The 288,358-nt window shown below is 37.4% G+C and overlaps 11 protein-coding genes, 4 long non-coding RNA genes and 1 other non-coding gene across 29 annotated transcripts; 8 read left to right on the top strand and 8 right to left on the bottom strand.

Moving 5' to 3' along the window:
- Positions 1 to 8,764: 8,764 nt before the first annotated feature.
- LOC139138923 (uncharacterized) lies at positions 8,765 to 15,154 on the bottom strand. Its single transcript, XR_011553694.1, has 3 exons — positions 14,949 to 15,154; positions 9,424 to 9,505; positions 8,765 to 8,798 (listed from the first exon to the last, which is right to left on the bottom strand). It is a non-coding gene; the product is annotated as an uncharacterized lncRNA (long non-coding RNA).
- An 11,771-nt stretch (positions 15,155 to 26,925) lies between these two features.
- On the bottom strand, positions 26,926 to 29,408 carry LOC139138917 (thioredoxin-like protein 4A). The gene is made up of 2 exons (XM_070707521.1): positions 29,244 to 29,408; positions 26,926 to 28,646 (listed from the first exon to the last, which is right to left on the bottom strand). The coding sequence occupies exon 2, from the start codon at positions 28,640 to 28,642 to the stop codon at positions 28,214 to 28,216; it is 429 nt and encodes a 142-aa protein (XP_070563622.1). The 5' UTR covers positions 28,643 to 28,646; positions 29,244 to 29,408; the 3' UTR covers positions 26,926 to 28,213.
- A 272-nt stretch (positions 29,409 to 29,680) lies between these two features.
- Positions 29,681 to 37,133, top strand: LOC139138910 (NADH dehydrogenase [ubiquinone] 1 alpha subcomplex subunit 9, mitochondrial-like). The gene is made up of 10 exons (XM_070707510.1): positions 29,681 to 29,750; positions 31,074 to 31,273; positions 31,648 to 31,745; positions 32,142 to 32,233; positions 32,505 to 32,646; positions 33,120 to 33,222; positions 33,592 to 33,659; positions 34,464 to 34,540; positions 35,136 to 35,298; positions 36,267 to 37,133. The coding sequence occupies exons 3-10, from the start codon at positions 31,716 to 31,718 to the stop codon at positions 36,429 to 36,431; spliced, it is 840 nt and encodes a 279-aa protein (XP_070563611.1). The 5' UTR covers positions 29,681 to 29,750; positions 31,074 to 31,273; positions 31,648 to 31,715; the 3' UTR covers positions 36,432 to 37,133.
- Positions 37,134 to 37,662: 529 nt separating this feature from the next.
- Positions 37,663 to 46,465, bottom strand: LOC139138901 (KRR1 small subunit processome component homolog). Its single transcript, XM_070707496.1, has 9 exons — positions 46,398 to 46,465; positions 43,668 to 43,846; positions 42,884 to 43,018; positions 42,099 to 42,224; positions 41,661 to 41,801; positions 40,751 to 40,921; positions 40,187 to 40,264; positions 39,227 to 39,388; positions 37,663 to 38,229 (listed from the first exon to the last, which is right to left on the bottom strand). Exons 1-9 carry the CDS (start codon positions 46,411 to 46,413, stop codon positions 38,164 to 38,166), a joined length of 1,074 nt encoding a protein of 357 aa, XP_070563597.1. The 5' UTR covers positions 46,414 to 46,465; the 3' UTR covers positions 37,663 to 38,163.
- A 663-nt stretch (positions 46,466 to 47,128) lies between these two features.
- LOC139140481 (uncharacterized) lies at positions 47,129 to 51,375 on the bottom strand. The gene is made up of 4 exons (XR_011554006.1): positions 51,235 to 51,375; positions 50,678 to 50,761; positions 49,372 to 49,614; positions 47,129 to 48,629 (listed from the first exon to the last, which is right to left on the bottom strand). It is a non-coding gene; the product is annotated as an uncharacterized lncRNA (long non-coding RNA).
- Positions 51,376 to 54,271: 2,896 nt separating this feature from the next.
- On the top strand, positions 54,272 to 61,587 carry LOC139138892 (large ribosomal subunit protein uL15-like). Of its 2 annotated transcripts, none has more exons than XM_070707484.1 (4): positions 54,272 to 54,294; positions 54,846 to 54,985; positions 56,562 to 56,733; positions 61,397 to 61,587. In XM_070707484.1, the coding sequence occupies exons 1-4, from the start codon at positions 54,292 to 54,294 to the stop codon at positions 61,523 to 61,525; spliced, it is 444 nt and encodes a 147-aa protein (XP_070563585.1). In that variant the 5' UTR covers positions 54,272 to 54,291; the 3' UTR covers positions 61,526 to 61,587. The 2 variants fall into 2 exon arrangements, with proteins under 2 accessions (XP_070563585.1, XP_070563575.1); XM_070707474.1 differs by lacking the exon at positions 54,272 to 54,294 and adding an exon at positions 54,503 to 54,616.
- A 3,678-nt stretch (positions 61,588 to 65,265) lies between these two features.
- Positions 65,266 to 75,866, top strand: LOC139139027 (uncharacterized). The gene is made up of 3 exons (XM_070707728.1): positions 65,266 to 65,378; positions 74,609 to 74,714; positions 75,355 to 75,866. The coding sequence occupies exons 1-3, from the start codon at positions 65,331 to 65,333 to the stop codon at positions 75,810 to 75,812; spliced, it is 612 nt and encodes a 203-aa protein (XP_070563829.1). The 5' UTR covers positions 65,266 to 65,330; the 3' UTR covers positions 75,813 to 75,866.
- A 4,905-nt stretch (positions 75,867 to 80,771) lies between these two features.
- LOC139145106 (low-density lipoprotein receptor-like) lies at positions 80,772 to 91,346 on the top strand. The gene is made up of 6 exons (XM_070716059.1): positions 80,772 to 80,781; positions 80,913 to 81,026; positions 84,356 to 84,460; positions 85,117 to 85,227; positions 88,984 to 89,118; positions 89,715 to 91,346. The coding sequence occupies exons 1-6, from the start codon at positions 80,772 to 80,774 to the stop codon at positions 89,843 to 89,845; spliced, it is 606 nt and encodes a 201-aa protein (XP_070572160.1). The 3' UTR covers positions 89,846 to 91,346.
- Positions 91,347 to 105,057: 13,711 nt separating this feature from the next.
- On the bottom strand, positions 105,058 to 180,615 carry LOC139138967 (activating molecule in BECN1-regulated autophagy protein 1A-like). Of its 4 annotated transcripts, none has more exons than XR_011553703.1 (12): positions 180,340 to 180,615; positions 178,131 to 178,373; positions 176,186 to 176,358; positions 175,752 to 175,868; positions 173,716 to 174,653; positions 171,963 to 172,143; positions 170,679 to 170,917; positions 167,945 to 168,130; positions 167,107 to 167,204; positions 166,094 to 166,290; positions 165,056 to 165,849; positions 105,058 to 105,069 (listed from the first exon to the last, which is right to left on the bottom strand). XR_011553703.1 is itself a non-coding variant. In XM_070707638.1 (12 exons), the coding sequence occupies exons 1-12, from the start codon at positions 180,472 to 180,474 to the stop codon at positions 165,339 to 165,341; spliced, it is 2,967 nt and encodes a 988-aa protein (XP_070563739.1). In that variant the 5' UTR covers positions 180,475 to 180,615; the 3' UTR covers positions 160,903 to 165,338. The 4 variants fall into 4 exon arrangements, 3 of the variants coding, with proteins under 3 accessions (XP_070563739.1, XP_070563728.1, XP_070563747.1); XM_070707638.1 differs by lacking the exon at positions 105,058 to 105,069 and having other exon boundaries at positions 160,903 to 165,849; positions 173,716 to 174,381; positions 174,433 to 174,653; XM_070707627.1 differs by lacking the exon at positions 105,058 to 105,069 and having other exon boundaries at positions 160,903 to 165,849.
- LOC139138886 (uncharacterized) lies at positions 126,562 to 132,357 on the top strand. Its single transcript, XR_011553689.1, has 3 exons — positions 126,562 to 127,373; positions 127,625 to 127,778; positions 130,532 to 132,357. It is a non-coding gene; the product is annotated as an uncharacterized lncRNA (long non-coding RNA).
- On the bottom strand, positions 137,911 to 141,771 carry LOC139138877 (uncharacterized). The gene is made up of 2 exons (XM_070707455.1): positions 140,996 to 141,771; positions 137,911 to 138,291 (listed from the first exon to the last, which is right to left on the bottom strand). The coding sequence occupies exons 1-2, from the start codon at positions 141,642 to 141,644 to the stop codon at positions 137,978 to 137,980; spliced, it is 963 nt and encodes a 320-aa protein (XP_070563556.1). The 5' UTR covers positions 141,645 to 141,771; the 3' UTR covers positions 137,911 to 137,977.
- On the top strand, positions 172,766 to 172,882 carry LOC139146505 (U5 spliceosomal RNA). The gene has a single exon (XR_011555257.1). It is a non-coding gene; the product is annotated as a U5 spliceosomal RNA (small nuclear RNA).
- Positions 180,616 to 180,808: 193 nt separating the features above from the next.
- LOC139138986 (autophagy-related protein 13-like) lies at positions 180,809 to 206,052 on the top strand. Of its 2 annotated transcripts, XM_070707661.1 has the most exons (12): positions 180,809 to 181,059; positions 182,506 to 182,586; positions 182,920 to 183,039; positions 184,357 to 184,588; positions 185,045 to 185,138; positions 190,104 to 190,202; positions 193,084 to 193,287; positions 198,695 to 198,776; positions 199,170 to 199,268; positions 199,974 to 200,075; positions 200,520 to 200,648; positions 201,565 to 206,052. In XM_070707661.1, the coding sequence occupies exons 1-12, from the start codon at positions 180,985 to 180,987 to the stop codon at positions 201,664 to 201,666; spliced, it is 1,419 nt and encodes a 472-aa protein (XP_070563762.1). In that variant the 5' UTR covers positions 180,809 to 180,984; the 3' UTR covers positions 201,667 to 206,052. The 2 variants fall into 2 exon arrangements, with proteins under 2 accessions (XP_070563762.1, XP_070563772.1); XM_070707671.1 differs by lacking the exon at positions 190,104 to 190,202.
- On the bottom strand, positions 193,454 to 198,566 carry LOC139138996 (uncharacterized). Its single transcript, XR_011553705.1, has 3 exons — positions 196,388 to 198,566; positions 195,827 to 195,909; positions 193,454 to 194,177 (listed from the first exon to the last, which is right to left on the bottom strand). It is a non-coding gene; the product is annotated as an uncharacterized lncRNA (long non-coding RNA).
- Positions 206,053 to 207,301: 1,249 nt separating the features above from the next.
- On the bottom strand, positions 207,302 to 214,302 carry LOC139138867 (serine/arginine-rich splicing factor 7-like). Of its 2 annotated transcripts, none has more exons than XR_011553687.1 (5): positions 214,213 to 214,302; positions 212,473 to 212,703; positions 209,940 to 211,494; positions 209,378 to 209,458; positions 207,302 to 208,794 (listed from the first exon to the last, which is right to left on the bottom strand). XR_011553687.1 is itself a non-coding variant. In XM_070707439.1 (5 exons), exons 2-5 carry the CDS (start codon positions 212,682 to 212,684, stop codon positions 208,785 to 208,787), a joined length of 507 nt encoding a protein of 168 aa, XP_070563540.1. In that variant the 5' UTR covers positions 212,685 to 212,703; positions 214,213 to 214,302; the 3' UTR covers positions 207,302 to 208,784. The 2 variants fall into 2 exon arrangements, 1 of the variants encoding a protein (XP_070563540.1); XM_070707439.1 differs by having other exon boundaries at positions 211,291 to 211,494.
- Positions 214,303 to 214,482: 180 nt separating this feature from the next.
- Positions 214,483 to 230,966, top strand: LOC139138823 (serine/arginine-rich splicing factor 7-like). 8 transcript variants are annotated; one of them, XM_070707425.1, is made up of 10 exons: positions 214,505 to 214,596; positions 215,389 to 215,423; positions 217,429 to 217,749; positions 218,500 to 218,655; positions 223,168 to 223,242; positions 223,797 to 223,832; positions 224,484 to 224,567; positions 224,973 to 225,023; positions 225,702 to 225,825; positions 229,092 to 230,966. In XM_070707425.1, exons 3-9 carry the CDS (start codon positions 217,439 to 217,441, stop codon positions 225,793 to 225,795), a joined length of 807 nt encoding a protein of 268 aa, XP_070563526.1. In that variant the 5' UTR covers positions 214,505 to 214,596; positions 215,389 to 215,423; positions 217,429 to 217,438; the 3' UTR covers positions 225,796 to 225,825; positions 229,092 to 230,966. The 8 variants fall into 8 exon arrangements, with proteins under 8 accessions (XP_070563510.1, XP_070563518.1, XP_070563478.1 ...); XM_070707401.1 differs by having other exon boundaries at positions 223,141 to 223,242; XM_070707409.1 differs by lacking the exon at positions 215,389 to 215,423 and having other exon boundaries at positions 214,483 to 214,596; positions 225,702 to 225,749.
- Positions 230,967 to 288,358: the final 57,392 nt, after the last annotated feature.

Here is a 288,358-nt window from a genome sequence, read left to right as displayed (position 1 = left end):
TTAAAACATGTGTTGCTGTTGTTTTTGAGGCTGTTTTTTGAGAAAAAAGAATTGAAAATGCCTTTTTAAAGCAAAATAATACATAATGACTTGATATGTTGTTTTATCATTATTGACGTGTTTCTACTTGTTCACCCATTCTTGCATTCATCATTGTAATAAAATGCTGTGAAAAAAATGAAATGATGTGGCCTGCATCTGTTTACCTTGATCTTAAAAGGCAAATACAACTTTCTGTCTTGACAACCATACCATAGTTTCAATGTTTTACCTAGTGTACCTGCTTGGTTTGTACGCAGGAAACAAGTAGAAAACAGGCTCTATAATTTCATAATTTTCAAGTGATCAGAATACAAAAGTCCTGAAAAGATAAGATAATCACAACTTCCAGTATAAGGGATACAGTCACTCTAAATGTATAAATTAAAATTAAAAATGTGCCGGGAGGATGTATTAAAAATACAGAAAGTTGCTTACTGTCGGTTAAATCTAAAAAAAATTCAAAATTTTAAAGACTTTTGCAGATTTTTTTTTACGCCTTTGTCTTCTTATTTATTTTTTTTTTATTTTGCAAACTAGTTTGAAGATTTTTTTTTCCTAACTTTCTACTCTGAAATTTTTTTTTTCTGTTTTTGACCACCCCCTCCCAAGATCTGATAGTCCGTCCCTAATCCGAAACTTTCCACACAAAATGAGTGATTGACAGAAATGTTGCAACAAATTCAATGTCAAGCGGGCACTCATCTTGTCTGGTTGTCGCCTGAGCTCAGTCGCGGGGAGTGCTTTCGTAAACATTTTACTGGTATCCTTTGCGTAAAGAAAACTCATAACAATGAAAAAAATGCGTAAAAATTTCAATGAGTAAATTACGCATTTTTTGCGTAAACGCGAACACTGATGATGTTGGCGAATTAAAACAATAAGGCAATCGCTGAAGACGATTTGTTTGCAACTTAATTCAATGGACCTTTGCATAGAATGGGACGAGTCATAAATTTCCAAGCCCCAAAAACCACGGTAAAATTTCCTTACATCTCAGATGAATTTATTTTCGTACGCATTCACTTACTGATGTTTTCCTTTTTTATTTGGTTTGTAAATGGTGGCAAATGAGAATTGTATTGTGAATGTATTTAAAAATCTTGTCCTACGCATTTGATAATAGTTTCGCAGCTAATGCAATTAAATTAGAAATCTCAGTTTCTCGGTGCTTTAGCGTGTCTTGTTAGCTAACGTGTTAACGCACATGACCTAAAATCGTACTGTGGGTTTTGTGTGCGTGTGGACTATGGTGAATATGTTTCTTTCGTGTGTGTGTGCGTGTGTTTGTCTGTCTGTGTATGACTGTTGGCGTGATATCTCAAGAATTGCTCATCAAATTAGAACAAAATTTGTTGCATGGTTTTGTTTCAAGTTGGAAAGGGCAAAAAGTGATTAGTTTTTGGTGGGTGTTGCATGCATCATTAATACTAATTTACATGCTCATGGTGTAATGACTAAAGCTCCCTGTGGTTTATATATACATACGCCGAATATGAGCTAATAAAACTGTTATATGAAATGATTCGCAATTTATATGAAATTAAGATTCAGAAACAACTTTTCCTTTTTTGAAATAACAAGACTGAGCAGAGTATCTCAGAGTCCTAGTGTTGTTAATGTCGGCACATAGAGGGCAACTTAATGTACTCTGTCAGACGTGATATATGTAGACTCATTGGATACAGAGTACACTTGGTTCAAGTCGAAGAATTTCTTAAACAAAATCTTTTGTAATAGTTTCTCTTGTGTTTCTCCTATTTCATACAGACCTATTTGGAATTTGCCAGCCAAGGCCAGGTTTCCTTGCGATTAATTGAACGCGTTACCTTTGAGTCTGCGCAGTAATTATTATTATTATTATTATTATTATTATTATTATTATTATTATTATCGTTCTGCCGGATTGATTCCGGGAGAAACTCCCCTGTTTAGCGTTCACCCCACTCATACGTTTGACATGAAAGAGAACACAAATCATCACAGACTGGAACCAAGTCTAGATACAATGCTGTAAGCTAGAATACGAACAAAGTTTCTTTGATCACTAAGTTTTGACCAGAGTGATAAATTTAGAGAGGGCCTCATTATACTCACCACCCGTAACATTCCAATGCAGATAACGAGATCACCTGCATGACACCCGCAATACTAAATCATGATTTACTTCACTCTGTATAGCTGTTTACTTAAATTTAGCAGTTTGAACGATTCTGTTTTGGTTTTATGACTAAAGCTACGGTTTGATATTGTACTGAACTTTTTGGGATTCTTTTGATTTGATTTACATGTAAGAATGCCTACATTTACCAGGCTATCTGATCCAGTGGCCTCTAATTTATTTTCTTTGCAATTATTGCCACAAAGCTGCAATTACAATAAATATTCAATGAGTGACTTATCACAACATGTCTTGAAACATGCCGATGTCAACATCACACATAAATCTCACTACATTTTGGTGCAGCCAGTCAAAAACTACATTTCAATTCATGAAATATGCAAATTACCAATTATATGACATGGAAGTGCATTATGTTCCTCTAAATACACTCACAAGTTTTTACGTATATATGCAAACATGTTTAGTTTCACTGATTTGATGTAGTCAGTCATTGCTCATATAGCTCTTCGTTGAAAATATAAATACACATTAGCAATTCCATTTAGCTGACATGAAACTGCCATGTTTCACCAATATCATATCTATGTATTATAAATAAATTAAACAGGTTTTTATTTCCCTATGTCATATCATTCCAGTCATATTCCCAAATTATGAAAGGCACTTTATGCAAGTTACCAATCAGATGACAAGAAACTGCCACGTCTTTCACATTTATGTCATTTAATCTCAAGTTTCGCCGAGAGTTAGTAAAGTCCTGCAAATATCCAACTTTTATACAAACAATTATACATCTTAATTGCATCATGGAAGCTACAACTAAAGCAAGGCAATAAGGTCTTGCCCTTCCCAAATAGAATCCGTGTACCAAATCTGATTTTGATCAGCTGTGCCATTCTTGAGATATCGCACCGTACAAACAGATAAACATATAAATGTCATTGAACGGTCTTTCTGAATGACCTGGACTTTAAGATATAGGAGTATTGCAGACAAGGATTAAGGTTTATTTGTCTCCATGGATACACATATACTGAATTTTCATCAATCATGCTAAATGTTACATCTATCAGACACTTGCAAATTCAATGCAGAAATTGCTGCAGACACAGTTTAGATGGCCGGGGTATTACTCAACTTGCAAAATTATCAGTGACTTCCAGCTGGGCTAAAACTGGTAGCTGTCATAAAACGTGCTACTTCATAGCAGGGCATGTATACAACGTTGTAGATAAATTTTACACTCACACTCATACATTTGATTGTAGGCATCAGATTCAGTACACATTAAAAGGGTACTGTCACACATAAACTGACATGCAACATATGAAGCCCTTCTGGGAAGGGGAGTTTCCATGGCAGCTGCCAGTCTCAGTCCAGCTTGTAGTCGCCAATAAATTTCAAGAGAAGTTTAAACTATGCCTGAGCAGTCTGAATGGACTTGCAGGAATTGCTGTTATCTAAGGAAATTTCACTGGCTTGCAGGATATGTTATAGACGGACTAGAATCAATAATTACAGCACTGCCTTTATACAAGCAATGTTTGTTTTAATCACTCTTAAAGTAATAAGAAAAAAGCTTACAACATAAGCGTTTGGCTGGCTCTTGTATTTTTGTCTATTTGCATGATGTTTATGCACATAGATTTAAAGGTCATTACACAGTGTACAGTACAGCTACAGGGGATATCCCATGATCCAATCTGATTTGTACCATTAAATATTCCTCTGTATATCCTAAGTAAAATCTAGTTTGTCTCCCACATGCACACAGATGTATAGACAAGTTTTATAAATTGTACAAATGTACTTTAAAGCACATAACTTCTCTAAATTCTCCCTTGGAATGATTTGGAAAAATATATTTGATTCAAGAAGACAATACTTTAGGTAAAATTTTCCAACAACTGTGTACTCTCTCGCATGGAGTACTTTAAAGGAAAGTGGTATAGAGTCTTGCTGCACCTCTGATAAAGTTTGTGTGTGATGTGTGATAGCTTGTATGTGAGTGCGAGTGCTTTATCAACGCTACGGCAAGAGGAGGTCGCAGTCAGAAAAATTATAACAACTTAGTTCGGTTTAATTGAACCACTCTTTTCAAGGGTGAGCACTTGGCTGAGTAGTTGTGACTGTGATATCTTCGCTAGATGGTGGGGGCCTTACGTAGTGAGTTCGAATCCGATCGAAAATCTACTGTACTATCAAACTAAAGGATAGCGATTTTTACCAATTGCTATGAATTATCAACTTTTCCTAGAGAATGACCACTTCAGTTTATATTACCTTGCTCACCAATAGAATTTTTCATGTTAGCTCCTGTGTTTTTAGTACAACCACAGTTTATATGACAATTACAGAGCAAGCAAGCACTACGGAAAAGCATAGATTATTCCGTGAAAGAGTTCATCACTACAACACAAAATTGAAATTACGACACGAATTTTGGTTGGTTTTTTTATTTCACGGACGGAAGCAACTGAGGCAGTCTGTTAGAGCAGTGGTGTGTTAAATAAATGCTCATTCTTCATGCGTTAGTTAATGAATTTGGCAGACAACCAGATAAAGGAACGCTGGACGAAATAGTGATCGGTGATAGGGAAGAACCATTTCATTTCTTGGGGACCGGAGGATTTTTGGTAGGAAAAAAATAGTCGGCAAGTTAAGAAGAAGAAAAAAAATTGTTCCAGTAATACCTTGAGAAAAAAATTGATTATATCAAACCAAAGAAAAAAAATTGTTACAAAATTTGGGAAAGCTGACTCTCTCATTCTCTCATTCTCAGGAGATGCGCTGCCTTTTGCGATGCTAACATTAACACATGAAGAAGTCCAACGTCTTTTTGCCAGTACTCGTGATATAAACACACAGCAAAAGGTTTGTAAAAATTCGTTCAACAAAAGGCTTTTTGTTGTATACTACGTCCTAGCAAACATATTTCATTGTGTTGCAATAAACACTGTGATGATCAAAACTTATATAGAGATGTTTTAGATTGACTTACTAATGATAGTGAACCGCATAGTAAAAAATTGATAATCACTAATAAAATTTGCATTCCTTCCACATGTGGAAATAAAATTGACACAGGACAGATCTACTATAGAAAAAAACTTGCTGCCACAGTGGTCGAAAAATGTTGCTCCCACACCCATTTCCTCCAGCCACCCCCCAATCATATGGTTCTCCCCTTAGAATACAAACCCTGTCCCCATGATCACTCGGGTTTGACCTGAGGTTATACAGATAGGGGCTCATTGCGCATCTTTCTCCTGTAGACCAGTACGCGCGCACCCGGAGTATGTCATGTGGTTGCAAGCCTGTCACACGAGTACCAGTAGGACGTTCGCCCTCTATGGTCACCTCTCTCGTCCGAACATGTTATGCAGAGTTGCATTGAACTTACAAGTATAACTGGTGAGACGGCACGTGTTTTGCCTGAAAAATGTCAATAATTTTTCTGTTTTGGTAGAGCAATTGGGTGTGAATTTATAAGAATTTTTTTTTCTCTGATGGTGAAACAAGACAGGAACAACAGTGACACAGGATCATGTTTTACTTTCCAAGATTTTATTCATTTCAACAATTCAAGATTACAACAAGTAACAACACATTTTACATAATCAAATTTCTAAGGTTAACAAAAGATGAAGAGTGAATAAAATTAACGTTTTCCTGTGGTAAAAATCTTACTTAGGGAGTCGTAATTATTTACGACCTTGGGGGGAAGTCGGGGGAATTTCGTAGTATTCTGAAATTTCGAGTAAACCCCATGCCAACCTCTAACAAGAAATTTTGACTGATCCCTCCCCTCCCCCCAACCACTTAGACCAGTTAAATACCAAGACATATATTTGTAACATTTACAAAACTGCAGCAATAGTACAGACCTTTCATATCCTGCTGGAATATCATGGTTACCTCATGACAGTTGAAAAAGATGTGACCGGCAAAAGGAAATTCAGAGTCACAATAAAATGTAGATACAAAAGCTCATGCTGTAACCACTATCCAACCATATAGTATTGTTTACCATACAGTATTGTTTATTTTGGATGGGCATCATGACAAGGTTTCCACTAAGATATCTGACAGGGCAGAATTTGAAAGTACAGGAGAACAGTCGGGAGGCGCGCGGGGGGGGGGTGTCAGAGTTGTACCCTCTCGTGTTGAAAATTTGAGATTGATATGTGCAATAATGCAGTCTGGTGCAACATGAGAGATGTTATCAATTTGTGTAAAACTGTTAGAACACCCCACAGGGGAAAAGTGTGAGAGGCGTGTCCCCTCTGCCACGTCGGAAATTTTGAGAAATTAATGAGTTCAATGATGCAGTCTGGTGTAATATTAGGTGTTTTCTATTTGTTTTTACTAAGTAAAACTGTCAGAACACCCCAGGGGGAGAGGAAGTGACAGGGGGTCGCATTAAGAATTTTGAGAAATTGATGAAATGGTGCAATCTGAGAGGTATTTCAATTCATTTTGTACCAAAAATTGTCTTTCTCTCCAATTTTGAACAACCTCCTTGTAGCTTTCAATTTTTTGAGTGACTACCCTCACATTCCTCTGACCCCCCCCCCAGGCCCTTATGTTAAATTACTCTAAAAGACCCATCAAAATATTCTTGATGGCCTTAGAACTAAATTTGTGAACAACATGTACAGTAAAAGTGGTCAACTTTGATGCAGTCTTGCTGATGCATTTTATGGGGCTTGAACTCACAATATCTACAATACTAATTCGCCTAGCTTAGCAGTCATTAAAACCCCTACAAATAGGCGTTTCAACTAGCAGCGGCCTGGTGGCTCATGTAGCTGTACTGTGATAATATTCAAGAGAATCCATAGGATAGCTAGGTGTGTGCCTCAATCAGGCAAAACAACAGTTAGCAATAATAACAACAGTAATAAATATCAATTTCTGCAAGTCATTTAAAAATATACCACCAAGGGCACAGTATTGCTCCTATCTGACAAACAAAAAGAGGTATTCCTATTTCCACTTATTCACTCAAAATACTATTGTGTTTGCAAAGAGTTTGAACTTTCAATTTTCATAGGCAGAATTCCGTTTTAACAGCCACTTTTCAATTTTGTAGATCAACAGTAAAAATTTGATGGTCCTTGCTTGAAATGTTAAGATTTACTCAGAGTTAAGTTATACACAGATGAGCCAAGAATACAATGTGCAATATACACACCAAATAAACTGGTGAGAAGGAAACCTCCAACAGGTCAATTAACTTTCAAATGTTGGACGTCAGAGGAAAATTGAAAGATTTCAATAACTTCCTAGTTGTATGAGTAGTATGTGTAACATTAAATGTGAAAACTTCTCGGTTTCAGATAAAAATGTGCAACTATATTTTGATAATTACTGCAAGCAAAATATATTGTAAGTCAACATTTTCTACTGCAAGTTCAAAGTTGTAATCAAAAGCAGGCAACCACTGGTAATTGGTCGATGATAACTGATAAATTCAAACCTTGGAAGGAGTAAATATATGCAGTGTACTGATCAAAAAACAATATGGTGTCAGAGGGATAGGTCGTCAACAGTAATATCGTTGTTTATTCTGTTTGTGTGGTGAAGTGACCTGATATTATCATTCATCACTCATCTTATTCAATCTACACATGATTTCACTCGGCTGCCTTCATCTTTGTGAAGATTTACTTTATTCAGTGATACCATGACAGATTTTTTTGTTTATGTAACAAAATGATTGGAACTGATACAAATAAACTGGAGTCTGTTTTAATGGTATGGTGCATCTTGCCATATGCCTTCTTGTGGATTGAAATCCCTCATCAGTGTATGGGGTTTCCTCCATGAAATATTTGCTAAAGTTGATCCACTACATGAAACATAGTTTTACAACTTTTTTCTTATCATATTTCACTACAAATTGGCACCAAATAAAACTACATTATTTTCAGTGTCTTCAAAATTGATTTACAAAGTATTCAGATTTGGAATAGGTCATTCAAGTTTGCAGACTAATATATTGGCTCCAAAATAAAAAATCATGGGTTCCCCCAGTTTGAAAAATGATTTGGCTTAGGTACTCTCCAGGGATTTTTATAAGAAAATGCAAAGCTATCAGATAAACACCAATTAGACAAAAGCACTTTTTGACCAAAATTGACAAAAATTGCTCCAAAAATACAAAATTTTGCATTTTCTCACTGTATAAAAATATCTGACTTAAGTCATCCTAAGGACCTGTATACTGAATATCAAAAAGTCTGGCAAGGAGTTTTCAAGAAAAAAATAGATCTACAATGTCAAAAATAATCTCAAAAATACAAAGTTGCATATCTTGGCACGATTTTACAAAATCTTATTGCTGTCATCCTAAGGGACATGTATAATCAATATTAATGTGTCTGACCAGAACTTTTGAATGATATTTTTGGTTAAATATGACAATAATTGCCTTAAAATTTAAGTTTTAAAATATTTCATAACAATATGGACAAATGTCAATAAGGTTATCCCTGCAGAACAGTATATTTAGATTTCTGTGGCAATACTAGAGTTTATTTGCTTCTTCAAGCATAACCATTCTTTTCCTTGACATAAGGTAAACTTCAGCCTCCTCAACAACACAATTGTGATGTAGTCTACAACAAACCTGAGTGAGAAAAATAGAAATATAGATATACTGTTAATACATTTTTGTATATTTCTTTCACCCATGTAAACCTGTGGTAGATAATGTCATAAAATGTATGATATCATGATAGGGCTAGCCCATAAACTTGTGCACAGTAACATTGGAAATGTAATTCAATAGAATGTAATAGTTCAATAATTATATGAGTTCTGTGTGCAATAAAAATATTTGTTAAAATACTCTTATTTAGCACTGGTGTTGATGACCTCCACTGCTTATGCATGTGGCTCCTTGTTGAGTCTGATTACCCAGTATACTGTGCACCAGGATGCTGATGTTTAAAACAAGTCCTTATGGCTGCTTTCTAATACCAGTGCAATCACACATACAAGTGCTATGCTGACAAGCTAAATATTGATTTTTTAGCAATCTTTTTGTAGTAAAATAACAACTTACAGTGGACAAATATAAATAATGAAAAAATATCAAAAGTAAGCATTACAGGCCCTCTAAATTTTTGAGAGTTGTAATATAATAACTTACACAATTATCCCAAAACCATTCACAGGATACAGCTCAAGTTGTAACTACAAAATGGTACACCAATGTGAGAAGCAACATATGAACATAATACCCTACTTACATTGACGTTTCTTTCACATTCCTCTTCCAAAACAAACTTCTTACCATCTGTTGTTAAGGCAGTGTCATAGCATTCAAAGATACTGTCAAAACAAACAAAAATCCATTATTACATCAGAATGAATAGACACTGTTCACAGACGTTTCATATTAAAAATTAGTCTTTTTTTAATACTCTCTGTTTTCAACAGACATGCCATAAACCTTCAAAAGACATATATGCCACAGTTTGTTTTACTTTGTATATAAAAAATGATATCAGTCTTGCAATGGTTATATATAAGTGGAGCTGACAACAGTTGCCCTAAATGGGCAGTGACACATATGATTTGAATAAAATATCACTTTTAACATGGTTGTCATTTCCTTCTTTTGGCAGGTTACATCTGAACATATTTTACAGTACATGATCCTCATACAAATTAAAATGCCTCTTATTCAAAATGTAAGAACTTTATTGCCAATCAAAAAAAGTTTTGTTTAACAACATTTAAAAAAAATAATGTGAAAATTTAAGAAAGTTTGACCAAGTCAGTATGGAGTTAAATTGTTTGGAAATCTTGAAACTTGAAGAATAGTGAAGCCAGGAAATTGGGTGATTTGCAAACATTTGCAAAAATTAACACTTCTTTATCAAGCAACCTACGACTGCTTGACAGCCTTGAAGATGAACCAAAATAATAATATTTTAATCATGGGTTAACAATTTCATTAAATTAAATGAATGTCTACAAAAAAGTGATTTTGGTGCAAAATACCCTGTGTTGGGTGCAGCGCCCCTTAATTAGCAAGTTTTATACCACTGCAAAGTCTCTGTGCAACCAGGTGACACATTCTGACTCAGCATGATCTAACAGCAGATTCCTGCATAAATTTTTTATTTGAAAACTTGAATCACTTTTTAATAGCATAAAAAGAGCAAAACAAAGGAGAAACTTAGATGACAAAGCCTTATAAGGAAAGAGAGATGTACCACATGACTCCGTGCAACCAGGTGACACATTGTGACTCAGCATACTCCTAAAGCAGACGACTGCATAAAATTTTGATTTTGAATCACTTTGTAATAGTATAAAAAGAGCAAAACCAATGAGAAAACTTAGCAGTCACAGCCTTAGCACAGTAAGAGAGATACACCAGAGTGTCCGTGCAACCAGGTGACACATGGTGACTCAGCATACTAAAAATGCAGATTCTGCAAAAAAATTTGATTAGACAACTTAAATCAGTTGGCGATAGCACAGAAAGATGAAAAACCAATGAGAAAACTTAGAAGTCACAGCCTTAGTACACCAAGAGAGATGCACCAGAGTGTCCGTGCAACCAGGTGACACATGGTGACTCAGCATACTAAAAATGCAGTTCCTGCAAAGAATTTAGATAAGACAACTTAAATCAGTTGGCGATAGCACAGAAAGATGGAAACCAATGAGAAAACTTAGAAGTCACAGCCTTAGCACAGTAAGAGAGATGCACCAGAGTGTCCGTGCAACCAGGTGACACATGGTGACTCAGCATACTAAAAATGCAGATTCTGCAAAAAAATTTGATTAGACAACTTAAATCAGTTGGCGATAGCACAGAAAGATGAAAAACCAATGAGAAAACTTAGAAGTCACAGCCTTAGTACACTAAGAGAGATGCACCAGAGTGTCCGTGCAACCAGGTGACACATGGTGACTCAGCATACTAAAAATGCAGTTCCTGCAAAGAATTTAGATAAGACAACTTAAATCAGTTGGCGATAGCACAGAAAGATGAAAACCAATGAGAAAACTTAGAAGTCACAGCCTTAGCACAGTAAGAGAGATGCACCAGAGTGTCCGTGCAACCAGGTGACACATGGTGACTCGGCATACTCCAAATGCAGATTCTGCAAAAAATTTGATTAGACAACTTAAATCAGTTGGAGATAGCATAGAAAGATGGAAACCAATGAGAAAACTTAGACAGTCACAGCCTTAGCACAGTAAGAGAGATGCACCAAAGTGTCCGTGCAACCAGGTGACACATGGTGACTCAGCATACTACAAATGCAGTTCCTGCAAAGAAATTTAGATAAGACAACTTAAATCAGTTGGCGATAGCACAGAAAGATGAAAAGCAATGAAAACTTAGCAGTCACAGCCTTAGCACAGTAAGAGAGATGCGCTAGTGTCCGTGCAACCAGGTGACACACGGTGACTCAGCATACTAAAAATGCAGTTCCTGCAAAAATTTAGATTAGACAACTTAAATCAGTTGGCGTTAGCATAGAAAGATGAAAACGAATGAGAAAACTTAGCAGTCACAGCCTTAGCACACTAAGAGAGATGCGCTAGAGTGTCCGTGCAACCAGGTGACACATTGTGACTCAGCATACTCAAAATGCAGTTCCTGCAAAAAATTTAGATCAGACAACTTAAATCAATTAGTGATAGCATAAAAAGATGAAAACCAATGAGAAAACTTAGCAGTCACAGCCTTAGCACAGTAAGAGAGATGCACCAGAGTGTCCGTGCAACCAGGTGACACATGGTGACTCAGCATACTAAAAATGCAGTTCCTGCAAATAATTTAGATTAGACAACTTAAATCAGTTGGCGATAGCATAGAAAGATGAAAACCAATGAGAAAACTTAGCAGTCACAGCCTTAGCACAGTAAGAGAGATGCACCAGAGTGTCCGTGCAACCAGGTGACACATGGTGACTCAGCATACTAAAAATGCAGTTCCTGCAAAAATTTAGATTAGACAACTTAAATCAATTAGTGATAGCATAAAAGAGAAAACCAATGAGAAAACTTAGAAGTCACAGCCTTAGCACACTAAGAGAGATGCACCAGAGTGTCCGTGCAACCAGGTGACACATGGTGACTCAGCATACTAAAAATGCAGTTCCTGCAAAAAATTTAGATTAGACAACTTAAATCAGTTGGCGATAGCATAGAAAGATGAAAACCAATGAGAAAACTTATCAGTCACAGCCTTAGCACAGTAAGAGAGATGCACCAGAGTGTCCGTGCAACCAGGTGACACATGGTGACTCAGCATACTACAAATGCAGTTCCTGCAAAGAATTTAGATAAGACAACTTAAATCAGTTGGCGATAGCACAGAAAGATGAAACCAATGAGAAAACTTAGCAGTCACAGCCTTAGCACAGTAAGAGAGATACACCAGTCTGTCTGTGCAACCAGGTGACACATGGTGACTCAGGATACTAAAAATGCAGTTCCTGCAAATAATTTAGATTAGACAACTTAAATCAGTTGGCGATAGCATAGAAAGATGAAAACCAATGAGAAAACTTATCAGTCACAGCCTTAGCACAGTAAGAGAGATGCACCAGAGTGTCCGTGCAACCAGGTGACACATGGTGACTCAGCATACTAAAAATGCAGTTCCTGCAAAGAATTTAGATAAGACAACTTAAATCAGTTGGCGATAGCACAGAAAGATGGAAACCAATGAGAAAACTTAGAAGTCACAGCCTTAGCACAGTAAGAGAGATGCACCAGAGTGTCCGTGCAACCAGGTGACACATGGTGACTCGGCATACTCCAAATGCAGATTCTGCAAAAAAATTTGATTCGACAACTTAAATCAGTTGGAGATAGCATAGAAAGATGGAAACCAATGAGAAAACTTATCAGTCACAGCCTTAGCACAGTAAGAGAGATGCACCAAAGTGTCCGTGCAACCAGGTGACACATGGTGACTCAGCATACTACAAATGCAGTTCCTGCAAAGAATTTAGATAAGACAACTTAAATCAGTTGGCGATAGCACAGAAAGATGAAAAGCAATGAGAAAACTTAGCAGTCACAGCCTTAGCACAGTAAGAGAGATGCGCTAGTGTCCGTGCAACCAGGTGACACACGGTGACTCAGCATACTAAAAATGCAGTTCCTGCAAAAAATTTAGATTAGACAACTTAAATCAGTTGGCGTTAGCATAGAAAGATGACAACGAATGAGAAAACTTAGCAGTCACAGCCTTAGCACACTAAGAGAGATGCGCCAGAGTGTCCGTGCAACCAGGTGACACATTGTGACTCAGCATACTCAAAATGCAGTTCCTGCAAAAAATTAGATTAGACAACTTAAATCAATTAGTGATAGCATAAAAAGATGAAAACCAATGAGAAAACTTAGCAGTCACAGCCTTAGCACAGTAAGAGAGATGCACCAGAGTGTCCATGCAACCAGGTGACACATGGTGACTCAGCATACTAAAAATGCAGTTCCTGCAAATAATTTAGATTAGACAACTTAAATCAGTTGGCGATAGCATAGAAAGATGAAAACCAATGAGAAAACTTATCAGTCACAGCCTTAGCACAGTAAGAGAGATGCACCAGAGTGTCCGTGCAACCAGGTGACACATGGTGACTCAGCATACTAAAAATGCAGTTCCTGCAAAAAATTTAGATTAGACAACTTAAATCAATTAGTGATAGCATAAAAAGATGAAAACCAATGAGAAAACTTAGAAGTCACAGCCTTAGCACAGTAAGAGAGATGCACCAGAGTGTCTGTGCAACCAGGTGACACATGGTGACTCAGCATACTAAAAATGCAGTTCCTGCAAAAAATTTAGATTAGACAACTTAAATCAGTTGGCGATAGCATAGAAAGATGAAAACCAATGAGAAAACTTATCAGTCACAGCCTTAGCACAGTAAGAGAGATGCACCAGAGTGTCCGTGCAACCAGGTGACACATGGTGACTCAGCATACTACAAATGCAGTTCCTGCAAAGAATTTAGATAAGACAACTTAAATCAGTTGGCGATAGCACAGAAAGATGAAAACCAATGAGAAAACTTAGCAGTCACAGCCTTAGCACAGTAAGAGAGATACACCAGTCTGTCTGTGCAACCAGGTGACACATGGTGACTCAGGATACTAAAAATGCAGTTCCTGCAAATAATTTAGATTAGACAACTTAAATCAGTTGGCGATAGCATAGAAAGATGAAAACCAATGAGAAAACTTATCAGTCACAGCCTTAGCACAGTAAGAGAGATGCACCAGAGTGTCCGTGCAACCAGGTGACACATTGTGACTCAGCATACTAAAAATGCAGATTCTGCAAAAATATTTGATTAGACAACTTAAATCAGTTGGCGATAGCATAGAAAGATGAAAAACCACTGGGAAAACTTAGAAGTCACAGCCATAGCACACTAAGAGAGATGCGCCGGAGTGTCCATGCAACCAGGTTTATAATGCTTTGAGCATTTTCGACCGTTGTTACTGAAGCAGTGCCATGAATACAAAAGCAAGCACAGTAGCTTTGTACGGCTTTGGACCATAACAATCAAACACTAAAGTGCTGAATCTGTCGAGGTCGATCATGATGACTGATGTACAGTCAGAGGCGGACTGTCATGTAGACCTGATTTCGTCTGACCTCTGAATTTTAAAGACCTCTGAATTTTAAAACCGCCTGCATGCTAACACCAGAGATATATGAGAAATCGTATCCTTGTGTTACAAGCCTACGATCAAGAATCGAACAGACTACTATACTTGTACTCACTTGCTTCGAAATGGCACAAATGAAAACGTGCTTTGACAACCAGAGCTGGCACAAGGTATCAAGAATGCAAGGAATTACCCATGCTTGGACTTTCAACTCTGATCTTTGACATCGAAACATAACCAAATATGGGTGTGTCATAGCCAACAACCACATGACATATTTACAACCAGATGACAGGACTCCCAAACGCGCGTACTCCCTCTATCTCTTTCTCACTTGCTGGAACAAGCTAGTAGAGTAAAGAGATCACAACCATGGCACTATCAACACTTAATTATTGTTGAGTGTCTTTTAGCAGGTGTTTACTTTACAAGGAGCATGAGGAGCTTTTTTACACAGACTTTTTGTTTTACGACAAATGCTCTGGTTGACTCCTAGTCTGGTTTGATGCGCTACTGAATTTCGTGAGCCTCTTTTCAGCTTGATTGGGCCTACACACGACCTACATTAACTAGACTACCGAGGCCGGCCTGTTTTTTCAACACTGTCGAGCAAGGACTGTTAAAAACATTGTCGTCAGCCATGTCGAGGAACGGGTATGGTGAACATCGGTTGCATTCAACTGTCATTGTCCAACGGGATCAGGGCTAGACTGCCAACAGTCCCCTGTGCGTTTTCTTTTTTATTATAGTACCAGTGTCTCCACCAAATATACGGGAAAAGGGTGTCTCAAGCGTAGCGCCTAAAGGCGAGAGTCGCGAAATGCCGAAGGCATGACTGCGTGTGCTGAAATTACTGTTGCTCTAAGCAAGAGTTCCATTAGGCCCTCTCATACCTGGAAATCACTTTAACCACGGACTTTCCTTGGGAGAAGCACATCATATACAACTTTTTGGAGAAATCAGAAAAAGGGCAAGGTTAGTATTAGGGTTAGCATACTTAAAAGTGTTGTATATCCTTCTAAGAAAAAAAATCGGGGTGGGCCGAAAGGAAGTCTTTCCCTACTCTTAATGTGCTATAAAAAGTATTGCCTGATATTCAACAGACCGTTGTTGGGTCAACAGATTTAAAGATTAGCGGTAGTTCATTGCGTTTTGACACTGTTTTCATCGTGTTACTATTTATGCAAAATAGCTCGAAATATTGTAAAGAGTACTTTGAGATACTTATACTAGTAACATTTTGTCAGTAATACTGAGTGAATCAAGAAATAGGGTTTCCCCGGCACTTTATCAAAAGTTAAAAAATATGACAGGGTACTTTCAAAGAAGTGAGAATATTGGCCCAAAAATTTCATCAGACAAGTGTTTCCAAAGATATTTTAACAGTAAAGGAGTACACCAGCTTAAAAATATTACCCTGCCCATTTCATCAGCAAGTCAAAAAACTTGACTAGGGATATCCCTAAGGAATCTAACTATGAATCTCCATGGCTGAAAAAACTGAAGATGTTCTCATCAAAAATGGGGAAAATATTGAAAAATTGACGTGAGCAATATATGTGCCAACTATCAAAGAATTTCACAGTAGCTAAGTACATTAAAATATTGACGATTGACCTGCTGTTCGCATTTTAATCAGTGTGAATATTTTTCAGTCTAAAAATGTAAAGCAGTGTATACAATACTAAGGAGAACTGAAAGACAATTTCACCTGATTTCTTAGCTCATCCTATTTAATGGAAAGGTGGCTCGGGAGAAAAGACATCTGTGGGTATCTCTTCATACTTGTGTCAACACGAACAAAGAGAAAAGGTGTCACTTTCAAGGCCTTTTCATTGCCATGGTCATGCAGGTGTTATTTTTTTTCTGGCAGGAATTAAGAGCTGGCACACAAGTAATGTGCTGCAAAGCTGTACTGCATTAGCAGCGCATTAATTTGGCTAATTTGACAACTTCGTTTCCACATAACCTTCTATAGTCTGCTTTCTATGGTTTCCAGAGATGGGCACAAGGCTAAACATAGATATTTCATATAATAAAATGCCTATAAGGCCTATAGCAGGGAGAACAACCTATACTATGCATCGCCTGGAGATGGCATACCGTAACGTCACTGGCCTTCTGGAGTCAAATTAAATTAATGGTAGCCTTAGGCTTTTTCTGAAGGTTAAAGAATTCAAAACCTTTTTTCTTTCCTCCATTTCTTTTAGAAACCAGTGGAGCGATTTGATATATTTTAGTGCACCATATTTTGTTTATTTCAGTCCTGCCATCTACTGCTCCTTTTACTGGGACAGTATTGTGTATTTTAAAACTGCTAATGAAGAAGAGAAAAGATCTAGGTTAGCATATTGAACTTCAGAGTCCCCTTCAACAGCATTATACTTGTGAACTAGGAGCTTAAAAGTGCATTTGTCAAAGTTAACATCTGCATTATTACCGCTTTTCTTGGCAGACACTTTACAAAGTGCATGTATGTACCATCGGAAACAACATCGTATGTTTGCTCGCATCGATAAAAGCTTTCATTTTCTTGGCAAAGTTTTCATTGCTTTGACAGAAATTCAGTCCTGCTTATACACTAATAATATGACATGGACCTTAGATTGTGATATTCATAGTCAAGTGTATTTGAACAAATGTTGATGCACCGTCCAATCCATCGAAGTACGAAATTTGCCTGCCCACCCAAGGCTATAATAACTGAACGCTCCCTTAGAGTCTTAGTGTTAATATTTGCACATAGAACGCAACGTCCTGTTATCTCAGGCGTGTTGGGTGCAGACATAATTGGATCCAGTGCTGTCATCTATAATAGAAACGCGATCTTTGATCACTAAGGTTTGACCAGAGTGATGAAGTTAAAAAGGGTCTCTTTATGCTCAGCAACCAAAATATTCCATGGCAGATAACGAGACCAACTGCATGGCACCATCAATGCTAAATCATGGTTCAATTCAAAAACAGGGATTTGTAAAGCTGTATATTTACAAGGAGCTGTTTGACTAATTGTTTTGGTTTTATGACTAAAGCTACGGTTTTATATTGTACTGAATTTTGTAGGCTTCTTTTGATTTGATTTAAGTGCAAAATGCCTACATTTACCAGGAACACGATTTGAACTAATTTGGGATAATTGGCTGGTGAAGTAATGTCTATTTAATCTGCACATGTAAGCTCACCTGCTTTTCTTTTTAAGTTATACACTTGTTTTTATGAGTGATTTGTAATATTGCAACATTCAGCTATATCGCACCTGTAACTTTTGAGAAATTTGAAAAATATGAAGATCCAATTATCCCAAATTAGTTCCAATTGTGTTCAGGATACCTAGGGCAGTTATCTGTAATCTAATGTACTCTTAATTTCGTTGAAATCATTAAATTATTCCGATACGTGAAAAAGCTCATAATTTAACAATTTCCTTTTTTTTTTCGAATTACCAAAATGAGTTGTGTGTCTCAGAGTCCTAGTGTTAATGTCGGCACATAGAATGCAACGTCCTGTTCTCTCAGGTGTGTTGCGCGGTGCTGTAAGCTAGAGTAAAACACGCGGTCTCTTTCACATCACTAAGGTTTGACCAGAGTGATGAAGTTAGAAAGAGTCTCTTTATGCTCAGCAACCAAAATATTCCATGGCAGATAACGAGACCAACTGCATGGCACCATCAATGCTAAATCATGGTTCAATTCACGAATGGGACTTTGTAGAGCTGTATATTATTTAAAAGGGGTCGTTTGACAGATTGTGTTTTGGTTTTACGAATAAGTTTGATATTGTTCTGAACTATGAAGCATGCTTTTAATTTATGTGTACGAATGCCTACATTTACCAGGCTACCTAAGGCAGTTGTCTGTAATTTGATACTTTATTTTTGTTTCCTTTAAAATTATCTGCACAAAGTTGCAAAAACGTGCAATAATTATTCAATTAGTGAATGACCACAATATATCTTCATAATCTTGAAATATGCCTATGCCAACATCATAAGTGAAATTCAAGACATCCAAGTACTCTGGAGTACTCGTCATTATTTGTTGAGTTTGGGATGGGAATAACAGCTAAGTAGACATCGTCGTAAACAACACGCCTCTTTACGGCAACAGCTTAGTGCTACACGTTTTGCGTGGGTCAGCGGAGAGGAAATTATGCTCTGGCTCCGGAGAATGCTAAACAGATGGGTGAAATGACAATTTACAGCTCGGTCACTGAAATAAAAACCCACAATGACCAATTCACCAGATATGGAACATATCTCAAGCGCAGAAAAATGAAAGACTCCAGTTAAAGAGACAAGGAAAGCACCTTTGCATATGACACAATAACGCGCTATAGTAGTGGGACTCTTTATTGATTTGCAATGTAATTATGATAGAAAAAGTCACCTCCTGATCTTCAGATATTCTGTAAAGTCTTTGTCTTAAGATTTGATGTTTGCGTTACAGAACGCATCACAATATAAAAACAAGGGCTTTGTCAAAAGTATGTCAGGGTAAAAGTGTATAGATGACGTGATAACGATTCTTCCGATTATGAAAAGTACACACAAGTCTTACTGGATCCCAAATGCTAAAACCGAGATAAAGCGAGCTCCAAAATTTCCCACGGTATACGCTCTGATCATGAATCACCTCCCATGGTTCTTCTCTCACAGGAAGAAAGTAAAAGTGGAATTCTTTGAATTATTCGAAGCGTGCGATTTAGCTTTAGGATGGTAATTTTATCATGCGTGGGCTGTACGAAGGCTTTGAATTTCTGTCTACATCTTTGATCGGGTGAATGATTTATGTATTTCACGTTGTTTTCCCTTTTATTGAATTTAGATCATGTGGAAATGTCAGATCGTGATGGAACTAGTAAGAAAAGAGTGTGTCTAATATGTTAGAGAATGTCAATCCATAAAAATTCAAATTCTTTGCTTTTTGAAAGAGCAGACGCGAAATTCTTTCTATTCTCCATTGTGTTGGCAGGTCACAGAAATGCAAAGCATGTAAAATCACTGGCTTCGCACAGCCCACGCGTGACAAATTTACCACCCGCAACCTAAATTGCCACGCTTTGACTAATACGAAGAATACGACCGCTTCTACTTTATCATCTTCGCTTGCCAAGGTCTCCGCTCCGGGCAGCTGGATGCTTCCGGAAGGAAGACTCCTGTCTGGCTAACGAGCCGTGCGAGCGGACGATGCTACTTTGTTAGTGTGAGAAAAGAATTGTGAGAAGTGATTCATAATTAGAGCGTATGCATTAGAAAGATTCAACTTCGGCCCTAAATAACGAAATGGTCAACTTGTTTTTAAGTTTAGCATATTATAATGAGGTTATAAACAGTGCGCTCGGGTATTTGGTTGCGGAGATAAGACCTCTGGGGTGAAAATTAGCATATTTGGGTGAAATAATCACCTCGCTTCGCTCGGTGATTATTTCCCGCCAAATATGCTAATTTTCACCCCAGATGTCTTATATCCGTTACCACATACCCTCGCTTGCCGTGTATAACCTCTAATTGTCTATAAATGGATGAAATTTTGCACTAATCAATATAATAGCATGATGTATGTAAACATGTCATATTCGAGGGCACTTTCCTTTCTCTCCCCGAGCAAAGTCCATCGTTTTGTTGAAACTGTAGTTATACGTTTAGTATCTGATGAGGTGGTCATTGCTGATGTTAATTACAGTGGCCGAGTTCTAAATGATCATTTGGCCCAGCTATATATTTACAGTATTTAGCTATTTTTCTGTCCCCAACTCAACAATTGGCGAAGAGTGCCCCAGGGTACCTCGAGTTGTTGAACCAGCTGTATGACGACAATAATGTCGTCATACAGCTGAGAAGGCTGAGCGCAAGCAACATTGTCCAGGTCATGAAAATATATTGATCATCGTTTCAGTGTTGAAAAGGGGGAAACATAAAATATGAACAGCTTTATGGTGGTCAATCATTATCTTCTAGTTTCAAAGCTTAGATATTAATACTCTGTAAAATGGTTAGGAAAGAGTTATTACAATACCGTCTTTACAAGCATATACGGTAATGAAAACAATTCCGGTGTCAACCCTACCATGTGTTGTTGCTCAGAATTAATTCGCATGGATTTTTTTGCTCACATAATAAGGGACTGGTCAGTTTCTTCGGCCGGGGGGGGGGGCGGTGAATTATTTTTTGCCGACGTCAAAAAGTGGCTGACCCCCCTATTCCAAATTTTGAAAATAGGGTGACCCCCCTATTCCAAATTTCGAAAACAGGGTGACCCCCCCCCAGGGCGCGACATAGGTAAAACAAAAGGTGGACATAAATTATATATATATATATATATATATATATATATATATATATATATATATATATATATATATATATATATATATTATATTTACATTTTACATATATTTATATTTTAAATAGTCATTCTATGTTTTAATGAAATTGTTGACATGTCAGTTGTAAGATAGGAATTTCAAAGTGTCAATCTTAAAGTTTGAATACAGTACATTTTGAATGAGCTGTATTTTGAATGAGCTGTGAATGTATTTCACACTTTCTATGCTTAACCAGATGTCCTGAACTGTTGTACAGAAATGGATGTCAATCATTAATATCAAAGAGGAAAAAGCAGTGAATCAAAAACTTTGATGGGTGTTAAGACTTGCCAACCATCCAATTAAATCTCCTGAGGAGCCATAGAGAGCTTTTTTAGCCAAATCTGATGTGTACAGTGTCTGAGAGGACCTTTTCTTGTAACATTGAAACCATAAAAGCACAGCTAATAATGACAAAAACTGCCTTTTTTAACTGTTATTTTGTTCATAAAAAGCATCTTTCTACAGAAAACCTGTGAAACAAAGGAAAATAATTGCATCAATGAAAAGGAAAGATATCTTGTTATTTTTCTATCTCTAAAATAAGTCACTGTATCAAATATATATTGTTAAATATTTGTGCATGTTGCTTTCTCATACTGAATTCTCATAGAGAGAACAGAAAAGTATCAGGAATTTGTCATCCTTTTCATATGAAATGCAGATTTCATAATGCTACACTTTCACTTAGCAAACATCAAGATATCTCTGATTTATTAAAGTATGGCGCCCAAAGGGCACGCCGGAAAGTATGAAACATCCTGATATCTCTGATATATATGCCTTGTACCGGTATATTAAAGTCATGCACCTGAAGGGCATGCTGAAAAATGTCTGATATAATAAAGTAATGAGCTTGAAGAGCACGCTGAAAAATATTTAACATACAGATATCTCTGATGTATGTATGCTTGATACAAAAAGTTGGGCGTGCTGAAAAATATGACTGATTATTAAAGTTACGCACCCGAAGGGCGCGCCGAAAAATACAACTGAATGATGAAATTTGTGGCGGACACTAGCATTTTAGGCAATGATGAGCCTGTGTCAAAATTCAAAAACACACTGACCCCCCCTATTGGGCATTTCAAAAACATGGTGACCCCCCCTATCACCAAAGTCAAAAACAGGGTGACCCCCCCCCCGGCTGAAGAAACTGACCAGTCCCTAAGAGTACAAAAACTTCCTGTGTTGTTATATTATAGTTTTTTGTTTGATACAGACAGCAGGACGGTGTCCATGGAAGTCAGAATCCGTTAAGGAGAGTGTAACAGCTCACCTGCCGAATCAACTGGCCCTAGCTTAAGACGATATATTTTCCTACGCTTTGCCTGTATGACGTTGGTGAATTAATTCACACTTTGTTTTTAATTCCATCATCATTAAAGTGGAGCATGATAAGTGCTGTTCCCCCTTTGATTATGCAAAAACGTCCAAAACCGCTCATTTTCTGAAACACAACGTACTCGACAAGTTGTTTACCCATGGAGATCCCCATTTTGAATCTCGCTGCAGAGACCCCAGTTATCTCCACAGACCATTGCTTGGCTGTGGTGGAGGCCGTATATGCCAGGAACACACAGACCTGTACTCATGGCTACATGCTCTGTTGCTGCTCTAGAGAGGTTAACGCCAGTCTCGGACTTGTTGGCCCTGCTAGAGAAATAAATTTGGCTGAGCTTCGGTCGGTTATTATTCTGCCGTCTCGAAAAATCGGTTACACGAGCAACATTTCGGTGAAATTCCAAAGTCAATTTTTTTTCCGTAACTCAATACAAAACTTTGTAAAATTTGATCCCCCCCTTTCAATCATTGATTGTAAAATTTGACCCCCTCTAAAAAGCGGTTTTGTAAAAGTCACCCCCCCCCCCTCCCTGTAAAAAACGAATGTTCCCTTATGTAGAGGAATAGCCTGTACATCGGGCCTATTGTTTCTGTACATGTATATATACTCAACCTAATCATTGCTAGCTGCTAGCACTGCAATACTTCAAAAACCTAAGTATCCACGATATTGGTGCATGGTTTTGTTTCAAGTTGGAAAGGGCAAAAAGTGATTAGTTTTTAGGTGGGCGTGGCATGCACAAATAGCACTTTATTTTCATGTATATTATATATTTTGTTGAAGCCACATATCTCTGAAAGACAAGAGCTAGCATATCCTATGAATCTGCTTGCAGATATTATCAAGGGATTATATGACAAATTTCAAGGTCATGTACCAGATTTATGACAGTGGCACTGCCCAGTTGCATATTTAATGAACTTTCCCAATTAGGTGATGAAACTTGTGACGTACATTAAACAAAGTGTAGATTTACAACAAAAACAATATCTAATTTTGCTGACAATGAGAAAAGCATACATTTTCTGAGCAAAGTTTTCATTACTTGGGCAAACAACATGCCTTACTTGCATATATGTTTATCACGTGACAAACAATGACTTTCTAAAAAACTTACACCGAGCAGAAAATTTGCAAATTGGCTGTCCAGAATTTTGCTGGATGGATATGAAAAGAAATTGTACAAATATTTGACTTTCCCTTTGAATCAGAACCTGTCAGGGACGGCTTATGATTCCCACATACATAACTCATATGAAATTCATTTGTTTGGAACCGAAGTCTCCCTAAAACAACAGCTCTCCTTCAAACAATAGAATTCAAAAGAGTAAAGTCGAGTTGATGTCAGATTGAGAGTATGATGTAATCCTTTGGATATAGTTATTGAATAGTACCCAAATGTAACGACACAACATCATAGGATAGCAAAAGAGTGACATTTTGTAATGAACGAGATATTAGAACAGGACAACCTCAAACAGGTATTTTATGTTACTTTTTCTTTTTTTGGTCTTACCTTGTTCATTACAAATATCTGATATGTATTTTGCTGGGATTGTACATTCAAATGCTTCCATGTTTATGACTTCAATAGTTTTCTTTCTTGTTATTCAGACTGGTGTTTGGCTTTTCCCTATCCATTCTCACACAAGTTCATGACACTTTGATGAAGTCTTCCCACTACTCCATGAGGCTCTTCAACCAGCAGGATGATCATGGTATAATGACTAAAGCTCTCTGTGGTATACATATGTACGCCAAATATGAGCTAATAAAACTATTGTATGAAATGATTCGCAATTTATATGAAATTAATATTCAGATACTTTTCCTTTTTTTGAAATAAAAAAAAATTGAGCAGTGTATCTCAGAGTCCTAGTGTTAATGTTGGCACATAAGCTTAGAGGGCAACTTAATGTTCTCTCTCGGGTGTGATATGTGTAGACACTTTGGATACAGTGCTGTAAACCAGAATACAAACAGTCTCTTTAATCACTAAGTTTTGACCAGAATGATAAATTTAGAAAGGGCCTAATTATACTCACCAACTGTAACATTCGAATGCAGATAATGAGATCACTTGCATGACACCATCAATACTAAATCATGTTTTACTCCACAAAGAGGGCTCTGCAGAGCTGTCTACTTACCGTACTCGTCCGAGTATAAGCCCCTGCTCGTGTATAAGCCCCCCTACTGATTTTATAGGATTTTAGAAAATGCATTACATCCGTGTATAAGCCCCTACCCTAGTGTAACTCAAATACAGAAAGGTTAGGAGAGTATATTCGGTCATTTAACTTGGTAAAATTAATTTTAGATAATAAAGAAACCATTAAAAGATGTTAAAACAATGGGAAACTGGAGTTCCCTTGACAATATCGTAAGGAAAATGACACGTTTTTCCAGTACTATCTTGATTCTTTGACCCTACTCACCCCCGTCGCCTAAATAGAATAGTCTCACTCACGTCCGCCATTGTTTATTTTCATTCACGGCCACGATGTTTTCATGCTTGAAACATGCAGCTTCTTTTGTTTGAAGCAATTATCCTTTCATTTGTGAAGACTTTTCCTGCTGACTATTACAATTTTCACTGCTATGTTGTTGTTTTCACAAGATGTAGACAGTTTGATATTGGAATATTGAGTTGCCTTTCCGTGTGGGCAATGCATGCCTGTTCACAATCACATGTCATTACTGTTGATCAGCAGCATACATGACGTCTTTGTTTCAAGTTTGGGTTTTTTTTCGACGCTGAAATTTCACCAAAATGTCACTTCTGTATTCAGAGATTGTACAATCAATTTCTTTGGATGTGTAAGTCGATTTTGAAAGAGATAGAAAGATCGAGTGGTGTTGAAAAAAATCGTGCATAAAATTAGCATAAATTAAGCGTCCATGCCAGATAACATGGGGTTGCTCGAGTATAAGCCCCTCCCCTAGTTTTACCGCTGTTTAGTGTTGCCGAACCGGGGGCTTATACTCGGACGAGTACGGTAAATGGAGCTGTTTGACCTACTGTGTTTTGGTTTTATGACTGAAGCTAAGGTTTGATCTTGTACTGAACTTTGTAGGCTTCTTTTGATTTGATTTACATTTAAGAATGCTTGCTCTTACCAGAATACTTGGGGCAGTTGTCTGTGATTTGATACTAGTACTTGTGTTTTCTTTGAAATCATCTCCACAAAGTTGCCATTATAATAAATATCAAATCAAAGACTGACCACAAATTGTGTTTAAATATGCTCATGTCAACATTACAAAGGAAAACATTACATTTTGGTGCAGTCAAAGAAAAACTAAATGTTCATTTAAATTAATGAAATATGCAAATTACCATACCAATTATATGACATGGAACTACGTTATGTTCCTGTTAGATCACTCATAAGTTATTGTATGCAAACATGTTTAGTTTCACTGACTTAATGCAGTCAGTCACTGTTCATATATCTCTGGACTGAAAAATATAAATACACATTAGCAATTACATGTAGCTGACATGAAACTCCCATCTTTCACTTATATCCTATCTTTGTATTATCAACGTATTAAACAGGTTTTCATTGCCTTTGTTCACACCCTTCCAGTTATACTCCCTGATTATGAAGGTCCTTTCATATGCAAGTTACTAATCAGCTGACAAGGAGCTGCTAAATGTTTTTCAAATTTAGATCATCTTATCATTAATATATGTGGCAAGTTTCATCAAATTCAATAAAGCCCTACAAATATCCAACTTCTATACAAATAGTTATGCAATTAATTGCATTATGCAAGCTACACCTATTGCAAACTAAAAGGTCTTGCCATTTACATTAGAATCTTTGTACAAAATCTTATTTTGATCGGATGACATTTTTCAACATTATACACATACCCTGAATCGTGTTAAATGAAACGTCAGTCAGACACTTGCAAATTCACTACAGTAATTCCAACATACACAGTGTAGATTGCTGGGTGCTTTCCATTGAAAAATCACCTGTGACTTCCAGCTGGGCTTAGACTGGTAGCTGTCATAAAATGTACTACTTCATAGCAGGGCATGTACACAACGTTTTAGATAAATTTTACACACACACTCGTACATTTGATTGAAGGCATCAGATTCAGAACACATTAAAAGGGTACTGTCACACAAAAACTACAAATGACATACAATATATGAGCCCTGTTGGGAAGAAGTGTTTTCATGGCAGCTGCCAGTCTGAAACCAGCTGGAAGTTGCCTGTTAATTTCAAGGGAAGTTTAACCATGTTAAGTAAGTTTTAAAATGCCCAAACTGTCTGAATGGACATTGGCAGGAATTCCTGTAGTCTAAGATACCGGTCAGTTACACAGGCTAAATTACAGGAAATATCATAGAGGGACAGGAATCTATAATTACAGAATTGTCTTTATTAAAGCAATATTTACTTTAATCACTCTTAAAATAATAGAAACAAAAGCTAACAACATCCGTGTTGGGCTAGCTTTCTTTAAGGTTTTGCAGTAGTTTCTTCTATTTTTGTTTATGTACATAGTTTAAAGGACATTACATAGTGTACAGTACAGGAGATATCCCATGATCCAATCTGATTTGTACCATTGGAGATTCCTCAGTGGATCATTGGTGACATACGGTATGTCACCTACATGTACAAAAATATATAGACAAGTTTTATAAAGTGCACGTTTCCTCTAAATTCTCCTTTTGAATGATTTGGGAAAATATCTTTGATTCCAGGAGGAGACAATACTGTTACTTAAAACTTTCCAACAATGTTGTACTAACTCATAGAACACTGTGAAGGAAAGTAGTTTGACTAGCTGCACAACTTTTATCAAACAAAAGTATACTGATTTTTACCAACTGGTGTGAAATGTCAAACTTTTCATAGAGGATGATCACTTCAGTTGATATTAACTTGCTTACCAAAAGAATTTTTCATGAAAGCTACTGTTTTTCCTGTATGCTTACATCACTTCACATGCTGTTGCTTTCATCAAAATCCTCACAGAAGTCCACCAACAACATAAGAAACAACATACTGATGTTACTGGCATATTTAGGTTTCATATGACAGTGTTTGAGAAGTGGTATGCAACATGTACACAATGTTTAAGAAGTGGTATTCTACATGTAGGCAAGGTTTAAGAAGTATGCTACATGTAGGACATTGGCAGTAAGTGCCACCATAATGGGGCCTCTGTTTGGTCACAGACAGTGTTTCCTTTAGTGTCTGCGGTTAAACTATGGCAGGTATGTCTTAATCATTTTGTAAATATGGCTGTACCACTTCTTGAATGTCACCCTTTGTGTTCAAAAAATTCTGACTGGCAGTACTTTGTCAGTATATTTTTTGAAAGGATTTCACAAAATCATTTGCTTTACAAGTATTTTACTCAATCATTATTCTCTCTAGATATTTCTTGCTTCATAGCAGATCACTTCCACAAAAACACAAATTATTGACAATACATGTATATGTTCCATAATTTTCAACAATCTAGAAAATACAGGTTGTTATGTTGTATGGCTCCAGGGTAGACACTATCCCTAGTACGGTAATTTTATTTTAAAAAGGAGAATTTTGAAGGGGTAAAGTGACCAAAATAAAAAGTTTCAACAAGAGGGTAAAGCTAACAGAAAATGTAAGAATATGGCTTCTCCGACAATTGATTCTCTAATATCTGTACTTAGTTGAGTAATCTTTTGGAGACACCACAAGACCTCTGCCTTTCCTGGCTCCTCTATAGACTGTTTCCACAATGTCAATCATTTCTTGTTTGTCTTCAAGCGCCCAGTTGATTTTATTATTGTTACCTGTTCCCAAGTCAATCATGATGTGTTTATTCCTGAAGAAGAACATACAGGTGCAAGGGTCGTAGAGTTCGTACATTTTGTTGAAATCAGGAACCTCTGTGATGTCCACCAGGTATATAACAGCAAAGTTTTTCACCTTGTCAGCTATGGAGTATAGGACTTCGTCCATTTTCATGCAGGTAGGATCCCAGTCATGTCCAAAGCGGATGACCACAACTCTGTCCTCCTCCGAGAGAATGGCTTGGTCAACTTGCCATCCGTTGTGGAGATGTGCCAACATGTACGACATGATGCTTAAAAAATACAAAAAAGTGTGAACTTGTCGGCTATGTCAGCACAACCTTTAATATCAACCAATCTGACACTGAACTCTCAGGCCCTAAACGTTCTAAATTTGCCCTGGGGCCGCGCCCGGCTCCTGTGAACCTGAGGCCGTTTACCATTGCATTGAGGGAGCGTGTCATGTGTCCAAACACAAGTTATAATTTTTTTGGGTCACGACATGTAGTTCAAACGATCATAAGTAATCGAAATACATTATTTTCTAGTGCTGAAGGACTTGCGGGAGTCTTAAGTAGGTTAAAGAACAGACAGGACTATCCCAGCGCTTGCTTACCAATCGGTTGGTCAGGTGGTCCCTGTGTTCGGATATTAGTATGGTAATGTTTATTGGTTCATGGTATGACGTATGTGAGGTTCATCGGGTTAGGAATTTGACGGCTCCTAAACTTGATCTTTGATATCATACAAACTTAATGACTTGCTTTGCAAATCCAGTGCTAGAATACCAAATCCAGTGCTAGAATACCAACACCAACACCACCAGCACCCGGAAGAGGAGAAAGGGAAGCCATTCACACTCTGACAACTGACATTGTTTACGTACTCACCTTGTTTGGACACTTCAAGATCAAACCTACGAAATGTTTTCAACCGCACCACCCTTTTGTGTTTATGTGTAACGTTGAATGGTGCCCCTGTACAGATTAAAATAGTTTTCGAAACACGATTTATGCGTGTTTGCTCAATCGCAACGTGACCGAGTTGTCTTGAAACGACCGAAAATCGTATTATGAACCCCCATGTGTGTGAAAAATGATGCCAAAAGTAATAATCGTAAGCGCCCTCTATAATGTTTGTCTTCCCAATGCTTGCAGTCTGTTGATATTTAAGTGATCTCAAGATGGTTGAGGCATCCTGTAAAGACAATGTAAATATAAATATGAATTTAATTTAATTTAATTTACATAAGTTCACCGATGATCGCATAAGTATTACCTGCGTGGTTGTGAATTAAATAAAGAACTTAAGGGAGCCAAAATTGCGCACGCTCACTGTGCGCAGTTGGCCATCAAAGATGGCGGCGATACTGATCGGTCGAGTGTCCTCCTCTGCACGTAAGTACCGCATTTCTTCTGCATTCATAAAGGTTCGTCGTATTTTGCAATTGAATTCAGTTCTTACGTTAGTGATGTATAAGTAGAAGGACTAGCAATCACTATTTTAAAGTCCATGATATGTTCAAGCAAGTAGTACAACACAAATAATTTGACCCTGCTGTAACCTGAAACATAGGGTCTAATAACCCGCTACACACCTGCTGACCCTAGCATATTCCAGATAATGCACAACATGACAAATAGTGTAAGAACAATCCCGGTATGTTGACCCTCTCGAGCACGTCTGATGTGTCTGTTAGCGTTTACAATACCATTCGCCCGGTTTCATACAAGTTCCCCCTCGTTAACTTGTATGTGCACAAACGGTACCTCCTCCATCCATCATTCCATGGATACATCTTTCCATGGACGTTTCTGATCCTTCTATCAAAGTGCTAATGTATTAACGTTTTGAACAAATGTGCTTTTTTGCTATGTAAATGATTTCTCACATGAATTTAAGTAAAAGCATGAGTTACATGCACAAAAATGTTACTATTATCAAGTAAATGGCTCCAGATTATCCTATTCTAGCATCGATGTCCAGCGACTTAAACTATTCTTGCCTGCGGACATCCGGGAACTTGCGGTTTTTGCGTCATTTTTGTGTCACACTGCCGTGAGAACAAAATATTGAAGTGTTGATTTTCCAACCTTTACACCAGTATTCAAAGTTTCAACATTATGTCAATGATAAACACTAAGTTCTGTCCTTTGCCACATAATTTCTGCATTGTTCACTGTCCTGTATAGTCAAATCCCAATATTCACCTCACTCGCGTGCGTGAGGTGAAAGTGACGTCACTCAGCGGTCAAGAATAGTGGGCTATTATTTACCAAACCGTGCCACAGGCGTTATGTGGACCGGGTAGTTTGTAAAAGTGTAGTTTATGCTGAGAGTTTATGCTACGTTCTGACATACTATTACAGAACAGAGCATCGGAACGTAGCATAGAACGTAGCAAACTACCCAGTCAACATAACGCCTGTGACAGTGCCTACCATATGTATGTCACTTTTGATGTCTATCTTTTTCCTGCATACTCCAAGTTAATGGCACCCACAGCAGCACTGCACATTCCCTCAACCCACACAATAAAAGAACCCTCTCTGCTGGAATATATCCACTAGGGATATTAATAAACCCACAAACTTTGATAAATCTTGTTCAAGTTGTCTATAATTTTCTTAGTCAAGTTTGATTAGCAAGAGGGGATATATAATTTTCTTGTGTTCTTATGTGATTAACATTTATTTAATTTTCTGTTTTCTGTTTCACAGGGGGTCAGGTGAGCCCGGCAATCAGCTTTGCAGTCATCTGTAAGAGAGATTGTCACCATCAGGTTGCGCCGGGACAGCCGGAACTTATCATCATTCATTGGTTCCTAAGGGACGAGGTGGTAGATCCTCATTCAGTGGTATCGTTGCCACTGTGTTTGGTGCTACAGGATTTGTTGGACGTTATGTCGTCAACAGACTAGGTATTGTTGGATTGACTAATATTGCATGTGCATTTAATCACTGCCTTGAGTTATTCTGGTGCTGAAAAGTGGTCGACCTGTATGAACGGATATGCTTTCATGAACCTGTGAGTTCAAATTTGCCTTGTCAAGTAAATACAATTTTATGAAGTAATTTGTGCAAACAACAACAGTGAGTGACACCATAAAAAGAAGCAACTGTTCAAAGATATGATTGTACAGCCAAGTTTCCTATGATTACTAAAGTACATGTACCTGTGATTGTACAGTCAAATTACCTTTACAACAAGATAACATCATCAACAACTTCTCACATTGTTTCACACTGATATGTTGATATGAGGCATCTGTCAAACATTGGTGCTTTCTTACAGGTCGGGAAGGATCCCAAGTCATTGTGCCATATCGATGTGACCCTGACGATACTAGACATTTGAAATTGATGGGAGATCTGGGACAAATCACCATGCTGGTAAGTATTCAGGGACTTACTAAAGGCACTAGACTCAGTCTTTTGAAAACCATGAAATTTTCTGAGGGGACATTGAAAAGTTTTGTTAGGCAACTGAACCCCCTAGAATCACGTTGATTTGTAAAATCAATCAAGGTGGGACCCAGTATGCTTCAGTCACGTTTCATTTTGTCCTGAACTATGTTATTTATATTTATGTGTACATTAAAAGCTGGCTGGACACAGGCACCTCAGGTATCATCTCATTCCTACCTGCAAAAAGTTGGAGAGCCAAATTACATTACTGAAATTTTCTGCATCTGTATTGTTCAAATTGTGTATGTTTTTTTGAAGTGGTGAGCGAGATCTTTCAAAAAGTGTGGCTTTGTAATGTGTGTTTGTTTTTCTTTCCTCCAGGAATTCAACGCCAGGTCAGATGATTCACTGCGGGAAATGATGCAACACTCCAATGTGGTTGTGAACTTGATGAGCAAAGATTTTGAAACCAGGTAACTGTGATATCTATTTCAGCAGTGATTGAAATTTGCCATCCACCGGTTTGCATCACCGCTTTCATTATTGATACAGTGGTCCTACATCCTAGTACATGTACAATCTCATTCTATCTTCAGTCTGTTCATCGCCATTTCCTACAATCAGGATACTAATCACCATTAATAACAACTGGTTTTTGGCTAAACCGAAGTGATGCAACTTAGGCTAAAATATCTATAAATAATGATGCTTCATAGTGCTGCCTTCCTTTCCGTCTGTTCCCAGGAATTTTCACTTCAATGACACAAACATTGACATAGCCGGTAAGATAGCAAAAATTGCAAGAGAATTGAAGGTACCCAGACTTGTCCACATGTCAGCACTTGGAGCAGATATGACATCAAGATCCAAATTTCTACGAACGAAGGTAAACTTCTGTGCTTGTGATGGCACATTATGATGTTTTGACCAATGACAGCATGTTTAATACTTTTAACCCTTTGAGCGCCAAAGTCAATCTTTGTCGCTTTTATAAAATATATCCCAATTTTTTTTTTCAGATTTTTCCAAAAATTTTGATAAGAAACTAGCCAATGAAATGTGATGCTCATTTGGTTCAAAATTATCAAAAAAAATTCCAGAAAAATTCATAAAAGTTGATAAAATTTTGCACTAAAATTTTGATGGAAAAATTGCAGCACTCAAAGGGTTAATGTCACATGATGATTTGGCCAATGGCAACCTGCGTAAGGTAACTCTATTCAGTGTAAAGGATAAGAAAGAGCTAGTGAGACAGGATGTACAAAAATGTCATGTGACAGTATTATTTCTTTTGGCAATGGTAAACTTGTTGTGAACCAGCTTACTTCACATGTGATGGGTCTGCTGTCTTGTCAATAGGCTGCTGGTGAAGAAGTTGTTAAGAAAGAGTACCCTGATGTGACAATATTGAGACCAGCTCAGATCTATGGACGTGAGGACAGATACTTCAACTACTTCTCAAGTAAGTCAGTTTGACCTTTGTTCAAGTGCAACTTGATGACTGCAAATTCTACAGAATTATTTGGAGTCTTTACTTTGATTCAGAGCAGTAGGGAATTCGTGTCTTTCAGTGCCTGAATCTAACATCTGTTTATTAATGCTTTTGTTAATACAGAGTGCAGGGCTCGAAATACTTTTTTTCAACCACCTGTCCACTGGACAAGTCAAAATAAAAAGTACCTGTCCCAGTGAGAAAAGTACCTGTCCAAAATGGCATAATTAATTCTGAGAAACTATACTAGTTTCAATTCAATTCAACAAACTCATGCCTGTATCATTTGCAATATCTAGAAACTCTCATTCACAATTCATGTACATTGTTTCATTGCAGATCTCAGATTTGGTGGCGTTGTACCTCTGTTCTACGGTGATAGGAAAGCAGTTAAGCAACCTGTCTATGTAAGTAGAAAGTTCTCATTAGCGAGAAAGTTTCCAACGGGGAAATGACTTGATTTTTTAATACCAGCAAGTGCAATGTTCCTGTAGACAAATAGACCAGAAATGCTCTTGTGATCACAATATGCTGCAGTTAACATATCACTCATCAGCTACTATGAAACGTTGTCCAGTGGTAGGTAGGGAAAAAGTAAGCCAGTACCCGGTATGAAACATTTTTGAAGAATTGTTTGTGCAGCAGGTTGAATAAGTGTTGTTTTGTTTTGTTTTCTTATAACTTTGCCATAAAATGAATAAGTATTCACAGGGATTTATTTTTGTTTTCACTCAGAGATGAATTTGCTAAATCCAGTGAAAAAGCCACATTGATTCTTCTTTCTGGCAAAGCAGTGAATTGATTTTCCATGGGAAATGTCTCAAACATCAAAGTAGCAAATCAGATCTCTTTGAAAGCCAATCTAAATAGCTCAAGGCACACACTGCATGTCCATTTTTTTCGAAAACGATAGTGATTCATGGAACAGGGGTAAACCTTGAAGGAAGACTGCTCTTAAGTGCCTTTGTGTACCTATGAATGCCGGAATTTCCGGTTAGATAACGTGTGTGTTCACTATCTCTTTTACATGGGATAATGTTGGCAATGTTAGACAAGTGGGTCATTCATGTTAAATCTCAGTGATAAAGCTTGTTTTAACGGTGTTGCCGCACTGTGATATAAGACCGTAGGGTTCCACAAACTCTGACTGAATTATATGTAGGTCTGTCTATCTGCATTGTCTGATTTTATTCATTCATCTTTCCTGACAGGTATCTGATGTAGCCACAGCTGTCATGAACGTTATCAAAGACAGAGACACCATAGGAAAAACTTATGAACTGGCAGGGTATGTACTGCTGGATCTAAAAGTGTCCATGCTAGTGTAGACCAGAGATGGGTCGCCGTTTGAATGTCACCTTAGATATTTGTACGTTTGCCCACATCACAAAAAGTTAGCATTTGACTGTGTATGCTGCAGGAAAATAGACAAGAGGTCAGATACATGAAAAATTGTGGCTTCAAATTTGTGTGAAAAATTCAGTGTGTTAGCCAATCACAAATTAAGATTGTATGCTCTCTTTCCAATCCTAGTACAGGTTTAATTGTGAGCCAGAAGTGACAGCTTCTAAATGACAACTATAACATCAGCTGTGCCGTAAACCACAAGTTTTGAGCAAGGTCTAATTTTGAGCCGAGTCTTTCAAATGTTATATATTGTCATAGATAAACATCTGCTGTTTACCAGTAGATGAAATTGAGTCTCTTTCAAAGTTACATGCAGTTGTCAAATGTGTGTTTACATTGTGTGGCCATAAAAAAAAAAGTTTTGAGTTTGTAATTAGGGCTCTCAATGTTATACAGGTGAACTACAGTCAATCTGAATCATGTTTCAATGTACAGTGTATGGCTGATCACCTGTGATTTACTCTTTACCATCGCAGGCCTCATCGCTACCATCTGGATGAGCTGGTTCACTACATCTTCAGGATAACACGTCGTCCATACGTCTACGTTCCAGTGCCAAGAGTCCTCCTCCGAAGTGTGGCTAGGGTCTTTGAGATTTCGTACTTTGATCCATGGCTCTCCAGAGACAAGCTAGAGAGGGTATGTTGATGGTAGTTTCAGTAAAGCTGACATGAAAAGTGTGATGTTTGTTCAATAGGATGTTAACTGTAACTTCACATTGTTGACAGTTTTCCATGTACATGATACAAGATAAGGGTTCTTTAACTGTTCATTTGGATGGCTGCAGTGTAATATCAGCTATGGTAATTTTTTGAAAGTAATCCACTGGTGCTGACTGTATGAAATTGGAGCCTGAAAAGTTTATATGTATCTAGTTGATTATCAGTGAACCTACAATACTGTTGTCATTACTGTGGTGTGAACTTTCCAGGGGCAACTTTGCACCCACTTGTATCTACATATGAAATTAGAGCAGGGCTCTGGTGACCAACAATTCAAAAATAACTATATTGTTCAGCCTCTAATTTCAAATGTTATATTTGCTATGAGGTATGCCATTTCCAAAACTCAAACGGGATCTTGAAGTCATGTATAATGAGTGAGTCATATAACATTTGACCTCTGACCTGAATTATATCAAAAAATAACCTTTTAATGAAAAGAGATGAGAAACTTTCACTTAATGTGAGGTTACAAAGATAGACAATGACCCAAATAAGTTTCATTCTGTGTGCCTCACTTCGCACATTTGTATTCCTCTTTTGGCATTGGGAACACCAAGGCCTATCCTGCAGTTTTTTAACCCAACCATGCTCATGTGTAAAATCTGTGGCGTGATGTCATAAGTCACCTTAAGGTCAGGGCCAGGATGAGATGCAAATGTACGAAAGTAGTCAAGCCTTTGCATCCGCATCCTGCAGAGGCGTTTATCTTGACATCAATGTCATAGGTCACCAGGGGTCAATGATGTGTCAAAGGTCTCCAGGGGTCTATGATATGAGTGTCACAAGTCAAGGGATGATATCATAGGTTACTAGAGGTTAGAGTTCAAAGAGTATAGTGTGCAAATGAGTTAAACTTCATACACTGTGTTTTGTACTTTACAGTATCACACATCAGAATCAATAGCACCTGGAATGCCTGGTCTGGAAGACTTAGGAGTCAAAGTGACCAGTGTAGAGGAGGCTGCCATCTACGGACTCCGAAGACATCGTGCAGACAGATACTTTGAGGAAGCCGTTGGTGAAGCTGAACCTGCAAGACATGTTTAAATAATATCGAAAAACTTTCTGATGAGAATTTAAAATGTTGTTATCAGCATGTCATGTTTTGACAGAAGTAGCACTGAAATACAGCTGTTGTTACAGAGTATGAATTGTTATTTGTGTTTTAAGATTGAGTGAGTCCAAATAAGAGCTTCATCATTTACTTTCAAGGAAACAGTAATGAAAGATGGATAAAACGGCTCTGTATCTTTTGTAAATTAACAATCTGAATCTAAAACTTGCACTATTGAGGTATTCAAGTCACAATCTGAATCTGAAATTTGTGAACTCTTTGGCCAAACAAACAACTAGACATTGACTGACATTGGTTCATGACATTTCCCCCACTTCTTACAAGAATAGTCTGATTGTCCTGGACTAGTCTATTGCAGAAAAGGGGATAGAGAAAATGCAGCAAGAGACATACATGTATAGACTAGAGTTTGTGCAGTTTCTTACGTCATTCAAGATGAAAACTATTCATGTTTCCTGCTGAAATGAGAATTTTCAACTTAAAATCACCAGTCCACAAGCTTGATTTCCCCCAGAACCAAACTGTACACTGCATAATGACATGGCACCATAGTTATGCTTGGCATTAATTTCCGTTAGGTATGGGTGTGGCTTGAAAAGATTTCTGTAGACTTGTACCATGTTGCAAGGATTTTTGAAGAAAATAAAAGTTTGCCAGTGTTCTTTAGAACATTATCATTGAGTGATGAGTCTCACATTTACACAATCATAAATCAGTGTACACTGTATATGGGAGTTCACCAAGATCAAAGTACAGTTATTCTGTATGGATGTATGAAGATACTTAATCCTCTATAGTATAGGCAGCTGACGTTGGTGTGTTATGAACAACCAGATGTTTTAAAATATTGTGAGAGATTGATTTGCTTACACTGTTGTTCCCGTATACAGTAAACACAGTCAACCATGCTTCAAACATACTCTTAAACCTATGTTAATTCTACAAAAAAAAATAAAATTCAGGGAATCAAAATCTACAGAAGTACATATACTCCAAGTGACACAACATTTTATCCCAACTTTGCCCTCCAACTCTACACTGAAAGATTCAGTCATGTGAGGGCGCTCTGACCTGGCCATATGGACCGGAGGCCCTGGAGAGTTGGCCATCACCTGACTGAACCTCTCAATATCCTCCATTGCCAATCCATCCCATAATAACACGGAACATGAAGAGAAAGGCATTTGGTCAAAAAGCACAGAGTTTATACATTGAACATTTTATTCAACCAGTGAGAATGAAGGGTGACAAGCTTACATAACTTCTGAACATTTGCTATAACAATCCTCCGTTATAAAATAGTCATGTTTTCACAGGGTTGCTTGCACAGTAATACGATATGAAACATTCGTCCTTGCAGAATGGCATAATCTTGTCATGTACACAGTATCCCAACACTGCACCCATACGCTGCCTTCCTCCTGTCCTTATCAAAACTGGCTGCAATCTCTGGATAAAATGAAATATCTCCTTTTTAACCTAACCCTTTCTCAACTTCTTTTTTTTTAGAAGGGTGGATGGACCGATACACTGCAATATGGGGGTGAAAGGCTTGATAATAATTACTTCCACTTCTGTTTGGCCAAGCCTGGAATAGCCTTCCCCATCCTTTCATAGGAATTATTTCCTCAGTTGAAAGTGCTAGCTTTTTCCAATCTCTTCCTTTCTCTCTTTTGTGATTAAATTCTACCATGCGACTAAAATCTATTTTTTCAGTTGCTTTTTCTTTGTTGTAAATTGTGTTTCATCCTTTGTTGTTCTCTTCTTTTTCTGAAAGAAAGAAAATACCTATGCTTGATTGAGCTCTGATTGTAATCTTGCATTTGTCATGTACATCAGGCTACTCAGAAAATATTCTCAACACTCAGTCAGTGAAAACTAATGCAGTACTGATAATATCATGAACTATGATGGACAAACATACAGTCTCTGTGATTGCGGCACTTACTGCAGATAGTTGAGGTACAACTTCAATGTTGCTGAAAGTTCTATTATGGCTTGTTTCTGGTTTAAAATTCAACAGGTTTTAATTTTCTTACACACATGACAATCATATGATACAATCATAGGTGCAGCATTACACATTCAGCAAAGATTTTAGGATTGTGAAAAGTATGGTGTTACTCAGAAAACACTGCTGTTAGCAGCAGAGCATCCTGAAACTCTTGAAATTTCTGAACTCTATGAGTCAACTTTGGAATTTCTTTAAATTTCCTCATGACATAGCACTAAACCAATATTGCAATGCATGCAATATGCAAAAGCTTCTTGAGTCAAAGAAAACAAACTTGAGATTGTGGTGTATCAAATTGCTCTATTTTGTCTTTTCTGTATCTTTATTTACTGCCTGAGATTATGGTAGGGACTGTGGGACATGTTGCAAAATGTCATACTCAGTAAGTTTAAAACAAGGTTTCTGATAGTGAGAAAATTTTCTGACAAATATACATACATTTGAATATAAACATCTGTATAAACAAGAGAACTGTAATGTGATTTCATTCAGAATAACAAAGGAACATCCTTTTAGTTTGGTACAACCACAGCGTTCTCTCAGTAGTTTGGGAAAAATATATAGGGGCCAATCTACATAGCGATACACAATTTGCATATTCTTTGGTTGTCAAAATGTATTCTTTTGTAAGGTAATTAACATATCAATAGATTGCTGAAAAAATGCAGGGGTGGTCCATCCCTAAAATTATCCTTGTGGTAAACACAGAATGCAAGAACAGACTTCTCCTGTCATGATTTTACTTTTGATTACCTGTGATTTCTTGATTTTCTCTTTGAGAGCAGCAACATCAATATCTGCCTGTTTGTTATCATCTTTTGTGGACTGAGATTTTTTGGGAACTGTTTCCTTTGGTGGAATGAATGCCTTGTTTCTTCTCTCCTGTCTTTTCTGGTCAGCCTCCACATGACGCAACTGGGGAAATAAAAACATTTATGAAAGCTGGGTTGTGAACTTTTCACATTTGATAGAATCCAGAAAAGGAATTTTTAATGGAAGTATTCCCATCAAGTGCTGTTGGAGTCAATACTCTGATATAAGTATTAGAATTTGACCAGGTAGACAATCATCCTCATTCCTGTGCTGTGCAGCAACAGTAATCCTTACTCCGACCAAAGAAGTTAATATCCATGTTATTCAAGGCAAGTTAAATTTGGTTGAAATTATACCTATCGTGTACCATTTCATCCAAATTTAGCCTGAATTGAAGTCCATGTAATTGCAGTGCATTCTATTTCCCTCCAAATTGCACTTTATTTGGTGATTCATCTCTTCAAGGCTCATGATATTCAGAATATTGATGTTTATTTTCAAAATATCAAAATTGTATTGCTTTTACAAATACTTTTTTGCCCATTTTTGTTTAATACATGACGGTACATCAGACATGGTTTGCTCAGTAAACATGTACATGCTAGATTGTTGATTGCTTGGATAATTCTACCTTCTGGATATAAGTAGGAATGACATTATCAACAAGGTGACTAAAATGATGCAACCACAACAACAAAGTACCAGTATTGTATGTATCTTATCACTTACTATCTTAACCTGCGCACCCCTGATTCCCGGTACACAGATCCACAATCACAACCCATAATAATGGCTTTAGGCTAAACCATTGTGATGAAGGGGTAACAGATGTGGTATCAGCTGCATCATCTTTTCATAGACTGGTTTTGCAGAATATCTCTAATGTTATAACCAACTTACCTTTCGTTCATCCCTTGCCTTTGCCTTCCTCTGATTTTCTTGTAAGAAATATTCTCCAGATGCAATTTGTTTGTCAATCTGTCACACAGATAATGGATAAGTAAATGGGACAAATTTCAGTGAGTGATATGATTCCAGGATATTGCACGTAGATGTTCAACTTAATAGGAATGTCCATGCAAACTTGAGATACCTTGAATATATGTCACAAAGTTTTGAAATGCGCTTGCACTACTTTGGATACATGTTTAGCCAAGACACAAAGCAAAGTTAGCAATTTAATCCAAATTAGCAATGTAATCCAAATATTGATAAATGACCAATACAGAGTGGGGTTATAATAAGGTTTCCATGTTTAGCCAATCAGAGCTACTCTTATTAACCCTGTGACTACATGTACCTTGGATGTTGGACAGTACTGACGTCATGACGAATGACTGTATACCTTAACTTCCAGAATATTTCTTCAAGATCCTATATGTGTTAACAGTGTGTTTGGTAAAGCAATGTTATCACTCGATGGCTTAGTAGACAGAAACATGGTTTGCAATACACAATACTCACCTTACTTTCCGGTTGTGGCGGTGGGAATGGCGTATACTCTTTCTTGATTCTCTTCTTCCGTGGTTGTCTCCTCTTGCTGAGATTTTTGTGATGAAATTTGGGAAGAAACCTCTCCCATGATTCATTCCTTAGATTGGGATCTTTGGCCAGTTCTCTCTTGATCATCAATGACTGCATCAGAAAGATGGAAAAATGAATGTGTACGCAATACGCCTACTCCGGAATAAAATGTCACACTCCAACTTTTGTAGTGTTCTACGGAAACTGATGTTATACATGTAGCAGTACAACCAATTTCATGTGAATAAACACAGGTACAGCCATACACATATTTCTGAGTATGTTGATAAATGTGGTTTTGCTTGTACTATGGTTCATTGTATTTTGGTTTCACCTTGTACAAATTACCATTGAACAATTTACAGTAGTTATGCACTGCTGAGCACTGAATCCTAGTTAATTCTGGAAATTTCAGTCTTTGTCTGGGATCAGATCTTTCATGATACTATTCCATCTCATATGATATTTAACACCTAATCCAACCCTTTCACTTCATCACTTTGGTATTTCCATATTGTTTTAACCCTTTCATCACCATGGTTGACCCAAACCCATTGTTATCAATAGGGAATATGGACATGTTTATAGGGAATTGGCGTGAACAGGTTAGGTTGTAAGGTTGCACAACAGAACAGGCAATGGGGTGAAAGGTTTAGTATTACAACTCACATGGTACATTCTAAAATTTGACCGACATGATATTTCAGTTTTGTGCATTTGCAAAAATTTGTGTCAATAAGTTCCAAAATGCCATACTACATTGCATCGCATTGTAGAGACTGCCATGCATACAGTGATAGTTACTGACTGAGGACAGGTCTAGAAAGAAAAAACACAGTATTTTATTCACCTTTATGTTGTAAATAGGATGGATATTTTTCAATGTATCGACCACAATTTTACGGACATGTCGAAGTCCACTGTGCGGTCCTAAAGCTGCAACTGTGTTACCCTGCACCATCATGTAACAATTTGTTAAAAGTTCTATTGCCTGAAAATGAAAGGAACAGCATGTGAAAATCCATTTCTGAACATATGTATTGGATGTTATAATTGGTTGGGACATGATCATATGGCAGACATCTTAGCCAAAAGACAAAGAATGTGTCAAATATTTCACTGGCTTAAGCATAATCGCCAGACTGAGTATTGGTTAAACTCAAGCTATGTTACAGCTACTTTGATTGGCTACAATACAACAATTCCTGATGTAGAATGGTGTACAGCTGTGATTTTACCATGACATGTATTGTCAAAGAAAAGCAAGTAAGGACATTGAAGGAAGTACCTTTAATGTTGAGCCATTTGGTCCTATAAGTCTTTGCCGTCGTTTCACAAATCTATCTCTGTTGCGTACTAATGATCCAATTTTTATCACTTCAGCGGCAACCGTATCATCCAATACGCGTACTGCCTGTACAGGGAAACCAGAAAATCCAAATTACATTACAGGGACTTTTGTTACACTGTGAGATTTCTTCCAATATTTGATTTTATTGAGTCAATTTCAATTATTATTTTGACTCCCATGAGTACTGTATACTGAGATGACAGGTATGAGAGCACAATTATACACAAGGAGCTTTTGTTGTAGCTGATACAAAAATAAACATTAACAGAAATTTAGTTTGAACATCTTTTGATAATCATTATATTATTGACCATACTGGATGACTTCAAACATTTGATTGTTTATCACACTTCTCATTTACTGCACCATGATTACATCTATGTAAGGCATCTCCAAAACACTATATTTCTCTTGACCTTTAACCCCTTTGCCATTGCAGTTTGGTCCAATTCCATGATTGTTTTCCATGGTGAAGTCGGACCTTTAAATTTGGCAGAGGGGTGGTACATGTAATATTGATTACATAGTATCAAAACAAACAGCAACCAGAATATTCATTAAGTCTTGACTCTTTTCAGATATATAATTTCAGAGAACTTAGTTTAAATGATCTATTTATAACTGAAACTGTTTGATCAAGTCACCGTATATGTAGTTCATTATAATACTTGCAAATATTTCTATACAACAATATCAGAGACAGCATAATTTTACTTGCTCACCTGCTCTGCTGGTACACTTCTTGCTAAAAGTTTGATCATATCTCTGGCTTTGATGATGATGAAAGGGTCCCACGTCTTTCTGGTTGTAGTCACTGTCATACTGCCCTCAACTGCATCCAGTGTCGCTTTGATCCCCTGTGTGGTGTCACATAAAATGTTAAAAAATTTGTACCATTCCTGTCTGCATAAACTGTATGGTACAACAGTCCACTGATAATATATCATACCAATCATGTGAATGACTTTCTGTGCAGTCATCTATTTCAAATAAACTTTGAATATTTCTCTTTCTGTGAACAAAATCGATACATGACATTGCCCTATGTGGTCCCAGGAGAAGAAATTTGTTCCTTGGCAACTTTATTTTTAAGAGATTGATTTTGAAATAATATTGTTGACAATGTAGAAAGTATCAATAATTTTTCAAAGTGATTTTTTTTTGGGAGGGTAATCAGAACTATGATCTCATAAGTTATCACTGAATAAATTCATTGAAAACTGTTTTTAGTACCCATATCAAGCTATTGGTCTACAATTGAAGGGACTTGGCATTTAATGTCAACACAATTCAAAAGAAAGTTCAAAAACTTTAGACTGCTCCCTGCTCTCATTCATCATAAACCCAAACACAAGAGATACTATGCAACGCTGCACAACGCCACTCCTCATTAAAAGTAAGAACACAGCAAAATACATGCATACCCTTCTTTTTAAACTTTATGAGAATGACTGGCCATCTTACTAAGCAGGTAGCTTTGTTCTTAGATACAAATAAACAACCTACATGTTCATTAAGAGTTTCCTGTACGAATGGCCAACATTCCCTGAGATATTTCTCTCTGTATTTTGGAAATAGAGTTGCAAATGAACTTTCTTCTAACATTCCCCTTGGGTTGTCTTCCTTGGTAAATGCTGGCTCCTTCCATCCTTCTGGAACTTCAAGGAGATCTGTTTGATTTTTATCTAAGGAAAACAGTACCATATTAAGTCCATCAGTGTAGGCTTGATGTATTAATGGCACACTACATATTCAGACTAACTACATCATATACAAGATCAGTGTTTCATCTAGACAGGGGGATGGGGGATTCCGAATCCCCTCTGTTGACCTGTTGGCACCCCCTAGTAATTTGGGTTCCCAGACACTTCACACCAAAACCACTTCGCCACCATACCATCTCGTCCCATACCATTTCGCACCAAAACCACTTTGCACCAAAACAAACCTAGTACCAAAACCTCTTCACCCCAAAAGTAATATAGGCCCAAACCATTTCACCCCAAAACAATGTAGCATTCCACTTCGCCCCAAACTTATCGCCAACCATTAAAAGCTTAAAATAACCAAACACTGCCATCAAAGTTTTAATTAGCTTTCTATCATTCTTGGGACTGAAATCTTGAAATTGTACACATTTCAGGAAGATGGCATCGTGCGATTCCGTGCACAGCACCAGAGTTGTAGCATTTAGTAGTTTGCATGTTTCTTTTTTCTAATATACCGTTTATGGTTTCGTACAAGAATAAATGGTTTGTGGTAGCCAAAATGTCCTATACATTAATGCTTTCAAGTTGCAGGTAAAAACAACGTCATGATACATCATGGCATCGTTGTTTTAGGACTAGTTGATGGTACTATACTTTGGGTGAAATGGTTTTAGTACGAGGTGGTACTTGGGGGGGGGGGGGAAGTGGAGTTGGATGAGGTAGTACTTGGGATGAGGTGGTTTTGGTGCAAATTGGTTTTGGGACAAAGTTATGTGGGGCGAACTGGTTTTGGTGCAAAGTGTCTGGACCCCGTAATTTGTCAAAGGGGGACCAGCCCCCATCAAATGGTGCCAGTCACACCTTAGAGATGCAAGTAGAACACATGAACTGGTGAAATCCCCCCTAAATTTTCTGGTAAAGAGGGAAAATCGCCCCCGTTGATGCCATCGTGTATGAAACACTGCAAGATCATTATTTAATTCCCATGTACAGTGTTTTTGCCTCATGTAGCAGATTAGTAAATAGTGGGGTTCTTGGTCAATTTATTGTAGCCCTACATGTACGTCGGGAGTGTTCGGATGTTAGATATGCCGAACAAGACTCACTATGTAGCCAGCAGGTAACAGTAACACTCTCGCCGCAGTGCTGTAGCTCGACCGAGGTTTTGCCTAGGTATTTGGGTCGGACGGTCCGGTTTCGCCGTCCAACCCAAAAAGTGATATACCCAAGGCAAAACGGAGCTCGAGCTGCAAGGACTGCAGCTACCAACACTCCAGACAGACATGCTGGTCCATTCGCTGTGCAGGGCCCCAGACACTTCGCACCAAAAGCACTTCGCCCCACACAACTTCGTCCCAAAACCATTTCGCACCAAAACCACCTCGTCCCAAGTGTTACCTCGTCCAACGCCACTTCGCCCCAAGTACCACCTCGTACTGAAACCACTTCACTAAAGTATAGTTCCGTCAACTCGTCCTAAAACATCGATGCCACGATGTATCATAACGTTGTTTTTACCTGCAACTTGGCTACCACGAACCATTTATTCCTCCATGAAACCATACGGTATAGCCCCCCCCCCCCCCCCCCCCCCTATTAGAAAAAAGAAACACGCAAACTACTGAATGGTACATTTCAGGTGCCGTGCGTGGTATTGCACGATGCGATGTCATTTTCTCGAAATGTGTACAATTTCAAGATTTCAGTCCTAGAATGATAGAAAGGTGATTAAAACTTCACAGGCAGTGGTTGGTTATTTTCATCTTTTAACGGTTAGCGATAAATTGAGAAGTGAAGTGGCAATGTTTTTGGGGCGCAATGGTTTTGGGCGACGTGATTTTTGGGGCGAAGAGGTTTTGGTACGAGGTTGTTTTGGTGCGAAGTGGTTTTGGTGCGAAATGGTATGGGACGAGATGGTATGGTGCGAAGTGGTTTTGGTGCGAAGTGTCTGGGAACCGCTGTGCACACATGCTAGTACTGGTGTAGCTGTAGGTCCATAGCTGTGGTGTTTTCAGACGGGATTCCTGCCTTTTACGGGCTGGTTTTGACTTTAACGATTGTGGTGGCGGGGTTAAAATCGTAAAAGTCAAAACCAGCCCGTAAAAGGCAGGAATCCCGTCTGAAAACACCACAGCTATAGACCCACAGCTAGTACAGGTGTAGCTGGCATTTTGATATATACAGCTGCAGCTGTAGCTCGAGGTTTTGCCTGGGTATGTGGGTCGGACGGTTTTGCTGTCCAACCAACCATGGAGGTAGAAGGAAAGATTACCTCTATGAACCCACATCCCAGGTAAAACCTCGAGCTACAGTACTGCAGGTGAAACTCACGAGCGAGCTCCAGTCACACAGTTACAGCTGTTCGTAAGGGTATTGGGCTAGCGACCGACGAATGAACTGTAATACAATAGTCGCTACCAAACCTTACAACAAATATCACATCTGGGAACCTCATCATTAATTGGCTGTCACCGTAAACCACACAAAACCAAAGATTCCTAACCAAAACACAACAGCGTGCTCTTACCTTTGGACGTCGCCATTTTTTTCTTGAGCGAACATTATACAACGCCCTCAACCCCACCAAGTCTTAGAATCTTTTGTCTTTGTATAAATTTCGCAACGTTCAGGATGGATCGAATCTGAAGCACTGTATAAGAACAGTCAAGTTCGAATTTCAAACCGACAGTCATTTGTGATATCACCTTTATGGTTCCATTTTAAGTTAGAACGTGCCACAGGAACAGGTATTCAGACTCTCAAATTTTACAACATTTCACTGGTTTGCTGTTACGTTTGTGTGACTTATGTGGAGTCGCTCAAGTTTTGACTGTGTGTTTGTAGTGAAATTGACAGTTGAATTTTCATCGAGGAGTAAAAATAGGGATAGTGGCAATTAAACATCAAATACCAGTTACATTTCAATAATTTGTTTCTAAGCACCAGAATTTGCATGTCAATATTTCAAAATAGTTTAAAGCTTGCTTGAAACTTTGAAGGAGCTCACTTGCTACTTTAACTTACTAAGACCTGTTTACATCATTGAAGGAAATCGTGAATTACTGTCATTATGATGCTACTATAAAGTGGCTGGTACTCTTCGCTCATCACTTCTTAAGGATGTTCATCAATATTTCAAGACAGGTCATACAAGAACATTGATTTTGTCATTTGTTCATTTTCTGTTAAAAATAGAACTACTGTTTTTCAATGTGACACCAACACTAATGTACCACATTGCTTTCCACATTTGTCGCAAATTAGTGAATTTATTTGTCTTGATGTCTGAGCGTTGTACATACTGTCTTAATGCCAGTATCATCGTTTGATTTTTATTTCTTTACTTTCAAAGAAATTTGATGACGAGCACAGATATGACATCACAAGCGCATTAACAATGAGATAAACTTGACCAAGAGAACAGAAGGTAAATGACAAGCAAGCCTAAAGTATTGTTACAGGTATGCTATAAATACAAATGTTTACTGGGTAGCCTTTTCTCATACTCAATTAAGTATACTGTGTTGTTTAATTACTCACCCTTGCTTTGAAAAAGTAAAAAAAACAACAACTTAATTTGAAGATCAAAATGTCATATTTTCAGAACAACAATATAAAAATCTTACATTTACAAATTTTACTAAACTTTGATACAACTTAAAGATGACAAAACAAACTATGCTAGCAAGCAATAATACATGCTGTGAATTTAAGGAATTGCGTTATCGCTGAGCTTTGATAGAATTTGAGTCACTTGATTTAATGCAATTTTATTCGACTGAATGAAGAACTTTGACACCAGCGGCAATTTTATGAAGACATCCGTCTGGCCACGATCACAGCCACCTGAATCTACCTACTGTAAATAGCGGGCTAACAACATTGCCATTTCCTACATTTTGAGAAAAAAAGTGTATAAATTTCAAAATGAATACTTTTATAGATAATGTAAATGATAAACTTTGTTTTGTATTATATGTAGATAAAATATTAGAATTGTATGCATTGGTACTGTAAATCCTAAGATTGTTAATCAATCTATTTGGTATGAGCATTGACAAAGACATATTACCTACAGGAAGTCATGTCCAAGAAAATGACAACCGATGACACCGTTCTACATTTCCTGAAGCTGAAAAAAGCAAGACTTCTCTAAAATACATAAACATTGAACAAGTAAACACAAATCTTTACAGAACAAATTCAGAACAAATGAATATGACTTTTGTCACACAAACATCACCTTCATGTCGACCCAGCTACCTGTCTTCTGCAGTAATATGTTTGTGTCTTAAGAGCCCTCTAAAATTAAAAATACTTACATATTAATAAAGAAAACGCATTGCTGCCGGGGGAAGGAGAGTTAATATTGATTATCATACACAAATTCACACATATGCCCCTGTTAGGCGATGGAAACCGTTTGTATATACATGACACTCGATGACTGTTTTGAAGTGTTAAGTTTGTGATTCAGAAACCAGTCTGTAGTTTAAACTTCATAAAAGATGTTTGAGCAATCGATCCTGCTTTCTGGGAAGTTGGTATCATATGTTCATTACAAGAACATATGAACTGTACATGAACTTTCTTCGAGCCGGGGGAGGGAGTGTGAGGTGATGCCTTGAGCATGTTTAATTATAAACTCTACAAAAAAGCAAGCAATCATTTTTAGTAGGTCACTGATTTGAGTCGTGTTTTTGTGCTTGTGTCTCTTGCAAAGGTAAGGCCTCATCTGAAATAGCGCCCTCTTCATTCACTGTAAGAAAAGACAAACATGAAAGTTAAAACCATGGTATGAAGATAATGTATAAATGTTCTGCAGTTGATGAATACCTAATAATATATATATATCCACTTACGACATAGCTTTGTTGGAAGTTCTAACTAACTAATGGTAACCATAATTTGATTAAAGTAACAATGTAGATTATGAAGCCCTGACTGTAAAAGTAATTTGTCTTTTCCAGTCAAATGATTGAATTAAAAGATCATCCATCAAATTGCAGAGTCTGTGTAATTATTGAAATCGATATGTACAGAAAAAAAGATGTGATAACTGGATGTCCACTGCAATTACAATGTCAATATTGCATAAACAATTACAGAAAAACTACAAATTCAATAGATTTTGAAATATTTACTGCCTAAATTAATAATTATAAGTAATCTGATGACCGATATAGCTATGCTATGAGTTGTTGCTGGATACAACTTACAATGTGACAGGTTTACTGATTGTCTTGAGGTATGCATCCATTTTCCAAAGATATGCATTCCATTACGTACGTAGCATAATAGTAGACTTCTGACTGAACTTGATATGACTATAATATAGACTTGTAATGAACTTGGCACTACAAAATGTAGACATTTCTAACTTCTAATGCAAAATACTCAGGCAGTAAATATGACTATTAATGAGGGTATCTGTAACAAGCTACATATTAAAGTTTAAAAAGGTGAATTCCTTTCATTATGTGTCAAGTTCAATGGCTTACCTTCAGCATTAATGTTGTTCGATTTCCTCCGCAGCATGACAATCAGGATCGCGACGATAAGTAAAGTCATCATTGATATGCTAAGAGCAATGGCTGCAATTATCAGTGGTTTGGTGTTTGGAGCTTGAACTGTTTTCATCTCATCATTGCCATATTTACCAGCATCCAAATTCTTCACTTTTTCATTTTCTACCAGTATGTTTTCTTTCTCTTCATATTTATTTAATATTCTGTGGTCAACGTCTAAATGTTGATATAAAAGTTAAAGTTACAATGTTATTAAATGCTTTGTTGAACAAAACGGAATGAAGCGATCACTGGGTACTTACAAACCAGATATGATTGCTAATGGACAAAACTTTCAGAGAATAAATTTTTGAAGAAAAGTACGAAAATATTTCACCAAGTTTTATCTGAACAAACTTTTATTTGAACAAACATATATTATATATATATATATATATATATATATATATATATATATATATTATATATGTGTGTGTGTGTGTGTGTGTGTGTGTGTGTGTGTGTGTGTGTGTGTGTGTGTGTGTGTGTGTGTGGGTGTGTGTGTGTGTGTGTGTGTGTGTGTGTGTGTGTGTGTGTGTGTGTGTAAGTTAGTTTAAGATTTACTTTGTTCAGTTGCATGATAGTCATCAAACCAACAAAACTTGAAAAGAAACAAAGATGTGCAATCCGGTAGGACAATTTTGCTGATTTGTTGATTATTTCTGCATTTATTGAGCTCATTTGCATACTTTTTTGAGATTTGACTATAAGAAATATGACGTTCCATCCTTGACCCAATTAAAATACATGTACACATTAAATTGAAAGCTGCTAAGAGCTACCATTTTAGAGAAAAGGCAGTGAACAGAAAAATAACCACACAGACAGACAGAAAGACAGACAGACATGCGAGAGAGTTGTCACCCTATAGCCGCTTTTGCCATATTTTTATAGGAACTGTAAGCGAAAAAAGTCAAATCAGCAATTTGTTATTTAAGAAGTTTTGAACACGCTCGAGAAAACTTCTCTTATAACTGACTTGCAGTAGTGATTGACTTGTATTGACTTTTGTCAATACTATATTACAGTTTGCCAGGGTCCTTTCCTCTGTTTTGAATACCACAATGCTACGTGCTAGCAATGAAAATGCTTCATTCAGCTTATATGCATGACATAATCCTTAAATTTAGCAGATTTTCAAAGCATTATTTTATCAGGTTTTACCCTCCTTTTTTACTGCATGGCTCTTAATTAATACTCAATTCAATTAACTTGTTTTGTATTCATTATCAAAGCTTACCAGTATTTCTAGGAGACTTGACAAATGAAGCTCTGATCGTCTTGGTTTTGCCAAATATACTGACCTTGGCCTCATCATACTGTACTGTGAAACACAAAACGAGCACTTTCTTTGCAATGAAAACAATTATACCAGATGCCCAAGCATTTTCTTGACGGATTAGAGATAACACGACTGTAGTATAAGGCTGGCCTGAGCAGCCTGTTATGAGGACCCTGTTATGATAATGCTGAAGTGATTTTGAATATAAGGCTACATGTGTTTCACTCAACATTCAAACTGTGTACAGCTGTTGTCCAAGTTGTACACTGGTCGCAGTTGACATCAGGCAATCGACCGGCTCCTTCACATAGTGAACAGCTTTGGCATTTACCAAAGATGCTGTCTCGAAACATTCCTTCTTTACACTTTTCATCAAGCTCTAGGGATATTGCAATAAGACTACAAAATAGGAGGTAGAAAGTCAAACCTGAAAGGCTGGTTTTCAACATCGTCATTGCACTCACGAAACGACCCTACAATGAAATAGCTATATTGCATGATGTTATTGGGGTTACCGTATCAAATGGCAGTAGGATGTCACATTCTGAGGCAAGTTGCTTGCCGTGATGTCCACGTGCTGAGCATATACAGGGAAAGCTTTAGCACTTATTACTACGTTGATCACATGTATCAACTGTGTTTGTCTGTAACTGCCAGATATATGACCTTTTATCTTCAGACATGGGTAAGTATTAACCAACTCTGTCCCACTTAATTATTAACCCACTATATGAGTCATTGAATTCAAGTGCCTTACAACAGTGCTTATAACACAGGCTCAACATTTCAACCAAGCTGACAGTCTCCTTTGATCTGCTGCACAGGAATGTAACGGTAAACTGTTTCAATGCGAAATTTCACGATGCATCTATTCCAGTATGTGTTTACAAGTTGAATACTTTGCATTTCCACATCATTTGTGGAGAAGAAAACGAAACTTTATTTACTAAAGGTTCAAAATCAAACATTACAATATGGAGCTTGATTGGTTTGACAGTGTCACAGTGACGTGTTGCACCAACACACATTATTTTAAATCATTTTAAGGGGAAATAGCCTACACTGACGACCTTCTAAGAAATGGTGTTTGAATCAATTCGACCCATATTTTAAGTGATCAGTGATTGGACTTACAGAGTATGGAAGTAAAGTTGTGGGATATACAGACATACTAATAATATTGACTGCAACTTTTTGTCCATAAACTTTTAAAAACACAATAAAGTAAGAAGTTAACAATGAGATTAAATATTGACCAAGAGAACAGAAGGTACGACTAAAGTATTGCTACAGGTATTCCATAAGACTGGGTAACCTTTTCCTATACTCAATTAAGTTTAGTGTATTGTTTAATTACTCACTCTTGCTTTAAAAAGTTGAACTGAATGTACCGATCAAAGATGTCAAATGTTATGTTTTCAGAACAACAATATAGAAATCTTATATTTAATTTTTTTTAAACTACTTTGATACAACTTCAAGATGACAATTAAGACAAACAATGCTAGCAAGCATAAATACATGCTGTGAATTTAAGGATTTATGTTATCACACTTGATTTAATGGAATTTTATTCAACTGAAGGAAGAACCTTGACATCAGCTGCAATTAAATTAAGACATCCGTCTGACCATAATTACTACCACCTGAATCTAAACACCTACTGTAAATAGCGGGCTAACAACATTCCCATTTCCCACATTTTGAGAAAAAAAGTGTGTAAATTTCAAAATGAATGCTTTAGATAGTGTAAATGATAAACATTATTTTGTATTGTATGTAGATAAAAATATTAAAATTGTATGCATTGGTACTGTAAATCCTAAAACTTTTAATCAATCGACTTGGTACCAGCATTGAGAAAGGCACGCTACGTACAGCAAGTTATGTCCGACAAAATGATCAACCAATGATACTGTCCTACATTTCCAGGAGCTGAAAAAAGCAAGACTTCTTTAATAAACATAAATATTGAACAAGTAAACATAAATCTTTACAGAACAAAGTCAGAACAAACATGACTTTTGTCACACAAACATCACCTTCATGTTGACCCTGCTACGTGTCTTCTGCAGTAATCTGTTTGTGTCTTAAGAGTCATGTCCAATTAAAATATTGAAACATTTAATAAACAAAACTCATTGCAGCTGAGGGAGGGAGTACCATGGATCTCCTAGTGATGCTGTTGAATGCAAATACGAGTAAGTGATTTCCACTGATGCACATGTATTCAGGTTTCTGTTATATAGCTCTGTGTTTTTTTCTATTCAAAAAACACCCAAACCCTGTGCTGATTGGTTATTTGCAGCGGTGAAACCAAAACATCTGTTCAATGGATGCATGTATAATCTCACTATATACACTAAAACTAATCGTGACCCAGTAATTGTCACTCCTCACAAAATCTATGCCGGGTACGGTGTGTAAGTTTTGTGTCTAAAATGAATTAAACACCGTACAACTGTACATGGAATGCGTTAGAAAAACTAACCACATAGTTTTTAAGACTTGCAACAGGGGAATTTTTCCATCCCAGGAATATGACATTTATCAAAAATAGGAGATTTTTAGTGAACCACAGATATATTTAATGTAACAACGGGGTTGCAAAGGTTTGATCGAAATTGTGCCAGGTAGATGATATTGGATTATACAAATACTCTTTCCTGACAGAACACTTACAAATAATGGAAAGTTACCAAATAAATTCTACAACGGTAAATACCCGCACATTTTACTGCTTTGCTGTTCGAACTGAAAACATAAAGCAATTACTGTAATCAAGGTGAGTAAACTTAGGTGTGTACATCTTTCTGAAACGTGAAAAGAATTGAAAAGGTTAAGAAGTGGCACTATCTCTTGTATATTCTCTAGCTGCATCTCATTTTTAATATGATTGTGTGTGTTGCTTATTTCCTCTCGTATATGATAATTGTGACTGTGTGTGCCTTACGGCATTTGCATTTCAAAATATTACTGTAAAACAATTATCGCTGAGTTTGTTGAAGTGTCACTACAAGTACAACTTAAACTCCAATGCAAGATTGTGAGGAATTATTATTACGATCGATCATGAAGGCCGTCCGCTGGCACGAGTCGTTATTTCGACTACAGTCTCCCGCTAACTAACTATGATTTCGGCACAGGATATTGCAGGCAATATTCGTCTAGGAGTTATGATAAATAAATGTAATGTGTTAAACTTTTCTTAATAATTACACAACTTGGCCTGACCCAGCTTTGTCCCGTCTTAGCTTATTACTTTACCCTCGCTATCTGTGTATAGTATTTCAAAGAAAACAGTCCACATCTATTTATTTTCTTCCCTAATCCCCCTCATTTATTTTATTCTACCAATCACCAACGCTGAGGTAGACAGTAGATCGATCGATCAAGCAGTCTACTAGGTAAACTACCAAGCCCACAACGCGTTCGTACCTGTATCATGAAGATTCGGTCCATACCAGCGTCCGGCGAAGATGTGCGCCCTCTATGGACAATAACATGCGAATTCACGTTTTGATGTACGAGACTTCACGAGAAAAACAGCCTTTTCGTCGTCCATTTTGAAAATGGTAAGCCCTGTCCGAATGCTGTGTGAAATATCGGTCATCATCCTTTCATACACGGAAAACGTTCACTACTGAAGCATCGATAATTAAATAAAGAATATTCAACTTATTAAATTCGGTATTATTTTTGTCGTTTTGTGTCCAATATCTATACATTCGTCAATAATGTTACACTGGGTGCCCGTGTTGGCAGAGTAGGCCCAACATGTAGGCTCGCTGGTTCTGTATGACTTTTCAAAGAGTGCCTTCTCATCGTCGTGAAATTGCGCTCGATAGTAAAGTGGATTTACAGTTTAGATCTGACGAGTCAGTGCACGCCGACTTGGTGTGTAATTACCTGTTTGGTTTGAATTACTTTGTAAATTGCCCAGCCTACTTCAATATTTACACTAGCGAATGTTAGCCTGTCTTCGAGGCTTCAGCTATTGAGCCAGAAACTGTGTACACCGATCGGTACAGATGTGGGGCATGAGGCAGTCATTTGATCTCACTTGCCCGCTTGCCGATCTCCAAATGCAGCGATTTGATTTTTGATTGATTTTGAAATTTCACAGACAGCCAGACTCAAGAAGACCAGGAAGTTACGTGGTCACGTTAGCCATGGCCACGGACGTATTGGAAAGCATCGTAAACATCCAGGTGGTCGTGGTAATGCTGGTGGTCAACATCATCACAGAATAAACTTTGACAAATAGTAAGTGTTGCATGTTCTCTGCCGGACAAGTCATCTATGTGTGCTAACAAACTACAATTATTCACCGGTGCTAAGCTTACTCCTTTGTATTAAATACCATGCATCCGTAGAGTTTAGTTTGTCGCCTGTCATTTAAAAACAAGAACCACCTAGAATAGCAGGGCTTGTGCGAAGAAGCTCAAACGCAAGCCCCACACCTGAAGCACATATGCAATGCTCAATCCATGCGCTGTGGGGCTGTGTTCAGAGTAGCTGTGGAAACGCAGCTATCTGTTGGCGGGGTTGCGTGCATCTTTATGTGGGTCAAAGGTCAACCCCGCCACAGATAGCTGCGGGCCAACTGCGAGCGAAAGTGGGTCTATTACGACGACACAACATGTATCGGAACTTTGAACAGCAAAATAAACCAAAGTGAGCGTAATTCAATAAAATGACCTATACCTGCCTGAACTCTGATTATTGCTCACTCCTTAACTCCTTTTGTGAACAAAATTTCTGGTTCGTTTACGTAATTTTGGCTGATTTTCCAAGGAGTACTCAAGATTTTCACTCCAGCAGCGAACTTTGACTTCTATTGATATGCTAATGCAGACGTCGCTCGTTCGGTCAGATCCTTATTAGCATATCAATAGAAGTCAAAGTTCGCTGCTGGAGTGAAAATCTTGAGTACTCCTTGGAAAATCAGCCAAAATTACGTAAACGAACCAGAAATTTTGTTCACAAAAGGAGTTAAGGAGTGAGCAATAATCAGAGTTCAGGCAGGTATAGGTCATTTTATTGAATTACGCTCACTTTGGTTTATTTTGCTGTTCAAAGTTCCGATACATGTTGTGTCGTCGTAATAGACCCACTTTCGCTCGCAGTTGGCCCGCAGCTATCCGTGGCGGGGTTGACCTTTGACCCACATAAAGACGCACGCAACCCCGCCAACAGATAGCTGCGTTTCCACAGCTATGTTCAGAGCAGCTTAAAGGCGCCCTTCTCAATCCCAGGTTCTCGCATTAGCAAATGTGTCAATAGCTCATTAATAGTTTGTCATTCTTTTGTTTTCCATTGAATATTTTATCAAGTACATAATATTTATATTAGATAAATCTGATAATTGAGTGGGGGCTTTAAAAATATTTTCGATGTAAAGTTCTCTGACTGTTGTTCTGTGCAACACACTACAAATGCCAACTGGAACTGAATAGATTTGTTTTACTCATGTTACTGTAGACCGTTTGCGTACAAGCGTCACAGCATCCCAGATCTGTTTATTTTCTGTGTCTCTGTCTTTCCTCCATCTATCTGAGCCTACTTGCACATTATGACAATCATGTTGATATCCTGATGATGGATTTTGAGCATCCCACAAAGATATATACAGTAAATCCTGTCTGAACCGAACCCTTCAGGGACTCAGAACATTGTTCGGTTTGGAGAGATGTCTGGTTTATAGGGGTTCTTTTAACATAGAGATCTGTTGGAATGGGACTAGAAAAAGGGTTCACTTTAGACAGGTTTCTGGTTTAGACAGGGTTTGGTTTAGACAGGTTTTACAGTATATATTATATCTTTTTCCTTTTTTCCCCAGCCATCCAGGTTACTTTGGTAAAGTTGGTATGCGTCATTTTCATCTGACAAAACAGAAGTATTACAAACCTGCAGTGAATCTTGACAAGCTGTGGTCACTAGTCAGTGAACAGACCAGGAAATACTACAAAGACAAAACAGACAAAGCACCAGTGATTGATGTGGTCAGAGCTGTAAGTAATATCTCATCAATCTATCTTTGAGCACTCCTGATGCACATTGGGCCGCATCTTTCTTATTGTAGAAAGCAGAGTCTAAAAAGGAAGGGGGTCTTCTCATCTGTGGCTGCACAACTTTCTTGTTGACAAACATTGGTTGCCTCTTTCCGAAATAGGCAATTGAAATCCCATAACTGTGAAGGAAATTCAGCATTTGATCACAGTCCACAAATTTTGCAGCTTTCTGCTATTTCTAGTCACTGCAAGACTTTGCCAAATAAAACTTTTTATATTAAGCTACTTTTGCAGTGGTCACCATTTCTACTACAGCTGCCATTTCACAATTTTTGATGTGTACATAGCAACAGCCCTGTACGTGCAGCCGCAGACGTAACCCTCTAACTGGTGATGCTCTTGACCCTGTGACTACCACACAGTGGTTAAATTGCTGCAGTGTGTTAGCTAAGGTTGGGGAACATGGTAAATGAGTTGGCAAACGGTTCTACCGTCCCCAGTGCGACTGCATTGATTTACCACATGGAACCCAAGTAACATTTACATGCTTTACCACGCTTAGCAAAAAACAGTATGCTGTACCAAACATACTGTGGCAGTTTATTTGATCTTGTGGGAACTTATCAACATTCATGCTATATACCTTACAGTAGTAATTCTCCATAGGGTTAAAAATTACTAATATTCAACATCAAAGGATCATTTGCAGGTAAATACAAGCATACCCAGTAGATACTGTTGATTTTACTATAGTTATTTTTCAGTCTCATCCATGCTTACTGTACATTTATGAAACACAAAATTGATATCATCCTTCACAATCATACTGTGGTACAAGTTTGTTCTTTTTGTCGATATTGAAGTTAGTGTAAGGAGAAACGGGCTGTAAGCGATATTAGTGTGATGCATAATTCCTATTTCATCACAACAAAATGTGCCATTATCCATGCTGAACAAGGATTCTTAGAAATCCACACTCCTCCAGGCTGAGATGGAATGTCTCACATTTGTTTGGAAATTTCTGTCTAACACACCTCCGGTTCAGGTGAGACAGAAATTACCTGATGAGCGTTCAACCATGTTTCTCTGTCCCCATTAATGTGTCGCACTAATTTGCTCATTTTAATATTTGCAAAAAATTTCAGTTATGATCTTTAATTGTGGAGAACACCATCATTATCACTGACTTTCTTTGATTTAAATCTTACCTCTTTGAAAAATGCAGCCACATAGAATTCTGTGCAAAACATGTTTATACTGATGAAAGTGTTCTTCTCACAACTGTACTTCTAATAGCATCATGAAATTATTATTTTTTGATGCTTTAGAAAAAAAATGGAAATATACGTGCTTTGCTCTCTTTTCATGGATATTTGTCTCTGATGGTACACTAGAGACTGGTCCCTTCAAAGTGTGTGATCTGCTTGTGCGTGAACGGTACGCGACAATCCATTTGTCAACTCATACACACACACCTTTGGCATGGTGACAATGAACGACCAGCCCACATTTGTCAAACAAATGTATATTTTTCTTGCACTACAACACTGAGTTGAAACAAATGGATCCTACACTGGTGTGTTCCCACTGCCAGTGTACCAGGGAAGTCAGAATACAGAATCTTATTTGGCTGTAATGTTTTCAAGATCATATTTTGTGGCTCTGGACAATAGCACATCCATGTACAGTACTGAGAACTGTACAAAAAATCACAAAATAGATCAAACACAAAATTCAAATGGACCACGATTCAAACAAATCCTGTGTGCACAAAGGCACATAGATGTACGTGTATCCATATGCATTTGTAAACATGTTGGCTTGTTTGTACCACTTATCACGTAATCTGTTGGGCATACTGAGTCTGTAGAATGCATTGCCTCCTTTTATTCCGGAGTAGAACCATTCTATGTGACTACAGATACACCACAGTTATGCAGATTGTGAGTTGTATTACATAGCTTGCAAGCAGTGCACAGTGTTGGAGATATCCATGATTCATTATGATTTGTAACCTATAAAATTCCTCATTGCAGTCTGCAATGTCTCCTGTGTATAGAGCAGATTAATACACAATGTTTACCTCCATTCCCATTTTGAATGACTTGAAATATGTTTGATTGAGAGAAGAGATGGCATTTCTGTAAACTTTTCCAACCCCTGTTTACTTGGCCATACAAAACAGTGTGAGGAAAATGGGGAGACCAGTTTCATCTGTTTTGTCAAACAAAAAGATACTGATTTTTTCCTGTTGTGTGAGAAAAGAAACTTACATGTTAGGTGATGTTAGTTTTTTAAGAAAATGACCATTTCGGTCCGTCATAACATGCTTCCCAAAAGTATGGTATTTGCAGTACCTGCAACTAACCATAACTTTTGTGTTTATATGATAGAGACTGTGAAACTTTAGTAATTACTAAAGTATCTAAAGGTAGTTCTATTGCATATCAGAAAATAATTATGCTTCACTTTGCTCATATATAGAACAGAAAAACTGATTAGTCTAGCAACTTTCAAGGGTAAAAATCGAAGAGAAATTCGGTAATTTGTATTACTGTGTTGAGTGCCCTTCAGTTTTTGAGATTTTTTAATCTTTTCAGTTCAGTTTAGAAATGATCTTGAAATTTCCTTGAGTTAGCTTCATACTAATACTTGTGTTGTATATGTAAATTTTCGGAGTCAAAGAAAATGCATGAGTCAGTAATAAGTCAAAGTAGCTGAGAGGGCACACTGCTGGCAAGCATTTGATAAATATAATAGCTAGTCTTATGAGATCTTGCCACAGGGCAGGCCATTGTGCATTTGTTGGCAGGTTGGTCTACGTGTACTTTTCCAGATCTTACAGTGCTAGTAAGCTGTTTCAGTGAGCAGGCATCACCTCTCTTTAGCCGTACTGTAGTTTAAGTGAATAGTTGTCTTGAATAATGAAGCTGGTGCTTGTAGTGATAACATGATGTAAATTTTGGTGAATTTATTTCACTTCAAATGTCACCTTGATTACCAGTGTCAACTCTTCAAGGAAACTTTTCTGTACAATTTAACATTCCGCTGAAAATATGAGAAAGTTTATGGCTTGATTGCTTCCTCTGATCAGCCAGCTTGCATAAATTACTGACTTTCGAGGTCGTAGGTCAGCAGTTACACATTAAATGGTTTACAAACAATCCACGAACAAGTAGTTCACCGTCAGACCAAAAGCAAGTTCAACCCCATGTTTTTGCTAAGGCTGAAGAACGTTGGGAAATGATTTGGGAATCTGGTAATATGCCAGCTGTCCCCAAATCTGCTTGCATTGATGTACCAATGGTCACCCTGTTAAAATGATGATGAAACGCCAGTAATATTTACCTGCTTAACAAAATCAATGCACACAGTTTTGATGGAAATATCAGACTGCGATGCTCTAGCAGTGGTTCTACTCTAGAATAAAAAGGTCATGGTGTGTTGTACAGAGTCAGTACACCCAAGAGGTCACATGATGGCGGTACAAACAAAATCACATGTATAAAGGCACACGGAAATACACATATTTGTACACATGGTCTTGTTTTTACCGAGATCCATTTCAATTCAGTGTATAACCCATTGTACATTTAAGGAGTCAGAAAACAGACAAGGTTGATGTCTATGTGTACTTTTCTCCCACTCTGACTTTTGTCAGTCGTGTTTGACTCAAAATGCAACTGTGTTTGGTCATTGCTGGATCAAACAGAAATAACTCATTTTCATTTCTTGCAAGCTTGTAGCCAATTTGTTGCCTGAAACACATTCTTCTCATGGAATTTTTTCTAACAGCCAATGAGGTAGAGAATAGCCCTAGTTCTAAACTCCTAAAGTGTCTGTAAATAATGACAATTTACCAATCAGATATAACCTTTGAACCTCTGTATGCCAGAATTATGAGCTTTTGTTGAATGAATGCTACTATTACTACAGTATGCATTTGGCTGAGTGAGACTCAAATTTCACCCAATGCATGGGTGACTCAACACACTCCTATAAGACAATATGTACCCTTGAAAAATCACGAAGCAGAAAATGGAAATATCAGACAATGCTGCTACCGTAGACATTCAGATTTCTTGCTGTGCCATCTCCAGTATCCACCACTGTCACATAAAGCTGAAACAAATACCGTCCCAAATATCCCACATTTAACCTGTCATCTGTGTATGAACATCCAAAAAATAGGCTGAATACCAAGCTAAGGTCATTCGCACCTTGAAATTGAAAGATGTATGCTTTCTTTATGAAAATAAATGATACTGGATAATATTTGATGTAGAGAAGCATATTACCAAATATATTCCAAACTTGGCATTCAAAAGGATAACTTTATGAGAAAAAATTCAACTTTCGATTTTCACATAAGTAAGCCTGTGAAAAGTTTGAGACCTCGCAAGTGGTAGACTAAAAAAGCATTGTAAAAGTTTTGGAATTTATGTATTTGTCAGTGAGGTGCATTCTACCTGGAAATAAAGTTGGCAGTGTGTAGAAATATAGTTGTTCAATGTGCTATCATTTGATATCAGTCTGTTATGTCCTCTTGTAATAATCCACCATCGTCAAGACTAATCCAAAACATCTACGTGATACATTGTCATATCATTATACTACTGTCACCAGGCCTTTCTGATCATAAGTTTTTATTCTCTCCTTTCAGGGTTACTACAAAGTCCTCGGCAAGGGAATTCTCCCCAAGCAACCTGTCATTGTCAAGGCCAAGTTCTTCAGCCGAAGGGCAGAGGAGAAAATCAAGAAAGTTGGCGGCTGTTGTGTTCTTGTGGCATGAAATTTTTATGAAGGAAGCTGAACATAGAGGGGAATAAATTTTTGCCATTTGACAACAGTGAACATACCTCTCTGTGTGGTTTCTTATTCGATAGTTTCAGAGTCCTTGATGGGACAACAGCTGTGGTTTTTGATATTTTCATTATTTTTGTTTTATAAAAAAGTGTCTTTTCTCAATCTTCTCCCTTTGGTATTTTGAAATGCAAAGTATTTAAGGGACAAAATCGGCCATTTTTTCATGAATTTTGTTCAATGCGAGATACAATTTATATTGCTTGACATGTTGAAAGATAATGAATGGGTGACCATTCGTGTATTCAACCCTGGTTTTAGACACAGTAAATGAAACCATCGCGAAATTAATTCATTTTCGTGTTGGTTTCGTGTATCGTGTCTAAAACTGGGGTCGAATACACGCATGGTCACCCATTCATTCAGTATCTTCCAACATGGCAAACAATATAAATTGTATCTCGCATTGAACAAAATTCATGAAAAATGGGCAACTTTGTCCCTTTAACACAATTAGCCTTGCAAACACAATGTTTCATGTGTACATTATGCAAAATTAGTGTTGACAAAAATCTAGTCCAGACGGAAACTCAGCTGTCAACAAGATAAGACCTTACACAGGCTGTGTTGATAAGCTGGATTGTGGGCATTTTGATGTGATTCTTGCGCAAGACAAACAAAATATTTTACCAGAACAAAAATAATGGACAACATATCAACAAGTACAGCAGACAGATCTTTAACCCTATGAGTGCTGAAGTAAATTTGTGTCACCCCTATGAAGTATAATGCACGCAATTTGTCTTCAGACTTTCCCAAAATTTGATAAGAAACTGTAGCCCATGAAAAATGCCCCTTTACTCCAAAATTATCAAAACAACTACAGAAAAATTAATAAAAACTGGTCCAATGTTGCACTAAAATTAAGACACAAAAATTACAGCGCTCTAAGGGTGAATTGTTCATAAATGCAACGTAGAGTACAATACACGCTGAATGAAATGTGAGAATATGGAGTGAGGCAATAGTTCATGAAAATAATGTTGAGAATGCTCTCAAAAATAACTTTAAAGGCAATACATTGTCCTTCCTATAGTTAAAGCCGCACTTTTCAATCCCAGGTTTTCGCATTAGTGGAGTTCTCCTCCCAGTCAAACACATGGCCAGTACGATGTTTGATTTCTATTACATTAATTACACAAACTGATTTCAATCTTTTGTCACCTTTTGCTAATCCTGCAAATAGAGCTTATATAACCGTTTGATTGACAGTCGGTTCAAATTGCAAACGGCCCAGCACCACACTCGAATTTCCTTAAAAAACGTGTTCCAGTCACGTTAGAATTTGAATATAACCACAGAGTTCGATCGGCAGCAGCTTCATGCTGACCGCTTGGCAGTCTGTCAGCGTTTTTGCGGTCGGAAAAAACTAAAAAGTGGCATTTTCTGGAGCGTGTGCCCTCATGTTGCCTGTTTGGTGTCCACTTACACAGTGAACGCCGCCATAGGTCGGCGCCCTTTTAAAGGGAGGCTCCGCCTTTAAGATCTATTGGTTATGTTTGCCTCTGCCTAAAGGATTGGAATTTAGAGGCGCGGAATTACACCGTTGATCAGCTCTCTGTAATCAAAAGTACAAATGGATCAAACATGTCGCTCAGGTGTAACCATTGAGTGAAGTTGTGAATGCCGTGGCAATTCCTGTGACTTTGCTAATAAGAGAAATCCTGCGTGTGAACGCATTAAAAAATAAAAAAATATTTGAAGTCTTTAGGGAGAGTGGCGACCCTGCCCTTAGCTTCACGCTGTTGTGTGTGCAATCTCTCTCATTGAACTGTGCAATGTGTCCATGCAAATCTCTGTTAGAATTTTTGGTTCTCTTCTGAATGGAGCAATGGAATAAGGTACCGGTACATGTATGTACAGGAATTTATGCATTTAGAGCTTACGCCAAATCTTACACAATGTACACTGCCCTGATGGCAAAGTTTTATGGAAAAAAAACGATAAACCAGATTATCTCTACAACATCCTTGATTATTCTAGCAAAAACAGTCCCGAGTACTGCCAAAATCTTTGAGAAACATTCGCTCGTGGCTACGAAACATTTAATTGGCCGCTGAGGGCGCACTGTACTGCAAAAGGGTTGGGGAGGGGGCCGATGCTCCCACTCTCCGTGATGGTAGTGAAACCATTTGTTCGCGCGCTCATGCAATGTCTTTTTCGGAAGTTTCTTATCTTGAAAGTAATAACCATGTCAACTGTTGTCCACTCCTCATCTTTGAAGTCTTAAATGAAAATTTCATCCCGATAAAGTGTGTTTCACAATGCTCGAAAACTTTCCCCCATAAAAGTGAGACTGGTACAATGCCACTGTAAGAAAAGATTTTTCTTGCTCTGATACGTTGATGGAATGCATTGAAAAGGCAAACCACGAACGTTAGTTGGAAGAAATTAACGTTTTTATACATGAAAACATTTCTCGTTCACCATACGAATTCAAGCGTGATCTTGACCCTTGTCGTGGAGTTCATTGTCGATGGTAGAATATACTACGTCACCAACCATGTACACGGTTTCTCTGCCAGATCGTGCACCCATCTTTCAAGTGTTTATTCGCCTATTGTCATAGTGATGAATACACTCCGCATGTCATATTCTTGAGGTCAGTAACGATTTTTGTCAAAACTGATTTTAAAAAGGCAAGTTCTCAAAGTTTTACAAGAAAAGATAGAACGCGCCTCGGGGACAGATATTCGGACTCTCGAACTTTTACAATTCTTTTCTGCATGAGCTACCACTTGTGGGGGTCCATTTTGTAGCCCTTGGTGTAAGAAAGCATTTACCGTACGCGTCTTAGTTTTCCGAAAAATCTAAACGATTTTTTCTCCATAGAGTTAACACAGGGATGGCAGCCATTTTGATTTTCAAATATCGGTAAATCTTTGGTAATTTGTTTCTCTTGTACAAAAATTTGCCCGATGACTCGCGATTTTTAATGCTTAATTTTGAAAGAGAATGGTTGAAATATTTCTTGGGGAAAGTTTAAGCAAAAGTTTGTCTTTACTTTTCGAGGTGCATACTACCTTAAAGAGCGGGTCCGTTAGATTGGTCAGGTGGTTGCTATGGCTACTTCAGCAAGACATCAAAACTCCCTTTTTTGTCTTCAAAATGATGTATCAACAGTCTACGTTCATACGATGTTTCTATCGCTTCTTGTCGAGGAATCTTTCCCGGATACCGATTTGTGCATATTCACCGAAACAAGCTTTTTGACATGTATACTGTCTCACTCAAACTATAAAAATGCCTCCGTGCTTTTTAGTCAACATAATTGTACATTTCGAATTGCAATTAAATGGCTTAAAAACTGAACGCTCAAAATTTAAATACCCTTAAATGATCGAGCCTCCGGCTTTTCTGATTCCAAATCTGTTGGGAATTTTTTCTCCATTCATTAAAGCTCAGTAAAATTGATTTGGTCGATAAAAAGTGTGTGTGTTTTTTCACATTTGAATGAATTGTCCGTGCGTAGTGTTCGTTTCAAAGGTACCAAGTGACACTGACAGTACCTATGGTATAAACCCAGGAAGATTTGGTGTGGCCAAGGGGAAGATCTACAAGTCCAAAAGGGTGATCCTCCAAGAGTTAAGACCCAACAAACATGTAAAAACAGTGACGTAATCCATGGAAACCGGGGAAGGTAAACACAGCCGCGATAGACTGGGAAATCGCAAGTCGTCGACATATAGGTTGGGAAGACGGAGATTTTGCGCCATATTTTGATGAAGTGAGAGATGGCGAATCAGGTAAACCCAGCCGACAAACTTGACAAAGACATGCAGGTAAGCATAGTTTGCTTAATATTTCGAATGTTCGTCCTAAACAATTATGATTAATTTCAAATGAACACTGTTTTCCTTCAATGAACATTTATATTTTAACTACCCTGTTACCATTTCTGTCGAAAAATAGAAGTTTCTGTCTAACTTTCTTTTGTCTGGAAGGCGGGAAAAAACGATTTACCGTATAATGTTATTCGACACTGTGCAATATGGAGTAGCGCTAACGTTTACTCTGTTCTAGCATAGACCTTAAAAACGTTTTTAAAGTCTATGGTTCTAGTTCAAAACGAATTGCCGACAAAGCGACGAAGAGTAAGTATTTGTGAATTTGTGAGTTTGGATGAACGATATAGGTATTCTCTTGTAAAGATAGCATATTGGTTTCTATCGCAACGTGGATAGACGAATGTACTGTGCATATGGTGGCTGTCAGGCGCTGAACCGCGTAGCAGTTATTGCTTAAGATGGGACAATATTTTCATGTAAGGCAACAAATGCTTCAAATGTACTGATTTGAATAACAGCGTCCACTATTTCGATAATTTGCTAAAATATCAGAGATCGAGATAATGGTGACAATGTGTGCAGTTCGTGCTGCTTTGTTAGACCGAAATATTGTCGAAAACACCTTTAACCCTTTTCCTGCCAGACAGTATTTAGACTATTACTTCCCCATCAGCCAAGTCAGTAAAAAGCGGTATTGGGGCCAAACATGACAGATTTTCACCCGCTTGGCTTGGTATGTTATAGCATCTTTAGTCCAAAAAAATCAAGTTTACGGTATTTATGTTTTCACCAGCCTTCAAATATACAGTATTATGTTAAAATATACCATATGGAATATGTTGTGTTTCATTAATTTTAACCATCTTGACCTGATGGTGGAATATGGACTTGGCAGGAAAAGGGTTAACGAGCGGGGAAGCGCACGCACAATTCAAGAGCATTCATGATTGTCTAGTAACTCTCTGATGTTGGAAATGTGGCATAGATTTACAAATGCGATATCGGGGTAAGTTGTTGGTTTACGGTGTCATGTCGTCGACTTTCGTGGTCTTGTGTGGGGATGACCCCTGTGTTATCCTTTTCAAAATCAAACATAAATATACAAGGCATTATAACCACATATATGTGCAGGGCTTTTTGCTAGTTTCAAGATGAATCCAATATTTTCAGCAAATTATATATTGCGCCACGATCTGCTACTAGAAGTCACAACATAACCGTGTAAATAACGTATGTTATTATAAGCTAGCATCTATAAGAAAATCATATTAGGGAACGCAGACAATTTTGCGTCTTGTTTTAAGGATACGGGCCGTGACTACGATGCACTCGTTTACAAATCTGTTATGTATAAAAAATCTTATGAGTAAAGCTTTAAAATCAGGGGTCACCGTGAACAGTTTTGTACCATAACATTTACCGATATTTGACATTCAAAATGGCCGCTATCCCTGTGTTGAACCCTTTGGGTGATGTAATTTTTCCCACCAAAATTTTAGTGCAACATTTTACCAATTTGTATGAATTTTTCTGTATTTTTTCATAATTTTGGACCAAAGGGACATCGTATTTCATTGACTACAGTTTCTTATCAAAAGTTTGCCAACAATCTGAAAAAATGACTTGGGTATCTTTTATAAAGGCTGCAAAAATTGACTTTGGTAATCAAAGGGTTGACTGTACGGGGAAAATGAAATTGTTGATTTCGAAAATCTTAGGCATTGAATATTCTACTCCAAGATTTTCATAATATGCCGCCTCAAGTGGTAGATCAGAAAAGAAATATAACAGTTTGAGAGTCCTAATATCTGTCTTCGAGGCGCATTCTACCTTAACATTTCGTCTTCAGATTGCTTCAGGATTCACTTTTTCGCTTGACCATGCACATTGACATTCCAAGTATATGACGATAAAGGAGTATAAAATGTAACTTGAGACGGGGTACTCCCAATTGCTAAATCTAGTTCAATGGGGTGCATTTGGTTTGAATTTCGTAAAATGTTTAAAAGAGCACAAAGATATCCTTACACTCGGAGGCTTGATTTCAATGTGGACGGGCCATCTTTGCATGGCATTCAGTTATCCCCGAAAATTATTCAAAGAGAGTATAGCTTGTTCTCAGGGGAAATGACGGAGGCAAAATTCGCTAAGAATACCGCAACATATTTCTTCTACGTTAGACAGAAGTTTCAAAGAAAAATGTTAAGAACATCCTGAGGTCCTCCGAAGGGCGGCGACCGGACAATTTACACACTAATAAAGAGCGTAAATTCACAGGCAGGAAGATATGGCGTTTTCTTGAGTAGGGAAAGCAACGGTGTATAATAGTTCGTTCGCATGTCAAGTACAAGGGTTATCTCTTGTCCTCTTGTTTTTGTCGGACAGCAAGTAAATTTTGTACAATATGGAACCGTGGAGGACTGTGATAATATTCTCTTCGCCGAAATGGTGTTTAAAACTAGCCTTGAGCGCTTTAGGGCTCGAGATTGAATTAACAATGTGAATTACAAGTACCAAAGCTGAACAGTAGAGCACTCACAGACTTGTCGGTTTTATGCTTATCAGGCCATCTTGGTTTATCTTTCGGCTAAACGTCTCGAGAAGGTAAGCTCTTTTGACGAAAGAATAACAGAAATCAGCATCCGGGCACTACAACATGGTGAAATGTTTATACTAAACCGACAAGCTTTGTTGCATGTTAGCCAGGCTCTGGATGAACGCGAGGTTGATCGCAAAGACACACAAAAAAGGAGAAAGGACTCGATAGGAGAAATTTTCCTATTGCTTGGAAGAAGTGTCTCTGTGTCGGATGAGGAAAATCTGCTCGCCAAGGAGATCGTGGTAGCAATTATATTTTATCAGAAATACTACAGACGAGACATAAACAGATTCTAATGGAGGGAAAATCACTTCAATCTCCCCAGCTATTTCGTTCTTTTACACGTCAACCTACAGGCAGAGATCAGACCTTGCCATTCAAACGCGATAACATACTGCCACGACTACACAACATGCACGAAATGACTGTTTGTACGTTTTCATATCACAGCGCCTTTCTCGTAAAACTCAGGAACACCACAATGTTATAGCTTATTTACCGTTTCTAAGTGCAGTAAATGGAAGCTCCATTACATATTTATCTACCTCAAAACTGTGAATCATGATCGTAGATCGGACAAGGAGTGTCTTGCATTTCACAGATTCTTAGCTTTGCGTGCTGAGGTCGTGCCCTATACGATGTTGTGTGCCTTAGCCTACAAGTCAGATTTAGAAAGTTCCGCCGTTCTAGATATCTGGCGGTCCCGAAACAAATGTAGACCCTCTACAATAATCATATCCGCGGGTGTGAAACTCCCTTGTTAGTAATATGTAAACGTTTTCGACATGAACGAGTATGTAGTGCTCCAGGGCTGTTCACCATAATGGCTTTGTATAAATTAATTGTTGAAAATAAGAGCACTTCGGTTATGGAGAGTTGTTTTGCTACTATTTGTGATCTGTCAACTTCCATAGAGTATGCACATGCACTTGCACCAACTTTATCAACTTTTCCTGAAAAGAGAAAATTTTTGGGGAAGTCACGACGTTATTCTCACTTTGTAAACAGCCATAAAAATGGATCAACAGATTATTGAAATAAGCAAGGGTATTTAATTTAATTCTATAGTTCATTTTTCATAGTTTTCATTCGGCACTGAAGGCCAGGTTTTCCTTCACTGGTAACACGTCATTGGCCAGGGCAAAGGTCACCATAGAGCCTTTTTTCAAATATATCGATATTATATCGTTTTTGTTTACAGATGGAGAATTTTATTGGTTAATGCTTGCATATTTATCGAAATTTCATCCGCAGATTATGTTGTCATAGAAACCGATACTATACTACTCTTTTGTCGATTAAAACACACAACAGGCACAATCGGAGAATGCAGTAAAGGTGCCGGTATATCTGAAATATAAACCGATGTAAGGTATCTTTCCAGATTACGATAAAATTAAATATCGGCATTGTTTTTTTAAATCTAGTTTTAAACCAATTCAGTTTTCTATAATGAAAGGGAACAATATCAGCTTTGCCTGCAAGTTATAGATCTTTCAGACCTATATGTGTTCAGCCAGAAAAACATATCTGGTTTATTATCAGGAGAAGTCACAACCATTGTTTTTCAGACATCTTCGTACTATGATCAGTAGTAATTATTTTGTTACTCCTAGAAGTCAGTATCTTTTTAGACGATTATTTGAAGATGAACTTGACCTGAAGGTTTATTTGTGCAATGTATTTTCAAGTTAGTACAATGCATTTTCCAATTTACCATCAGCAGTACTCTGCGTGAGTTTCAGCGGAAAATAAACCACATTACCCTTCTAACAAATGTAACACTATGTGAATGAAGTCCCCTTTAGTAAACTCAGATCGCTTGTTTCCATGAGTAATTTGTAATATGGCAACATTTAGCTGTAGGGCACCAAAGATTTTTGAGAAATTTGAAAAATACGAAAATGCAATTATCCCAAATTAGTTCCAATCGTATTCAGTTGAAAACATTCTATTCGCCCCTCTGCGATTATCACATTGGACTACTCTGTGCAGTTTATGTGAAGATTTCAGTGCAGATATGCACAGTACAAACTTGCTCAGTTTTTTGCTTTTTCGCGTGGGGCTGTGATTTATTGAGTGGGCACACATTTAATCGCAGTGTAATTTTTTTTTGTTCAAAATTGCACATACAGTCCCAGCGGGTAGCTAATAATAAATGTATATACACACACCTAAATTGGCAAATTCTCACAAACTTATTTTAATTTGAAAGTAAATCATAAAAATCAAAGTGAGACTTGAGTGGACACCGTGGGTCATCAGTATGTATTAGGGAGATGGTGCAGTGGCAAAGAATGTGAAATTTTCAGAAGAGTTACTTTCAGAATGTGCTTAGGAATACAATTCAGAATAACATTCAGACACTCACTATCTGAGATAATATTCTGTATATTCCAGAAGAGTCCTTTCAGAATGTGCTTTGGAATACAATTCAGAATAATATTCAGACACTCACTATGTGAGATAATATTCTGTATAGAAGTAACAAGTCATTGACATTGACATAGTCCCCACTTGTAATAGGAGTATTAGTCTTGATGGGGCAGGGAAATGAGGTCATTAAGAAGTATCACTGGAGTGTATATGTTCAGATCTATGGACACATAGGTCGATGTCATTGTTCCCATTTTGAAACAAGAGGCATGTCTAAGTTATGGTTCTAAATCGGGAAAAAAGATCAGACCTCTAGCTGTATTGGCCAGCCAAGAAATACATATGTGCATAATAAATGAGGTACAAGATGTGACATCTTAAGGTCTACTATCCTATCAAAATTGAAGCGTAAAGAACTTGTGGTTACTGAGTTATGCATATATATGCATATTCAAGGTCAAAGGTCATCAAGGTCACGTGACATTTAAAAAACAACAACATTGTATTGCTAATTAATCCATATATGCCAAAATTCAGACCTCTAGCTCTATTGGCTTGCCCACAATTATATATGGGCATAATTAACGAGGTAAAGCATGTGTTGTCATAAGGTTTACCATCCTACTAAATATAAAGGACATAGCACTTGTGGTTACTTATTTATTGACATAATCGTGTATTTTACGTAAAAGGTTATCGAGGTCAATTGACATTTTGTCAAAAAATTTCTATCCTATAGTCTGTCCCTATATACTAAAAATCATACATTTACCTCTATTGGCTTGCTCAAAATTAGATATGCACACAATTAATGAGGTACAATATGTGGCGTCATAAGGTGTCCCATCATACCAAATATGAAGGGTGTAGCACTTGTGGTTCCTGAGTTATGGACAAATATGTACATTTGAGGTCAAAGGTCATTGAGGTCACGTGACATTTTTTCAAAAAAATTGTATTGCTAAGTTATCCCTACATACCAAAAATCAGACCTCTTGCTCTATTAGCTCGCTCAAAATTAGATATGTGCATAATTAATGAGGTACAATATGTGGCGTCATAAGGTGTCCCATCATACCAAATATGAAGGGTGTAGCACTTGTGGTTACTGAGTTTTGGACAAATATGTATATTTGAGGTCAAGGTCACCGAGGTCACGTGACATTTTGTCAAAATAATTGTATTGCTAAGTTATCCCTATATACCAAAAATCAGACCTCTAGCTCTATTGGCTCGCTCAAAATTAGATATGTGCATAATTAATGAGGTACAATATGTGGCGTCATAAGGTGTCCCATCATACCAAATATGAAGGGTGTAGCACTTGTGGTTACTGAGTTATGGACAAATATGTATATTTGAGGTCAAAGGTCACCGAGGTCACGTGACATTTTGTCAAAATAATTGTATTGCTAAGTTATCCCTATATACCAAAAATCAGACCTCTAGCTCTATTGGCTCGCTCAAAATTAGATATGTGCATAATTAATGAGGTGCAATATGTGGCGTCATAAGGTGTTCCATCATACCAAATATGAAGGGTGTAGCACTTGTGGTTACTTAGTTTTGGACAAATATGTATATTTGAGGTCAAAGGTCACCGAGGTCACGTGACATTTTGTCAAAATAATTGTATTGCTAAGTTATCCCTATATACCAAAAATCAGACCTCTAGCTCTATTGGCTCGCTCAAAATTAGATATGCACATAATTAATTAGGTACAATATGTGGCATCATAGGGTGTCCCATCATACCATATATGAAAGGTTTAGCACTTGTGGTTACCGAGTTATGGACAAATATGTATATTTGAGGTCAAAGGTCACCGAGGTCACATGACATTTTGTCAAAAAAATTGTATTGCTAAGTTATCCCTATATATCAAAAATCAGACCTCTAGCTCTATTGGCTCGCTCAAAATTAGAAATGTGCATAATTAATGAGGTGCAATATGTGGCGTCATAAGGTGTTCCATCATACCAAATATGAAGGGTGTAGCACTTGTGGTTACTTAGTTTTGGACAAATATGTATATTTGAGGTCAAAGGTCACCGAGGTCACGTGACATTTTGTCAAAATAATTGTATTGCTAAGTTATCCCTATATACCAAAAATCAGACTTCTAGCTCTATTGGCTCGCTCAAAATTAGATATGCACATAATTAATTAGGTACAATATGTGGCATCATAGGGTGTCCCATCATACCATATATGAAAGGTTTAGCACTTGTGGTGTGGTTACCGAGTTATGGACAAATATGTATATTTGAGGTCAAAGGTCACGTGACATTTTGTCAAAGCGTCTGAGATATCTGCGTGAACGGATGGACTCACATGGATGGACTGACGGACTGACATGACCCAATCTATGAGCCCCCTGGACTTTATCTGTGGGGACTAAAAACTGTGTCACTGCATCCTTTTTGCAATATCAATACGATGAGAAACTAAATTTTTATTTTTCTTGGCCTTATACATGGGAGTCTATGGACTGCCTTATACATGGGAGTCTATGGACTGCCTTATACATGGGAGTCTATGGACTGCCTTATACATGGGAGTCTATGGACTTCCTTATACATGGGAGTCTATGGACTGCCTTATACATGGGAGTCTATGGACTGCCTTAAACATGGGAGTCTATGGATTGCCTTATACATGGGAGTCTATGGACTGCCTTATACATGGGAGTCTATGGACTGCCTTAAACATGGGAGTCTATGGACTGCCTTATACATGGGAGTCTATGGACTGCCTTATACATGGGAGTCTATGGACTGCCTTATACATGGGAGTCTATGGACTGCCTTATACATGGGAGTCTATGGACTGCCTTATACATGGGAGTCTATGGACTTCCTTATACATGGGAGTCTATGGACTGCCTTATACATGGGAGTCTATGGACTGCCTTAAACATGGGAGTCTATGGATTGCCTTATACATGGGAGTCTATGGATTGCCTTATACATGGGAGTCTATGGATTGCCTTATACATGGGAGTCTATGGATTGCCTTATACATGGGACTTATACATGGGAGTCTATGGACTGCCTTATACATGGGAGTCTATGGACTGCCTTAAACATGGGAGTCTATGGATTGCCTTATACATGGGAGTCTATGGACTGCCTTATACATGGGAGTCTATGGACTGCCTTATACATGGGAGTCTATGGACTGCCTTATACATGGGAGTCTATGGACTGCCTTATACATGGGAGTCTATGGACTTCCTTATACATGGGAGTCTATGGACTGCCTTATACATGGGAGTCTATGGACTGCCTTAAACATGGGAGTCTATGGATTGCCTTATACATGGGAGTCTATGGATTGCCTTATACATGGAGTCTATGGATTGCCTTATACATGGGAGTCTATGGATTGCCTTATACATGGGAGTCTATGGATTGCCTTATACATGGGAGTCTATGGATTGCCTTATACATGGGAGTCTATGGATTGCCTTATACATGGGAGTCTATGGAGGCGAAAACTAAAAAGTCCTCTAACACGGCCAAATGTGATCACATTGTGAGACAAATCAACGCGCATCTGTATGAGGTAGAGTACTATCCTTTTACCAAGTTTGAACGAAATCGCTCTAGGCGTCTCTGAGATATCTGCGTGAACGAAAAAAGTCATAAAATATGCAAATAAGCAATTAATTAATAAGCCACACCCACCAAAATCTAATCAGATCTAAGTCTCATCATGATAATACCAAATACCAAATTGCATGACATTGGACCTAAGGGTTCTTAAGTTATGAGTGGAACAAAATCTGTCTACGGACGGACAGACGGACAAACACACACAGACATTGTGGCGACATAGGACACCTTTGGTGCTTCGCACCACGGTGTCCAATAATGTTAAGATAAAGCTAGTGGGACTTCAAGTGATACGATGACCCCTTTCTTTCTTTTGGTGCCTGCTTTTGTTATGTTTTCATTAAAATGACCATAATTTATAATAGAGTTCTTCTTACACCATCAAGACAGAATATGTAAAGTCTTTTGCCCTCTTCAGCCACAGTTATTGTTCGGTTTTCCTGTCTATAAAGAAAACTATTGACGGAAACTTTCAATTTTAAATATTGGTCGGTGAATTTAAGGTCATCTGATAATTACATATATGTGTTTAGTAGAGTCTATCAAATGACTCGAAGGTCTATTTTTTGTCTTGCATTACAGTAGAAAAGTCTTCACGATAAACCTCAAGATGTTGTCATTGCTTCCACAGGATGAAGAAAAACGAAAGAAGAAAAGAAGACTCCTTGTCTTGCTTCTAGGTTTTGGAATTCCTGCTGTCATTACTACAGCTATCATCGCTGGAGTGTTGGCGACCAGTATGTTTCCGTTATCTCAACACGATAAACAAATAATCAAGCCAACACTTTCCTAGCAAGCGTTGTCGCCAAATTCGGGAATAAACCCCGAAGACTTTATTTCTTTTTTCCTGTCGATACATGTCTAACAATGCCTAGTTGCTCTTGCTAATCTGCTCTTGCTACACTCATCATGAAAATCACTGTAATATTGTACTGACTGGTAATTTTTTCTGTGGGTTTTTAATAAACGGGTCATTTGTTTCATTTGATGTATGACGAACGTTTCTAACGTCCACGATGTCATTATGATAAAGAACTTGCATGACGTCATATTTCAGCGGGATTTTATTCTGATACCAGCGAATTTAGAGAAGGAATAAAGTAGTTGATGGTTTTGACAACATGATTGGAACTTAATTGGGATAATTAGATAATCATATTTTTCAAATTTCTCAAAAGTGTTCGGTGCTCGGTAGCTGATTGTTGCAATATTACAAATTACTCATAAAAACAAGTGTGTAGCGTAAAAAAGGAAAGCAGATGAGATTACATTTGCAGTCTAAATCGTCATTTATTTACTACCAATTATCCCAAATTAGTTCCAATCGTGTTTGAGAGAAATAGTTCTTGAAATGTTCGTTCTTGTCTCTTGCTCTAGGTCTTCCAAATAATAAGAAAACCGGTACGGTTGATTTGGGCGAGGGGGTTTTCAATTGGTCAACTAAACGACCGAATAATTTAATTTGGACTTCACGGAAAACCGATGGAATGATAGCAACTGAAAATCCGTCTTTGCTGAGAACGACATCTTGGTCACGGGCACCAACATCACCTTTAACGATGACAAGATCTAGTGGTGTCATGTCAACATCTCACGCAGGGTCACCTCGTATGGAGTCAACATCTCAGGCAGTGTTCACCACGTTTGCAGCGACCTCAACGTTCGGCGGTACTACAGATCATGCATGCAGCTCTGCTGAGTTTGACTGCCTTGATGAGTCATGTGTGCAGATGGATTTGCGGTGCGATGGCACCAATGACTGTGCTAATGGTGCTGATGAAAGAGCATGTGAGTCTTTTCCCGCAAAAGTACAAAGTCGTCCGGGCTTTACATAAAGGCATACTGTCACCTGTTCCAACTTTGCCACAGTTACCGTGGAAAAAGAAAATCTAGCCGATCAAAGATTTAAAGCGGGTGGCCACTTTTAAAAAACAGCGCCCTCACATGTGCATTTTGAATACCAAAGAACGCCCCTTTGACCATATATGGGCATAATTATATTACAGGTGACTGTATGCCTTTAAATGTTTTCGCAATTAAGATGAAATACTGCTGTCCTGCTATCTATCTGCCATCTGCTGGTAATCGAAAATGGTTGGAAATGTTTTTCATAAATGTGATTTCTTAACAACTGCACTCTTTAGCATTTCAATTTTGGGCGACAAGGCGATTTTCTGACATTTGTTTTTACTCTTCATTGTGTGAAGGCTGTTTTTACTGCCTCGAAAGTTAAGTTATTATAATTTGAACGAAGTCTAGTAATATCATAGAAATAACTTTCAATTATTTGTAAAGTAAAAGTAAAGCGGAGAATACGAATTAGTGTGTTTTGCGTAATTCATTTCTGTTAAGTGTTGCATATCAAAGCCTTCATCGTCTTGGCTTTGTGAATTTCGAAATTTTGATTTTCCCATAGAGATTAACACAGGGAAGTGGCTATTTTAAATTTTAAATGTCGGTAAAATTAATGCCAGGTGATGTGATTCTCTAATGCCAAAATTTGTACGGTGGTCCCTGATTTTTCTTCTTGATTTTTGTTACAGAATGATTGAAAGATTAAAGGCAAATACTCTTTTAAGATATTATACGTTAACAGCGGGCAAACTATTTTCGCTGTATTTCTGTACAAATAGCTAAGAAAGACCGATTTAGTTCTTTGATCCAGTTATAAACGTAAACAACCCCGCTTTTTGACATCCTAGCATCAAAACGAACGCTACAGACCGAGCCAACACTTTTGTTATAATCTTATAGCCGTATCCCAGTATACTGTTTAAGGTAGTACGCGCGTCGAAAGTCACTTTAAACGTTTGCTCAAACTTTCCTCAATGAAACTTTCAACAATTCTCTCACAAAATTCAGAATAAAAAAATCAGGAGTCAACGCGCAAAGTGTGGTGCTAGAGACTAAAATAACCAAACATGTACCGACAAAATGGCCGCCATCCCTGAGTTAGCTCCACGGGGAAAACCACAATTGCAAATTTTCGAAAAACTAAGACGGTGGACATTTTTTCCACTCAAAGGGTTTAAAAAAGCATGCGTGGAAAATCAGAAAAGAATTGTAAGAATTGAGAGTTCAAATACCTATTCCAAAGGAGCATTGTAACTTTAAGCGTTTCTCGTGTCCGCTTCAGATTTTACGGTATCGCAGAATCGTGTACATTGTTTCTGTAATTTTTATCAGACTCTTAATGAAAAGCTTGTATCAAAAGTGTAACTGTACAGAGTTCAAAAGCCGTTGGAAATCGGACAAAAAGAACTGCAATTTATGAAGACAAAATATATTATCTTTTTCAGTTTTCTTTCAGTATGAATTATGCCAGTTTTTTGAGCAGATTTTCCTAACGATATCTGTGTGTCTGTCTTTCCGTCTGTCTGTCTTTCTCTTAGTCTATCTTTATCCTTCATTCACAGTTCGTGTCTGCCTTACATACTCCCTAGTTTGAAATTAAACAGTTTGTTGTATATCATAATACAGTCATGCTGAAATGAAACAATGATTAGTTTAACAATGAGGCCTGTCTTTTCCTCGATTAAAATGTTCCGTCAGGTCCATGCGATGGTTACAAATGCCTGCCCTATCCATTCCAGTGTCTACCTTCCACTTTACAGTGTGATGGCAACCTTGATTGCTCAGATGGAGCTGACGAACAAGATTGTAAGTTCCCAATAGATTAACACGCACTTGCTTTTGTACATACGCACATGATAATTACTTGCATATGTATATGTATGTATGTATGTATGTATGTATGTATGTATGTATGTATGTATGTATGTATGTATGTATGTATGTATGTATGTACATGTATGTATGTATGTATGTATGTATGTATGTATGTATGTATGTATGTATGTATGTATGTATGTATGTATGTATGTATCAGAGTTCGCGTTTACGCAAAAATCGTGCGTATTTACGCATTGAAATTGACTCTCTACGCATTTTTTTCATCGTTATGCGTTTTCTATACGCAAAGGATAACACCGAAAGCACTCCCCACGACTGAGCTTAGGCGACAACCAGACGAAATTTGTTGCAACACATTTCTGTCAATCACTCATTTTGTGTGGAAAGTTTCGAATTCTCTGGGCGTTGTCTGAAAAATCGGCATCGTAGTCCACACGTTATCACGTTAGGCACGTTATCATGTCAGCTGTGCCTATGAATTACGTTGCTAATTTTCAGGCGAGCGATAGTTTCTGAAAGTGAGTGATTGACAGAAATGTTGCGACAAATTATATAAATGCCAACCCTGCACGATCATCGCGTCTCGCTGTCCCCAAATTTTGATCAAGCACAAATGCAGCATGGCGTCGAAGCAGACAAATCTGTTTTAATTTCTTTCAACTTTGCTCTACGAGTCCGTGAAAAAAATGATTCATTGGTAGAGCTCGTCGGAATCCCGATAAATTTTGAACACTGCAGAAGTGTCTGGATGGTAACTGGTCTTTCAGGCACCAAGTCGTTTCGGCCCAAGTCGTTTCGGCCTCTCAATTTCCGGTCCAAAGTCACTTCGGCACCGCAACCCAAGACGTTTCGGCATCTGTGTTTCGATTTTTTTTCAAACTATTTAGTAATTGACTGATCCGTCATATTCGTAAGCGTGACCTTTGCGTTCTGACAGTAAGTTCCAGTACTTTATGTGCATTTTGTGTGAATTTTACCGTGCTGTTTCCTCACCGCTTTCAAACTTTTTCCGTGTCGGCGACTTTTGATATCGATAAACTTGTGTCACAGATTTGAAAATGATATGAAGTTTTTTCTTACGGTCTCTTCCCGTGTTCTCACAAAGATTAAGCATGTACGTGAATGTTAGTTGACACTATACTTTTTAGTACTTTGATTTGTAACATTACGCTCCAGCACTAGTTCCCACAGGTAGCCTTCAGCGGTGTCGAAACGTCTTGGGGCCTGAAATTGGAAGGCCGAAACATCTTGGGCCGAAACGACTTGGTGCCGAAACGTCCAGAAACCGTCTGGATAAGCTGCCATAACTCTAACTTTTGGGTTGCCCGATGTGTTGTGACGGTTGCATGTTCGCTGTTACGTTTCAACATTGTTCAAGTTGTTCGCTAACTGTTTTCATTAAAATAATGTTACATCGTACAACCCGAATATGTAGTGTAGGTTTATTCAACGGCACATTGTATTTTGCTGTCGGTTTTTTCATCAATTGAGTGCGGAAGTGAAATTACGCACTCAAATCCAGCCATTACGCAATTTTAGCAGACTAATGCGTATGCCGTACGCGAGAAGAAAAAAGTTACCGCGAACACTGTGTATGTATGTATGTATGTATGTATGTATGTATGTATGTATGTATGTATGTATGTATCAGTGTTCGCGGTAACTTTTTTTTTCTCGCGTACGGCATTTGTCGCAACATTTCTGTCAATCACTCACTTTCAGAAACTATCGCTCGCCTGAAAATTAGCAACGTAATTCATAGGCACAGCTGACATGATAACGTGCCTAACGTGATAACGTGTGGACTACGATGTCGATTTTTCAGACAACGCCCAGAGAATTCGAAACTTTCCACACAAAATGAGTGATTGACAGAAATGTGTTGCAACAAATTTCGTCTGGTTGTCGCCTAAGCTCAGTCGTGGGGAGTGCTTTCGGTGTTATCCTTTGCGTATAGAAAACGCATAACGATGAAAAAATTGCGTAGAGAGTCAATGTCAATGCGTAAATACGCACGATTTTTGCGTAAACGCGAACTCCGATGTATGTATGTATGAATGTATGTATGCACGTATGTAGGGATGCATGCATGCATGTGTGTGTGCCTTATCCACTTTTCGAATCTTTCTAAAGATTCAACATAGTCCTTATGACACTGTATGGCCTTGAAACAAAGTGTAATAAAAACTTTAAGAATGATGTTTCTGAAAAAATTCGACATCTTGACAGTTTTGCTAAGTTTTCGTTGTATCCACCGATCATTATCCGGTAATATTTTGCGTCTTTCACTTAAACTGATTTCCTCCAGGTCCATGCAATGGGTTCAGATGCGAGTCGTTTCCATTTGAGTGCATAGCGTCAAATTTAGAATGTAATGACGTCGTTGATTGCTCCGATGCATCCGATGAAAGATATTGTAAGTACATGAACAACTTAAAAATGGTGTGTAGAGAGCAACAGTGTTTTGTGTTGAAGGCCTTCGTGAGATTCATGATAGTCAGATGATGAAATCGTCCCATTTTTCTTTCTTCAAAAGTTTGAGAACAAGCAAATATAAAACCAAGGTTCAGGATTCGGACGAATATATGATTCTTGCTATCCTATTCAAACAACAATAATAAATACACAATTCAGATTGAAGTTATAAATAAACAGACAAAAAAACAAACAAACAAACAAATAAATAATAAATAAATAAATAAATAAAAATTATTGCACATGTGCGATTGTACTAATGTTGAACAACGAATACGATATTATAGTGAAATTTTTTTTGCATCTGTTTCATTACGTTAGGTCCATGCAATGGTTACCGATGTTTGTCCCATCCGTTTCAGTGTCTGCATAGTAATTTACAATGTGATGGCAGCCGGCAATGCTCAGATGGCTCTGACGAAATGGAATGTTAGTATAAAATACGTGTTCTCTCACCATGCATGGCTGAACACACACGCACACTGTTGCATAAAAAATCTGGACTTCAAGAAAGCTTTGTAATGAAATTTCGCAACGGAATATTTTGCCTTGAGGGCACAAACGAAATCATCGATATGAGTTAGAATTCAGCGAAGGGCTCATTCTTAAACCGTTTTGTACTCTAAATGACCTTATGTGAGTATTCAATGTTTTTTGATATCACAAAAAGGTAAAAAAAACGACTTTGTATCTTTAACGTTTTGGAAGAACTGTCCCTATTCCCGTGCAATGGGTTCATGGCAAATGTTTATGATATTTTTCTACAGGTAACTGTCAAGGGTTCCACTGCCTGACATCCTATGAGTGTTTTCCCTCGTACGCAGAGTGCGACAATTCGCTAAACTGCCAGGATTACTCTGATGAAGCCTCCTGTGATCACAGTAAGCTGATGATAAATTGTCCTCTCTGATTCTTAAAAATATCGATATTCAGCAACAGAACTCAAAAAAAACTTTACCTCGCATAAAATTTCGAAAAGCAAAAAGTTCACCTCGACCAATTATGCAGTCTTGGTTTTGCTATGACATACATCTAAAGTAAGAAATTGAAGTGAGCTTATCGGTCAATTAAATACAACAAATACGACTGGTATAAGTTGAACAAATGAGTTTAAAAGAGATAAGGAAAGAAAAAAGAAGTACTGTGGTTGTTCAACTCAGCTTGTTCTCGATGGATTTGTATCTATCTATCTATCTATCTATCTATCTATCTATCTATCTATCTATCTATCTATCTATCTATCTATCTATCTATCTATCTATCTGTATATATGTATATATTATATAATGTATGAAATACATTGACGAATGAAAAGTGACCAATAATATATATATATATATATATATATATATATATATATATATATATATATATATATATACAAATCCATCGAGAATAAGCTGAGTTGGCTGAGTAGAACAATAGTATTGAAACTAACATTATAATATATATATATATATATATATATATATATATATATATATATATATATATACTTGTTTAGTTCAAGATCAGCTGGAGTAGAGTGCTCAATACTAGAGTAGAGCTAAATACACAACTGAGTTGATCAGGATAATCTAGGATATTACAAACAGGTGCCAACAAAAACAAAACAAGTCATCGTTGATGACACAGTCCCCGCTTGCTAATGGGTACTTTGATTACAGGTCCTGTGATAAAAATACTTTGATACAGATGGCACTCAACGTCAAGAATGAGTTCCATTGTGATGAAAAACATAAAACCAATGTAGGCCATGATCCTAAAGGTCATTAAATGAGTCAACTGGGAATTAGTTGACAGGATGTTGCAAAACATTTTTTCATACTATCCTAACACTAATAGATTATCATCGGTACCATATTTCATAAAGTTTAATGCAGTATTTACAAAACTATGAGATCAACATCTGTATCAAGTTTCATCAAATTTGACGTTGTATTTGTGGATATATCACTCTAATTAGGAAAGTTCATTACATATGCAATTACAAATTAATTAAAATGACACTGATAAATGTCTTTTTCACTGTTGAAGCAATGCGAGCTTAACATCTGTACAAAGTTTCATGAAATTTGATGCAGTATTTCTTGACATATCAGCCTAATTATGAAACTTCAATAATTGACATGATACTGCTACATGACGTGAAACAAATTGACGAGCATGTATGAAATATGTCAATGTCCTTGTACTAACTTTGAATGATACTGGTGGAAATATATCTGAGTTATGGCTCAGTATGAGAAAATTAAAACAAAATCGCCGCCACGCAGCGATATTTGATCTTACCGTTTAAAAAATCAACATGTATATGTATGACATAATTCAATGTCCAGTTACAAACTTTGAATAAAATCAGTTGAGACTTGCCAGAGTTATGGCTCTCGACATGAAAAAAAAACATAAAAAAATTGCCACCATGTGGCCATATCGGACCTTATCGAGAAACAAATCAAAGTACATATTTATATCAAAGTACATAAATTTGCTTGATACATGTCTGAGTTATGGTTCAGGACATAAGAAATCATAAAAAAAAAACCGGCCACAAGGCGGCCATATTGGATCGTATCACAAAACATATCAATGTGTATATGTATGACATAGGTCAATGTCCTTGTACCAACTTTGAATAAAATCAGTTGAGATATGCCTGAATTATGGCTCTGTACACGAAAAAATCATAACAAAATGGCTGCACAGCAGCCATATTGGATCATATCACAAAACAAATTGACATGCATATCTATGATATTGGTCCATGTCCTTGTACCAACTTTCAATAAAATCGGTTGAAACATGTCTGAGTTATGGAGCTGTACATGAAAAAAATCGTAATAAAATGGCCGCCTGGAGGCCATATTGGATCGTATCACAAAACAAATCGACAAGCATATATATGACATGGGTCAATGTCCTTGTACCAACGTTGAATAAAATCGGTTGAGATATGCCTGAGTTATGGCTCTGTACATGAAAAAATCAAAACAAAATGGTCGCCTGGCGGCCATATTGGATCGTATCACAAAACAAATCAATGTGCATATGTATGACATTGGTCATTGTCCTTGTACCAACTTTGAATAAAATCGGTTGAAACTTGCCTGAGTTATGACTCTGTACATGAAAAAATTGTAATAAAATGGCCACCTGGCGGCCATATTGGATCATATCACAAAACAAATTGACGTGCATATCTATGACATTGGTCAATGTCCTTGTACCAACTTTGAATAAAATCGGTTGAAACATGTCTGAGTTATGGCTCCGTACATGAAAAAATTGTAATAAAATGGCCGTCTGGCGGCCATATTGGATCGTATCGCAAAATAAATCGATGTGCATCTGTAGGTCATAGTGCTATGCCTTTGTGCCAAGTTTGAACAAAATTGCTTCAGCAGTATCTGAGAAACTGTTGATGACGGACGGACGGACGGACGGACGGACGGACGGACACACGGACGGGACCCAATCTATAAGTCCCCGCCGGACTTCGTCCGCGGGGACTAACAAAAGAAATCGTTTCCCGCCTAAAGTCTCAGTCGATCACAGCCACCCGATGAGTGTAAGGCGGCTCTGCAGCCTATACGAAACAAATTTGTAGTGGAAATGTAATATCTTTGATTATCCTGATCAACTCAGTTGTATATATATATATATATATATATATATATATATATATATATATATATATATATATATATATATATATATATATATATATATATATATATATATATATATATATATATATATATATATATAATGTTGGTTTCAATACAATTGAGAATTGTGTCAATGGCCAGATGATTCTAGGTACGAGGTAGAATGCGCCTCGTGGACAGATATTCTGACTCTCACATTTTTATATTACTCATTTGTCCTACCGCTTTTGGAGGTCCATTTTGAAGCTCAATGAATACCTTTACTTTCACTGTCCTATATCTTTTTCTAAAAATCGAGACTGTCAGTTTTCCATACAGAGTTATTATAGAAATGGCAGCCATCTTTAATTTCAAATATTGGCAAATGTTCAAGTAATTTTTCCCTCATACTAAAATTTGTACGTTGCTAGAGATTTCTATTCTTGGTTTCTAAAGTCATTATTTCATTTTCATCAAATAAAGTCTTTCACTTTCGAGGCGAGAACTACCCTCAGATGAGATACTGATTTGTGTGACATGACTGTTTCTACTTCCGTTTTCAGTTGACTGCCCCGCCTATCGCTGCGCTAACAGCATATGTATACAGGACGAATGGGTATGCGATAGCGATATAGATTGTCCAGGAGGAGTAGACGAGTTAAACTGCAGTAAGATCAAAGAATCTATATCAGACTACTTTAACTAAGATTCTTTTATAACATATTATAAGGTTTTTATATAAATAATAAAATTTTCATAATATTTTGTTTCTTCTAGAAATGTGCGCAGTACATACTGCGCAGTACATGATGCAACCCTGCATGCAATTTTATTTGAATAGTGTTGGCTATGGCTTGCATTTATAGCGTTTACATAATGGCCCAGACTACAAGCTGCAACAACAGCTAGGCATAGAATACTGACTAAGTTTGTCCATATTTCAAGCAATGTACGATGTCGCTGGCGAGCAGCTATATATACTTAGTGCAGAATAGCGCCACTAAATTTGGTTACATGCCCTGTCATAAGAGGGATGAGTTTATGCCGTTACGTAATCATGTTTCTCATGTAAATTAACTTCTGGTTGCCTAAAAGCCTCCTGAAGAAGGCATAACGTCGTAAAGTTTACTCGAACAAATTTTCTGTCACATTTAGATTAATGCTGATTTGCTTTTGTAATCAAAGCTAAGAAGGTATAATTCGGGAAATTTATATATTGTTGTGATTTTAAAAAGTTATTTCGATGGGGATATTTTGTTTACCTGTGATGTAAAGGTGCCTCGTATCGAAACAACATCAATAAGAATTATGCCAATTATTTCAGCACAATGTGCGAATGGAGGATTTTTGTGCCCAAGTGGTCGCTGTATTTCTGCCGCATGGGCATGCAATGGTTTAGTTGGTTGCCCAGACAACGCAGACGAGTTTGGTTGCGGTACGTTACTCAATATAATTGATTTCATTCAGGATTATTGTTTCTTCTGTTAAAAGAAAACGACTTAAGAAGCACAAGAGGTAATGACTAAACATTTTGAAATAAATTGAACAAGATTGGAACTAATTTAGGATAATAGGATCTTCATATTTTTCAAATTCCTCAAAAGTGATAGGTGCCATATAGCTGAATGTTGCAATCAATAAAAAAGTGTGTAACTTAAAAAGAAAAGCAGATTAGTTACATTTATAGATTAAATCGACATCACTTCACCATCCAATTAGTTCCAATCGTGTTAATTTGTCACTGTTTTAATTTCGAAAGCAAGTTGTGGCGTGTTACAGTACTGACTCATAGTAACAGTTACTTATTAGCCAGGCTGTGGCCAATCAACGTATACAATGAATTTCATCTGGTTTTCCAAGGCGACAATTAACCTGGTACAAGACTTACGACAAATGTGTGATTAAATTTCAGCAATTAATCTTTCCTTCGAAGCGAACGACACTGAGGCCATCATGTATACTTTCAATATTTGGAAGTTTTAAGTAACTGTCCTATAACCAGATATGAACTGAAAATGCTCACGTGTTTCATTATTATTGCAGTTATGTGTAAATTCGAACCTTTGGCACATGTTTGCAACTTCATTTAAGTATTATGATCAACATAATGAGCAATATTCACCGCCGATTAACTCTAAAAGATCATGAAGTATACAAATACGTAATTAGCTAGAATAAAAATACCTTCTTTGACTGCTGTCATTGTACCACCACTTTATATAGCAAGTGTAATTACCTTAAGCCAAGTCCTTCAAGCCATATATGCCAAACTGCGAAAGCTCATTAGATATGCAAATTATAAATTAGCTGACATGAAAATGTAAAATGACTTTCAATATTGTTTTAACCTGGTATAATCATCAATGTACACAGCATGTTTTGCCAACTTTGATCAAGTAAATCCCAGTATATATCCGTAATTAGAAAAGATCATTGAAAATGAAAAATTAGGAATTGGCTGAAGGAAAAATGCTTAATGACTTTCAATAATGTTGTATCATAGTACCTTTAATGTACGGTATGTAGCAAGTTTCATCAACTTTGGTCCAGTCAATTCAGATATATATCCCTAATTAGCAAAGTTTAGTAAATATGTAAATTAGGAATTGGCTGAAGTAAAAATGCTTAATGGTTTTCAATAATGTTGTATCATAGTATCTCCAATACATGTAGCAAGTTTTGTCAACTTTGGTCAAGTTAATTCAGATATATATCCCTAATTAGGAAAGTTCATTAAATATACAAATTAGGAATTGACTGAAGAGAAAATGATTAAAGACTTTCAATAGTATTTTATTATAGTGTCTTTAATGTACATAGCAAGTTTCATCAATTTTGATCAAGTCAATTCAGATATATACCCCTAATTATGAAAATTCATTTAATATGCAATTAGGAATTGGCCGATGTAAAAATGTCTTTTGACTTTCAATAATGATATATCACAGTATCTTTTATGTGCACATCAAGTTTCAACCACTACAATCAAGTTAATTCAGATATATATCCCTAATTAAGAAAGTTCATCGAATATGCAAATTCGGAATTGGCTGAAGTAAAACTGCTAAATGACTTTCAAAAATGTTGTATCATAGTATCTTTAATGTATATAGCAAGTTTCATCAATTTTGGTTCAGTCACTTCAGATATATATCCCTAATTAGCAAAGTTCAGTAAATATGTAAATAAGGAATTGGCTGAAGTAAAATGCTTAATGATTTTCAATAATGTTGTATCATATATAATATCTCCAATACATGTAGCAAGTTTTGTCAACTTTGGTCAAGTCAATTCAGATATATACCCCTAATTAGGAAAGTTCATTAAATATGCAAATTAGGAATTGGCTGAAGAGAAAATGCTAAATGACTTTCAATAATATTGTATCATAGTATCTTCAACACAGGTAGCAAGTTTGGTCAATTGTGATCTTGTCAAATCAGATATATATTCCTAATTAGGAACGTTCATTAAATATGCAAATTAGCAAATATCTTTCATGTCACTCCTTAGTGGTTCCCACTGCTGATATATCTTGGTATGATCAACATTTGCAGCAAATCTCATCAAATTGTGTGCAGTTGTTTTTAATTTATATCCGTTTTTTCTAAAATCATTAATTATGCAAATGAACAAAAAGTATGCAAGCCACATCCACCAAAAACTAATCAGTTCTTGCCATTTGCTAACTGAATCTATGTATTAGATTTGATTATGATCTGATCAGCCGTTTTTGAGATATCGGACCAACAGACAGACAGACAGACAGACAGACAGACAGACATCGCTGCGACATATGCTCACGTGTGTGAACAAGTCAGCAAAAAGTATTTTAAGGCAGTGAGATGCGCTGACTTATGAAAGAGTTAGGAAACATATTGGCAATCAAAATAACTTTGTAATTTAGCTGACATTGCACTAACCAACACAATTTCCTTCAAAACAGTATTTCTCATCAAAGGTGACATGAAAACGCCCTTATACTATGTATTTTAAAAGTTCAGTGAGTCTGAAGTTTAGTATATGGTAGCAGTGGTTGAGATAAAGAGTAAATATGTTTTGGGGGAAAACTCCCTCAATTTTGGTATCTACAATGATTAGCAATGATGCCACAAGTCTAGTGACGACCTTATAAATTTCAATATATAAATTGAAACTAGAGTTTAACGTTGAAAAATTTCAATTGTTTTTTGCATTATCTCATCTCATAAAATGACCAATACTAAACAAGATCAGTTTGTTGCATATTACTTTAATAATAAAATGTCAAAATTTCATAAGATTTGACCCAGCCAGAGTTGAATTGTATTGATTTGAATTGCTGAAAATGGGAGGATAAGAAGCAAAGAAATACGGGGATTTCTATATATTTGCATAAACTTCTCTTTTTTCTCACGCATCTTATGACTGTCTATCATTCTGAAAAGTAAACTGTGCCAATATTTCAAGCTTGGTCAAAAATTACTGAAAATTGGACGAGTTTTTATACAAAAATGTGACACATGGTAAAAAAATCCCAACGTGTAATATGAAACGCTTGCCTAGAATAGTACATTGCTTCTTATACTAATTAGGTGTAAGGCGAGAATTTCATACCATTGAAAAAGTGCGAGGCAAGTCTCGCGAGATAACACTGTGTGCGTTACACTGGCCCATCCCATCAAATGCAGCGTAACTTTATCACGTTCTATGTATGTAAAGGGGAATTCGAATTCGGTGCTAAATTGTGGAGGAAAGACATGGTACCAATATATTTAGCAAAAATCTTTGTCACCAATGCAGTTCTCAGTATTTGCATTGTCCAATCATAGTAGATTCCTTTGACATTACATAGCTGGAGGGATAGCTATTTTACCTAGAAGGGAAACAGTATTGTCCATTCGACTCTTTGAAATGACTGTCGTATGTATGACACTGAGATCCGTCTGTGCAGGACCTGGTAAAATTTGCCTATTCTGTTCAGTAGACCGTTGTGGACTCAGTAATAAGGTATCCCAATAATTTACCCGTCAAGCAAAGGGGTTTGGCCCAACTCCTTTAATGTCAATGGTGATGTTGGACCTGTTTAAAGAAGACCAGGAAGAACAGATTACCACACACAGGGAGTCATATCATTTGGTTGCATCTTCAATGTTACATCAATATTTGTAAGATAAACTAATGTGGTTTGGGATATTTATCTTTTTTGTAGAGGTATGTGTGGGTGGCACAGGATTTTTTTGCCAAAGTGATCATAAGTGTATCCAGGGGACTTGGCTTTGTGACATGGAAAGTGATTGTGCAGATGGATCTGATGAACTTGACTGTGGATATGGAACCCTTCCTCGTGAGTGGCTCTGTTTTATGCTTGTCTAAGTGTCTGTTTACTCATTGGACAAATAATCGTATTAGTTACAGTCTACATGCCAAGGTGTTGTATCATATTCGTCGTGGTTTCGGCAACTATTAAATACTGTCACCTGTTCCAAATTTGCCACAGTTACCATGGAAAGAGAAAATCTAACCAATCACAGATTTTAAGCGGGTGGCCGCTTTTTAAAAACAGCGCCCTCGTATGGGCATTTGAATACCAAGGAACGCCTCTTTGACCATATATGGGCATATTTAGATTACAGGTGACTGTATACCTTTAATTGCATAATGTGGCAAAATGCTGTCTAAGATTTATACTTCCTATCTATCTATGATCAAAACACTTCGTAATACAGATTCCCCTGTCACTTAATTAGACGGAAAGATATGTGAAAGCTCACAAGAAAAGTTTTACCTTACAGTAGTTACTGAGCTTATTCCTTGAAAGTAAGACATTTCTAATAAGGTCTACATAATTTGTTTGTTTTTTTGCAAATTATTTCTCATCATAGAACTTAATTTACATTTACAATATTGTCTGCGTGATGTATTCAAACTTTTGTTTTACAGCTCCAGCCCCATGTCTCGGCCTAAAATGTGGTAATAATCTCTGTGTTCCGCTGCAATGGGTATGTGATGGCTTCGTAGACTGTCCAGATGGATCTGATGAAGACTCCTGCCCGACTACAGTCACTCCCTGAAGGCATGGTCCACAATCGTCACCCTACATACCTTCCTTTCTCCAGTACCACAGTTCTGACAAAAGAGACTCGTTTCCATTCACAGGCATATACCATCTTCTGTTTGTGCCAGTTTTGTCCCAGCACCACTTTAAGGTAGTATGCGCCTCGAAAGTGAAAGACCTAAACTTTTATCCAAACTTTCCTCAAGGAATCTTTCAATCACACTCTTTCAAAATCAAGAATAAAAATTAAGGGTCCACGTGCAAATTTCATTACTGAAGAAACAAATTCTTGATTTACCGATATTTGAAATTCAAAATGGGTTCCATGCCTGTGTTAATTCTATGGAGAAAAATAAAATTTTAGATTTTCAATAAGCTGAGACGGTGAAAATTCTTCTTACACCAAGCTTTTAAAATGAGCCCAGACGAGTGGTAGATTAGTCGAAAAAAAAGAATTGTGAACGTTAGAGAGTCTGAATATCAGTCCCCGAGGCGCATTCTACCTTAAATCATTTGCAAATGCTCGAATTATTGATCTACGATGATTTGCATTGCAGACAGATTTATTAATTTGCGGAATTGTGCAAATAATTTCTGGTCAACAATAAGTGGACAAATTTTGAAATTCGTTGAAAAATTGGAATTTTGCCATCTCATTCTCATGAAAAACGTATTTTTCCATAGTTCGAAGCCGTACTTTGGCGGTCATTTAGAATTCAAAACATTGTTTCTCTGATAAAAAATACCTGCATAATGATCCCAACATCTTCATGCACGTTTGATTATGAAACTCATTTTAAAAACTTCATCAACCAAGGTATCTTTAGAAGTTCAGGAATTTAATTTTGACATGCAGTAGTTCTAGCTGAATTTTACAAATAAATTGTATCCATCATTGTGGTAGTGATATTTCAAATATTTTAGCCTGAGTGCCGTTCGATTGACATGTACTCAATGAAAAATCTAGAAATGTCCTTCCGTATTGATATAGAAATTCGAAGAATTTTACTGATTTATATATAGTGATATACTCTGCAATGTAAATATGGAGTCTTTCTGTACAATGTCTTTTATCAAAATCATGTTATCGTTTGATTTGAAAGTCGTGAACTTCAACAAAAAGTATATAATCTAAGAGTTGTTTAGTCTTGTATGCCAGACCTAGCACCGCGAACTTTTGTTAAAGGGCGGTGGTCGTCGGAAGGGCGCTGAAGGTCGCTAGGGACCCCTACGACCGATATAAACACTGTATCCAAGCTATGTTGGCAATTGATGAAAGTTAAGGCATGTCTGTCTTAATGTACCTTGTAAAATTTGTTGCAGATATTTTGACATGATGCAGCTATATATGGTGCGTGAAATACAATGTTTGTAAACAAGAAAGTTTCACATGGGCAGTTCCGACAACTACTTCCCTTTAATATGGCAATAAGGGCACATAAGGTGTTCCTGTAATTTGCGATGTTCAATAGTGGCATTCATGAATGTTCAGCAGTAAAGACAGTTGAACATATATATGACAAAAGCTGTGATCATTTGTGTCTTTGTAAACAGTTTGTAGTATGGCTGCAGTTCCTTGATTAGGCCAAACAATAAGTGCTGTTCCGATAATATGGTTTCCAAAAATAGGGTAGGTAGGTTGGCAGGATTTTTTTTCCAAAATATTTTTATTTTTAAATATGCATTTTTCAGGGGCTCACGGTGATCAAACACTGGCTACAACATTTTCGTGAAAACGTATCATACATATAAAAGGAAAAAAAAATCATAAAGACATCCCCGTTCAAGCCAAAAATCAAATACCAAGTAACGAACGCGTGATTTTATGGGTTTTTTTCCTTCTTTTTTACTTCAATGTTTTCTTAGCTCTAAAAAGTTTAGGGTCGGCAGGTAAAAAATAGGTCGGGTTATCGGAACAGCACAATGTTTTGTCCGGCCTTATTTAAGTTATACCATTATGTCTTTACGTCTTATCCCGGCGTATAAGTGTTTTTTGTTTTTAAAAGAATAGTGTGTACTTTCATCAGAATTGATAATATAATCGTACGGTAACGCTTCTACTCTGGAAAGAAGGCAATGTTGACGCAGATTAATCCGAGCTAGTCGGCTTTCTGTTGTCTTTGCTACGGTGTCCTAATTTCAGTGGATGCATGATGCGGTTAACGAAAAGTGCATTGTATCTACATTTATGACATCAAAAAAAAATTATAAAATCTTGTGACAGTGGTAAAAATCACATTTGTTGTCAGAAGACTGGTATGTATGAGTTGTTCTGCTTTACAATTGGCAAATGGCAGAAGACAGCGATGTCCCATCCAACCATTCTTTGGGTTCTTTGGACATGTCAAACTTAGTACCCAGGGGTTCACTGTTCAGTGTTAGGGACTTGTCAGAATTTGTACCCAGGGGTTCAATTAGGGACATGTCAGAGTTAGCACCCAAAGGGTTCAGTGTTAGGACATGTCAGAATTTGTACCCAGGGGTTCAATTAGGGACATGTCAGAGTTAGCACCATAGGGTTCAGTGTTAGGACATGTCGGTTAGTACCCAGGGGTTCAGTGTTAGGGACATGTCAGAATTAGTACCCAGGGGTTCAGTGTTATGGACATGTCAGAATTAGTACCAAGGGGTTTAGTGGTAGGGACATGTCAGAATTAGTACCCAGGGGTTCAGTGTTAGGGACATGTCAGAATTAGTACCCAGGGGTCAATGCTATGGACATGTCAGAACTAGTACCCGGGGGGTCAATGCTATGGACATGTCAGAATTAGTACCCAGGGGTCAATGCTATGGACATGTCAGAATTAGTTCCCAGGGGTCAATGCTATGGACATGTCAGAATTAGTACCCAGGGGTCAATGCTACGGACATGTCAGAATAAGTACCCAGGGGTCAATGCCATGGACATGTCAGCATTAGTACCCAGGGGTTCAGTGTTAAGAATATGTCGGAATTAGTACCCAGGGGTTCAGTGTTAAGGATTCACTAACCAGGAAACAACACAGGAACACAAGCTACTTGTCAAAGAAATACAAATGTTTTCCTTTATTATGACACGACACACTGAACTGAACGTACATTTGCACCCTGTTTGTCATCTGAAAGCTTAGTTGTCTGTTGACAAGTTCCATCTCAAATGGTGATGAAAAAGTTCACATGCAAAAGACAGCAAAACTTCCATAAAATCATTGAAAATAAGAAGTTCTTCTCTTTTAGTCTTACACGTACTTGAGTACTGAAGTGACATTTATAAATTAGGCAGAAAGATAAACTGACGACGACATGACAACACTGAGGTATGATCTTGAGGGTCGACTCTAGATATTTTGAAAACAAAAAAGACCCCTTGGATGGTCAAAACGTCACCTTGCAAATAAGCATACTGGCCGTTGTATCAGATTGACGGGTTCTCCATTTAGTCTACCCTCTGTGGTCAAGTTGTTGTACACATGATTTGGTGTTTGTATATGACATTTGTAATATGGAAAGGTGATGACAATAATATGACTGACAATGGTAAGTATATGACTGATAGCAATTACAGTTAAGACCATTTAATACACCCCTATTATGTACTGTGGCAGGAACGTTTTTATGTACTTCATTGGATATATGCCATTAGAAATGCTGATCTTGTACATGAATTGTGATTAATTTTTTGAGCAACTGCTGACCTTGAAATTATCAAGAAGAGCGACAGTGAATATGGCTTTTGGCACTTAACTCTTTGACCGCCAAAGTCAAATTTTTTGTCACCTTTATAAAATGTGCCCCACTCAATAGTTTTTAGATTTTTGCCAAACTTTTGATGAAAAACTGTAGCAAATGAAATGTGATGTCCATTTGATCCAAAATAATCAAAAAAATGACAGAAAAATTCATAACAATTGGTAAAATGTTGCACTGAAATTTTGGTGGGAAAAATGACAGCACTCAAAGGGTTAATATAAAGATTATAATGAGTGAGAGTGTTCTTATCGTAGAATGTGCCCTGTGCACAGGTATTTGGATTCTCAAATGTTTACAATTCTTTTTCTGGAGCCTCATTTTCAAGCTTGTAATCTGACAGTAACACTTTTCATGGTCTGAATTTTGAGAAAATTCAAAACTGATTTTTCGCCACAGAGTTAATACAGGGATGGCGGCCATTTTGATTTAAACAACTACTGGTAAATGTTTGGTAATTTTTGTTTCTACTACAAAAATTTGCACAACTATCATTGATTTTCATTCTGGTTTTGTTCAGAAAATGGTTGATATTTTACTTGTGGAAAGTTTGATCACAGGTTTAAGTCTTTCAATTTCAGAGTACACACTACCTTTAATGAGAGGTACATGTACAGCTAAAAGTAACACAATACACTCAGCAATACAGATTTTTGGAAGTGCACAAAACAAAGCTTGCGTTACAGAAATGTATTGTTGTTGTTGGCCTTTGATTCTGATGAATTTGATCAATATGTATTGCCTACTGCCCATAGATTTTGTAAATATGCATTTTAGAATAGTATAACCCTGATCTTATGACTAATGCATGAACCCTCTGAGATCATATAGGTGTACATACATTGCTGGGTGTAATATGCAGCCTGTTCTTTTGCAAGTCCTTCTAATGTAAGCAATTCTGTCATGCTTAAAACAGAAGTATCTATCTAAGTTGATTTTTTGGAAAACAACACAAATCCAATTTCTAGGTGACCTCTTCGCTATCTGTTAATGCTTGTCCTGCCAGGCCTATCAGTTTCCCATCTATCAAGTCAGTAAAAAGCAGTATTGAGCCAAAACCTTATATTACAGCAGATTTAGTCTGTTAGAATCATGTTTATAGTATCTCTGTTTTCAAGGGCCTTGCAATGTTCAATATTTTGTTAAATACAAATATGGGACACGCTGTGCTTAACTAGTTTTAACCAACTTGACTTGATGGTGAAAGATTACCTTGGCAGGATATGGGTTAAGGGGGCAGTCCTGAATCCCTGGCTCTCACATTAGTCCTTATTGACATGGCATTAGCCCTTTGTTTTCCATTGATGACTTGCTTTCAGATCAAGCTGATAAATAACCTGTCCCTTTTGCTATTCAATCTTCAAGTAAACACAGAACATGTAATACATTCATTCTCAATTTCAGAACTTTCTTTTTGATTTTAGGAAGGAGAAACCACCTTTGCCGCTGTTAAACATTGACAAAATTTTCACTTGTTCAATCTCCATTGCTGAAGTTATCTGTTTGACTAAGGGTGACTTTGATCATGAATGAATATAAAAATACTACCTAGGGTGATTTTGAATCGGAACACGGCTTAGCATCAATGTAGTATTCGTAGACCTTGCTCAACAACTTACAAATACTGTTAAAACACCATTCTGTTTGAATGAGCCTCACTTAAGGGGGAGACCCACATTCGCAGACACTTTTCTTTAACCTGATTTTTTACCATTAAAATGAATCTTTAACCCAACATGTAGTATATGTTTGGGTAGGTCGACAGTTGAAGATTATAAAAATTGTGAGAATATTTCAAAACCTGTTTGCATGTGTTTGTTTTGCTCAAAAATGTGTGTTTTTGAGTTTTTCACTTAAAAAAGTGTAAGTACGAGAGGGTGATGGCAATCGGTGAGCCGTTTACTGCAATCGATAGCAGGGTAAGGTGTGTAAAAAACCGTGTCTTGGATTTTTGATACTCCGCTTTGTTTTTGCACAATTAGCCTTGAAAGTGAGAAGTGGTGGATTCTGAATAAATTAACGGCTTTTGTCCACGTTTGTCACGATATCTTTTGTTTTCGGAACATTATCGGAATTCTGAGACACGGTTTTGTAGAAACAGTCACTAACTACAACCTGTGCAAAGATAAGGCTAATCCGTCAACGCGGCGCCAAGTTATACTCTCCAGAAGTTGCGATACATTGCCAAAAACGGAACGGAGTAAATCGCAGAAATGTGTATGCGACCCTTGGAGTCGCACAAAGTCAGCTAAAATTCCGGTTCGCTCACATTTTCGGTGGAAATTCCCAGCCCATAATGAAGTACAGGACTTTTTACACAATTGTCTGAATTTGTGGTATGGATGAAATTATACATGACGTGAAAATTGTAAGAAAATGAACACTGAAACGGCCAGTTCGCGGCGTAAGCGTTAGGCTTTATTTACACAACTGTCATTCCGAGCTAAATCTGGGGATAATCTTCTTGCTAAATACAAACTAGCGTATTAACTGTGCACTGTAGTGTACCAGTTAAAATTTGATTATCAAGCGAAGAAATGGCTGGCTGCATATATACTTCGTAAAATTATGTGATTTTGCATGCCAAGTCCGTTGACATTGTGTTTTCCTCTCTTTTGGTTGCGCAATCGTCACCGCGTTTTCAGCTTCCTGCCTGGAGAGAGACACCTGACAATGAATTTACAATGTGATACATACCGACAAAGACGAATTCATTCAGACGCCGTTTTACGTACGTTAGCTTTTACGTTCCGTACTGCATATTGAAGTACGCCCACAGTCCGCCTTGAACATGGCATGGAGCTAAAAACGGACAGCTACATGAACGCGGTTTCCGACCTCAGAAGCACCAGTGCCGGGCTAACTTTGTGTGCCATGTTAGAACCCATCGTTAGGCTAAACTAAATATAACACCTGACAATATCTGGTATCTAAAACGATTTCCTAATAGAAAGATAAAAAGTTGGCAAAAAACTGAAATAAATCGATTCTGACACGAAACTTGAACAATTCTAAAAGCGACTTGTTTTGGCTTCGCGAGTGCCATGGAGGCGAGTACCTCAAACAGATGTGAATCTGTGACCACGCTGATATTAAACTGAATGCGTCATTCTAAAATCGCGACGGTCGAATATTGTACAAGTAATGAAATGCGTGAACTTCAATCAAACAGTTGAATATCGCGTTGGCTGATGTGTGGAAACGAGCATTCGTCGTTCTCCGGTGGCGACTATCCGTTGACTATAATAGCGACGATAGACAGGCCAGCAGCGCGCTGTTTTTCAGCGTAATTGAGTTTATCCATAGGAAAAAGTAGTTGCTGATTCGAAAAAAGCACGTTCATGGTTGTTTAATTTTTTTCAAGTTCATGGAAATTATTCTCTCATTTTCAATTTTGGCTTCTTTAAATTTATTGCATAAGTTTATAATTACCTAATAACAATTCAATCGCAATGATTTTAAAGCTATACCGACATGAATTTGTGCTGTGAAATATCGCATACTTTTCAATCGAGATTGATTTCGACCCTGGACTTCGACTCACTTCATGAGCAAGTCCGTCAATAAAAGTTCAGTTGATCGAGACAAATTATATATGCTCTATGATTAGCTCCGGTACAGATTGAAAAACAAATGCTGGGTCAACATTGTGTTTACATTGTAAATCACGGCATCATTCTAAACTGTACGTGCAATACTCGCTGTGTCCGCATAGAATTTACAAAACAATAAGCTAACGTTTCCAAACCGGGCAGAGCAGACACCGGCGCGATTTTCTCGTTATAAAATTTCGAACTATTGGCATATTTCTAATTTCTACTGAGAGGAATGTTGCTCGCCCAACTGTCGAAACAAAAGGACGTCGCAACCATTTTCACAAAAAAGATAGAAAACTTGTGGTGACGTACAGAACGTAATCTTCATTGCATGCTTTACGTGTAAACCGTAACCACCGGAGGGACGGTGCCGTAACGTAGCGGTAACAATTTTGGTTGCCGGACTTCACTGGGCATTTGCAGATGTTAAAAAATCATCTGACATTTTTATCATCAGTCGCAATTAGTTCGGAGGGGGATTAATTTTGAATGTCGGCCTTCATAAGGTGCAGACAAACATGTAAACTGTTATCAGAAAAAGACGTAATTTTTGGATTTTCGGAGTAGCCTAGTTTGATTGGGGCGGGGTCAGTTTTGAATGTCAGACTATACTTTTCATTGAGTCCACGTCATTTGTTAGCGGACACAAATGTACGTTTTGGTTTTCGGCGGCGATTAATTTTGAATGCTGGACTTTATTTAGCAAACATGTAAAGACAAAGACCTACTATTTGGATTTTCGGCCGTTATTTGTTTTGTACGGGAACAGTTCTATTAAATACGTGTTATAGGAAAACGAGGTAAAAATTACGTAAACTACAATGAGCAGCCTCTCTGTTGTGCGCAAGATGTATCACCGGTTTTTATTCGAAGCTCAGTTTAGTGTTGAATGAGTAAGCGTTCTGCGTACATTCCTCGCTTACGACCATTTCCAGTTGACACCTTTTCAAGCATCGGAAACTGGAGTTTTGAGCCTGACTGTAACTCTGACAATTTTAACTGTTCTCTCATTCCCGGCCATATGCTTGATATTTCGCTTTTGTGGACCATGCTTTTGCAATCGACGGCTACCTTCAGCATGTTCAGTAGCCACGACATACTTCCTGCCGGCAGCTGGGAAGAAGACTGACGCATGCGCACTCCTCCGGACGGAATTAGCGTAATCTACTTACGCTCTTGAGATAGCATTGACTAATCTGGAAACCGTTAAGACACAAGAAAAACACGGCACGCGAACTGGCCTACAATGTTCATTTTTGTTAAAATTTAACTCATTTCCAAGTATGTTATGGTTTCAAACTTATCGTCCACTCAAAGGCCATATTAGACAGATTCAAAATTTACCATCAAACAAAAAATGACCAAAATCACTCAAGGAAGGTGGGTCTACCCCTTAAGAACTGGTTACTACAGGGTTGTACCAAAGTTACGTAATGAAAAGGGGTGGGTCCCTCATCAGACTGAACGTAAACATGGGATTATCACTGAAAAACAAACCCATAGTGACAATATTGGCAACAATTTGCTTTCATCCTGTAAGTAAAAAGACTAGCAACACACAGATAGTGTTTACCCGGTGCACTGCAATGGCAGTTTAAGATTTACTCGTAGTTCTCTTGATATGAAATAGACCCTGGCTGATAAGGTATCGGGATAAACAAGATGTCTGCTGGAATTGAAATTGTGATGAAAAAATGAAAAATAAAACTTCCGCACAAAACATGAAAGATACTGACCAAATGTCAAGCACACATGCCGTGTTTACCCTCTTCAGCACAAGTCTGTAAAAAATTCAGAAAATGTGGAACTCCAAAAATTGCTTGTAACACATTCTATCAGCTAAGGTCTGACATATCTTTGCACAACGATGTCAATGAAAATCAATATCTTCCTGTATGACTTTCTGAGTGTTTAAATGGTATAGCGTGTCACATGTGTTTACAAGTGTCAGGACCATATCAAGTCACTCACAGTACATGCTGTACTATGTGCCCAAGACATACTTCAATGCTTTCACCAATCTTGAACAGCTGACGTGGCAATGGATAAACCTGACAGGAAAGGGGTACACCGGAGTAAACTTTTGCTAAATCCTAGTATCCATAATAATGGCCTTTGTCTTGGTTTAAAGATATTACACATTAAAATGTGTACAGAGAAGTTTTAAAAGCTTAAATACTCAAAGTGTTTCAAAGTGTTTAGTTATTACCTTTTGTGCTTCTTAAGTCTTTTTCTTTTATCAGAAGAAACAATAATCCTGAATGAAATCAATTATATTGAGTAACGTAACGCAACCAAACTCGTCTGCGTTGTCCGGGCAACCAACTAAACCATCGCATACCCATTCGGCAGGAATACAGCGACCATTTGGGCATAAAAATCCTCCATTCGCACATTGTGCTGAAATAATTGGCATAATTCTAATTGATGTTGTTCCGATACGAGGCACCTTTACAGCACAGGTAAACAAAATAACCCATCGAAATAACTTTTGAATATCACAACAATATATAAATTTCCCGAATTATACCTTCTTAGTCTTGATTACAAAAGTAAATCAGAATTAATTTCAATGTGACAGAAAATTCAAGTAAATTCAAGTAAACTTTTACGACGTTATGCCTTCTTCGGGTAGCTGTTAGGCAACAAGAAATTAATTTACATGAGAAACATGATTACATAACGGCACAAACTCATCCCTCTTATGACAGGGCATGAACCAAATTTAGGGGCGCTATTCTGCAGATGTACACTAAGTATAGCTGCTAGCCAGCATGATCGTACATTTCTTGAAATATGGACAAACTTTGTCAGTATTCTATGCCTGGCTGTTGTTGCAGCTTGTAGTCTGGGCCAGTATGTAAACGCTATAAATGTAAGCCATAGCCGACACTATACAAATAAATTTGCATGCAGGGTTGTATCATATACTATGGACATGAGTAGTGGTTTATGGGTAACTCATCCTGTAAATTGGGCGTTGGCCTGATGGATGATGAATTGAGTAAAAACCAGGAATTAAAGCGTATGGGTACCTCATCCTGTAAATTGGGCGTTGGCCTGACCGATGATGAATTGAGTAAAAACCAGGAATTAAAGCGTGGACTACACTCCCCCTTGTAATTTCTGTCCAATCCCTTAAGGGAGGACAGCCTTTGATTGTTTCAGAAGTCAGAAGTCATGCCACATGGTACTTCCAAATGTCAACTCAACTCCAGGGCCTTATATATATATATATATATATATATATATATATATATATATATATATATATATATATATATATATATATATATATATATATATATATATATATATATATATATATATATATATATATATATATATATAGGATAAAGCCTGAGTACGAGGGCTCTTCTGGTATATAAAGTCCAACCAACGATAAAATGTCGAGGCCGCAGGCCGAGACATTTTATCGTAGGGTTGGACTTTATATCCAGAAGAGCCCGAGTACGAGGGTTTTATCCGACTTAAAAACTATCGCCCCTAACTGATATATTTTCATTTTCAAAGTGTTTACGTCAACCGTCCCCTTTGTCAATGTAACATGTTTAGGATATGAATTAAAACTTTTATTTGTGAAATAGCCTTCCAGTGTAATGAAACATTCTATAAATGCCCTAGTGCACATTATATAAATGCCCTAGGGCACAGCAGATTTTGTTTTTAGCTGGTTTCCGCTGTGTTACCAAATTTGAATATTAAAATGTACCAGATGTCTACAGAATATGACATGTTCACTTGTGATTGGACAGAACTTTACTACGGCGCTGTCATTCGTTTTTGGAATTTGGTGACCAAGGCTTTATGAGTAAATAAAACACCCTGAATTGAGCACTCTGATTGGTCAATCAACAGTAGATAGTTTTTAAATATATATATACATATGGCGCAAAAGGTTATGTAGCATTTATCTCCCAACAATGAAATCACACACTGTGAGCAATGCTTTTTGCTTTGGAAAATATACTTTGTATTACCTCAGGTAGGTGCATGCTTTCTCGAAGTAACAAAACATTATGAAAATGTTATTATTTATATAAAAATCTTATATGTTATAAAAGTATCTTATTTAAAGTAGTCTGATATATATTCTTTGATCTTACTGTAGTTTAACTCATCTTGTCCTCCTGGACAATCTATATCGCTATCGCATACCCATTCGTCCGGTATACATTTGCTGTTAGCGCAGCGACAGGCGGGGCAGTCAACTGAAAACGGAGGTAGAAACAGTTATGTCGCACAAAGCAGTATAAACAGTATTGTCGTACAAATCAGTGTCTCATCTTAAGGTAGTTCTTGCCTCAAAAGTGACAGACTTTTCTTGATGAAACTGAAACAATAATTTTCGAAAGCAAGAATAGAAATCTGCAGTCAACGTACAAAGTTTAGAATTAGGGAAAAATTACTTAAAAATTTACCGATATTTGAAATTCAAGTTGGACTCTGTTTAAGGAAAAATGACAGCCTCGATTTTCAGAAAAAGATAGGACAGTGAAAATATAGGTATTCATTGAGCTTCAAAATTGACCTCCACAACCGATAGGACAAAGGAGTAATATAAAAATGTGAGAGTCAGAATATCTGTCCACGAGGCGCATTCTACCTCGTACCTAGAATCATCTGGCCATTGATACAATACAGTATTGAAAATCACACTATATATATATATATATATATATATATATATATATATATATATATATATATATATATATATATATATATATATATATATATATATATATATATATATATATGGTGATAACCGGGAGGGCACATTGTATACATTTTGTGTATTTCGCTCACTGCTTTAATAGTAGTTAGAGCACTCTGAGATTGTTGGGCAGCCTCTTGCGTAATATGAGGGGCGTTCACTGTTGGCACTATGCTTCGCTCACGGTATGTATTGCCGTTGGAGCACTCTGGTGAGTCCATATTCAACAATGTGTAACCGTACTTTCTGTGCCCAAGTTCAGAGGTTGCCATAAAGCCATTATGGTGATAACCGGGAGGGCACATTGTATACATTTTGTATATATATATATATATATATATATATATATATATATATATATATATATATTGATACAAATCTATCGAGAACAAATTGAGTTGAACAACCACAATACCAGGACTTCTTTTTTCTTTCCTTCTCTTTTTAACCCATTTGATCTACATATACCAGTCCTATTTTTTTGTATTTAATTGACCGATGAGCTCATTTCAATTTCTTTTTTCAGATCTATGTCATAGCAATACCATGTCGAGTTGAACTTTTTGCTTTTCGAAAATTTATGCGAGGTAAAGTTTTTTTTGAGTTCTGTTGCTGAATATCGATATTTTTAAGAATCAGAGAGGACAATTTATCATCAGCTTACTGTGATCACAGGAGGCTTCATCAGAGTAATCCTGGCAGTTTAGCGAATTGTCGCACTCTGCGTACGAGGGAAAACACTCATAGGATGTCAGGCACTGGAACCCTTGATAGGAACCTGTAGAAAAATATCATAAACATTTGCCATGGACCCATTGCACGGGAATAGGGACAGTTCTTCCAAAACGTTAAAGATACAAAGTCGGTTTTTTTACCTTTATGAGATATCAAAAAATACAATGGTTTCAATCGGGTTCGAAGTCACAACGTACGGTACCCAATCACCTAGCGGAGAAGCTACAGACAAAACCGCTCGGCCATATCCCCAATCACCAAAAAAATGGTTCAATAACCGAGCTAAGATGTTACACAATTAGGATTGAATACTTACATAAGGTCAGTGAGAGTACAAAACGGAAACCGTTTATAAGTTTAAGAATGAACCCTTTGCTGAATGCTAACTGATATCGATAATTTCGTTTGTGACCTCATGACAAAATATTCTATTGCGAAATTTCATTACAAAGCTTTCTTGAAGTCCAGACTTTTGATATAACAATGTACATGTATGTTCGGCCATGCATGGTGACGGTAGGCACAAGACTTGTGTCGAAGTACACGTATTTTATACTAATATTCAATTTCGTCAGAACCATTTGAGCATTGCCTTCTGCCATCACATTGTAAATTACGATGCAGACACTTGAACGGGTCGGACAAACACCGTTAACGATTGCATGGACCTGACGTAATAAAAATATGCCGAAAACCTTTCATTATAATATCGTACTCGTTGTTCAACATTAGTACAACCACACACGCGCAATAATTATTTATTATTTATTTATTTATGTTCTTTTGTTCGTTTATTTATTCATAACTTCAATCTGAAGTGTGTATTCATGATTATTGTTTGAAGAGGATAGTTAGAATCATATATTCGTCCGAATCGTGAACCTAGGCTTTATATTTGCTTGTTCTCAAACTTATGAAGAAAGAAAAATGGGACGATTTCATCATCTGACTATCATGGAATAGCTTGAAACTCACAAAGGGGCCTTCAACACAAAACGCTGTTGCTCTCTACACACCATTTTGCAGTTGTTCGTGTACTTACAATATCTTTCATCGGAACCATCAGAGTAATAAGCGACTTTTTTACATTCTAAATTTGACGCTATGCACTCAAATAGAAAAGACTCGCATTTGAACCCGTTGCATGGACATGGAGGAATACAGTTTAAGTGAAAGACGCAAAATATTACCGGATATAGATATCCAACGAAAACTTAGCACACTGTCAAGATGTTGAATTTCTACAGAAACATCATTCTTAAAGTTTTTATCACACTTTGTTTCAAGGCCATACAGTGCCATTTGGACTATTTTGAATCTTCAGAAAGATTCGAAAAGTGGATAAGGCACGCATGCATACATCCCTACATACATACGTACGAACGTACATACATACATACGTACGTACATACATACGTACATACATACATACGTACGTACGTGCGTGCGTGCGTACATACATACATACATACATACATACATACATACATACATATCCAAGTAATTATGATGTGCGTATGTACAAAAGCAAGTGCGTGTTAATCTATTGGGAATTTACAATCTTGTTCGTCAGCTCCTTCTTGGCAATCAAGGTTTCCATCACATTGCAAAGTGGAAGGTAGACACTGGAATTGGTAGGGCGGGCATTTGTAACCATCGCATGGACCTGACTGACCATTTTAATCGAGGAAAAGAAGGCGTCATTATTAAACTCATCATTGTTTTATTTCAGCATGACTGTCTAATGATATATAACAAACTGTTTATTTTCAACCGAGGTAAGGCAGAGACGAACTGTGAATGAAGTACAGAGACAGACAAACAGAAATACAGACAGACGGAGATGCAGACAGACAGAAATGGTTAAGAAAATCTGCTCAAGATACTGGCATAATTCATACTGAAAGAAAATTGAAAAAGGGAAATATTTTGTATTTATAAATTGCAGTTCTGTTTGTCGATTTCCGACGATTTTTGAACTCTACACAGTTACATTTTCGATGCAAGCGGTTCATTAAGGAGTCTGTTAAAAATTGCAGAAACAATGAACATAAATCTGATATACCGTAAAATCTGACGCGGACACGAAAAACGCTTAAAGTTACAATGCGCCTTGGGGACAGATAATTTAACTCTGAAATTTGTGTACAATTCTTTTCTGATTTTCCACTCATGCACTTTTAAAGCCCTTTGAGTAGAAAATAATGTCCACCGTCTTAGTTTTTCGAAAATTGACAATTGTGGTTGTCCCCATGGAGCTAACACAGGGATGGTGGCCATTTTGAATTTCAATATCGGTAAATCTTTGGTTACTATTCTCTAGTACCAAACTTTTCATGTTGACCTCTGATTTTTATTTTGGATTTGGTGAAAGCATTGTTGAAAGTTTCATTGAGGAAAGCTTTAGCAAAACTTTAAGTCCTTTACTTTCGAGGCACATACTACCTTTTAAAAACAGTATACTGAGATACGGCTGTAAAATTATGACAAAAGTGTTGGCTCGGTCTGAAGCGTTCGTTTTGATGCTAGGATGTCAAAATGCGGGGTTGTTTTTTGTGTATATATAGTTGGATCAAAGAACTAAATCGGTCTTTCTTATTTATTTGTACAGAAATACAGAGAAAATAGTCTGCCAGCAGTTAAAGTATAATATCTTAAGAGAATATGTGTTACAACGAACAACGGAGACAATAACGAACATTTCAAGGTCTATTTCTCTCAATACCATCAGCTACTTCATTTCTTCTCTAACTTCACTGGTATCAGAATAAAATCCCTCTGAAATATGACGTCATGCAAATTCTTATCGTAGACGTTGGAGCAAAAAGTTAGAAATTTTGTCATGCATCAAATGAAACAGATGACCCGTTTATTAAAAACGTAATAACAATACCAGTCAGTACAATTTTAAAGTGATTTTCATGATTAGTGTATTTTGCAAGAGCAACTAGGCATTGTTAGACATGTATAGACAGGAAAAAGAAAAAAAGTCTTGTTTTATTCCCGAAGTTGGCGAAAGCGCTTGCTAGGCAAAATGTTGTTTTGATTATTTGTCTATGGTGTGGAGCAAATGGAAACAGACTGGTCGCCAATACTCCAGCGATGGTAGCTGTAGCAATGACAGCGGAAAGAAGCAACACCAGGAGTCTTCTTTTCTTCTTTAGTTTTTCTTCATCCTGTGGAAGCAATGACAACATGGCGTATCGTTAGGACTCTCCAACTGTCATGCAAAACCAAACATTGGCCTTATTGTCATTTGATATACTGACATGAATCAGATGGCTTTAAATCCGCCGACCAATGTTTAAAATTGAAAGTTACCGTTAATACTTTATAAAAATATATATATTTATATCCCTGCATTTAAACCAAACCACTTCTGGTCATTTTGCTCTGTTTGTGGGAGATAAATAATCACCAAAACAATGATGAGATGGAGCGAAAGGCCAAGTACCCTTGACGTTTTAATGAAATATGAAAAATGAGAAAGCAAGAAAAATTCCTCGCAAGTTTCCTAGATTTGAGAGAAAACTACAGAACCCCAAACAATGGAGGTCACAGGTCACAGGTCAACTGGCGAGGAAAAATTTACACAACAGTAAAACACTGGAGAAAAGGCACATATTAATCTACCACAAAGGTGTGGGCCTCAAAAACGCCAACACCAACCTATGACTAGCAATGGAGGTTGGAGGGGTGGAGGCCGGAGGATAAAATTGTTGGAAAAACCAAACTGCCAGCTGCTTGTTTGGCGGTGTGATCAAAAAGAGGCAGGTCAATGTTGTGAACCCCCTCTAAGGCACTAATGAATGGAACTCTATTTGCCGTAGAGGGCAGTCTACCCTTGAAAATATGAAAACTACAACTGCATGTATATAAATCCGATTATCTTTCTATAATCGTGGTTTTATATCCCTGCATTTAAACCAAACCACTTCTGGTCATTTTGCTCTGTTTGTGGGAGATAAATAATCACCAAAACAATGATGAGATGGAGCGAAAGGCCAAGTACCCTTGACGTTTTAATGAAATATGAAAAATGAGAAAGCAAGAAAAATTCCTCGCCAGTTTCCTAGATTTGAGAGAAAACTACAGAACCCCAAACAATGGACGTCACAGGTCAAAGGTCAACTGGCGAGGAAAAATTTACACAACAGTAAAACACTGGAGAAAAGGCACATATTAATCTACCACAACGGTGTGGGCCTCAAAAACGCCACAAGCCACACATCGTGGGGCCGCCCCACCCAAAATGACCAGAAGCGAAGGTAAAACCTGATGAAATTACAAAACTGGTTAACGCAATTCAAGAAAACGTAACTATTTTGGTAAACAAAAATGCTAAAAATCTAAGTATGGTGGCCCCCATCTCGCTTATGTAGAAATGAGGGGAGGATCAAACCAGGAATGGCACCATATATAGCGGCCCATGCCTGTCCTATATATGAGTGCAGAGCACCAATTTCCCTTTTTCTGTTCAACAAGTCATTGACAATGACATAATCCCCTCATGTTAATAGGTACTTTAACTCCCTTCCTGTCAAGTCCATATTTCAACACCTGGTCAAGATGGTTAAAATGAATGAAATACATATTCCATATGGTGTATTTTAACATAATACTGTACATTTGAAGGCTGTTGAAAACAAAAATACTGTTAACTTGATGATACTTATTTATTTATTTTATTTATGTTATTTTATTTATTTATTTATTTTTATTTGACTAAAGATGCTATAACAGACCAAGCCAAGTGAGTGAAAAAACGTCGTGTTTTGGCTCAAAACCCCTTTATACTGACTTGGCTGATGGGGAATTGATACTGTCTGGCAGGAAAAGGGTTAATTAAAAGTCCTCTGAGAGGACTACTGTAAGCTGCCATACTAATAATGGTCATTTAAATGAATCAAATAGTATCTAATCAACAGGAAGCTGCATTTTTGCATCCTATACTTACACTGACAGATTATCACCGGTACCACATTTCATAAAGTTTGATGCAGTACTTTGGACATTCAACCTAAAACAAAATCCATTATGTAAATGCAAACTACCCATTAATTTATATATATGTATGATACCAGTAAGTGCCAATGAACTGTATTAACAACACTATGAGATCAAAATCTGTACCAAGTTTATTAACGCAGTATTTGTGGATATATCACTAGAATTAGGAAAGTTCATTACAAATACAATCACCAATTGAATAAATTGACACTGATAAATGTCTTTTCCACTATTAAAGCAATTTGAGCTCAACATCTGTACCAAGTTTAATGAAATTTGATGAACTATTTCTTGATATATCAGCCTAATTACCAAAATCCATTAAATATGCAAATAAGCAATTAATTGATAAGAAACTGCTACATATCTTTGCACGGTATTTGACCATTGATACAGCATTATTAGACATATGACAATAATTATGAAAGTTCATTACATATGTAAAAAAGAAATGAAACTCCATATAATATGTGTTCACAAAGTATTATGATGCTGACGGATCAACATCTTTAAAAGTATTTCTGGAGATAGCCCACTAATAAGGAAAAGGAACAAAATATGCAAATTAGCAATTAATTAACATGATACTGCTAAGTATCTTTGTACACTATTGTAGGGCTATGTGCTAAAGATTGCGACCATTTGTTTCATTAAATCTGCTGCAGTAAATTCTGGACATCACCGTATATTCTAGACATCACCCTAATTGCAAAATTCATCAAATATGCAAAATACCAATTAATTGATGCAATACTGACATATGTCGTTGACTGATATTAGAACTCTCTGTGAAAATCACCTGTACAAAGTTTCATCAAATTTGGCACAGTTGTACCAAAAAAGTGCTCTCATCCAGAATTATGCAAATTAGCACTAATTATGCATGCCACACCAATATAAATTGACATGCATGTATTCTACAGTGTAGTATCCCTGTACAAAGTATAAAAAGAATTGGCACAGGCATATCTCAGATATCTGCACTCATGAGCCCCTATGCATGGACACAGCACTAATATTAATTTCATCCTTGAACCCCTGTGGATTATACCTGGGGACCCTGTGGATGGATATCGAATACAGGAAAGAAAACGGCTGTCACAAAGCCATTTTTGATTAAATCATTACAAAAAACGGCGTGCATATATATGTGAAAAGGGAAAAAAATGTCCTAACTTTCAATGCAATCGCGCCCGGCATCGCGGAGAGATTTACATGAACGAATGCACAGTCATCAAATACAAGAAACAAAATGGCTGCCACACAGCCATTTTAGACCGGATACAAACAAAATTCAATGTGCAAATGTATAACATATAGAGTAATCTATGTACTAAAGATGTGCTGTGAAATCACAACGTCCTATGTCCAATGCTCCTGGGAAGCAGAAAAGTGGGCCAGGCTCCACTCCCCTAAAAGGGCAAAATTCCACACATAGCCTGTACATGGCAAATGTCAGCCACATCAATCTTCTGAAATGAAATAACAAATGCTGTGCCCGGCCTGCTATGCTTAAAATTGAAAAGAGTTAATATCATTGACTGAGGTTCACCTGAAGTTCCAGAAACTGCAACATATTGAACCGAATGACACCATCTCTATCGTGCTTATTCTTAGTGGTGATTTCCCCAATCATGAGGAAAACCATAGAAGGCTGTTAGAAACATTGCTCTGAATAAACAACACTGATAAGCTGATGTAATAACATCTGGAATGGTCTTAACTAGACAATGCAAAATATCGCGTGTGATAGGAGATAAGTACCCAGTTTATGCTCTAATGTGCGATATAAATGAACCAGTTTGTGTACCATAAAAGAATTGGTTAGGTCTGAAAAACCTGCAAGTTTATGAACATAGCTTATGCCTGACAAGTAAGTTGACACAGTGGATGGGGCTAGGTGCTGTCTGGAAAGGTAACCAATAAACAATGCAATAGCCGTGTCTGAGAGTGGTAGTGATGGACAATGCACCCCAAAGTGGCTGCCTGTGAACTGTATAAAAAGTCTCCATGCACGTCTGAGAGTGGTAGTGATGGACAATGCACCCCAAAGTGGCTGCCTGTGAACTGTATAAAAAGTCTCCATGCACATCTGAGAGTGGTAGTGATGGACAATGCACCCCAAATTGGCTGCTTATGAACTGTATAAAAAGTCTCCATGCACGTTGGTATGTTTTCCTAGATAAACAGACAGTTAAGGGCTTGCAGCAGAAGCCTGCTCACTTCCACCTTCAACTGATTGGTAGAAACTGTGAGGGGATGCCAGTTGCCTAGAAACTGAAACCCCTGACTGGTAATGTCATTGTTAACTGATTGGGCTACAGCTGGAGATGTAGTAGCTGGGCTTGCAGAGGTGAAAAGGCCAACATCCTTTAAACCCTGGATGACTGTTCGCGACATAATGGCTGCTAATGCACTGGTATCGGTGTGAGTCCAAGAAGTGACACTAGGCGTTAAAACTGCAGCAACAAGTTTTTCGCTATGTTGACTGGTACTGGGAACTTGTAGGAATTCTTGAATAGGTTCAGCTGCATGTGGAGGATTGACCGATGCTCTCACAGGGACAGCAAATGTTGTTGTTGATGAAACCTTGCGTTAAGCTGTAGCTGCTCTGGTGGCCGATGCTTTTCGCTTCGGTGGCATGCTGTTGATAAAGAGAAATACTAACAGCAAGTAAAGTGGACTAGACCTTTGGCCCTATAGGCTAATGATAACAATAGCCATGCCAGCATAGGGAAGAAAAATAAAATAACACTTGCACTGCATAATAAAATGTAAAAATTGTAAACCCTTCACCCTGGCAACACATTACTTTAAGTACAAAGAAATTAAAATAACCACTGCATAAATTGAACAGTGCACGTGGCTACAAAATAAATCAACCCTTGAAACAGAAGGTAAATCCAACCAATAATATTGGTAAACCACTCTCCCCTGACAAGGTATGAGAGGGTACAAAAACAGCACTAGTGCAAATGGCCACCAAAATGGTTACCGGGTAAGATATTGCACTAATCATGCTGTAAAAAGGGAATATACCTTCATTGGGTAATTAAAACTATGCAAATAAAATGCATACATAAGTAATACGTAATAAGGTATATACAACCAAAATTAATACATAGTAAAACCACTCTGTCATGACGAGATATGTCAATGTGAGTGGCAACAATAACAACTGAATAAGCCCAATATGCATGTACGCAAGGCTGAAAAGTGTAAACGAATGTACGGAAACTGATAACACCGACACTACTGGCAGTACTGCACCATCAAAACACGCTCAAATTAACCGTAATGATTTAAGAACTGCCCCCGTAAGCTCCTATAATAAGCAGACGTTCGTATGCCCTTGTTGATGATAGATGGCGCTTTAAAAAGCAGAGAACGTACCATGGGCCAAAATTCCCTCATGGGTCACAATTGCCCAATTTACCTTACCTGATCTCGCCAAGTGCGCTAGAATGAACCCCATCGGCGCAGAAAATCTGTGCACACTTGCTAAAACACGCTTGTGTTTCCAGAAATGCCCAAAGGCGAAGCCTTCTAACTCGGCCTCTGAGAAAGTGTTCAACAGTGAGACACGCTCGTTAAAAACGGCTACTACATGATGTGATGCGCGGGAAAATCTGGCAAACAAAAATAAACTTGACGTCCATGGCAAATCTCCACGAAAGACATCAGACTTGAGCCGGCAATAGCTGCTGAAAGTTATGACAAATCAAATGCACCTAGCTGTAAAACAACCACACTGGGTTAAAACACTGGACGACATGTAAATCAAAACCCCCTACATTATTCACCGTACGGCCTCCGATGCCGTGTAGCTGTATTTCTGCAGAACTGCACATGTTGAATGACTGCGGCATAGGACGTGCGTTACGCGGTAATGACATGGACGCCTAGCCACGAAAGAATGACCCAAAATTAACACCTTTGGCTTCATACTGATTGCCAAAAACATGTGCCTGGATGCCCAGCACTTATGTAAGGGTAGGACCCCTAAGACAAAAAGAGAGCTTGCCTGAAATGTAGAAACGAGGATAAAATTGTTGGAAAAACCAAACTGCCAGCTGCTTGTTTGGCGGTGTGATCGAAAAGAGGCAGGTCAATGTTGTGACCCCCCTCTAAGGCACTAATGAATGGAAAGTTCTCTATTTGCCGTAGAGGGCAGTCTACCCTTGAAAATATGAAAACTACAACTGCATGTATATAAATCCGATTATCTTTCTATAATCGTGGTTATATATAATATATATATATATATATATATATATATATATATATATATATATACATATATATATACATATATATATATATATATACACACACATATATATATATATATATATATATATATATATTTGAAAATAGACCAGGAAAAGCGAACAATAACTGCGGCTGAAGGGGCCAAGAGACTTAACATATCTCTGTCTTGATGGTGTAAGAAGATCTCTCCTGTAAATTATGGTCAGTTTTAAATTTTTTTCTTCAAGACAGACATGAAAACATAATAAAAGCAAGCACCAGAAAGAAGGAAAGGGATCATCATCATATCACTTAAAGCCGCACTAGCTTTATCTGTTGGTATTCTTTTTATGATTTACTTTGAAACTTAAATAAGTTTGTGAGAATGTACCAATTTAGGTAATGTATATACACTTATTATTGACTACCCGCTGGGACTCTATGTGCAATTTTGAACGAACAAAAATTACTCTGCGATTAAATTTGTGCCCACTCATTAAATCGCACCCCATGCAAAAAAGCAAAAAAACTGTGCAAGTGGGTACTGTGCATATCTCCACTGAAATCATCATAATAGCTGCACATACTAGTTCAATGTAATGCATAGGGGTGAATGTTTTCAACTGTGACATTGTTTGTTCTGTTTCCTTTATTATTATTACCAATTTTTGAAAATGGCAGGAAATAAAAATGACCGTGAAAATTTGAATTTACTTCTCAAATGTTTCACAAAGAAATGGTGCTTTTATGCGGGAAAACCCATATTCCTTTAGATGGGAGAATTCAGAGAAAACCAGAAGAGAACAGGAAGATATTATGAGGTCCACAAATTTCAAGGTTATAGCTAGTGGGGCTTTAAATAGATTTTAGAAATTAAGAAATCGAATGTGTAAACCCTTGTCAGAAACTATCTACGCACCAAAGTCTTACCACTTCTCAAAATAGTAATACGGCGTATAAATTTTCTTTCAGAAATTATCAATTATAACTTTTGGATATATTTAATATGAGCTTAAAATTATAAATGCTCTTCTTGTACAGAATAACAATGTGATTCAACAAACCGGATCATTCTTTGTCTCAAAGTTATTGTTTTAGGTGAATGATTTTTCAGACAATTTCGAAGCCTGTTCCATGATTTACACGTTCCATTTCATGCAGTTTTGGGAAATATACAATCAACAAAAAGACATTTCAATGCTCCTGGGGGGGGCTTACTAGGTGATTTCATTATATAGTGTTGTATATGTTGGGAGGGTAAATAAATGTGTTATATTTTCCATTGAAACCCACGCAGAGTACTTCTGATAGTGACTTCAGAACGCATTGTACAAATAAATTAAACCTTCAGGTCACGTTCATCTTCAAATAATCATCTATAAAGATACTGACTTCTAGGAGTAACAAACTTATTACTACAGTTTATAGTACAAAGATATTTGAAGGAGAATTATACACTGGTTGTGACTTCTCCTGAGAATAAACCAGATATGTATTTTCTGGCTGTGTACACATACGGGTCTGAAAGATGTATAACTTGAAGGCAAAGCTGATATCGTTCCCTGTCATTGTAGAAACTGAATTGTTTTGTACGTAGAATTTTTAAATACAATTCCGACATTTGATTTATCGTAAACTGAAAAGATATCTGATATTGGTTTATATTTCAGATACCGGGACCTCTGCTCCACTCTCCGATGGTGCCTATTGTGTATTGAATAATAACAAATAGAGAAAAGAGTAGTATGGTATCGGTTTCTATGACAACATAATCTGAGGATGAAATGTTGATAATTATGCATGCAAGCATTGACTAATAAATATCTCCATCTGTAAACGAAAACGATATAAAATCGAAATATTTGAAAAAACGCTCTGCGAACGGTGCTAAATCTTTGACACGTATCATGCGTTGAGTTCTATGGTGACCTTTGCCCCCTGGCCAATGATGTGTTACCAGTGAAGGAAAACCTGGCATTCAGTACCGAATGAAAACTATGAAAAATGAACTATAGAATTAAATTAAATACCCTTGCTTATTTCAATAATCTGTTGATCCATTTTTATGGCTGTTTACAGAGTGAGAATAACGTCGCGACGTTCTGCCAAATTTTGTCTTTTCAGGAAAAAATTATATTGCAGCGACGTCGTTTGATACTAATGCAGCCACATGTGGTTGGTGCAAGTGTATGCACATGGAAGTCGACAGAACACGTTAGTAGCAAAACAAGTCTCCATAACCGAAGTGCTCTAATTTTCAACAATTAAATTATAGAAGGCCATTATGGTGAACAGCCCTGGAGCACCACATACTCGTGCACGTCGAAAAACGTTTACATATTACTAACAGGGGAGTTTCACACCTACGGATATGATTATCCTAGAGGGTCTACATTTGTTTCCATACCATCAGATAGCTAGAACGGCGGAACTTTCTAAATCTGACTTGTAGGCTAATGCACACAACATCGTATAGTGCACAACCTTATGAGTTTGTGAAATGCAAGACACTTCTTCTCCGATCTACGATTATGATGCACAGTTTTGAGGTTGATAAATATGTAATGGAGCTTCTATTTACTGCACTTACAAACGATAAATAAGCTTATATTGTGGTGTTCCTGAGTTTTACGAGAAAGGCGCTGTGATATGAAAACGTGAGAACAATCTCTTCGTGCATGTGTGTAGTCGTGGCAGTATGTTATCTCTTTTGAATGGCAAAGTCTGATCTGACGAGTAACGAGTAAAAGAACGAAATAACTGTCACTCTCTGTAGTATTTCTGATAAAATGTAATAGCTACCACGATCTCCTCGGCGAGCAGGTTTTCCTAATCCGACAGGGAGAATTATCGTCCATCACCAATAGTCTCCTCTCTCGTCCTTTCTCTTTTACTTATTTTTTGTTGTGTCTTTGTGATCAACCTCGTGTTCGTCCAGAGCCTGGCTAACATGTTACTTAAGCTTCTCGGTTTAGTATAAACATTTCACCATGTTGTGGTGCCCGAATGCTGATTTCTGTTATTCTTTCGTCAAAAGAGCTTACCTTCTCGAGACGTTTAGCCGAAAGATAAACCAAGATGGCCTGATAAGCATAAAACCAACAAGTCTGTGAGTGTTCTACTGTTCAGCTTTGGTACTTGTAATTCACATTATTAATTCAATCTCAAGCCCTAAAGTGCTCAATGCCAGTTTTAAACACCGTTTCAAGACAATATTATCGTAGCCCTCAACGATTCCACATGTTTACCACATTTACTTGCTGTCCGACAAAAACAAGAGTACAAGAGGTAGCTCTTGTACTTGACATGCGAACTATCATTTACCGTTGCTTTTCCCGGCCCTACTCCAGAAAACGCCATATCTTCCTATCCTCCCTGTGAAATTACGCCCTTTATCTGTGTGTAAATTTTCTGCTCGCCGCCATTCGGGGGACCTCAGGATATTCTTTAAATTTTTGTTTGAAACTTCTGTCAAATGTAGAAGAAATATGTTGCGGTAATCTTAGCGAATTTTGCCCCCGTCATTTCCCTCCAGAACAAGCTATGCTCTCTTTGAATAATTTTCGGGGATAACTGAATCCCATGCAACGATGGCCCGTCCACATTTAAATCAAGCCTCCGAGTGCAAGGATATCTTTGTGCTCTGTTAAACACTATACGAAATTCAAACCATATTCACCCCCATTGAACTAGATTTAGCAAGTGGGAGTAACCCGTCTCAAGTTACATTTTATACTCGTTTTTATCGTCATATACTTGGAATGTCAATGTGCATGGCCAAGCGAAAAAGTGAATCCCAAAGCAATCTGAAGACGAAAACTTAAGGTAGAATGCGCCTCGAAGACAGATATTAGGACTCTCAAACTGTTTTATTTCTTTTCTGATCTCCCACTTGAGGCGGCTTATTATGAAAATCTTGGAGTAGAATATTCAATGCCTAAGATTTTCGACATCAAAAATTTAATTTGCCACGTACAGTTAACCCTTTGATTACCAAAGTCAATTTTTGACGCCTTTATAAAAGATACCCAAGTCATTTTTTCAGATTGTTGGCAATCTTTTGATATGAAACTGTAGTCAATGAAATATGATGTCCCTTTGGTCCAAAATTGTGAAAAATTACAGAAAAATTCATACAAAATGTTGCACTAAAATTTTGATGGGAAAAATTACAGCACTCAAAGGGTTAAACACAGGGATAGCGGCCATTTTGAATGTAAAATATCGGTAAATGTTTATTCTGTGGTACAAAACTGTTCACTGTGACCCCTGATTTTTAAAGCTTTACACATAAAATTTCCTGTACCTAACAGATTTTTAAACGAGTGCATCGTCGTCACGGCCCGTGTCCTTAAAAGAAAGACGTAAAATTGTCGGTGTTCTCTAATATGATTTTTCTTAGAGATGCTTGCTTATAGCACAGAGTAACATAGATAGAGTCGCAACAGCTATTGTTTAAGGCGTGAAGCGGTTACGTAAGCAATCCATGTTTGCATCGCCTGACGAAGCTCTTGGCTCACTTTTCCGAAGAGTGCCGACCATGCCGATCGGTAATTTTCGGATTTTCACCAATTGTTAAGCGAAAGTATGTTCGACAAAGTTTGTGTTGTTGTTGTCGTGTGGTGCTGATCGGAATTGATGTGCTGGCAAAAACGGGAGTGTTTTGAGCTTCAGGAAAGTGGGTTTTACCGTTTTAAAAATTCCTCTCATATTTTTATGAATATATAATGAGTGTGTTTGAACCAAATTTGAAAGTCTTTTATCGATACTGTCTGGTTTTACTCAATGGTTTACGGTCAGTCATACCGTCTTTTACACGTGCGTCAAGAAAGGACATGTTTATGAAACTGCTGGCGTGTTATGTTTTGATTGGCGTGAAGCAGTGTTTCTGGCCTGAGAGCTCACAAAGTAACTATGGTTGCTACGCGACTGGCAGTACGATGCAATCTCGTCGTATGTTTCGCATAATCTCGTGTAATTATCAACCACAAACAAAGCCTCCAAAAAGTTTAACACCTTTGAAGCTCATTTTCATATGAAAAGCCAATAGTCTACCGAGACGAATATGGAACAAAAGGCATGCAAGTGTTGCCACTCTGTCCATGTTACTCTGTGCTTGTAATAACATCAAACGTTATTTAGGCCTACATGGTTATGTTATGATTTCTAGCAGGAGATCGTGGCGCAATATATTCATTGTTAAAAATATTAGATTCATCTTGAAACTAGCGGAAAAGGCGATACATGAAATCTCAAAATGCTTGCCCGTATTTTATTCTTATGGCAAACAGACGACGACCAGTATTCCGATGAAAAAAGCCCTATACATGTACATATACGTGGTATAATGCCTTGTATATTTATGTTTGATTTTGGAAAGGATAGCACAGGGGTCGTCCCCACACAAGACCACGAAAGTCGACGACATGACACCGTAAACTAACAACTTGCCCAGATGTATGCATTTGCAAGTCTATGCCACACATCCAACATCAGAGAGTTACTATAGATATTACCGTGCCCTGTCCATTGCCTTTTAATTGGTCGAGCTGAACCACGTGACTGCCCACATAACACAGTAATGGTTTGTTTTCATGCCCGTGAATATGAATAATATCGTAAACACAGTAACTTTACGGCTAAAGCGAAAATTGTGATTTGTACAAAGATCATAATCAACCAAGAAATAAAATGGAGCATTTGTGGGCCAAGTTTAGACGCTTTTTACCAAAAAAATCTCTGGATTTGCAAATTTTTTGCAGCGCGCCCGCACTACTCACTGACAGGTTCTTGGTCCCCATTGTCGTTCGCACGGGAAACTTTCGTAAATTTTGACGGTTTTTCGGGATTCGTTGGTAATATAATTGAATCAACAGACTCCCCGCTGACCATTAACGTTTATTTATGGGCAAAGGCGAGAGGAAAGCCAAATTAACTGGCTCGGCAAGCCTCGCCCGTTAATTTTTGGCTGTCCACTCGCCCTTGCCCATAAATGAACGTTAATGGTCAGCGAGTCGTCCGTTATTTAGACACTCATGCTCTTGTACGTGCGCTTCTCCGCTCATTAAAAGTAAACATTTCGGTCTCATCGAGCAATAAAGACCGTACACATTGTCACCATTATCTCGAAAAGTTGGGACAGTTGTTGTTTCGTGACTGGTTTCATCTGATATTTTATCAAATTTTATCGGGAACAGCAGTTGTAGTTATTCAAATCAGTACATTTTAAGCAATGTTACCTTACATTAAAATATTGTCCCAACTTAAGCAATAACAGCTAGGCGGTACAGCGCCCGACACCCACCGTATGCACTGTACATTCGTCGATCAACGTTGCGATAGAAACGAATATGTTATCTCTAGTAATTCGATTACCGACAAGGGAATACCTATATCGTTCATACAAACTCACAAATTCACAAATACATACTTGTCGCTTTGCCAGTAGTCTTTTTAAACAAGAACAGAGTAAATGTTAGCGCTCGTAGTACACCATATTGCACAATGTCGAACGACACTATAAATTGCTTTTCCCGCCTTCCAGACAAAAGAAAGTTAGACAGAAACTTCTATTTTTTTCTACAGAAATGGTAACAGGGTAGTTAAAATGTAAATGTTTATTGAAGGAAAACAGTGTTCATTTGGAATTCATTATTGTTTAGGACGAACATTCGAAACTAATACAACTATTCTTACCTGAATGTCTTGTCAAGTTTGTCGGCTGGATTTACCTGATTTGCCATCTCTTACTTCATCAAAATATGGCGCAAAATCTCCGTCTTCCGAACCTATATGTCGACGACGTGACTTGCGATTTCCCAGACTATCGCGTCTATGTTTTTCTTCAACGGTTTCCATGGAATTCGTCACTGTTTGTATATGTTTGTTGGGTCTTAACTCTTGGAGGATCACCCTTTTGGACTTATAGATCTTCCCCTTGGCCACACCAAATATTCTTGTCGAGGAATTTTTCCCGGATCACATTTGCACCGATTTGTGCATATTCACCGAAACAAGCTTTTAGACATCATGTATACTGTCTCATTCAAACTATAAAAATGCCTCCGTGCTTTTTAGTTAACATTGTACATTTTGAATTGCAATTAAATGGTTTAAGAAACTGAACGCTCAAAATCTAAATACCCTTAAATGTTAGAGCCAAATCTGGTGGGAATTTTTTTTCCATTTATTAAAGCTCAGTAAAATTGATTTGGTCGATAAAATGTTTGTGTGGTTTTTTTTTTACACTTGAATGAATTGTCAGTGCGTAGTGTTCGTTTCAAAGGTATCAAGTGACACCGACAGTACCAGTACCTATGGTAGAAACACAAGAAGATTTGGTGTGGCCAAGGGGAAGATCTATAAGTCCAAAAGGGTGATCCTCCAAGAGTTAAGACCCAACAAACATATAAAAACAGTGACGAATTCCATGGAAACCGTTGAAGAGAAACATAGACGCGATAGTCTGGGAAATCGCAGGTCACGTCGTCGACATATAGGTTGGGAAGACGGAGATTTTGCGCCATATTTTGATGAAGTAAGAGATGGCAAATCAGGTAAATCCAGCCGACAAACTTGACAAAGACATTCAGGTAAGAATAGTTGTATTAGTTTCGAATGTTCGTCCTAAACAATAATGAATTCCAAATGAACACTGTTTTCCTTCAATAAACATTTACATTTTAACTACCCTGTTACCATTTCTGTAGAAAAAATAGAAGTTTCTGTCTAACTTTCTTTTGTCTGGAAGGCAGGAGAAGCAATTTATAGTGTCGTTCGACATTGTGCAAATTTGAGTACTACGAGCACTAACATTTACTCTGTTTTAGTTCAAAAAGACTACTGGCAAAGCGACAAGTATGTATTTGTGAATTTGTGAGTTTGTATGAACGATATAGGCATTCTCTTGTCGGTAATCGAATCACTAAAGATAACATATTCGTTTCTATCACAACGTTGATCGACGAATGTACAGTGCATACGGTGGGTGTCGGGTGCTGTACCGCCTAGCTGTTATTGCTTAAGTTGGGACAATATTTTAATGTAAGGTAACATTGCTTCAAATGTACTGATTTGAATAACTACAACTGCTGTTCCCGATAAAATTTGATAAAATATCAGAAGAAACCAGTCACGAAACAACAACTGTATCAACTTTTCGAGATAATGGTGACAATGTGTACGGTCTTGATTGCTCGATGAGACCGAAATGTTTACTTTTAATGAGCGGGGAAGCGCACGTACAAGAGCATGAGTGTCTAAATAACGGGCGACTCGCTGGCCATTAACGTTCATTTATGGGCAAGGGCGAGAGAACAGCCAAAAATTAAAGGGCGAGGCTTGCCGAGCTCGTTAATTTGGCTTTCCTCTCGCCTTCGCCCATAAATAAACGTTAATGGTCAGCGGGGAGTCTGTTGATTCAATAATATTATCAACGAACCCCGAAAAACCGTCAAAATTTACGAAAATTTCCCGTGCGAACGACAACGGGGCCCAAGAACCTGTCAGTGAGTAGAGCGGGCGCGCTGCAAAAATTTTGCAAATCCGGAGATTTTTTTGAAAAAAAGCGTCTAAACTTGGCCCACAAATGCTCCATTTTATTTCTTGGTTGATTATGATCTTTGTACAAATCACAATTTTCGCTTTAGCCGTAAAGTTACTGTGTTTACGATATTATTCATATTCACGGGCATGAAAACAAACCATTACTGTGTTATGTGGGCAGTCACGTGGTTCAGCTCGACCAATTAAAAGGCAATGGAAAGGGCACGGTAATATCTATAGTAACTCTCTGATGTTGGATGTGTGGCATAGACTTGCAAACGCATACATCTGGGCAAGTAGTTAGTTTACGGTGTCATGTCGTCGACTTTCGTGGTCTTGTGTGGGGACGACCCCTGTGTTATCCTTTCCAAAATGAAACATAAATATACAAGGCATTATACCACGTATATGTACATGTATAGGGCTTTTTTCATCGGAATACTGGTCGTCGTCTGTTTGCCATAAAAATAAAATACGGGAAAGCATTTTGAGATTTCATGTATCGCCTTTTCCGCTAGTTTCAAGATGAATCTAATATTTTTAGCAATGAATATATTGCGCCACGATCTCCTACTAGAAATCATAACATAACCATGTAAATAACGTTTGATGTTATTATAAGCAAGCATCTCTAAGAAAAATCATATTAGAGAACACCGACAATTTTACGTCTTTCTTTTAAGGACACGGGCCGTGACGACGATGCACTCGTTTAAAAATCTGTTAGGTACAGGAAATTTTATGTGTAAAGCTTTAAAAATCAGGGGTCACAGTGAACAGTTTTGTACCACAGAATAAACATTTACCGATATTTTACATTCAAAATGGCCGTTTCCCTGTGTTTAACCCTTTGAATGCTGTAATTTTTCCTATCAAAATTTTAGTGCAACATTTTGTATGAATTTTTCGGTAATTTTTGTCACAATTTTGGACCAAAGGGACATCATATTTCATTGACTACAGTTTCATATCAACAGATTGCCAACAATCTGAAACAATGACTTGGGTATCTTTTATAAAGGCGTCAAAAATTAACTTTGGCAATCAAAGGGTTAAGTGTACGGGGCAAATTAAATTTTTGATTTCGAAAATCTTAGGCATTTAATATTTTACTCCAAGATTTTCATAATATGCCGCCTCAAGTGGTAGATCAGAAAAGAAATATAACAGTTTGAGAGTCCTAATATCTGTCTTCGAAGCGCATTCTACCTTAAGTTTTCGTCTTCAGATTGCTTTGGGATTCACTTTTTCGCTTGGCCATGCACATTGATATTCCAAGTATATGACGATAAAAACGAGTATAAAATGTAACTTGAGACGGGTTACTCCCACTTGCTAAATCTAGTTCAATGGGGGTGAATATGGTTTGAATTTAGTAAAATGTTTAACAGACCACAAAGATATCCTTGCACTCGGAGGCTTGATTTCAATGTGGACGGGCCATCGTTGCATGGGATTCAGTTATCCCCGAAAATTATTCATAGAGAGCACAGCTTGTTCTGGAGGGAAATGACGGGGGCAAAATTCGCTAAGAATACCGCAACATATTTCTTCTACGTTTGACAGAAGTTTCAAACAAAAATTTTAAGAATATCCTGAGGTCCCCCGAATGGCGCCGACTAGAAAATGTACACACAGATAAAGAGCGTAATTTCACAGGGAGGAAGATATGACGTTTTCTGGAGTAGGGCCGGGAAAAGCAGCGGTATATGATAGTTCGCATGTCAAGTACAAGAGCTACCTCTTGTCCTCTTGTTTTTGTCGGACAGCAAGTAAATTTTGTACAATATGTGGAATCGTGGAGGGCTACGATAATATTTTCTTCGCTGAAACGGCCTTGAGCACTTTAGGGCTTGAGATTGAATTAATAATGTGAATTACAAGTACCAAAGCTGAACAGTAGAACACTCACAGACTTGTTGGTTTTATGCTTATCAAGCCATCTTGTTTTATCTTTCGACTAACCGTCTCGAGAAGGTAAGCTCTTTTGACGAAAGAATAACAGAAATCAGCATCCGGGCACTACACCATGGTGAAATGTTTATACTAAACTGACAAGCTTTAGTGAAATCTTAGCCAGGCTTTGGACGAACACGAGTTGATCACAAAGACACAACAAAAAAAGCAAAAGAGAAAGGACACGAGAGGAGACAATCAGTGACGGAAGATAATTCTCCCTGTCGGATTAGGAAAACCTGCTCACCGAGGAGATCGTGGTAGCAATTACATTTTATCAGAAATACTACAGAGAGTGACAGTTATTTCGTTCTTTTACACGTTACCCTACAGGCAGAGATCAGACTTTGCCATTCAAAAGCGATAACATAATGCCACGACTACACACGTGCACGAAGAGATTGTTCTCACGTTTTCGTATCACAGCGCCTTTCTCGTAAAACTCAGGAACACCACAATATAAGCTTATTTATCGTTTGTAAGTGCAGTAAATAGAAGCTCCATTACATATTTATCAACCTCAAAACTGTGCATCATAATCGTAGATCGGAGAAGAAGTGTCTTGCATTTCACAAACTCATAACGTTGCGTGCTGAGGTCATGCACTATACGATGTTGTGTGCCTTAGCCTACAAGTCAGATTTAGAAAGTTCCGCCGTTCTAGCTATCTGATGGTACCGAAACAAATGTAGACCCTCTAGGATAATCATATCCGTAGGTGTGAAACTCCCTTGTTAGTAATATGTAAACGTTTTTCGACGTGCACGAGTGTGTGGTGCTCCAGGGCTGTTCACCATAATGGCATTCTATAATTTAATTGTTGAAAATTAGAGCACTTCGGTTATGGAGACTTGTTTTGCTACTAACGTGTTCTGTCGACTTCCATGTGCATACACTTGCACCAACCACATGTGGCTGCATTAGTATCAAACGACATCGCTGCAATATAATTTTTTCCTGAAAAGACAAAATTTGGCGGAACGTCGCGACGTTATTCTCACTCTGTAAACAGCCATAAAAATGGATCAACAGATTATTGAAATAAGCAAGGGTATTTAATTTAATTCTATAGTTCATTTTTCATAGTTTTCATTCGGCACTGAAGGCCAGGTTTTCCTTCACTGGTAACAAGTCATTTGCCAGGGCAAAGGTCACCATAGAACTCACCGCATGATACGTGTCAAAGATTTATCACCGTTCACAGAGCGTTTTTTCAAATATTTCGATTTTATATCTTTTTTGGTTAACAGATGGAGATATTTATTGGTCAATGCTTGCATGCATAATTATCAACATTTCATCCTCAGATTATGTTGTCATAGAAACCGATACCATACTACTCTTTTCTCTATTTGTTATTATTCAATACACAATAGGCACCATCGGAGAGTGGAGCAAAGGTGCCGGTATCTGAAATATAAACCGATATCAGATATCTTTTCAGTTTACGATAAATCAAATGTCGGAATGGTTTTTAAAAATTCTACGTACAAAACAATTCAGTTTCTACAATGGCAGGGAACGATATCAGCTTTGCCTTCAAGTTATACATCTTTCAGACCTGTATGTGTACACAGCCAGAAAATACATATCTGGTTTATTCTCAGGAGAAGTCACAACCATTGTATAATTCTCCTTCAAATATCTTTGTACTATAAACTGTAGTAATTAGGGAGCCTTCAGTAATTACAGGGGGGTGGGCCGGGGGAATTGGGGGAGGGTCACTTTTTAGAAAACAGTTCAAGGGGGAGGGTCACTTTTGACAGAAGCTGATATTATGGCCAAAACTTTGATTGTCCGTGTGATATTTCCTGAATAGGAAATCACCAACAAAATACGCACACACTTATAGACCGCCATGCATAATGAATTGACATTTGGTGAGATTCCAAAATCAAATTTCTTACACAACCATAGACTTGTAACCACTCTAGTCTAATCAAGAACAATAATCTTAATAATCAAGCATACATAAATGCACAGATTTATCTAATTTTGTTCTGAAATTTTTTTTTTCATAGTTTCATCATAGACCCCTATGCATAGTGAATCGACATTTTGGTGAAATTCCAAAATCAAATTTCTTGCACAACCATGGACTTGTAACCATTCTAGTCTTATCAAGAACAATAATGTGAATAATCAAGCATACATAAATGCACAGATTTACCTAATTTTGTACTGAAAAGAAATTATTCATAGTTTCATCATAGACCCCAATGCATAGTGTATGGACATTTTAGTGAAATTCCGAAATCATATTTCTTGCACAACCATAGACTTGTAACAACTCTAGTCTAATCAAGAAAATTAATATCAATAATCAAGAGTACACAAATGCAAAGATTTACCTATTTTTGTGATGAAAAAAACTATTCATAATTTCATCATAAACACCATGGATAGTGAACCAACTTTTTAGATGAAATTCAGAAATAAATTTCTTGTACACAAATGTTCATTTTACTTCCTTATTCAAGCAAAGTACATTTAAATACATTATCAAGCATATATAAAATACAGATATAGCATGTTTTGCGAGGGTAAATTGTCAGTAGTTTGCCTGATAGACTCCATGTATCATGATTTGATATTTTTGGATGAAGCACTAAATCAGCTACATCTTGCCTTTTTATAGTTGCACAAAATATGGTGACTCTCCCTATACTGTATGAAATACCATATCTCTTCAAAAAATGTTGCGTGATAAATTGTGACTGTCCCTCACAAGCACCAGCCCTCCCCTCTGTAATTTGTCCCTAACATAACAATTGAACCGATTGTTATGTAAATTAGCTGATACTGTTTTAGTTATTCCCGGGGAGAATACCGCAGTGGTTGGGGGGAGGGTCAAGTTTTAGAATGTCGGACAAGAGGGAGGGTCACATTTTAGACAGGAGGATTAGGGGGAGGGTCACATTTTACGGTACAGGTGTTCGCAAAATTCCCCCGGCCCACCCCCTGTAATTACTGAAGGCTCCCTTAGCTTGTTACTCCTAGAAGTCAGTATCGTTATGGATGATTATTTCAAGAGGAACTTGACCTGAAGGTTTATTTGTACAATGCACTCTCAAGGTACTATCAGAAGTACTCTGCGTGGCTTTCAATTGAAAATAAAACACATTACCCTCCCAACATATACAACATTATATGAATGAAGTCACCTAGTAAGCTCCATCAGGAACATTTAAGTATCTTTTTGTTGATTGTATATTTTCCAAAACTACATGAAATGGAACGTGTAAATCATGGAACAGGCTTCGAAATTGTCTGAAAAATCATTCACCTAAGACAATAACTTTGAGATAAAGAATGATCCGGTTTGTTGAATCACATTGTTATTAATCCGTGGCAAAGAATGAAAGTAGAAATATGGGCAAAATTCAATATTTCATCCGTTCGCTTAACCATTTACATTAAAATTGGACCAGATTTCTATCTTGACTTTGTTCTGTTAGTATTCTATTTCTGAATTAAGAATAACACGTTCTTCGAGGTATCATTGTCGGCCAACCTTATTTTTAATCAATACGGCAAATGTGAATTACGAATTAGGTACAATACTGAATTAAGTGTTGATTTTTCCGAGAATGAATAGCGACCTCAACGACTAAACTTCTAGTTGAGCGATGTTGAACAGCAAATCAAAATTAGAAATTAGAAATTGGCTCAGCATGATTTCTACTGACCCATTTTCAATATCACTTCATGGGTCCTTGACCCGATATGGTTTAGGTGTATACGTGACACAAAGTACTTGAAACCCAAGCAATCATAATTTGTAACTTTTTTTATAAAATCCGTACTAAATGTAACCATTTTATCAAAATTTTGCAAACCCCTATAACTTATAAGTTTGGACGGATTTTTTTCCACACACTTTTTCCATGGGCAGATTTTGTTTTTGTAGATTTTCCCTTCGTTTGTCTCCACCTTGCATAGTAGTACCGAGGATATATGTAAGCTTTAGTTTTACATCTGAGTTTTTTACGTCAAGCATTTTTTCCCCAAAATCTTACATACAATCATAGACCCTTGGGTCTATGATACAACCACCCCAAGATATTAAATGGTCCGCCCCTTAGCCTGTTTGGAAACGCGCGAGGTCGTGGGAATCCTCAGACCGGAAGGTGTGCCATTGAGTCCGTTTTTCTCACATTTCTTTACAAATATTTGCTACAATGTTCGATGATTAGTAATCTGGAATGACAGCTGGAGAAAAATGATGTGATTGGACGAAAAGTTTCCACGGGGATCCTGTCGTATAGGCAACGCCTCTGGTGGGACTCGAGATTGGATCAAAGTTTGTCGTAACACGGATCATTTGAATCGAAACCTCTGTGCGATCGTCATGTCGGTAAAAGTTCGTATCGGGGGTGAGGTGTTGCAGCTCCCACTTCCCCTCCACACATCGAGATTAAACGTTTTGACCGGGAACACATTTAATGAGAGGACAATGTATCTCGTTTCCGACGAAACAACTGACTCTGGGCGAAAGGTGCATTGGCAAACGGAGGCGGGCCTATTTGAAATTCCTGAATCGGAGCTTGACACAACATATGAAGTTCGGGGGATAATACCGACGAGTGGATCGTCAAGTCCGAGTCGACACAATCTCCCAGCCACGACAGTTACTAGTAACAGTAACAACACTGAAACTGGTACACCACCGGCAAACATGTTTTACCAGCGACCTCAGTCGTCAAGACAAGGAGGGGTACCGCCACCCGGCACCTTGGCTAACATCGGGGCAAGCACAAGTTCGCAAAATCGACGTCAAGAGTCCAGTGTAACTAAGGCAGTAACATATCTGCAGTTTGAAGAAATGGTTTTGAAAGACACTGAGGTAATCCCCGTCTCAGTAACAGCAAGTTCCTGCGGAATAAATGTTGTTTGTGAAAAGCTGAAAGGCGAGTTGGGTTTGGATGAAAACCTGAAAATGCTTGACAGGAATTACATCCCACTGAGAGAAACTCAGGCTACACAAAGTAAGTATTGAAAATCGCATTTTTTTTACTCTAGGGCAGCTTTGGAAGACATTATTCCGAGTTATTCCTAGTGAAGTATGCATACTTTTTGCGAAGACTTCCTGAAGTTATAAGCGTAGGTAATATTGGACCGATTCACCGTTACGCAGCGTTAGACTGCAAGCAAAATATCTGCGGTATACCCGAGCCCACTTCGTATAGTATGTATGTTTATTTGTACAAATTGATTTTTTAATTTTTTTCCGATATAGAGCTATCGTACTGGAGTAGCGCAAGGAAACTTTACGTCATTTCTGTCTCGGACTTCGAGGTTTTGAAACTACAGCGCAGTGGAGGCAACAAAGAAAGTCCAGCGAGCTAGATGACATAAGAACAGTTTTGGAGTCTGTCAAGAGGCAGTTACACGTAAGTCCTTTAGCGAGATTAATAGCCGACAATGTGCTACACATTTTCTGGCACACTTGTACATTGTACTTTAATACCGAGGGAAAAAATTCGTGACATTATTTGGCCAACCATTTTTTTACACTGAAATCAAAGAATAAATGTAGAAATATGCGTAGGCTAAATGTCAACATTCGCTTTACCATTTACATTAAAATTGGACCAAATTTCATATCTTGAATTTGTTCTCTTTAGCCTAGGATTTTTAGCTCACGTGGGTCACACACGTGAGCTAATGTTTCAGCAATGTCTGTCTGTCTGTCTGTCTGTATACACGATATCTCAAGAACGGCTGAACAGATTTAAGCCAAATTTGGTACACAGGTTCAGATCACAAATGGCAAGAACTGAAAAGGTTTTGGTGGGTGTGGCTTGCATATTAATGAAATTATCAAAGATTTAATTTTTTGATATAATGGTTTCCTATGGAGACATAAATGACAGTGTTGACATATATCAAGAACTACTGCACAAAGTTCAAGAAACTTCATACTGATGTCAGTCTCATAACATTATGATGATGTTATAAGTGTCATGTCAATAATCTGCTCATTTGCATATTTAATGAACTTTTGTAATTAGCGATATAACTCGGAAACTACTGCACCAAATTTGATGAAACCTGCTACTAGTAACGATCTTGTAGACATCTGACTGTACTGTGAAGCATTGTGGACTGTAAAGTAAACTAACTGCTCATTTGCATATTTAATGAAGTTCTATAATTAGGGACATAACTCAGAAACTACTGCACCAAATTCGATGAAACCTGCTACTGGTAAAGGTCTTATAGACATCTGACTGTACTGTGAAGCATTGTGCACTGTAAAGTTAACTAACTGCTCATTTGCATATTTAATGAAGTTTTGTAATTAGAGACATAGCTCAGAAACTGCTGCACCAAATTTGATGAAACCTGCCACTGGTACAGATCTAATAGACATCTGACTGTACTGCGAAGCATTATACAGTGTGAAATCAAATAACTGCTCATTTGCATATTTAATGAAGTTTTGTAATTAGAGACGTAACTCGGAAACTACTGCACCAAATTCAATGAAACCTGCCACTGGTACAGATCTAATAGACATCTGACTTTACTGTGAAGCATTTTACAGTGTACAATTAACTAACTGCTCATTTGCATATTAAAGAAGTTTTGCAATTAGTGACATGACTCGGAAACTACTTTACCGAATGTGATTAAACCTGCTACTGGTATAGAGTTGACAGATATCTCTGTACTGTAATGCATTGAGCATTATCAAATTATACTGCAATAGAAGATGCTGTACTTCATATTTACTTACATTCTCTTGTGTATTACTTATTTTTCAAAACACGTGAGCATATTCAGTTCATATCTTGTATTCTGAATTAAGGAAGTATGCACCTTGAAATCTAAGTTTCCCAGATCGTCTAAAAATTTCAGCTATTGACTGTATATTGCCTAAGGTGGTTGTTCATAAAAAACAATATAGGGTCACCCGGCTATATTTTGAAGAAAAGCGCCCTCTATTAGGCAAGAGTTCTAGTTCAACACATTTTACTCACAATAGTATAAAACCATCCAAAAAAAAAAAGAATTTTGTCCGTGATGTGACGTTTTCCCCACTATTTTTAGTTGTCCGAGGGGACTTATAGAGTGCCTTCTGTCTGTGCGTGCATGCATGCATGCATCTTTTCACACACATATCTCAGACATGGTCTGGGTCAATTTCTTTCAAAGTTTGTACTAGGATAGTACCCTACCCCATACAGATGCACGTCAATTGTTTCAAAATGCGATTAAATTTGGCCATGTTAGAGGAAGTTTTAGTTTCACTCTCCATAGACTTGCATGTATGAGCACCTCTGGACTTTTGGAATAAATTTACTCTTGATCTGAATCTGAAAATAACTGACTTTGACCATATACTTTACCATGTCAGATAGGGTGTACGTTCATGCAGATGTCTCAGACATTCCGTGGTCAGTTTGTTTCTGGGTGTTTATGACAGACACCTGGCTTTTGAGTGTGACATTGAGCAGCCTTTTGTTAATTAATAGCTTATTTGCATATTCAATGAATTTAACAACTCCTGCTGTAAATTCAATTAAACTTGCTGGAGATATTTGTTTGTGTACATGTTAAACTGTATCAAGAAACTTTTCAGATAACGAAATAATCAAGGTACATTTTACCTTAAGAATAACACGAACTTCAGCACAGCAACTTGTCAGCCAACCGTATTTCTAATCAATACAGCAAATGGGAATTGTGAATTGGGTAAAATACTGAATGTAGTGTTGGTTTTCCCGAGTAAGAAAGCGACCTCAATGACAAAACTTCTAGTTATCAATGTTAACAGAAAATCGAAATTAGAAATTGGCTCTGTGTGTTATACTGAATTCATTGGTACCCGAAATGGTTAAGGTTAGCGTACTTGGAACTGGCCGTTTGTCTTCATTTTTGCGACTCTTAGACACTCCATATAAAACCTCACATATTTTGATCATGTTTAAAAATACATGTATCGACACATGTAACATTTCGTGATGTATGCCTAGGCTATGGAAGTATAGCTTAACAGACATTTTTTCAAATGCTGTAATCAAAATAAAATCTTTGAATGTATCATGTTGGGAAGTAACTTTAGCTGAATTTCTGCTCTGTGTATGGAATAGACGGTTCTTCGTGATCTAATAAAGTAATAAATTATTGTATTTTACAGTCTACATCTGGAACACACGCAGGTAGTTCGACATCCGACAATATACTTGGAATATCGTGCATGATTTGTCTTGACAAACCCGATTTCCCTCTGTACTTCTGTCCTGGAACCTGTAACAGGATTATTGGCTGTATGAAGTGCGTGCTGCCATTAGAGTCCTGCCCCCAGTGTAGAGAACCAATTCCAGAGAATCCTCCTCACGTGCGTGGTATAGATCATTTGGCAGATGAGGGAGGATATGATGTGTCCTCCGAAGAGACACTGTCCGCTGCATTGGCCCAAAGGTTTCAGACAGAGTCACACCCACATGTAGTGGAAATAGATGATGATTCTAGTGATGATTTTGTTGAAACCAGAAATCAGTAAACATATGTGAATCTGATAGTGTAAGGGTCCAAGATGGCTTTCATATATGGAGGAATTTTTTATGCTGTGTCAAACCTGGAAATTTATGTTCCGGTGTTAGCTTTGAATTACTGACTGAAAAAAAACTTTGTCAGTGTTAAGGCGATACTGAAGGATTTAAGGAACTCATGCGTTGCTAAAGATAGAAACCTTCTAAAGGCGCACACATGCAAGTACAAAATCTTACTGTTCCGTTGTTTTCTATGGATTTTATGCTCCTGATATTTTGAAAATTTTCAAAACCTTTCAACTCTCAATTTTCAATCAATTCAGTCCATATTTGGTAGAATTATTGAAGTCAATAAGGAGAATATAGATAAGCATGCTTTTGTAAAACTTCATTATCGTTTATGAGATATTGCCATAATACCCTTCAAAATTTCATAAAATTAAACAGCGAATATTCATCATTTCAAATATTGCTCCTGCCTGAACAGACAGCCTAATCCATGCTAGGGGCTATCAGCAGGTATTTCATGTATTAAATTCTGAAGTTTTGGAAAATTCTGTGCAAATTTGTTGGAGCTGATAGGGTTTGAAATACTTTTGTTGTCATTTGCATATTTCTGACGTCACGCGCATAGAACCCGGTTCTTTTCATGTGGTGTTGTTTATTTTTTCTGATTAAGAAAAAATCAACGAATCTTTGCATGTTCATTTATTTTGAAAATTATCCTTAGCAAACGTTGTTTAGCAATTTGAATCCTTCGATATCGTCTTAAGTGTTATAGAAGTGATTCACATTTTTTTCAAGTTGTCAATGTTGTGTTACTATTATTATACACTGTTTTCAAGTTCTTGTTGTTGAAGTATTCATGTTGTCATCTTGCCAAGTTTATCTTGGAATTGAGCACATCCTGTATACTACATACCAGTAGTTGCCAGTATTTTCACTGACTTTTCAAAGCCCAATGATTTTATCAGTAGATATGATGAACATAACAGTGAATGGGATTGCCTGGCTAGAATTGATCTTCACAAATAGAAATGTAAATTGGAGAAATATTCAGAGACGTGCAAGTGTTTGCAACATAACCTTTGCAATTGTGGACTTTTTTCAAGTTTTGGGGAAGGAAAAATTATGGAGGTTCCAGGAATATGTTGTTGAACAAAAAACTGCTGTGAATGATCAGTGTTAACCATGCAATACTTTCAGAAAAACACAAAGTGGATAAAAAAATACTGAGATGAGTAGTGATTACATAATCATTCTTTATCAATGAGCTTGCCACAATTTATTGTTGTAGTCAATCATGCTGACTAAGTTATCAAAAACTGAAACTATGAACATTTCAAAACTAGTGGATAACTTCACTATATACGTGTAGTCTGCAATTATGTCACACGGAATGTATTAAAGAATTGCATTCTTTTGCATAATAGTGAGACACTTACTGTACTTTATATCTCTTCAAAGTTGCATTAAAGATGAGTATATTCTCTTTTCTTGTTAGCGTATGACTTCTTTGCATTAGAGTCTTAATAACAGGCTGATGACAAGGCCCTGGCAACTTCAAATTTAGCAAAGTCACAATCAGTAATGTGTCATCGTGTCTTGTCAAGTAACAAATGCTATTTACGGCTTAGGGGCATCACTGATGAAAATGTGATCTAAAATTCTAGATGAACTTTGAAGCCCCTTTAAACTCTATATAGGCTGATGCTAAATTATGAATCTTGTCGACAAGGGCAGGCGTAGGACGCCCTCTGGTGGACAAAACGATGTAGCTGAAGTTAATTTCGGGTTTGAGACACTGAAAGTAGATGAACATTCTCAGCGACGCCATTAATTGATTTCATTGTATAATCGAGTACATACGTATAAGTACAAATGATCCTTTAGTCTTCAATGCGTAACCATTAGAGCTCCACTGTCAGTGATGCGGAGGTTATCAGATAGGTGGACTGTCTGTCAACATTCATCGTCTTCTCTGAAACCCCTGGTCAAATTGCTTTGAAATTCAGTATGCAGCTACCTTAGAATGGCCTTAGTACCGTACAAATTGTGGTGAAATATATTTTGGGTGGGAAAGCTTTTGCTGTTTGTGGTCAAAAATCATTTTGTCTGAAACTCAGATCGCTCTGAAATTTATTATGCAGGTTCTTAAAGTGGCAGTCCCACTTTGTATTAGTTTTAAAACGCATTATTTTAATGCCAAAGGTCGAAATTTGACATTTCTACTACGCCCGGATCGTGCGATATCAATAAAAACGTGTCGAAAAATTGAATTCTGGTGGCCCACCTATATGCAGTTTCCGAACATCGAACGTTCGGCACAGTGGCCGTTGTCAACGAAGCTAGGGGGTACATGTACATATGCGTTCTTCTCGCGCGTTCGAATCGAACACACAGTGCGCGATAAGAACTCTGCATGGAGCAGGGGGATGTGCACGAGAGGGCGCTATTGCGTTGATCGAACGCATGTACCGTCAGTCCGTCGCGATACGTCGTAGTGAAAACTTCCGGGTTGTCGTAGGCCAAAGTGAAAATATGTTGTGCAAACTCCAGCATTGCGGTTTCTGCCTAGACTTTCCTTGACTTTGCTCTCCGTCCGAGACTCTTTCCTCAGAAGAGCTCCGTAAATCTTTACTCTTACTCATTTTTTGCTCATTTTTGTACTTTGGCCAACGGCCCGGAGCTCGTGACCACACGGACGCAATGTTGTCATCTTACGTCACGGTCGCCTGATTCGAACTTGGGCGCACGAGACGTAGTATAGTAAAAGTACTTTACGTTGCCGAAATTGCATATTAATTAGGTAACTTTAGACATCAGGGGCGACTAAATAAGGGTGGAGCAATTCGGAGCAATCATTTTAGACGGAAATCTGACAATTTGTCTACAACATACTTCAGTATTGAGACTTGCGGTATTAAAATAAAGTAGAAAACTGCATGTTATCAACATCTCTTCATCGTCGTACAACGTAATCGGCCAATCTGAAAAGGAGGGTTAACATGAAAACAACTCTACAATTTCGTGTTGTTGTGTCCCAAAGTACTTGCAATTGGAATCTGGAGTGAAATTCAAAATAATTAGAAGAAATTCTGAGAAAAAAATCGAGATTTTATTACTCATGAATTATTCATATTATGCAAATTAACCAATATTTTAAGCCAATCACGTCGTGCACATCCCCCCCCCCCCCCTGGCATGGAGAATGCAGTGTACCCGCTCACGTCACTCACTAGGATAGCGTTAAACACAAAATCGAACCTTCGGGGTATTTCGAGTTAAAATCGGAAACGATCGTATACGCTCGGGAAATAACATATTTTTATTGATATCGAACGATCCGCGCGTAATTGAAACGTCAAATATCCATTTTTGGCATTAAAATAACGCGTCGCAGGATTGGAAGGGGGTTTCTATTTTTCGAAAAAAAATTAAGAACATCTCAGAAATGACATCCCTATGCTTTGAAAGTTCGCATGCAACTTCGTAGGGTTGACCTTAGTCAGGTTTGTTCAAAATGTGGTGAAATTTGCATACTTGTCGTCTGGGGGCATTTTACCTGTTTTATAATAAAACTCAATTCAGTCAAACTGTAATCAAATTGTCCTGAAGTAATAACATTTAAACATCTCCAGACATCTAAAAGTTACTTTACACACGTCAGTTGGGTGCAAATATGTAGCTGGTCATCACAACCTGCATACTATTCCTGTTATCAAGTCACCTCACCATTTCTGCAACTTATGATAGTGGAGTCCATCGGTTGTTTGTTTTCAACATACAATTTCTTCAAAATTTTGACAAAACGATTCTTTTCCAAGATGCACTGGCAATATCAATACAAACTAAATATGCAGCAATGCCTTGCATTTATTTTTAATTGCAAGTAGGTAAATTTATGACTCAAAAGCAGCAAAAATAACTAGACTTCAAATGCAAAGTTACATTCGGTCACTCGAACAAAAATCTGAATTTGTCTGAGACTGAATTCGAAACCAAAAGTAAATCAGAGCGATTTATTAAGGGGGCGAGTAACCAAGGACGCCGATTTTTGTCAGATTTTCGTTTTTCACATAATTCGGTGGCTTCGATACGTGTCTTGGTAATGGCAATAGCCTTTTCTTCAAAACGTATTTCGAAACAGAAATTATTGAATGAAAAAATATTTTGATCATCAACACACCTCATATGAGTACAATCTGCATTGTTATTGTTGAAAGTGTAATCTATTCCGGACCAGAATTTAATTATCAACAATAACAACGGTTATTCCACATGTATAGGCTACATTGGCAAGCAGAATACTGGACATTTGAGCATTATCTTTAATTTGGCGTGCGTTTTAATGTCAAGAATGCTATTCTTGTTGTATCGGTGACTTTTCAAGACATCTAGGTCGCGATATGTTACACCCCGAATTAAAATTACAGGGGAGAATTTGAAGTTTTGATCACTTCTGGTGTCTTTTGCAACAATTCCATACAATCTGTCGTAAAAATTGACTCCCCTTCCCACCATTCATTCATATAACAGATCGGAACCCCCCCCCCCCCCAAAGAAAAACAAAACAACATCTTTGTAAAAGTCAACACCCCCCCCCCCGTGAAAAGCGAATGTTCCCTTAGTCCAGTTCATTGTCAAAAAACTGCTTTGTTAAAGTTAATAGTTTAATTCCCAGCCCTCACCCAAACAACGCCTATTAAACTGGTACTAGACTGAAAGATTCAGTCGTGTGCGGGCGCTCTGCTCATGCTAATCCATTGACGTAAGCCAATTGGGGATTTATCAGTTGGCCAACATCGCTCGAAATGCAGAAACGACGTCATTTTGTTATGATTTCGCAGGCATTCTTATCGTACTACATGTAGAATTAGTACTGATTGACTCTAAATCCCATTTGTATATTTAATCACTTTTAAAATAAGGCATGGCGTGTGCAGGAGCTCTGCCCGACGGTTGAATCTTTCAGTCTATATCAAAATATATTGTTAAGGTGGCACTGCATGAAACACGGCGATTTCGGTCAAATTTCACACATTCGGACAAGTTTGGTTGTCTTGCTCTTACACTACAGTAGCAAAGACATCTTGGTCAATAATGTAACTGACTACTATAAACCTCTTTTTTGCATGTAATGTTGACATGTCCACGTGATGTTTGCATTGTTTATTTGTTATGCAAATTTGTGCACCAGTAGGAAAATGTTAAATTTTCGCCCCACTTTTGAATGAATTTAACTTCGCTCAGCGTAGGTCAAATTGCTCGAAAATTTCAAAAGTAATTTTATATGTATCCTACACCAAAATGGTATTTTTGTTTGTCGTTAACACGATCAGAGCAAAAATAATCATGCATTTAGTTTCTCTTATCAAGGCCTTTTCCGCGATTTTTGACAAGTCAATCTTTCGAAAGCTGTCAATCAGCAAGGAGAGCAGATATCGCAAAACAAAAATACACTTTTTCCTTCATAAACTCAATTTTAAAATAAAATTTTAATTTTCAATAAGACCCTTCAAGTTTTTGACTTAAATTAAACTGTATGACATAATACCAAAATTTAAGTTTTTTACCCCCAAAACTCACCCACCTCAGTTATTGAATAACATTTTGCCAAGTTATAAAACCTCAGATATTCAGCTTTCTAAAACCCATCTTTTATAAGAAATGTTGCTTTGAAAACAAGCGTGCTGGTTGCATGCAGTGCCCCGTGTACCTTAATTTTATCCAATATCATACAGAAATTTTGAAGCCCGGGTTGAATAATTATATCTGTTTATGACGCGTCTTACCACACTTGTCGTTTGCAACCGATTCTCACTTCCTTCGCTTGAGTCGAAATTGAATTATTTCATTTTCAGGATACCTACAAACTTTTAATACGGTGTAATTGGTGGCTAAAGCCACTGAGAAAGTTAGTTTTTTTAACTGGACTGTAGATCGTTTTGATAGAAAGTAGATCCGCACTCACTGCAAATCAAGAAACTGCTTGATAAGTGGTTCTTTTTTATGCACATCAAGACGATGAGAAATTTATTCTTCTCATTTAATTATGCAAATCAAGAGGTCTGGTAACTATGCAAATCAAGAAAAACCATCAAATTGAGTCCATGAAAATATTATTCCACAAGGAACGGAAGTCTATGATGTTTCGATCTTCTCAAAACTATACCTAAAAATGACATTTCTCCATAATACAATTATTGAAAAATGCAAATATCTAAATAACTGTACTAATAGAACGTGTTCTCTTTGTGAAATAACCCGTGTAGGAATAATCACAGTTCTTGATAAGAGGGACTGTTAAATAACTGAAAGTTCACCAAACCCAACTTTAAAGCTGCAGATAGTGCTCATATGACCACACAACTTTAGCCATGTACTGGAACCATAAGACTAACATGAATAGTTCGAAATGTATATAGTGAATCAAAACTCAAAGCACAAGACTGAAATAAGTTATAATGTATGCGAAGATATGCTAGAATAGCTCACCATGACGAATCGATTGAAATAACTTTGAAACATGTCATAGCCCATCTCTCTTTTGTTTTCCTCTAATGGAAAATGACCAAATGGATCTTTTACATATGTAATATGAATTTCGTCCTGTATGAATATGAAGTTTACGCCTGATTGACTAGAATAAACAAATGAAACGACAAAAGGCTTTATTTCCTTCATTACCACCATTTAGGTTTTCAATTTCAGTATTCGATGCGAAAAGATAGTTCTCCTGGTGCTTATTCACCCCTACTCCTATTACAGTGTAATTTGCTTCTGTTCTCTTCACATGGAACATCGATCTATCACAAAGTTGGCCATCGAAGGTGAAATGTACATCTGGGACAGATATTTTGATACTATTAATCAAAAGTTTAAGTCTTTCACTTTCGAGGTGCATATGCGTATCAAAGCATCAGAAAAGATGCATATATCTTGCAATACAGGTGAGTTGTAACAATCCGTGGCATTTTCAGGCCAACAACTTTTCATATAGAATTCGAATCACAATTATCCCTACTCGTCCATTCGATGTATATTTGATAAGAATATTAAAACACCTCAACACACAGCGAATCACTGGCCTAGATCAAGGAAAGTGTAATGTTAATGAATGAAACGATTGCCGTTTCAAAGGGTTCACAGTCTCCGTTCACCAAACGTCCAAAAATATATTCAAAAGAATGAGCTTGCTGGTGGTGAAGCTGCTCTCGGCGACTGATTTTGTGTTGGTCGTCTTTTAGAGGGTCGTCACCAAAACGGCTCTCCCTGGTTAAACTGCCCCCTGCTCTTTCGTACATAATCACTGCATCGTCGACAGAAGGTATCACATCATCTGTTAAACGTGCAATCCTGTTGTTACCTCTGGCCAAGACATCTGGCACTCGAGAATTGAAACCTGGTATGGGAAAAATATTACAGTATCAGAGGACATATTATTTCGTTTTTCAGCAACTAATGACGTACTTATATTCTTGACCTAGGACATCCGGGAACTTGCGGTTTGTCACGTCATTTTTGCATCACGCTGAGGTGAAAACAAATTTTGAAGTGTGGCTTTCTCAATCTTTACATCATCAACATTACGTCGATGATAAACACTAGGGGACGGTCCATTCCACGTTGGGAGGGGGTGGTCAGAAACGACAAAAATCAGAGCAGAAAGTTTGGAAAACAAATTCCAGACTTCTCTCTAAAATAAAAAAAATATATTCAGAACATACCGGGTAATAAGACTTCTGCAAAATTCAGAAAAAAATTGTAAATCAATTTTCATTTGAAAAAAATAAAATTTGAAATATTCAGACGTAAAAAAATTCAGAATCCTATCGTGACCATTCTGTCCTTTGTCACTTAATTTCTTGCTCGCCGTCCTGTATTGTAAATCTCATTTCACCTCATGCAATGCAGGCTTAGCACTACTACATTTGAATTCTTATATGTGTATTACTATGAAGGATGGGACCCCTCCTCACCAAAAGTAGGGGTCCCACTGCAAAATTAGAAGTCCGGGAAGCAAAATATGGGGTTAACGCAATCCCTACGCAAATAGTGAGGTGAAAGTGAAGTCATTCCGCGGTCAAGAATATAACGTCATTGTATACGAGTATTTTCGCGGATTAGTACAAATTCGAGCAGTGGGCGAGAATTTCTGCGCTCCGCGAAAATACGAGTATACGATGACGTTAACAGAGAAAATATCATGGGATTATATGTTTATCACATGAACAGTCTTCTTATGGTATTTTGGAGTTTTGGAGCATTAATCGAGCTTTCTGCAAGGAATTATTACACAGGCAGATCGCATAGAAAACAAGATTCACAAATGCGTTTTGAAATAGAGATTTATTGTTCATTTATCAACAGAATAAAGTAAAATATATCTTTCTGTGGCCAGTTTCATATCCTTGTGGTCATACTGATACGTGCGCTACCCGATCGATCACGAGCTGCCGGTGGTTCACGAAGAGCGGCTATAGTTTTATTACTCACGTTACTGTCCATATGTCCTCTACAATGCAACGGTAATTTATAATGTTGTTGCGTCCGGGAGTTTCGTCTATATAGAATGCACGATGGTTTAACTTTAGCGCCACGTTTGACTTCCCGAAATTTGTTGGCATGAATTGTTGAAAAATAATAGCAGCAGGGTTTGCCATGGATTGATGTGCGCGTGTGACGTAGACCAGGGATACGGGGTTTTGATCTGTCATGTCACAAAGGTTGAGATCTGTGCACGTGCCCGTTCATGTGATAACGGTTATTGTGAATTTCGTATGTTTTGGGAAATCTAAAGGAGAAATACCTAGAAATTGCAAATCAATTAAGGTTCCAGTATAAGAAATTGACCATTTTTCGACTCTTTTAATTGAACAATTCTTAACAAGCTCATAACCCCACCAAATTGTATATTTTCTGAAAGCCTGGATAGCCTATAGGAGAACATTTTGTTAACCACAGTGTCACCACTGTTTACATAACTATCATGTGATAGGTAATTTGCATAATCTTTCAAGAATCAGTTTTCCTAATGTTTTGTTTCAATTCAATCTATCTGCCTCAAATTTGCACAAATACAAGCTGTTATAACGCTCTTCCAAAGTGTCTCAGATTTTTATACTTTGCTTAGTTTTTTTTTTGTAGCACACTCCGAAAGGAAAAAGACTATTAGTGTGTAAGTTTTTTGTCATAAACAATCTTTTTAGAAGGTTTAAAAAAATTCTGAGACACACTTTTAACGATCAGTTTTGATATCTTGTACTCACACAAATTTCAGCCACATATCTTAATTAAAGGATTGAAACAAAACATTCGGAAAATAGATTTTTTGAAAGATTATGCAAATAAACTGTCATGTGACAGTTATGCAAACAATGTGTGACTGTGGTAACCAAAATATTCTCCTATGTCTAGGCTTTCAGAAAATGTATAATTTGGTGGTGTGAGAGCTTGTTAACTCCAAGAGAATTGTTCAATTAAAAGGGTAGAATAACGGTCAATTTCTTAAAACGAATCCCAGTTAGTAGAGTTCGCTAAAGTCACAAAGTGCGCGCCCCTGTGAAGCCACTAAAAGCACGGTATATGTCCCTGACTTGGATCGGACTGCAAGGTAATAAATACGTTTTGGATGGGGATGCTTCAGCTCATGGCCAGATCAAAGTGGCCATTACACTTTGGGAGGGGTGGTCAGAAACGGGAAACAAATTTCAGAGCAGAAAGTTTTGGGGAAAAAATCAGACTTCTCTCCAAAATAAAAAAAAATATTCAGAACATAACCAGTAATAAAAACTTCTGCAAGATTCAGAAAAAAATTGTAAATCTATTTTCATTTGAAAAATAATAAAATTTGAAATTTTCAGACGTAAAAATCCCGATCGTGACCACCCCTCCCAATTTCTAATGGTCTGTCCCTTATAATATAGGTAAGGATGTGCGAGAACTACGCGCGTGTGGAATTTTTGCTGTTATCATTTACCTGCTTGTGAATTCAGCAAATAATTCACAAACTTAAGTTAGGTGGCGTACATGGCCAACTTTTCTACGCAATTTGTATGTATTGTCATTGAATGATTTTGACAGCTCTTTGAAGATATTCACTTTACCTTCTAGTGGGTGCCTGTTCCATGCTGGCACAAAGCGTTGCAACCCAACTTGAGCAACATTACAGGCGATGAAAGATACACAAAACTTCTCGGTTTCGTTGTACATGTTGATGAGCATTCGTCGCTGCATGCTTATCAAGGCCGCCTTAATATCATAATTCGTCCGCTGGTTGACTTCTGGCCATGCCCTTTCCGCTCGTAGATTTTCTCGCGAACGGGATTGGACATAGGCTGGACAGTCCCGGAAGTTTCGGTAGTCTCGCAACTTGTTTTGAACGAAGTTCATCAAACAGAACTCTCGACCATGATCGATGCGAAGCATGTCCCAAATACCAAACTCAAGTAGTATTTCACGGTAAACTTTGTAAATTACAATCGGGTTTTTGATAGGCATTATCACAGATTTAACGATCTTACGGCTGAAGCCATCAATGAATAAGACGTGAGTAACTCCAAATGCAACAAGTTTTTCGTTTTGGTCTACATGAAGTTTGTGTCCGAAGTACGCTGCATAATACGGCACCGGATTGGTTTGTCTTGCCGTATCGTTTCTTCGTCTTTCGTGAAAATCAGGATGAGACCGTCTCAGGCTGTTTCTAAGGCGAACACGTCCGATCTTTAATCCATTAGCATCTAAATATCCCAGCATTGTTTTGACACCATACGTTGGTCCCACTTCTTGAATTGCGTTAGAAACACGTCGATCAAGTTCGGGACCATTTAAACGCTGAATGTTATGTTTAATGCAATACCTCCGCACACTACGCTCAGATAACCCTCTAACATTCGCGGTAGAGACTTTGCAGGTGGCAACTGATGTATTTGTGACTCTTGCCGTTATCAAGAAATGACTGGATGTAAGCACTGTCAAGCGATAGCTTTTCTAAATCCATGGCGAGTATCCGCTTTGCTTCTGTGACTTCTAGTTGTCAGCTAACGTATAGAAAAGGGTGCTCAAACAGGAAAATATTGGTGTACTTTCACTGCATGTATTATGTCCCGTGGGAAATGATTCCCCTGAACCATACCTATCACTTTTTGTTACTTTTAATCCATTTTGTAACATAACGAGAATCCGCGCTGCGTCTTTCAACAAAATTGTTACATTAATGTCCAGCGGTATTTCTTTGTGTAATTGTGTTGACATTAACCAGGTCATGTCAAGGTCCCACGCAAGTAGTTGAATATAGGAAAATCTAAATAAGTCGGAGCCAATTCCAATTTCTAATTTCCTGATAACAATGGATGATTAAAGAAGACTTTTATGTTCCACGACGACGTTATGCGTACTCCTATATGCCAACACCTGACTTCTGAAATGACATTTTTAGTCTAATTCGTAACTGCACATTGTCGATTGTCGACAAGAATTAAGGTTGGCCGAATAATGTACCGCGCACAGAGGGTTATTTCTAATTCTCAAGTTCAAGTCAAGAAAGCTTATTGAATATCGAAAAATGGCCCAATTTCAATGCGCGACAACCAGATGAACTAATTGAATGATGGCATTTACCTCATATTCAACATCCTCTCTTTGATTTTCTTATGGAAAAATGGTTGGCCGAATAATGTCACGGATTGTAAACAATCCGTGGCACAATTCGGCCAACCAATAAACCAATTTGCATTTTCAAAAAAGGAAATCGAAATGGAGCTAATTTTTCAATTTTCAAATGGTTTTATCATCTTGATTATTAACTTTTAGGCCCATTTCTAAATTTAAAACCTTTGGGCTGAGATTGAGATATAGGAAACAGGTGTATACTGCTGTATGGTACATTGCGGCCAATCAGAATTTTGCTGGGAAAGCTTCATTCGATATTTGAAAATCCTTTTTTTTCAAAATTCTGTTTAACTAATACCTATTTATTTTCCTTTTAACTTTCCAAAAGTCGTTTGCAAATCGCATTTCATTTTATCAATGTCCGAATGGCCATATGTCATGTTGAAAAGCAAACAGTTACCGCAAATTCGATCCAAAATCCTAATTTCTATTTGAGTTCAGGCGTGGTCTATTAGAATTCCCCCTGACGTAATTGATGGACATCTCGAAACAGCCAATCAGATTGAACCAAACAGTGACAAGGTGACGATTGACATATCACTTAAATATTTCAACAAAGTTATACTTTCCTTTGTCAATGTTTTTTTAATTGAATTAAATTTTCGGTCACTGTCAAATGTGCTTTCTCCCTCCAACCAAATAGCAGGTAGCAACATTATGAATGGTCATCAGCAGTGCAGCGAATTTCACGGCGTTTGTACAGAGGGATACCCAACAAATCACAAAAGTTTGTGACATATTCTGCGCGTTGAATGTTTTGTTAAACCATGGAGCTTTTCCGCTTCTAGCTCCATGGTTAAATGTTTTGCTACTTTCCTTCCCTTGGCTAGACCTGTCCCACACCAAAATTACACACCTCAGTGGCTGTGCGCGCCGCGAGCATTACAGGCGCCGACGTAGTTGAAAAGTGCTGTCAACCACTGCAGTGGCGAGCATGGTCAACGTGAAAGTAATAAGCGAATTAGCCCTGCGTGGCAGGGCTGTGTGTTCCCGGCGTTATACGGCCTCCCACGACAGGCCGCGGCGGCCTTATAACGCCGGTAACACACAGCCCTGCCATGCAGAGGTATAAGCGAATCAGCCACAGGCTCTAATGCAGGCCAAGCGTCACCGATGCTATTGTATCAGTGACGGCTGGCGGTTTGCTTGCATTGAATCAAGAGCCTGTGGAATCAACCGCTCTGAGACACTGTACATATATTACATGTAAATTAAATTGTAATGCGACGTCTTCGTCGGAGAATTATGTTTTATTTAACGAGGTAATATGAGAATGCGTGCATATCAGCAAGCATGGAGTGTTTGGATCTGGTGGTGGTCGTGTCATTGTTTTGACTCTAAGTCTGACCTCCCGCCCCCACCCCCCACCCCCCACCCCGACAATGTTCCAACTTCATGAACATCGTAGAGTAAGCTTAGATTTTTTTGTGGTCGGCTGATATTACCGCTCAGCAGATGATCACAGCTGTGTGTTGACATCTCAATTTCGAAAAACAACGGTTGAATGTTGAACTGAGGTTGAACAACTTAACAGTCTCGATGTTGACTTGACCGGCATGATATTTCTGGATAGACAACTCCCTGTGGCTGAATACAACTAATTTTGCCACCGGAGTAGCTGTATGGGCACGCAATGCTACAACAGTGGAGAAAATGAATAATTAAATCATGTCAATCCTTTCATTTCTGTCAGAAATACTTCCAAAAAATGTACAAGAACAGGCTGATTCGTAAGTAGGCGGTGAACTGAATTATGATTAGCCTAATCGTAATATTCACGGGAATGCTTAGACATGTATCTAGCTGTAGAAACACAGCTACCTGTTGCAATGTTGGCGGGGTAGCGTGTGTCGCTATGCGGGTCATCAAAAGGTATTACCCGCATAGTGGCGCACGCTACCCTGCCAACAGATGGCTGCGTTTCCACAGCTAACATGTATCAATTTAGTGCCATGATAACTCATCTCATGCTCCGCCTCTCCTTAGCATAGACCACGCCCAAACTCAAATAGGAAATAGGAAAATGGCAAATTGGAAATTAGGTTGCAGTCGCCAATTCCCACTTGCAGATTTGAAAGGTGAACACCGCACTGCACAGAGTTACCAAACATAAATGAAAATAGGCACGTTTCTAGCATTTACGATGACATTTACAAATGAAATACTGATTGGCCGCAAATTACCATCCTCACAAGGGTTTTTACCAATTTCTCATATTTTCACCAGCGTTGAGAATTTGTTCATTTCGAAAAGGACCAAAATGCGCTTGATCAACTTGATGAAACGTTTAAAAATTGATTATTAGCCTAATTTCTATTTTCTAATGGAATACCTAAATTAGAAAATGGAGTGGCCGCAAAGTGCCACCGATTGTTTACACATTCGATTTCGTAATTTCTAAAATCTATTTAAAGCCCCACTAGCTATAACCTTGAAATTTGTGGACCTCAAAGTATCTTCCTGTTCTCTTCTGGTTTTCTCTGAATTCTCCCTTCTAAAGGAATATGGGTTTTCCCGCATTAAAACACCATTCCTTTGTGAAATATTTGACAAGTAAATTCAAATTTTCACGGTCATTTTTATTTCCCGAAAATTTCAAAAATTGGCAATATTAACAAAGGAAACAGAACAAACAATGTCACAGTTGAAAACATTCACCCCTATGCATTACATTGAACTAGTATGTGCAGCTATTATGATGATTTCAGTGGAGATATGCACAGTACCCACTTGCACAGTTTTTTGCTTTTTCGCATGGGGGTGCGCTTTAATGAGTGGGCACACATTTAATCGCAGAGTAATTTTTGTTCGTTCAAAATTGCACATAGAGTCCCAGCGGGTAGTCAATAATAAGTGTATATACATTACCTAAATTGGTACATTCTCACAAACTTATTTTAGTTTCAAAGTAAATCATAAAAAGAATACCAAAAGATAAAGCTAGTGCGGCTTTAAGTGATATGATGATGACCCCTTTCGTTCTTTCTGGTGCTTGCTTTTGTTATGTTTCTGTGTCTTTCTTGAAGAAAAAAAATTACAACGTAATTTACAGGAGAGATCTTCTTACACCATCAAGACAGAGATATGTTAAGTCTCTTGGCCCCTTCAGCCGCAGTTATTGTTCGCTTTTCCGGTCTATTTTCAATATATATATATATATATATATATAAATATATATATATATATATATATATATATATATATATATATATATATATATATATATATATAAGTATAAACGGTAACTTTCAATTTTAAACATTGGTCGGTGGATTAAAAGTCATCTGATTTATGTCAGTATATCAAATGACAATAAGGCCAATGTTTTGTTTTGCATGACAGTTGAATAGTCCTAACGGTAAGCCTCAAGATGTTGTCATTGCTTCCACAGGATGAAGAAAAACGAAAGAAGAAAAGAAGACTCCTGGTGTTGCTTCTAGGTTTTGGCATTTCTGCTTTCATCGCTACAGCTACCATCGCTGGAGTATTGGCGAGCAGTATGTTTCCGTTTGCTCCACACCATAGACAAATAATCAAAACAACATTCTGCCTAGCAAGCGTTTTCGCCAACTTCGGGAATAAAACATGAAGAGTTTATATTCTTTTTCCTGTCTATACATGTCTGACAATGCCTAGTTGCTCTTGCTAATCTACACTAATCATGAAAATCACTTTAAAATTATACTGACTGGTATTTTTTCCTCTACGTTTTTAATAAACGGGTCATCTGTTTCATTTAATGTATGACAAAAGTTTCTAACTTTTTGCTCCAACGTCTACGATAAGAATTTGCATGACGTCATATTTCAGAGGGATTTTATTCCGATACCAGTGAAGTTAGAGAAGAAATGAAGTAGCTGATGGTATTGAGAGAAATAGATCTTGAAATGTTCGTTCTTGTCTCTTGCTCCAGCTCTTCCAAGTAATGGGAAAGCCGGTACGGTTGATTTGGGTGAGGGGCTTTTCAATTGGTCAACTTTGACAACTAAACGAGCGGATAATTTAATTTGGACTTCACGGAAATCCGATGGAATGATAGCAACTGAGAATCCGTTTTTATTGAGAACGACAACTCGGTCAGGGGTACCAACATCTCCTGCAACGATGACAAGATCTAGTGGTGTCATGTCAACATCTCGCGCAGGGTCACCTCGTACGGAGTTAACATCTCAGGCAGTGTTCACCACGTTTGCAGCGACCTCAACGTTCGGCGGTACTACAGATCATGCATGCAGCAGTGCCGAGTTTGACTGCCTTGATGAGTCATGTGTGCAGATGGATTTTAAGTGCGATGGCACCAATGACTGTGCTAATGGTGCAGATGAAAGATCATGTGAGTCTTTTCACGCCCGAGTACAAAGCCATTCGGGCTTTCTTTAAAGGTATACTGTCACCTATTCCAATTTTTGCCACAGTTACCATGGAAAGAGAAAATCTAATAACCAATCACATATTTTAAGCGGGTGGCCGCTTTTTAAAAACGGTGCCCTCACATGGGCATTTTGAATACCAAGGTACGCCCCTTTGACCATATATGGGCATATTTAGATTACAGGTGACTCTATACCTTTATATGTTTTCGCAATAAAGATGATACTTATTGTCTGCTGTCCTGCTATCTATCTGCTATCTGTTGGTAATCGAAAATGGTTGGAAATGTTTTGCCTAAATGTGAGTTTCGTAACAACTGCACTCTTTAGCATTTCAATTTTAAGTGACATTGCGATTTTCTGAAATTTGTTTTTACTCTTTATTGTTTGAAGGCTGTTTTTGCTGTCTTGAAAGTTATCAAGTCATTATAATTTGGACGAAGTCCAGTAATATCATAGAAATAACTTTCAGTCATTTTTAAAGTGTAATTTATGCGGGGAGTACGATTCAATGTGGTTTTTGAAGTACTTGCCGTTTAGTGTTGAATCCAAAGTCTTCATCGTCTTAGCTTTGTGAAAATCGAAATTTAAATTTTCTTATAGAGTTAATGCACGGATAGTGGCTATTTTGAATTTTATATGTTGGCAACATTAATGTGACAGGTGATATAGTTCTCTGGTACCAAAATTTGCACGGTGGTCCCTGATTTTTATTCTTGAATTTTGTTAGAGAAGGAATGATTGAACGATTCAAAAAAAAGGTTTTAGAAAAGGTTTTAATTTATTAATATTTCAGTTTCGATGCACATATTCTCTTAAGATATTATACGTTAACTGCTTGCAGACTATTTTCTCTATATTTCTGTACAAATAAATAAAAAAGACCGATTTAGTTCTTTGATCCAACTATATATACACAAAAAACAACCCCGCATTTTGACATCCTAGCATCAAAATGACCGCTCCAGACCGTGCTAACACTTTATCATTTTCTTACAGCCGTATCTCAGTATACTGTTTAAGGTAGTATGTGCCTCAAAAGTGAAGGACTTAAACTTTTGCTCAAGCTTTCCTCAATTCAACTTTCAACAATTCTTTAACCAAATCCAAAATAAAAATCAGAGGTCAACATGAAAAGTTTGGTACTAGAGAACAGTAACCAAAGATTTACCGATATTGAAATTCAAAATGGCCACTCTCCCGGTGTTAACTCCATGGGGACAACCACAATTGTCAATTTTCGAAAAACTAAGACGGTGGACATTATTTTCTACTCAAAGGGCTTTAAAAGTGCACGAGTGGAAAATCAGAAAAGAATGGTACACAAATTTGAGAGTTAAATTATCTGTCCCCAAGGCGCATTGTAACTTTAAGCGTTTCTCGTGTCCGCGTCAGATTTTACGGTATATCAGATTTATGTTCATTGTTTCTGCAATTTTTAACAGACTCCTTAATGAACCGCTTGCATCGAAAATCAAACCTTATAGAGTTCAAAAATCGTCGGAAATCGGACAAACAGAACTGAATTTATAAATACTAAATATTTCCCTTTTTCAATCTTCTTTCAATATGAATTATGCCAGTATTTTGTGCAGATTTTCTTAACCATTTCTGTCTGTCTCTCCGTCTGTCTGTATTTCTGTTTGTCTGTCTCTGTGCTTCATTTACAGTTCGTCTCTGCCTTACCTCGGTTGAAATTAAACAGTCTGTTATATATCATAAGACAGTCATGCTGAAATGAAACAATGATGAGTTTAATAATGACGCCTTCTTTTCCTCGATTAAAATGATCCGTCAGGTCCATGCGATGGTTTCAAATGCCTGCACATCCCATTCCAGTGTCTACCTTTCACTTTACGATGTAATGGCTACCTTGATTGCATGGATGGATCTGACGAACAAGACTGTAAGTTCAGTTCCCAATAGATTAACATGCATTTCCTTTAGTACATACGCACATGCATAGTAGTAGTACTTTTGTTTATTATAGTGACATAAGGATTTCTCCCTCCCAGCCCAATGGGCTTATATGTCACCTAGAATCAAAGTAAATGTACATTACAAAGAAAGAGGGTGTACAATCTGTACACAAATCATTAACTTTAACACAAGCCTCGGTGTCGTGGTACATTGCTTTGATACTGTTATACATATTACCATCAACTCCATTCAGCAATAGTTTATAAAGCATGGCATCCCTATTTACATAATCAAAAGCTTTCTGTATGTAAATAAAAGATATCTGTAGTGGCATATACTTCACCAGAACAAGAGTAGCTTTTCGGTTGATGTAAAATAGAACGTTTTCAGTAAAATTCTGTACCTTTTCGAGACAGCTTCTTTTTCACGTGTGTTCACCTTGGCTGCAGCACCCTCCTTCCTGCATAATTACTTGGATATGTATGTATGTATGTATGTATGTATGTATGTATGTATGTATGTATGTATGTATGTATGTATGTATGTATGTATGTATGTATGTATGTATGTATGTATGTATGCATGCATGCATGCAGTATGCATGCATGCATGCATGCATGCAGGTAGGTAGGTAGGTAGGTAGGTAGGTAGGTAGGTAGGTAGGTAGGTAGGTAGGTAGGTAGGTAGGTAGGTATATATGTATGTATGTGTGTGTGTGTGTATGTATGTATGTATGTATGTATGTATGTATGTATGTATGTATGTATGTATGTATGTATGTATGTATGTATGTATGTATGTATGTATGTATGTATGTATGTATGTATGTATGTATGTATGTATGTATGTATGTATGTATGTATGTATGTATGTATGTATGTATGTATGTATGTATGTATGCATGTATGCATGTATGCATGCATGCATGCATGCATGCATGCATGCAGTATGCATGCATGCATGCATGCATGCAGGTAGGTAGGTAGGTAGGTAGGTAGGTAGGTAGGTAGGTAGGTAGGTATGTAGGTAGGTAGGTATATATGTATGTATGTGTGTGTCTGTGTATGTATGTATGTATGTATGTATGTATGTATGTATGTATGTATGTATGTATGTATGTATGTATGTATGTACATGTATGTATGTATGTATGTATGTATGTATGTATGTATGTATGTATGTATGTATGTATGTATGTATGTACATGTATGTATGTATGTATGTATGTATGTACGTATGTATGTATGTATGTATGTATGTATGTATGTATGTATGTATGTATGTATGTATGTATGTATGTATGTATGTATGTATGTATGTATGTATGTATGTATGTATGTACGTTCGTACGTATGTATGTAGGGATGCATGCATGTGTGCTTTACCCACTTTTCGAAACTTTCTGAAGATTCAACATGTATGGCCTTGAAACAAAGTGTGATAAAGACTTTAAGAATGATGTTTCTGTAAAAATTTGACATCTTGACAGCTTTGCTAAGTTTTCGTTGTATCTTTCGATTATTATCCGGTAATATTTTGCGTCTTTCACTTAAACTGATTTCCTCGAGGTCCATGCAATGGGTTCAGATGCGAGTCGTTTCCATTTGAGTGCATAGCGTCAAATTTAGAATGTAATGACGTCTTTGATTGCTCCGATGCATCCGATGAAAGGTATTGTAAGTACATGAACAACTGCAAAATGGTGTGTAGAGAGCAACAGCGTTTTGTGTTGAAGGCCCCTTTGTCTGTTTCAAGCTATTCCATGATAGTCAGATGATGAAATCGTCCCATTTTGCTTTCTTCATAAGTTTGAGAACAAGCAAATATGAAATAAGGTTCACGATTAGGACGAATATATGATTCTAACTATCCTCTTCAAACAACAATCATAAATACACACTTCAGATTGAAGTTATAAATAAATAAACGAACAAACAAACAAATAAACAAACAAACAAACAAACAAACGAACAAACAAATAAATAAATAATTATTGCACATGTGCGGTTGTACTAATGTTGAACAACGAATACGATGTTATAATGAAATGTTTTCTGCATCTGTTTTATTACGTCAGGTCCATGTAATGGTTACCAATGTTTGTCCTATCCGTTCCAGTGTCTGCATAGTAATTTACAATGTGATGGTTACTGGCAATGCTCAGATGGTGCTGACGAAATGGAATGTTAGTATAAAATATGTATATTTCGACACAAGACTTGTGCGTACCGTCACCATGCATGGCCGAACATACATGTACACTGTTACATAAAAAGTCTTGACTCTAAGAAAGCTTTGTAAAGAAATTTCGCAATGGAATATTTTGTCATGAGGTCACAAACGAAATTATCGATATCAGTTAGCATTGAGCAAAGGGTTCATTCTTAAACTTACAAACGGTTGCCGTTTTGTACTCTAAGTGACCTTATGTATGTATTCAATTAGAATTGTAACATCTTAGCTCGGTTATTGAACCAATTTATTTTGGAGATTGGGGATATGGCCGAGCGGTTTTGTCTGTAGCTTTTCCGCTAGGTGATTGGGTACCGTACGTTGTGACTTCGAACCCGATTGAAACCATTGTATTTTTGATATCTCATAAAGGTAAAAAAACCGACTTTGTATCTTTAACGTTTTGGAAGAACTGTCCCTATTCCCGTGCAATGGGTCCATGGCAAATGTTTATGATATTTTTCTACAGGTCCCTGTCAAGGGTTCCAGTGCCTGACATCCTATGAGTGTTTTTCCTCGTACGCAGAGTGCGACAATTCGCTAAACTGCCAGGATTACTCTGATGAAGCCTCCTGTGATCACAGTAAGCTGATGATAAATTGTCCTCTCTGGTTCTTAAAAAAATATCGATATTCAGCAACAGAATTAAAAAAAAAAATTTACCTTGCATAAAATTTCCAAAAGCAAAAAGTTCACCTCGACCAATTATGCAGTCTTGGTTTTGCTATGACATAGATCTGAAGAAAGAAATTGAAATGAGCTCATCGGTCAGTTAAATACAAAAATACGACTGGTATATGTTGATCAAATTGGTTAAAAAGAGAAAGAAAGAAAAAAGAAGTCGTGGTATTGTGGTCGTTCAACTCAGTTTGTTCTCGATGGATTTGTATCAATACACACACACACACACACACACACACACACACACACAACCACACACACACACACACACACACACACACACACACACACACACACACACATATATATATATATATATATATATATATATATATATATATATATATATATATATATATATTGTGGGTGATTTTCAATACTGTATTGTATAATTGGCAAGATGATTCTAGGTACGAGGTAGATTGCCCCCGTGGACAGATATTCTGACTTTCACATTTTTATATTACTCCTTTGTCCTATCGGTTGTGGAGGTCAATTTTGAAGCTCGATGAATACCTTTATTTTCACTGTCCTCTCTTTTTCTGAAAATCGAGGCTGTCGTTTTTCCTTACAGAGTTATTACAGGAATGGCGGCCATCTTGAATTTCAAATATCGGTAAATTTTTAAGTAATTTTTCCCTAATTCTAAACTTTGAACGTTGACTGCAGATTTCTATTCTAGATTTCGAAAATTATTGTTTCAGTTTCATCAAGAAAAGTCTGTCACTTTTGAGGCAAGAACTATCTTAAGATGAGATACTGATTTGTACGACAATACTGTTTATACTGCTTTGTGTGACATGACTGTTTCTATCTCCGTTTTCAGTTGACTGCCCCGCCTATCGCTGCGCTAACAGCATATGTATACCGGACGAATGGGTATGCGATAGCGATATAGATTGTCCCGAAGTAGACGACGAGTTAAACTGCAGTAAGATGAAAGAATCTGTATCAGACTACTTTAAATAAGATACTTTTATAACATATTATAACATTATTATATAAATAATAACATTTTCATAATATTTTGTTTCTTCTAGAAAGCATGCACCTACGTGAGGTGATACAAAGAATATTTTCGAAAGAGAAACGCATTGCTCAGAGTATGTAATTTCACTGTTGAGAGATAAATGCCTCATAACCTTTTGCACCATATATATATATATAATATATATATATATATATATATATATATATATATATATATATATATATATATATATATATATATATGCCTCATAAACCTTTTGCACCATATATATATATATATATATATATATATATATATATATATATATATATATATATATATATATATATATATATATATATATATATATATATATATATATATATATATATATAAGGCCCTGGAGTGGAGTTGACATTTGGAAGTACAATGTGGCATGACTTCTGACTTCTGAAACAATCAAAGGCTGTCTCCCCTTAAGGGACTGGGCAGAAATTACAAGGGGGAGTGTAGTTCACGCTTTAATTCCTGATTTTTACTCAATTCATCATCCATCAGGCCAACGCCCAATTTACAGGATGAGGTACACATACGCTGTAATTCCTGGTTTTTACTCCATTCATCGTCCATCAGGCCAACGCCCAATTTACAGGATGGGGTACCCATACGCTTTAATTCCTGGTTTTTAATACATTCAATCCATCAGGCCAACGCCCAATTTACAGGATGAGGTACCCATACGCTTTAATTCCTGGTTTTTACTCAATTCATCATCCATCAGGCCAACGCCCAATTTACAGGATGATTTACCCATAAACCACTACTCATGTCCATAGTACATGATACAACCCTGCTTGCAATTTTATTTGAATAGTGTCGGCTATGGCTCACATTTATAGTGTTTACATAATGGCCCAGACTACAAGCTGCAACAACAGCCATGCATAGAATACTGACAAAGTTTGTCCATATTTCAAGCAATGTACGATGATGCTGGCTAGCGCTATACTTTGTGTACATCTGCAGAATAGCGCCCCTAAATTTGGTTACATGCCCTGTAATAAGAGGGATGAGTTTGTGCCGTTATGTAATCATGTGTCTCATGTAAATTACTTTCTTGTTGCCTACCAGCCTCCCGAAGAATCATAACGTCGTAAAGTTTACTCGAACAAATTTTCTGTCACATTGAAATCAATTCTGATTTGCTTTGGTAATCAAGGGTAAGAAGGTATTATTCGGGAAATGTATATATTGTTGTGATTTTCAAAAGTTATTTCGATGGGTTACTTTGTTTACCTGTGCTGTAAAGGTGCCTCGTATCGGAACATCATCAATTAGAATTATGTCAATTATTTCAGCACAATGTGCGAATGGAGGATTTTTGTGCCCAAATGGTCCCTGTATTCCTGCCGCATGGGTATGCAATGGTTTTCCTGGTTGCCTGGACGGCGCAGACGAGTTTGGTTGCGGTACGTTACTCAATGCAATTGATTTCATTCAGGATTATTGTTTCTTCTGATAAAAGAAAAAGACTTAAGAAGCACAAGAGGTAATGACTAAACATTTTGAAATAAAGTGAACAAGATCGGAACTAATTTAGGATAATAGGATCTTCATATTTATCAAATTCCTCAAAAGTGATAGTTGCCCTATAGCTGAATGTTGCAATCTATCACTCATAAAAAGTGTGTAACTTAAAAAGAAAAGCAGATTAGTTACATTTGCAGATTAAATCGACAACACTTCACCATCCAATTAGTGCCAATCGTTTTAATTTGTCACTGTTTCTAAAGCAAGTTGTGGCGTGTCACAGTACTGCCTCAGAGTAACAGCTACTTATTCGCCAGGCTGTGGCCAATCAACGTATACCTTGAATGTCATCTCTTTTTTCAAGGCGACAATTAACCTAGTACAAGACTTACGACAAATGTGTGATTAAATTTCAGCAATTAATCTTTCCTTCGAAGCGAACGACACTGAGGCCATCATGTATTCTTTCAGTATTTGTAAGTTGTAAGTAACTGTCCTATAAAAAGTAATTTAAGGCAGTGTGATACGCTGACTTATGAAAGAGTTAGGAAACATGTTGGCAATTAAAATAACTTAACCAACACAATTTATTTCTCATCAATGGTGACATGAAAACGCCCTCACACTATGTATTTTTTGAAAGTGCAGTGAATCTGAAGTTTAGTATGTGGTTGAGATAAAGAGTAAACATGTTTTTGGGGGAAACCCCTCAATTTTGGTATCTACAATGCATGAGCAATGATGCCAGAATTCTAGTGATGACCTTATGAACTTCAATATATAAATTGAAACTAGAGTTTTACGTTGAAAAATTTCAATTATTTTTTTTGCATCATCTCATCTCATGGAATGACTAATACTAAAAATTGATTGAAATCATGATAACCAAATTGAAATGAATGTTATTCAAAATGCAATGAATGTGTAGACTAAACAAGATCAGTTTGTTGCATATTACTTTATTAATAAAATGTTAAAATTTCATAAAATTTGACCCAGCCAGAGTTGAGTTATATTGATTTGAATGCTGAAAATAGGGGATTTGCATATATTTACATAAAATTATTTTTTCTCACGCATCTTATGACTGTCTTTCATTTTAAAAAGTAAACAGTGTGAACATTTCAAGCTTGGTCAAAAATTACTGAAAATTGGACAATTACTTTTACAAAAAAGTGACACTTGATAAAAAAAATCCCACCCTGTAATATGAAACGCTAGCCTAAAATAGTACATTGCGTCTTATACTAAAAAGGTGTAAGTGGAATGTTTCATATCATTGAATAAGTGCAAGGCAAGTCTCGCGGGATAACATTGTGTGCGTTACGTTGGGCCCATCCAATCAAATGTAGCGTAACTTTACTATGTTCTATGTATGTAAAGGGGAACTCGGTGCTTAATTGTGGAGGAAAGACATGGTACCAGTATATTTTGCAAAATTCTTTTTCACCGATTCAGTTCTCAATATTTGCATAGTTCTATGACAGTAGATTCCTTTGACATTACATAGCTGGAGGGATATCTATTTTACCCAGAAGGGAAACATAGTGTTGTCCATTCTACTCTTTCCAATGCCTCTTGCATATATGACACTGCAATCTGTCTGTGCAGGACTTGGTAAAAATTTGCCTATTCTGTTCAGCAGACCGTTGTACATTCAGTAATAAGGTATCCCTATAATTTACCCGTCGAGCAAAGTGGTTTGGCCGAACTCCTTTAATGTCAATGGTGATTTTGGACCTGTTTAAGGGAGACCAGGAAAAACAGATTATCACACACAGGGATACATATTATTTTGTTGCATCTTCAATGTTACGTCAGTATTTGTAAGATAAACTAATGTGGTTTGGGATATTTATCTTTTTTGTAGAGATATGTATGGGTGGCACAGGAGTTTTTTGCCATAGTGATCATCAGTGTATCCCGGAGATTTGGCTTTGTGACAGGGTAAGGGATTGTGCAGATGGATCTGATGAACTTGACTGTGGATATGGAACCCTTCCACGTGAGTGGCGCTGTTTTATGTTTGTCTTGGCGTCTGTTTACACATTGGACAAATAATCGTATCGGTTACAGTCTACATGCCATGGTGTTGTATCATATTCGTCGTGGTTTCGGTAAATACTGTCACCTGTTCCAAATTTGCCACAGTTACCATGGAAAGAGATAATCTAACAAATCACAGATTTTAAGCAGGTGGCCGCTTTTTTAACAGCATTTGGGCATTTTGAATACCAAGGAACGCCCCTTTGACCATATATGGGCATATTTAGACTACAGGTGACTTTATACCTTTAATTGCATAATGTGGCAAAATGCTGTCTAAGATTTATACTTCTAATCTATCTTTGATCAAAACACTTTGTAATACAGATTCCCCTGTCACTTAATTAGGTGGAAAGATATGTGAAAGATCACAAAAAATGTTTTACCTTACAGTAGTCATTAAGCTTATTCCTTGAAAGTCAGACATTTCTAATGAGGTCTACATTAGTTTTTTGGGGTTTTTTTTGCAAATTATTTCTCATCATAGAACTTAATTTACATTTACAATATTGTCTGCTTGATGTATTCAAACTTTTGTTTTACAGCTCCAGTCCCATGTTTTGGCCTCAAATGTGGTAATAAATACTGTGTTCCGCTGCAATGGGTTTGTGATGGCTTCGTAGACTGTCCAGATGGATCTGATGAAGACTCCTGCCCAACTACAGTCACTCCCTGAAGGCATGGTCCACAATCGTCACCCTACATACCTTCCTTTCTCCCGTACCACAGTTCTGACAAAAGAGACTCGTTTCCATTCACAGGCATATACCATCTTCTGTTTGTGCCAGTTTTGTCCCAGCACCACTTTAAGGTAGTATGCGCCTCGAAAGTGAAAGACCTAAACTTTTATCCAAACTTTCCTCAAGGAATCTTTCAATCACACTCTTTCAAAATCAAGAATAAAAATTAAGGGTCCACGTGCAAATTTCATTACTCGAGAAACAAATTCTTGATTTACCGATATTTGAAATTCAAAATGGCTACCATCCCTGTGTTAACTCTAAGGAGAAAAATAAACGTTTAGATTTTCAAAAAAAACTGAGAGGGTGAAAATTCTTCTTACACCAAGCTTTAAAATGAGCCCACACAGTAGATTGGAAAAGAATTGTTAACGTTAGAGAGTCTGAATATCAGTCCCTGAGGCGCATTCTACCTTAAAGGTATACAGTCACCTGTAATCTAAATATGCCCATATATGGTAAAAGGGGCGTTCCTTGGTATTCGAAATGCCCATGTGAGGGCGCTGTTTTTAAAAAGCGGCCACCCGCTTAAAATCTGTGATTGGTTAGATTTTCTCTTTCCATGGTAACTGTGGCAAAATTTGGAAAAGGTGACTGTATACCTTTAAGTCAGTTGCAAATGCTCGAATTGATCTACGATGATATGCATTGCAGAGATATTTCTTAATTTGTGAAATTGTGCAAATCATGTCTGGTCAACAATGTGTGTGGAAAAATTCTGAAATTCGGTAAAACATAAAATTTAAATTTTGCCATATTGTTCTCATGAAAAAAAAACCCTATTTTTTTCCATAGTGCGAAGCCGTACTTTGACAGTCATTTAGAATTTAAAACATTGTTTCGTTGATCAAAAAACTACATAATGATCCCAAAATCTTTATACACATTTGATTATGAAACTTATTTTAAAAATTTCATCGAACAAGGTATCTGTAGAAGTTCAGGAATTTAATTTTTGTCATGCGGTAGTCCCAGCTGAATTTTACAAACAAATTGTATCCATCGTTGTGGTAGTAATATTTTAAATATTTTAGCCTGAGTGCCGTTGGATTGACATTGTACTCAATGAGTACAGCACTTCAATACTGCCGAGCAGAGAAAACTCTAGATATGTCCTTCCGTATTGATATAGAAATTCGAAGAATTTTACTGATTTATATATAGTGATATACTCTGCAATGTAAATATGGAGTCTTTCCGTACTATGCGGTTTATCATAACCATATTGTTTGATTTGAATGTCGTGCACTTCAACAAAAGTATATAATCTAAGAGTTCTTTAGTTTCGCATGCAAGACTAGCAAGCACATGGGGCGATCACCCGTTATGAACCTGCTGAGTCTGCGCTTGATCCGTTCTCCGCCAGCTGCGAGTAACCGCAGGTTAGGTCTGGCATGGGAGAGTAAGTGTTCTTATGGTGGAAAGCCATTTAGAATACCATAACAGAGCACTTCGATTTTGATTTTGCTGCCAGTGACTTGCTCGTTTTTTGTTTGTGTTGAAAAAACTGTAAATTTAACTTTAAACACAGAAGCCAATGTGGTTTAATTTGAGGGCGTATTTAAATTTGATCAATGAAATCTCCCTCCTCCGGGCACCCCCCCCCCCCCCCCTCACTCAAGAATGCTATGGATATCAGAATTGGTAAAACGATGGTGCTGTATCAAGACAGAGCGCTGGCCATATCATCAACACTTGTAACTTTAGGGATGAAGCTGAAAGAATAACGAAACAGTTAGTGGTGACGGATAGCCAGGATCTTGTTCCAGAGTACAGTCCATAAGCACTTGCATTTTGAAAGCTCGACTGGTTTCGGAATTTGCACAGGTGCACAAACATGCCCTAGGTGAATATGACAATAAAGATACAAGAGGTGTTCCTGTCATTGCCCCACATCGATGTTCAAAAGTGGTATTCATGAATGTTCAACAGTAATTACAGTTAAATTTATTATGAAAAAAGTTTCGATCATTTGTTTTTTGGAAACGGTTTGTAGAGTGGCTGTAGTTCCTTGATTATTCAAGTTATGCCATAATGTCTTTACTTCTTATCCCGGTGTAGGTGTTTTTGTTTTTAAAAGAATAGTGACTGTGTGTACTTTCATTAGAATTGATAAAATAATGTTACGGTAATGCTTCAATCTACTCCGGAATAAAAAGGACGCGATCATGTACATTCTACAGACTCAGTACGCCCAAAAGAGTGTTACAAATGTGTATGGAAATATACTCGTGTAGGGATCCCTACGACTGCTGTAAACACTGTATATAGGGTACGTTGGCCATTGGTGAAAGTTAAAACATGTTTGTTAACAATGAATATTGTAATTTTGAACGTTGCAGCTATGTTGACTTGATGCATGTATATATCATTCATGAAATACACTGTTTGTAAACAAGAAAGTGGCACACACAGTTCCAACACCCCACCCCCATTAAGTAAAGTGGACAAGTGGACTTTGTTGATTAGGGTTATGTACAAGGAGAGGTGTTATAATTGAAAATGCAGTCAATATATTACCATACCCTGCCAGTCGCATTTTGATTGGTCGAGCTGAACCACGTGACTGACCACAAATGCACAGTAATGGTCTGTTTATATGCCCGTGAATATGAATAATAAGATTAACAACTGAAAGTATCGTAACTTTACAGCTCAAACGTAAATCATAATCAATCACAAAATAAAATGGAGCACTTGTGGGCCAGGTTGAGATACTTTTTTTCTGAAAATATTTCCAGATTTGCCAATATTTTACATCGCACGTGACTATGCGTCGCGTATTGCTCAGTTCCCGGGGCCCAGTTCTCTTTCGCTCCGAAAATTTTCGCAAATTTTGACGGTTTTCTCCGGTTAGTTGATAATATAATGGAAATAACAGACTCCGCACTGACCATTAACGTTTATTTATGGGCGCGGGCTCGAGGAAAGCCAAATTAACGGACTCGGCAAGCCTCGCCCGTTAATTTTTGGCTTTCCTATCGCCCTTGCCCACAAATAAACGTTAATGGTCAGCGCGTCGCCCGTTATTTCTATAATATTCACACCTAAACAGGCTCTAACTTTTAGACCATCCTGATGATAAAATATTCCCGGACTGCAAAAAGCTTCATCAATCTGGTGACGGATACCAGGTATTATGGGAAGAGAATGTCGACACAGATTAATATAAGCCGCCCTTCTCTTGTCTTTGCCACAGTGTCTTAAATTCAGATGAACATGAAGTGGTGACAGAAAACTGTATTGTATCTTTATTTCCCACCTCTTATGATATCCAGAAATCAAAATGTGTAACCTTGCTTGATGTAGTGGTAATATCGCATTGGTTGTGAGAAGACTGGTATGTTTGAGTTGTTCTGCTTTACAATTGGCAAATGGTAGAAGACAGCGATGTCCAATCCAACCATTCTTTAGGTTCAGTGAAATGGACATGTCAGAATTAATACCCATGGGTTCAGTGTTAGGGCCATTGTCAGAATTAGTACCCAGGAGTTCAGTGTTGGGGACATTGTCAGAAATAGTACCCAGGGGTTCAGTGTTAGGGCCATTGTCAGAAATAGTAGCCAGGGGTCAGTGTTAGGGCCATTGTCAGAAATAGTAGCCAGGGGTCAGTGTTAGGGCCATGTCAGAAATAGTACCCATGGGTTCAGTGTTAGGGCCATTGTCAGAAATAGTAGCCAGGGGTCAGTGTTAGGGACATTGTCAGAAATAGTAGCCAGGGGTTCAGTGTTAGGGCCATGTCAGAAATAGTACCCAGGGGTTCAGTGTTATGGACATGTCAGAAATAGTACCCAGGAGTTCAGTGTTATGGACATGTCAGAATCACTAACCAGGAAACTACACAGAACACAAGCTACTTGTCAAAGAAATAAAAATTCTTTTTCCTTTATTATGACAAGACACACTGAACGTACATTTGCACCCTGTTTTTCATCTGAAAGCTTAGTCATCTGCTGACAGATTCCAACACAAATGGTGACGAAAAAGTTCACATTTGAAAGACAGCAAAACTTCATAAAATCATTGAAAATAAGAAGTTCTTCTCTTTTAGCGTTACACATACTTGAGTACTGAAGGGACCTTAATAATTAGGCAAACAAATAAACTGACAATGACATGACAACACTTGAGGTAAGATCTTGAAGGTCAACTCTCTAGAATTTCGAAAACACAAAAAGACCCCTTGGATGGTCAAAACGTCACCTTGCAAATAAGCATACTGGCCATTGTATCAGATTGGCTGGTTCTCCATTTAGTCTGCCCTCTGTGGTCAAGTTGTTGTACACATGATTTGGTGTTGGTATATGACATTTGTAATATGGTAAGGTGATGACAATAAGGCCAACGTAATTAAATTCTTTGTTTTGCGTCCACTCTAAATGGGAAAAGGTACGAGCCTACGCGGCTGAAAAACACACACAAGAAAATTAACACAGTGTAATTTGATTGCAGCAAATAAAAAATTGTAGCAAAATTTTTAGTTCAGAAAAGCTAAGCGGTAATGTCCTAAAATGTCCTATTCAAATACACTGTGTGTGTTTTTCATGAAAACCTTAAAAACCTAGGCAGGTGGGGACGCAAAACAAAGAATTTAATTTCGTTGGCCTAATATGACTGACAATGGTAAGTATACAACTGATAGCAATTACAGTTCAGACTTTTTACACTCCTATTATGTACTGTGGCAGGAACTTTTCAATGTACTTCATTGGATATACGCCATTAGAAATGCTGATCTTGTCTATGAATTGTGATCATTTCTTTGACCAACTGCTGACCTTGAAATTATCAAGAATAGCGACAGCCAATGTGGCTTTGGGCACTTAACCCTTTGAGCGCCGAAGTCAAATTTTTTGTCACCTTTATAAAATGCACCCCACTCAATTTTTTTCAGACTTTTGCCAAAATTTTGGTGGAAAACTGAAGCAACTGAAATGTGATGTCCATTTGAACCAAAATTATCAAAAAAAAATTACAGAAAAATTCACAAAAATTGGTAAAATGTTGTACTGAAATTTTGGTGGGAAACAGCACTCAAAGGGTTAGTATAAAGATTATAATGAGTGAGAGTGTTCTTAAGGTAGAATGTGCCCTGGGGACAGATATTTGGACTCTCAAATGTTTACAATTCCTGGTCTATCACTTATAGGGGCCTCACTTTCAAGCTTGTAGTCTAAGAGAAAATACTTTTCATGGTCTGAATTTTGGTAAACTTAAAATATTGATTTTTCACCATAGAGTTAACACAGGGATGGTGGCAATTTTGATTTTAACTACCGGTAAATGTTACATAATTTGTGTTTCTGGTACAAACAACCATAGATTTTCATTCTGGTTTAGTTTGGAGAATGGTTGACAGTTTCCTTGCGGAAAGTTTGATCACAGTAAGTCTTTCAATTTCAGAGTGCACACTACCTTAATTGAGAGGTACATGTATTGTACAGCTACAAGTAACACAATGCACTAAGCAATACAGATTTTCGACATGTATAAAACAAAGCTTTCGTTACAGAAATGTACTGTTGTTGGCCTTTAATTCTGATGACTTTGATCAATATGTATTGCCTGCTGCCCATAGATTTTGTAAATAGATATTTCAGAATAGCATAACCCTGATCTTATGACAAACACACGAACCCTCTGAGATCACATACGTGTACATACATTACTGGGTGTATCATGTAGGCTGTTCTTTTGCAAGTCCATCTAATTTCAGCAATTCTGTAATGCTTAAAACAGGACTATCTAGCTGATTGTAACTTTTGGAAAACAGCACAAATGCAATTTCCTGGCAACCACTTCCTTATCTGGCAATGCTTAACCCATGTCCTACTAAGACTATCACTTCCCCATCTGCCCTAAGTCAGTAAAAAAAGGTTGGCATGGTTTGTTACAGCATCTTTAGTCTGTAGAAATCATGTTTATAGTATCTCTGTTTTCAAGGGCCTTGCAATGTTCAACATTTTGTTAAATGCAATATGAGACACCCTGTGCTTAACTAGTTTTCACCAACTTAACTTGATGGTTGAAGATTACCTTGGCTGGATATGGCTTAAAGGGGCAGTCCTGGATCCCTGGTTCTCACATTTGTCCTTGTTGACATTTAAGTATTTACATGGTGTTAGCCCTTTGTTTTCCATTGATGACTTGCATTCAGATCAAGCTGATAATTGACCTGCCCCTTTAACTATTCAATCATGAAGTAAACACAGAACATTCCTTCTGGATTTCATAACTTTCTTCTTGATTGTAGGACGGAGGTAGCACCTTTGCAGCTGTTTAACATTAACAAAAATTTCACTGGTTCAATCTCCATTGCTGCGGTTATCAGTTTGACTTAGGGTGACTTTGATCATGAATGAATATAAAAATACTACCTAGGGTGATTTTGAATTGTTATACAGCTTAGCATCAATGAAGTATTCGTAGGCCTTGCTCAACAACTTACAAATACTGATACATCCCCATTCTGTTTGAATGAGCCTCACTTAAGTACTGGTAACTACACAGTTGTACCAAAGTTAGGCAATGGAAGATGTGGGTCCCTCATCAGACTGAAAGTAAACATGGATGTATCACTGAAAAACAAAACCATGGTGACAATATTGGCAACAATTTGCTTTCATCCTGCAAGTAAAAAGACTAGCAACACACAGACAGTGTGTACCCTGTGCACTGCAATGGCAGTTTAAGATTTACTCATAGTTCTCTTGATATGAAATAGACACTGGCTCATAAGGTATCGGGATAAACAAGATGTCTGCTGGAATTGAAATTGTAATGAAAAAATGAAAAATAAAACTTCCGCACAGAAGATAAAGATACTGACCAAATGTCAAGCACACATGCCGTGTATACCCTCTTCAGCACAGGTCTGTAAAAACTCAGAAAATGCGGAACACCAAAAATTGCTTGTAACACATGCTATCAGCTAACGTCTGACATGTATTTGCACAACGATGTCAATGAAAATCAATATCTTCCTGTATGACTTTCTGAGTGTTTAAATGGTGTAGCCTGCCACATGTGTTACAAGTGTAAGGACCATATCAAGTCATTCACAGTACATGCTGTACTGCCGGTATGTGCCCAAGTCGTACTTCAATGATTTCACCAATCTTGAACAGCTGACGTGGCAATGGATAAACCTGACAGGAAAGGGGTAAACCAGAGTAAACTTTTGCGAAATTCCAGTATCCATTATAATGCCCTTTGCCTTGGTTTAAAGATATTACACATTCAAATAATGTGTACAGAGAAGTTTCAAAAGCTTTGTTACTCAAAAATGTGAAAACTTTCATATGGACTTAAGGTAATATGTGCCTCGGGAACAGATATTCAGACTCAAATTGTTACAATACTTTTCTGATCTACCACTTGTGTAGGCTCATTTTGACTCTCTTTGAGTAAATAAACTTTTCACTCTCTTATTTTTGTGAAAATCAAAAATTCGTTTTTTCCCCACAGAGTTAACATAGGGATGGCAGCCATTTTGAATTCCAAAGGTCGGTAAATGTTACATACTTTGTATCCATAGTAACAAAATTTGCACAATGACCCTGATTTTTTATCACTGATTTTGAAAGAGAATGGTCGCTAGTTTCCTTAAGGAAAGTTTGTGCAAAAGTTTAAGTCTTTCAATTTTGAGGCACATACCGGTACTACCTTAAGGTAGAACGCACCTCGGGGACAGAAATTCAGGCCTTCAAATTTTATCACTTTTCTTCTGACCTACCACTTGTGGGGGCTCATTTTGAAGCTCTTGGCGAAAGAAAAGTTTTCACCTTCTTAGTTTTTCGAAAATAGAAAATTTTATTTTTTCTCATAGAGTTAACACAGGGATGGCGGCCATTTTGAATTTCAAATATCGAGAAAACCACAAGTTAATTGTCTCTCTAGTACCAAAGTCTGATTTTTATTCTTGCTTTGGTAAGAGAATGGTTGAAGGTTTCACTGAGGAAAGTTTGAGCAAAAGTTTAAGTCTTTCACTTTCGAGGTGCATATTACCTTAAATTGATGTCTGCCCAAAGGCAGAATGAAGAGATCATACAAATGCACTTCACAAGACTTGCAAAAGGAAAAGACATGCAGCATTCCTATGTATCACATGCTACATACATACAACAAAATCTATCCACACACTTCCTTCAGCAAAACAGAAAATGCTGATAAAGTCTCTTTAGTATCCATCAGTTGGATTTTTACCTCTGTAAATATTTCTGAAGTTCAATAAAAATATTAAAAGTTTTTTCTCATAGGTGGTTTGGCAAGATGGTGGCCACACAATATTTCAGCTATCTGAGTCGGAGTTCATGTCTATCACATCATCATCTGTTCTGTTCCCTGATGTGTCACTGCTAGAGTCGTACATTGTAGGTACTGATGCGTCACTGTAGCTGCTCCCTGATGCTGAAGAATTCCCATCTGTGTTGTGAAGTCCGTTCCCTGAAGCGTCACCACTACCTGCCCTAGAGGCAGCTCTATCACCCTGTGTGTCAGCAGTGCTGTCATCGTGTATGACGCTAGGTGTCTCATTGTCCACACTGCTATCAGTGCTGTCGGTCTGTGTACTGGCACTCTGTACCTGTACAGAGGGAGTCTGAGTGGAGGTAGAGTTGGTCTCCGGAGGCAGGGTGAGCCCCAGGCCAACCACACCCAGCATCTGATAGTCCCTCACACGTCCTACAGTGTCTATGTTCCGCCTAGCATACATGTTGTCACTGTGAGTGTGGAAATGCCGAGGTGGTGTTCTTGAGTTATCTACGCACACGCGAGGTGGATCTTCAGGAATTGGCGGAAGCCTGTGTCATAAAAAACAAAACAAAAGATAATTGATTTGAATTCCTCTTTTAATCCACACTTTGTCAACCAGATCCAGACTCACCACTGATAATAATAAGTTTGACTCAAACCATGGTGGTGAGAAGGTTAAATTAACCCTTCACCAAAGTCGTTTGAACCAATTCCATTGTTTTTTATGATATTTTGGATCTCTAAAGAGGGAAATGGGGTGAAAGAGTTACATTTGTATCCAAAGGACCCTACCTGATTCTGCATACATGCAAGTCCCCTCTGTTGGTCCCATAGACAACACCTCCCCCTGGGAAGGGTAACCACTTGGCTGAGTTGACACTGATGTGTGTTCTACGCTCCACGTCGCATGGGTGCATGACATTCTGGATGTGTTGGCAGGAATCCTCTCCGGCATATGCCTCACGCAACCGGAAAATCTGTGCCACCATCTGAAAAATCAGGGATATATTTATTCTATAGTATTTAGTTAACATAGCCTAATGCTGTTAATTAATGACTCAGTTTTTTTTCACAGTGGTAAGTCTGTAATGCCAGACTATGTACTGTCAGGTGGAAAAAGTACTGAAGTTTCCAAATATTGCAAATCTTCATGAGGACAAACAGACTATGTACAGAACACGACCATATGGCATACCGGTACATTTTGTACAAGTTCTGTGAAAGTTTCTTCACATTTGTACATGTGATTACCAGAATTTCTTCATGTCATGGTGAATCTAAGGGTTTGGGGTTTGACAGTGACACCCTCATGAGGCCATCTTTGTCGAAAACGGCTCTATATGTCAGAATTAACACATTTCAATACAATGTAACGAGATGACTGATAATCATTTCATACTTCCAGGACATTTCTTAAAGAAGGAAAGATGACACAAAGCTCTAATAAATAAATATTGGCGATTTCAGCAGCAACAGCAATGCATGGAATATTTCCTTTATGTTCACCCGATCTTCCTTATAAATTGGTCCACAGGCACCATTGATATGGATGCGTTTGGGCCAAACCATGGTGGTGAACATGTTGTAAAATTATTTTCATCAGAAAGACTAAAAAGATCAAAAAGCATGTGAAAAATGAAGTGTCTCTCTCACAACATGGTGTAATACCAACACAACGGAATTCAACAGAGGAAGTTTATCACATCACATGTACAAACACAGGGCTACAGTGCAGAAATTTTCAGAACTTTCTCAACTGACAAAACACATCACATGACAGCACTTGCCACTTTGTACCACCGTACCTGTTTTGATGTCACATGCCAGTGCAGACGCCTTGAAGCCAGTCCCACCATGACGTAATTGTTGGCTGGTGATATACTCACAGATATGGCATTAGGACCTACAATATGGTAACAACACAGTTATCAGTTGGTCATTCAACATCCGTATAAGCTTGTCTTTACGCTACACCATCCTTCGTTTGACAATCTGAATCATGATTTTTATATGATAGGCGAGTTTTCATGTACAAACCATTCTGTCATTTAAAGTACCCCTCCCGGGTAGGGGGTGGGTTTGGGAAGGGGGTCTGCTAAACTTTGTTTCACATTAAACAAGCTGAATTATTTGCTTGTCATATGTGTTAAAACCATTTCAGACGGTAAAAAATATTTTAGCAATTAAAGGGTATCAATTTTCTAAAAAAGCAGGTGGAAAAATCGTGAGAGTTACCGGTCAATTTCGCCAGCTGCCGGCTCTTAATGAAACCCCCTGCTAACATTTTACTTCTTTCAGTCTTGAAAGTAGGACTTTGTGAAAGCGGATCAATGGACGCATTGTGTTCAGTAGACTCATCACGCCCAAGGGATCACGTGATATTGGCACAAACAAACACACTTGTACAAACGTGTGTAGAAATACTGGTATTTATATGTCATTTTGTTTGCACCATGGTCCATGTGCATTCTGTGTATAACCCATCACTAAATTTTGCCCAAATGATATGTGTGCTACTCATAATGTGCAGTAAATGCTGACACAGTGAATTGCTTTGAAATTAGTCTGGTGACATACACTTCACTGTAGTTGGTAAAAATGACTCTGACATTGGGAAAGCATGTATCTCTTCATCACACTCACCAAAACTCTTTGTAAAGAGACAGTCACCAAAGTTATATGTTTGTAGTGAGTACACTGCCATGATCCCATCGTCTGGAAAGCCTCGGTGACTTGGCACAAACGCCGCCAACATGGTGCCATCTTGTGAGATGTCACAGCTTGCATCATTGTGAAGTTTGCAATGTGGTACAATCACATTGACATCAGCTGAAGATGAAAACAGGACACACATTAGCAACATCTGTCACAGTGAATAAATGTGCTCAAAACACTGATGAAAGCTAAACAAGTGGGGATATTTCTGTTGGTAATGCCAGATCATGTGAATGAAATTAGAAACTACAGAAGCAGATCAGTGGCAGGCCCTTCAATGTGTATAGCACTACCGTACTCGTCCGAGTATAAGCCCCTGCTCGTGTATAAGCCCCCCTACTGATTTCAGAGGATTTTAGAAAATTCATTACATCCGTGTATAAGCCCCTACCCTAGTGTAACTCAAATACAGAAAGGTTAGGAGAGTATATTTAGTCATTTAACTTGGTAAAATTACTTTTAGATAATAAAGAAACTATTAAAAGATGTTAAAACAATGGGAAACTGGAGTTTCCTTGACAGCATCGTACGGAAAATGACACGTTTTCCCACTACTATCTTGATTCTTTGACCCTGTTCACCCCCGTCTCCTAAATAGAATAGTCTCACTCACGTCAGCCATTGTTTATTTTCATTCACAGCCACGATGTTTTCATTCTCTAAACAAGCCGTTTCTTTTGTTTGAAGCAATTATCCTTTCATTTGTGAAGACTTTTCCTGGTAACTATTACAATTTTCACTGCTTAGTGTTGTTGTTTTCACAAGATGTAGACAGTTTGATACCGGAATATTGAGCTGCCGTTCTGTGTAGACAATGCATGCCTGTTCACATTACTGTTGATCAGCAGCATACATGACGTCTTTGTTTCAAGTTTGGGTTTTTTTTCGACGCTGAAATTTCACCAAAATGTCACTTCTGTATTCAGAGATTGTAAAATCAATTTCCTTGGATGTGTAAGTCGATTTTGAAAACGATAGAATGATCGAGTGGTGTTGAAAAAAATCGTGCATAAAATTAGCATAAATTAAGCGTCCACAGCAGATAACATGGGGTTGCTCGAGTATAAGCCCCTCCCCTAGTTTTACGGCTGTTTAGTGTTGCCAAACCGGGGGCTTATACTCGGACGAGTACGGTATATCCCCTGTATTTGTGTTTATCTACTCCTATGGATACATGGCACACAGGCACTTGACACACATGCACACCTTTCTCTTACATCACCATGCCAAAGTCTTGTGATATAAACAGTTCCTTTTGTATCTTGGTAAAAGGGCCTGCAACTGCAACTTTGATTTTTCACCATTTTTTTTTATTTGCATGTAAACCACATTTGCTTGTACTACTCTCCACAGCATGTTGAGAGACACAGTATTCAGCTTGTCACCTCAGCCTGTGCATGTGTAGACTGCGCTGTTTTGGTTGAGCAGTGAATTCTTGTATGTGCTAAAATTCAAGCGTAGACCACAGCATGGCTTTTTACATGTATAGATACCATGCTGACAAGCTAATAGTTGGTGTTCAGAAATGCTTTGGAGAGCAATCAAGAGCTTGTGATTGACATAGCAAACAAAAATGGTGAAATAATCATCAAAACTTTAACCCTTTCACCACCATGGTTTGTCCCAAATCCATTGTTTTCTACGGTAAAGTTGGACCTGTATACAGGGAACTGGGGGTGAAAGGGTTAAAGCTCCTGACTCTTTAAAATGAGAACATACAAAAGAACAACAGACTATACTTGACACAATCATGAGCATACCAGTTTGTTTTTAGCAAAGTTGAGCAAAGTAATATTTTCGCAGACATGTATCTCTAGAGAGAAGTACATAAAATCAAAAATCTAAAACAGTAGAAATAGTGATTACAAGGAAGAAGTTGTTTATTCTTTTAAGCCTATCAGGTGCATTTTAAGATTAAATGATATATACATGTACATGTGTAATGGATGGTGATTTGCATATTATGCTGTATAAAGATTGTCTATAGATGCTTTAGATGGCGATACAATAAGAATAAATGACAAGATACTTTATTTACATATTTTTATTTTACATATTTTGCGCATTAAAGTGGAGAGGCAGCAGACTTTGATAGCATTGTGTTGCTCATTCAATAAAATTCTAAATAATGAGATGTTTAATTGATATGTCAATGATGAAATTATGTTTGATATGATTTATCATGTTTATATAAAATGGCTCTATTTTTCTCAAACTAAGATGACAATAAATGAAATATTGAAACTTATGTGCTGATATAAAGAAAATCTGCCTGGACAATTGATCAAAGGACCTGAAATTATGTTTCAGTTCAGTGTTCTCCACAGCTTCATGTTTTTTGGTTGTAAAATGTATTCTTCTGTATAGTTATTAACATACTATAAATAGACCACCCCTAAATATCCCCTTGTGAAAAACCCTACTGTTTCACTGGTCTTTTAATGCATTTAACTTTATCAATGGTATTTTTTCCAGTGTTTTTTGAGGGAAGACTTCAATCCTTTCTTAGTATGACACCATTTCCCTTCCCAATTTTTTGGTTGCATCCACCTTCATGGAAGAGGGGTGAATGGCTTAGAGAATTAATATCATCGAATATCACTTTGGTCCAGGCAGATTTCATTGTGACAGAATAATGAACGAAGAGTCTTGCTCGACTTACAATCTGAAATATTTGGGAGCTGACAGGAGGTGAAATCCCACCACTGCAGTCTATGAGTTGTGTTGACGATGTTACTGGCAACGGCGGTCTCGCCGTTCCCAGCAAACGCACCGGCTATGGCTCTGTTGATCGCAGAATGGAGGGCCGGTGAGGGACGGTTGGTGTCGTCGAATACACTAGTGGAGTAATGTTGGTGAAGGTTATTGACATGATGGTGGTGAAAATGATGAAGACGACTCCTTTCATCCAATAGATTACAGAAAAAGAGAAAAAAAATTATTTTTTCAGTCACCAATATTTGTATCTTGTGGCAGAGTGACGACTATAGCCTTTACTCAGGATTTTGGCATCACTCTGAAAAATACAATATTTGCTGTACGTAGTCTTTGCCTGGGACTTTGAAAATGGTTTGAAAGCATGAATGTGGCAGCAATTTGTGATGACTATGTCAGCGTCTGAGCACCCCTACAGTGCACACTGAGTGAACGTGTACCACTTTAGACAATTGCGTATTCCTTTTTCCCTTTAATTTCACTTTCCAGTACGTTGATTCATCCCTTCCCATTGAAAATAATGGGGACATGTACCAAATATTGGCTGAGGAATGGCTAAAATAAATCTTGGAGAAGTGTTCTGTTTTTTTGACTGGATGTTGAATGAGTAACGAATGAGCCCCAATTTAAGCACTGTATGAATTCAGTGAATAAACAGATTTGGTCTGCACTATGTCAAAGTCACATGATATGATTTTGTACTTCACATGAATTTGAAAGAAGATAGCCAATGTCGTTTGATTTAAAAGATTTCACCTCACTTTTGATTTGGAGCCGATGGGTCTTTCAGTGCAAAGGGACATCACTGAATCTTACACAAACCCAATTCAGAATTGAATTTTGAGCAAACAGTGAAGAATAATTTTGTAGCACATCACTGTTTCGTTATAGTTTAGCACAACAGATAAATGGTGTGGGGACCTCATTGACATTTCTGCTGTCCTCTTATGTAATGATGTTACCATAACATAAGAGTATGGTACAAATTTGAGAGTCAAAATAGCTGTCCCCGAAGCAAATTCTACCTTAAATGAGTACTCTATAGGAAGCCCTCTATTACACGATTGGGGAAGCCTAGTATAATTTACCGGAATACCGACCTTGACCGAAAACACTTCACATATTATGCTTGTAAACAGAAGTCATCACCTGAGTCATCACCATTGACTCTGTTGTTTAACTGATTTTCAATTAAGTAATTAATTAATTAATTAATTAATTGATATCCTACCGTTCTGTACTCCTCTGGAAACCAAATCGTGTCATCCTGGCTCTCCTCGTCTCACTGCCTGGAGATGACACAGAGGAATCATCTGACATGGACCGGCGAGGCTGTGACACGTTTAACCTGGACGACCTCAGAGGTGACCTCCTGAATGTCCTCGTTGTGTACCTGGGACTAGTTGACACCTCTGTAATTTGAAGAATATGGTGTGTTTGATTATCAGGAGTTACACATAAAAGCTAAAAACTTCACTTAGGAAGGAACTTGACCCAATGTAATATCATTTCATAGAAAAAATGTAATTCTTTGACATATCAGAAAACATTCAAAAGATGTAAATTTTCATAAGTACAGCAAAAGACTCTTTGTGAAAGAGTATGAAGAAACTCTTTCTTTTTCTTCAAACAAATTTAGAGGTTGATCATGTCTTTCGACAAACTACATGTATGGTAAAACACAATCAAGTCCACAATGTGAGCACTCAAATCCTAAGTGACCAACATCAGATGAACACCCAAACCAAGACAATATTGTGAACATAATGATATGCAAATATATTCATTACCCAGAAGTCAACAGCATGAAATAAGATGCAAATTCCTCATTTTACGGTGATTTTTCTGATTTATCGACTTAGAAACATTCAAAGGGAAATAAAATTTTGCACTCATATGACAATATTTATAATATAGACATGAAAATTCATCTGAGGAAATACAAATTCACAAATTGTCTTTTGGTAGCTTGAGAAACCTTCACAAAAGTTTCACCAGTTCAGATACTATCACCTGCAGCATGACGCCTATCTTTCACTCTGGTTTTTCTGCATCTCGCATAAATCTTTCGCCTTTTACTAAAGATTTCCGTGCAGAAGAACAACTTATGAGTCTATAAGAATTTTTGAAAACCCTGCTTCACAGTGGGGTGATAATAAACCAAAGGTAAGAAATAAGTGTAAATAACAGATGATACCTCAGTCTGCCCCTGTTGCAGGCAATATAATCAGGCAGGCCTGCCCCTATGGTTTTAAAATTGCCAATATGAAAATGTCAATAACAAAAAGTCCTGCTGAGCTCACACTCAACTTGAATTATATTAAGAGCACATGTAAATCATACGCATGTATCTCTCTAGTGGCTAACCAGTATATGGTTGCCACTGGATAATTTCAGCAGAACCAAAACTAAAGATGATGAAAATATCCTAAAAATGATGTTTTTTGACTTCATTTTAAAAAATCTATACAGATCTGAAAATTTTAAGGAATGAAGAAAACATGTCAAAGCAAACTGACCAGAATATTTATATTTTTGAGTTTTAACCATTTTCACATTTTCATGGTCACTTGCACCAAACCATTGTATGAGCTCTCACATATACATGAATGTACAAACTACATGTTGGAGCTAAACAGATGTGTAGACACTTAGGGTAAATGAAAATTTGTCATTGATAGGGAGTCTTTATGATTTGCATATTCACACCATGCTGAATAATACACTTTGCATAAACAAACAAGTAAATATATAATTTGTTAAGGAATACAGCAAAATGGGATCTGGTCTTTGTTATAATTACCACATTAGTAAATAGACAAATAAATAAAGAAATAAATATATAAATAAATAAAGTTTTTAAGGAAATTGAGTATCTGGTATTTGCTAAACTGTCATCTATAGTTGAAACAAGGCTCATACATACAAGATGAACATCCTCAATAAAGCATATGCTGTAAAAGCATACAACATAAGCTGCTTACCTGGATTTGCAAAACGATGGGAATCTTGCGAAGCTGGTTCGTTATTTGTACCTGAGAATTCAAGGCGACCCCTCGGCAGTGCCACGCTTGATCCGCTTCTACTCCTGGACAAAATTATAGAGGAGTTCATTCTGCGAACGCTCAAATTTGAATACGGTCTGTCGCCCTCCGGCAACAATGAAGCCAGTGCTATGTCAGCATGCTGTTGTGATATTTGTGAAATATAAGGTGGCCCTGGTGGGCTGTCACTGTCACTGTTCGACGATGATGATTGGCCATCAGGCTGTGGCACGTCCGCAGACAGGCTGTTTGCTGGGTCGCTTTCAACGCTGACCCTGATTGCCGATGGGTTAAATAACCGCCTTCGTGTTGTCACCGGCGAATGGTGAAGGATGTTGCTATTGCTTGAAGGATTGAGAAAACCCGGCTCTGTGTTTGAAGGTTGCCTGTTACTGTTGGATGGTACATTCATGGACACCTGTGCTGTACTGTGCAGTAAAGCTGCTGCAAGGTTCATTCTGAATCCTTCAAAGTCACTCGTGGAGGAATCGTTCCGGCCGCCCGCTGCCTGACTTGAAGCTGTCTCACCTGGCAAACTTTGCATATTCTGACTTATCGTGTCAGACGTCCCCGACAAAGCCGAGTCCTGGTTTCTCATTGGATGAGGCATGGCAGACGTCCCTGACAAAGCCGAGTCCTGGTTTCTCATTGGATGAGGCATGGCAGATATGTGTGAGCTCCCCGGCTGGTTGTTTGACCCACTCTCTTCTCTGTTGGGAGAATGCACATCCAAATTGTTTGGATTCGTGAAAACGGCATCTGCAACATCTTGAGGATTGTTGTAAGAATCTGACTGTCTTATAAGTTGCTGTCTAAGTCTCCTTACAAGACGATGATCATAGCTTGAAAAGGGGACCACATTTCTTTCTTGTGCATCACTGTCAGACAAATAAATTACATTAGAGAATAAGAGTGACCGAAACTATAAAATGACCCCTGAACGAGAATGACATTGGTGTTTGTACTCATCTTTTGCCAGTATTTGCCTTTTCATAACCCTTTTCATAAATTTAACATGGTTTGGTCCAAAAGTATTGCTTTAAATAGCAAGTGTGGATCTGTTTATAGAAAAGGGAAGTTGCAAGGATAACTATATTCAATATGTGGTCTATCAAATCTTTAATGAAAATTGCAAGTATTGTCGACAAACTGTATGATTAGATTACATGAATGTCTGGTGAAACTCTATAGTGTAAAATCTGTAGTGTATGATTTTCATGTACTCTAAAACAAACTTTTTTCTAAAAGCACTTTTTTGTAACGGCGTCTAAATATTTTATTTTCATGCCAACAGTCAATCACGAATTGATCTCAAAATATCAATGAAAAGAATGACTTTTTAAACTCTTTTCCTGCTAAGTTTATATTTCATTATCAGGTCAAGTTGGTTAAAACTAGTGAAGCAAAACATGTCCCATATGGTACATTTTGACAAAAACTTAAAGACTTGAAGGTCCCTGAAGACAGAGATACTATAAACATAATTTTTACAGACTAAAGCTGCTATAACTGACCAAGCCAAGTGGGTGAAATTACATATGGTTTTGGCTCAAAACCGCTTTTTACTGACTCAGCAGATGGGGAAGTGATACTGTGTGGCAGGTAAAGGACTAATGAAGTTTATATTTTTATTGTCCTCAAAATTTTAATTTCCAAAACTTGCACATGGTAAAGGCACAAATGTAATCTGAGCTAGGGAATACTGAAGTTTCCTTTACCAAGTCAGTGTACGGTTTAGAAATGTAGTGTGATGACTTGCTTCTGGTAAATGCCTTCAGAGCACACCTGCTCCAAATTGGAAAAAAGTTTTGAAATGTCAGCTTCTGAGAGAGCCAAATAAGGAAACATCCTTTTTTCTCATTTGTTGGACAGTCCATTCACAGTTTGAGGGTCAAACATTGACAGCTGCAGGGTTGGCATCAAAAAGGAACCTAAAACCCTTTAATATTACTCACTACCTGCAAAGAGTTCCTTACCTTGGATGCAAACTTGAAGATGGGAGGGAAAGGTCAAGTTCATCATCACTGTCACCATTAATGATGTTGGAGATTCCAGTTAGTAAGTAGTGTCCGATTGGATCAAATTTTACTAATCTGTAAAAATATAAAGAAGCCAGAAAGAGTGATTCACAAAGTCAGCTACAGCCAGTTAGTTTGATATCCAAGGAGTAGTAATTTTCAGAAAGACTGTTGTTACCAGTTAAAAGTAGCATCGTTGAGACAGCCTTTTAAGTTTTGACTTACAGCAGTTGTTGAGTGGTGTTTTTTTTTGCTGGTCATGTTGTCACCTGGAACATTTATGATCTGGTATAAACATAGACATGTACCAAAAAGCATTGATGTCATGGTGGATAATAGAAATCATTTTAGAATTGAAATGCTATGGTTGGATAAAAGTACAAACTACCAACCTAATCTTCTCCTTTGGATTGGCAGTCTTCACATACGTGAATGGAGTGGGAAGACCCCAGTCCCACAGATAAAGTCTGTCATCCGTTGCGATTGCCAAGACTTGATCTGTTGGATGAAATGCCAGAGATGCAATGGCAGCATCGGTGTCTGCCTTCCAGCTTTCACTGCCACCCTGGAAATGAGAGTAGCACACGCAAGACAGATGAGGAAAATATAATATGAATATAACATGGCTACCTATTGACAGCATGGCTCTCTAGCTACTGTCAGTCCACGATCATTTGAAACATTTAACTTTAGGGTATGGAAGGGGATAGCCAATCACAGCACCACTGCATTCAAATGGCACCAACTGCTGTTGTAAGAAAGTGCACATTTCATGTTGAAAGCAAGAGTCCCATCAGAAGTTGCACCCAAAAATGCACAGAAATCATTTTTGACTCAAAGACAGGGATTACCCTGGCTCAAGAACTGCATGAGATAAAATCCCACATGAAAAAAAACTGTGGGAGAATTTCAAAGTCTGTGGGAACCTAACTTTCCCTGATTTTCTACATATTGGTTAATTTGCATAACAATGCATTCAGTGTGACAGTTTTTGGACGTCCTCAGTTTTCGGACATTTAATGACATGCTGTTCGTTGTACTCACTTCGCTCTGTATTGATAGCATTTTACAAGTCATGCTACCGCATATTAAGTCAGGTGACCCTGCCGTCCCGTTTTGGATAGGTTTTTTTTTTTGGTAGAAGCTATTTCTTGCGCTACAAATTTGGCGAAGTTAGCCACACCGTACGATACAAGGTGTTGAACGCAACACACAGAGACAGCCCGTGTCCGATATCTAAGCGCTATACACGTCGAAATATAGTTGCGTCGTCCATGGATTAAACGTAACTAATTATCAAGAAATATTTCCATATAGTTTTCTAAAAACATCGAAATTAAAATCGGGGTTTGAAGTTTCAAAATATCAGTATTTAGCCCCTATAATCATATTCCAAATACAACGTCCGATTACTGCGATAGCAGTCCGATTACTCCGCACTCAACATGGGTAAAAAATTTGGCAACTTTGACCCCCTAAATGCAACTTCTGTCGGTGTTAACAATTTGAAGATAAACACAATAAAGTTTCGAAAGGTATGACAATAAGATTTCGTAGTGCTCGTCATTTATGAAACGACTTTGGGTGAAATTCACTACCCTGTCCGAAAACTGTCACACTGAGTGAAGTTGTATCGGAGGCGATCCAATCCATACTTTCTAGTGCGGGAGTAACGGAAGTACAGTAGTCCAGAATAGTGCATTCGTACTGAACACGAATTCCTTTGAAAGCGCCATTTTGAGCGACGACAACACGCTGTACATCAGCAATGAACACTTGCTGTATCGATTTCAATGATTTGTCAATTAACGCAAAACTTCCTGTTGGCAACCAATCACAAACGCTGTTTGAAAGTTTTTCTAGCGTAATTATAGCGCTCTCTACGGCGATACAGTGAGTGATTCTGTACTAAAAACCTGCCAAATATTTAACCGATGAATTTAGATCGCGTAAATGTATAACGTACGAGCCATTTGCATTATCGGCGCAACTTTTTTGCCCAATTGATTTTTCTGAATGCGACTTTTCTGATTTTTGAGCGTGAATATCGCGTTATCGCTCCCCAAAGTGATCCCTGCAAAGACGATAGCAGGTATGAATTCAGAGATGCACTGGAAGACATCAATGCTGGTTTATTGAAAACATGGCTTTTTGTGAGGGAAATCCTTCTCCAAACTCTTTTATATGTGCACATAGCAGTCATTCCCAGCTTCATACTTTTCTAATGCATTCCAAAGCTGACAAGGCCTTGTACCGTACCACAAGGGACTGTGATTTGAAAGGTGTCAGTGGGGACAGACTTCAAAAACCCCTGTGTGATTGGAATTTACTACTCACATGCAGATCCCAAATCCTTACTTCACCCGCCAGACAACCTGATGCCAGTATATCATTGGATGTTGGGTGAAAGCTGACGCACCATGGCGTTCTGGGATGTCCAATCAATGTGTGAGTATTCTCTCCTGTTCTGACATCAGTGACATGAACGTTATGGTCCCCATGGTTGGATGCCATGAGGTTGCCATCTGGACTGAAGGACATCAGGAATGTTGCTCTTGGCTGACCTGCAAGTTCACATGGCTGAAATGGAAGATACAATAATAGATAACATGTATCTTCGAAAAATGGACAATATTTATACACATATGGATTGCATAAGGGGAGATGGAAATTATGAATGTGCATATATGTAAAACTTAATTAAACATGCCCTCATAACGTGTACATTTTATGTGGCCATTGACACACTACTTCCTGACGTAAAGTGGATAAATTGCAATAGAATTGTCTTCCATATCAATCAAAAATTGACATTTTGGGGGTTATTTTCAATATTGAAGTTTGTGATCTAATTCGGGAACGTACGAGAAGTACATTGTAGGTGGCGCAGTGTAATACAACCTCTTTATTAAAATCTTAATTGGTTGCAGTACAAGGGGTCCAGACACTTCGCACCAAAACCAGTTCGCCCCACACATCTTCGCCCCAAAACCATTTCGCACCAAAACCACCTCGTCCCAAGTACTACCTCGTCCAACGCCACTTCGCCCCAAGTACCACCTCGTACTTAAACCACTTCGCCCAAAGTATCGCGCCATCAACTCGTCCTAAAACAACGATGCCACGACGTATCATAACGTTGTTTTTACATGCAACTTGGAAGCATTAATGTGTCAAGACATTTTGGCTACCACGAAACATTTATTGTTGCATGAAACCATAAACGGTAGAAAAAGAAAAAGAAACACGCAAACTACTCAATGCTACAACTCAGGTGCCGTGCGCGGATTTGCACCATGTCATTTTCTCGAAATGTGTACAATTTCAAGATTTCAGTCCTGGGATGATAGAAATGTGATGAAAACTTCGATGGCAGTGGTTGGTTATTTTCAGCTTTACCGGTTGGCGATAAGTTTGGGGCAAAGTGGCATTGTTTTGGGGGCGAAATGGTTTGGGGCGACGTGACTTTTGGGGCGAAGTGGTTTTGGTACGAGGTTGTTTTTGTGTGAAGTGGTTTTGGTGCGAAATGGTATGGGACGAGATGGTATGGTGCGAAGTGGTTTTGGTGCGAAGTGTCGGGGAACAGCAGTACAAGAGTGTGTAGTTTTCTCAAATGTGCACATGTGGCTGGTTTCTACATTTCACATCTGCCACAGATCATACTATAGACACCCACTATGCAGGCATGTCACACCCAGGGCACTTTTTACAGGGGCATATCATACATTGTTTGCCCACAGGATTATACACAGGATGTTGTTTGATTCTGCAGTTGTGTTGACCTTTGGCAACAAAAGCAACTATTTCAGAGAAATCTCTCTTTTTTGAGATCGTTCAACATTTGAATTTGACTTAGAATATAATGCGTAAAGGTAAACATATTCACAGCAAATTGGTATGTTGTGAATATTTGGGAGTTCTATTCATGCATAAACTTTTCACGTCAGAAATTTGAAAATGCTTGGATCTCGGTCAAATAACACAGTTCTCCTACAACACAGACCACCGAGGGTCGATGCCTAGAGCTCCCTATTGGGCATTTTCATGTTTAAGAAGCAGTGAGGAGAAATAACAACGTAATTCTACCTTTTTATGACGTAGCATCATATAATGGAACAATGAAAATGGTTAAAGGAGCTCTATCAAATTATGTACGCAAAGTACTAGTGTTTGTTGAGTGGATCACAATGAATACAAACAATAAACATGCGAAATATTATATGGCCCTACTCTAAAATCACTACAAATAATAACTAAAAGAATATCTAAATCACTGCAAACAACAGCGAGTCATATGAACTTGGTACACAACCCTGATGACAGCAGTGATTTAGTTAGAGTACAAGTATACGACATTTTGATCGACGTCGTCACTTCCAAAAGAGAAATTGAGTTGGTAAATCTAGCATTGTGTGAATAGGGGAGCAGCTACGAATGACGTACACATTACAAAGAACATGTTAATTATAGACTTCTCTCGCAATGGTGAGAACGCAAGTTAAATACCACCGTTGTTTGCGGTGTCGAAGCAAACTCAATCACTCACTTTGTTATCTGTGGAAAAAACAGCAGCCTTATCCTCGACGAAACGGTCCAGGGAAACGCGATGTCGCCCATTGAAAAGTCCAACTTCCCGTTTGACGAGATTGTGCAGGAAGCTTTCTGTTGTTGAATTCGTCATGCTGATTTCCAAACTCTGCAAAATATTTACTGCAATGCTACAGAAGATGTGCTTGCATGTTATTTGATATTCCGGAGCGATCGCAGAGCTGATACTGATGTGATGCAGTTTTCGTTCAAAATGGCTGCCATGAGTTGGAGTGCGCATGTGCAAATGTCCCTGAGGCTTTAAATCATTTTACTTTGCATTCAGATCATAATGCGTTAAGGAAGGTGTGAACTGTTACAGAATCGTAAATTTTCTTTTTAATTTGGCTAACCAATTAATAGAGAACACGTTAAAAATAAAGAAGAAGTTGCCCGCATTGGGTTCTGGGATATGACCCTATCTTGGGCATGACGTCATACCAAAACAAAATGGAGGCGACGGGATGTATAATTTCTGACGAAACATAAAATTGTGCTGGAATATTGGCATTGTAATTGAGTAAACCTCCGTACACAAGTATGAAATACAGGGGACACGTTGACTGTCTCGTGTAACTTTTAAAAATTGACTTTTTCCCAGAGTATGGCGACAGAAACCAAGATTTCAGCGCAAGACAGGAAGGACCTGGATAAATTTACCAAATTTCTCGCCCTGAAAGTAAGTAATGATAATGCTCATCCTTGTATCGTTCCGAAATAGCAAGAAAGATACGTACTTTCTTTTTATATGTTTGTACAAATTACACTGCTGCGGTTTACGTTTATCATATCCTGACTACAGTATTGTACGCAGTAGTTGTTTACAGTTACGAGTGTGTTGAGTTTATATGCGCCAGCTGCATAGGTGTCAGGCAGAGGTCGTCGAACTTTGGACTGTTCTGTTCTGTAAACGCTTTGTTGTCGTCGTATGTGTGGAGAGACTGTGACTTTACCATCTGTGTAATTTCCCCACTTTCTCTCCGCTCTGATCAATTTAAGATGGTTTAGATTATCATTTTACAAACAACTCTTACAAGTAGTATTCAAAACGAAATCTTATATTGTGATCAAAACTTAGGTGATGCTGATGATACATTCTTATTGCATCTCAAAATATCTGTTGATGACACAGGCACTCCCGAGCTGGGTAGTCTGCTAAATCGATCGATTTTTGGCTCGATCTATCGATCCTTTACTCGATCTGCCCGCCACTGCAACCTAAATACTCCCAGGTGTGGAACAGAATCACTCAATTACACATGATCCGGGTTTTCAACTGGCTGTGCACTCACGAAAAACATTCAGAACTACACTCCAATATACCTAGTTGGATCATAAATTTAACCATTTCCTCGAAAATCAAGCCAATGATCAAGTTACTCGCATCGTCTTGAAGAAATCGGCCATGTTTTGAGGCCAAGCACAGTAAAAACGCGGCCTGCAGAACAATTCTACCATATGATGTAATTCATTCTACTGCTGATTTGGTCATCTATACTGTACTTCACCAGAGACGTCTTGCAATTATGTGCAAATTACTTGTTGATTAGCCAATCAGAAGTAGAATAAATTACATATCATAAGGTAGAATCCTTCTGTAAGCTGTGTTTCTCCGTGCTTGGCCTCAAAACATGGCCGATTTCTTCAAGACATTGCAAGTAACACATTCGTCAGCCTGATTTTCTCCTAGACTTGCCCAAAATCTGTGGGCATGTAAATATCAAAACAGAGTCAATTGAAAGCATAAACTTCAGTAGACTGTCACATTGATGATGAGCTAATTGCAAAATTAACCCTTTCACCCCCAGTTCCCTGTATACAGGTCCAACTTTACCATACAAAACAATGGATTTGGGACAAACCATGGTGGTGAAGGGGTTAAACCAATATACCGGCAGACTGTTACGTAAATTGGGGGGGATGTGGTCCACATTTGCCTTCTGGTGACTGGGTGACTTGTCCAACAAAGGCCAAGTGACAAGTGGGCCAGACTATGTTTTGGCTTATAACGTACAAATGTAGGTAAAATAAGGCATACATTGCAGCTCTGAAAGTGCATACACATTGCAGATGACTGAATGGAGTGCATTTTGTAACAGTGTCATATTTCTTTTTCATCCTGAAGTCAATTCAAGTTATAGTGCAATCCAGACTAGGGGATAGAATATACTCTAAATCAAAACCCCAATCAACTGGGTCAGATTGGGTAAGTATTGCAATTTTATATCATGTCAAGCACATGCAACATTTACTTTATTTAGGGTATTCAGGTGGAATTCTGTGGATTAACTGTAAAATATTTGTACTTTGGAATTTAGCTGTTTATGTATTTGGAACAGAAAAAGATATATTTCTTAACTCATGTCCAGTGGTACTGCTTACAGTATATGTAACCGTGAGTCATATGTTAATGTGAAACAAAGCAGTTGAGTCATATGGTTATGGAAATCAACAGATCATAGTGCTACAGACCAACTTTCAAGCACTAGTACATGTTTACCAAGTGATACTTATACACACCGTTATATTTCACTTCCAGTTCAACCTAGCAATCAAAGATAATGGAGAGGTACTTGCAGAAGCTAGGAAACACATATCAAACCAGCTACCAACAGTTGGTAACTCACTCTGCGTTGAGATCTCCCTCAGAACTGCTGAGGTAAGATCGTGTATCCTTGTGTTGCTGTGAAGAATTCAGGCATAATATTGATGAAAGAGTCTTCTGGAAATATTCCCAGCTTATTTGCAGACTGAATTAGAATTTTTGAGTTTAAACCTTGAGGCTTCTGTCATTATATGCCAGTGCAACTATTATATTTCTGGTGTAACTTGGCTCAAAATATCAATATAATGTATTCACATATGTATTCCAAGTGAAGCTGCCTTGTAATTTCTCTGACAAAGACATACCATATACACCCCAGTAGTTACTTGAGACATTCTCTTTGCTTCTCTAGCGGTGTTTGAATTCCTTTCACTTACATATCATTGTGTCTTTATAGTTTCATTAGGCAAAGACTACATTCAATGAAATGGGAAAGCAAATAGAATATGCCTTGGGGACAGATATTCAGACTTTCAAGTTTCAAACTTTCAGAATACCCTTTTGACCTACAACTTGTAGGGGCTCATTTTAAGCTTATGTAGAAAATAAAGTTTCCACAAGCATGGTTTTGTAAAACTAGGGATTTATTTTCCCCCATAGAGTTAACACAGGGATGTGGCTACGTGTATTTGGAATTTCAAATATCAGTATGTATTAAGTGATGTGCTTCTCAAGTATCAAATTTGCTCAGTTCCCCTTGATTTTTATTACTGATTTGGAAAGAGATTCGTTGAAAGTTTGCTTGAGGATATTTTGAGCAGAAGTTGAAGTCTTTCATTTTCGAAATGCAAACTACGTTAATCTGATCTCTCAATCCAATTTTGACCGTATTCGTTCCCAGTGCATCATAACTTAGATTTCTGAATTTACTTCTTGTTTGTAAATCAACTCTGAAACAAAAAACATACTTAAATAGATCAAGTTTTGTCCAATGAATTCGTCAGTAGTGTGTTTTACATTGTTATCTGACACTAAGATGTTTGTTTGTGACTGTTTACAATAAGTATATACTTGCAAAACTTGTCAGAAAATATTTGTAGGTGTGTCACATGTATATAAGTGGTGAGGTTGCCAGACAATCCCATCGCTGTATTTCCCAGATATGCTATCATTAACCCTTTGAATACCAAAGTCAAATTTTGTCTCCTTTATATACCAGCCAAGTTTTTCAAATTTAGACAAAATTTGTAAGATTTTGCCCCAAATTTTGATCAAAAACTTTAGCCCATGAACACTAATGTCAGTGTGATCCTAAATTATCAAAAAATTATGGAAAAATTCACAAAAATTGGTGAAATGTTGCACTTAATTTTAGTTGGAAAAATACAACACCCAAAGGGGTTAATTATTGACCTTCTTCAATCTTTACAGGGTGACACTATGGTACTTGAAACATGGTGTCTAGGAGTCAATGAACGCTGTGACCATCAAGCCAAAATACACTACACAGTCTACAATAGAATGGCTTTACTACTGAAATCACTGATCTGTGTGTGTCGAGTCACCCCTGCCTATAAACTGGCCAGGAAACAAGGCTCTGATTTTGGAATTTACTATAGGATATATTTTGGTAGTGTCAACTTAGCATCAGCATTAGGAGAGGGTATGTAACATGCGAATTCCTAATGTCAAGATTTTCAGATGTTTTATGGACCTTTAAGTTGCAATGCAGAGTTTTTAAGAAGTATCCCCAAACCTCAAAACCACAAAATACTTTGATGCTTATCTTTGGTGAAATGCTAACCTGAAAGTTGCTTCATCTTCCATATTAGGTCATAGCTATATCAAAATTATATATATTCCTTTTGTAAACTTTCAAAGTTTTAAAGTTACAAAGTCTTGGCATAATATTATGTACTCTTTCACAGCATATAACTGTTTTGACAGTGTCATATACAGAATTAGGTTGTTATATTTTGACTTAGTAATTACTAGTGATGAAAACAATTTTCCAAACAATTCTATTTGAATTTTCAAATTAAATTTGTTGCCAGAGATGGGCACTGCATTTACACAATAATAAAATGCTCCATTTCCATCTGAATCTTTATTATTGCAGGGTTTGAAAGTATACGAGTTGGTTCTGTAGCTACTCCAATAGGAACTATAACTCTCACCGCAGCTTATAGAACAAAACTAGCAATTCCAGATAGGTAAGAAATGTTGAAGATGAGATACAGTAAGACTCTCTCAGTGCTTCTGTACCGTGCCAAGTTTCTGTCTCTTTCAGTCTCTATCTCTCTGTCTCTGTCTCTCTCGCTCTCTCTGTTTATAATTGCCTCCTTACAGCTGAATTAGGTGATGAGTCTTTTGTATTGACAATCATGGATGTACTGACAAGTGTGAAGATACTCGAACACAGATAGTGTTTCTTATCTTTCACTAGTTACCTAGGGAGTCATACAGTGCAGAGTATGACACATAGCTAGAGAAGCCCTAGAAAAGCCAATTTAGTGTGTAGCCAAAGTGTTGCATGTATAAATCATACACTCATGCCAGTGGACTGTCCTGTCATAATTTTAACCGGCTCAAAAACCTGTTTTGCACTTTTGACCTTTGAATATCAGAGAAGACCCTTTTCATGACCATAGTATGACCTCAAATCCTGGTATTTTGTATGGATTGTACTGGCTGACAGTAACGAGGGAAAAATTGAAATTTTTAGCCAAAAATTTATCACACAAAGCGATTCAGTGCAGAGTATAGTAAATATTGCTTGCATGGATTCACAGGGATGAAAATATCAGCATGTGAGGCCATGTTGGGGTCATGGAAACAACCAGTACATGTATTTTGTAGACAAGGACAATGTTCTTTCATTTGAATAGCCTACCATACATGTACTGGTACCTTGTATTAACTGATCTGTCTTTTCCTGTTTTCACCTGTGTCTCTTTTTCTAAACATTCTTCCACTATCAGTACTTTATCTTTTATACACCTCTCCATTCTAATCTTTCTATTATCCACACTTCCTCTAGTACTCAAGAAATTATCAGCTGTGATCACTGTGAATATTGACAAACAGGCAACAGAAAATAGCCTTTCTACCTTACACACGCCAGCTGTATTTTCCCCGAAACTTTCAGATTATATCTGTAAGAATGTGATTACCCACTTGAAGGTTGCATTAACCATACAAATAAATGCCCACTGAATATCCTCAGGTAGCGGGATATTTTGTGTGAGACAAGACACTTCACATAATTAATGGATTAACCCTTTGAGCGCCAAAGTCACCTTTAAATTACAGAAAAGTTCATAAAAATTGTTAAAATGTTGGACAAAATTTTGATGGGAAAAAACACAGCACTCAAAGGGTTAATCATTCCAAACATGGGACATGACAGAGAATTTCCGTTAAAATTGTGAATGCAATGTTTATCAACATAATGATTTATATTTGGATAAACACGTCCACAGGTAACATTCACACAAATATTTCTGAACTCACTAGAATTACTTTACTGGCAAATTTGCAATCATCAGCTTTTCATTTGAAGCATTTTAAATCCTGATACAACTCATCTGCAGAGAGCTCTCTACTCATTGCCTTATGTCCAACATGAGATACACTTCATAATCGCAACATAACTCAATCAGCACTACATGATATTGTGATCTTGTATACTGTTTTACTGAAGTGTTGTATTGATCTGAATATGAAAAACTGCAAAAACTGCAGTGTCAAGTTTTAAGTTTACCAAATTTTTCATTTCAGTATTAATTCTGTAGGAACTAGATTTACACCGTTATTCTTGAAATTAAAATATTTGTGATCAAGTCCAAATTATTCTTGCCTTCAAAAAGATAATAGTTTCTCATGTTCTCTTCAAGAAATGCATTTTAACTGTTCATTTTGGAAGAGCTTTTCAATGATAGCTCTTTTGTTTCACGTTGGTACATTCATCTTCCGTTACAAAACACATGGAATACCATCGATGAAAGGGATTTAAGTCATTAATGAGTTAAACATGTAACCACTATTGTTTGGCCCAAAGCCAATGCTATCTATTGTGAACAGGGAATCCAGGGTGAACAGGTCAAGGGAAGCCAACAGTGGGGACCTTATTCATATATCCATTTATCTAATCTTCTCAAAACGAACGAAGTACGAGCAGACGTACGAGCTCGTACGAGCAAATTACGAGTGATGTAATGTGCCGCACTTTCACCGTACAAATGACGTAATGTACTCTGCCTGTGTTCAGCGTACTTTTGCGAGTGACATAACGAAATACATGGCTGTGTGATCGAAAAAATCTCATTGTAATTTGAAGGAATATGGCAAGTTTAATGTAAAAAAACTTCAAGAAAAAAACAACGCAACAGTGTTTGCAGCTTCACCGGCGGTAGGTTCATATCCAGAGCCCCCTTTGGTCTACCGCCATCGCTTGAAAACAATCTCATAAAACCCAGCCATATGGGCAGCTGTGTATGGACAGCTTGATGCTTGACTTCTGTCACGTTCAAGCTCAGGATTATTTGTCGATCAAATTGAAGATGAAATCTTGTCTATAGGCTTAAATTTCGCCGAAGTTTGACAAATGACTTAGATTTTTCAGGTTCATATCCGACGCTTTTGAGTTTTGAGTGCAGACAGAAATAAGTTTTGAAGCAACATGGCTGCGATCCCATGTTGACCCCAAGTGAAAATGTGTTCGCGATAAAGTCTTCCTATATTTTTTTCATAATTTTCGACAAAATCAATGCATCTTTTGTAAAATATTAAAATAAAAATGTGATGTTGCCATGTCTCCATATTTCTAAAATATCTTTCGACACAACATGAGCAAGCAGGCCCGCACAGCTGCTCCTGAGGTCATTGCTAAAGGTTGCATTTAAATTAGCTGGCAGGCATGCAGCGTGTGAAACATAGCTTGGAGTCGACAGCACAGCGCTTGTGTTGGACAGCGGCGTGTACAATTATTTAAGGCTTGGAAGTGCAAGGAATTATCTTTATTCGAAAGAAAGAGGAGAATAACTGAGAAAATGTATAACTAAGTCTTCCTACTGCGGAGAAATACAGCTGTGGTCATTTGCATAATAATAGTCTCCTTGCTGGCAATTTTCAACGTGACGTAGTTGAGTCCAGACAAATGTGCGTATAGAAGCCGCACTGGATTTTGGAGTTCAAGATTTGAGGGGGTCTAAAAATAGTTGCTAATACAAACCGCAGCTTCAATTTTGAATTTTACGGCCTTACGTCAAAATCTTGCTGTGTGTGTGCATTGTACGTCACTCGTATTTTGAAAGTATGGGTACATTACGTCACTCGTTCTGTGAAAGTACGAGGCCGTACTTCTGCTCGTACAATGTCAGTTGTGAGACAATTACATACCTCATATATCTGCATCACAACCATGCTTGTATGTTGCTGTCATCATTTCTCAAATCTTTCTTCTGCACATGTCTACATTTCAGTTTCATTTCATGCTATTCATGTTTCTATTACATGTAGTAGCATTTGAAACCAAAAATAAATCACGATGTATAATTGAACATTTCCAAGTTGATTTGAGTGTCTGCTCACATTCATTTAGCATTTTTCACAAGTATGTAAACTGCAAATGCAAATTTTGTTTTCTGCAGTGAAATATTCTGGTTTTGGTCATATATATTGAAGTAAAATGAAGAGTTATTTTTAGGTTTTTATTCGTTCTTCAATGTACTTAGTGTAGGTCATGCATGCTGAAAACATTAAGTTTTTTATGGATTTTTCTGTTTTCATATATTTTTAAGACTGATTTACTGGTTATTGTCCGTCAAATTTATGAGCCACATCATCAGTTTTAGCGCTGACATTCAAATGTATTTACATTAACAAAGAAACTGTTGTTTTCATAGAGTTTGCAAATCTGGTTCAGAACAGGAAATTGAAAGTGTATTAATAGATGGTTTATGTGGCTTTATCACAGTTTCAACGCTTGCAGTGCATGTACATTGCATGATACAGCATGTTTTGCATGTCAGCACTCACCATAGCTTCCTGAGCAGCTCTCCATATGAATCCATCTTTTAGTACTTACAGACATGCCACCCATACCATAAAACAGTTAGATTTTGAAAGGTTCAGTCACAATTTTGTACCGCATATGGACAAATGACAAGTCTGTTATCATGAGAAGTCAGATTACAATTTAGAATTGTGATTTTCATGAAAATGGTTCAGCAAAAATCAAGATTTATATGATGTCATCTTGATGATTCTCTGATAAACAAATCACCATAGAAGAAACTTTAGTGATGTGTTTATTAATCATCCACTCAAGTAGACTATTTTCTGTCAATACCCAATACTTTCATTTTGTTACAAAACAATGATGTGAAAAAAACTATCATGAGTTCCATCATTACAATTCCATCACATCATCACCAGTGTACCAGGTAGAACATATACTTACTAGAATTAATAGTGCAAGGATCTCTCCGAAGTAGCACAACAAATGATACCCCATACTTTACAATATTTTACACACACGTGTTTGGTTCAAGAACAACTTGCCTTGGATATTTACATGTACCCATCAAACTCTAGCCCAAAGTTGTCTGGTAGGTAAATGACCTGAGGATCAAGCATCCTGATGTTACCTGTTCGCATCCAGAGCAAATTTGTTACATTACTTTTGTACACATAAACTCTGAACAAGTCAGATTATCATGACAAGAAATTCACCCATGATAAGCCATCACTGATTCAGACTTTGAATCAACACAAATTCTATAAATACCAACCTTACAATACCAATGTATTGGTGGATGGACTTTCATATACATGTTTCTTGTACTTTTTCCTCTTATGGTATTTTTGCATTTGTAACTGAGCATATTTGTCAATCTTATCTAGCGTAATAGTTTGCACTGACACTATGAAAATATCACTTAGAATTCATTATTGACACTTAATTGAATAATTTTTTAATTAATTAATGACATTTTGAAGGTAACATTCAGCACTGACATTGTCTTTCATTTATGACATTTGACTATGATGTTCTATTTCATTAATTAAATCTATGTTGATGTTGTATGGTGACTGGAATTGCTGCACTAGGTATGTGTGTGTGTGTGTGTGTTTATATCTTCTAACATTGCATTTCCACTGTGCCCCTATCCTAGGCAACCCAGTAATGGTGCACCAATGACAGTTAAGGATGACCATTTTGAAACCAGTCCTAAAGCACTGTCATCTAGGCCTTGCCAATTCCTTAGCTCAGGGTGGGTAGAGTAGTTCAACTATCTTGCCAAGATCATTCCATTGTTTTGGTGCTTAGTCTGTGATACCTGTATTTCTACCATTGTTATACTGTACATATGTTTAGTTCTGTGTAAAATGTTGTAAATGTATATAAGTGTTTAACTATCCCTTAACTAAGTTTGGTACACATGCTAGCTTAATGCTTAGGCTCAATTTTCATAGCTGTTGATAATTATCACAATTTGCTGTAATTGGTTCTGTGTTCTGACATGCTTAGGATTTTCTTTTATCAGTGTAAATAGAAAAAGTGTGAATGACATGGAACGGAATTGTAGCACAAATATTAAAAGGAAACTGATGTAAAAGTACAGTATGATGACCCTTCAATCTTGTTCATTTGTAAATGCTGAGTTCATCAGTTATCTAAAAGTTTTACTCCTAGTTTGATGACCACTCTGGTTCTCTTGTTAAAGCTGAAAGCAATTGCTAAGTTGATGGGAAAAACTTTAATGTAAAAAGTGAATGATTAGTCAAGGGTGAATTTATTGTTACCAGGTATTGGAGCTTACAGCTGCACCATCTCAGTAAAAATTCACAACCTTTGCTTTAAAGCATTTATGATTCTTGTGCAAAATTTTGGAGAATATTTTTGTGGATAGATATAATGTAATGACAGAAATCAGCACAAATTCAAATTTCCTAGGACACTGGTAGAGCACTGACTCGGTGGCTGAGATGAATTTTATGTCTGACATCTATCCTAAGTTCAGCTGAACGAATTCATAATGCTTTAGTATTTTTGTTGGTGGCGAAGGGAATAGGTAGGTCTGTAATGGTTCAAAAGAGAGAATTGTGTTTGTTTGAGTAGTGTAACAGTGAGAATGCAATAACATCAGTATATCATAGCATACTGTAAGGTTTTCTTGTATGTATCTGTCCTGTGCAGTCTTGTTTATGAGTGCTCATTTTCCAGAGGAGCTAGCTTTAGTCAGCTCAGAGAAAGTTATTATATTGGGATCAAGTTATTGTTCAAGATGAAAATCCACCCCACTTCTAGTACGCGTCTCCCAAAAATTCTCACCTATTGTTTCTTATACATGTATGTTAAAGTAAATATTTTCAATGTCACAGTATTTAGCAATTGTCTTTGGCCAACATTAGGGGGTTTTATTACTGTGGTTTGTGCATTGTAGTCTTAGTCTATAGTTTCCTCTGTCAAACCAGAAAACCAATTCATTTGTTCCTGTTCATTATAGGAGTGATCTAGGCATAGTGTTTGCACCTATGAAATGATAGAACTTTTGTTTAGGATTCAAATGTCACTTTGTTTTTAGACGTGATCTGTTCATTGTTTGTACCAGTAGTTTACATGCTTGAAGTGTCATAATCACCCCAACAATATTGAAAGCAAATTTGCCCCATACAATGCTATAACGTGCCAACCATCCACAGTGGGCCATGTTGTAACATAAATTCATCATGCTGCAGTACTGTGTGTACTAACTGACACCTAGTTTGTTTGTTGTGCATTGCATGTACATTGTACTTCTGAAATATACTTATATAAATATGTGGAATGCTGGAATGGCATGAGAACGTAAAGGTGATGGTGCATGGAGCATGCCTCAAATAATAAACATCAACAAAACAGGGAAATAACGTTTCACATATCTATCTCATGAGTAGCTGCTACAACCATCTTCCAGTCCACTTTGGTGATTTTTTGTGACACATTATTATCATAGAATGAAATTGTAATATACTCCAGCTTCCTATTTACAGCTATCATTTCAATGGAAAAGCAATATCCTCTCTCCGGTAATGCGTACATGATTTCAACTTGTTGTTTTCTCCTTTGTTCATTCATCTAATTTCATCGTTGTCATGGCTTGTGAACAGAATGCCCTCAATTTCTACAGCTACCAGCATCTTGCTTGCATCACACTCTTCTTTAGTAATCGACCATTTATATTGCATTTTTATTGCTCTTTATTTCTCCCATTGTTAAAATATATTGAAATTACTGATGGGATGATGAGTTTCTATTTTGAATTGAGTCTCCATACATAAATGCAAATGTAATTAGTCATTCACTAGAAGCAGGGACATAGAGCAAAGCAGTGGTCATGAAAATATTAAAATATTAATTACTATAACATTTGATTTCTTTATGAACATACTGAACAAAAACTTGTTATTGCAGCATTCAGCATGTTGTATTTGTTGGTGTATAGATTAAATAAAGTCATATTATTTTATATCCATCAAAAAACAATGTACCACTATGGTTGCTGTCTTGAAACCCATACCTTCAACAATCTACTTGCATTGCGGGAGGTTTGCACATCTGATATAAAGCTTTATGATACTGGAAGTACATCTCCTGGTCTTAAGGCTGACTTTGTGCAACTTTGTTAACTAGAAACCTTACACTGCGTAGTGTGCCCTTGACTTGTAACAAAGAATGCACAGCTAAGCTCTTGGCAAGCAGTTGTATTATTTTTAGCGTACATTGGAGTTGGATTTGTTCACCACTCAGGCTTTTCATCTTAAGTTCATCAAAGCCACATGTCTTGAAGGTGTTCATCAGCTGGTAGAGCTAGTTCCCATGGCAATTCACAAGATAGACCCGTGCTGCCTCTGGTGACTCGTTCATGAGTTAAACACACTATTTTGCTTAAATCCATATATTTCGCAGTGTAAATGTTTTTGAGTGCAAGTCTTAGCTCGCCTTCATTTCTGCAGACCACATCACTACCCACAGCTGTGTATTAAGTTTGAGTCATGTTCATGTGTGCACTGTAAAATTAAGTACGTGTCCTTGTAGTCTGCTGTAATCAAAGTTCAAAACGATTATAACTTGCAAACATGGAGTGTATCCATTCCTTCACTAATATTCAGGTCATCAGAAAAGGAAGAAATTCCATCATCAGTGTTAGAATCCCAAGACTCATGTGCCACCACATTCTCCACATCACCCTCCACGAGTGGGTATGTACAGACACCCCAGAAAGACGCCCACCCACAACAGCAGCTCCAAACCCAGCCAATTAATGTCATCACCAGGACGAAAAGTTCATCAGAAATTGACAAAGCTAAAACAGGGTAAGGAAGCGATATTCTTGAACTCTCTTTAATGCCATTGTTCCCAGCATAAATGTTCACTTACTTTATACAATATCCATAGGTTTTCCCCACACAGAATTTAATACGCCTTACGGTACAAATCAAGTTTTAGCCTGTTCACCCCTAATTCACAATAAACAGGTCCATACATGCCATTTATGCTAATGGATGTAGGACACACTATGGCAGTGAAAGGGTTATACATTTGTTTGTATCGTATTTTCACAAGGCAAAATGTTCCATTTTGCAATAAAGAAAACCAGAAGCAGTCATTGACACCTTAAAGTTGGATGATCAAATCATCTATAGCTCTAGTTTACCAAAAGGTACTTCAAAACTCCAATGCCCCCTAACTTATCATAAGCTCTTTGTAAATAAATCTGCTTCATTGATTGATTTGCTAATCGCAGATGCAAAAACCTGCATTTGGTGCTCTCTTTTAGAAACAAGATAGGTCGCTTGAGGGCGCTTGTAGAGTATTCCTCGTGGTGCCGATGGACGGAATTCTCTCTCAAAATTTCTCAACGTTACGGGAGAAATTTTGTTAAATTTGTTTTGCTAGACTATCTTGAAGTGTGTTGGCCGGCAACTGGTGGTTTCTTTTGCCGAAATACGATAACATGCTCGTTAAAATGGCATGTAAAGATCACGATGCTCGTTCGTCTCAGTCCTCTGCTCAAGATGGCTTCCTCACGTGTGCGTATATGTGTACAGTGATGACTCTGGTGGTACGTGTTGAGCGCGAGCTTCGAAGTTGGAAAGTTGTGGGTATACTACTCCTCCTTTTGTTGTTATCCGGTGACGTTGAGTTAAACCCCGGTCCAAGGAAGTCGACGAGAGGGGCCCAACATAGAAGCATCACCGAAGCCCTGAAAAATAAATCAAGTGACGTTACTAGTACACCAGTCTCCGGTGAGTTGAGCGATGATAGTGACGGCAGCCATGTTGCGTCCGACAACACTGCAAACGGTAGTACCGCCTGTACACTGAGCGATGTAATGGCTGAAATAAGAGGTTTGAGGAAAGAAATATCTACTCAAATAAAGACAGTAGATGACAGAGTACGAAAGTTAACAGGTGAAGTTATAGAATTGCGTGGTGGAGTGCGAGAAAATAGCGAAGCCATGGCTAAATTGTCAGAAGAAAACGAAGGGTTACGTAACAGGCTTGGTAAAATGGAATATGAATTGGATAAAACTCAGGCACAAATGAAACGAAACAATTTGATTATTTACGGAGTTGAGCAAGCTGGGGAAGAACCTTGGTCGCTTACTGAGCAGATTTGACAGACTTTATTAAAGAAAAGCTGCAAATCGAAGAGGCTCCAGACTTTGAACGTGTACATCGCCTCATATACGCCCGCAGCCACCCGCAACCGATTATAGCGAAGTTTTCCAGCTTCAAGCAGCGAGAGAAAATTCTACGAGCGGCATACAGACTTAAAGGATCTGATTATCGCATTGGAGAGATTACACTCCACGGGTGAGGGAAATACGAAGGAAACTAAGCAAGTACGCAGAAGAAGCTCGTACAGAAGGGAAATCAGTAAAATTTGTATATGATAAACTGAAAGTAAATGGTGTAATATATGTATACGATGAGTTTACCAAAAAGGTCCTTTACACCCTGTTGACGAAACACAAAGCAGAGCCGACTAGGGTTTTGGCCACGGCCAGAGTAATGTATCCAGGGTTTTCAGTAGCACAACTTCAGAAGAAAGTATTAAAGCTGACTTTGCTCATTTGAAATTTCTAGTTTGGAATGTAAATGGCTTGCTGGAAAAACTTGGTAATGCTGATTTTCGTGAATATATCCAACAATTTGATTTTATATGTCTGACAGAAACATGGCTTTCAAAGCAAGATAAGATTTCTTTCGATGGTTATAAGAATATTCAGGCTCCTGGAGTAAAGAAAAGTAATTACGGAGAGCCCTGGTGGTATATTAATTTTCTTTCGTGAAAATAACAGCTGTGGTTTTGAACTTAAACCTCTCTTGTGTACATCTACAAATATAGTTTGGTCTGTACTTACGAAAAATAACAACCCACGTTTATTGATTGCTGGAGTGTACCGTCCTCCAGAGGGTTCAAAATTTGCAGATAAGAGTTTCTTTGATAATTTAGAGTCTGATCTGATAAAGTATACTACTCATTACAATTGTGATGTAATTATTGCAGGAGATTTTAATGGGAGAATTGGTAATATTTCAGAAAGTATTGAGTTTGATTCAGATTATCTCCCAATTGATGATTCAGTAAATTGTAATTATCAGTTACCACCTAGAACTTCACAGGATAACGTGGTAAATAATTATGGTGCACAACTTTTGGAATTTTGCTCTAGGGTAGATATTGCTGTTGTAAATGGTAGGTTATGTCAAGACAAAGGAGTTGGTAATCTTACATATGTATCCAGTACTGGGACCTGTGTAAATGATTATGTTCTCACCACAGCAAATATGTTTTGTAATTTTTTGGAATTTAAAGTTGATGACCGTATTGAGTCAGATCACTTACCTTTATGTTTTGACCTCACTTTTCTGGTTCACACAGTCCATGTCTCTTCTGGCACAAATACTCATAACAGTAATTTCTCGAGACTGAAATGGGTTCCAGAGAAAAAAGACCAATATTATGATAATTTCAATACAGATAATGTGGACCACATGTGTCAAACTTTCTATGAGTGTATTGCATGTGAAAATTTTGAAAATGCAGCTGATTGTCTCTGTAAAATTATATATTCTTGCAGCAAGGAAATGAAATTTAAGCATACACAATATACAGGTAATAGACAGAATCCTTGGTTTGACAAGGAGTGTTTGAATACAAAGAGGGAAGTCTATAGTTCTTTGAATAATTTCAGAAAATCTCGTAGCCAGGATAGTTTGAATCGTTATATTCAGATGAAAGCTGACTATAGACGCTTGTTACGCAGTAAAAAGTCCTCGTATCAAAACAGAAACGTGAAGAATTAGAATTTTTAGCTATGCAGCCAAACTCAAAATTGTTTTGGCAGAAATTGAGTCAAAGTTCAACTGGTATCTCAAGTAATATTACAAGGGAAGAGTGGCATACTTATTTCAGTGCCTTGTTCAATCCAGAACAAATGGAAGTAGAGGGTGTGGAAGAGTTCTATACTTCTGTCCAGGACTTTGTAGAGCAGCTTAATTTTGATGATTTCAGTGATGTAGATATTGACTGCTCTAAATTAAACTGTCCTATAGATATGAATGAAATCAAAAATAGTTTAAATAAGTTGAAAAATAACAAAGCTCCTGGAACAGATGGTATTCCTTGGAATTTTGGAAATATGCACCCCAGGAAATGTATGATATGCTCTGTGTTCTTTTCAATGGAATTTTGGACAAAGGTGTTTTTCCCAAACAATGGGCAGTAGGCCTAATTAGTCCGATTCATAAAAAAGGTTGTAAAGATATTCCAGGTAATTATCGTGGTATAATGCTCTTAAATGCAATCAGCAAAATCTATACATATATTATGACAGAAAGGCTCCAAAGTTGGTTTGACAAATACAGTAAGTTGGTGGAAGCGCAAAGTGGTTTTCGAAAACAGAGAAGTACCATTGATAATGTTTTTATTTTACGTACTCTTATTGAAAAATATGTATTTCATTTAAATAGTCGTTTCTACTGTGCTTTCATAGACTTTGAAAAGGCTTTTGATAGGATTCACCATTATTCATTATTTATAAACTGGCCAAGAAAGGGATCAGGGGCAAATTTTTTTCATCTCTTTACTCTATGTATTCACATGTGAAAGCTGCTGTAAAATCTCCCCAAGGTATAAGTGATTTCTTTGAAATCAGTACTGGTGTACAACAGGGATCTGTCATTTCTCCACTTTTGTTTTGTTTTATATTAATGACTTAGAAGAAGCATTGAAATATGGTACAGAAACTGTTGGTACTCTTATACGTTAAAGCTTCTGTATTTGTTGTATGCTGATGATCTGTCTCTTTTTAGTAGCACCCCTAATGGTTTGCAGCGACTCCTTAACCGTCTTTATGATTATTGTAAACGTTGGAGATTGACAGTAAACCTTGGTAAAAGCAAAATAATTGTGTTTCGAAAAGGAGGTCGCCTAAAAAAGACCGAGAAATGGTACTGGGGATGTAAAGAAATTGAAGTAGTTTCAAAGTATAACTATTTAGGGGTCATTCTTTCAAGTTCAGGGGTCTGGTATCAGGCACAAAAATACATTGCAGATCAAGCCAGGAAGGCTTTGTACAATCTTGAGAGCACTTTATACAGATTTGATGGGCTTCATCCCAACATTGCATTTCACATATTTGATTGTAAGATACTCCTATCCTTCTTTATGGTGGTGCTATTTGGGGGACACAAGATTGTGCCGATGTTGAAAAATCCAGCATAAATTCTGCAAATTTCTGTTAGGTGTAAATGTGAACACAACAAACTCTGCTGTAAGAGGAGAATTGGGAAGATATCCCATTAAAACTTACCTTGATATGGAAATTTTACGTTATTGGATAAGATGTCTTCACCCTGAATGCCCTGAAATTGTCTATGATTGTTACAAGTACCAGTATGATCGAGCAGAAAAAAGTGTAAACTGTTGGGCTTTATATGTAAAACATTTTGTATAAATATGGTTTTGGTGACTTCTGGATAAATCAGCAAACAATCGATTGTACTTATTTACTTCAACAGTTTAAAGAAAGGTGTTGTGATATCGCAATGCAAGAATGGCAATCAGAGATAGAGAGTAGCTGTAGTCTCCGTACATATGTAAATTTTAAAAATGCTTTTAAATGTGAGAAATATCTTAAATGTATTCAGACTACTGTATATCGCAAGGCTTTAGCCCGTCTTCGGGTATCATCCCATAATCTTCTAGTTCAAAAAGGAAGAGAACTTGGAATTCCACTTCATGATAGATTGTGTCCATTTAATTGTCATTGTATAGAAGACGAATTTCACTTTGTCCTGGTCTGTACTCAATATGAAAATCTCAGAGCCCGTTTCATTCCTCAATTTTACTACACACCTGCTATAAAATGGAAATTTAGTCGATTATTACAATCAGAAAATGAGAGCATCTTGGAAAAACTAGCAAAATATGTATTCCATGCTTCTAAACAACGTCAGCGTCTGCTTGGCAATGGAAACTAGAAATGTAACTTTGTCTGAAACCTCAAGTGACTGTAACTTTTCAATATGAAAATTGTACATTAAGGCCGGTGGCCTATAGTACTGAATAAATATGATGATGATTTAGAAACAAGATACAAATTAATTTCCCTTCATGAGAAATTAGTTTAAATACAGAACTCAGGTGTCGTCAGTCAAGTCAAAACTCAATCACACATGATTCATGTTCCTTGTTTCCTGTACTTTCCAGTCTTCCTGATTATCCTGGAAGTTTCAGCTCAGGTCCAAAAAGAGGTGCCTTTGTAAACACTGGAAAATCACCGCCTGATCAGGTAAGTATAGTTAGTATTAATAAGGGTTAGATGTGACACCTTGGAGCATCTAATCCATGAGTTAAACTGTTGTTATTGCATACCCTGTTTGTGTACTATCTTCACAAAGTAATAAACCAATTAGAGATATGTTTAATTTTTTAATTTTTTAATACTTTGTGCACCATGTTTACAGTAATTCATGCGCTGTCTTGGTGAGAAAACTATCAAAGATGATCTGGTGAGATCATTACACATCAGTCTCAGATATTCAGAAATTATAAATATTTCGTTTGCTTGAATGCATCCTGATTATATGAAATTTGTCTATCTACATTGACATGTTACTATAATATTCAAAGTTAAGTCTGCATGCAAAATCTCATACTTTCCTTCTACTGTATATTCTTGCAGGGAGAATTATTTTCAACAGACATTCCATTCATGTCGCTATTACAAGAACCTGGTCCTCCTGAAACTCCAAAAAATAAAAACTTAGCAGCTGTTAGAAGGGTAAGTTTGCTCATCAATCTTTCCAACCAGGCTTTGGTTCAAAGGTAAAAACAACTACGCTAGACACTATTTGGACATTCAGAATTTGCAGGGTACCTATCAAAAGACCATTATTGCCTTTGCTGATTCTTTGCTACGACTTCCTCCTATGCTTGTCTCCCATTAACGGGGAATGTCAACAAAACTTATGCATGTATGATACACTTTTGTTTTGCCGAAACGTTGGCTTTTTAAACTTTGCAGTGTACTCCCTGAGCAATTAAAGCATAGTGTAGTGGCCACTATTCTTTAAATACAGTGAAACCATAGAAAAACATTAACATAGCAATTGTAGTGCTATGCAAATTAGTCCCTATATGATGCAATAAGAAATTCCTGGGGAGAACACTTGAAGTACAGGAAAGGCAAAACTGCACAATACCAGTGAAATTTTCTCATGTGGTCACTTTAAATCTGTGCTGCCACCCATTAAACTTCTACACAGTAAGACAAGTATTTTCTGTATGTGCATGCAGCATCCGATAAATATACTTAGCTGTGGTTTTGGAAATCAACCTATTGAAACCATCATATTATGCTATATTGCTTCATTTACCATTGAAATCTGACATCCTGCTGATAGACTGTACAAGAGATTGAGCAGTCAATACGCAGGCCATAGCTGGGTACAGACTTATAATGCTTCTGAATCTTGCTTGGTTTCAGGGATCCATGGAACAACCAGGTGATCAAACAGTATCAACAGGTTCCAATAGATCCAATAGCAGTCTATTGTCAGCTCCCGATGACTTTGTCATGGTTGAACTTGTAAGTAAACAAAATTATTACTCATTCATGTCGTTTGCAAAACAAAACATTTTTTGTTATGTTTTGTTGTGTTGCAAAGAACATATTCAAATTATTGATTGGTTGTTCAGTGAACTGTGGTACAGACAAGCCTTTATGTAAAGTGCATGAGAGATTGATTGAATCGAAAATAATTAACCTCAGCCAGTTTTTCATTTGTGAACAAAGGTTACAAACATGATGGTGTGTAAAGAACATTTTGTGTGTGTACCCCATCACTGTTATTTCATATCGCATGGAGTTTAATGCTTAGTAAAATATTATCATAAAACTATGTTAGAATAATTCCTAGAATGACATGGAGATGTTTGTCATCCTCTGTACAAAGCTCAAATTGTATTGCTAGAAGCATAGACAGTCTGAGTTTAACAGCTTACCTCAAATATTTGTCATTTTTTTGTACAGAAACCAGCCTTTGCACAGTCCAACTCTAGCAGTGACTTGGGAGCATTTTACCGTGAATGTCAGACGGCACCACAGCTGGACTCATTTAGTGATGCAAGCGGTAGTGTTCAGGAATTAGAGTTTGAAAAGGTAATAATATAGCGCTTGAAATGAATTCTCCTTAAACTCTTGTATCACCTTATTATGATACAAGACTATTGGTCTTCATCTGTGCCAAGATTGAACATATGCTGTCTTAACCCTTTCAACAGCATGGTTCTGCCCAATCCCATCGTTTTCAATAATGGACTTGGACCATTGTACATACATGTGGGGTGAAAAGGTTAAGTGCATCATAGTATGTTCATTTATACAGTTGCATCCATTATTTCTGTTTATGTATTCAAATCTAACTACAATAAATCACCATGACTGGTAAGTATTTATGTACCTTTGATAATAAACTAAAGTAAGTTGAAACTCTGGACATAGAAATAGGACAAAAAAGATACATTTCAAAGATGTGTCCACACTTGTAGTTTCAGTGTATGTGCTTGCCCTGTGCTCAGAAATTTTCCTAAAAGTAGACTCCATCCAGTTGCAACTAATATTGAACTAGCTGAGGAAAACCAAGAAGAACATCAAGAACAATGACTTTGTGTGACGACGAGTTAGTGGGTGTACTCAAGTCTTTCTTTCAAGCTCAGTCACAACCTTTATTTTTAGTTTTTGCTTGGAAGAAAAGCAAACATGTGTTGTGGAAATGTTCATACCGGTATAAGAAAGACTGTTCACATATTTACTTCTTGTCACCCCATCCATCACTAAACCTGTTCATCCCTGATTACCGGTAAACAGGTCCACAATCACTATTGATGACAATGGGTTTGGGACAAACCATACTGGTTAAAGGGTTAAGGATGCGTCTTATTCCATCATTTTACATTCAAATGACAATATGATGTGAACTAAAACTTTGTAGAATAGGCACATACCAGTCTCAATTCCTTCTTTAAAAACTGCTATCAAAATCCTATTTTTTGACAAATTTTTTTTTGTATTTCAGAGTGAAGTTATGGAGCAGTTAGCAGAGTATGAACAAAAAGTAACTGATTTTGATGATTTTGTGAAAAGTCTACAAGAAGATTGCAGTGACAACAGCAGTTAACAGAACTTAATACTCTCCTACTATATCTATCCTCTTCCTCTGATGTCCATTGACTTATGCTGTGAAGTTTTATGTCAGGTTAATTTGTGCTGCATTGCTGACATTAGATGTGCAAAACCACCTGACAATAGTTGTTGTTTCGCTTCTGCTGTGTAGAAGACAAACTTGCATACAAGTAGCTGCAAAGAACACTTTGTTTCAAGGACCTACACTGTAGTCAACCCAAATGGATGCTTTCATCGGGTCATTATAATATCTGGTATGGATTGTGTCACAATGACACCAATGACTGAAGTACAGGCTGACCTGCCACACATGAGAAGACATAACATCATTGGCTGCAAGGTTGACACTCTATTGTCAAATGAATTCACAGATTGGACAGATAAAGAAAGATATAAAAAAATGACCAATCACAGACAACCTTGCAAGAATAATGAGGTCACTGAAGATAATTAAACCTCTTCGCCCCAAACCATGGTGATTAAAGGGTTAGACAAGTTTACCCCTTTCAGAAACAATTTATGGTCCAATCTCTGTGTTTTCTTAGGTCCTATGAATAAGAATGAGGGGGTGATAGGGTTCGGTGTTCCTCTTCTTAACATGAACTTATAATAAGATCATCCATTGCATTACAATTTCTCTTGAACTCAGGGTGAACATCCCTGTCCATTAACTATGTTTGTATATGGTGTGAAGCCTTTGTAGTAGAATAGTTCTACTTTGGATTGGAAAGATGCGATGTGTTCTACAGACTCAGTAAGCCAAGGCATGGTCCCTCCACGGACCGTGGCCAAGGAGATCATGTGATGGCGGGACAAAACAACCCATATGTGTACAAATGCATGTGGAAATACACATATTTCTATACGCACTTGTGCACATGCTTTTCTCTGTACCATGGTCCATTCAAATGCTAGTTTAACCTCTTGCAGTGTATTCAAGACCAGTTCCATACAGCACAGATGTTTGTTTTGAGAAATAACTTCCTACATGGTTTCCACAGGAGAGCTGAAAGGTGTTCCTTGCTGATAAGTTTCAAGTGTGGCCTGGCCAAATCTTGTCAAATTTACTGTATCTGTGAGACGTATAATGAAAATGGCTTTGCATACATTGTCTTACATTCATATATGAATGCTTAGTTTCATGCATTTATGGTACTAAGGAAGTTTGTGCATCTGATATGTTATAATTTTGTTTTGTTGTCTTCTGGTGAGTTTTCTATTTACCCAAGTTTTGTTTCAATTGGCACTCTTTACAAATTTGAATCAAAACTGCACGTGCAAGAGTATTATTTACAAAATCTGATCTTTTCTTGTTTTCTGCGTTATTTTAGTTTGTAGTTATTTGTATCAGTGTTCAGTGATGTGAGAATGTGGAAAGGATCGCTTCCTTGATTGTTCGGAGAGACAGAAGGAGAAAATGAAAGAAAAGACTGTGTGTGATAATGTGATTGTGTGTATTGATTGTGATATTTGCCAAATGATTCGTTCCTTCAAGGAATAATCAGTATTTGAATATCTCATTGTAATTTCAGAGAATTCAGATTAGTGTCAAGAGGAATGGAATACTGTATTCATTCATTACCAGATATATTTTATTTGACTTTTTTCCCTCTTTGTCATATGTTGATCATGCCTCCTTTTTCCTTGGCCTTCATCCTTGCATTTTTGGCATGGCATTTTGTTATTCCTGAAGTTTTTGTTTTCAAGATGCATATTTTTGTGTACAGATTTTCTGGTAACTTATCCACTCCTCTTATGTTTCAAACATGACAGCACTTTACTCACTTTCACATATCTGTGAGCAATTTTGAGTTTTCATTTCTGTAGCTATCACACAAAAAGCATATCAACTGTGGCCTATCAAGCTACTCATTTGTTTCTATAGACATAATTTGAAAACTATGTTTTTTTCATCCAGTTTGTTTCAATTCCAGCAGTTATTCTGAACATCGTACCATCCATACTTTTTCTCAGTGCTCTATTTGACACATTACTAGTGCTGAAGTCATTTTTTGCATTAATGTAAAATACGTCTCATGAAAACAATTTTTTATTTTCAGATATTCACTTCTGTGATGTATCAAACACAAGTTTTTGTGGTTTTCTCTTTCCTGTGTTACCAATGGCTGTATTGTAGGACAAAAACATTTTGTTTCCTCGTATATTTTGTTAGCAGATCAGGCACAAAGGTGGAAAAAATGCATTGGAGGTGATCAATGGAATAACTGTGCTCCACTGCAACGTCATCAGTTTCTAATTCAATGTAGTGTGTTCTAGTGTTTAATCAATACCATCTCAAACTCTTCAGCATTGTGTCCAGTATCACAGGAATTCTGAAATCACAAAGTCAAATCGTTGCCAGGCCAGTTATCAGAATTCACTGAAATAGCTAGACATCTTGCAATCTTTATGAAGGAGAAATCGTTTACAAAAGCATGGTGCACTTGGACAAGGCCCACATTTGTGTAACTGTGTGTGTTAGAGTGTACTAAAATGGTGACTTCACTTGTTCAAGTGCATTAAGTGTTCTAATAAAAAAAAAAAAACAAAAAAACAAAAAAACACTATTCAAGACGGGAATTTTTTATCATAAATGATATACCATCGTTGTATCATAAGTATTATATTTAAAACTTAACTCCATTGGCATTTCACATGTTCGTATGCTGCCTGTACAGGACTTCTTGTACCTCCAGAAGTGAATGTTTGTCTTACTTCTCCAATATGTGGATGAAAAGTGTTGGAATATTTTTCTATGGAGGTAAACAAACATTGTGTCCTATGGATTGTAATTTATTATTTTTTACAGATGAGACAGGTTCAACCCTTTACACAGATTGGTACTTGTTTAACAATTTTTCATATGTGGTCCATTTCTTACACCAGTTGCAGGTAGAAAATGTTCTGGTACAGGCTACCATCTGCAATGAAGCTGGATTTACTCTTTGAATTCTGTTCAGGGAAAAAAATCACTGCATGATGTCACAGGTCCAGAGGTAGTTAGGGTCAAGGGACTAGCCCTTTCGCCCCAATGGTTCTGCCCTATCCTATAGTTTCAAAGGCTGTCGTGGCTCTGTATATACAGGAAATAAGGCTGAAAGAGTGCACCAGTATATTATGCTGTAGTGACCTTTCAACCCGAACGGTTGTGTGTGCCAGTTGAGGTTCACTACGTGATGATAGTGAAGATACTTGACTGCTGAAGTTTTGTAGATCACATGAACTTGGTACATACATCATCAGCTTTCAAAGGGCTTCAATGACTTTGACTCCTCTAGGGAAGGTCTTTGAAATCATTGCACACTTCCTGCTGGTTGCATTGTTCTTTCAGCTCTCACCCGAACACATTAGTTTTCGTGAAACCTTTATGAATAGATAGCCACAGGGCTTTAGAACAATTGTACTGAAATACATACAAGTCTAAACATGTAATATTTTTTAGAATTCAGGATATTAGATGTGTCGTCATGATCCATTGACCAAGGTGTGTATAGTGTCTGTGTGCCTCAAATAGTGATTTTCTAGTGAAAATGTCCTATCAACCTCTTAGTTTAGTATACTCCTGCACTCTGTGTCATGTTTAACCATAGACCCTTGAGTTCTCGAGGGTCTATGGTTTAACCTTATTTAGCATGAACTGGAGTTGACTACCAGGTGGTGTTAAACATACTCAAGTTCAATGTTGTCTTGTTATTTCACTCTCATTTAATAAAATGTAAGTTCTTCAAACATGGCTTACCGTACTGGTGTAGGAGATTCAAACTCTAAAAACAAGTAAACAACATTGCCAAGAGTTCTTAGCATCCTTTCACTGTAATGTTACCTTTCAACACTAAATTTTGATACACTCTCATTCTTTTCAATGGGATGACAGGATCTGTCAACAGATGAATGGTGTAAGTCTTAGTATTTTTTTATGTTGCACTGTTCAGAAGAATATCCAGATCTTTAGTGATGCGAGGTCCATATTACATTTCCACTGTGAGGGAAAGTGTTGCGTTCATTTCCAGTATTATACAAGGGAACACTTCCACAAATCTTGACAAATATTTTTTTTAGAATTACCAATACATTATGATCTGCTTTAATAAATTGTCGACGGGGATCTCATCATGAACAGTCTTTGCTTCTAAATGTTGACTGAACTTTTTTTTCACAAGTAAATCTTGACTATGATAATCAACTTCCACTTGGAAATAGTGCATGAGAGACTTGAGTGCAAAACAGATTTTTGTGATGAGTATGTCAGGTGTTTGTATTTCAATTTTTTTTCCCCGTTTCCAAGTGTCTGCACTCAGTTAAATTTCTGAGGCGATATTACTGCCCCAGGTAGTGTAAATATTGACATCTGAAGAGTTTAATAAAGAAACTTCTATATAAAGATGTTTTCAAAATGTCTTTCATTTTTTTGAAGACGGATTGCAAACACACTATAGCAGGCCCACGTATTTTCCCAGTGCCTTTGTCTAGGGCCTCTCCTTGGTTATGGTATATGTTATGCTTTCACCAGGTATACTGTGTAACCGAGAAGTCGTAGGCAACGATACCTATGCAATGTGTAAGATGAAAAAAAGACTCCACATTTCTTCAGTGCTTTACTACTTTTCAAAAGATAAGGTGGACAAAAAAGATGAAAAAAAGACTCCACATTTCTTCAGTGCTTTACTACTTTTCAAAAGATAAGGTGGACAAAAAAAGGCTTTTGTAAACTTGATCTGATCCTTTCCATCTCTCTGATGACCAACAATGAAAGTCTGACGTACATGACAGTGCAAAGTTGTAAGGAGAGAAATTCATGAAATTTACTGATATTTGAAATTCAATGGGGTTGACTATATTGAAATATAAAATTAGATTCCCCATCCCTAAAATGTGGTGAAACTTTCATGCACTCTAAAGGCCTCAAAATGCACTAACAAGAAAGCAGACTAGCAAAGCAGCAAAGTATTACCGTATCAAAATTCGAATTTTTGAAAAATCTGTCCCCGAGGTGCATACTTTCCAATGGCAATGGTATCTTGAAGCCAGGCAGTGAGATTAATTAACTGAATACAGAAAATCCATCATATCATGATAGATTACATAACATGGTTGCATATCTTTCATGAGACATTGTGATTGTTGATCACATTTAATCAAGAAGTCAAGTCAAAATTAGCTTCATGACAGTTTCAGCCAAGCAATTTCTAGGCAGCCCAGTTAGTCTTCAACACGTTCTCATTGAATCCTGTGGGGCGTGTAACATTCAATATAGGCGGCATGTAATAAATGTCGAACAGGATCATGCTTTGTTACACTGGTTGACTATTAGATGTATGGATTGTACTGTATAGTTGCTATGGATACCGAATTTGTTTTGATAGGTTTCTCATTGTTGGTCGATTATTTCAGTCTCCTTGCCACTGGATACCACCAAATACTGGTGCATTTCATAAACCTTTTAACAGCAATACTATAAGGTTAAGAGGAACATATTTAGACAAGTGCAGTCTCAGAAATCAACATCATGTTAGTACATGTTTATAACATGAAACATTATAAGAGCTATTTAAAACTGTTGTCACAGTAGGAAACAGAAATGTTGAAGCAGAATATCAAATGGAATGAGGCTGAAGAAAACCAGGTAGACATTTGTGATAAAATAAGTGTGAAAACACTCCACTTTATTACTACATGAAACAACGTTGCAATAACAGTACACTTCTCAAATCAAAGAACTTACACAGACATGTAAAACAAAGATATCAGCAGTACAACTCTTCTTTATTTTCAGGTTGTCTGGATGAATACAGTAACAAACCTGTTTAACCCTATTTCAACATGGTAAAATGCCATAGAATGAAAACACACTCAACAGGACTGTTAACCAATAATTGTGTGTGGCTAATCTCATGAAGCGACCAAAATGGGCGCAGCTGACGGTGTACACGAGTGGAGGATGAATAGCATTTGCTGGTCACACATACAAGTAATGATATTCCCATGAACAGAGAAATTATGAAAAGACTTGATAAAATAGTAACATCCTAAAATATAACATCATGTTGTTCTCTGTACGAGATCTTGCCAATGCGCTTATTTTAGTACACAGATGAAACCTGTCAAGACTATGGGGAGGACATACCATACTTTCTCCCCTCTACTCTGTATAATGTGGCAAAGATCAAATATTCAAATACGATGGTCATAAAAACATCTACCTGTTCACCTAATGGGTCTCATTTTCGGGAATTTTCACCTTCACACAATCTTTATCATACATTCTTTAATGAGACACAAAACATGTTTAAATGATAAAAATACATGTACCGTGAATGCAAACATCACATTGTAGCAGATTAGCATGAAGACACAGCACATACTTCACTAAGAGAAGTCAACATGGCATATCATCCAGACTACAGGTAGGTATGTTCACAGAAGACTAAAACACAAAATTCCTGTGAGCGCAGAGTTAAATCCTTGTTGGCCGACACTCTCTCCACATTACAGCATCCTTCATGAAGTAAATGATGCATAATTCATGGGGAATGGGCAGCACAAAGTATATGATACACCAATAGTAGTACAGAGTTGTTTTCCATGGTAACTGGTTGGACGAAAATGATTTGTTCTAATTTCTAGGAGTGGGGATATGAAATTTCACAGTAGTCCCCTTGAAGGCTTAATCATCCAATAAAGAATGTGAAATGAATATGATCATTTTTGCAAAGAAGCATGGCAACATACTTGTAAAGCCAGTCAGTGTCAATACACATGCTGTCCCTATGAACACTGCAAATACCTAAGCTACATAATGACAGAACACAAATGTTTTCAAATTTCAGAGACCAGAATATTTTCAAGCTACCGTAAGTGTACATGTTAAAGAAAAAATGTGACCTAACAAAAAACAGGTGTATAAAACAAGACTGAATATGTTTGATGAGAAGGTAACCTTATGCTGCGTTGAGTATTTCCATGAGCGTGAAAGGATAAAGGAATTCGAATGCAGTACGTGCTATCGTTTTGTTAACAGAGAAAATGTTGACTTTGACTGACAAATAGAACAAAATGGTTTGGGCTTTTTAGTTACACCCATATGTTTTCATCTTCAAGCTTCAGTAATGTGGCTTAATTGTACCTATAAATGAATGAGAAAAAGGCTACGTAAGTATTACATTCAATGATGTCCAGCCAGCTGGGGGCAATAGCCACCAGCTGGTCCAATGTTTTATTTCAGAAAGCACTCCTTGGTTTGCATTGTTTGTAACCCATTGATTATATTACAAACTTCATTTGGATGTAAGTAACACATGGTCTGACTATCAAATTACCTTTGCAGGGCTACAGGATTTAATTAATGACAAGTCATTGTTGATGACATAGTCCCTACTTGGTATCAATTAGTAAACAATTAGAGAAATGATGGTCATATTGGATTGTATCACAATACAAATCAATGTGCATATGTATGACATAGGGAGTAATCCTTGTAGTCCACATTTCGAAAGAAAGTGCTCCAGGCATCTCTGAAATATTTGTATGAATGGACACACAGACAGGCACACATGACCAAACCTATATGCCCCCGGACTTTGTCCCAGGGACTTTAATAAGCATTGGACTGTTGGTTCTAAAGTGGAATTGTTCATCCCGACAAAGACAGCATGGTTACCTGCTGGTGTCAAATTCTCACTGTAGGACCAGTTTCTATGTACCCTTACCTGCCACTGCTCCTGCTTCTGCTGCGACTTCTGCTACGGCTGTAACTGCGCCGGTATGGGGAACGGGAACGAGAGTTTGACCTTGTTGAGAAAAAGAATGTACGTTAGCACTGAGAGCATACAATATAATCAAAGCTTGGTGGTTGTGGAGCATTTAATTATAAAACTTTATCATGTATTTTTTTCACAATATTTAGCCATTTTTGTTTAAATTCCATCACCATATCTTCATACAAGAGTATCTACAAATCAGCAGACTAGAAGAGAAAACTTTATTTGGAGATAGAATGTATAGAAACTATATTGAGGTTCCAGTACATTTACTGTGAAAGAAATCTGTCTTTTAAGTGATGCAGAATGAAGACCCATCACGAGAAATAGACTAAAACATTTAGTGAAGACAAGTGCTATTTGATTAATTAGCATCTGAAAACAAATTGTCAGGTACTTTTGTTTTGGAGTTGGAAAACGAGGGCAAATGATAAAAGCAGTACAATCTGATATTGACAACATTCCTTTAATTGTTCAATGAAAGAGAAATTGAAACAATTTATTTAACAACCTTTCTCAGATATAGAAGGTAGCCCGAGATGTCGTGCCGACACCCCATGGCTGAACTCGCGTGCTGACAACAGACAACTCCCAGGGCTGAGCATTGCCACAAGAGTAACTTTAGGGAAGTCGACTCAAAATTGATGAATTTCCGACAGCCTGTTGATAAGCTGAACTTTTAGGAAAAGAGACTCTCCAAGGCTGGTTTGTTGTCAATGGTGCCCTGGGCCATTAGCTGACTGTGCTGAACTCAAAAGTTGCACATGTTGTTCACATGTTGTTCACATGATGATCACATGATGTTCTCATGGTGATCTCATGATTGCATGCTGACAAAACTAGCAGAATGCTGACTAAACGCTGAACGCTTCCCTGAAACAATGGGGTAGCTTGGTTAATAAAATGGTGACAAAGGAAAACAAAAACACATGGAAAAATTGCCCTGTGTGTAATAGGATATCTCAATGGGAACCTGTGGCACAGGTAAACAATATAAAGATGAGGCATTTTGGATTTTGTGCAAATTTGTTTGCATATGAACAAGCATAGAATATTCCATTACCAAACATATAGCAACTACAATTCCTAAATATGGTACACGCATGACAATACACACGCCACAGGTGATATTCATAATTCAATTAAGGAAATAATTATCGACAACACAATAGTGCCATATGTTGGTATTGGAATATTAGAACCAGCAGCATGGATTGGTGGATCATAATGTCCAAATAATTCAGTCACAGGTAACATAAATGCTGAGACAAAAGTCCATGCTTCATGCTAGACATAGAATTTCATTCTATAATTTCTTTTGCATAAAAAGAAACTTCAAATTTGCATATATTCTTTTGTAAAATCTTTTCCGAAACTTTGCCCATGGAAAAATCAAGACACAATCAAACCTCCCAGACATGCTTAATTTTAAATACATGTGAAGAATTTTTAATGGCAGGAAAATTTCAGGCACTGTTTTGACTGAGATGGAAAAGTTTGCTTATGTGTTATTGAAAATGCATGCCAGTGAATTATACTGATGCAAAAATGACAAAACCAAAATCTTCGCCACTATTAGTACAAGAATTAACAATACATATTTTTCTGTGTAATAATCATTGCTACAGAAGATTCCCACTTTTTCACATAGCAGTATTCTGTATCATAATATTGGTCATAATAATTTATATGTTGAGGTCAATTTTAAAGGTTTCTGAACATAGTCATCTACTGACTTTCACAGAACACAAAATATTAGCAGGTTGCTAGTGGAAGGCCAGGCTGGGTAAAAATTTGTGAAGGCACACATGATAAGGGCAATGTCAAGCATTACTTTATCCAGGATAAAAAGTCCATGTTACCTGGATCGTCGTCGGGATGATCTTCCATAGCTACGGCTGCTACTTCCACGGGCATGGTAGCAGTCTCTGGCAAAGTGTCCACGTTTTCCGCACTCATAACAACGTTCTTCAGAGAAAGACCGGCGCGGTGGTGGCCTTCCCCACTTTGCCCAACGGCTTTTCCCGCTGGATACTTCCACCCGCACCCTGACACCACACAGCATTCTGCAAAGACACAAGAGACCAATGTCTGATTAAAACTCTTACTCAAACACGTAGCCAGGCCAACAGCTTGTCATTAGGCTGAGTCAAACTACAATTTGTCAATAGTTTAAACCCCCTTAAACTCACCTTAAAAGGGTTCATGTATAATTCCATATCACTGGATTTGACCAGGGGCTATAACATACTGGCAGCACTGAACTCACTGACCTGACAGACTAATGGCCTTTGAATGCTATCTTCTGGGCGTTATTGTGAAAGTCAACAGAATTTTCGTGACTTTGAGGAGAGAGGGGTTGCAGTACAGAAAGGGTAAACCTAATTTTGCACTTTTTGCTGGTTTTATTTGAAATTACAGTTCACAAAACTAAGTATAACAATTCAACCCAATTTGCTTAGAAGGAAGTCTCACTTTGCCAAACATGAGGTCAATGTTGTGCAAAATGAATGAATGTTGGTATAAAGGACCAGTTTTTTTTAAGAAGTACATTTGAAACAACGGCGCATTGCCACATACCATAATTAATTATTTCTCCATGCAAACACGGTCCCTCCAGAGGGACCATGATGCAAACGTGTTACAACATCATATGATGCTGTCAGCACTCCTATTGAGCCCGTTTTGCTGTTCTTTACCCTTTGAGTCACAGTGCCAAAGTCAATTTGTGTCATCTTTATAAAATATACTCCAGCAAATTTTTTTCAGATTTTGCCAAAATTTTGCAAATAGGCTGTAGCTGCTGAAATGTGATGTCCATTTTGTAAAGAATTATTTTAAAAAATTACAGAAAAATTCATAAAAATTGATACAATGTTGCACTAAAATTTTGGTGGAAAAAATACAGCACTCAAAGGGTTAACCAAGCACATTTGCGCCTTCATAAGACTGGCCAACAATAGCCACTAAATGCCTGACACAGAGTATTCCCTTCACAAACATCACTACATGTATATGTCTAAGTCACTTTTGTACTTTCTTACCGTCCATCCAAACCCTTGACAGCATCTTCAGCATCTCTGGGATCTTCAAACTCAACAAATGCGAATCCTGGCGGATTTCTTGCAACCCAAACATTACGCAGAGGGCCATAATGGACAAATGCCCTCTCTATTTCATGCCTTGTTCCATTTGTTCCCAGATCGCCGACATAGACTTTACAGTCCAGGGAGCTGCTATCTCTGTAATGTGACATCTTCAGCAGCTACCGTATTCTGAAAGATTCATTTCACAAGTACTACCTGTTATTGTTATGAACACTGCATCATGACTTTTACCCTATTCACACAGATAAAGTTACGCCGCTGCTATACCAATGCAGGTTTTACGTCTGTGTTATAAAATCTGTCTGGACACTCAGCATCTTCTATGTGGGTATATAGTTTACACCTACTTCAGGTGAAATGGCATACGTAACTTCCATCATTTGTAACAGCTGAAAAAAATGAGCCTACGGAAAGAAGGTTAACTTGGTTAAGAAGGTTAACATGTTTAAATAAATACCATACCTGTCGATCGCCTTCCAAAAACATTTCTGAGCGCCGCCATTACCAACTAATGACGGCTCCCAGAAACACACTCAATGTTTATGGAACATGATCAACGTGCTTGAACAAATACCAAACCCCATAAACGACAAGGCTAGTATAGTATAGTGTTTAGTCATCAGTTGTGATACATTGGTACGACCAAATGCTGTAAATATGTGGGATTTCACGTCAAAATGCCGCGCCATGTGCGGCGCTCTTATTTTGAACGCTACAGGGCCTTCGGCATTGTAGCTCTACTGGTGAGCAACGTTGCAAAAAACCAAAACTCACCGACTGCCCCACTGTTGAGCTACAATTTTGCAGCTGGGGTACACATCACTTTGACCGTATGATAAATTTCAATAATCGTGATGGAGTCTTTCGTGTCATATCATGCAAATAGCGGTCCAAGGGAAACACTGAAACTTATTTGCCTTCTCCGACAAAAAAACGGAACATATTTCCAGTTTATTTACGACTCAAGTTTAGTCTGTGTATATTTACAGACATTAAGATTTAATAACCATAAACATTTGAAACATGACAAACTTATGTGATTCTGGGACCAAACATGGCACGGCCGATCAGTAGCGTGGCTTTTCTACATTTGCATACATTTCCGATATTCATGCTTTTATAGAGGAAGTTCCTGTTTAAACCGCAGCATATCAAGGGGTTGAATTTTCGTGATTAAGGCTAGAAATTTGTGCTGAAACACAGAAGTATGTGGGTACGGAATTCCAAAAGCAGCCAAACGATAAACCATGATTTTTTACACTGACAGAGACCTGTTCTGGGATGTCCGCGTGGCATGGAAAAATTTCAGGAATTGTGGGGCTTCTTCACAGAAACACATGGAAACTAAGTGGTGCCAATATTTATGAAAACTGAAAAATGATTCCCTAGCCAGCTTATATCATGAAGATGCATGTCACTGTTCCCTGTTGTTGTTCGTACAATGTCCTGGATAAATGTCACGCGCCATTCAACATCTATCCTGCGCAGAGCAAAACAAGATGGATGACAATCTGCACCTTTACAATGATAAAATACTTGATGTTTACACATTTTGTTCCCATGCGTGTAGTAATAACGTTAGCCCCGAGATATTCTTTCCAACACAAACTATCATTCATCAGACAGATTAGCTCAAATGGAATTTAACACTTTGTTTTGGACTAGTATTGTGCTTACCTTTCTTTACTTGGACTGCGCACAGCGTTCTTTACCGGAAGCTTGAAGGAAAAAGGGTGAAGTAAGTAATAATTTATTGTTAGATATGCACATATATATGTACACGCCCTCTATTTTACTTAAAAATCATATGTCCACTATATGTCAATTTTAAGTATTAGGCATTTTTTTAATTTAGATCAAAACTAACATGCCAAGAAATTCACTCTTAAGTGAATGAAGATCGAACCACAAAATTATTTTATTAACTTTAACACTATACTGACCCTAGTCCGATGCTTACCGAACATTGCCGAAATCGCCATAGCGCTGGCGTGGTGTTGAAGGTGGGTGTACTCGCAAACTGTGCTGGCAAATTTACCCAGCATTTCCAGAAACTCAGCGGTAAGTTTGCTCGGTTATGAAGGTATTTGCATCAGCAGAAATCAGAGATTATTCTGTCGTTGTGCTGTAACCAATGTATTCGCGCAATTTTAGCAGGTTCCAGTCAATTCCAAATACCTTTTTGCCGACTTCCCTATCGATTTGCTTTCTATTGGTCTACACATGCGTTCTCTAGTCTAGACCCCCTGGTGCGCCGCGGCAAAGTAATAGGCAGAGGGCAATATTTTTATATCTTTACATATGGATATCAAAATAATGTGAGTAACGTTGATTGGCATTCGTGCGTGCGAGTGCTGACGTGGCTAAACGCTGCGCACCTAGTCCTATCATTAAAATATTGAATATTATATGATGTTTGTGGATGTGTAAACCACAGGACGGTGCAAAGCAAAGCGTCGGCGTCTCAGTCAGATGTTGTCGCAGGTGTTGCAGTAGTCAGAGAAGGAGTTGCAATATTGTCGTTTACTGCTGAGCTCAACTGACACTTTGTACTGAAGTAAGGGCGGGTATCTTAAATTTCTTGCCTAAGACGTTCGGTTTTTTGTATGCCGCTCTTAACATATGTCCAGGAACGTAACCGGGTAGGCATTTTTTAAATTTAAGTTCCAATTTTCTCACTATGCAAATGCAAATGATGCAGACACTTTTAGTGATCTACAGTGTGTGATGCTGTACGTTGAGATTTACTTTGTCATCAATTGTGGGCGAGAATGAAGATTAGTGGACACAGCAATTTTGATTGAATCACAAGTTACACAGCAACGCCTCTCATACTATCGCTTTCACTTACAGCTCTGAAGGAAATCCCATTTAGTTTGCATCTAAAGGTGTGTCTGCTAATCTTTTGTCATAATGTTACAACATGGAGATAGTGTGCTACCTCCCTGATTACTAGCTGCAAAATTGTAGCTCTACGGTGAGGCGGTCGGTGAGTTTTGGTTTTTGCGACATCGCTCACCAGTAGAGCTACAATGCCGAAGGCCCTGTAGCATACAAAATAAGCGGGCCACACATGGTGCGGCATTTTCATGTAAAATCCCACATATTTACTGCATTTGGTCGTACCGATTTATCACTACTGAAGACTAAACACTATACTACACTAACCTTGTCGTTTATGGGGTTTTGTGTTAGCACAGACACGTCGATCGCGTTCCATAAACATTGAGCGTGTTTCTGGGAGCCGCCATTACCGGAAGTTGGTAATGGCGGCTCCAAGAAATGTTTTTGGAACGCGATCGACGTATTTGAACAAATACCAAACCCCATACACGACAAGGTTAGTGTAGTATAGTGTTTTATGGGATTTTATATCAAAATGCCATGCCATGAGCAGCATGCTTATTTTGTATGCTACAGGGCCTTCGGCATTGTAGCTCTACTGGTGAGCGAGGTCGCAAAAACAAAAACTCACCGACCGCCTCACCGTAGAGCTACAATTTTGCTACCTCCCTGATTACAAGTAATTCTCCTGTTTGTGTCCCTTATCATGGCTCAAGAGCTTTTTACTGTTACTCTATGGAGTAAGTTTTAGTGAAAAGCTCTTAAATTTATTGTTTTCACAAAATTGTCTCTCAATAATCATTTACCCTTTGCGGTGTCTCTCCTCATCCATGTGTGGAGGGTGTCCTTTTAACTATTATTTCACTCAACACTCGCCCACAGTTAATGTCTTTGGAATAAAAGAGAAGTTGCCCAGTGGGGAGCTTGGCCAGATGGAGTAGTCGGCCAGTTGTTAGCTCAGCCAGTTGTCAGCTAGTTCAGGCATACATGTAATCCTAACAACATGATGACAACGGCTGCACAGTGTAATGTTCATCATGATTTACTTGCAATGAAGTAACTTGAAGCCCATAGAATTACTACCAGTACATGTACTATTAAACAATGCCCTTCTGTATCTCTGTATGCATACAATCTGCAGAAACATGCGGTATATGTGTTCAGAATGGACCGCTGCACACTGTTTTCTGATTGTTTCCTTGCCACAAAATAAGAGGAAGTGTAGAAAAAAATTCAAACTAAAATGCATATGTTATATTCAACAATAATGCGAATGTAATCATACATCCATGCTACCCTTATATTTGTTGAAAATGCCTGACCTCCCCTACTGATTGAGATTGTCAATGTGGGCTCTGGCTGAACTCATAACTGGCTGACATCCACTGGATACCAGTTATTGTCAAGGGTCAAATCACAACATTGTATACCAGATTCTACAGGTGTACAGAAATTACACGTCACGGAAAAGTGCTGTTTAGCTCCAATCTAAAACCTGAATTTTCCAAAGGAGAGTCAACAGTATTTCCCTTTCCCGCTGTGTTTGTAATTTAATCCGTTGAACATGACAGTAAATCTGGAATCCTTTGAAAAGCAAATTTAACTTGATGCAAAAGTTGAAAACCGTAATAAATAGAGATTGTGTTAGCTTGATGTTATGCATAAACTAATTCGTTTCATTCACTCCTGACATTCTTAAAACTTACCAGAGCCACCTTTTACGTACAGGTTTTAGGCCTGAAAGGGCCGACAAGATGTATATCTTTCATTCTGACAGATCAGCTGAAATACGAACATCAAAACTTCATTGACTGTTCTTGCATTTTTTTCTTCCGAAAACAATGTGACCAAACAGAACAAATCCATAATGATGTACAAATGCCATTCTGCTTTGACCAAATATTTGTTGCACCTTCTTCTTTAGAGAATTCAATCTGTTTGTGATGTTGTCTTTGGCATATGTGGTTGTAACATCCATTCCTGATCAAACATATAATGAGACTCATGACTATGCATTCATCCATTGTTTTACCTTTGGTCTGTTTATAGGTTGAGCCTAATGAGTCACTACAGGTCATATTCTAGGTCAAGGTCCAGGTCTCGATCGCGGTCACCGCGCCGGGACCACCATGGATCTAGAAGTCGTCGCAGCTCGCGTCGTTCTCATTCACCTGACTGGGACGCTGACGGTACCAGGGTGTACTGTGGTGACCTTGGAATCGACTGCTCAAGAAGGGAAATCGAGAAGGCATTTTCAAAGTATGGAAAATTGGGGGAAGTTTGGGTAGCCCGTAACCCTCCATGCTTTGCATTTATAGTGTTCCTCAAAAGGGAAGATGCAGAAGAAGCTATCCGAGACATGGATGGAAGGTGAGGTCCCTATCATGTAAATTAACATTCCACACTTTGTCAGTGCCGATGCTAATTCAGACCTACACATGCAAGTATCAGAGAAGGGCTAATCAGACTTTGACGTGTCCTTAAACTCTTATGTCAACTTTCATCCTTTTCCCTGAATAGAGATACAACTTTGCTGTTGAAAACAATGAGATCAGCCCAAACCATGGTTGTCGAAGGGTGAAAACCGGAAATTTTGCCACCTTGCCTCTTCTATATCTGACTCTGTGTGTTTTCCAGTGTTTTGGAATTAGTGACTGACAATTCTGTTCTCTAATATGATTGAATTTTATATGTATCAAAGGAGTAAAATTTACCAGGTTTACTGCCCCCCCCCCCCCAAACAGAAATAATGCCATTAGTACCTCATCTCTCTTGTTTGCCAAACTTACATGTAGTGCTGAACTGTGAACTCTCAGTAAGTGTTGCCTTGTTACTTTTTTCAAAGACAACAGTGAAATACATCACAGAATGCCCCAGGTTTTTAATTAATCCGCTTTCTACCAAGCTACGTAGACAAACCATAGAAATAAATACCACTTGGGAGAAAGAGGATTAAATGATACGTTGAATAGGCGACTGGTACAAAATATGTTTTTAAAACCATCTTTGTGTGATATACATACTTTTATCTCCATTTCAAGACTTTCTCCCGAAATTAAAAAATCACTTTTTTAATTATTTGACTCCCTGAAAGTTTTCAGTTTCTTTTTCTGATTCCAGGATGCTTTGTGGTGGCCGAGTACGGGTCAGTCTTGCCCGACCTCGTACACGTGGGCGAGGTCGTCGAGGCTACGATCCAAACCTCAGATGCTATCAGTGTGGGGAAAGAGGTCACTTTTCCAGAGACTGTCGCTACTACTCACGCAGCTACAGGCAGTAAGAATCATTCATTTTATTTTCCTCTGTTATTTTATTTTATATTATTTGTTTCAAATCTTACAACAACCCTGCATCTAAAGAAGGTGGAAAAAAACGATACGTGTATCAGTATGTGAAATCTGTGATGAAAACCAAATGACAAGATACCGAACGACAAAAAATATTTGTCTTAAATTGAAATGATTGTTGTAGTTACTTGCTGCATTGTGATTTTTTGCCAATTTTGTTTTGTTGTTTTGCCTCTCTCTGACCATTCGTTTTACTGCTATACCACATGCCAGGCGATTGTGTATTGGTTTGGTGCTATGGTAACTGGTTACTATGGTAACAGTGCAGTGATGTGATAAGTGATGATGAAATGTGATGATGCTGTATATAGATAGGAGGGTTTGGTGTAGTGGTAAAATGGCTGAAACATGGCATGGTTAAGGAATCGATAGCCCTTCAAAGAGAGTTAATGGTCACATGGTCTCTAAGTACAGTGGTAGAGTTATGTTGCGTAGGGCTGCTGTCTCCATTTCGGAGCAATGTTCATGCAGCATTACTTGTACAATGGTTTTACAAGTAAATTTCGGGCGATAAGAGAAAGTGTATAAAAACATCGTAACCAGTATGGTAAGTACTCGGTGCTTCAAAGAAAGTCCCTTTTGTCAAAAAACATTTGAAGATAAAATCAACATGAGTGTTTAGTGACCTTTTTGTTTCCTTTTCTGCTTTCCTATCCCCTTTGTGTTCCATGTTTTTCCATTAAACAGCTTAAATCCTATCCCCGGCTTTCATAACATCACCGCTGTATTAACAAAACTTGAAGCTTGTACAAATATGGCTCCAGTATTTCTCCAGATTAGAAAACTTAACGAGGCATTTGTCAAAAAAACAGAAAATGTTTTCATCTCATCAACTGTAAAACCTAGAGGCAGATGTTTGTGATTTTAGTCCATTCTATTCTATTAGTTATTCTTGATAGTGATAAAAACATTTTGTAATATAATTATGCTGCAAATATAAAATTCACCAAAATATTCTCATGGATTTCATAGTTTTTGTTATGAAATCATCAACATATGTCATTCCAATGTGCCAATTATTGACCAAAAAAGTAAAAAAATACAATTCTTACAAATATACAGAATATATGCATCAGAAAATACATGTGTCTTTAATACATGTAGTGATGATTCGTTATTTGACTGTCTGAAGAGATTTTCAGTATAAATTATGTGGTTTTATACTACCATATGGTACTTCAAATATGGCAGTATTGAGTAATATCATCAGTTGTGAAAGCCTCGATGTAATAAACAATTTCCCTTGGAATAAATTGTGCTTGTTCAACAAGCCATTCTGGAATTTGAAAGTTTATATAAAGGTTGCTTATTTGTATTGATTCAGAATCCCTCACTATATTTTATATTTGTACAAGCATTTGAGATCAACCCTATCTACATATACAGGGAGGGGATAGATCTCATTGAATTACTGTTACAAAGATTGAAACTTGATATTGTGCATACCCTGTCACAGGCCCACTGTTTATGATTACATGTACAATTTCTGAAAAGAATTGGGAAAGAGAGAGTGAATTCTACATCAGGACTAAGGTTAAAATGCAGGTATCTGAAAGCACTGTATGCTATGTGCATCTTTATGTGGTGACCTCGGCAAACAGAGCCATATTTGTACAAGCATGATACATTTAGTTACTAACAAGTCATTACAATTTGATCCTACCCTCCACAATCACTGCACCATTTGAGCATTGTGTACCATGAAAGTCACACCAAGTGGGTACCAGACAGTTCTAACAACTACTGGAATCCCAGACTATTTCAGCAGAAGGGAATTTTGTAAGAACTATATTATAGCCAGGATATTTAGTTTTCAGCAACAAGTTGAAGATTGGTTCAACTAAAATAAAACATTTTTGGCTAAACTGTGAAAGCTGAGAGGATGTATATTCTTGGTTAAAAGCCTCCTAACCTTTAGGAACTTCACAATATCAAAATCTTGCAAGTGAAGGTTCATTCTTATCATGTTTCGTAAATGATATTTACTTGATTGAAAATGGGAGAAGTGACATTTGTGTAGTTCTTTTGCAAATCTGTATATTGATCATTATTTGAGTCTCTTTACAAACAAAAGCAAAATTTGCTTTGGAAGAAGATCGTTCAGAGCTTCAGAGTAAAGGTGATTGTGAATACATTTTATGACATCTGAAATATAATGCCGGAGGGCTTCCATTATCTGTATGACAACCCTGTGTGTTTCCATGTCTCATGTCACATATACTGGTAATGTATTGTCAATCTACCATCAACCAGCAGACTTCTAACTGCCACAGCTCTGCTCTGCTATATTTTTACATTGTGATGAAAAAACTCTTCATCAAACAACGAAAAAAGCTCAAAAGTTTTATAAGTGATAAAGACTTAGTAGATCATTTTGTAGTTGGCAATTCACGGTGATGGTCAGCGTGTACCTATTGTTCTGGTTTTATCACACCCGTTGATGTTATAATTTTCATTTCGTATTCATAAATGGAGAAGGGTACCGTGTACACATGCTTGACAACCGACTAACCTCATTCATTAAATAACCCCAACAGCATACACGTCCATTTACATGCAACATGTACACCACTCATTGTACAGTGTGTATTGATCCTGTCCTTTGTTCAGTCACCATAGCATCTCACTCTGCTGTCAAACCGCACACACACCAAATCCCTATTTTATTTTGTTGCCTGGGGGTATAACCTCCTGTATAGTTCTTTGTAGAAATGTAATGCATTCAAAACACAATATTGATATTTGGATGAAGTCTCTGTTGTGATATGCATTTGATTCTGTACTGACAAAATTGTGTCCTGTAATTTGGGATGATTCAAATTTTATTCAAATTTTACTGGTCCCGAATTTCAGCAACAGCTTAGAAGTATGCTAAAAAATTTTCGGTGAAGAACATTTTAAAAATATTAAATGCGTTATTTACCCCAAAAACATACAGTGATTGGTACCATTTGTCCAAATTCTTGATTATCTTGACACTTTTTGTCTTTCAATATCAAAAGCATATCACATCATTATTGTATTTCAGCTATATTATTGCCATTGTCTCGCAAGGAATATATAGTATGTAGGATATAGATATTTGAGAGGGAATGTTGATAACTTGTGTTGGAACATAAGCTCAATCATATCTCATTCATAATGGTATGTTTTGATACACCACAAGTTTTACGCATTTGTTGTCGTCAGTTTTAAAACTCATGTTGCTCAAGATCAGAGAACTTGTTTATTAATCCCACAGTTTTATGTCAAATCTGTACCTACAATTGTGATAGTCAGCAGTGGTTTTGGTCATGATATGTGTTTGCACAAGTGTGCAATTTGTGATATCAGACATACCATTGTAAATGTGAAAAGATGATGACTTTTCATCTTAGTGGCAGTGTTTTACAGAAAAACTAATCAATTGTTGATATCCAATCCTGATAGCGATAATATTCAAGGCTTCCATTGTCCTGTCATTCTGACATATTTCAAAGTGCACTTTTAAAGCTTGCTTACGTCATGGATTTTTTAGCCTTTACATCTAACACAGGTAAAAACATATTGCCTTTAGATTTACAAGCCTTCAACAATTTCCCTAATGTTTTAGTTTTTGTCAGATAAAATGCAGAAACTGTCAATCTATTCTTCATAGGTTCTCAGTACATGTACAGTGCCCTTTGTGAAGTTCTTTGGCATACAAGGAAGGCTGCAAACTGATATGAGACAAAAGTTTGTTTTCCAGGTCAAAAGTCTTCACAAACAGAAACAATGGAAGCCTTGGAATTATACCTTGCTATCAAATTATGCAATGTTAGTTGTTTTGGAATATGTGCAGTCATTCACTTTTCTGAGTATACCAATAAACTATATTTACAAGCTTCTCAGTGGTTCTAAAGTTTGAAAAAGAAAATACTGCAAGCATGTTATTTATCTTGATATTTATTTTGCTGCATGATAAATTGCCTTGCATAAATCATTATACAAATTACATACAAATATCTCTATTTATTCTGATATTTATTTTTCCGACTTTAAAAACATAAATCATTACACAAATCAATATACAAATTATATATAAAAAGCTATATGTATATATTTAGAAAGAGAAATATTGGCACTATGGTGATGGAATTGCTCCTCAAGATAAAGCAGAGATCCGTTCTTTTAAAGCAGTAACTGGTACACCGCCATTTCCGGTTTCATAGTCCCACGCAACCCAATCTATAATGATGAGCTCTAACCAAAGTACATATGGAAAAGGTGGAAAGGCATCATTTGGACACAACATCTGCTGTCAAAAATAACCAACTGGCTTGCAAAAAAATGGAAGAAAAGAGCAAACCTAGAGGGCAGGTACTGAAATGTGTAGTGTTAGGATAGAATATAAGTAACATGTGGTCTTTTTGTTTTCTCTCTCCCATGAATGTAGCCGTTCACGATCTCGTTCTCGTTCTAGAGGGCCGCAACGGTCTCGGTCCAGACGTTCCCGCACCCGTAGCCGTAGTCGTAGCAGAAGTCGATCTCCTGAAAGGTAGGATACATTTCCATTGTTTTGCGATTGATTTGATTTCAATCGATGTTTATTGTATGAAAGGCTGGTGGCCTAAGATACTGAATAAATTATCATTATTTCAGATCTCCCTTTCCTGAGATAGTTCAAGTCAAAAGTTTTTAAAGAGACAGTACTACAATTTAATGTTGTATGTAACATTTGTTTATTAATTCCTGTTTGTTTGTTTGTTTATGTATGCAACTTCTTTCCTAGTGATATATTTTTCTTGCTTACTGTATCTATCAGATTAGAAGAAGAAAAATGTTATTTCCATAGTTACCATACCTTCACCTTTTCATTTATACAGCAATTTATTTTGCACATTTCAGTAGGTGCAGTGTTTGGTGTCTAACGCACTTCCCATGAAAATCACAATTATAGCACATTTTAGAGAGAGTTTTGAAAGCAGAGGGTTAAAAGATCACACAATAGAGAAACGTACAATTCCTGTTTATTACAGTCTACTCAAAATGTCCTACTGCCCTCACTTGTTGAGTCACTGCAATACTTACCTTTGTTTTTTTCACCTGCAGGAAACAAAGCCACCGTAAAAGTTACAGTAGAGACAGGTAAAGTTAACAAACACTGCATATTCTTCACTTATATGAAGGTCTACCACAGTGTTCTCCACTTCTTGGAAAATCAATGATGATTAAATTACATAACAAAGCATAATATGCATGATATTTTGTTGTTAAAATGTTGTATTTTGTACAGTTATTAACATATGAATAGATTTTTGAAAAGGTGTCCTTTTGCTACATGGCGGGTGTTGATCATGATAAAATATTAGGCTAATGTGCAGCGCTGAATAAGATCTGACCCAATTGGGTAGCTGAATCTGACCAATATAATGAAAACAATACAAATAGACTCCCTAAGTGGCTGTGAATAGTGAAATTGGACCAATCAGAGAAAGAGCTTATTCAAGCTGCACATCAGCAGAAAATATTTCAAGACATGGCTATTGATAGGCTGCACCACTGTGAAATTTAGTCCTGTTTTCAGTGAAACACCTACATAAAATTTTGAAGTAAGAGGCCCCTTCAAGCACCTTGCTGTCCTGTGCTGTCACTGTTGGCTGTAGTGTATTGAATGACAGGTCACCCACTGTAATGTATCAGTCTGTATAGAGGTCAAACAATGATGGGGTAATCAGTGCACACATGAATACATCGCAAACAATATCGTTCAACTAGTTCACCTGTATCTTTCTGTAGGAGTGTCTCTCGATCCAAATCAAGGTCACGCTCAAGGTCACGAGCATCCAGAGATGGTGGTGGCTCCCCTGTACAAGAGAAAAGGTAAGATGCATTTTCTTCTCTGTAAAGCTTTGTTTCCATAGAGCAACTGTATCTTTGTACTTTTGTTTTCTGGTGATTGCACAGAGAAAAGCTATTTCACTTGACTGTTGCACATGCTGAAATGCATTGCATGTATCAAACTGAAGTCAGCAATCAAGATATCTTTAGCAAAGTGCAATGTTATAAGCATCCCTGTTTGTTTGCGAAAGTCTCATTCTCAAACATTTTCATGACCATGACGATGCTGATGACAGTTTTCTACAAAACATGATTTACACTGTCGTGAGCACCATATTACAGCATGACTGCCAGATTCCATGGAACTGTCAGTTCAACTTTGGCAAGACAAAGATCAAGGCGACATCAGGTTAATAGCTTATTGATGTCCTACTTTGTTAATTTCAGGAGCAGATCTCGATCAGTAAGAAGTTCAAGCAAGAGTCCTCGAAAGAGAAGGTGAGAACTACAATTTAGAATGATTTTGGATGTAGATGAACTCCATGCTCATAGTCTTCTGTAGCACATCTGTTCAAGCAGTTTATTTTTAGTGTGCATTAGTTGCTTTTTCAAGCAACAAATTATCACATAAAAACAAAGATGAATCTGCCACAGTGCACTTGGAAATTTGGTGTTGTGCAAAGAACATTGTCAATATTGTACATGGTTGAACATACATAAAGTGTACTCCAGTCTTTGTTTGCAAAGTAACAGATTGACGTTCTTTTATTAGCTTCCTTTCAAAAATCCCGAAATATGCAATATTTTTTCTAGTGATGACGTTTTTAGGCTGCAATATAATTTTGTTCCAGACTCAAAACCTAATAATCAGTGATATTTGTCCTACTTGCAATCATAAATGTTTTCTTTCAATAAATTCTCCACTGTATTGGGCTTTGTAATTACAACATTCATGGACCTTGACAGTTTGTAGAATTCTGCCAGATGTCTATGTGCAATTTTTGCCTGAATGTGTTTTATGGGCACTTTTCAAGCTCCTTGAAAATTGGAGAAAATTGCTTGAATTAAACTTCTTTTAAACAAACATTCTTTGTGTGTAGTTGGTCAGGTAGTTTATAACCAAAAATTTCAGAACAATATGACAAACACTAAAAATGCTGTTGATTTTTATTTCAGGAGCGAGTCTGGTTCACCAGTGAGAGATGCTAGCAGTCCGCAGAGAAGGTTTGCTGAAATCGAAAAGTCTGCTCTTATAATAGACTCAGCCTGATAACAACCACATCACTTCATTAAAATACAGGTCTATAAAAGTGTAGGAACTGAGTGTATTCTGTCACACATTGCTAGTTTCTTGTCAGACCATCCACTGTGCTTGACACTACAGGTGTATATGAATCCAAACCAACCAGTTTGCCTACGTGCAGGCAGTTAGTCACTTTTTCCCCATAAGTGAACAGATAGTCACTTTTTCACATAAGTGAAAAGATTTTTACTTTTTCCCATAAGTGAAGAGATTGTTACTTTTTCCCATAGGTGAAAAGATTATTACTTCATGAAAATACTTTTCCTGTATATGTTTTACCATTTTATATTTGAATGTCTTGAATAAAGATGGATTAAACCCAGCCATCTCGTTGACTTGTTTACTGGTAGCTTACTACATTTTCTACTTATTCAGGTTAATTTTGCCTTAAAAAAAATAGTTATATGTTTAACGTTTCTTAAATAAAGCCATACCTTATAATGACTGTAAGAATGTTAAATGTTTTGGAATGATGAGAATCTCTCTAGCACTATCTTATCCTGAAATACCAAATCTTTTTTTGAAAAAAAAGCGGATTAATCATGAAGTTGATGAGAAGGTTTCTGCAGAGGATCAAATTTTTAGTTTGCACAGTTGTAGCAGTGTGTGATGAATACACTCATTTTCACGTAATTTGTGTTGAAAGCATTTATGCATGCCATGTAGCACATGGGTGTTTAAGCTTTTTTCATTGTGTTTGCTAAGGTGTGCAGAACATACAAGATGTTGCATGATTCAATACCTGTAAAGAGCCAGCTACTCTAAACTCTTGATTTCTTTCACCTGTTTTGTATTTAATGTCAACCGTAATTTGATGTTCTACTCCCTAAAGTATGTTGAGATGCACATTATTCAGCTTGTCAACTCGGCCTGCACATGTATGAACTGGTACAGACTAGAATTAAAATGGAGACAATAAGGCCAAAAAAAAAAGAAATGTTTCTGGTCAGGCCTTTCTTAAAAACATGGTGCGGCGACGCAGATTCTTTTTTTTTTTTTTTTTTTTTTTTTTTCCCTCAAGGGAGGGAGGAGGGTCAGTTAAAGCGCCAAAGCGTAGCGGCTAATTTGCATAATCATTTGCATATTATTAATTTATATTTGCATATGGATGTAAGCTTAACTTGCACATGCATCCACACATACATGTACACTCACAACAAAATGCAATGGTAACACACAAGTGTGCAGTTTGAACATCATGCAAACTCTTTATTACACTTAAATAAATCATCACAGTATTGTAATTACAATTGCAAATAAAACAGAAGATTCTGATTGAAACTTTGAGAGCAAGAAATGGTTCGTCTGATTGGAGTTTCATTAATACATATATTGCTAATAAATTGTCAAAACTTGCCAACAAAGAGGAAAATTCACAAGTTTAAGCTTTACACAATTCAAATGTAATTGAGTTTTATATCATTTTTGAACGACTTGTAAACACCGCGAATAATTTTTCATCACGGGCATAGATTTCAACCAGCGCCCCCTCTTAACTTCTACTGCCACTGAACATCATCGTTCGATTCTTAATTTTAAAAATACCACCAAGATGATCACAAGGCACGAACTAAGTACGACTAGAATCCCTCGAAAATCAGGTGTAAAATCTTTCAGAGAACGTGTCAGAGTGGAACCACACGCGACGCCAGGATCAATGTCAACACGTTATAAACCCGTCCACCAACATGGCCGCCGCCATATTGAAATGTATGCAATGTGATCGCGATCGTGATGGTACTCAGACAAAACTCATCGTTGTACAATCATAATCAACCTCACCAGTCAACTCTTATTTCTTTTGCGGTCCATTTCGTTGATCAAAGCTTGGGAATATGATCAAAGGCCCTACTAGTGCTACACCGCCTACCTCTGTGAACACTTGTCCGCAATGTATACTGAGTATTAAGGTCTTTGTTGGTCGTAATAGTCGTTCTGGAATGAAAATTTGTGAACAACCCAGCCGATTCTTCTATTGTTTTAACGTTCCTCTCAACACTTCCGGACAACTTATCTGATGCATACCATACTTCACACCTTCCACTCTTTCACCAGGTTGAAAGTTGCAGTGAGCGCTAATGTGTAGACATTGACAATGCATGCATCAGCTGGTAGCTACGCAGAGCGTGTGAACTAAAGGATGGCGGGAATATTTTAAAGCGTAGCGGGGAGAGGCGAAAGCGTAGCGGGAGCGCTATGGCCTGGGGAGAACACTGAGTTTTATAGTTTTATCAATATAGTAACATTTAAACTGTTCATGCAGTCACTGATCATGTGCCCCAAAGAATTTTCTCTTTTTCTTCAGCCATTTTGGTTTGGTGTCATAGTAATCAGTACGTAGTTTGCCGCCGCCGCCAGCCACAAACCAGGAAAAAAAAGGGTGACGCGCTGTTGTTCAAGTGACGCGCGCGCTGACCAGAAACATTTCGGGGGGGGGGGGGGGGGGGGGGGGGGGGGCCTAACAGTGCATTTTACAGCTGTGTATGTGCCATGTTGACAAGCTAGACAGACAGTGGATGTTTTATCTTAGGAAAGTAGAATAAGAACTTTCAATCAACATACTAAATAAAAATAATGAAAGAAATCATCCAGCGTTAGGGTTACTGGTCCTTTTACTCTTTGAATGCTGTAATATTTCCCACTGAATTGCTTGTGCAACAGTTTACCAATTACAGACCAAATAGAAGTAACTTTTAGTTGGCCACAGTTTTGATCCAAATTTTTGAGAAATACGAAAAAAAATTATAATATTGGCAAAATGTGGCAAAATCTGGAAATGTTCATCCATGAGCCTCCTTTGTTCATATGATGTTTACCATTCATGCTCAGTGTAACTTCATCCCATAAGTAATGTGATAATACGTCATGCAAATAGTACTTTGCACATGTCTTCTTGTGTGTCAGAAGAATGCAACAGTGTATCTTTTGTGTTCTAAAACTGTGAAATCAGGCTGATCTGATAGTACAAACTCTAATAAAGAAGTGAAAGCATTTTCAGCTTCCTGAAATTTCATCATTTACTTTTGGTAGTTTGTACAATTATTCCTGGCTTAGAACAACAGTCGCCACAAGGTACATTTATGAGCCTTTGCATGGATAGAACATCAAAGATATAATCAAAGATATACTGATGTCATTTGCACAGCTCCTGCTCAATGAATGCTTCATAGATGCCCAGTTCAGAATATCAACCCACCTATTCCATTGTCCTGAAGGGAGATCACAGAATGTTAACAAAGTGTACAAACATCCTTGCTTTGCAGGTCAACATCACCGCCATCACAACCCAAACAACAGATAGCATCAAATGGTACTGGATCTCCGGAGTAGTCCTCTTTCACATCCCTATCCCAAATTCCACTTACAAGGAAAATCTTTAGCTCATTATGAAAACATCATGGTTATATGTGTTGTACTATAAGGATATTCTGTTCATATCTAACAGAGAGGTACCAGCAGTGCAGAGCATATTGATTATGTTTGTCCGTTTAAACTTTTCTCATATCAATAGTCCATTTGTTGTCGTAGCATTGAATTCCTTAGTCAAATCCTTAATATTGTTTACAACATAGTGGCTGATTCTAAGCTATATCTGGGCTGTATTATTCAGATGCAAGTACTTTAATGTTATTTCTGAGCCCTGTACAAGTATTCTGTTATGATTTTATGTAAAGAGATGAAGGGGGGTTTTGTGATGCAAATTCTAGTATCATGGTTTTTAGGGACTTGCCTGCCAACTTTTTATTCCTTTTAAAGTGAACTGATGGAAGGTGATCATTGCAAAAAATAGCGATGTTCCAAGGATACTAACTGGAATATATTAGACGCACAGTTACAGCTGTTTTTCTCATAGATTTGATGTTGACAAGTTGTGTTAAGCCCTTTGTATGGTCTGCAGAATTTCATAACTTTTAAAGATACGTGCATCAAATTTGTGGCACAAATCAAGGAAAGTTTTTCTTTCACAGTGTTTCCAATGGCAGTTGCTCTGTATTGTTTACATACGTTTTTCAAAGGATGTGGAAATGTACAATATTTGCATGACATGCTGATTTGCGATCATGTTTTGTATCACTGTGTGACTTGTTCGTGATTTCTGTTGATTGTTGTTTAAAAGATTTATTTCATATAAAGGAATAATATTGAACATGGCACTTGCATGTACCAGAAATTGTTATAAAGGAAGGGGGTTTTCGGAACTGCAATGTGCAACTTTCTTATGTACAAACAATGTATTTCATGCAAGATATCTAGATACATCAGATCAACATAGTTGCAAGATTTAAATTGGATGTATGATCCCACAGACATTTGAGCACAGTTTCGAGGACCCCATCCCTTCAATGTTTGAATGAGTAGTAGTATGTCAACCTAATCAATTCAAGTCCACTGAAAGCAAAAGTTTCACAAATTCGTAACTGACATTTTCGTACATAAATATTCTGACATCTCTCAGATTAGAATTTGTTTTGAAACAATCTGTACGAATTGCTGTGCCATCTACAGTCTTGCAATTCCGTCTTTGGCTCAATTACACAAATGCAAAAAATTTGTGAACATCTACCCACATTCCCTATACAGTGAAACAATTGACTGGCTCAGTTAACACAAAAGTATGTTTCATGGTCATGAAATATTTTGATTAAAAAAGTCTAGACTTTTTTAGTGTACTGTCAGTTCCGTAAACTAGTGCTTCATGCCTCTACAGTTGTAAAGCATTTATGAGAAGAACTTTTTTATTTTTTGGTTTGTTTTTTTAGAATATGAGCAAGATGCTGTTAAAGTTTAAAATGAGATGTAAATTGTCCAAAGTTTTGGAAATTTTCGAGAATGTGTTCATCATGTGCCTTTTGTTATTTGACGTTAAAAGGGAGCCTGTCACTTTCTTACCTTCTCACTACTTTTTATGAGATGATCACAGGATCACAGATATAAATTAAAGGTTTTCATGTTTAGCAGATTTTACTTGGCATCACCGCTGTCCTTGATCGAAAGTCAGCAGCATTGTTGGTGGTGCCACCTCCCCTCATATTGAGTTCTATATTTTGGACAGTCTTTGTACTTCTGTTTATCTCATTGGCTGAAAACTAGCAATGTATATCCTTGTGAAAGAAATTAAACGTTTTACAAACATGCAAGTCTTGTAATGATTTATCCTAGATTTCCTTATTTACTCACATTATCCCCTTTTAACATCGCAATCATTGTATACTTTGTTCAGAAGCTTGGACAGAACAGTGCAGCACTTCACCATTCTCAGTATGTCCAAATGATTTACTAGTGTGGTATGATGCTTTATCGATCAATGTTATGACAATCAAACCAAAATTTCACTCATCTTACTTTGATTGCATAAACATGAATAAGTCTGCTTTACAGCTGATTATACTTGACCTTGCTGATTGGGCATTTGGTATTTACATATTGTGTGCATGGAACCCATGATGTGTCTATCTAAAGCCACCAGAAATTCTCTGGTAACCAATGCGTTACACTATTACTGATAATTGTAAAACCAAAGGAAAACCATCAGTCCAACATCTTTGGTACTTTTACCCATGTAAAGATATGAAAATTGGGGGAAATCTGCATGAGAAGAAGAAATGCAAAACTACTGGGCATGCTGGTTTTCAAGAGAATTGATTTCAAAGTTTCGTTTCTGATATTTGATCAAGCAACACCTATATAAACCAAGCTGTGACTTGGGTATGTCATCATAGAATCCATTGTCTTTCTGCTGATGTTAAAATACTAAATGTCTTTCACTACTTGTTTAATCATAAAAATGGCTTGTTTCATCTCTTTTGTCAGGCCCTTAGGGTTATATGGACCTAATTAAGCAAGTCTCTGAAATATGCAAATTATTGATCGACCGATTGCAACATGGTAAATTTGAGTTAACCAAAACCTATCCCTTATATGTGACGTGAGTAAGCTATACTATACGTTTATACTCATATGAGGAGAGATACAGGTAATTTAAAAAGTACATGCTTAGATTGTAGATTCCATTACTTTACCTTCTTTTGTATCATGATGAATGTTTCATTTTTAGCTCATATTTGGTATTGATATAAATACCAACAAGAGTTATATGGTGAGTCGATGGCGTCTGTATGTATGTATGTGGGTATGTGGGTGCAGATGTATGTCCGTCACACGCAAAGGCTCCCATATCGCCAAAGCTACCATCTCAGTATTTGGTGTACAGGTACATGCAGGGGTTGAGATGTGACGTTGTTCAAATGAACATGTCAGTGTCAAAAATATGCAAATGAGGTAAGAAAAGGGGGAAATCCATCAAATGTGCAGGAGTGGTGGCAGCTGAAACAGCCCACACATCTGAGTAAGAGGTTTTTGACCTTTAACCTATTTGTATGCAGGGTACCTATTATGTGTGGGAGTGGTGGCAGTAACAGAAACAGCTTATAAGTAATTTCCTGTTATTGTTTATGAACTGTGACTGTGGATGTCTATTTTTGTACATCCATGGTTGAAAGATTCTCTGCTATGCATGTTGCTAAAGTTGACCTCCTGTACCTAAAGTTTCAGACCTTATTTACTTTTGTCATTATTGTTTTTCTGGTTTAAATATTTCTTGTTGTGTTTTCTTGTTGTGCAGAAATCATTGTCATAATATCAACGTAGAATTTTCCTGCACTGAACAGATAGAAACAAGACTTATTGTTGATTTTGGGTGTACCAATTCTGATCAAATTTGAGCGACACCGTATAATTGCGGTATTTTATTCTGTACCATTGGAATTTACAGTAAATTAAAAGCGCATAAAACAGAAACTGTCACAGGAAATGCATTATTCTTGGAAAAGATTTGACTAAGAAGTATGTACAACTGAAATAATGGCTGCACTTGAAATGACACTTAATGGCGGGATGTTACGTTTCAGTTAAGATTTATGTCGGTGTGAACATTTATTTAGGGAGCCATCACTACTTACGGCCGGGGGGTGTTGAGGAATTGCTTTAGAAACTTCAAAATTTTGAGTACCTCCCTACCAACCATGACGTGTTTGAGTAACCCCTCTCTGCTACAGAAAATTGAGTGACCCCCCCCCCCCAAAAAAAAAAATGGGAAAGCTAAATATCTATAAAGTAAAATGGATTGCTGCTGCGACAGACCCTGATTAAACCCTGTGGTACAGGTCTGTATTAGAAAGAGGTTCAATTGCTTTGACAGCGGCTGATGTACAGATATGTATCCAGTGCTCTGATGACATGCAGTGTTCTCTGTATGATTTTTTTATAGTCAGTCAGTCTTCTGTGTTAGGGAGGGGAGGCTACTCAAAGTGATCATGATTGGCAGGGGGGCTAACTCGAAAGTTCAGAGTTGCAGATGAAATACCACCGACTCCCCCAGGCCTAAAATAAAGACGATCCTACACGACGGCCGCCCTATGGTGTGCATTAGAGCCCTCTTTTCTAATGCGTACCGAAAAGCGGCCGCCGTCTTACACAAAAAATCATAACATCAAATTGATAGTGTAGGCCTATTTGGCATGGTCACAGGTCATTCTGCCATGGCTTAGGGTGGACCGTTTAATATTCGACGGAGACCTGGAAAATTCTCCGGGGTAAAATGATTCCCAGCAAATGCCATTGAAAAAATCAGCCGTTGGAGGGTTGACAAAAAACGGTGGGAGAGTGGTCAAAATGCACAGTGAATCAAGTAAAAAAAGTAATGCTGCCTCATCAATCTTCCAGACCCCAGGATATCAAATGGTCCACCCCTTAGCTCAGCCTGTGTATTCCGACATGCCCTGAAGACATATTTTTGGTAGTTGTCCAGTTTTATTCTGCGCCTGGAACTCCGTTTACGATTATGCGCAATATAAAACCACTATATTATTATTATTAGCTCCCATATAATGCATATGTATATATGCAAATGGGAGGTATTCGTATAAGGTGGAAAAATGTCGTCTGTATGTATGTATGTACGTATGTATGTATGTATGTATGTCCGTCCACATCAAAAACTCCTAAACCGTATCACCTACTGTCTTAGTATTTGGTGTACAGGTGCACCTAGGGGTGGAGATGTGAATTTGTTCAAATGAACATGTCAGTGCCAAAAATATGCAAATGAGGGGAAAAAAGGAAAAATCCTGCAAATGGCTAAAACTCAGTAAGCATTGGTCAGATTTGGTTGAAACTTGGTATGCAGATTTCTTTAGGTATTCTAAATTATGTGTGCAAAAATTGGGATGAAATTTGCATGTTTGTATTTTTAGGGTATTTTTTCCGTTTTTAGTCAAAAAATCTTGTTCTCTGAAATCACTCGTGTGATTGCTATGAAACTTAATATTCATGTTCCTCAGGATGACCTCAGTCATGCTTGTACAAATTGTATTGATATTGTCATATTTGTAATTTTGGGGCAATTTTCCCAATTTTTGATAAAAAAAAATTTTTATCCAAAAACTACTGATTTGATAGCTTTGATATTTGGTATTCAGGTATCTAAGATTAATCTCAATATAATGTATTGAAGGTATGTTGAAACTGGCAATTTTTTTTATTTTGGGGGCAATTTTTGCCTTTTTGGTCAAAAAATTTTCTCCTAAAATTTCTATCTGGTAGCTTTGATATCTAGTGTACAGGTTCCTAGGGTTTATGTTTAAATTAGATATATTCAAAATTAGGATGAAATCTGCAATTTTGTATTTTGGGGGCAATTTTTCTCATTTTTGGTCAAAAAATTTGTTTCTCAAAATTTACCAGTCTGATTGCTTTGATATTTAGTAAAACCGGTTCTTAGGTTTTTTGTTAATAAGATATATTGAAATTAGGTTGAAATCTGGAATTTTGAATTTTGGAGCAACTTTGCGAAACTGTCAGTTTCACTGGGATATCTTTCATTTTGTGTTTTTAAGATTTTTTTTGGTAATTTTTATACCTACTGGAACTAAGAGTATATAATGTGGTGATTTAGTAAGCATTTGATATGGTAAACTTTATTTGGTGTTGAAATGCGGTAAATAAATCCTGGCAGATTTTGAAAACAATTCCAAACACAATGCCAATAAAAAATTCAGCCAGAGAAGGTTTGACAAAAAGAAAAGGTGGGAGAGTGGGGAAAAAAGAATGTACAATGGATCGGATAAAATAGATAATGTACCTCATCGATCTTCCAGACACCACCCCTTATCAAATGGTCCACCCCGATGTATTTTTGTGCGCAAGTAACCATGCAGTGTATTTTAGTTTAAGATGTCAAGTTGGTAAGGATTTGAAAGGAATAGTCAAGTTCACCACAGTTTAACTTTATCTCTTGTGTCATCACTTGTGTAATTGGTTAAGTTTGTAAGTTGTTCCAGATGTGGATGCACCAGCTGTTCTGGAAGAAAACAATGTTTACTTTTCCCTGTAGAGTTTCTGAGTTGATGATTGTATGTTGAAATTTCTCCATGTATCTGGTGTATGGGCAAAGTGTAAACATTGGTTGCATGTTATGTATTTCAGTCTATGTCAAATATTTTAAATGAAAAATCAAGAACAGTTTACTGTGTGCTTCTAATATTTGTCAATACTTATATGCCTTGCAGATTGATTGTCTTAAAGATTATCAAAGAAGTAGAAAAGGAAAAGAAACTAATCAAATTGCTGTAACATATTCACTCTCAGTGCCTGTATAGGCCTATACTTAACTATTTTATCATTACATTTAGCTGTTTGTTATATCTTTATCACTCTCCATGGGCCAAGGCACACTTGGGGTCAATGTCATCACTCTGTGCCAGTCTGTGTATGTCAGTCTGTCTGTATAAGTATGTCCATGTTTCATACAATTGTTGACTTGTTTTGATAACTATATGGGAGCGAACAGGTATGTTGTCACTATTTTATTATTATTATTATTATTATTATTATACTTTTTACGTGTGAATGTGACAAAGCCGATTCCCCCTCCGATTTAAGATGCCTTACGTGGTTTTGGACATTCGGATACACGGCGCGACCGTTGTGTAGTCTGCATTAGAAAAAGAGACCTAGGCCTTTACTTAAATGCGTACCACACAGCAGCTGTAATTTATCGGTTCAACTCAACTGTGAGTTTTGAGGTTATGTGATTTGATTTTACTTAATGCTCCTAAAGTCAGATTTTGAGATAAACAAATTTTATGTTGTATTTGGTAAGGGGGTGGTTGCAAGTTTTATTGAGGATAGTTTGGGCAGAGGTTAAAGGTTTTACTTTCGAGGTGTTTTACTACCTTTACAGCTAATAGCATTACTTATATGTATCGTAAGTGGGGCGTTCCGGTCTGTATACCTGATATTGTACTCCTCCAACTGCAGGTGTTCGAAAACAAAGTACTTCATTTTGTTTGGTTTCCCCATTTACTGCCCAAGCTTGAGACAACGCCATAAGTCTTGTACCGGTATATCATTTGATCAGTAATGTACATTTACAACTGTTTTATAGCTCTAACTTTTGAGAAAGTCTAGTTTATTGTATATCATAAAACAATATATATTCTCACCGAAGTACAAGTACTGTTGATTAACTGTGATATTGATCAGTTGGTAGGCTGAATCAAACTTTCACTTCAAGTATACTTTCATCAGGAGAATCATTTAGGGATCTTATCATATACTTTTACATAATTTTGCCCGCCATTCTATATAACTCTATCACCGCCGACTTCCTATTCTGGCGATATACTTCAACATCTATGTACAAATGCAAGGTTACTAAGGCAAAACTACAAGTCTTTTCTCCATACCCATAAACTTAATTGTTGCTGAAAATATACGGATTCTCTATATTCTCGCATTCACACGTAAATTTACAGCAAATTTAGTTTATAGTGTCGATATTTTGTAGTGGAGGCCTTCATCAAATTGCATACATTCTAGTCAAGTAACGAAGCGAAATCGTGGAGACAGAAATATGCACAGCTAACATACTTTCCTGATTGTTTATTCAGGCAAATGCTATTTTTACTAGGTACTCACCTTATCATAAATAAACTGCAAACATGATGCGAGATTAGGGAAGTATCTTGCTTGTTTAGGGTTGTAAATATTCGAAGCTAGGTGTAGAAACTTGATTGAAATTTTACTGTAATTCTGGCGAAGCCGATTCAAAAGAATATGTAATGTGTAGCTTGGTCGTTTAATCAGCTGAATGTGTAGCTAGCACCTTTTAATTCCGAAGTCAAATTCTAAAATTGGAAAACCGCTTGAGAACTTTATGACATAAATCCAATCGGTCAATAACATTCGAAGATTTACCTTACTGTAGATCTATTTCAAAAACTATCGCGATCGTACCGACAAGACAATTTACTCATGGGGTCAATAATTTTTCTGGTACCATATGCAGGAAGATCCGGGGATAAAATGACAAACTACAAGAAGGATCGAGGAAACAAACAATATGACTACGTACCAGAGAGAAAAAGAAACAAGACAAACACAACCTGAACAAAAGCGAACAAAGACGACCACCGACAGCATGAAACGCGCTGACGAATACTAACATGACAAGTTATATCGGTAGAAACTGTCATCAAAACATTAGCGACATTCTTAAAGCGGGTATACTCAACAATTGTTACCAAAAACCGTGGAAACTGTCCTAGCTAGGAAACACGGAAAGAAACTCAATACTATTGCAATAAAATGTCTACTCAATTTGTTTATCTGAAAATATGTAAACTCATACACCCAATCAATCCATTCAAGGAGTTGACCCGTAAAATTTATCAGGATCAATTTGAAGAGATTAAGAAGAAACTGCTCTTGGCTGCAAAACGCATCGTCAAAGAGTCAATGTTGTCAAAAACTGCAAAACTACGGCTAAATGTCGTCATACCTATTCTGACACAAAATAACCAAGTAGAAAAAAATATTTGAGTACACAGAAATCCCATATATGTAGAGTCGCTTTGCATTTATACAACAATCACTGTTTAGTCGTGGATAGAATATTGCTTGTATTTTCATAGGCTTCTATACATAATAAGGGACCGTCTCAGATTGTCGCAGAAGTTCAAGAAACGAAATTTCTTCGTTTAGATCAAAACCCCTCCCCCTCCCCCTAAACGAAACTTCAAAAGTGCAAAATGTTCATGTCTGCCTGAGACTACAATGTTGCATTCTGCTATAGCTACTAAAGACGTATTCCCCTTGCCACATTACAAGATTTGAGTACTAACAGGGCATTTTACCGCATAAAAGTTTCATTTTATTTTACTTTCCCTTTTGCATCTCTTGTGCTGTTCTTTGTCTTTGTGAACACGCAATTGTACTTGGTAGGGGCGGTAAATAAGCAAAAAGCTTTGACAAGGGGGCCCAGGCATGTTCAATCATATTAAAACGACTATGACCAGGTGCATAACAAGTGAGAATAAAGACATCTAGTGGTTAGAGCAGACGCTTATAAATAGCACATTTTCAGGAAATGATACTTTTTGTCTTTGTATAATTTGATGAATGAAATGTTTAGGATCCAATGTTCCTATTCGGTAAATTGTGTTTGGGGCACAAACGAGAGGGAAACAGTTACAAATTTGTTGGCACGAGTGTGCAGTTTTTCTTTAATTTAAAATAAACACACAAAAACTTGTGATCACAAAATAAAAGTGCGAAAGTGAAGTTCACTAATTGAATGGAGGTCAAACCCCCTCCCCCCCTAAACGAATAAATTTCGCTTTTTGAACTTCTGCGACAATCTGAGACGGTCCCTAAAATTAAGTAACGTTTTTAGTGCGAATGCTTTTCGTTGAATTTTGTCTTTTTCGCACAGTTTATGCGTTCCGTTTGGTAAATTTAGCCAACCCAAACTATCTGTCGTACTCTTTTTCCATTATATATTTTTCTCCATTCTTTCGTCTCTACAAATTCATATCTTTTTATTCAACCTATTTATCATATTACTCCAAAAATGGTGAATTTCAGCCGATACCACATACAAACCCCATTTTATATATTTATTTATTTATTTAGGTAGACCAACGGGCATAAAGCCCATTTACAGGCACCTAGGAAATAAAACTTAACATATAAAAAAGAAAACTATGCGCAAAAAAATAAAAAGTGACATCACAATCATAACTAACTAACTAACACGTAGTTAAAAACAACAATCAAGGAAACTAGTAAAAACATGCACCCTGCAGCGCATGCCGAAAGGTGAAAGTAGAACTAAATAAATCAATATTTGGATGATCTTTTAAGATTCCATTGATAGTATTTAAACATCTTAAAATTGGAGAGTATTTCCTGAGATTAATTCTAGAGGCACTGATGCGGAAAATGTAGCTATTACGCAGCTGTCTGCATGGTACGTTAAAAGGTATTTTGTACAAAATGGACGAGCAATTATAATGTGCATTGACAAGTTTGAAAACAAAAGTGCCATCTAAAAATTTACGCCTCCTTACCAGTTGGGGAAGCTTAAACCTTGTACTGACAGAATAATACTCTGCTAGGTGGCTTCTCACGTGGCTCACATACAAAGACCTCAGAGTAGAAATATTTGAAAAGTTAGCGCATGTACGCTTAATAAAACCCATCATTCTAAAAGCTTTTCTAACAATACTATCCATGTGAGTATTAAACACATGTTTGAGGTAAGAAGAATACCAAGATCTTTAACACTATGAACGCGGGCTAGTGGCCCACCAGCAATACTGTAATTGTAGGTGATCCGTTTCTTTTTGTTTGTAAATGTAATGATGCTGCACTTCCCGACATTGAGCTTTAATTTCCATGTATTGCACCATTTGTAAATGTTATCAATGTCTGCTTGGAGGTAAATACATACAATCACTTTGTGTGCTAATTGTGCGATAAATTTTAGCGTCGTCAGCATACATTGAGCACAGTGATGAGCCATAGCAATGAACAATGTCTGGCATGTCGTTGACATACAGAATGAACAAAAGTGGCCCAATTAATGAACCTTGGGGTACACCTGACGTGACATCACATGGTGATGACATGTGACCATTGATAACAGCACGTTGTGTTCTGTTACGGAGGTACGATGTACGCCAGGACAAAACGCTGCCGGTGAAACCATATCTGCTCAGTTTATGTGACAATAAGGAATGTGATACAGTGTCGAAAGCCTTACTGAAATCAGTATAAATGCTGTCAACCTGAAATTTCTGATGGATGGCTTCTGTAATAAAATCAACATAACTTACTAAATTTGTTTGAGTTGACCGACCTTTCATAAATCCATGTTGGGATTCTGAAATATATTCCTGACGTGGGTAAAACAGTTCAGCGCCAAGGCCTGAATAGCAGTGTAATTCTGATCGCTAACTTTACAGAGTATTGCTTAGGGAATGAACAACGCATGCAAAGCTTGGCAGCAATTGAACTTTAGACTACCTGGTCACATGACAAGGAGTGTCAGCCAAGCATTTAGTACAGCAGGAAAAAACTATTCGTAGTCGCTGTCCACATACTGTCACCTTAGAGTGCCAATCAATTAATCCAGATTTGACAAGCTCATACCGGATATCATTTGATGTTACAAGGTATGTTAACATTGAATTCTCACATATTTTTTGAAATATAAAGCAGTGGAACTGTCTATTCATAAACATCAACTGACCACCATAACAGTGATAGCAGAGCCTCTGGCCAACAAACTCGGCAAAATAACATCGTTCACCACCTGCTGTCTGTATTATCAAAGATAAAACTTAATCAAAGGCAAAAGCAATTGGCATTACCTGAGTTTGTCAAATATGAATCAGTCTATGACCCGAAAAAACAATGTTCATCTCTAAACTACGTTTGTTACAACTTTAATATAATTTCCATTTACATCGAACCTAAAGCAACAATTTAATTTATTTAAGTAGCACAAGGCTTGACTGGGACTAGGCTGGAAAATGACTGACCGTTACCATTACAATAGTTCGATGACTTGCGATTTTGAAGAAACTTTATGAGGATGACAAGGACGAATTTACTTTTCTGATTAAAGCCCGATAGCTGTAACTATTGAAATTTGTTGACCTCAAATATCTTGCCATTCTCTCCTGGTTTTCTCTAAATGCTACCCTCTGAAGGGATATGGGCTTTAACTGCATTAGGAAACAATGCATGCCTTTGTGAATTATTTGACAAGCAAATTTAACGGTCATTTTGATTTCTCGCCATTTTCAAAAATTGATAATATTACAAAGGAAACAGAACATACAATATCACCGTTGAAAACGTTCACCCCTATGAATTGCATGGGATTACTCTGTGCAGTTTATGTGAAGATTCAGTGCAGATATGCACAGTATCCACGGTTTTGCTTTTCCGCATGGTGCTGCGATTTGATCGCAGTGTTATATTTACCTTGTTCAATATTGCTATACACACCCCTAAATAAGTAGGTTTTCAAAAACTCCAGTATTCTGTACACAGTGCTGCCAGTGTACAAGAAAAAAGGACACGAAGGAAGAAAAAAGTTAGGTACATTCTATGAACATGAATTGCGAATTGTGACTGCAGAAACTATACCTTGTACACGGCCGAAAAAAATATTGGAAACCAAGAAGGGGGAAGGGAATAATACGACTTGATCAAGTGAAACGTTTATCCTGACAGCTTAACATTGTAATTCATTGCAACAGGAGGAAAAATGTTGTATGTACCGCAGTTATTATGAACTGATGGGAGTGGTAAGCGCAAGCCATAATATAACAAGGGCAATTCTCGTTTGATTTGTAATCATTAGTGCAATTGCGGCAGGGAAAGTCCTGACTGCATTAATGGCAACTCCAGGAGAGGTTATTTAAACAGTGCAAACAAGGACATGGGTGGCGTCTAATACAGAACCACTTTTATATTTTATACGAGCAGTTATTGACCCAGATTCATTCAAGGGCGGCAATGTAGCCGTAAGAGGGTCATAATACTAGAGCTACAGGCATAAAGGACATGTCTCGACGAGCTTTGGACTTCAGCCAACAACTAGTGACGGGCCATAATTTGAAAGGTCGAATGTGTCATTTTATCTGTCCAACCTTCTTAAACAATAAGGTATACGAGAAGAATTGTATATGCTTGGACACTAACGTCTTTGTATTTCATGGTGAACAAAAGACATGCAGTATCTTGAGATTAGTTCATAAGCTGTTCAAAGGCACAAAGACACTCTTCATACTTTGTGTCAGTCGAAAGGACCTGAAACAACTTAGTTCTGCTTGTGAAAGTAGGATTCAGTGCCTGATATGTTAGGTTAAACATTTGAGTCTTGATGCAGCAGAAAACAAGAGTAAGCAAGCCATTCAAGGAAAACATAGAAATGCGAATGTTGTTTACACGCCAAGTAAGACAGATATCGAGGTAGTAATCAAAAAGTATGGAATAGAATTGGACGTTCGTAGTGTGGCCAAGTTAATGAAGCTAAAAAGGCCATGTAGGAAATTTATTTTTCGTTTACAGCATTCTATGGTTTATCTGCCACATAGTGAAAATAAGATACACATGTTGCCTAAGATTTTCGCACTGCATTAAAACATTGAACAAAGTGTGGTGTTAATCCTGCACCGAATTCACAGATCTGTATTCACCAGGTGCAACAGTTGGAATTGATGATAGCAGTGATTTTAAGAAGCTACTTACAGACCTTGTTCTAATTACGTAACTAGGAAGAATAAATTTGTAACTCACCCAAAATACATTTTCAAAGAGTTAAATGAATGGTTCAAGCATTCAAACAGACATTATTGGCCACAGCAGCTAAATTGTACTACCTGTGTGTGTGTCGCAAAGTTCTGCTCGATGATCACTTGACTGTTTACCCAGATGTTACTGTTTACCCAGATATTAGATCAAATCAGCCTGCTTATTTGATGTCTACTATACAATCACAACAATGATACTATTTATCACTATTTATACAATTTACTATCATACTGAAATTATACTGTAGTTTTGGAGGGATTTGGACAAAGTGGTCTCACGCGGGAAAAGCAGAGGATGCACAAACAAGTCTGTGAATCTATCGACAACTCCACCTCATAGAAGTCAGCAAAAAACGTCGTGATTTCCCTACATGATCACATTCAGCAAATTAATTTTATTCATTGACATGCACTAACTCTATGTAGAATTCTAGGATTCCTACAGCGCCTACGCAAAGTTCCTTCTGAGAACCCTGTAGCATACCCATATATAGCTCGTGTGTACGTTTCATATATAATGCCCATACCATTGACCTTGTCTGTCCGATAGGAAATATTCCAAAATGCTATACCCCTATATAGTCTTATAGAAATCATATACGGCTTTAGGAATCCTACAGGAACTTATAAAAGTGTCATTTGAAAAATAAAATAAGTTTGATAATAAACCTATGGCATCCTAATTGGACAGAATGTTATTAAAAGATATATTCATTTTGATATCCATGTTCCATCTAAAATGTGGCCAATGTCGATTATTCAAGGTAAAATAATGCACACTATAATGGAGTACATGCTCTCACTGTATTTGCGTGTTGTTCGTATTAATAGAAGATAGAACGAGAAAGCTCAACAAACATGTAACTGCAGGTAACAGTCTACTGTTAACAAATCACCTTATGTGTACACCATTAACATGTTATTGCCGAATCCTACGTATCCTACGTATCAGTTGTCTGTCCTGTTTCACCATTGTGACCTTTGCATATGCTGAACTTATCACTTAGCATAGCAAATATGATTTCAATCGTAACTTATATCAAACAGAGTTATACCAACTTCCCTTACTGACGATCATGGTTTTCCTTGCACACAGGTTTAACGTAGATCATGGAAAGCCAAGCTGAAGCATTAATTGTTGGGACCAAATGGAATTGGAGTCACAAGGTTCTAATGCTCCAACTCAGAGGATTATCAACGAAGTAATCGGAAAAAACGTTGCAGTCAGAGAAACCTATTAAATTCTACTTCACTGTCCTTGATGTGATGTAAGTGAAGACCAAAGAAAGAATGCAAAACAAATTGGTGTTTCCTTAATCACGGCAACAAGAAGCAAAATATTAGATCATAAAGAAGATCCACCAGGGGTACACTGGCTTGTATACCATAACAACTATTATCCACAGCTGAAAACTCTAAGCAACATAAAGTACGTCATCGGATACTCGCCAAAGACGAATAAGGCAGCAGCTGAAATACATAAAAATCTCTTTCCGCGAGCGAAGCTTCAACAACTGCCAATGAGTGATGGTACATTATTTGTTTATGACCAGTGGGATGAAAATGATTGTGGCTTACAGGATATCACCGAACTATCATTCGGGAATTCTGTGCAAGAAAACGGGAAATAGGTAGAACTCAAAAAATCTACTCCACCTTCCTTGATGTTGAGATAAGCGATAAACAGAGGGTTGATGCTGACAGCTGTTGTGTTACCTTGATTCCAGCAAAAAGAAAGGAAAGAGTTGAACCAGATGAAGATCAGCCAGAAACTAAAATGGTTGCTTAATCACGAAGTCTACTTTCCCAATCTTAATACGTTGGAGAACATCAAATATGTTGTAGGTTATGCTCCGAAGACTGCACAAGCCGCTGCGGATATTAGGCAGAACTTATTCTCAGATGCAGAGCTTGTTTTGATCAACCATGCCTATGATGATAATGACTGCTTGTGGGGCAGTGACAGAGACAAATTTGCCGAAAAGATGCTGAAGGTTGCTAGTGAAGCTGATGTGATATTTCCATTGGTCCTAAAATGTATGAACATTTCACCAATGCATACCGTGCAAAAGTTGATGGCAAAAATGCTGACAAAAATCCCTCACAAAGAGATTATCCCAAAACCGAGGAAAGCATTCTTTGATGAAGACCCTACTTTGCAAGATGAAGTGATAACTCACAATATACTTACATATGGACAACTAAATACGAGAGCAGCATTGGAAAAATGCGGAACCCTGGCAGCATCAATAGGTGTCGTAGCAAAACAGCGGAAAACATGAAAGATGCACCGCCTAAATGGAAGATACTTGGAGTCTCATCAGAGGCTGGTGAAAGTGAAATGAGATACCTGACAGACAAAGGAGGGAGTCCTACATTATGCCAATGCTTCAGCGAGGTTGTACTGCAGGAACTCTGCTTACTTCTTTGCATCAGTCTCATATATGTGTGCCTGCACAATGCTACAAGGAATATGGCTTTAGTGGTTTGGAATCAGTGGCTCTTGGAATACCAACTCTACCAACTGAATCTTCTGAACTTGGTCGCCTCTTTGAGAAATACTTTAGGGAGCAAGCACAAATCTTTGTCACTAACGATCAAGACATGTCAAACAAAATTATTGACCTTATCAGTGACATAGAAGTTGCCTTTAAACAAGCTTTGAATGTGAAGAGGACATTTAGGGAACACAGAGATGTATACACCAGCTATGCCAGATTTTCAAGCTTGTTGACACAAAAGGAAAGTAGTGATGGTGGGAAAAGTTCTGATGATATCGATGTTAATAGAGGTAAAGCAGGTAATACGAACAAGATAATATGTGAGAGATAATTATAAGCAAATATTATAAGGGGGCCGTCATTATTTACGGCCTGGAGGGTCGGAGGAATTTCACCGGAAACTCCGAAATTTCGAGTACCTCCCCTGCCAACCATGATGAATTTGATTAAACCCTCTTTAACTCTGACATTTGACTGACCCCCCCCCCACTTAGAAAAGTTAAATACCAATACATGTATTTGTAAAATTTACAAGACACAGCAATCGTAAGACCTTTCAAATTCTGCTGTACCCTGCTAGATTATCATCAAATATCTCAGTTGAAAAAGGTGAAACAATCAAAATGAAATTCAAAGTCACAACAAAATACAGATATAAAAGTTCATGCTTTAACCACTATATAACGTATAATATTGTTTAATTTGGATGAGTATCATGACAGTGTTTTCACTAGGATATCTGACTTGGCAGAATTGAAAGTACAGGGGGAGAACACGCGAGAAGCTGAGGGGGAAAGTATCAGAGGGTGTCTTTCCCTATCTTGCATGGAAAATTTTGAGACATTGATGTGTGCAATGGTGCAGTCTGGTGCAATCTGAGAGATTTTTTCAAGTTTTTTACTGAGTAAAACTGTAAGAACACCCGAGGGGGAGAGCACAAGAGGGGGTTCTCCTCTCGCATCGAAAATTTTGAGAAATTGATGTGTGTAATGGTGCAATCTGAGAGGTGTTTCAATTTATTTGCACTCAGTTAAACTGTTTGAAAACGACATGTTGAACACAATATTTTTATTACATTTTTTTGCATGATCAGTGTTTGAGTCACAATATTCAACAATCAAACAATGCGTATACATTTGTAAAAACAGTTCTCAGTTTGCCAGAGATTGAAGGCAAAAGAACATGCAGGAATGGAAAATATGTGACCTTCCTGGGTCACTTTTCCAGCTGCCAGCTTCTAATGCAAAGCCTGAATATGGTATGTTTAAATGTCAAAGCGGTTACTGAACTGAGGTCAATTAAAAATGTTTCTGTGATAACAAAGGATGAATTCACAACAGTTCAGTTTGTACTAGATCCTGTGAAAATTTTGAGAAATTGCTGTGTGCAATGGTGCAGTCTAGTGCAATCTGAGAGGTATTTTCGATTTGTCTTTTACCAGTAAAAATGTTAGAACATCCCAACGGGGGGGGGGGAGCACGACAGGGGGTGTCCCCTATCTCGCATCGCAAATTTTGAAAAAATTGATGTGTGCACGGTGCAATCTGAGAGGTGTTTCAATTTATTTGAGACAAAAAATTGAGTAACCCCCCTCTTCCTCTCCACATTTTGAGTAGCCCCTCGAAGTTTTCAATTTTTTTGAGTGCCCCCTTCACATTCCTTCGACCCCAGGTCGTAAATAATGACAGTTCCTAAGAGGTGGCCGACATGTCAGAAGACACACGAATCTCAGGCTTACAAAATTTGTCTTAAATAATCAAAGATATACTGATTCAGTGTATTACGACTTGGCTGTGAATATTTGATTACACTGCAGGAAGTAAAGACAATTTGCTTCATCTCGATGAAATCTTCAGCACCATTCAATCATCAGCCTTACTCACTGCACTCTAGATTTCGACTATTTGTTCCCTATCCTTTGAAGTGTCACGTTGCAGAGGTACATTTAAGTCATAACCTTTTGTTGCCTGCTGCCCAAAATAGCAAATGGTAGAGTTGTTTTATTAGCTCTAAAAGTCTCGGCAAATTTTAGAATCCTGCACATACTTCCTCAATTGCTCGTCAGCGGACAAAGCATGTTTATTGCCTTAATACCAAAAACACTGGGTCGTAGTGTTGCTGACCTTATATCTAAAACAAAGTGTCAGTTGGTCAAGTGTGCACATTTGGCTGGAAAAACTCGTAAAGACGAGAAAACAAATAGCGAAGCCAGAAGAGTACAGTGATATGTTCAGGTCATGTTTACTAATAGAAAAAATGAAGTGGTTCAATATTTGAGATGTCTGGTAAAATAATAATGTATCCCTCAACTTTTACTTGGCCAGTAATGAAACATGCAGCAGACCGGTGAATACAGAATTCATCTTGTGTATATGCCTGCCATTGGTCATCGCAGTATTTAATGATCTAAGATGAGAAATCGTGAATTTGATAGAGTAGAAATCTACATAATAGAGTCACGGGTCAAAAAGTGTCATTTTAAGACAGAAAGTGATCATGACGATGTCCTACACTAATGTGACATCAAACATTGTTCATGGCCTCCAAGATATCATCCAGACTGTCACTATCCTCACTGCACAGCTGTCCCTATGAGGATGTGCCATTTCAACCTGATCCAAATGTACATAAATCTATGAAAGCAACCCTGCATATACAAGAAATTTTATTTTTATCATGTTGTATATTGTGCATCCTGCTAGGGATCAGTTTTGCAGTGAGGATACAGCATGAGTGGTATCTTGGGAGGTCACTTTCGTACAGCCGCACCACTGTTCAAACAAAGAGCTGAAGTCCTTGGCAGGCAGATGTTAAAAAGGTGCCCAAACATCGCAAATGAGTTGACATAATGTAAGCACTTTGCAAAACGACGGTTGGACAGAAGCCAGTAAACAGTTACTGACAGGAAGGGTTTTCAGAGGGTCAGTTCTCACTGGTGATCGCACAACATGTAGAGCACCATTAGAGGAGCAATCCCTCCAAAGCCAAGCAACGGAGTAGATCTCCTGACATTTTTACCAATATTCATCATCAAGGCATTTCCTCATGAAGATTCCCGTGACATGTGCCAAGAGTCAGCCTGACTTTCACAGTGTCTCCAAAGCAGATAAGTGTGGAAGAGGGACAGAGGTAAGAAGTGTATCCCGTTACACATATTGTGCTATAAGGACTGATCCAATTCGTGATCTTGGATTTGGAGGAAGACTACACCGATCTGCCCTGAACATTCCTCTTGATCAAGGCCTTGATAACTAAAGCCGATGGTACTAACTATGGTTCAGATATCGCAGTGGAGTGGGTCCAGTCAATCTCTGACTCTATTTACTATTCAGCTAGGTGTACGTAAACCTCAATGGCTAAATGATATGAAACTTATATTAGGGTAGCCTCATATTGGTCCCTTTTGTGACACTTATATTGGTAGAGCGCTATTCTCTAAGGACTATCATTAGAAGTAGACTCTACTGAAGAAGGCGGGAAGTGAACAAGGGACTGAAAGACCAATACATTGTCACTTCTGGGCAGTCAAGTTGTTGATATGATTAGACCCATCCACTCAGACCTTTCCTTTCAATCAAACTATCTGATGATTGGTATGAATTATATCTCAGACTCAATTGATGCAAGATAGCCATCCCCTTCTAAGCTCTGAAGAAAACCATCCTTCAGAGCTATGATCACCAAAGCTACCTTACTGGTCAGGAAATAAAGTCTGTCTCTCTGTGCAGAAACTTAGAAACACTGCTTGAGCTTTGCAAATTGCACAATATATCGTTTGGAGGTGAAAGATATGTCCTTTCCTATAGTCACTATATACTTCAATGAAGACTGCCATTTCTTCCTTGGACAATTGCGCAAGCGAGTAGTCCCTGGTCGGGTGGATAATAGTGCCTTCAAGGGTTCATTAAAACGTTACAATCTAACTTCACTAGCTCGTCTTAAATGTCAGTGAAAACATACCTCTAAAACCGGATGCTACTTATACCTTTGGCCAATCATTCATCATAGCATACTACTTCCTCTTTAGAAGGACCGATAAAATCGACTGGAATGAAGGAATTGCCATTGATCGCTTTGAATACGACAATGGATACACTGTTTGCCTTTGATCGTATGTCCGACTTGTCTGCCGATGAAGAACATTTGAGGCTTGTCAAGAGGGCAATATAGGCATAGAACTTTTTCCCAACTGCTTTGAACTTACTCATGATTGTAGAACATCATCTTTCCTTGCCACTGTCTCTTTTCTGGGTTAGTTTGGTCCTTCCAAAAAAGCAGACCTTGGCAGAATGAATTGATAGATTGTTTTTTGAAAGCCCTATCACACGGTTGTCTGTGATATGTAAGAAGTAAATCATGTAATCGCTTAGCAACATCCATGAGTGTCACCAAAGAATGTATTGCAGGCATTTTTCTGTTAAGAAATTAACTGACAATCAAAAGAAAGCCAGTAAGCTCAATTTACATGGCAAAGTGGCGAATCTTTACCACTTTGCATTGCCAGTCCAAGAATACAGTGTTCATCTTACCCCCACAGGTTACCATAATGCAAGAAAAACTTGGCTGAATAACGTTGTTTCCCACACATGCCGGCAATATACATCGGTCCGAGTTTCAAAGACGATAAGCTCATCGATCTTTGAGACCTAGGTCGCAGTTGCACATTTGGCATTCAGCAGGCGGCTGTATTTGATTACTCTGTTCATGCGTGTGACACACATAGTGATCGGTCCTCCTGCTTTTGAGGCACCATCCAACTTCCATAAGACAATATAGCAGGCCGTAAATTCCTGCAGAGGTTTGTTTGTTGGAGACTGTAGTCAATCTAAAACCCATGCGAATGGGACTATGCGAGAACTGGATAACATCGTTGAAATTGACAAAGACTGTAGATTTTCTCTTTATTCGGAAGCTGACTCCTCAATCTGGACAAGGGACGAGTGAAGATGGAAAATTAAAGCTGAGAGAGATCTTGAGTACTAGCCTAATCATTTGGTTGGGTGCGACCCAGATTCGGACTGCTTGACTGAGACCAAGCTGAAATCTTTTGTGGTCACTGTAGACGATGCGGACTGTGCACTCTGAAATCACTGAGTGGCAACCATGATGAATATTTAGATTCATATGGACGTTTACCAACCAGGACACCTTCAACGCATTCCTGAACAACAACTCTCTCGACTGGATTTATCATGGACAGAAACTTGAGGGACCACTTTCTTCAGTGCATAGGCAGTATGTCCTCTACTTTGTACTAAATTATTGCTGAGAGGACTTTACCTCTGATGTCTCTTTCGTGAAAGATTTATTGAAACACTAATAGGTCTTTTTGAAGAATTAACATATTCCAATGTACACATTCCCTTGTGCATGTATACTCTCACAATCCAAGCCTATGTCTCTGTCGCACAGAAGAAATCTGAATTCTCTCTAATCTGCTTGACTGTCTATGCCAGACTTTGAAGGTTAAGAGACAAAAGCAGCAGCAGATGATTGATTTGACTGAGCCCTGATAAGGCAAGGGCACACATTGAGAAAGCTCTGGCAGGTCCAAGCTCTGAATTCCTTCCTTAAACATCTGCAAACCTCTCGTCTTTGTCTCCGGATAGTGATGACAATGTCTAGAACCGGTTGCAGCCTTCAACGAATAAAATTTACACCATCCCACGTCGAGTAGACATTTACTCAAATTTTTCCATATATGAAGTAACTGACCAATCTTGCTATCACATTCTAGGGGTCTTTTAGGGCCATGGCCTACAAGACTATTGCGGTATATATTCTCCAGCATAGAGTGATCATCATAAGCACATTCAAAAAGTGATCAATACTGCCCTCTTAACTATTATGATAGAAGGTCTGTCTTGATCTAATCCCAAATGATGTAAATTAATGACATGAATGCAATTTGAAATTGGTGATTGGGAATTTAGGGTGCATGTCATTGATGCATTCCATGATTGATGCGATACTGATGGCGCCGATCTTTCATGCAACATGCTGACGATACAAGGCAAATGAGAAATGATGCGAAGGGTTGTACTCTATGCCTACCGTACAACATTGGGCCTACTAACAATTATTGGGAGACTATAGCATTGGCCAGTTGTATGCATGCAACTATCTATCTGTCCTATTTATTCTTCACTGTCTCATCGGTAGAAAAATACAATAAAAGTGACTGTGGATTTCCATTATGTAGGGCTTATAAAATGGAAGATTCCAGTCAAGTCATATATACTGCCTAGTTTTGGAAAACGCAAAACTTTTGGTAAAGTACTTTTAGCTGCGATAGTGGCCACCGTAAATTCCCCATGGAATGAATTAACTCAAACTAGTTATCGACCTCACCGGCCCCAAACTTAACAACCCGACGACAATGATAGACTGATCGATACTATTAGTGCCTGTTAGTTTTGACACTCAGTTTGCTCAATTTGGCTTTTCTTACTTACTTTGACGCTCGGTTTGTTACCTTCTGCAATGGAGTTGACTATTAGTTTGTTAATCTGAGGACCTATACGCCCGGTTGGAAATTTTTATATTCTGGATTGGGTCTGAAGAATGACTTTCGGCATTTGTTCTCCTTGCTTCACTTTGAATTATTTTTTTTAACTTTGTATATTCTGGCAACATTTTTTCACTTCCCTCTCAGAGAATTTTTATTCGCACTGCACATGCATACACTTACATGCAAATATTGCCCATTCTTTTCATTAAAATGCGTTTCTTTACATGACATGACCAAGGCTATCTTGGAAAGAAAACGCATAGCAACAAACTTAACATGTAAACTATAGGCTAACAACATCTGCTTCACAATAGTTGCAAGTTTGAAAGAAAACGGAACATCCTCTACTGCAACAAGATTGCTGATGGAGGACTAAATCCGTAAAAACCAATAACCGTTGTTTAATGATTAAGTTTGTTCTTAGTGGTAGGCCTCAAAGTATGGAGGCGGTGGGATAATACACACTGAAATTAAAAAACCATTTACTCGGAAAGTCAGCAATATAATTTGATATAGAAAGTTCTGAATGTATCACATGAAAATTGATCCCTTTGCTTGCCATTGTGAGTACTATCCCCGACACTTTCTTGCCTAATGTGTGCTGTGAACAGAAAATGTTAGCAGTTGACGGTGTTTATTCAGAGGATTCTGAAATAATCCATTGTTAAACCCAGCAATGTTCTACTATTAGAAGTGGGACTGTGTCGAGCTTTGAATTGACTTAAAATGTAAATTAAAGCAACATATGATAATCCAGTAAACTATGCACTAAGGAAGGTATAAGGAGGTAAACCTTCAGTTCAGCTACTTTAGTGGGATGCCCTTTTGAATATCAATGCAATCAGATTAGGGGACAATACAAATGTTGCTGGGATTCCCAATTATCACAAGTGTTTCTAACCCTAGCAAAAACACTTACCATGTTTACGAAAAAGGAAGATGTAAGCTAATAATTTCCCCTTCTGTTTTATTCTTATTCTAATATTCCAAATGTGCAGATATCACGCGGTCACTAAAATTAGGTGGAGCTGGACCTTGAGAAAACAGCTTTAAGCAATATCTACAGAAAGAGTTACAGAATGGTACTGATGATGTGAAGCGGAATGCACAGGATATAGCTTGGAAAAACTGTAAAGAATGGTTTAAAAACAGAGTAAATGATGTGTCAGCTAGTGATGATGAATGTCAACGAGTGAAGGAAATCATCAAGCAGAACCTTGGTGAAGTAGAAACGTCCAGTCTCACATCAGGATGTTTGCAGGCACACTGAACCTTCAGAGACTTGTAAAATCTCTACAGGTTGGAGGCAAGCTGTCAGGCAACGAGTTTAGCTGAAGCAATGGAACGATCCTGATAACAGATGAAATGAGAGAGGAGGCTAACACAGTTGGATTTCCCCTGAAGTTGATAGCAACTTTTGATCAAAATAGGTTAATGAACTTGAACTCTTCTTCCTTAACAGTGAGTCCTTATTCGCAAATCAAGTTTCTGATAGTGTATTTAATATCTGACGGAACAGTGAAAACTGATATTCCGTGTTATCTTCTTGTTATTCATTTTACTAACTAGTAGAATACTTAACATATGACACATTACATTTCAGGAGATGGTGCGGGAATGAACCTTGGAATGTTACTGATGATCCTATACGACATGACAATGTTGATGAGTTGCCTGAACAGGTATTTGCATTTTGATAAATGTTTTAACATAAACTGCCGTGTGTGTAATAAAATGTATCCATGATAGTGTCTTTATGTGAACACAAACATATTTCTGGGATGAAATGAATAAATTTTTGTTGTACTCTAACTTTTTAGATTGAAAAAAAACAGATCAAGTCAGTTTCACACTGCAATAATCAAGCATGTGCAAGGTGAATGGGAACAGAATGACCAGTCTAAGAGTAAGTGTGATTATTCATCTAAAAATAATTGTGTTATTGTGGTTTAAATGTGTCGGGCTTGAGGCTTTGAGTGGGACAAGGCCACCTTACAGTTAATCGTAATTGGCTACAACGCTCGAGCGATTTCACCAACCCCTCCATATCCACCAGCTTCTGCCTTATTATTTTGGTTGTTGTTATTTTATCTCTCAAATCTCTATCTTGATTCGCCCATGGTGACGGGAATTGTCTTATAGTCGGTCAACATTGCAATAAAGTCATTGACCTTGACTCCTTTATATTCCGCATCGAAGTCATGTGGCCTCCATTGTATGTACGAGACAGTGAAAAGCAATGTAAATCCCCTTTGTTATATCAAAGAGATCTTTGACTCAAGTGACAATTCATTAATTTGAATGGGGTAGCACGTCAATTACCGCCAATTTTGCAATGACACAATTTTGTATATCATCTCTTGAAGTTCCTCTTAACTTCATTCGCATTTTGTCAAGGGGTGTTTGCAAAATCCATCATTTACTTGGCAACATCATTTACATAATGCCATTCTTTCTTGCATGTGACCCCTATGCAGAGGTTTGCTTTCAATTTTTTGTACGCCTCTTGTCGAATCAACTGAGACTGCCCGTCGTTGTCCATGGGCAGGTGAAACAGCTATGACGGTAACCTTCGCAGCTAGATCATCGATAATTAAAATGTATATCTGCTTGTCTTTGCTTTAGGTTGTTCGACTTGAGTTTCAGCTCACAGTATTTACTACTGGAGATAACATTATAACACGATTGGAACTAATTTGGGATAATTGGATGGTGAAGAAATGTCAATTTCATCTACATATGTTATCTCATCTGCTTTTCTTTTATATTACACACTTGTTTTTATGAGTAATTTGCGATATTGCAACATTCAGGGATATGGCACCTAACACTTTTGAGAAATCTGCAAAATTTGAAAATCCAATCATCCCAAATTAGTACCAATCGTGTTTAATGTAGAAGCGGATTTGAGCAACAAAACCGGCCATCTATCTGCTAAGGGATCCATCTTATTTACGGCCTGGGTGGTCGGAGGAATATGAGGGGGTCACTCATCTGTCAGATGACATCATTGAACACATCAATTTCTCAAAATTTCGATGCGAGAGGGGTCATCCCCTATCGTGTGCTCTCCCCTAGGTTGTTAGTCCCCATGGACACCGTCCGGGGGGACTTATAGGTTTGGTCATGTCCGTGCGTGCGTGCGTCCGTGCGTGCGTCCGTCCGTGCGTCCGTCCGTCCGTCCGTCCGTTCACGCAGATATCTCAGACATGCCCAGGTAATTTCTTTCAAACTTTGCACAAGGATAGTTCCCTACCTCATACAGATGCCACATCGATTGTTTCACAATGCGATCAATTTTGGCCGTGTTAGAGGACTTTTAGTTTTCACCTCCATAGACTCCCATGTATAAGGCAGTCCATAGACTCCCATGTATAAGGCCAAGAAAAAAAAAAAATTAGTTTCTCATCGTATTCATATTGCAAAAAGGATGCAGTGACACAGTTTTTAGTCCCCACTGATGAAGTCCAGGGGGTTATAGATTGGGTCATGTCCGTCCGTGAGTCCATCTGTGAGTCCATCCGTTCACGCAGATATCTCAGATATTTTGACAAAATGTCACGTGACCTTGGTGACCTTTGACCTCAAATATATATATTTGTCCATAACTCAGTAACCACAAGTGCTACTCCCTTCATATATGGTATGATGGGACAGCTTATGACGCCACATATTGTACCTCATTAATTATGCGCATATCTAATTTTGAGCGAGCCAATAGAGCTAGAGGTCTGATTTTTGGTATATAGGGATAACTTAGCAATACTATTTTGTCAAAATGTCACGTGACCTCGGTGACCTTTGACCTCAAATATACATATTTGTCCATAACTCAGTAACCACAAGTGCTACACCCTTGGTATGATGGGACAGCTTATGACGCCACATATTGTACCTCATTAATTATGCGCATATCTAATTTTGAGCGAGCCAATAGAGCTAGAGGTCAGATTTTTGGTATATAGGGATAACTTAGCAATACAATTTTTTTGACAAAATGTCACGTGACCTCGGTGACCTTTGACCTCAAATATACATATTTGTCCATAACTCAGTAACCACAAGTGGTACACCCTTCATATATGGTATGATGGGAGACCTTATGATGCTTCATACTGTACCTCATTAATTATGCATATATCTAATTCTGAGCAAGCCCATAGCGCTGGATGTCTGTTTTTTGGTATATAGGGATAACTATAGGATAGAAATTTTTTGACCAAATGTCATGTGACCTCGATGACCTTTGACCTGAAATATACGTTTATGTCGATAAATACGTAACCACAAGAGCTATGTCCTTTATATTTAGTAGGGTGCTATGTCCTTTATATTTAATAGGGTGGGAGACCTTATGACAACACTGGCTTTACCTCATTAATTATGCATACATCTAATTCTGGGCAAGCAAATAGAGCTAGAGATCTAATTTTTGGCATATAGGGATTAATTAGCAATACAATTTTTTTTCGAAATGTCATGTGACCTTGATGACCTTTGACCTTGATTATACATATATATATACATAACTCAGTAACCACAAGTTCTATACCTCCAATTCTGATAGGATATTAGACCTTAAGATGTCACATCTTGTACCTCATTATTATGCAGATATGTATTTCCTGGCTGGCCAATACAGCTAGAAGTCTGATCTTTTTTCCCGACTTAGAACCATAACTTAGACATGCCTCATGTGTTTCAAATTGGGAACAACGACATAGACCTATGTGCCCATAGATCTCACATATACACTCCAGTGATACTTCTTAATGACCACATTTCCCTGCCCCATCAAGACTAATACTCCCTATTACAAGTGGGGACTATGTCATGGTCCAATGACTTGTTTCTAACAAGTTTGCAGGTAAAAAATACAAATAAGTCTCAGATTGCGCCATACTGCACCATTGCACACATCGAATTCTCAATGTTTTACATGATCTAGGACAAAGCTGAACTTTTGTGAATTAATCTTTATTATCACAGAAACATACATTTTAAATGATTTCATATTGACATTTAACCGTACACTATTCAGGCTTTTCATTAGAAGCTGGAAGCTAAAGAAATGGTACGAGAAAGTCACATTTTCCATTCCTTCATATTCTTTGGTCTTCAATCTCTGGCAAACTAAGAGCTGTTTTTACAAATGCATTGTCTTTGTTGTGTTTTTGAGTATTGTGGCTCAAACACTGATCATGCAAAAATTGTAATAAAAATATCAGTGTTCAATGTAATTTCCAAACAATTTTACCGAGTGAAAAATAAATTGAAAGACCTGTCAGATTGTGCACCATTACACGCATCAATTCTCAAAATTTTCGAAGCGAGAGGGGCAAATTTTCTCTGCTCTCCTCCTTGGGGATGATCTTATAGTTTTACTTAGTAAAAAAACAACAAATTGAAAACACCTCTCACATTGCACTAGACTGCACCATTGCACACATAAATTTCTCAAAATTTCCTCATCAGATGGGGACATCCCCTCTGACACGTTCCCCCTGAGCTCTCACGTGTTCCCTCTGTACTTTTAAATTCTGCCCAGTTAGATATCCTAGTAAAAACCCTCCCAGGGTTGTCATGATACCATCCAAATTCATTTTTACGAAATTATCAATTGTATGTTTAATATTGTACGAATTCTACGAATTCTAGTCTCAGTTTAAACAGGCCAATTTTGTCCCCGTGTTTAAATCTGGTCGTCAATCAGCTGTTGAAAATTACCGCCCTCTCCTTGTGCCTCTTTTTGCTAATATCTTTGAGACAGTTATTGTTCCTCATATCTATCAAAATATTAAACCAAATATTTCCATCGACCAGCACGGATTTGTTAAAAACAGACCCACTACAACTAACTTAGTGGATTACACAGATTTCATCTCTGTTTCACTGAACAATAAACAACAGGTAGATTCAATTTACACGGACTTTAGCAAGGCTTTGACAGTGTTTGTCACACACTTCTCCTGTACAAAGCCGCCAAATTTGGTAATACATGGTAATCTGCACAGTTGGCTGGCTTCTTATCTTCATCTTAGACGACAATTGGCAGTATTCGGTAGTTGCTTGTCAAACTGGTACACTGCTAAGTCAGCTGTGCCCCAGGGTTCACTCTTGGGGCCACTACGTTTTGTTATGTTTATTGACGATATTGCACTGTTAGATATTTCTGCAAAGCTCAGCTTGTATGCCGATGATGCCAAGATTTATCGCACCATCACATCCCTCGCTGACTGTGTCATGTTACAGCAAGATCTTGACAAATTTGCACAATGGTGTAACAACTGGAAGCTGTCACCTAATATCGTAAATGCAAATTTATCAGTTTTACATTAAGAAAAGAATCATCTCCTCTCTTGATTACTCCATCAATGGTACCCTCTCAACGGGTCTTTGTTGTCAAGGATTTGGGCATTTACCTTACTTCCAACCTTCATTATTCTTTTCAGATCAATAACATTGTTTCTAGAGCCTTCAAATCTCTTGGTTTTATTAAGCGTCTCTGCCAGCCATTCAATGACATTTCAGCAATTATTTCTCTGTATTTTGTTTATGTAAGATCTATTCTAGAGTATGGCTCTGTTGTGTGGTCACCCCATCAGCAGGGCCTGTCAGAAAAAAATGAGCGAGTACAAATTACGTTTGTGAAATACATTTGTCGCAAACTCAATGTTCACTGCAGTAAATCCAGCTACCCATTTTATTGCAGAATTCTGAACATTCCTAAGTTACACAATAGAAGACTAACCCTTGACATGTGCTTTTTATACAAAATAATCCATTCACATTATGATTCACCAAATATTCTAAATCAAATCTGCTTTTATGCCCCCAGTAGAAATTTACGCAAGAAACCCTTTTTAAACCAGACTTGTGTTCTGTTAATTGCAGAAAATTCTCGACAGTGCCCAGATGCATGTCTGTTTTTAATGATATCTCTTTTAAATGTAATATAGATATTTTTTCTACGCTGTGTAGTTTTAAAACTATTTATCCAGTCATTTTAACAGTTCTCTTTTTTGATTCGTGTATGTTTTTTCAATTTATGTAACGTGTTACTTTTATGGTTGTCTTGTACATTTGTCTTGTGATTGTGTGACTTTTTGTTTCGCAGATCTGTTAGTGGGTTTGCCCGTTGATCTTTGGTATCAAAAGTAAAATAAAATCAAATAAAAAAACAAGAAAATGACTTGCCTTAAATATAATGAAGAACAGAGTTTCGGCTCTGACTCAATCGGTAACACTACAAGCAACGAGTCTTTCTCAGCTCAGGCGCGAGACGACGGAAGTTCAACAACAAGGTACAATACAGGAAACGTGATGCAAATATGCATGGACAAAACAATAGCTTGCACCTTTAAATGATAAATGATAACCTTGTGAATTCGTCGCTCTTGAAAAATAAAATAACGTTCTTCTGATGAGTTTCAAGTCAGGAGTATCGTCATTGCTGTCAGGAATGATGAACGCTCTTCGCCTCCTCGCTCGACCCGGAGGCTTGACTCGTTGACTGCCGTGGCAGCATTGATCGTTATGTTGAACTTGAAACCCGTTCAATGTGCTTAAGAAAACATTTTACTTTCAAAGGATGTCTTAGGCTATCGGCTATGCTTATTATCTCGTTTGATGGTCATCGACATGGGCTCTTTTGACGAGGTAGACAACACAAAATGTCGGTAAAATACAGTATTCAAATGTGAGCGGTGTAGAAATCAAACGTTTCAATCGCAAATAAAAGACTGAGAAACACAAATCATAAATATTCTAGTATCGACGGTATTTGTATTTTTCACAATACATTTTTATACTCCATATTTCCTTATGCTTCATTACCCTCCCACTTTTGCATTTCAGGGATATGAAAATAAGTTCTGAACAGCTGTTTTTGTTTACGTTTTAAAAGTAGTCCGGGTCCCATATCTACCACACGTGGAATATGGATTCATCGTAGTTATATATACCTATAGGGCTAAACTGGGTCTACGTATGTGATAAATACCTAATATTCTCTTTCTTCGAATATTTTGTTTAAAAGTTTGCAAGATTTATCTTTGTATTTCGTTATGAAGCCCTTGAATTAATTGATATGCGATTTGCAACGTAAACTGATCAACATTTACGAGCGTTTTTAAAAGTTACAGCCAACATTATAGGTCACTCTGTTGTAAACATTACAAAGCCTCACACTCAAACTACTCTTACACTTACTTTCAGAATCACAAGTAATATCTATAGAGGATATTTCGCTGTAAAAATGCAGCTGATGGTTCACTCATGTCGTGGAGTGAGGATGAAATCATTTACAGTGAGAAGAAATGGAAATGTAGCAGTCACAGACGAGGAGGTTCTGGACACTAGTAGTTTACCTGTAATTGATATCGACAACGCTGTCTATGGCAAATATACCTGTGACGCTGTAAATGTTATGGACAAAGTGCAATCGGTGGAGAGAAACTGCCCGTCGACTATACCTAGGTAAAACATTAAAGCACAATACGATGTATTTGTCATGAAGGAAGGCTTGTTATGAAGGTGGTTTGAGAAGAAGCTAATCGAGTTGTATGGGTTTAAAACTATTGCTGCACGACATACAAATAAACCTCTGCCTAAGCAAAGTTTGTTATCGCGCCAGACTACCGACATGCCTCACATGCTCAGAGCTTATAATAAGCATAAGTTATCATCTTACAACTTAAAGATACATAAATAACAATTTCGTCGTGAGCTGCTACATATTGTTTAATATTGTAAAACTGATGTTGCCATATTAGTGGTCAAATAATAGACAATGTGCATGATTTGGTTAATTTTATTTCTCTCTGCTCACAGGCTGTCAATCAGGACTATCCGTTACTTTGATCAGTGGGATTGTGTTTTGGCTCTTTCTTGTTGTTTTAGTGGCTGCCACGTTAGTATACTGTATCAAGCGATTGAGAAAGGATGTGTACACTGGTAAGTAATGTCCTCAACAATGTCCTTATCGTCGACTCATAAATACCGTAATGCAGAGACACAAGAAAATGGCGATTTTTGGTACATGAAGATAAATGCTGTGCTTTGACCTTTATTGCTTGTGTTCTGGTGTCACCGTTTACTTCATAAATGTGACCTATCTTAAATGGCCAATCTTTGTTTTCCTTAAATACGATGAGGATGATGGTAGACACATGCAAAAATTGCAGCCGCAATTACATCCTAACTTTATCTAGAATTGGGTTTTAACAATTATAATAATAGTTGACTGTTTGTAAAACTACAGGAAAATGAGTGATCAAGTATGCACCGAAGACACGCCAGACAAGTTATTCGCATTAATATTAATGTCGGAGGACCATGGTCACAAATACACACTAAATTTCTTCGAAAGGATTGCTATAAAGTGCATAGAAAATTGGCTAAAAGTAATGTTACCTGCCTCTTAACACGGTATGGCCAATCACATCATGTTATTTTAACCAGCAGATATTGGTCAACAAATACATATACCATGATTTAAAATTCTAAAACATAAAATCCGATTTGTTGAAATATCCAGGCTCTTGCAGATATACTTGTATAAAAGCTCTGACGATCATTCGGTACGTTTGGAGATCCACCATTACTTTTTCTGGTAACAGCCGATCGTTTCCGCCAGTAACACACACACTTATACACACACGGACAAGACAGACAGACATCGCTATGACATTACCTCACGTGTGTCAACATAACCATTGAATAGGAGAGAGCTGATATTACAAAAGTTTGGACTTGAGAATCTCTTTCAGAGATTCATAGAGGAACATGTAGATTTAGCTCTGCATGGTAGGGCTGTGTGTTGCCGACGTCATACGGCCTCGCATCACAGCCTGCTGATGCCATAATACAACAGGGGAGAGAAAAAAAACTAACAAACAAGCATACAAACAAACAAAGAAAAAAACAAACAAACAAGCAAAACAAAACTAAACAAAAATACAAATACATAATAAATAATAAACATAAAGACAAACAAAGAAATAGATAATAAACAAATAAACAAACATACAATATCATCGCACATTGAATTAAAAACAAACATGAACAAAATAAACAAAACAAACAAACAAATATATTATATATATATACATATATATATATATATATATATATATATATATATATATATATATATATATATATGAATATAGTCTCAATCGTCATTAATGTTCTAGAGTCAATCAATGTTTCACTCTGTGCTTATATATCCCAATTATTTCGAAGGGACTAAGCCCTTCTTCTTCATTGGGTCCACTACAGTCATGGTCTTGACTGCCACTGTGAATTTTAGAACTCGTTGGCATGACAAAAAGAGTAACTACGTAACAATATGTAATAGATTTTGGTGCTGTCATAGTGCCAGGGTGCCCTCTGTTGGGGATGGCAGCTGTAACCTCCAAAAATGTAATAATCTCCACAAATGTAATATCAACCAAAATTGTAATAAATCAACAACAAATGTCATAAAACAGTCAACCATTAATGTAACAACCCGCAACCACAAATGTAATAAACAAATGAACCATAAATTTAATAAAACTCAACCATAAATGAAATAAACGTGAATAGTCATATGTTACCATTTGTTTATCAATGCCGGAGGTAACGATCAACCCGTTGGATAATGGAAGTGGAATAGCAGTTCTAGACACTGATAATTACATAATAAGGAAGCGTCAAAATAAGTCGTCAACCAGGATACCACACAAAGTTTATGACAGATGACTCAGAACAAATAACAGAGAAATGCACAACCTTATAGCAGAAATTTACACATGTTGACGAGAGCATATATCCATATTTCAATCTAGTCAAAAAACATATATAATACGAACACTACCTTGGACACAGTAGAACAAAATTAGACATCCTAACATCCCAGCAAAGGAACAAACTGCAAGTTGGACAACATAGGAATACCGAAAATCTATCGATTATTCCACACAATTTATCCACTGAAGACGAATTTGAGGCGACTGATTAAGTAGATGTTCGAAAAAAAATGTTGAAAAGGATCGTAGTGTTATACAGTCTCCTCCACTCTGGAGTAGAGACTGCACTGACGTTCAGATTACAGCTGTGTCTAGCCATGGCCAATCAGTTCTGTACACAAAACAGGGAAACGTAAAATACACTTTCAAATATGCAAACACACTAACGCAAACAATTAAGAAATGAATAATGTGTGGATTGCTTTCCTTATTATAGAGATAAATATTGAAGGGCTTATTCCTCAAAATTAACTACAAAATAGATTTATTACATTTATGGTTGACAAGTATTACATTTATGGGAGATTTTTTATTACATTTATGGTTACCATTTATTACAATGGTGGTTGGTGTTTTTATTACATTTATGGTTAATTTATGTTACATTTATGGGTGATATTACATTCATTGGTGCATTTTATTTCAATTATGGTTGATGTTACATTTATGGATATATTACATTTATAGAGGTTACAGCAGTCTACTGTTTCTGTTGATTCCGTTGTTTATTGTGTCCAGTTTCTTAATCCAAAATGACTCTCATAGTTGCGTGTAAATTGTGTTGTTTTTGTACTGTTTTCTATACCTATCACTCGAAATTATTTATTGTATGGGGCTTCTCGTCAAAGTGTATTGGTATAGTTTCAGTTTGGTTGTTATTTCTGATAAGTGATTGATGGTTCTGTGTACGTTTGTACAGAGTGTCACCTATTTCTCCTATGTAGACTATTTGTTTACACAAGCGCATGAAATTGCGTACACAAGGTCGGTGGGTGTGCAGTTGATGTGGTGGCATATGTTGTAACACGAGTTGTCGTGACCTTTGAATGTACTCAGTCTGGTTTCTTCCATATATGGGCAGATGGCGCACTTCTTGCTTGCAAATGGTACTGATCGTTGATTTGTCCCAGTGGCTGTTTTCTTGATGCTATGTCTCGTCCTTTTCTCCAGGCTATCATTGGCGGCTGTGGAAATTTTTTTACATCTTTCTGATCTATGGAGGATGTGTAAATTTCTGGCGAGGATTTGGGGTACATCGGGTAGTGCGCTGTTGGTACGTCATCGGAAATACCTCACGATTTGATTTTGCTGCTTTCTTTGTTGGTTTCGCATACAAAAATTAAGTCTTGTCTGTCTTTTTTGTCAAGCTTGCTGATTGTTTCTGGACATTGGTCTCATCATATCCTCGATGCAATAGTCTTTGGATGATTTTTCTCGGTTTCTTTCATAGTTGGCTGGTTTTAAGCATATTGTATTGGTATTAAAGCTAATGCATATGGTATGCTCTTTAACACGCTTGGATGGTGGTCTGAATCTGCGTGCAGACATATATATATATATATATATATATATATATATATATATATATATATATATATATATATATAATATATGTAATGTATGTGTGCGAGTGTAACAGATAATACCATGTTGAAAAAGATTTAAATGATGACTAACAGCTCACTACTCACTATACTTCCCCAAGGGATGTGACTTGATGGCCGCCCAAGCCATGACATGGCGGTGATATAATAGTTTCTACCGTACATAACATGACCGTCTCACCGAAAATGGGTAAAAATCAGTACCAGTTGGGAAGGACATGATTGGAGCTTTTATGTTCAACATGTACAATAAATATGCGATCAAAAAGAAAGCAATTTTCGGCGATTTCTAAAATCGTGCCGATACCATGTCTTCCGGTTTCTGCTCTGCTGCATGAGGAGTTCAAAACGCCAGGCTTGTTGTCCGTTGAGCTACGTCAGTCCTTTGAAATCGTACATTGGCCGATCGCGTCGCGCCAAATGAGTTGACCGACTCTGCTGATACTGGTTACTGTCGTATCCGCCGCCGTTGCGACCATGAGCACTCGCGCGAAACCCAGCGTTATTTCGATGTAGCATTTTATATAAATATATATTTAACTCATTTTTAACCACACTGAGCTATTAACTATATACGATGATCATTTTCTACTCTCTTACAATTCTTCTTTTTTTCTCTTCAGATATTTTGCATATTTCATTGTTTTTCTCTTGTTGCACGCCTTGTTACAACCGATAACATAGTAACTAACCGATCACGTATCAAACTCGATAATGTAGTAAAAATTTAACCGATAACGTATCAAATCAAGGTATCAATGTATTGGATTAAATGATTCATGGCAATAGATTCATAGGGATAGATCTATCCTCGATCGATCGATCATTCATTGATCAATCGATAGATCGACCGACTGATCGATCGATACACTGATCTATCAATCGATCGATCTTAATATCGATTAAATGATTGAATGAATTGACCGATTGCTCGACTAATAGAACGATTGATAGATCTATATATAGATATAAATATACACACACACACACACACACACACACACACACACACACACACACACACACATATATATATATATATATATATATATATATATATATGGATAGATCGATCGATGGATAGATAAATTGAGAGATAGTGTATCAAATCAACCCATAATGTAGCCAAGTGAACAATAACGTATCAAATCAACCGATGACGTATTAAATCGACCAATTACGTATCAAATCAATCGCTGGCCTAGCCAAGTCAAAGAGTAAAGATTTCAATCAACTGACAGTTCATCAAGTCAACAAATAAATTACCAATCGACCGATAAATGGAAACTAACTGAACATAAATGAGTGTTATATCTTTCTTTTTTTCATGATCAATCAGTTACACCTTCAGAGTTTCATATACTTGGAGTATACTGTTTTCGTGATATTACTCAGACATCACGAATCGAATTTCATCAATTTGGGAAATGCGAACTAATTGATAAGTATTCCTGCAGGATGAATTAAGGATACAACACATATGTGAGTGTCTTTATCGACACACTTTCTAAGTTGGAGGATTTGGAAAAAAGTTTTCAACATGACCGATTATAAAATTTCGTTACTTACAACTTCAGTATATCAAAATGACAATAAGTCTTTACAATGTAACTCTCATTCTGGGACTGAATTACAGGTAAATCTGGACTCATTGTTCAATTGAATTCCTTATAATCAAATTCATTAATTTTGCAAGTTACTCCTGTAAGCAAGCCAAGTGAACAGATTTTGTAGAACACATGTTTTTTCTTTGCTTTTATCCTTTCTGTTCATGATTCACGTCAAGTCACATCTTATTTGAAGTAGAATTTCGAAGACATCGCAAAATTATTGAGTAGTCGTACATAGTATAGCACTGACAGAAATAAAAATGTTTAGGCCAAGAAAAATAAAAAGTTTTTTTCTCATCCTCGCGCGCGTCACTATTCAAACCCACCACGTCAACAGTTTTTTCTGCTCATATGGAATTAAAGTTTAAAAAACCCGCAAAAATACGCGACGATAGTGCATAATACAGTGCTGTATAAAACAGAACTGTAAACAAAATAACTGACACTAACATTCCATTCAGAACTGTATACATATTTACTGTTATATTAAGAGGCACTCCCACTTGGTAACATTTTTAAAACACATTTTTTAATGCCAACGGTCGATATTTGACGTGGCGACTCCGCGCGGATCGCGAGATATCGATAAAAACATGTCATTTCCCGAGCGTATTTTTGACAACCCGAAGCTTTACGATCGTTTCTGGTTATGACCCGAAATCCCACGAAAGTGTGTTGTTGTGCTGATTGACGATATTCTAGGGAGTCAAAAAACGTTCGAATGACGCAATTAATTTACCTCCTACTGCGATGATTTTATATACATCATTATCAATGTTCTTACCTCTGGTAATTCTTTTTTAAAACTTCTCCTTAGTTTTTGTCATTTTCATTATTCTCAATCAGTTGTATTATATTTTTAAACAATACCACACAGATATCAGTTTTACGTGTAAAATATTAGTTGCCTCTGATGACTACATTTTGTCGTCTGCCACACAGCTAGGCGTGGTTCGATACATAGCGGCCGCCGCGTGTGTACGTATGCGCGCATACGCGGCGGCCACTATTTATGTATCAACCGCACCTATCTGTGCTAGTCACCTATGTGAATTCTTGTTGAATCAGCAAACTTTGTTTTCGTTTTTATGCTGAGTCAGTAAGACTTGGCTTTCTCCCGCGGGGACATGACCGATCACCGACGCGAGTGGTACTGCTGTGGCGTACAGCAGCGTCAGCGTAGACTCGTACTCCATAGCTTAGTTGACAATGGCCCCAGTGCCGAACGTTTTATGTTCGGAAGCTGAATTCAGGTGAGCCACCGGAATTCAAACTTAACTTTTTTGAGGATACATTTTTATCGATATCTCGTGATCCGCGCGTAGTCGCAATGTCAAATATCGACCGTTGGCATTAAAAAAATGTGTTTTAAAAATGTTACCAAGTGGGAGCGCCTCTTTAAGCTGACAAATCTGTGCATTGCTGCACTAAAAGTCAAACCGCAGAAACTGTTGCTATACAAATATACTAAAGCAACACTGCTGTGCATTTACCTCTGCGTGCATTGCTATGTCGTTTTCATGTTTTATGCGCTTTCTTGTTGGTTGAAGAATAAAAAAATTGAGAAGGAAAAAACCCAGCGTCATAGCATCATTTTTATAATATGTCTAGGATGAGAAACAAACTTTTGTATTTTTCTTGGCCTCACCAGAGCTCACTTATACATTTATATGAGGTTCCGGCATATTAATCACTGATATGCTTACCTTTTCAAATACACCCGATGGAGATTTTCCATAACATGAAAAATCGTAAATTTTATATCATTAATATTCTTTGGTTAATCACTAATACGCAGTTACTTCTATCGGTCGACGTATCCAATATGTGTGCGAAATTTGCGATGTTGGCTGTCGGTGATTGCGGTATTGGTCTGCTAGAGTCAAAAACAGTCCCCAGGGAAAAAAGGTCTTCCCTTTTGTAGCTGGTCCGATTACTTTGTTAAAAAGTGTTTTGTGATAATCACATCTATATGCAAAGCTAAGTATTCCCACGATTCGCCTGTATAACTTTTGTTGCAGCACGAGCGACTAACTTGATCTAAATGTTGCTACACTACTGGAATGGGTTTGGAAAGATGTTTCTAATCTTGCTATTACAATCATACTTTCTGTCTGAATTGTAGCCGATACATACACATACGGCGCGCCAAATGTTTCATAAATATTTATCGATTCAGTGCAAAAATAAACTGTTTTCTCGATTGAAATAAACATTCGGTGTCATTAAGGAAGGAAATAAGTAAGAAAAGTATAATTAAAAAACAAAAGATAGAAATGTCATTTAATACTTCATTTTAACTTGAGAATATTCTTTAAAGCGTAATTAGGAAATAAACAATTGTCAACGATTTGAAAAAGTCATACATCAATACTTATCGACATACATACACGTATAATAGTTCCCGTAAAAGGTGCAATGAGTGCTGATTTTACAAAACAAAAAAGTAAAATATGTTATACAGTGGTACGTATACAAAAATCACAAGAAAATCACTAAAAACCACTACTACCACTCGGAAAAAATATTACAAAAAATGAAATGTGAACCACATACAGAAAATCATTATAAAAGAATCAGACAAAAAAAGCCATGCATACATAAAATTATTTATGTACTTAAGAAAATTAAAAAGCAGTACGTCTCATAAAAAACGTATTATAGAAAATCAAAAATATAATATGAGCCACCAGCCGCTTAGACAGTAAAGAGAGAAAATCAGAGAAAAAATTCGGAAGTGATGGCTCTAGACAAAAGTGGACATCATCTTTTAAAAAAATAAAAAAAAATAAAAATAAAAAAATGCCATGGACAGAGCAAATACAAAAAACGTGTGGGCCTGTGAAAAGAAAAAAACAAATGAGCACTCGCCACAGCAAAAAAAAAAGAAAAAAAAAGAAAAAAAAAGAAAAACAAACGAGCACTCGCCAAAGAAAAAAACCAAACGCGCGAAATTACTATTAATTTATTCAAAACACTCATTGTTCACGTTTCCTTCGATCGATGAATCGCCAACAGCTGGGAATCCGATCACCACGTACTCCAATATTTGACGAAATATTAATTGAGCATTTCAGTGATAACTTTGACATCTTGAATCCTAGCCCTGCGTACGATGCTGTGTGTTCCGCTACTGCTAATCGCCCCGCTCGGCGATTAGCTGTAGCGGAACACACAGCATCGTACGCAGGGCTACTTGAATCCTAGCTCTGTTTGGCTGGGCCCTGCCACGCAGAGCTACTTAAAACCGTACTTGATGAAGTGAAGTGGGCAATATCACCTAAAGAACGTCCAGGTTAACAGCGAATAGTTTTAGAGAGTCAAGTTAACTGAGCCAATTTCAGACAGTCCACAGTTCAGATCACGAGCGAGACGTACAACCGCAACCCATGACCCTTCATAGCAACACTGCGAACACATGGATGCCTTAGGTGGGGTATGGCAGGGAGCGAACTGCAGGCCTTCCACCACCGGTCTGTCATCACCGTTTATATGATTTCTTCACGGTTACGTGCGGTTCGATACATAGCGGCCGCCGCATGGTATGCATACTCCGCGGCGGCCGCTATGTATCGAACCACATGTAACCGTGGCAAATACGATGATAATAAACCACCTCGTTGTTTGGTAATTCCTCGTCCATGTCGTCTATCCTCAAAGATCACCCAAAGCATTAAAAATGAATAGTTTTGAAGAAATTTGCCGCGTGTTGAGAGAACGTCCATCGTTTTCCGTGTTCGACAAGACGAGCGACGCAACTTTAACATGCACTATGATGCAACCGCGATCCCGCAGGACCTTAGTGCACAAGCCTTACGAGTATGGCGAGAGTGTCCGGCCTTCGCAACGCCAGGCACTCTCACTATACTCGCAGGGCTAGACCGCGTCGACCGGCACATACAAAACATGTCGATCCCCATTGCAGAAAGCTTCATCTCCACACAGTCCAATATATGGAGCTACGATATTTGTGCAGTAGCCTATACATAGCTCTGGGTGGCAGGGCTGTGGAGTTACCGGCGTTATACGGCCTGGCCGTGTAATGCCGGTAACTTACAGCTCTGCCACCCAGAGTTACAGTATAGGCCTACAGAGAAATAGCATCAGCTTGATCAGTGTTTGTCAAGTCGGGCGCGTTCGCGTTCTACATGTAGGTCCTACTGGTGAAAACGTTGCCTCGAATCTAAACGGAGTGTTTTAGCCTGAGTATTTTTGCCTTTGCCACACTCCGTTCAGAGGCTAAACCCACGGTTACGTGTGGTTCGATACATAGCGGCCGCTGCGTGGTAGCAATTTTACTACGCATACTCACGGCGGCCGCTATGTATCGAACCACACGTAACCGTGGGCTAGCGGCTAGCCATCGTATTGTTCGGGTAGGACTCCATGGTTTGGGCACAGACTGTCTATGGTTTGGAGAGGAGGGCCTACACTGTACAGCGAGGGATTGCTGGTCGCCGGTGTGTACTGTACCAGCGACAGGACCGCTGGCCGCTGGCTAACAACCTCGAGTGTACATTGAGGCACGCCATGAGCGAGGGGGACCACTTGCAGCCGACGAACCACCACGAGTGTTTTGTCCACTTGTAACTGTTTAGTATAGAATGGGACGTAACTTGAGATGATATTGAAGACTAGAAGCTCAGAGTTCAGAGTTATCGCTGAAATACCCCAAATATCTTGTCCAACATCCGAGTGTGATGATCCAAAACCCTCTGGCATTAAACTGTAACAATCATGCCGTGAGAATTATTCAATTTACACGTTGGGCTTTTCTGCGGGGTATCCCACTCTTGTTTTCTTTTCTCAAACGGGCCTCTTTTTTTCTACTGGTTTTTTTTGTTAACCTCGTTCTTTTTTTTTTTTGGTAACCTCGTTTTGGGGATTTTTTCCAAGCTGACCTCGTTTTGGTTTCTTTTCAGCCTCAACACCATGCCAGCGCGATCTCGGTCAACTTTTCAATTGTGATTCTCTTTCTTTTTTTAGTCAGACCTGATGGTGATTCGTTTTATTTTTTGTAGTAGTGAAAGTACTATTTTTGGTTTTGTTTTTAATCATTTCAATATTTTTTTTGTGTGTGCTTGATTTATTTGCTTTTCCCCTTATAATCAGCGTTCATTGCACCTTTATATCAAATACACGTGTATGTACGTCAATAAGTATGGGAGTGTGGTATATCAAGTTCCATTTTTTTGCAAACAGTTTATCTTCTCATTACGGTTTAATGAGTATTTTACAATTATGTATTACATAACATTCTGCTCTTTTTTGCAGCTATACTTTTCTCGTTTATTTTCTTCCGTAATGCCATTGAATTTTTATTTCAATCGAGAAAGACGGTTGCACGTCATCTTTATCTGTACAGACACATTCAAATATTTAATGACACATATTTTCAAATGAATGCTATTTTAATTTTACGAAAAGGTACATTAATAAAATGCAAGACGAAAGAACTTTTTTTGTTATTATTCATACACGTTTAAGACTTTATTTTGGTTTGACAGTTTATTTTTACTCTATGACGATAAATATTTTTGAAACATTTGGCGCGCCGTATACACATTATAGTTTTCTTTCTCGGTAGGGTTCTCTGTGTAAACCAACAGCCGCTCATTCCCCTGCCTTTGTTTCATCAGTACTTATACTATCTGTTTGAATATTACCCAACTAGATCTAAACTTTATAAGAAAACTAGAAACAACAGTACTTCCCAAACCTATTCCAGTAGTTTAACAACATTTAGCTCAACTTAGTCGTTCGTAATACCATGAAAACAGCCGAAACATGATTGGTTTGCTGCAGAAATTTGTAACAATTTACGCTAAACGGAAAAAATGAATCCAAGAAAAGAATTTGAGTACAAGACAATGTGATAACAAATCGATCTATAGATCTATCTATCTATTGACCAATTCATCGAATACATCGATCGATTTATCGATTAATTGATCTATCTTTCTATCGAATTCATAGATCCTTTATTCTATAGATCGATCTAACTATCAATTTATCTATCGATCGATTGATCGACCGACCATCTATCAAACATCGATAGACTGATCGATCGAGCAATCCATTGAGTGATCGATTTACCTATCCATATATTGATAGACCCATTTATCTATCTATCTATCTATCTATCTAATATCTACCTATTTATCTATCAGTCTATCTATCTATCTAATATCTATATATTATAAATCGATCAATCTATCGCTTCCCATTCGCCTAATCAGATATTATCGGTTAATTGATACGTTATTAGTTGTTTTGATGCGGTATTGGTTGAGTTTTCTACGTTATCAGTTGAATTAATCCGTTATTGGTTCATCCCCGGTAAATTTGTTTATATGTTATCGGTTAGAAAAAATTACTACGCTATCGGTAAATTTTTACTACGTTACTGGTTAGAACAATTTAATACGTTATCGGTTCGTTACTACATTATTGGTTGATTTACTACGTTATCGATAATTTTTTACTACGCTATCGGGTTTGATACGTTATCGGTTAGTTACTATACGTTATCGTTGTAATAAGGCCTCTGTGAATGTACACATGGCACTTGCGAGGTTTGATATCGCGATGCTCTTTTTTTGAAACGAGCGTCCTACGATCATGGGAGACCGTTCATGACTCTGGACCTGCTGCGAGAGCGCAGTTGAACCCGAAGTCGAAGATGATGAGAAGAGCCGGAGATTGCAGCGGAAGACGCAAGCGTTCGCCCCATGCATCACTGTTGGCATGGCAGTGGCTGGTAAAATTTCCTACGAGATATATTCCGCGAATGCAGACTTCTTTTAACTCTAAGTTGAATTCCAGGCCGCAATAAACAGTTCTTTACGACTCCGCGGAGGCGGAAAGACGATACACCTGAAGTTCGAAGATCTACTACAATCGTCGGTGTGTGATAGCTTATCGAATAATGCAATAAAGGGAAACCAACTCCGCAAATCGTTATTTTTGCGTTTAGGGAGCGTTCAGTTATTAAGGCGGGGGTTGGCCGGCAAAATCCTGGGGGTCACCTTAAATTTGAAAAGTGCAAGGGTGGGGGGGGTTATATGTTTTTCAAACAGCTCAGAGGGTGTCACTTAATTTTCATAAGTATCCGTCCTATCAAAGAGCAGTTTCAGTGTTCAGAAATATTCTGGGAGATAAAAATGATTCGCTGCGCGATTTCATTCTCTGAAGTCATTTAACTGTAAATCTGAACAAAAGTATAATTATCTGTCACATGAACATCTTGCCTTGACAATTCTGAGGCTTGTCTTACTCTTAATTGAGCTCACTGAGGGCAATGAACAATTCCTATTACTTACATTTTAGAGAAATTGAGCTCACTGAGGGCAATGAACAATTCCTATTACTTACAGTTTAGAGATATAGCAAGTTTTGTCAGGGAAATACTAGTAACAGTTACCTGTAGACTACTAGTACCATGAAAAGTGAAAAGTGAAATTATACTTTTAAGTGAAATTCCAATATCATAATTGTGTCAACATCTGAACTTTCAAATACCCTATTAAATCAAGTTCATTTGTATCAATTGTCAACACCTATAACACAAATTATTTTAGTTTAGCATTGTAAAAATGCTATTCATAGTATACTCATAGACTCAAATGTATTGTGAAATCAAAATTTCGGTGAAATTCAAAAATCCAATTTCTTGCACACATATCAACCTTTAACCATCCTAGTCTAACTAAGTACTTTACAATGAATTATCAAATGTCTATAAATACATAGATTTAGATAGTTTTGTATTGGAAAAAAATATTCATAGTTTTCTCATAGACTCCAATGTATAGTGAATCAACATTTCGGTGAAATTCCAAAATCCAATTTCTTGCACACATATCCATTTGTAACCACCCTAGTCTAATCAAGTACATTAATATTAATAATCGAGAGTACATAAATACACAGATTTACCTATTTTTGTATTGGAAAAAAAATATTCATAGTTTCTTCATAGACTTCCATGTATAGTGAATCTACATTTCTGTGAAATTCCAAAATCAGATTTATTGTACACATAATATGCACCTTTAACCATCATATTCTAATCTAAGTACAATTATGTTAATTATTCAACATCCGTATGTGTACAAGTATAGCAAGTTTTTCATTGGGAAAAAATTATTTACAATTTTATCATAGACTCCCATGTATAGTGGATGAAAATTTTTGTTGAAATTCTACAGTCAATTTTTTGTCGACATACAAATTGCAACAACCGTATTCCAATGAAGTACTTTTATGTCAATTATCAAATATCTATACATGCATAGATATAATTTTGTCAATCAACAGCTGATAATCAATTTAATCCAAATATCAAAATTTTCTACACACACGCTTGCGCAAAAATATTGCAATCCCTTTTAGGGGTAATGTCAAAATTATAGCAAGTCAGAAGGGGAAATGTGAACATAAACACCTTGAAAGTTAGTAAGGGGGGTCATTTGAAAAAATCTAAAAATATTTTTTAATGCTATTGCCCACCCCTTCAGAGGTGTTTGTGTGTGCAGCTTTACAAAAGCAATCAGGGGGTCATGAAATTTTTGTCATCTTAAAAGGGGTCATCAATTTTTTGGTGCAATGGGTAGGGGGTTCACTTATTGTGACCTATGCGCAGGAAGAATTTCCGGCCCACCCTCGGCCATAATAACTGAACGCTCCCTTAGTGCATGGCTGCAATAACTGTAGTCCAAGGGACGTGCGCCGACTTTTTCTGTCGTACTGGCTGTGTAGCGCCAGCCGGTAGGGCTAATAGAAAATGCGGAAATTTTGCACAACAGATCTGCTGTGCACAGAAACGGTCGCACGGACGACGAATTTTTCCTTATCCCATGGGAATTTCGCCATAGTCTTGCTTCTTGATCATAAGCGATGCCATATACGCTAAGGAAATGGTCCAAAGTGTATATTTTCGACTGGAAAACAGCTGTTTAATCATAGACAATAGTCTCGCTTCTATTGTCCGTGGTCATATTTGGTGAGATCGAGCCAACGCAAAAGATCGCGGCGGATTTGAAGGAAAACTTTTTTCTGAGTCGTTAAAACAGTTGTTTTATTTAAGCATTAGCTAAGCAAATATTGATACAATGTAATCACAATGTAAAGGCGTTAACTAATCATTTGTTGACAACACTAAATCATGCATTGGCGTCACCTTGTCATATATAGACATAGCCTTATCATATAAAAGCATTTCTAAATTTTATATTGATGTCACCTTACTATATATTAACGGTACCTTATGATATATTAAAACCACCTCATAATAGAAAGGCGTCACCTAATCAAATATTTACATTACTTAATAATATATTTATAATTTGTCACTACAAGGTATTACCTTATCATATGTTGACAATACTTTATCATATATTGGCATAACCTAATCATATATTGACACAGAATTATCATATAAAGGCATTACTTAATCATATATCAATGTCAGCTAATTATATATTATGGACCTTAAATATTGACACTACTTCATAATATAAAGGCATCACCTAATCATAGATCGATATTACGTAATCATATATTTACACTTCCTTACAGTATTAAGGCAATATCTTATCATATGTAGCTGTCACATAATTACATATTGACGCTGTCTAAATAAAGGCGTTTCGTAATCATATATTTTCATTACTGTATAATATAATGATGATGGTACCTAATCATATATGACAGTGCCTAGCTATGTAAAGATGTTTCCCGATAACATAATGACATTACCCTATAAAATAAATGCGCTACCTATATATATATTGATGTAACGTACGAATATATTGGCATAGCCTTATAATATAATGAAGTAACTTCATCACATAGAGCAAAGAATATGTACAATGTTGATCATTTTAGTGATGTATTTTACTGTACTGTACATAGCATTGTGTACAACCAGCGTGACCGCGCGATCAAACCCATTTGTTCACTGTGACTGTGTGCAGTAAAGTCAGTGACATAAAGTGCCGAGTGTATTGTCTCAATGTTCGTAGCCTTACAAAAGTTTATAAAATAGAATTATATAGTACCAGTATATTGGTGGCGCAAATACAGCGATCTGATTGGTTGAGACGCGAAAAGAACCGTGGTATATTGGCGATATACCACGCTGCTATACCTGCGAGCTCTACGCTTGAGCAAAAATCTGTTTTTGTCGTTCCTTGTCAGAATTTCAGTGTACTGTTATGATTTAACAGCAATAAATCACACACCAGCAACGGTATACCACTCGATATTGACCAGTTCACGACATATATGCACTCGCTATCGCTCGTGCATATATGTCGTGAACTGGTCAAGATCTCATGGTATACCGTCGCTGGGTGTGCTTTATTGCTTAAATACACCACTGAAGTTCGTTTCAGATCTTAACATTTTACTGTTGCATGGTCTTGAGTCTTACAGAGGCGTTTACAAATTGAGGGCCGCTACCCTCTTACTCCGATTGAAATTAAGAAGATTTATGTTTACAAAGATTATCTTTATCAACGAAAACATCGCGCACGCGCAGCGCGACAACCACCACTGCCATTTAAGCAATTATATGGATGTACAATTCATTTACTGTGGATAGAACGCTCATACTCAATGCGTTGAAAGAGATAGATTATAGAAAAACGGGCGATGCACTGACCATTAACGTTTACATTACGGGAAAGCTCCATTAACTTAAGAATACCCTACTTCCCTAGAGGATCAATTTCACAGACCTGCCTTTCCTACAATGGCAATACATGGCACCAGCTGGATTAGATAAACATAACAATGGAAAATTCACACCTTGGGGATTAAAAGTCTTCTGTTTGTCACCCGAGTTGGTCAGGCAAGAACTCGGGTTTCAGGTACCATGCCAGTTAATGCAGCCTTCCCCTAATGATTTGTGGGCAAGGGAGAGAGGAAGCCAAAAATTAACGGCCGAGGCTTGCCGAGCCCGTTATTTGGCTTTCCTCGAGCCCGCGCCCACAAATAAATGTTAATGGTCAGAGCGGAGTCTGTTATTTCCATTATATTATCAGCGAACCCAAGAAAACCGTCAAAATATCCGAAAATTTCAGGAGCGAATGACAACTGGGCCCAGAAACTGAGCATTACGCGACACACAGTCACGCGTGTTGTAAAATATTGGCAAATCCGGAGATGTTTTCAGAAAAAAACATCTCAACTTGACCTACAGTGCTCCATTTTATTTTGTGATGGATTATGATTTACGTTGAGCTGTAAAGTTACGATACTTTGAGTTGTTAATCTTATTATTCATATTCACGGGCATATAAACAGACCATTACTGTGTATTTGTGGTCAGTCACGTGTTCAGCTCGACCAATCACAATGCGACAGGCAGGGCATGGTAATATAATACATTGTATTTGCCGTCACGTGCACAAGAAAATGAACAATAAAAAAATCCCGTTTTTTTTTTTCCCCCCTGACTCAGACACTCAAAAATCTTAGTTTCGAGTGTCTAGTGCTTGAAGATATATCGGCAGTCACTATGAAATGAATGTACGCAATGAGACACCGGTTTCGTTTTGTTATTACCTTTTCGAAATGGGTAGCTATGTAATGAAATTGGGCTTATAGACTAATTATCTTTCGATAAAGTTATAATGAAAAACACAAAATAGGCGTCCTTATCCCATTTTAAATTTAAATGTGAGGTTAAACGGATAACCGTTGGACGCGTATTGCTACGGATTCCATTACATCTCTTGTAATATTGTCAGTCTCAGTAAGAGTAAAGGCCATTTGTTATATTTGCACAACATTATATATTCTTACTAAAGTTACATAGATCACAGGAGATATGTTGTATTGTCATTAAGATCATTGAAAAATATGTTGGCAGGTATGTCTTTAGTAGGTAAATTTAAATTAGTTTTCTGGTATTGTTTTCCTAAATTTGCAAATAACAAGACTTTCAAAAGTTTAAGAAAATATTTTAACCATGGTTTGCCATTAAGATGGAATTTGCCATGCATTTGAAAGGACATTATGAAACTTAATTCTGTGAACGAAGATAGACTTTCTCTTTAATCATTTTACAGCTGGAGAAATAAATAATCATTATGGTAATCCTATTTTTGTCACAGTAGCTGTAGCACAGAGTGTCGAGGTAGCTGGTGATGAGAAAAGAGAAAAGCCGAAACATCAGACAGATTCATGGGATCAAAGTAGACAGCCTTTAGAGGAAATATGGAGACTACAGACTGAAAGGCAGATTCTTGAGAATCAATTAGAGAAAGAACAATGTGAAAAATTTCTCTTGGAACAAAACGGTGATAAATTAATGCACGACTTTACAGTTACTGAATCGTTAGCAGTAACAGAATGTGTTGAAGTTCAATCCTTGAAGGATAAACTGGAAAAAAAGATCCAAGAATTACAATTAAAGGTTCACGAAAAGGAAAAAAGAATACACGAGTTGCTGAAAAGATTATCACAACTTGTAGAAGGCTGCTCTGATACTAAGCTAAACGCACAAGTCACAGAAATTCTAAAACTTGGAGACAACCATACAACAGTAGAAGAACAGAAAGGTGAGAGTGAATATTGTAAATTGTGATGTATATGTAGAGAAGTACATGCAGGCATAAACAGTATAACTATTATCACCTGATGTAAAGAACAAATATCACAACTAATCAGAAGACATCCAGAAGTAAGACAAATAAGTCTCGTAAACCAAAAATAAACAAAAGAGGACAGAAAAGGAAAAAAACTGAATGTTGGAAAACATTGATATAAGTCTCGGGTATTACCCAATTTAGCCTGTTTCTCTGAAATATTATCATGAGTGTTGTTTGTTCGGCATCAGACAGAATATGAAGCCGAGGGTCTTACACAAACAAGTGACATGAATGCAAGCTGATACGATGGATCAGGCGTATTGGATTTATCATACATGTGTATACCCATGCCTAGAATTTTAAAAATGATCAGAAAACTTTAATTTCTTTGCATTTACTTTTTCTACCACTTACATAAATATTTAAATATTTATGCAAGCTTTTTTCATAAACTATTTGGATTGTCTTTCCACAGCTTAAATCATTGTGCGCCGATTTTCAGTATCCCGGTGAACACTATTAGGAAAGATAACCAGATTCAAGCAAATGCGCTAGAAGAACGTTTTATTGCAATGATAAATTATATTGTAAAATAGTTACTAATCTAATCTCTCCTCTGCTTCAAAACTTGAATTGATTTTGTAAACAATTTCAAAATTGGATTTTAAGTAAATTGTCTGACGGCATTGGCAGATTATTCCATATTTTTTGGCACTAATGAATAAGATTTTGAAGAATCGTCTTTCATTGCAACACATATAGAATGCATCCGTGAACATTTGTGTAGTTATCTTCCTCAAAATGGTGTGCAAATTGAAACAGACAAGTGGAGTATTGTTAAGTATGATTTGGGATACGTTTTTGCATTCAAAGTGCATTTTCCTTCCTATAGAATCGCCATGGGCAGGGCTGGCTTTGCTGACATCGTGGGATGCAGGGAAAAAGATGCAACTACTCGACCTACACTTGACATAATCAAGGATTTCATAGAAATGATGAGGGGTAACCTTGTTTCCAAATTTTATTGCACGCTTCTTAATGACGAAGTCACTGAAGAACAGAAGAAAGTTGCAGATAGTATCGGTGTTACTTTGATCCCAGCGACTAGGATCAAGTGCATGACTGACTGTAAACCAGGAGTGCACTGGCTTTTGCAACACGACACTTATTTCCCAAAACTAAGGAAGTTAGAGAACATTAGCGTTATTGGATATGCTCCAAACACAATGGATGCAGCTGTATCAATTTGTGGTAGTATTTTCCCTGAAGCCACTCTTCATGAACTGGATTTTGCTGAACTACCACCAGGAGCATTATTTGTGAATGATGACTGGGATGAGAATGACTGTGGATTGACAGGTTTTCATAGAACTCTCATCCAAGATTTCTGTGACAGGAAGACCAAAGAGGGTCTAGCTGTTAGTGTCTTTTCCACTGTAGTCGATGCTAAAATCAGTGACCGACAGATAAAAGATGCCGAAAACTGTGGTGTTACACTGATTCCAGCAATAAGGAAAGAAAAAACTGAGCAAGGAGAAGATACGCCAGAGTTAAAGTGGTCGCTCGATCATGAAATCCATTTTCCTAATCTCAAGAAACTTAAAAACATCAAACATGTCATTGGAATATGCTCCAAAGACTGCAAAGCTGCAGCAAACATTAGAAAAACGCTGTTCAGAGATGCTGAATTGGTTTTGATCAACCATGCGTATGAAGATCGGAACTGCCTGTGGGATGTTAACTGGGATAAACTTAATGAAAAGATGCTTGAGATGGCCAGTGAAGCTGATTTTATATTTTCCATTGGTCCTAAGATGTATGAATATTTCGTTAATCAGTATCGTGTGAACATCGATGACAGAGAACTAGCCAAAATCCCCCATGCAGAGATTTTACCAAAACCAAGGAGGGAATTCTTCAGCAAGGAACCACATCTACCTGATAACATAACTACTCACTATATACTTACATATGGACAGCTCAATACATACAAAGCGCTGAAACAACTTAAGGCAATGGGGGGGCCAATCAGTGAGGTAACTGCCAAGCATGAGGAATTTGGAAGGAGTCCACCTGTATGGAAAATACTAGGGGTTTCACTGACAGGGAATCGGCCTGAGATAAAATACACGAAGATCATTGAAAGGACATTCAAAAGTAGAAACATAAAACCATATGTTTCCCCAAGTTACTCAGCAAAGACCTTATTAACATCTCTGCACCAGTCTCACCTTTGCCTGCCTGCCTCTTACTACACTGACTATGCATTTTGTGGCTTAGAAGCAATGGCAACTGGAATACCAACATTTGTATTTAAGAATACAGATTTAGGACAGCTAGTCTGTAAGTACTTTGACCTGCATGCAGAATTCTGTGTAGTAAAAACTGAAAGAAAACTCGAAGAACATATACGTAAGGTCCTAATCAACACAAAGGATTCTTTTTTGGAAGCTAATATCCTAAAAAAAGACTTAATGGAAGATGTACATGTTGATAAGAGCTACGCCACCTTTGCTAGTTTGTTGACACCAAGGAGAAAAGCAACAGATCCGACAAAAGCCAGAGAAGTAAGAAACATTCAGTCTTTGAAGGTAGCTTTAATTGAAATTTTTAAACCCAACCTTGTGCGAAAGTACATAGGGTGTCCATTTTTAAACCCACGATATATTACGGAATCTTATGTAAATTAGTTTACAGTATTTCTCAAAGATGACGGGGCTTGAAATGATAACATCGGTGAGAATTCGGACACAATCGTAGAAAATCAATATGAAGACAGGTATAACACATCTCACTTCTATGATGTCATCAAAATATGCAACTATAATGCATGCTTTAAAGCCTATCCTGAGTGCCAAATTTGCGTTTTGAAGTATCGTTCTGCACCACCATCTAATACCATGGTGTTAGTTTCATAGACAAATGAACATACAATTATCATACGTGTGACTATACATTCTAAACGTTTCCTTTTTACCCTTTTTACCTTCAGCAACATCAGACATTAAGGTTAAAAGGATCATAAATTTTTATGATGATGGCTGGACAACTAGTAGGATTCTTTTAATGTGAATACGTTTAATTTGGTATTACATTGCTTGTTCTCAAATAGTCGAAGTTCGAAAGATAAAAAGTGTCAAGCGATATGTACTTCCATGTCAAAAAATAAATTAAATTAAGAATGTGCATTTTGGCCAGCTAATGGCCAAAACTTAATAAAAATGTTCTTCCATTCACGTTTTTGCCTTGATCCGCAGATTGTTGCGTTCACATTGGACCCATATCGGTACGAAATATAAAAAAATGTTAGCATAACCAAGATCTGTTAGATCGACAAAGAATGGAAACAGCGTGGAAAGTAACAAACTGAGAGAAGATGGGGCAGCAGGTTGTGCAAGCAAGCATACAGGTAGTCAGAAATTCCTTTTAAATTTATATTTGAAAAATTGAGTTTGTAGCTAGAATAGTGCTATAATGGATAATGATGTTGCAGGCACAATGTCCGGTAATTACACTGTCCTGATAATTCTCCTATATATGAGGTACATTTAATTTAACTTACACTCTTAATCATTAAGTCTCAAAAGAATTTGTTTCCAGTTATGCATTTCTGTCCACTGGATAATATTGAATTTGTTCAATACAATTAAAGAATCAAAGGCACCGTTCAGCACCTATTTCTTTGATTAATGTACTGCACACTATCTTGTGTGTCTGACGCCATAATGAAACTATTTTGTGTTATGTATAGTAATATACAATGCTGTAATCCTGTTTAAATAAGTCTTTAACACAATTGTTCACGAATAAAAGGAATTGCCATTGATTGGGAGAAGAAGGAAAGAAAACAATCCAGAATTATTACTTTTAAGCCCACCATGTACAGAAAACAATTGTATGTTTATTTTTTCACACGTGTTCTGTAGCTGTACACATTTTTGTAAGAAAACAACGCCACTTTCTGTATTTTTTAATTATTTTTTTTATTTTTTCATTTATTAATTGCAAACAACGAAAAGGGGAAAACACAAAAAAGACAGGACAAATGACAACAAGGGAAAAAAGAAATGGGGTTACGGGCAAAATTCTGCTGATAATTTGTCTTTGTTTCGATGAGCGTTCAAAGGTAAATTAACGGGATGTAAAATGTTTCCGTCGCATTCCTTCCTCAATTGCCGGTAAGGTCATTATGTTGAGAACGAACAGTTTAATTGACGATTTTTGTCTTCCATGACTACATATTTGAGTCAAATACACATGATTATTACAATTGATGGCAATGTTATGTGTACCAAGTCCATGTTGTAAAGCACAGACTGTGAAAACAAAACCGATTAATAATGCCGTCCATTGTACATTCCACTGGAGAAAGTAACAGAATACCATAACACATAACTGAAATTTTAAATTCAGTCGGTGTGAGAAATGTTTTGATAATGGGAACGGTACCAGCTTTATTTTAGGGCGTAAGCTTATGAATTAAAAAGTCGTTTTACCATATGTTTCACTCCTAGGAGAATTGATAGTGTGAGGATAGTCACTTTGATGTGATAATACAATTGTAATCATCACGTCCATGTAAGGAACTTTTTCAATAAACTAATGGTAACCAATCAGTAGGTGTCTTGTTCATATGAATATAATTTGTTATCAGGCAAGTAGCCACATCTGCCAATGCATCTCTCAAAGCTGTAAATAGCGCCCGAAATATTTTGGGTGGATGATTTGGTTTTCATAACAGGCAATCAGAGACATACCAGTTCTATGGCCAGCATAACAATAGTTTCAAAACGAAAAATAAGAGAAGGGTCTAGTTTGAATACTGTCAAAGCTATTACATTAGCATGAGAGCAAAGTCCATATTAAGTGTACAATTTTTAAAATCATTACTTTGACTATCATCTACTCGTTTCATAATTAAATGCAAACTAATACAAGTTTTAGCCTTTCTTAAGTTAAAATCTTTTCTTACAATGGGTCTACACAAAACCTGGACACCGAGATTGAGTTTACTCTGCCTACTGATCTTTGCAGTACATAAAGATGAGAATGTGCGTGGGTTCTTTGGTTTTACCAGTACTAGATGCATGGGCAATGGTCTACATTTGGAAATGAGAAAAGGACAAAAGGAAAAGTTGAATTTAAAATTATAAAATTACACCTAGCCAGGTGGACATGATTCTGAACAGCAAAAAGCACATAAGGATGACAAAAATAATCCTTTTTGATTTTGAACTTGCTGATGAATGAAACTTCCAAGATCTACAAATTCCGCTGAATGTGATGTTTTTTATTTCTGCGCATAAATTGTATGACATGTGATTGTACAAATTTGTATGACGCTGGTTTCAATTCGCATAATAGCTCAATGGTGGAATGTTACATGAAATTGTCATATCAAGTTGAGAGAGAATATATTGATGGACTTCTCGGAAAGAAAGTATGCAGGTATTTTATTTGACGAAGTTTTTCGCTGACTACTTGTTTTGAACATTTTTAACTGTTTTACCATGTAATGTTACCTATTTTTGTATTGGGAAAAAATTATTCATAGTTTCTTCATAGACTCCAATGTACAGCGAATCTACATTTCTGTGAAATTCCAAAATCAGATTTATTGTACACATAATATGCACCTTTAACCATCATATTCTAATTCTAAGTACAATTATGTTAATTATTCAACATCCGTATGTGTACAAGTATAGCAAGTTTTTCATTGGGAAAAAATTATTTACAATTTTATCATAGACTCCCATGTATAGTGGATGAAAATTTTTGTTGAAATTCTACAGTCAATGTTTTGGTCGACATACAAACAACCGTATTCCAATGAAGTACTTTTATGTCAATTATCAAATATCTATACATGCATAGATATAATTTTGTCAATCAACAGCTGATAATCAATTTAATCCAAATATCAAAATTTTGTACACGCACGCTTGCGCAAAAATATTGCAATCCCTTTTAGGGGTAATGTCAAAATTATAGCAAGTCAGAAGGGGAAATGTGAACATAAACACCTTAAAAGTTAGTAAGGGGGGTCATTCGAAAAAATCTTAGATTTTTTTTAAAATTCTATCACCCCTTCAGAGGTGTTTGTCTGTGCAGCTTTACAAAAGCAAAGGGGGGGGGGGTCATGAAGTGTTGTCATCTTATAAGGGGGTCGTCAATTTTTTGATGCAATGGGTAGGGGGTTCACTTATTGTGACCTATGCGCAGGAAGAATTTCCCGGCCCACCCTTGGCCATAATAACTGAACGCTCCCTTAGTGTATGGCTGCAATAACTGTAGTCCAAGGGATGTGCGCCGACTTTTTCTGTCGTACTGGCTGTGTAGCGCCAGCCGGTAGGGCTAATAGAAAATGCGGAAATTTTGCACAGGAGATCTGCTTTGCACAGAAACGGTCGCACGGGCGGCGAATTTTCCCTTATCCCATGAAAGTGTCGCCAAAGACTTGCTTCTTGACCATAAGCGATGCCATATACGCTAAGGGAATGGTCGACTGTGTATATTTTCGACTGAAAAACAACGGTTTAATCACAGACAGTAGTCTCGCTTCTACTGTCCGTGGTCATATTTGGTGAGATCGAGCCAACGCAAAAGATCGCGGCGGATTTGAAGGAAAACTTCTTTCTGAGTCGTTAAAAACAGTTGTTTTATTTAAGCATTAGCTAAGCAAATATTGATACAATGTAATCACAATATAAAGGCGTTAACTAATCATTTGTTGACAACACTAAATCATGCATTGGCGTCACCTTGTCATATATAGACATAGCCTTATCATATAAAAGCATTTCTAAATTTATATTGATGTCACCTTACTATATATTAACGGTACCTTATGATATATTAAAACCACCTCATAATAGAAAGGCGTCACCTAATCAAATATTTACATTACTTAATAATATATTTATAATTTGTCACTATAAAGGTGTTACCTTGTCATATGTTGACAATACTTTATCATATGTTGGCATAACCTAATCATATATCGACACAGAATTATCATATAAAGGCATTACTTAATCATATATCAATGTCAGCTAATTATATATTATGGACCTTAAATATTGACACTACTTCATAATATAAAGGCGTCACCTAATCATACATCGATATTACGTAATCATATATTTACACTTCCTTACAGTATTAAGGCAATATCTTATCATATGTAGCTGTCACATAATTACATATTGACGCTGTCTAAATAAAGGTGTTTCGTAATCATATATTTTCATTACTGTATAATATAATGATGATGGTACCTAATCATATACTGACAGTGCTTAGCTATGCAAAGATGTTTCCCGATACATAATGACATTACCCTATAAAATAAATGCGCTACCTATATATATTGATGTAACGTACGAATATATTGGCATAGCCTTATAATAAAATGAAGTAACTTCATCACATAGAGCAAAGAATATGTACAATGTTGATCATTTTAGTGATGTATTTTACTGTACTGTACATAGCATTGTGTACAACCAGCGTGACCGCGCGATTAAACCCATTTGTTCACTGTGACTGCGTGCAGTAAAGTCAGTGACATAAAGTGCCGAGTGTATTGTCTCAATGTTCGTAGCCTTACTTAAAACTATCTACTGTTGATTGACCAATCAGAGTGCTCAATTCGGGTGTTTTATTTACTCGTAAAGCCTTGGTCACCAAATTCTAGAAACGAATGACAGCGCCGTAGTAAAGTACTGTCCAATCAAAAGTGAACATGTCATATTCTGTAGACATCTGGTACGTTTTAATATTGAAATTTGGTAACACAGCGGAAACCAGCTGCGACACAAAATCTGCTGTGCCCTGGGGCATTTATATAATGTGCCCTAGGGCATTTATAGGATGTTCCATACATCGGAAGGCTATTTCACAATAAAAGTTTTAATTCATATCCTAAACATGTTACATTGACAAAGGGGACGGTTGACGTAAACACATTGAAAACGAAAATATATCAGTTAGGGGCGATAGTTTTTAAGTCGGATAAAACCCTCGTACTCGGGCTCTTCTGGTATATAAAGTCCAACCCTACGATAAAATGTCTCGGCCTTCGGCCTCGACATTTTATCGTTGGGTTGGACTTTATACACCAGAAGAGCCCTCGTACTCGGGCTTAAACCTATACATAAGTTTATAAAATAGAATTATATCGTACCAGTATAAATATTGGTGGCGCAAATACAGCGATCTGATGGTTGAGACGCGAAAAGAACCGTGGTATATGGCGATATACCACCGCTGCTATACCCGCCAGCTCTACGCTTATGCAAAAATATGTTTTTGTCGTTCCTTGTCAGAATTTCAGTGTACTGTTATGATTTAACAGCAATAAATCACACCCAGCAACGGTATACCACTCGATATTGACCTGTTCACTCCATATATGCACTCGCTATTGCTCGTGCATATACGTCGTGAACTGGTCAAGATCTCGTGGTATACCGTCGCTGGGTGTGCTTTATTGCTTAAATACACCACTGAAGTTCGTTTCAGATCTTAACATTTTACTGTTGCATGGCCTTGAGTCTTACAGAGGCGTTTACAAACTGAGGGACCGCTACCCTCTTACTCCGATTGAAATTAAGAAGATTTGTGTTTACAAAGATTTATCTTTATCAACGAAAACATCGCGCACGCGCAGCGCGACAACCACCACTGCCATTTAAGCAATTATATGGGTGTACAATTCATTTACTGTGGATAGAACGCGCATACTCAATTCGTTGAAAGAGAGAGATTATAGAAATAACGGGCGACGCGCTGACCATTAACGTTTATTTGTGGGCAAGGGCGAGAGGAAGCCAAAAATTAACGGCCGAGGCTTGCCGAGCCCGTTAATTTGGCTTTCCTCGAGCCCGCGCCCACAAATAAACATTAATGGTCAGAGCGGAGTCTGTTATTTCCATTATATTATTAGCGAACCAGAGAAAACCGTCAAAATATCAGAAAATTTCAGGAGCGAACGACAACTGGGCCCCAGAAACTGAGCATTACGCGACGCACAGTCACGCGCGCTGTAAAATATTGGCAAATCCGGAGATGTTTTCAGAAAAAAATATCTCAACTTGACCTACAAGTGCTCCATTTTATTTTGTGATTGATTATGATTTACGTTTGAGCTGTAAAGTTACGATACTTTGAGTTGTTAATCTTATTATTCATATTCACGGGCATATAAACAGACCATTACTGTGTATTTGTGGTCAGTCACGTGGTTCAGCTCGACCAATCACAATGCGACAGGCAGGGCATGGTAATTAGTCCATGAGCCAGATAGGTTATTGGTACCATTTGGGTGGGCAAATTCCATCATACATTTTCTGAAAGCCCAAAATCTGAACTTTCTGGAAATCTTTGGTGGACAGGTCGCAGAAGTAGCTTTCTGTCTGAAAAGTCGTTGTCATGGCAACAATACTTACAATCTTAAAAGCTAAGAATTTTAGATAAAACTAATTTTCTAGGGAACGGTAAAAGATATTTACGTGATTTCAAGACAGACACTGGTACCTCACATCATGGCCTTTCAATTGACCCATGACCTTGAACATTCTGGGTCAAGGTCAATAGGTCATGCCCAAACATCTCAGAATTTCGATAAAATAGAGTATTTTTCATAAATACTTTTCTGCTACATTAACATAAAATATGATAGAAACTCTAAAACTTGTTCAGACATAGCCACAGATATGTGCTTTTTGAAAATTAGTATGTTATGTATTAGGGATGTGGTTGGTAGTGAGTAATTACCAAGGCAACCATCAGTGTGTTTTCAGTTATACATGTACTCTATGAGCCAGGCCCCAATTATGGTCAATTGGTACTATTTGGGGCAAGCAGAGGGCAATCTCACACTTTATATATTTTTGAAAGTTGAAACTCTGAATTTTCTGAAAAGTTTTGGTAGCTTAGTAATGGGTGAAAACCGTTGCCATAGAAACAAACATCTGAATTATTTAGAAAGTACAATTGTATACAAAAGTGAATATCCTGCTTTATGAAAATGTTCATATCAAAATTGATAACATAAATAGGATATGTTACACATTCTAACTTTCACTCAAGATGTGACCTTAAAGTCAAGGTCAGGCGTACACGACCGAATGAGGTCAAAGTTCAAAACATGGAAAGTTTACATTTCAGGTGACTTTGCACAGAAATAGTGTCTCTTTTGTTGTGCACTTTCTGACATTTTCAAGCAAGGTGCACTCTTGT

The sequence above is a fragment of the Ptychodera flava genome, chromosome 1 (genome assembly GCF_041260155.1).
Source record: "Ptychodera flava strain L36383 chromosome 1, AS_Pfla_20210202, whole genome shotgun sequence".
Lineage (NCBI taxonomy): Eukaryota > Metazoa > Hemichordata > Enteropneusta > Ptychoderidae > Ptychodera > Ptychodera flava.
This window is presented reverse-complemented; position numbering and strand designations above follow the sequence as displayed.

Bases quoted from the DNA above. Each gene is read 5' to 3' on its own strand.
- LOC139138917 (XM_070707521.1), bottom strand. From the start codon at position 28,642: ATGTCGTACATGTTGGCACATCTCCACAACGGATGGCAAGTTGACCAA.
- LOC139138910 (XM_070707510.1), top strand. From the start codon at position 31,716: ATGGGAGATCTGGGACAAATCACCATGCTG. The intron at 33,223-33,591 runs GTAAGTCAGTTT...GTTTCATTGCAG, and splicing joins ATACTTCAACTACTTCTCAA to ATCTCAGATTTGGTGGCGTT. The intron at 34,541-35,135 runs GTATGTACTGCT...TTACCATCGCAG, and splicing joins AAAACTTATGAACTGGCAGG to GCCTCATCGCTACCATCTGG.
- LOC139138901 (XM_070707496.1), bottom strand. The intron at 43,019-43,667 runs GTAGGTTGTTTA...GACACCACACAG, and splicing joins AGGAAACTCTTAATGAACAT to GGGATCAAAGCGACACTGGA. The intron at 38,230-39,226 runs GTAATCAAAAGT...TCTTTCTTTCAG, and splicing joins AGAAAATCAAGAAATCACAG to AAAAAGAAGAGAACAACAAA.
- LOC139138892 (XM_070707474.1), top strand. From the start codon at position 54,518: ATGACTTTTCAAAGAGTGCCTTCTCATCGTCGTGAAATTGCGCTCGAT. The intron at 54,986-56,561 runs GTAAGTGTTGCA...TTTTTTCCCCAG, and splicing joins AGAATAAACTTTGACAAATA to CCATCCAGGTTACTTTGGTA. The intron at 56,734-61,396 runs GTAAGTAATATC...CTCTCCTTTCAG, and splicing joins TGATTGATGTGGTCAGAGCT to GGTTACTACAAAGTCCTCGG.
- LOC139139027 (XM_070707728.1), top strand. From the start codon at position 65,331: ATGGCGAATCAGGTAAACCCAGCCGACAAACTTGACAAAGACATGCAG. The intron at 65,379-74,608 runs GTAAGCATAGTT...TTGCTTCCACAG, and splicing joins AACTTGACAAAGACATGCAG to GATGAAGAAAAACGAAAGAA. The intron at 74,715-75,354 runs GTATGTTTCCGT...CTCTTGCTCTAG, and splicing joins CGCTGGAGTGTTGGCGACCA to GTCTTCCAAATAATAAGAAA.
- LOC139145106 (XM_070716059.1), top strand. The intron at 81,027-84,355 runs GTAAGCTGATGA...TTCCGTTTTCAG, and splicing joins TGAAGCCTCCTGTGATCACA to TTGACTGCCCCGCCTATCGC. The intron at 84,461-85,116 runs GTAAGATCAAAG...CAATTATTTCAG, and splicing joins AGTAGACGAGTTAAACTGCA to CACAATGTGCGAATGGAGGA.
- LOC139138877 (XM_070707455.1), bottom strand. From the start codon at position 141,644: ATGCTGGGATATTTAGATGCTAATGGATTAAAGATCGGACGTGTTCGC. The intron at 138,292-140,995 runs GTAAAGTGAATA...TTCCCATACCAG, and splicing joins GAACAGGCACCCACTAGAAG to GTTTCAATTCTCGAGTGCCA.
- LOC139138967 (XM_070707627.1), bottom strand. From the start codon at position 180,474: ATGACGAATTCAACAACAGAAAGCTTCCTGCACAATCTCGTCAAACGG. The intron at 174,654-175,751 runs GTAAGGAACTCT...TTTGTCTGACAG, and splicing joins TCTTCAAGTTTGCATCCAAG to TGATGCACAAGAAAGAAATG. The intron at 168,131-170,678 runs GTAAGTCGAGCA...TTTCATCTTCAG, and splicing joins GCTCCCAAATATTTCAGATT to CTGATGTCAATGTGATTGTA.
- LOC139138986 (XM_070707661.1), top strand. From the start codon at position 180,985: ATGGCGACAGAAACCAAGATTTCAGCGCAAGACAGGAAGGACCTGGAT. The intron at 184,589-185,044 runs GTATGTAACATG...TTATTATTGCAG, and splicing joins AGCATCAGCATTAGGAGAGG to GGTTTGAAAGTATACGAGTT. The intron at 200,649-201,564 runs GTAATAATATAG...TTTGTATTTCAG, and splicing joins AGGAATTAGAGTTTGAAAAG to AGTGAAGTTATGGAGCAGTT.
- LOC139138867 (XM_070707439.1), bottom strand. From the start codon at position 212,684: ATGTCACATTACAGAGATAGCAGCTCCCTGGACTGTAAAGTCTATGTC. The intron at 211,495-212,472 runs GTAAGAAAGTAC...GTGTCTTTGCAG, and splicing joins GTCAAGGGTTTGGATGGACG to AATGCTGTGTGGTGTCAGGG. The intron at 209,459-211,290 runs GTAACATGGACT...TTTCTCAACAAG, and splicing joins TCATCCCGACGACGATCCAG to GTCAAACTCTCGTTCCCGTT.
- LOC139138823 (XM_070707368.1), top strand. From the start codon at position 215,158: ATGTCCAGGAACGTAACCGG. The intron at 217,750-218,499 runs GTGAGGTCCCTA...TTCTGATTCCAG, and splicing joins ATCCGAGACATGGATGGAAG to GATGCTTTGTGGTGGCCGAG. The intron at 223,833-224,483 runs GTAAAGTTAACA...ATCTTTCTGTAG, and splicing joins AAAAGTTACAGTAGAGACAG to GAGTGTCTCTCGATCCAAAT.